The 275,894-nt window shown below is 49.7% G+C and overlaps 10 protein-coding genes across 11 annotated transcripts; 5 read left to right on the top strand and 5 right to left on the bottom strand.

The window, feature by feature from the left end:
- Window positions 1-11,425: 11,425 nt before the first annotated feature.
- DYRK3 (dual specificity tyrosine phosphorylation regulated kinase 3) lies at window positions 11,426-18,713 on the bottom strand. The gene is made up of 3 exons (XM_082494661.1): window positions 18,594-18,713; window positions 17,720-17,835; window positions 11,426-13,674 (listed from the first exon to the last, which is right to left on the bottom strand). The coding sequence occupies exons 1-3, from the start codon at window positions 18,631-18,633 to the stop codon at window positions 12,103-12,105; spliced, it is 1,728 nt and encodes a 575-aa protein (XP_082350787.1). The 5' UTR covers window positions 18,634-18,713; the 3' UTR covers window positions 11,426-12,102.
- A 497-nt stretch (window positions 18,714-19,210) lies between these two features.
- On the top strand, window positions 19,211-31,217 carry EIF2D (eukaryotic translation initiation factor 2D). 2 transcript variants are annotated; one of them, XM_082494468.1, is made up of 15 exons: window positions 19,211-19,325; window positions 20,089-20,279; window positions 20,962-21,045; window positions 23,203-23,293; window positions 23,989-24,096; window positions 24,739-25,028; window positions 25,187-25,304; window positions 25,755-25,800; window positions 26,513-26,589; window positions 28,243-28,401; window positions 29,137-29,226; window positions 29,331-29,426; window positions 30,390-30,510; window positions 30,656-30,830; window positions 30,936-31,217. In XM_082494468.1, the coding sequence occupies exons 1-15, from the start codon at window positions 19,270-19,272 to the stop codon at window positions 31,004-31,006; spliced, it is 1,773 nt and encodes a 590-aa protein (XP_082350594.1). In that variant the 5' UTR covers window positions 19,211-19,269; the 3' UTR covers window positions 31,007-31,217. The 2 variants fall into 2 exon arrangements, with proteins under 2 accessions (XP_082350594.1, XP_082350593.1); XM_082494467.1 differs by having other exon boundaries at window positions 26,486-26,589.
- Window positions 31,218-34,840: 3,623 nt separating this feature from the next.
- RASSF5 (Ras association domain family member 5) lies at window positions 34,841-51,827 on the bottom strand (the record flags this gene model as incomplete). The annotated part of the gene is made up of 5 exons (XM_082494719.1): window positions 34,841-35,004; window positions 36,196-36,311; window positions 36,699-36,996; window positions 39,205-39,318; window positions 51,708-51,827. The coding sequence occupies 5 exons, from the start codon at window positions 51,825-51,827 to the stop codon at window positions 34,852-34,854; spliced, it is 801 nt and encodes a 266-aa protein (XP_082350845.1). The 3' UTR covers window positions 34,841-34,851.
- A 21,094-nt stretch (window positions 51,828-72,921) lies between these two features.
- Window positions 72,922-87,479, bottom strand: IKBKE (inhibitor of nuclear factor kappa B kinase subunit epsilon; the record flags this gene model as incomplete). The annotated part of the gene is made up of 20 exons (XM_082494520.1): window positions 72,922-73,630; window positions 74,362-74,433; window positions 74,738-74,841; window positions 75,850-75,946; window positions 78,490-78,591; window positions 79,473-79,512; window positions 79,780-79,856; window positions 80,158-80,270; window positions 80,368-80,443; window positions 81,809-81,910; window positions 82,545-82,636; window positions 82,716-82,780; window positions 83,173-83,375; window positions 83,724-83,903; window positions 84,199-84,309; window positions 84,832-84,992; window positions 85,312-85,493; window positions 85,952-86,081; window positions 86,464-86,604; window positions 87,393-87,479. The coding sequence occupies 20 exons, from the start codon at window positions 87,477-87,479 to the stop codon at window positions 73,597-73,599; spliced, it is 2,169 nt and encodes a 722-aa protein (XP_082350646.1). The 3' UTR covers window positions 72,922-73,596.
- Window positions 87,480-99,524: 12,045 nt separating this feature from the next.
- Window positions 99,525-205,759, bottom strand: SRGAP2 (SLIT-ROBO Rho GTPase activating protein 2). Its single transcript, XM_082494659.1, has 23 exons — window positions 205,684-205,759; window positions 204,118-204,670; window positions 168,626-168,818; window positions 158,942-159,104; window positions 144,969-145,031; window positions 141,074-141,289; window positions 140,045-140,173; window positions 135,124-135,348; window positions 133,326-133,427; window positions 132,229-132,426; window positions 127,346-127,430; window positions 124,539-124,566; window positions 122,575-122,605; window positions 120,530-120,590; window positions 118,469-118,546; window positions 116,408-116,542; window positions 114,936-115,041; window positions 113,321-113,545; window positions 109,935-110,014; window positions 105,579-105,759; window positions 105,010-105,156; window positions 102,554-102,881; window positions 99,525-99,952 (listed from the first exon to the last, which is right to left on the bottom strand). The coding sequence occupies exons 2-23, from the start codon at window positions 204,182-204,184 to the stop codon at window positions 99,569-99,571; spliced, it is 3,225 nt and encodes a 1,074-aa protein (XP_082350785.1). The 5' UTR covers window positions 204,185-204,670; window positions 205,684-205,759; the 3' UTR covers window positions 99,525-99,568.
- Window positions 205,760-206,276: 517 nt separating this feature from the next.
- On the top strand, window positions 206,277-209,836 carry FAM72A (family with sequence similarity 72 member A; the record flags this gene model as incomplete). Its single annotated transcript, XM_082494660.1, has 4 exons — window positions 206,277-206,428; window positions 207,602-207,679; window positions 208,692-208,816; window positions 209,742-209,836. 4 exons carry the CDS (start codon window positions 206,277-206,279, stop codon window positions 209,834-209,836), a joined length of 450 nt encoding a protein of 149 aa, XP_082350786.1.
- Window positions 209,837-233,336: 23,500 nt separating this feature from the next.
- AVPR1B (arginine vasopressin receptor 1B) lies at window positions 233,337-235,515 on the top strand (the record flags this gene model as incomplete). Its single annotated transcript, XM_082494544.1, has 2 exons — window positions 233,337-234,315; window positions 235,208-235,515. The coding sequence occupies 2 exons, from the start codon at window positions 233,337-233,339 to the stop codon at window positions 235,513-235,515; spliced, it is 1,287 nt and encodes a 428-aa protein (XP_082350670.1).
- A 3,020-nt stretch (window positions 235,516-238,535) lies between these two features.
- On the bottom strand, window positions 238,536-241,442 carry RHEX (regulator of hemoglobinization and erythroid cell expansion; the record flags this gene model as incomplete). Its single annotated transcript, XM_082494606.1, has 5 exons — window positions 238,536-238,742; window positions 239,092-239,153; window positions 239,532-239,642; window positions 240,542-240,630; window positions 241,402-241,442. The coding sequence occupies 5 exons, from the start codon at window positions 241,440-241,442 to the stop codon at window positions 238,536-238,538; spliced, it is 510 nt and encodes a 169-aa protein (XP_082350732.1).
- Window positions 241,443-246,801: 5,359 nt separating this feature from the next.
- Window positions 246,802-251,545, top strand: CTSE (cathepsin E; the record flags this gene model as incomplete). Its single annotated transcript, XM_082494399.1, has 9 exons — window positions 246,802-246,845; window positions 247,468-247,624; window positions 248,388-248,505; window positions 249,926-250,044; window positions 250,137-250,336; window positions 250,601-250,723; window positions 250,817-250,958; window positions 251,068-251,166; window positions 251,381-251,545. Exons 2-9 carry the CDS (start codon window positions 247,556-247,558, stop codon window positions 251,543-251,545), a joined length of 1,035 nt encoding a protein of 344 aa, XP_082350525.1. The 5' UTR covers window positions 246,802-246,845; window positions 247,468-247,555.
- A 3,803-nt stretch (window positions 251,546-255,348) lies between these two features.
- On the top strand, window positions 255,349-258,381 carry RAB7B (RAB7B, member RAS oncogene family; the record flags this gene model as incomplete). The annotated part of the gene is made up of 6 exons (XM_082494369.1): window positions 255,349-255,522; window positions 256,568-256,629; window positions 256,781-256,907; window positions 257,057-257,272; window positions 257,674-257,799; window positions 258,301-258,381. The coding sequence occupies 6 exons, from the start codon at window positions 255,349-255,351 to the stop codon at window positions 258,379-258,381; spliced, it is 786 nt and encodes a 261-aa protein (XP_082350495.1).
- Window positions 258,382-275,894: the final 17,513 nt, after the last annotated feature.

The following is a 275,894-nucleotide window of genomic DNA, read 5'->3' as shown; positions in this document are numbered from 1 at the left end:
CTGCGTGCCAGCGGGAACCCCGCAGGTCCTCCCAGTTCAGCCCAGCTAACGGGGATGGCCACTCGGGGATGGCTCTTTCTGCTCCCACAGCCGCCTCTCAGCCCAGTGCTCGCTCTAACACGAGCGCAGTGTCCTCAGGGCAGTGTTTGCCCTCTGTGTTTCTCAACACAGCTTCTGCGGGTGCTTTGTGCGGCAAGTGAAGCGCAAGGCTAGCTCGGGCCCTGCCAGGCTGTCTGCAGAAGCAGCTGGCTGCTGTTTGCATCTATTTTTTGGAGGGGAAAGGAAAGGGGGCTCAGCCCTCAGCCTATGAGGCTTTTAATGATGTCCTTCAGGCTATAACCTAGAAAGACCCCTGCGCGCACGGCCAAGCCTGCCCGCTGGCTTTCATACAAACCTACGCATCCTTACACATCCCGAACAGAACAGCTTTTTTACACCCCACTGCTTGGCTTTCACCCAGAGAGGATTTGCTGTTCAGAGCCCAACTGACCTGCGAGCAGAGCCCAAAGCACAGCGCTGATGGGTTGAGAAGGATCAGCCACAGAGCAGGCAGAGACGCGGTCCTCACCCCTCCGCAGCAGCACAGCTACTCGCTGCCAGTAAGGAGGACCTGGGCTGCTGCAGGGAAACTTCTCCCATGGCAATTAACAGCATTAATTGCCAATAATCAGCAGCTGGGCCCCATTGAACCCCAGGTGTGCGAGCAACAAGCACTGCCTGCCCTGCCTGCAGGGAGGGGGCAGAGGGGAGCGCGACCCGTGGGAAGATAAAAAGCGTGCGATCTCCCGAACCCCACAAAAAGGGGACTGGGAGAGGTTGTGAGTGATGGAAGGCACAGAGTGGTCACAGAGGTGGTTCGGCTGAGGGACAGCACCAATGCAAAGACCCGTAGCCGGGGCGCAGGGACCTCCCCCATCGATGCCGGGGGCTCACCCCGCGCCTCCCGCCCCGCTGGCTGCGGGGTGCTGACGGGGCTTTATCCGCCTTTCTGCGCGTGGTGGAAAAACACTTGGGCCACCGAGCAACAGGCTAAAAGTGCCCGGGGTCAGGGCGAGCAGCTGCCGGGGGCCGTGCTGGGAGGGCTCTGCTCTCAAACCGCCATATCCGCCCCGGCGTGCTTAAACCAATAACAGGAGATTACATTGCAGCGGGCTGGGACCCGGCACGCGGTGCGAGCCAGAAATAAAACTGTTTGTGTAGCAACTGAAAAAATAGCAACAGGAGCTAGGTGAGGTGTAGTGCGCTCTCTTGCTTTTTTTTTTTTTTTTCCCCTGAGGCCAGAAATATTTATTTATTTGGGTAGAAGAAATTTGTTTGCATTTTAAAGGGGTTTTGCTGTGGATGAGAGCTCCCCGGGCTGTGCCTCGGAGCCTCCACGTGCTGGAGGCGGCAGCGGGGGTGTTTCCGTGCAGGTCTGGGACTCCCTGGCATCTGCATCAGCATCTGCATCGCCCTTTCATGTATCGCAGGCGTTCGGATGCTGGTGTACACTGAGAGATGCTGGTTACAGCACAGAACGGAGGGCTTGGACCCGGCTGGACCATGATGTTCAGAAGACATCATCTCCATTGCTGAGTCCTAGTCCCTTTCCAGCTGTTGTCTCCACCTCATGGATGGGGAAAGGGAGTCGGGAGTGATTTGGGCTTCTTCAGATGGACGTCAGGCTCAGGACAAAGCACTCTGCTAACATCTCCCCTGTGGCGGCAGGACCCACGTGGAATGAACAAGGAGAAAAAAAGGCAGATGGTCCGATAAATGAGCCCAAAGCAGGTATATACAAAATAAGAAAATAACTGTCCTGCAAGCACGGGGCCCCTCTGCTCCGCTGCCCCGGCAGCTCTCCCAGGGCTGCGGTTTCTGCGTGAGCTGCAGATGGGTGAGCGAAGCACAAGGTGACCCCGCGGGGCTAAACCTCCCACCTCCCACGCCTGCCATCCCCAGAGCCGGCGGTGCTTAATCCCTCAGCGGGGCCACGCCGGAAGAGCTCTGCAAAGGGCATCACAAGGAGGTGAGAGACAGGGAAAGGAAGGCGGGAGCACGCCTGACGTTGGGTCCACCAAAAGCTGCATTTGTTGCGGCCCTTTGGGAACATAAAGCATCTTTCTGTAATGTTGCCACTTCATAGAAAGGGCCGTGGAGCGAGACCAGAACCCGAGAAAGCATCACATAAAGGCCGCCTTATCCGCTGTGTGTAATTAGACCTAACAGTGCGCACAATGCACGAAGCTCTGGTTTTAGTTTAATAGGAAAAAAAAATGAATAATCAAGGAATATTTATAAAGGTTTGTGTCATTCTTGTGCATTTCCCATCACACGGGAATGTGTCAAGCGATCGTGCTTAGTCCTGCAAGTGCTGAAGAGGGGTCTGGAAATAGTTACGGCAAAGCACGTGATCCCACTCGATGGGGGGAAATGAAGAAGAAGATGCAACTTGGAGGTCTTGGCTTTCTCTCCTGCCATCTTATTGCTTCTCCTAAAAGCACCACCAGTGTCCCACGCAGTGAGAAATAAGGTGATGGGGGAGGTAAAGCGCTGCTGCACACCGAACCGCAGCCGGAACGTGGAACCAAGTCGCGGGTGGCTCAGCTCCACGCGACCGGCGCTGCAAAAACATCCTGAATCAGCACCAGCTGGCTGGAAAATGAAAGCCGGGCCGTTTGCTCCCCTCTTGCACCTCCCAAAATAACCAGTGGCTTCCCTATGCTCACCCCCCCCCCCAACACACACACTCCCACCTTCCCCAGCAATGCCGGGAGCAGTGGGAGCAGCGGGAGCCGCAGCCGGCACAGCCAGCGTGCCCGGCCCGGTCCTCCCTGTGCCCCTTGAAGTGGCCACGTAAAAGAGGCGTTTTTGAAGATCAGCAGGGTGTAAATGTCTGGAAAGTGTTGGAAAACGCAGTTACCCCCTCCCAGTGCCCGGGGTCCTGCACGGGGGCTGTGCGGTGCTGCGGGGCACCCCCAGCTAAGAGGCAGAAATGCCTTAAACCTTCCCCTGTTTTTTCCACATTTTTCTACATTTAAAGAAGAAATTAAGCACCAAAATCCTATTGGCATGGAGCAAAAGGTGGGCGGCACATCTCTTCAGGCACCTTCCTGCTTTAGCAGGGGAGTTGGACCAGATGATTTCTAGAGGTCCCTTCCAACTCTGAAAATTCCGTGATTCCGAAGGCCAAGCCCGGAGGCAGCGGCCGAGGAGCTGCAGGAGCCCCAGGGGGTCCCCGTCCCCAGCCCTGGGGGGTGCCCATCCCCAGCCCCTTTCTATCCCGCCTCGGACAAGCGCTGGCAGCGTCAAGAGCCAATTATGCCAAAGGCTCGTTACTCCCTGAGCTCCGCACAGGGCAACAGCAGTGAAGGGAATCGGGAGGGGGATACACAGGGGATATATGGCTCACGAGTCAGAGAAAAAACCCCAAAACCTCTCTGCTTGCTTGCGCATATTTATTCTGTGCTTACGGCTCTGAGAGCGGACAACTTCTGGTGTAAATTACTCGCATGACCTTTCCTGTTTGATGGCTTTACAGCTGGCTGCCCACACCTCAAATATAATCTCATTTATGCCATCCATCATTGACACCTGCTGGAGAGACTGGCAGCTTCTGCCATTAACGTTATCGGGGCTCCTGTCACCCGACGGCAGCGGCCGGGCAGGAGACGGGCACGCGGGCGGGCTGGCACGTACCGCTGCGCTGCGCAGCCCTGGGCGGTGCGGGACCTCGGGCATTATCGGTCAGACCTGTATTGAGTAAAATACCCCTTTTGCCCTCTCCCTCTCATCCCTGGCCCGTGCCAGACTGGGCAGCGCCAGCCGCCGAGGCTCCTGCAGAGCGCGGCAGGCTGCAAATCCTGTTTTTCCGATCCTTTTTTCCTGCCCTGCAAGGTCTCCTTCCACCCGGCCGCCCACTGCGCAGCCCTCGAAGGCCACTGGCCCACCGCAACGCTCCGCTCTCCCATCTCCCTCTCGCTTAGAACTTCTCGCGTTTCCAGGGACGCGTGCCCGCAGCAGCCCCCCCCCCCCCCCCCCCGCAGCCAGAAAACCGCCCGGGGCCAGAACCGCCTCTGTTATTTCTCTTCTGGAGACCCCTTTGCTCACCAGCGCCCTTCTGCAACACAGCGCATCCCAGGTATGCGCACGATACGATTAGAATCGTGAAGAACTTCATATTAAATTCAACCTGTTTAAAAAACAGTGTCGCTGGTCCTTACAACAGCCTCCAACAGTCAATTCTGTGGGCTGATCAGCCAGGTGCTTTATTTATTTCAATCCATTCTCAGCTATGCTTAATTACACCTAATAATTATAACCATGGTCTCTGCCTTCCTACCTACAACCCACTCGCCCAGGAACGCAATTCTCTCCGATACAGGTCTCCTCCACTTGGGAAGCCAAGTATCCGAGTTTCCGAGCCAGCGGGAGGAAAGCAGATCCTTACATGGCTCCGCCGCTCAGCGAGCGGCCGGGGCTGATGCTCTGTCATCTTTAGAAAGCTCCTCTCAGCAGCTGAGAATGGGCAGACTTAATTCAGGCAACTATTTCACCCCTGTGGACAGAGCAAACAAGCTGAAGGGCGTTTAAGGGACTGTTCATTGAACGCCCATCGCAGGAGGTGAGGGAGAAGCTGCGCAGCGCTCGTGGCGACGACCCCGACTCCCTGCAGTTCTGCACCGGAGCCGAGAGCCAGACCTTCCACTGGCTCCTTCCCTCCTTCCGCTCCTTCCCAGTTCAGGCTTCACGGATGCTTTGGGGCACATATGTCTGCCGCTGCCGTGGCGACTGCCTCGAGAACATCCCTGCACGTTTCTTGTGTCTGTATAAACACTGGGAGAGACGGAGGTGGTACCACACAAGAACATTCATGTGTGCTTTGTTTGAAGAACACACGTTCACGTGAAGAGAAGAAAACCATCTTCAGAGAAGAAGGCGTCCCTGGGCACCCGTGCCTGCGGCTGTCCTAAAAAGTGTTTGCAAAGCCCGTTAGGCTGATTTGACAAGAGGAAAGAAAACAAACCCAACGCTGTCCACCGTCCATTCATCATCTGTGCAGCGAAGAACTTAGTTTATAAACAGGATTAGATGAATCACACAAAGACTAACACTAGCTCGCCGGCTGATGCTTAAAGAAACCTAATTATGGGCAAAATTCACCTCTTGGGTCCACACAACCTCGAGTCACACACTGACCCACACCCATAAGAACAGTGTGTGTTTAAGAATCGAACCCAGAGCTCCGAAAGATTCCCCGTCCCGATGTCTCATTGACACCACCCGTTCCAGCAGACAGCTTTCTGGGGGGTACCTGCAGGAGGTGCCAGGCAGCCCGGCGCGGGCAGCGCCAGCAGGGGACGGAGCCCACCCCAGGAGAGCAGCTCCGAGAGGCTCCTCCTCACTGGACACGCAGCAGCCTCCCTGCTTCCAGAGAAAGTCCACAAACGTCCTTCCCCTGCCTTCCCGCCGGGTGAGCATAAGGCAGCTTTAGCCTCAGAGCCGCCAGTGTGTCCTGTAACCCACAGAGGGCCACGCGCAGCAGCCCTCGGGAAGGGAGGATGGCAGCATCCCGCACGCGGGGAGCCCGGGCATCGTTAGGCATTTACACCAGTACTGTTCCTGGAAGATATGTCCCAAGTTTTCAGTCTGGTAATTTTGAGGCCCTTTGGAATGGTCTTGGGAAGTTCCCGGCACTTATTTTCAGAAAAATCGTGTCCCTTTAAAACTTATCAAGGAGAAGACCCAAATCTGAAGCTCCGAAACAGCCAGCCGCCATTGAAAAGCCTGGGCTTACAAGTATGAATTAAATAGGCGGCTTAAAAAAAGCCCTCAGCCTGCGTCTTTACAATGTCAGTAGGCAGAAATTAAGCTGGACGGGTTTGTGCTCAGCAACAACTCACTTGTGAGACAGATGCAGTGTGGAATGGCATCGCCCTCTCACTACGCAGCAGTTGAAAAGTGAAAGCCAGCGAACCAAAAGGAATATTGCTAAATGCAAGCAAATGTCCTCCTCTTCTGCCTGTCAAAATGATTCAAGAACCTCCAGATTAATTTTTCCTTCAAGAAACCACGTTAATTAACAAATGGCAATAATTAATAATGGATGGAATATACCACATGGGCAGCACCGGGACAGACTCCAGGCTTCTGCCCCACAATCCGACTCGGTGCAGAGATGCAGATTTTACATTGACATCCCCCAGCATAACTCGGCGAGGCAGGATGATGGGAATACAGCTTTAGTACCCAATTCCCCGGTTCCGCAGCCGGCATGAAGCAGCGCCTCACGTTCCAGCACACCCTGCAGCACCGAACAGCAGATACAACATGATACCATGCGATATGATACAATACCTTACTATATTACATCCATAAGCGCTATAGCATGGCAAGATAAGCCCACTTTTTTAAAAAAATGAGGTGCTGTGCCTGAGAAAATGCCACTCAGACGCACAAAATCCTCATACAGAGGCTGTCCCACTAAAATCAGTCACAGCGGCAGACTGAGCAGGTGCTGTGCCTGCAGGCTACGGAGCTACGCATACATATATACATATGCTATAAACAAAGTCATTCAAAGAACACCTAAATGTCTGAGTGTACATATTTTGTTACTGTTTTCAGATCGTAAACTTTCTTTTCAAACATTTGCCGTTCACCCATATTAAAACAAGTACAGAAAAAATTCACTCAGTGTCGTCTGCAAACTTTCTGCATGCAACATGCATCGTTTAACCATGTAGGTCATAGCTAGAGACCTTTGCATTGCAGCATGATTTCATCTTCAAACTATTCCAATATCCACTTGTGTACAGTAGGTTACCCATTTATAGGTTTCTAATAAAAGCAAATCTTCCTTAAGTGGCTATTAGTGGATTTCTCCTTTCAGCCTAGGGATAAGCAGGATTCGGGGCTTTAAAAAGATCTCTACTGGGCTGAATGAGAAAGTGACAACTGAAGAATGTCATGGCAAAACTTCGATACGTTCTAATTACAGCACCGTTAGCGAGAAGAACATTTGTCAGATCAGGGCATTCATCAGGTTTAGCACAGACACACCAAAATCATCTACTCACATGGAGTCTGAAAATTTTCTACTCATCTCTAGTTAGATGCCACAGAAGACAGTGTCGGGCAACACAAGGTGAGTTACCCCACCTGAAAATAATTAAATAATTAATACTGGCTTGGGTTTTGTCTTTTTTTTTTTTTTTTTTAAATCAACCACTTCTTTTAGGAATTTGCACAGTCTGTTGCTACAGAAAATTATGTATTTATTTTCTTTTAAAAATGAACTGAAATACAACTTTAGGAAATATCTGTTCATTACATTTAGATACATAGTTTGAGACTGACTTATTTCCAAAGTGTTCCTTCACAGAGTTATAGTCACATGCACCTTAAATGTTTTCTACATTCTCCACCATATTACACCTCATCACAATATTTATAATAAAAAGGCTAACCTGTAAATTCTTTACACACTGACATTTCGTTGAACATCTGCAATGTATAAGAAACCCTGAATAGTAATTTGATTGCACCGCGACAGATGTAGGCCGGTAAAATAATAAGGCACAGTCCTACGTATAGGGAACAGGGGTGATCCTTTTAGCAACGCAGACTTAACTGACCCAGTTAGCCCGTCTGCAAGAACTGCATTTGGATTAAAGTCACTGCACCCGCCCAGCACAGGGACCACGTTCACCTATCCAAGACTGCTCCGATGACCCAAGGGGTTTACGTGTTGCAGGGGGAATTAAAAAACAGCAAGAGATCAGTGGAGTTTTGGAACACTTAAGGGCTCTTCTATGGGATGTATGAAGCGTATACGTTTCCCCAAACCCTTACCGAATTAATAAAAAAAAAAAATAAAAAAAATCAAGTGGTATCTGTGGTAAGTACTAAGTATAAAACCATGATGCCCAGGTTTCAAAGCTGCCGGGTACCCCAGGCTCCGAGCGCTCAACGCATGCAGAAGCTGCAGGTTTTTTCCTTAAGGAAAAGTCTTTCAGACCAGTTTTGTTTTGAATCTCAGCTGGGCACTGCAGAGGAGTTCCGCAGAGCTTTCCATAGGATTTTGGCTCTCCATTTCCCCAGCAGTACTAAACTCTGTCAGGCAGGGGATTTGTATCAGTCACTTCAGCAGAGATCTCTGGGTGCAGAATCAGCCTTTTTGCTTGTATGGCCAGGATTAGCAAGACATTGCTGAGATCATCATGTGTATGTGTCACAGCCAAAACAGCTATTGGTATTAAACAAGGAAAAAAAAAAGAAGAGCCGTAGTCTGCAGTGACTATCCCTTTAAAAAGGACCCTAGGTTTATTTCAGAGGTAGTTTTCAAGAGGATGACCGTGGCAAAGAACTGCTACTGATAAATTGCTGCTTAAAAAGTTTTCAGCTGCACGAAAGTCCTAACAGGTCACAACGGTTGTAAACAATTTCAGATTGAGCAACACAGCCACTCTTCCACAAAAGTCACCTTAAAGCTTCCCAGTTAGCCTGTTCTGAGTTCTTAGGTCACCAGCCAGCTGGAGTCCCTATCCAAGCTGGGTGGGAAGGATAAAAAACTCTAGCGAAGAGTATCTGTTGTACGTGGAGAATCACTAAATCAGGTCGCTGTTGTGAAACAAGCATTCACATTCAGCAGCTGGCATTAATAAGATCAAACCTGTCAAGAACTGAAGGCAGCCTGGGTGTTTGTCTGTCTGTGGTACTGTGTTCTGCCATGAAGAATACTTCACTGTCCCACTAGGTTCAAATAAAAACAAGTTTCTCCTTGCAATTTGGACAGGCAGATAAGATTTGGACCCGGGTGTAAAAGCAACGCGTGTCTGTCAGGTGTGATGCTCATGCCTTGTCATTTGTTTCTATAAAAATACTGCTAAACCAAACCGCTAAAAATGCAGACAATACACAGAGCATGTTATTTACAACACAGAGACTAACAGCATAGTAAAACAGAGGGAACTTTAAACAAGTTTGGGTGACTTTTATAAATGTGATGTCTGTTTTGCTATAAACCCAAGTAATTTGCCTTTGTCTTGTGCTAACTTCCTAGAAGGATGTGACCGAAGTTCCAGTGGAACTTCACTACTACTGGCAGATGAACAAACCTGCAAAGAATTACCACAAAAATAAAAGCTGTTCTGTTAACCTATTTAGACAAATTGAGTTTTAAACTACTTTTAACATTCTAACCAGTATCACAACTAATGAAAACGATGGACTTCTGGCAATTTCAGACCTCGCTAGTGTTTAGCTTTCCAAAAAACAAAGAGTGAATTTGGGACTCAACTGCATCGCAGTGAAGGCAGCGACTGTGTCCGTCCTGTTACAAAAGACACCGTGCAGCGCCGCAGCCTGTGGTCCAAGCCTCCACATGTGGCTGTGGGCAAGTCCTGTGCTAATTCACAAGGAACTCAACAAGTATTTGCAGGGATGATTCCTCAGCTCTCTCCCAGATATGAGATTTATTAGCTTACCTCCCAAACTTCCCAAACTCCCAGTTTGGGAATACTGTGTCACACTATTCACAAAGCAAACATCTGATAATGAAAATGGGGCTTAGTAATTGGAAACAAGACCAACATATTCTCAGATGTATTCCCTAGGTTATGAAGAAGTCCTTTGTAATACAGTAAAAAATCTTCTGAGGCTGTTTCCTTTCCTCCTCACTTACTATGGCTATAAGAGCCCCAAGTTAGCAAGACAGTTAACTATGCACTTGATTTTAAAATGTAGTAGTCCCAAGTAAGAAAGGTCCAGTCTTAAACACACACAACTTATTACGGGCACCTTGTGCAGTCAGGGCATGCTGAACACATTTTCTAAATGAAAAGCAATGTTCTTGCCTGCTAATTATTTTACCTGCAGTTTTACAGCACCAGCCTTAAGTGAGATTACCGTGTGTACACCAGGGGCTGTTACATCAGAAGTTACCTCATAGTAACCAGTTCCCAGGCATCACAGGAGAACACTTATTCCACATTCGTCGTTTCATAGATGAAAATGGTTTAGAACCAGGATACTGCTCTGTGTTCCTAGGAGAAGACCTGTTTGTACAGCTCCTAGCACACCAACACTCTACTGGCTTCTGCCAGGTGCCAGACACCACCACCACCCTACAGTCTCTATATAAAGTGCTTTTCTATGCCTCTTTCCTAACAAGCTATTGCTCCTGAAGGGTTCCTTTCTCCTCACCCACAAGGTATGGTTTTGGTTGTTTTTGTTGTTTTGTTTTTGTTTTTGTTTTTTTAATCATAAAGGGCAGAGGAGGAAGAAGAATATTTCTGGCTTCTGAAACTATGCCGCATCTATTAGAGGTTCTATTAAAATCAATGGTATCTTCTGCCACTTCCTCAAAAATCCACTTCCCTGATTCTCCACCCAAATAAAGCTTCGCCCAGCCAAGCCAAATAAAAAATACCAGTCATGCATTATCACAAAGTGAACCATGAACACAGCCTACACGCTGGTATTACTTGTATAGCTGCACAGATAAAGGCTACACTGTTATTTTAATATTTTACTAAACTTATTGAATTTACACTTGTAAAACAAAAGAACTCAGAAAAGCTACATACACGAGAATCTCAGTTTAAACAACAGTCCTGGAAAGTTTGGAGCTTTGGCTCTGTGTTTTTGACTTTTTCTTTTTATACGGGCCTCCACCCAGCATGTCACCAGTGCTGTAATTAAACAGAGCAGAGTAGAAAACGCAGCCCCGTCTTCTCAGAGGGAGGGTCTTGTATGGAACATGGCTTGACCTTATCTTAAAAAGCACCTTGATAATTCCTTTGTTTGTATACTGAGTCTCCTTGTTATAACATTAAAAACCTGCTACAGAGAAACTTATTAAATTTAAAACCTTCTGTTCATAAAAGCTCTAAATTGTATTGAAAATTGTGTTCAGGCACCTGGCAAGAGATCAGATGGTTTTGTAAATGGACCTGGGCCATGTGGCTGCAAGAAGTAACAACCCGAACGAGTTGTGCTGTTGTCATTACAGGTCACACCACCTTTTCATGTTCTTGGAAGATAAAGGAGAGGAAATACAAACTCATATATTTTAAGAATGAGAAAACATAGGCATCTCTCTCGCAAAGACCTGAAGGAATTCAATTAGAAATAAAGCAATTCTTCCTGTAATATATTTTGATTTGGATCCACCAGTTTTTGCACCGGATGTCTTTCCCGATATTTCACAGGTTATGCATAGATTTCAGAACACACTTCCTGTTATTATGCATGCCTCCCGCCCCCATTTTCCTTAAGTCTTGGGCCTTAAGATTTAAATTTGAGCTCCAAAGAAACATATAATTGACTCATTAGCCCTGAACAAACTGCCCACACTTGTACTGGACCAATCCCGATCTTGAATTTCCCTACCAGTTTTCCATAGACTTTTAAGGGACATAGCAAGTGTACAGAAGTTAGTAGTTTTATTTAGATAGAACCTGTGTTCCATGGCATTTCTATGCTCCTTTGGGAAAAAAAAAAAAAAAAAAGAAAAAGAAAGTCAGAAGATAAAAATTCAACACCAAATTCCTTTGGTGTCTACATCCCATGGTAGTTTTAAAAATCTCAGTCAGGATAGATAAGGGAAAAGCATCACAGAAGAATAAAATTCTTCAAACATAAGTTAGCAATTTTGCAAGTAAGTTCCTAATGCATTACATTAACACATTTGTGCTTTTGACAATAGATGTAAAAACTCTCCCCAGAATAAAAACAGTTCAGTTGGAGATTAACTGAAAATACGTATTTTGAATCAATTTCCCTTGATGTCTTAAGCAAAAGAATCTGTTAAACCGTCCTGATAAGAAACAGTTTGATATCTAAACCAGCATTATTAAATAGCACATCTGCCAAACTGCCATTTTACTCAACAGCTGAGCTGACCTATCCAGTACTGTAATATGCACCACGTTGTGAGTGAAACAATTGGATTAAAGTTAGCCCTTTAAATGTGTAAATTTTGACTGTAATCTTTATATTCAAGATTTAGCCTCTAATAAAAAGTAAATCCATTAAAAAACTCTGCATTTAACTTCCTTACACATTATTAACAAACAATTAAAATACAAGGTATGTATTCTGGAAATACATTATTCTCTATTAGCTGACCAGTTTGGGTAGCACAGTGCATAGAGGTATACTGCCATTGGAGTCGGATGTTAAATTAGCCCTCAGCTTGTTCGCTACTCCAACTACAGGAGGCAACTTGGAACCTATTCCTGTGAAAGAACTTGTATAGCTAGAAATCCGTTTATTGGAGGTTTTATCAGTGCTGGGTGGTTTGGGCATTCGTTTACAAATCCAAGGGTGCCTTAAAGCTTGACTCGGAGTCATGCGTGTGGAAGGATCCCAGCTGAGACATTCTTTTAAGAACTCTATAAACAAGGGATCATCACAGCCTTTCAGCGCTGTCACCCAGTCTTTGTTCCCTGGAGCACCTCGTATTTTACCCCGGCGGGATCGACTCCCATTAAGGGTCACTCTTCCATCTGCATGTGTAGTTACAGTGCAGTAGCGAGGATGACCCTTAGAGTTGATGAAGTTTTTGGCTCGCTTGGATTGATCCAAAAGCTTCTGAGGTGGCATTCCAAGAAGCTCCATCATACAAGCCAGTTGGTCTCCCTCATCCTCTCCAGGAAAAAGAGGGTATCCAGTCAATAGCTCCACCAGAATACAGCCAAAACTCCACATGTCTATGGGCATCCCATAGCGACTTCCCAGAATTACTTCTGGTGCCCGATAAAATCGAGACTGAATATATGTGTAGACTCTTTGGTGCTCAAAACAGCTGGACCCAAAATCTATAACCTTGATTCCACTCCTCCCTTGCTGCTTTAGGAGGATATTTTCTGGCTTCAAGTCACAGTGTATGATTTTGTTTTTATACAGAGCATCCAGACACTGCAATATAGAGTGAGCAAACTTACGTACCAGTTGGATACTGAAGCCCTGAAACTTGTTTCTTTTAATCAGCTCATACAGGTTCATACTCAAGAGTTCAAAGGTCATACAGATGTGGTTCCGAAAGGTGAAGCTTTCCAGCATGTGAATAACATTCATACTGCCCGTTTTATCCTGCTTCTTCAGATGTTCCAGAATCCGGATTTCTTCTGCTGCTTGGCGATGGAAGCGCTTTTCATTGCGAACCATCTTTAAGGCTAAGTGTTGGTGGAGTTTGTGATCATAGACTTTAGCAACTTGTCCAAAACTGCCCTTGCCAATGATTTTGAGTACTTCATACCGGTAAGCAAGATGGTCATGGGGCACATGAATGTAGCTGCCTTGGTCGTCATCATAACCCCCGTTGTTGGGACCACCAATCACTCCTTGCCTCTTTTTCGCAGCTGGACCCACAAAGTAGATTTCAGAAAAAGTAAGTATCTCCTGCTGCTCATAAGCAGATAACTGATGTTTATACTGTTTAACAGCTTGCTCTGGAGCTTGGGAAATGGCTTTATGTGCTTTTGAGGAACTACCACCACCTTTAGAAGTGCTTATACTCTCTATACTTTTATCTTTTGTCAGGGAAGGAAGAGATCTTTCTGAACTGGCGATGCCTGCAGACTGAAGAGTGCTACTCCTTCTGTTGCCAGAGTCCTCAAATAACTGTTCCACCTTGACCTGACTTCCACTCAGAGGGTGGTCCTTCATTGCGAGTTTGTTGCTAGAAACCTACAGATGGAGGGGGGGAAAAGCACAAGCTTTACTTTATCTTTTAAAGCACAGACTAAGAATAAAATCAATACCACATAAAACAAAACCAGTAACATCAACAGATTTTGCATTTCTATTAGAAACAAATATAAAATGCTGGACCTAAACTAACTCAAGTTACAAGCATAGCTATAGAAGGGTACACAAAGAGAATGCAACTTACTGAAACAAGCACTTGCACAAATGCAGTGTATTTTTAAGTCCATAAAGGGTAAACCCTAGATAGTCAAACGCTCAAACAAGGACACAATACCTATCTCTACTAGTATGCACGTAGTCAGCAAACAGCCGGGGGAACAGCTATGTTTAGCTTTAAACGTGGGTGCAGCAAACACAACCAAGGACAGATGCAACTTGCACCTGTCTGAAACATGCAATATAACATGAATGTGCAGAGAAGTGTGAGGAATATTGCAAAGACAAGTGTGCCAAAGGAAGACAAACAAATGACAGCAAGTGACATAAGGCTGGTGTAACCAAGCTGAACGAGAAGCAAAAGGATGACAGGGCAAGACAAAATAAACCATACTTTTAAAAGAAATTTTGATGTTTTTTCTTTGGGGGGCGGGGGGGGGGAAATCCAATCCACAACTCCCTCTGAAATCATGATAGCTGCACAACTATCTTAAGACAGACTTGGAAGCTTTGAATAGTCGAGAATATCTCTTACTCCAACTTTGCTGTCAGTGGTCTGTAACCACTGCCTCTTATTGCCATACGTTAAAATATTCACATCTGAAATGAACGCACAGAACGTGAGAAAAGAACTGTCAAATTCTTCAAGCTTGTCATTTTTACGATTTAGTAAATGCTGAACTCCCTGGAGTTCAGTTCCTTACTAGAATAGCAGTTATTCCCCTTTCCTACTCACTGACGCTCCATGCTGATAGACAGCAGAGGTGTTGTCTTATCCTGTGCAACACAGCAGAAGCCATAACTAGAGTAGCAACATCTGTTTTCCATTTTGTCCTTTAATCTAAAAATAAAGATTTGAGACACATGCCAAACCAAATCCCTGAAAACCAAAATAACTACACAGGAATCAAACAAAAAAATATAAATAAACCTGCAGATCCACAGCAATAAAACCAAATTCCTTTTTAGTTACATACGATCCAACATCTCAGCACAGTCAGTAAATAAGGGAAGTGAATGTTCTTGCCAAAAACAACTACACCCGACTCTTAAGAGTCTGTTTGCTGCTGCTGCCTTGAAATGATAGCTCTTGCTCACAAGCCCCCAAAAATGGGCATTTCCTGCAGAAGTCAGTCCTTATCAATGGTGACTAGAGGCCATAGGATATATACTACTAAATTCCACTACTCTGTGTCCTATCAACCCAAAAATACAGTGTCCTGTAAGAGACACGCCTTTCCAGAAAGTCTTAAAAAAAAAAAAAAAAACCAAAAAAACAAGGCCCAACCCTAGTAACTGAGAATAAACGCCTTTTTCTCAGAGTCTGGCTGAACCTCCAAGATAAGAATGACATTTTCAGAACTGGCTAAAAGACTATTATTCAGTCCAGCAGACTCAAACAGTAAGTTTACAAATAAACAGAGAACATAAGCACAGAACAAGGTTCATGCTTGTTTGTTTTCTGAAGTTTTCCAAGGGGGGGCAGGAGAGAGGGGGGAAAACAAAACAAAACAAGCCTGTCCTTTTACAGTAGAAGTCTTATTTTCACCTTTGCAATCAAAATTTTATATTCCTCCTCCATGGGTTTCAATTGTATGTACAAAAGAAGCAGCTTTTTATCACTGTGATTCAGAACAGACACCACTGCAGCTTTGCAGACAACCACCTTAACGCAGAACATCACCACGGGAGTTTATATTGGCAGGGCTCTGCGGAGCAGCCTTCTGTAGCTGGGTGAATGAATTACGCATCAAGTCTTCAAAACATGCTACTGTATTGCAGACATGCCACTTATTACATAAATTTCTTTCAACTATTTGATTTCCAAAAAAATGGTGTTAACAGTCTGAATGTCATCAATTGTAGCAACATGATAAAGCAACGTGAGAAAGCCTTGCAAACAGTGCTAAATCTAACTATTCCCTATTCAGGAGCCATAGTAACTGCTAACACTGCTGTTTGTAGCAAACATTTTGTACCTCTGAACCCCTAAATAAATGAGGAATTCATTATTCCATTTATCCTGGAACTACTTCTTAATGAAGGAACTATGGCTTTGGATCTCAAACCCGATCCAACAGCCTTTCAGTAGCACAGACTGAGTTTTCATTCTTAGAGGACTACCAAAATCATTTGCCATATGACGATGAGGCACAAATATAGATCAATCTTAACTTGAAACTCAGAAGAGCTACACTTAAAGTCAGATGACTTCTGGGTAACATCAGCTTGCTTTCAACAGCTTGCTTTTACAAATCACAGGCTGCACAGGTTTTGTTTTATTGATAAAGTGCTATTAGCAGCCAAGAAATTAGACCAACAACACAAGTGGCACCCCGTTGAAGATTTTTCACATACTTCAAAAACTTCATTTTAATTGAGAAGGAAACAGCTAACCCTGACTCTACACAATTGGTTTTGCAAAAGTGCACCAGTTATTTTCTGAATTAAGCAAACTGAATTAAGTCTATGTATTCTCAAAGCAGAGATAAGACGAAAAGAATGGAAGCTGCAGACATCGAACTCTTCCATTCTCATTAACAGTACTTCGTAATACACAAATCTTGCAAGAAAGAAACCAAATATCACCTAATTGCAGATACTTTCCCATTAAAATTGAGCATCATGATTTTCATCCTTGCATGCTTCATCTCAGTTCCTGTTCACAAGGTACCACCAAGGTTGTATTTTTTGATGTGTCATCATGGCAAAACTAGGCATTTTATAATCCTTAATCTTGCCTTAAGAAGTTAACAGGCTTGATGGACAAAATACAGCCGAAGACTAAGATACACCAGCAAAACAAAATACTCATAGAGTTATATTTGTATTTAACTGGATAGTTCCATTCTACTGAACAACTGAACTTACTCTACACAACTTAAACACTGAAGTTTAAAAGTTGCCAAATCCCTGCAAAAAAACCCAACCCGCTACTCTTCAAATTCTACTACTCAACAAATCTCTGAATTTATTCTGCTCTCCCTCGTTATTGCCAAAAAGGGAAAATGCAGACCCATGCTACTGAGTTTGCTCGGTGAACTGCACAGACCAAATTAATTACTAATATCTGTTACAATAAATTCCCACAAGGTGATGATTTTCAAATGCATCTTACTCAGCAAAATGTCTGTTTTCACATTTTAGAGCGTATTTTTTTAAGCTCAAGCTCTTTAACTTCTGCCAGAATTCAGCAAGAGCCAAAATACATTTAAAAACTGTATAAAGGTCAGATCACTGTACAGCTAAACATGACCGCTGCTGCTCAGTTGAATCAATTTAAGGAAAGACCTCATAACTCCACATCTGCTGAGGAAACACAGCACTTGTGAAGAAGCACGTTAACACCTTCAGTCCATAAAGAGCTATTTTGCTAGCAAACGAAGTGGCAGATAAGGCCAATGTTTTGAGAGGAGAAAGATACTTTTGTAAGATGTTTTTTGGCAGCCATGCAAACCCACACTGATCCTTCTGCTGTTCGTTAAGTACTTATCTCAGAATTTTCATGAGGGAAACCAAAATGTAACTCTTGCCCATTTGCAGCAAAGCGTGTGTGGACTTACATACTTATCAACATATGAAGTGACACAGCAGAACACTTCAACCTTTTGTAAAATAACTTTCTTCATTAATACATGAGCCGAGGGTAGTAAGGTAGGATTTCCAATGCTGCTTACCAAGTTCTACATTGGACACAATACCACATCATTTTCATGCTTAGTAAAAGCAATAATCTTAATAAGCTACTACAAAGTTGCAACATCGCACTCTTTTAGTTTATTCTCTACAGAGAGACACCTAACTCCTCTGATCGCTCTCACTGGCACACAACACAACGTGAAGACCCAGACGACTGTAAAATACTCACATTAGATCTTCCAAGAGAAGGAAGTCCTGAGGGGCTGTGTTCTTCGTTTGTAGACTCTTGGTACCTAATCTGATCTATCCTCATATAGGAGTCATATAGTCCATCTCCAAACCTGGCTGGAAATGTCCCATATACAAATCAGTTAGTCACAACAGTTCACATTGATACAGACAGAGATAAATGCTGAAACGTATCTCACTTCGCACATTTTCATCTGTAAGACCATCAGTTCTCGTTCATTTATTAAATGATCTTTAGAATTTAACTATGACTATATTTTAATACCACAACAGAGTGCAAAGCTCTTGGGAAATCTTGATTTGTGATACTTCTAGTTTAGAGCTTCTCTTTTTTTAAATCAACTTTTGCACTGCAAATACATCCTTAAGAAACATTAACCGACACACTCCCCATTTTCCCATAAGAAGGATAATCCCCAAAAAGCCTCACTGAGAACAACAGAAAACGGGCACACACTTAAACACTTGATGGGACTATCCTTTAAAGTAGGTTATCCTATAAAACTGATATGTGAGAATCACAGTTAGCAGATTTGCTGCAAGGAGAAGAAAAACAAACCCCGAAGGTCGTTTCGGTTTGCACCCGAACTGTTGGCAAATACTGTTAAAAGACCTTAAAATGGCAATATTTAAGGCGACCCACTCCGCACCGGGGCTCGGCGGTTTTAGGAAGGGGAGAAACCATGAGGGGAGGGGAGCGGGGCGAGGCGGGCTCCCCGAGGAGCTCCCCAACCAGCCCCGGCCCTCCCCGAAGCCGCGGGACCCCCGCGGCCGCCTCCGGGGCTCACCGGGGAGGGCCCGGCGGCCGCCTCAGCTCTCTCCCGCCCGGCCCGGCTCCGCGGCCGCCGCCTCACCTGCACCGAGGGGCGCCTCCGGCTTCCTGCCCAGCAGCATGGTGGCGGGGGGGGTCGGTCCCCATCCCCCGCCGGGCCTCGCTCCACCGTCCAGCGCTGCCGCCGCGGCGGGCGGCCAGGCTCCTCCGCTCAGGCTGCGGCCGCCCGCCACCGGCCCGCCCGTTGCCAGGGGAACGGCCCCCCGCCGGGCGGCGCCTGCGCAGTGGCGGGGGCGGCAGCGGCAGGGCCGGGGCGGGGCGGGGATCGCGGCCTCGCCGCCCGGTGCCCTACCCGGGCCGGGGCAGGGCTAGTGGCTGGGGGGGCGCCCTCCTCACACCGTGTCGCTACGCTTTTAAATCCATAACCAAAACCTTGGGGTTTCATCGCACGTTTCTCGTCCCTCTTCCCCCCTTCTCAGCGTGTGTCTCGCCGCCCCTCGCCCCAGCAGGCCCCGCACAGAACAAAGCGCTCGGGAAGGGGAAAGGGTTCCGTGAGGAGAAATCCCGCCGCACCGGGCGGCTTGGGAGCTCCGCGCCGCCGGGCCCGGGGGCGGTGGGCGCGGGGGGAGCGGAGCGGGCCGGGCCGGGCGGGCGGAGGGAGGCGGTTTCCACCCGGACGCTTTTGTAGAACGGGGCGGCGCCATGGCGGCCGCCGCGGCCTGAGGAGAGCGCGGCGCCGGCCGGGGCGCGGGCCCGCCATGTTCTCCAGGGCGTTCCGGGTGAGATCCAACACCGCCATCAAGGGGTCCGATCGGTGAGTGCCGGGCCGGGGACCCCCGCCGCGCCGAGGGGGGGCGGCTCAATCCCGCCTGCGGCTCTGGGCCGGGCCCGCTGCCCGGCGGGCCCCGTCGGCCGGGAATGGCCGCGCTTCGGCGGCGGCTCGGCCCCTGCGGAGGCACGAGCCGGGGGCTGGCCGGGAGCTGTGGCCGCTTTCACCTTACCTTTGTGCTAAACACGAACGTTTTCCATACAAAATGCACTTTTCAATTTAAACTAGACTTAATTGTTATGCCGAGGCCTAGCTGAGCCCTCATTATGTTCTTGTGCAGTGATGCTCGGCTGACTTGCCCGTCTTTTAGATTCGCTTGACGCCTCTGTGAAGGACCCCACAAACCCGCCTTGTGCCAGTCACCATGTCTTAAACATCAATTAAACCCGGGGGGAGAGGGAAATCTGGCTGCACCCCTGCTCCTGCCTGGAGAGGCTGGGCTGAGCCAGGCTGGCTCCCAGATTTGAAATGAAATCACTGCAAAACAGGGCCAGAGACAGGGACAGCAGCTGTAAGCAGATGTTTAAGGAAGAATATGAGCAGGGCAAGCATATTTGGCCTTTCCCCAGTATTCTTCCAGCATGCAGCTTTCTTATTTGTACACTCAGACACAAACGCTTCAAATTATCTTCTGTGAAAAAGTGCTAATCTCATGAACAGCCAACAAAATAGTAACTACTGATCTAGGAATTGTTTTGAGGGGTGGTCTAGACAGCTTTGTAACACATTTGTGATTTTATCACTACAGGAGGAAGCTACGAACTGATGTTGCAGCAGCTTTTCCTAACCTTAGTGCTGAACAATTGACTGAATTCATTCCAAACAAGGAAGACCTTAATGTCATCAAAATATACTCTCACAAAGGGGAGGCCGTCACTGTTTACATGAATAACAGGAACCCAATACTGTTTGAAATTGAGAAAGCTCTGTATCCAACAGGTATGGGCAGCAGACGAGAATAATCCTCCTGCTTTACTTACTGTGCACCGACCTTTCCCCAAAAGATTTCCTGTCTTAAGTACTTATCCTATTCTCTATAGTATTGGTACATTTCATAATCTTTAATGCAATTTATTCTACCAATATCTTTGCAAAGTCAGTGGCATTTCTGGATTCTTTCTGCAAAAAAGAAATTGATGTGCTCGGAGGCCATAAACCAGGAAACAAGTCTTTTAAGTCATGGTTTAGCATATTGGTCCCTTTTGTCCACTGCAAGGTGTAATTCCAAGAACCATGATGTCCACTTCCAGACAACTCTGGAATTAGGCAATGAATTGCTCTGATTTCTATGCTTTTATTTTTTCCATACCCAGCAATTCCTGCCTGTTGGAGTAGCATTTTAGCTCAGTGTCCTTGATTTAAGGAAAATAATGCAAACATTTATCTATATCCTTTATAATAATTCACAGGAGCTTGAATTAACTAGCAGTTTATTTTTCTCCATCACATCTACTAATTATTGTAGGATTTTTCTGACTTCAGATTTCTTGATTACCTGAGTAACAGGAAAGTGTTTACTTGTGGTTAGTATTGTACTGCTTAGTCTTAAAGGTGGGAAGAAGCAACAGCTAGAGAAATTTTTAATGATGCATATTTAAATTTCTGTTCTGTTTTGGGACAGTGTACACTCTATGGGTCTACCCAGATCTTCTCCCTGCTTTTTCAACATGGCCCCCCGTGCTGCAGAAACTGGCGGGAGGAGCAGGTAAGAGGACTAGGACTTTGTCACACTGCATTGCAAAAATGAGTTGCCTTTAGGGCTTTTTTGATGTTATCTTTCCCAGTGGCAAAAAATGTACCTGAAACAAACAGAAAACAAAAAAGTATAAAGAATACGTACTCACAAAGTCATTCGTGGTGATGTCCTAACAAGGTAAATAGATTAGCTGTAAAAAAAGTTTGTGAATGATACAAAGTAGATTAAGCTGTTTAAATGCAGTAGCCTGTTCCATGTGGGAATCTCAGATATGGAAATATCTTCTCAAGGTGGTCAGCAACTCTGAACTGGGACACGGAACTGCCCATGTCATTGGTCTGTCTTTTTTTATAACTCCTTGAGCAGCTGAGTTCCTTTGCTGCCAACCTGCTTCCTGTCAACTCAGAGATGAACTGGCTTATCCTATGGATAAGAAGTGAGTTTATATTGGAACTTATAATTGTAGTCACTGTCAAGTAAATTGTGGATTGTACAGGTGAGGTTGGATTTGAATTCCTGGATTACTGGCTCTACCACCTAATTATGGATCAAGACTAACAAGAAAGGAGTCTATTTTCTGGAACCTGCTTTAGATACAGTTCAGGCTCATGAGAATCAAGTCTTTATAAACTTCAAATAGCAGAACTGCTCAACCAGAAAAGATTAAATTGCAGCCGCTGCAGCCTTAGTCTGTAAATGGAACATGTACGTGTAGGAAGAGATGTCTTTTTTCCATTACATGCTATCTAAAATAGAACTCAAGTCCCTCTGTTTACTTTATTTGCTTTTGGGGAAATAAAGCGCTTGAATGCGTAGCTGTGATAGACATCGGAGCAAGCCTTGCTGCTGACTTGTAGTGACCTAGTTTCTGGGGGGAAAAAAAAAGTCTTGCTAATGGGGGAAGGACGTTGATGAAAGAGGGCTGCAGGTCATTCATCTCCCATAGCAACCAGGCTACCTCTGGGTATGATCCAAAGATAAGAAGCTGGCCACCGAGACAATGGCCAACAAAGACAGAGAGGAGAGGTAGAACCACATCTCAGAAAGAAAAGGAAAGGCATGAGACTGTCCAGTGCTGCAGGCATGGAGGGAGGGAGCAGATTTAGGGAGCATTCAGTAACAAAGAGAAGCCATGTAGTGCTATTCGCAACACCTGTTCAGTGAATTCAAGTATGTACTCTATGCCCTGATCATTTACATAATAGACACATGCTGCTTACCATGTCACGTTAAGGTCTTTATGTGATTTCTGTCCTCAGAGATGTGGAGCCTTGGTTGCAATTGCAGAGTTCATTCTAGATTTGCTGAAAATAGTTGTGACAGTGAATGGGAGGAAAAATATTGTTGGCTTCTTCAGCATTCACGTTAAATCTATGATGCTGAGAAAAAGTGAGATGCCTTCAAAACCAAACCGTGGAACACAGGTCAGTCCATGAGACTGCAAGCTCTAAACAGTTATTGTTGTGATGAGGGAGAGCAGATGCTCTTTACGTAACGTGGTGATGACATGATGCCATACACGTGGCATGGAAAACCGTTCTTTACTACATGCCTGTCTGTTCATCCCAGGTATGTAAAGCAGGCAGAAGGAAGCACACAACAAGGTGTACTGTTTCTGTCCAGATAGGAAGGAGATGGTTAAGGGTGCTTCCTCATGCTCAGAAGAGTTCACAGCTGAGTGCAGCTATTGTGCCAGCTCAGGAGCATTGGGTCAGCAGTGGCAAATTTTAGGCAATTCTCTCTTCAACGAGAGAGCTGCTGGGATAACCTGCCCTTGGGACAGGGAAGAGTAAATGGGTAGTTCCAGACATATCTCCTTGTGCCTTTCTCTTTCCATGTCATTAATGAAGAGTAATGCTCTCTAGGCTGGGAGCTCATACCTTTCTGTTAAAAACAGTACTCCCTTCAGGCCTGACAGGGCAAGGGCCTGAGCATACTTAGCTCTGCTGCATTTTTTGGGGATGTGCCCAGCACCTTTGTGAATTGGATCCCTTACTCCCCAGGGTGGTAACAAGAAGTGCTGCCTTACTAGGAGAAACAGAGAATGATGTTTTATCTGGCACGTGCTCAGCTATTAACAGGCTTGTGTTTTTGCTGAGTAACAGGAGGGATGGGGGTGGAGGTGTAGAGTCTTTCATTGAGAAATGGCTGTGCTTTATTCTTCAGATCTGATGCTGCCAGGAGTTGTAGTGCCATCTTCTGGCTTTCCTCAAGTAGAGCGGGGCACGCTCTGTGCTGTCACCCTCTTGGGAAACAGGTACAGAGGATTCTTTATTCATATCTTTTCTTAGAAACTAAAAATGAAAGGAAGCTATTTTTTACAGGAAGACTCGGGGAGGTGTGGGTGGTGGTGAGGAAAGAATAGGAGAATTGTTCTCGTGCGTTTGATGCACTGTGGACCTAACCAATGGAAAATACAGCAGAAAAATAATTCACTTAAGTTTCTGGGTTAGGATATGTTTGAGCTTGGGTGGACAGCTTTGCAAATTAGTTCTTTTGGACCTCGGGAGGGCAAAACTGGTAGATTTGTTTTGAAACAGAATGATTTTTTTTTTAATAAAAGGTAGCATTCTATACAGTTGTCTCTTTTGTCTGTGAGGAAATTCAGGATGAGGGAGCAGTGCTGAAGCTGTTGTTTTTTTCCCCCACTGCTAGTCCCTTTTTGCAGTGCATATGCTTCTTGTATTTTATTAAAGCAAAGAACGTGTCGCTGCACAACCTTCACTTCAGTATCACAGCTGCACGTATCCTTGGGATTCTTTGGAAGACATTACATACCAGAAAGATGGGACAAAACCAGAAAATACCTAGGTGCTTTAAAAAAAAGCAGGTTATAGAGACCAAGGACAGCATAAAAGAAATTCAGTATTATCACAATGGCACAGTCTGTCTTTCTCCAGGTAGCACAATGTACTTGTGCTGGCCTGCTGTAATTCTCCCTTCTTCTCCCAGAGCTCCAGTAGCAGTTGCAGTTGCCACTATGTCCACTGCGGAGATGCTGGCTGCTGGAATGAAAGGGAAGGGCTTTGCTGTGTTGCATACTTACCTGGATCACCTCTGGTGGGTATATTGCCAGGCATTTGGTAAAATGTGTAACAAGTCTTAGGCGTTTACTAAAATCAAAATCTGTGCCCCAGTAAGCTTAATCTGTCAGTCAGTTCAACATACTGAGTTATGTGAGTAGAGTTTAGATATGACCATTAAGGTTTCAGCTACACTTTTTTGATGCTACACTTTTCTGACAGAAGCAGGTGTCTGTCCTGACATCTATTATATACATATTGGAAATAGATATATAAAATTATTCACTTGATTCAGTTCCTTCAATCTGAGTGTAATTATTATAGAAATGAAACTAGAACATCCCTGTTATTCTGATTTTAGAAAATCTTCTTGTTCTATAAAGAATGAACTTCGAATCGATTTTGCTTAAAACCGGTCAACTATGCCAGTCTCAACCAAATAAATGATTTGCTCTGCATTTGGATTCAAATAGTCTGCTTCGTTTTAAATTAAGATTCATGGGGGGGAAATAGAGTTTGTGGAAGAAGATGAGTTAAAAATAAATTTTATAGTTTTGAGAATGTGGAAGAAGATCCACGCAGCTGCCAGCGCCTTTTATCAGGGTGACGTTTGTTCATTGTCCTATGGGCTTCAAAGCAGCAAACAGAAAGCTTGTTATGTTTTTTCTTCCTTTTATAGGGAATATGGTGACAAATCTTATCCTCCTACCTTAGCTCCCTTGGTAACAGATTCCGCTGAAAAGGAGAGCACTGAAGATGAGGAAGAGGTGGAGGGGAAAGAGCCTGTCATCAGCATCTCCACTGATCCATCGCAGCATGTGGACGTTGGCAATTTAAGCCTGAAGGAGCGAGACAGCTGTGCAATACTGATGGGAAAGGAGGAACTCCATGAGAACAGAGCTGCAGAAACAGCTGAAGATGCCAACACAGAGGTTCGGCAGGAAGCTGAAGACAGTAGGACTCCACAAGGTATCTTTGCATACAAGTGAAACCAAACTATGCCCCTTTGGTTTGCTGAAGCCCATACCCATGGCCTAGATTACTGTGCATTCTAGACACTTCTGGGTGGTCTGAAGGACAGTCTGAAAGAACAGACTACTCATGGCTTGTCCTTTTTTCCCCTGCAGAACAAATGGATGCATTATTTAATCAGTGCTTTTTTCATGCCTTAAAATGCAAAGTTAAGAAGTCGGATCTCCCTCTGCTCACCAGCACATTTCTACGCAGCCATATGTTCTCATGCTGGTATGTGGCAAGAAGTTTGTCTTTGGATTTGCATGCTGGGTTTTTGGCTTTAGAATTGTGGAGATAGCATGTGATATTTAGCGTGAAGTTTTTGACTCAAAAGTAAAATTCAGTCCTTATGTAAGGTTACCTAAGACTATACTCACTTCTTACTTCAGGTACTTTGATGTAGATTGCTCAGACCATGATATGCACTGGGTAGCTAACTTAAGTTGGTTGACATTTGTTTCAAGACTGCTTAGTCACTTAAATGGTTGTTTGCATACCCACAGGAACATCAGCACTAGTTTCACTCATCGTGTTTTATTTGTTAGCTTGTTTGAAGTAATTCTTTCTCTGTGTGATTTGTATTTTTGCTGTTAAGAAAATTCTAGCATAAGTAACAAGATTTAAGAAGAAATGAAGGGTGACTTCTTATAACTAAAGAACTTTTAAAAAATCCATTTATAGCCCTGCTGGCCAACAACTGGACATAAAGAAATCAAGTTATAAGAAGGTGAGATTTTCCTGTCATTTCTTTGCATTAATTTAAATAAGAAGTGGAAGGAGAGAAAAAGTTTGAAGTCAAAATTGTTCAAGTTTTAGTAAAACAGACAGACAAACAAACCTAGAAGTTGTTCTTAAAAGCCAAGTTCCTTTTCTCAACTTTCTGCTCCTGTGGGATCCAGGGAGAAAAGTAATTGTCCTGAAAGCATGAACATTGATCTGCTTTGAATGCAGCTAATGCTATCTGCCACTATATACTGCAATAGCTATTAAAGGGTTCTGATCTTGTTGGATAGTGCAATTACTTGCAAGAAGAGGCCGTTCCTTTTCTAAAGCTGTTAACGAACAAAAATTAAGAGAAAGGAGTGATATTGTCCCTGTTGTGAGATGACAAGCAAAGACAAAGTGTATTGGCAAAGATTGCACTGGAGTCCATGTGAGATGTACTGTGATTTGGCTAAGAATGTCAGAGAGCAAGCAGATGGCAGACCTACAAAAGGAACACTTGCTTTCGCTCTTGTTTTAGAGCCAGGCAGAGGCACTCACTGCTCCTTAGCACTTGCAGTGTTTAGAGAAGTAAAGGTGTAGGGTGTGTTTGTTATTTTTTTTTAGCAAGTAACTTTAGGGAAGTCAGAAACACATAAACAGGAATTTAAAATGCTTGACTCCACATTTCTGATTGTTGCTTCCTTCAGTTCTCTAAATTCCTGCAATGTATGCAGCACCAGAAGATCTTACAAGTGAAGGAGCTGAACAAAGGTGTGGAGAGCATCGTGGAAGTGGACTGGAAACATCCAGAGTACGTAGAATTTTGTAGTCTTTAATAGAGTTGGTAGCCTGAAAGAAAGGAGTGGAGTTTGCTACTTCCAGCTCTATTACGTATACTCTGCTTCAATTCCTGTTCTGGATAGCTGTAGCAGCCCTCACTTCCTAATCTTAATGTGCTATGTAGGAGTTTTATACTCCCATTAATTGCAATTTTTTAGCACTGTTACAATGACAAATTTCTGGCTTCCAGTTTGGATACTAAGAAAAGAGTTATAGCATCAAGTCTCTCAGCAGTCACTAAGAAACACATTCCTTTGACAGTGTCTTGGTAGTTTGTGTGGGTTTCTTGGTTGTTGGTTGGGGAAGGGAGGCAAAAAGGTTTGAAACCCATCAGGCAGTTTTCCATCTATTTAACAGTGACTATAACAGTGTGACTGTTTTATGCCTTTCCAGTTTAAGCAGGTCTCCCTCTCCCCATTCCATCTATGTGCTGGGCTAACTCATAGTTCAGCTTTGAAGTGAACTTATCTATCTAAACAATAACTCCAATTAAAAGATGACACTGCTGCTAAATAAATGCTCATGAAACTACAGTCTCAGAATGTCATATAGGATCAAATCAAACACTTTGCAAAATCAGAAGCCAAAGTTACAGTCTCAAAAAATGAAAAAAAAAAAAAAAAACCAAACAAACACTGTTTTCCATTACACATATCGATCTGCACAAATACTGTTACCCTTTCAGTTACTTATTACCCAATTCCTCTATCAGTGTTTCTATTATCTTTCTAATGATTAATAGTTACCTCACATCAAGAACATCCTACTCATTCCTTCTGCATATCGGCACATTAGCTCTCTCCTGGAATTTCCCAGTGGGCCTGATGCTTCCTGGTATATAACGTCTCCTTGGCAACTAATGGAGTGGAGAATATTTCAGTAGATATAAGCGTATCTTCTCTTCTGCGTTTGGAAAGAAGCAGAATTACTTTGACTTTTTGCATTAACTTTTCTCTCATTATACTTAGCCTTATCATTAGGAGGCAGGCATACTCAAACTCAGTTTGTCGGTTCTCTTACCTTCAAGCATAGACTGTGCAGCTCTGGTCAATGAAGTGAGACTCAAGCTCCTGCACTGGTACAGTCCTTACCTCTCTCTTCCAGAACTGTCTTTTATCAGCGACCACTAAAGAATCATTTCAGCTTTTAAGTCTCTGTACATTTGTGGAGAGTGCAGTTGTGGGGTTTTTTTTAAATTTCATTCTAGGGATTCTACAAATGGGGCTGCATCCTTTGAATTATGGCAGTTGTCTCTAATTACAAGAGTCAAATATGCTTAGAACAACTGGAGAGATTTACTTTTTGCCCAACATACAGGGCTTTACTCAGAGTGAAAAGTGTTTAATATCGCCTGACTTAAGGTGCTTATTTATGTGTATCCTTGAAACGTGTACAAGGACATATTTAGTAAATGCAGCTAATGCTTCAAAATACTGTTCTTTCATCATGTCCTTTAATCCACAGATACAGGCCCCCATGCAATGGAATGCATTTGGAGGAACTGACATACTGTACAACAGACCAGAAAGCTTTTTGCCTGATTCTCCTAGGTTTTAGTTTCTCAGTGAAATGGAAGTGATAAGTTTCAGTCCCTTTCACTCACACCAAATGATTCTTGTTTCAGCATTAAAGCATTTGCAGTGCCTGAAGGATTTTCTTCAGCCTCTGCTGCCCAAGACAGCAAGAACGAAGACAGAGAACAAGTGTACCATGCTCCTGAAATCATCCCGCTTTATGGGGTCTCGACAAAAATGATCCCACTCTTTCAGGAGTCTGGACACAGGTAAGCACTAGAAAAGTACAACAAAACCATTGTTACCCGCAGAAAGAGACTAACAAACCTATGCTGCTACCATTTTGTTAGCCCTCATGGGGAGGGCCCTGTGATGCTGTCAGAAAAGGTGATGGGAATCAAGAATATATTCATTGCTTCACAAAGGGAAGAAAGATAAGAGGCTGTGACAACTGTGTTCAGCAAGTACTCACATCACTTCTCCCACAGCTAAGGAGGCGATAGCTCAAGTGTCAAAATTTATACATTTTACTTGGATTGTCTTAATTTGCCATTGGATAAGGCATATTCTGCCCACCCACAGTATGGTTTACTGAAAAGAGGACACCCAGCTAATTTAAAGAACCAATTAACCTCCTTGTGCCCTAATCTTGTCAGTTTTGATGTAGTATAGATAGCACTCAGTGGCAGCCTTTCTTCAGCTGAGCACTTTTATACAAGTTATCCACAGTTCCCTGAAGTTAGGGGTGTGCCATTGGGGTCGTCCTGCCAAGCTAGAGCCCCCAGAACCAAGGAGTGCAGAGTCTTTTTAATTACTGCTGTGAGCCTTTTATCTGGTATACACCAGCTGAGGTGTAACAAGAAATCATTTCCTAGGAGATGTATTTCAGTGTTGAGCTGTTGCCACCAAATGTAGTCAGGGTAGTTGCTGTCTTCTGTCTTAGTGACAGAACCCAACACCTAACTACTTCAAGTAATAAGTTCAAAAGTTTTCTTTGTCTTTAGAAAAGGCAGCATCCTCTCAAGCAGTGAGGTGAGAAACGTCATCATTAACTATGTGAAGACTAATGAGTTGGTTGATGAAACAAACAAAAAGTAAGTAGACATGGAACTTGTCCTACCCTGCTTCCACAGGAGATGCTGAAGTTAGAGGAAATAGGTGAACTTGTTCACTTCTAATGCATGTTTTTGTTTTGTAGCTTTGTAAAGGTGAATGCCATTCTGTGCGACTGCCTGTTAGATAAATCGGAACAAGATGAAATCTCAAACCTCAAATGGGATGAGCTCTTGAGCAGGTGACTGTTTGTCCAGTGAAGTGTTTCGGTATTACACAGATTTATTGCATGCAACTCAAAGCCACGTTACTGGGGCTACCTAAGTTGCAACTTCCTACTGGTAATACAACAAAAAGTATCCGGAGACCTTCACTTGAAGGATCTCTCATTCTTCAACATTTAATAAGCAACTAGCATTAACTGCTGTTGATGGTTTGTTTTGGGTTTTTTTGTTTACCTGCTAACCTCTTATCAGAGAAGGTGTCCTAAACAAGTTCTGTGTATAATCTGTATGTACATATTTATAAGGCCATCCTTTGCAACAGATAGCTGAACGTGCCCCTTTTTAGGCAATGGCAGTCATCCTGCTGTTTATGTGCAACACAACTTCTGCACTTATAACCTATACCCACCTTTTAGATCCAAGAGGCCTGAGTATCTGACACAAGACCATTGTTTTCATATACTGAAAAACTTTGCCTAAATGTCCCAAATGCCATACTTGCCTTGAGCTTCTGAATCACACAATGCTTCTGATGCACCTCCAGCAGCTTCCTTTCTTTCTGAAGCCAGGTTTGCTTGTGGGACAGTAACACGGTTTATGCTGAATTTTAAACTGAAGTTACTTCACCGATCTGTGAACAATACAACTGAACAATGGCTTAAAGACAAAATTAAAGAAGGTTTTCTTCTACAAGAACCAACTTACAAAATTTTATCAGTAACAAGCTAAGCTATAATTTTTGCGAGTCGGTAGACTAGCTTTCTTTTTCGTCAGTCCCTTTCTTTAAATAATAGCTAGGATGCAAGTCTTTGCATGAGCTCATCATGCGCTATCTTCTTAAGATACAAAATTCTCCTCACATGTAGAATCTTGGCTTTCATGTAGTTTCAAAAAAACTGTGAGAGGCTGCAGTGGAAAAGGCTGTTAACATTGGCCTTGCTGTACTGTATAGACTAATTGGATGTATAAACTTTGTTCAGGTGCCTCGAACGACTGCAGCCCTTACACCAGGTGACATTTTTTGGACAAGAGCCTATTGTGAGGAAAGGAAACATTGAGCCCATCGACATAACCATAGCCCAGAGGTCATCAAATAAGAAGGTAAAAAGAGAACTGAAATTATGGGGTTTGAGTAGAAGCCCAGATTCTGAGAGCAGCTTTGGCAGCTCGTTTTTCTGGGCTGAAGGAGACATGACTTGCTAATACCTACAGCAGTGATGTTTGCCATAATTATTAAAACCCGTAGGTGACAATTATCAAGAACCTTGAGCTGTATGGTCTAGACCCACAGTGTGTTGCCAACATTCTGCAACAAAAAGTACAAGCCAGTGCCACCATCGCCCCCGTACCAGGAACAAAAGATAGAGTTCAGGTCCAGATCCAAGGCAACCAAATCCATCATCTGGCCAAGATGCTGCTAGGTAAGCCTATTCTGGAACTGGGCTGGGACTGGTTATAGCAAGACAGAGATTTTAATTCTTGAGCTCTGAATATTTACCTGAAGTGAACTCTTGGTTATGTTGCAGAAGAATACCAGCTACCTCGGAAATATATTCAAGGCCTTGAGAAGGCTCCAAAGCTTGGCCGGAAGAAGTAACAGAAAAATCTACTGTAAGAATTACTCAGATCTTGTTATTTATAGAAGTGTTCTGCCAACAAATCAAGGATAATGTACAGGCCCTATTCATTCAAAAATGAATCCTGGATGTTTACAAGGTCTAGGATTCACCCAAATAAATAATATTGCTCCAGCTGTTCATTTTTCATAAAAATAAAAATCTGAATAAAACCCTAGCATTATCCTTTTCCATATGTCTCCTACAAGTTCCTAACGGTGCACTGGTTTTCTGGCTACAGTGGCTTTTGGCTAGTTTAACATTCTCGCTTTGCATCTTTTAGCAAAGGCACGGTAATAGAACCTCCACTGAAATGTACACAAAGTGCATTCCAACACATTGTCCTGGAACAGTCCAGCGTCTTGTGCCGTATATTGCGTATGTCAGAAGTAAAACCCATTTGGTTTTAGATTTTATCCTTTGATACATTTCCAGGTATTAATATCAGACATTTTTAGCACTAGAAAATGAACTCTATTAGCTGGATTTTTATGGTTTATATTTTTTTTTTATATATAAATACATTTTAATGTACAACATTCATTAACTTACCACAGGTAGGCTTGGGTAGCAGCTCTGTCAAAGCCAGCTAAAAAATAAAGAGAAAATTAACAGAACACTTTGCTCAGGTTTCACAGGGGTAGGTGTTCTGTACCTCTTTAGCTGAAGCTTAGGCCCTTTACAGTAAGGTTAAGAAATTTAAATTCACTTCTGGGAAGGATTCCTGTATTTTCCCTTTAGACTTAATACATGAAAGTTCCATAGGAGGGCGCCAGAAAAAGAAGTTAAAGAGATTTCTTTAATTACTGACAGTTTTATTATCGTTGTCTTTTACACTCTCTGCATATGAACAAGTAGTTTCAGAACCTTCAAAAAAGCCGGAAGTGAGACATTTTTTAAAAATGCCATAGAATTACTAGGGAGTAGTAAAAATAAATTACAGCATTGCAAAAATGCATTTCACTTTGCCATAGAAGCTTTACTATTCAATTCTATACACATTATTTTACATGTTTTACAATAGACATGAAAAATAAATTCACACGAACTAGGCAAGACAATATACTAACCAAAGGCACTGCCAACAGTATTTTGCGCTTAAGGAAGGGGCCAGTACTCCTATCCTAGACACAGCTCAACTGAGCGTTGAGAATCTGAGTTTCAAGAGCTACCAATTCTTAACTGCCCCGTATCTTGAAAAACCAAAAGAAACAGCCCTCCCCTTTGCAGGAGGTTTTCAGCAGCATTCACGGTAATTGCATAAGAAGCCATGCCTTCTACAAAATGTCAAAGACATGCTGGGTTCCAGGGGGGAGAGGGTGACACTCACCAAAACTCCGGTAGAAAACAACAACAACAACAAAAAAGAAATCTTTACAACTTTTAGCCAGAAAGAGAAGGGATTTAAAAACAAGCGTCTGGATCTTACTTCTCAGAACCAATGGCAGTTTTTACAGTGTTCTTCCTCTTGACTGAACAGAAGTATTTATACAGTGCTTTCAAGAGTCAAAGCACTAGATAAATGTTACTTAAATTACTTCACAAGTGCCCAGTGAAGTAATAAGTATTCTTGTAAATGGACAAACAGCCCCAGAGCATGAAAATTGCTGCTCTAGTTGGGCTGCAGCCACGTTGTTAAAGGTCATCTGGGTGTAGAGTACAGTACAGCTGGAGCCCTTCGCGCACCGCGTGCCAGAGCCCGTAGCCCTGTTAGCAAACCCTTTTACACTACTGACTAAAACGGGAGCTGGAACTAAGCTTGCAGAAAGCGGCGTTTATACAAACCGAGGGGCTTTGAGTGATGCAGTTGCTTTCTTACGGTTTATAAACAAACGTACTCAAGTATAAATCTGGGAAAAAAATAAAAACAAAAATCCCAAGCAGTCACCTCCAAGAAACAAACAAAACAGTTCTTGTCCCTCTAAGGACGAAAGCAGCCTCATCACAACCGTGCTTTAGGTAATCGTGGGGACAGGACTGGCAAGGCCTCTTGACAAAAGCCCCTTCCAATTTCCACCTTAGCCCAAATGCAAAGTTTTCACACTTAAGGGAAAAAAAAACAACAAAAAAAAAGGCACTGAGGTAAATTTTGGACTCTTCCACATTGTCTCTGTGGTAACTGTTACCCGATAACCTGTTGCCTCCCTTCCCACCCCACGCAGGTGGGGTCCCAGCAGTCTACAGCGAACTCAAAGGGACACTTGTTCGGCACGTCGATATGAAACCCTTTCACGTGCTCCATCTCAGTCCGGCTAGCAGTGACGTTCCCTTCTCTCTCTACGCTTCGCTGCGGTGTCCCGTGTAAACAGAGGGAAGACCGACCCTGGCTGTGTGCGGCGTGCTCGGTACAAAGCACTGAGAGTAAACACGGGGGCCATTCTCGCTCAGGGTGGCATCCCCGGAGCTTCCCCTGCCCTTCAGTGATCGCCGCATGGCGTCAGCGAGATCGGGGTCGCTGCTGAGAGTTATGGCAGTAACTGACGCTGCAGCTCAAGGATTTTTAGGGAGGATGCGCAGCGCGTGCATCGGAGGCAGTGGGAGCCCTGAGAGAGGGAGAGAGAGACTTCCTATCTCCACATAGAGAGCAAAACCTTCCTGGACGTGCAGGCAGAGCACCGATTGCGAGTGGGGAGGGAGGGAAGAACAGGATGTGTGCAGAGCGGCGGAGGGAGGGAGAGGTGGTGTGTCATGGGCAGGAGCGGTGGGAGAGCAGCAAGGAGAGGTAGCAAGAGGAAGCCCAGTGTGAGGGTGGTGGGAGGAGAGCATCCGAGGCTCGGTCCCCTTACTCCTCCTGCCGCTAAGGCTTCCCCACACGGGCAGCCTCTGCTCCTGGTGCCACGTCCACTCCTGGGCCCTGGTCCGAGCTCCTCTCCCTCGGGGCCAGACCTCTTCATAGCTCAGACTCGGTTTGATTTGTGAAAAGGGGGTTTTGAGCTTCCCTGGGTTAGTCTGTTGGATACGTATTGCTAAACGTCCAGTATTGAACCGTCGGCCCATGCCCCAACCATCACCTTTACACTTTTCAAACAGAATTTGTTAAAACAGGTCCCAATTCCTACAGAGTACAAAGCTGGTAAAACAGTGGCTAGCTTACCTAAGCATCAGGGGTATTTGCTTTAATTCGCTTCTGTTTTCAAAATTGGAAGCTAATTAGAATCAAAATGGATGACTTTTCCGGGAATTAATATCACCAAGTTTCAGTAATACTTATTAGCAGACTGTTTGGGTGTTGCAGCTGCCTCGGTGTCGTAACTTTACCTTTCCCTGGCTATCTTAGCCCCGGACAAGCCCGTCTGGCATTGGTTACAGCTGCAACACCCACATCGTTTGGTGCAACCACCTCCTCCGCTTTATCTGCTGCTTCCTGTGCTCTACTTACGAAATGAGGACTCGGCCACGTGGGCACACGCCGTGAGCCGCAGCACCTCCCAACAAGAACGAGCAAGTTGCTGGGAGGAGTGCGAACAGCAAGCGTTACCCTGCTCAAAGCATGAGCCAGTAGATGTTCCTGTTGGGTTCAACACTGAGCGTTTCCCACGAAGCATCTCCATCAGATAGCACAGCCGAAAAGCGAACCAGCAGCTGTGTTTGATTCGTTGATGGCCACAATTTTAAAAGAGGCTTCCCGTTCTTTGACTGGCTCTGGTCCGGGGATAAGAGGTTTCAGAAGAAGAAAATGCTCTCGGTTCGTTTTACGGGTGCTGTGAGACAGTCCTTAATGGCAGGATGAAAAGGGAGAGTGACTACTATAAGGTGTCCTGAGAAGTGTCTTTCCATTTTAAAAAGAGTACCTAGCTTAGTCTGACGGCCAGCACCTCCAGAAGGGTTATCCAGGCTTCCCTCTGGCTTCTTTCAAGGTCTGTTGCAGTCTCTGTTTAAACTTCTCATACTTCCTCTGCACCTGCTGGATCTTGTCCTTTTCTTCTTTCTCCAGTATCATCAAGAAGTTCTGTAGCTCGGGGATGGAGAACGCGTCCCACTGCAGAAACAGCAGAAACAGAGGGAAAGTAAGCACACACCATTCGCCTTATTGCTTTTGTGGTTTTCTTCCCCCTGAATCTGTGAAGAGGAACAATAAAAGATGTTTAAACATGTAACTGATCTCCAGGTAGCTTCATCTCACAGCGTCGTGTTGTGAGGGAGGGGGGATAATGGGCGACAGCATAAGGGACCATCCCAGTCCTGAGCCCCGGAGACTGTAGATTTAACCAAAATCATCTCCACTCGGGTGAATTACAGCTCCCGCTGCAAGGGGCGGCACAGCTCCCTACGGAACTGAAATACAGATGGAAATAATTGATGTAGCGTTCACTGGCGCTCCGTGTTGTGTGAAGGGGGAGCGGGGTGCCCGCAGGCGCCAGTTCTCTGTGTTTCACTGCAAAGTTACCAAAGCTGTTTGCGCATCAGCAGAGCTCCCGGCACAGGGCGCCAGCAGCTGGGCTGCTCCGGCCTCACCTCCGCCTGCGGCGGGCCGAGGGACGGACGGGCCACGGGCTGACGACTGCGATCGCTTCATAGCTGCTGCCGCGGGAAGCCGGCGTTCCTGCGGCCTCCTTGCCCACTGCAGCCCCGCGGCACCTCCTGAGCCGCCCCGCGGCACGGAGCTGCTGCCGGCACGGGAGGCAGAACCCCACGGGATGCAGCAGCTCCCAGCGTTTGCCTTCGCCATAGCGGGAACCACGGCTGCAACCAAAAACTTGACTGCAAATTTATTACCTGAGCGACCCTGGCTTCTACTTAAATGAGGAGGTTACTTATAACAGCGTTTGCCTAACCTAATTTTTGAGGATTAACTCTGGGATGGCCTTGCTTGCTTCTGTAAACAGATTATGGGTTGGCCATCAAAACTGGCCTCGCCATTTTCACAGCTCAAGTTTAAATTTCTTTAAAATCAACATAATGTAGAAGCAATAAATTACCCAAACTTTTTTTTTTTTTTTTTTTTTTTTTTTTTTTTTAAGTAAGGTACAAGCAGTCCATTCAGTTGATAATTCAAGTTTGGAGAAAAACTAGCATCGCGCGCCGTATTTTGGAAGGCGAACCCAGCCCCATTAGAGGGAAGCAGCCTCGCTCGCGTGGCACCGCTTCAACCCGTGCTGCAGCTCCGCCACGTGCTCCGCGACGCTGTTAATGTTCATGTGAAAACCAAAGGAAAGAGTCACTGACATACCTCAACTTCCCCTGTTTCGTTTTCCTTCAGCACGAAGCTGAGCACATCTGTGTCGGGGCCCGCCAGCAGCCGCAGGTACAGGGGGTACTCGGTGAGGGGCAGCTTCTGGAAGAGCACTGCAAGGGGACAGCAGAGGGCCACACTCAGCGCGTGGCTGCCGGGGCGGAGGAAAGCTCAGGAGGTCAACCGGAGCACATGAAAGCGGTTTGCGCTGCTCAGGATCATAGCGGAAGTAGCTGAGTCTCTACCAGAGATCCACAACCATCTCTGTTAGGTCTTAGGTGGCTTCAGCCCCCTTCCGAAAACCAGTAACTCCCCATTAGCTTAAGCAGCGTCACCTCTTGTGGTGGTCGGGCCATTTACTCGTCTGACATTTAGGCACCGCCCGCCTGACGCGCCACCGAGCCCCAGAAGAACGCTTTGGGTATGTTTCTGCAACAGCCGAGGGTAAGCGAAACCGATCGGCCGCAGGGGAGCTGGCGGGTCCGAGGGCGCGCACTCACCTTGCCCGTCCTTCCGCATCTCCTTGAAAAGTGCAAACTTCTGAGGGTTATCCACCACCATGAATTTCTTCAGGAGCCCCTGGATCACCTCGCTCACCGTGGTCGTGCTGCTGATGTGGAGCTGCTTGATGGCATCCAGCGGCAAGTAGAACGAGGTTCTCTTGTCCGTCATATCAGCCAGGTTCACCTCCTTGAGGGCATCGTAGATGGACTGCGGCCGGATCCCCGCCGGTACCGTCACGGGGCGGCGCAGCTTCAAATGCACTTTAATGAAACCCGTGTACGTCCCATCGTCGTTCTAAAGTGAAGGAGAAGGGGGGTCAGGCCCCGGGGAGCCCTTCCAGCCCTTCCCCCCGCTACGAGGGGCTTTCCGGTCTACAGCGCTGCAGCCTGCGGGGCGACTGCAGGACTTTCCACCCCTCGGTGCTGCCGGCAGTCTGAGGGTTTCTTATTAATCACGTAAAAAGTAACCAGTAATTTTGGGTTAGTCACTACTGATTTTCTCCTGTTCCTTCCACTCGGTAATGACTCATCCCTTCCTCACGTCTCTGCGATCTCGTCTTATTTAAACCCAACACTGCTACAAGTCAGTGATGGAAACCGTTACATGTAATTTGGAGTTGCACTTAAGTGAGGATCTGAAACCCCTGGGAAGGTCTCTGCGCCTCGTGTTCAGCCAGATCTCCCAACCGTAGTCCTCACGTTTTATTCCCCGCTTATGGGATTCCCACATCTCCATGTAATAACAAACGACTCAAGACCAGCCTGTCTCACCACAGGTCCCTCACCCTGCCCTCAGCTTTGCAAAAGTGCAGAAATCAAGAGAAAAGCCGCGCTCCGCAGGGTGCCTCCGCGGGCGCCAGGCAGAACCGAGGGATCCACCGCAGGTGCCCGGAGCCCGCGGTCCCCCCGAAGGGCCACCACCAGCGGCTCGGCCCCGTCGAGCCCCAGGACCGTATCAAGTCTCAAGACTGTATTTTCACCAAGCTTCAAGAAAAGTAACTCAAGAGTAAATATTTGGGTCCCGAATGACTCCTCTAAGTCAAGGGGTAATAAAAATCGATGGGTGAGACATTCCAGCAGAAATTACTGTGCATTTGGAAATTCCTTCACAGCAGAAACTGTTGTAAGATCTACTGTTTTAAATAAACTTCAGGTTTGTTTTCAGATGTTAGCAAGCACCAGGGAGTTAGGTAGCCCCTGTTCTGGAACTTCTACAATTTAATTATTTCACTCTTTAAGAAGCTTTCCCCCCTCTCTGTAAGATCCTGTGAAGTTCGTACCTTTGCAGTACTCCAGTTTAAAAGAGGGGATTTCCTTCTCTTCTCACCACACAGCAACATAAAGTAAGCTTTACTTACAGGTGGTGACACGCAAGTTTGCAATCAAAGCTTCAACACGCACAACATCCACTGTGGTTCTCAGACCTCTGCTTAAACAATCCTGGCCGCGGCAGGGCAGAAAAGCATCTCTTTCTAGAAAGGCTTTGTGTTTCCAAATCCCCTTTGCGTTTCTAAATACACTTTGTCTTTCTGAATCCACTTTGTGTTTCTAAATCCACTTTGCGACAGCTGCTGAACTGCGGTGTCGCTGCCCCAGTTCTGCCGTGACTCATCCCCGACAGCGCAACGTGGGCTCCCCGATTTGTGGCAAGCCGGTGGCAGCGCAGCCTGGCCAGAGATTCCTGTGCCGCTGCTCCCGGCTGAGAGGGGATGGAGGCGGGGAAGGGTTAGCTCAAGTGTGGGTGACTAACGCTAAGGAAACCCAAGCGGGAGAAAAAGCAGATCGGGGACATCAAGCAGAGTGTGGGCAGCAGGTGGAGGGAGGTCATCCCCCCCTCTGCTCTGCCCCGGGGAGGCCACATCTGGAGCGCTGTGTCCAGTTCGGGGCTCCCCGGGTCAGGAAGGACAGGGAAGTGCTGGAGAGGGTCCGGCAAAGGGCTGCGGAGATGAGGAGGGGACCGGAGCATCTCTCTTACGAGGAGAGGCTGAGGGCCGTGGGGCTGTTCAGTCTGGAGAAGAGAAGACTGAGGGGGGATCTTATCAATGCTGATAAATCCTCCAAGGGCGGGTGCCGGGGGATGGGAACAGTCCTTTTCCAGTGGTGCCCAGTGACGGGACAAGGGGTGACGGGCACAAACGTGACCATAGGACGTTCCATCTAACCCTGAGGAGGGACTTCTCTCCTGTGCGGGCGGCAGAGCACTGGCACAGCTGCCCAGAGAGGGGGGGAGTCTCCCCCTCTGGAGCCATTCCAAACCCGCCTGGAGGTGTCCTGTGCCACTGCTGGAGGTGCCCCTGCTCTGGCGGGGGGTGGCACTGGGGGGGCTCCAGAGGGCCCTTCCAGCCCCCACCAGTCTGGGGTGCTGTGAGGAAGACAAGAACATCTCAGCAGCCACGAGCCCTCTTGCCTTGGAGATGCCTTCCTACAGCCCGGTTCCGTTCCCAGCCCAGGGAAACCAGCATCCCTCTTTCCACGAATTAGGTAAATAGAGCCCAATACGTACCAGCTTCATCAACAGGCAGTTTGTAACTTTTGCATTGTATTTTTCAATTTTCTGTTTGATCTCCTGGATGGTCGGAGGTTTGGGCTTTTCCTCTTCTACCGTTTGTGTTACATTCTGCAATCAGAAGAGACAGGCTTCAGCTGTTTTGCGTATTGGGTAACGCCGCGTCTGTTCGGCTCTGCTTTCGCTTGGGAAACGCAGGAACAAAGATGCTGCGCAGACCCTGAGCTCAGAAAAGCAGTGACAGCGCAGGTGGAGATGGTCCCTACGGCCAAGAGCCAAATGTGCCCCAAACCACCTCTGTACACCAGTAACAGGCAGCAGAGAGTAACGCAAAACCCACCAGGTAGTGGGACACTGAGGCACAGAGCAGTAAAGACATCCCAGTACAAACCAGGGCAAGGAATCCAGCCTCTAAAACCCACTTTCAAACAAGTGCCACCTGCACCCACCGAGCGGGTTTTTTTTTTTTGCTTCTTCCAACACCATTGAAAAATCACATCCTATTTCCAGCGGTCACGGCTCTGCCCACCCAAGCCAGGCACCCCCTTAAACACCCGGGGAGCTCCCCAAGCTGCTTGCAGCAGGCTCACCCAGGCAGAACCTGAAGTGAAATCCCACTGGCTTACTCCTCCTCGCCTTTGGAAATTATAGCTCAGAGCAGTAAAATCACACAAGCAGCGAGCCGGCTGCGTGACTAATAAATCAGTCACTAATGAACCAGCCAAGGCGTCCCAGCCCGTGTCAGAAACCACTCCGCGTCTGCCCGCGCGTGGGCTCGCCGGGAGGATGGCGGCGGCGGCGGCTGCTTCTCACCCGGGTTTGGGGGAATTTCCTCTTGGGAGGCAGAGCGACAGATTCGGCGCGTAGGAGAGCTTTACCTCCAGGTCGCGCATGGAAATGTCGCTGATGAATAACAGGAAAACACTATCCTGTCGCGGAGAGGCAGCTCGTGGGAGCTTCCCAAACACAACCCAGGGTTTAGGGCATTTAAGCAATGAACGGGTTTGGACAAAGCACCGGAGCGGAGCCCAGCGCTGCCGGCAGCAGGGGCTGAGCCGATGGGGACCGGGGCAGGAGATGCTGCCGTGGGGTCGGGGCGGCTGCAAGACCTGCGCTAGAGGGGAGCAGGACCACGGTGCCCATTACAGACCATCTCAAAGGGGAAAAGAAAGATGCTTTCTGCAGAAGAGGGCAAAGAAAAAGAAGATGCTTTCTGCACGCATCTCTGGGGAACGCTGGAGGAAAGCACACGAACCACCGCCGAGCCCTGCGCCCCGCAGGTCCCCTCCAGCCCCGGGGAGGCGTCTCTGGCCACCCAGCCTCCCGCTCCCCGCCTCGAAGGCGGGCAAGCAAGGCTCGCGGGATGCCGGCCACCTTTCCCCAGGGACACAGCAGACAGGGAGAGAACAAGAACAGTGTCGGGGGAGCCGGGGGGAGGGGAGGGGGGGCTCTGGCGAGGCACCGGCCACCCTCAGTTGCAGATGGTTTTCTGCAGAGAAGGTTTGTCGCAGCCTCGAGCGAGAGCCCGAGCCCCTCTCCCACCTCCCATCTGCCCCAGGCACAGCCTGCGGAGGCCCACGGGCACCCTGGAAACGCAACGTCAGGATGCCGTCCGCCACCATCGCGCCGGCAGAGCCCAGGGATGCTCAGCCACCGCGGGAACACAAGAACCAGCGAGCTCTTTTCCAAAAACCTGCTGGAAGGCAGGAAAGGACGTGTCAGCACATACGGGCAGGGATTCTGCGCGTTCCCACACTAAGAGTTTAAGATCAGCCTCGGCAGCTGCGGAGCCCTTCAAGGCTCCGGTGCTTTGCCTGCACCGTGCAGGGGGCGAGGAGGGGAGGAAAACCCACAGCACAAAGCTAAAGCTACCGAGCCACGGCCAGAGAGGCAGTAAGTGCTTCGGGGACACCTCCTGCATCCCACCTCCATCTCCTGGGACTGGACACCGAGCCCACGGCAGGTACTCGGGACAAAAGCAGCCGCTCACCTTCAGCATCCGTCTGGAACAGTCTGTTGCAGAGTTAATGGCTCCTGTAACAGTGAGATGGAAGCGACGGCTTGTGTGACCCTGAAGTAAATTCAAATTCACCAGTGGGCTAAGAAAAGCTATTAAAAAAAAAAAATACAGGGAGCTAAACTAACCCGGAGTTCCCTGGCTGCACGGTAAAGCCCAGCACCGCCTGTGGGTCTCCTCGTGGGGAATAACCCGCCGCAAGGACAGGACTGCAGCGACTGCACCGCGGTCTCTGCGGGCAGCTTGTGAGGACACACAGCAGAACCGCGCTCCCCGCTTGGTACCGCAGCCAAATTCCCGCCCTGAGCACGTCCCCAGCCCAGGGACGCCGATCACCTCCAACCACGGTGCCGGCTGCGAACCAGCAGCAAGAATTACAGCCTGCAGCAATATGTGCTGGTCACTTCTTTACATGATCACCTGAGCTCTTCAACGGCTTCTCCAGCCGCTTGCCTCGCCGGCAGCAGGACGTGGGTCCAACAGTGGCATTCAAGAAGCCTCGATGACTTTATTGCCACAAGACCACTGGAAACTCCCTCCACGAGGCTCATCCAGCGCGTCGAGGTTTGGCAGCACTTCGGCCTGGGTTGCCCCGAGCAGAGGGGCTTTCCACCCAGCCAGGGGAGCCGGTCCCCTCTAACGCACAGCCTTCAGCATCCCAAAATCCGGACCTGCTTGCAAACAACCCTGCGTGTGTCTTGGACTGTGCTCAGCGGGCTGCATTTCACAGCGCAGCGCTCTGCTGCCTTTCCACAACCAACTCACCACCTTCCCCGGAGACAGCCTGGGAACGCATTCCCCGGCGCTGCCTGAAACCGCGAGCAGCGCTCCCATATTTTGTGGGGGCTTGCTCAGGAGTTAGCATGAGCGGAGAGCAGAAAGCGTGAAGGGATGTGCTATCGAGGCCGGTACAGAACAAAAACTGTAACCTCCTCGATGGTAAAAAAAGGAAAAAAAAAAAAAATAGCAACTTTGGGAGCAAAGCCCGTCTCTTCCCAGGCAGCCTCGCAGTACATGAGACGGGGATGCAGCAAGCTGTAAATACGCCGGAATTGCCCCAGGCTACCCATGGTATTTCTTTTAGGAGGAGAATCAAGAACAGGACAAACTGAAATCCTGGCTGCAATCTGGCAAGACGGCTGCAGCCCTGGGATTCGAGAGCCCCAAATTCATTCAAGCGATTCCCAAGCGAGAGTTGACAATTTCTGCTCAAGAGATGCAAACAGTACGAGACCTCCTGAAAATGCAGATCTTGGAGCCCAACGGAGGAACACTGACACTGCATTACAGTCTCCTCCTTGTTCAGTGCTTTAAGAAAATAAAAGCAAAGCTTTCCTGAGGTATTTAAGAACGGCACATAAACATCCACTTATCACAATGGCAATTTCAACCGCCCAATTTGCCAAAGTCCTTAGGCGCATGCTTCGCTGCAATCTGTTGACTGCAATAGGTGTTCGGTGGCCGCACACGGGGGCTGTGCGGGCGCGGGAGTCTTTACAAACAACGCCAAGGGCAGAGATTTTCAAAAGTAGCACTGGGGAAAAGAAAAAAAAAAAATTAAAAACAACAAAGACTTCCCTTTAAGTTAACGGAAGACGTGCACTCAGAAACCCTCCAACTTCCTCATGTCACAGCGCTGGGGACGGGCACCGCCGCGCTGCCGCCCCCCACCCCACTCACAGAGGGAGATGGTGCCCCGAGACCCCCGGGACCGTCCCCTCCTGCGTGCAGAGGGACCCGTGGCTGCGGGGCAGAGCTGCAGCGGTAGGGCACGCCGTGCACGTATGCCACGCTTCATCCCCGGCACAAACACGGCCTGGCCGGTGTCCACCCGGCCACGCGGGGCAAAAGCAGCAGAGCGGCTCAGTCTGTGCCTCCCACTGCAATTTGCTTCTCTCCAGCGGGGCAAGTCCTTCCCCGCTTGGGATGTTTCCAGCCGAGGAGAACAGCGCGTGCCAGCGATTAAGAGCTTTCCGAGCAGCTCGCGCGCCGATGCCGCCCGGTTTCCATGGAGGATGCGCGGTGCACCCAGGACCGCAGCAGCCTGGAGCGGTGCCGGTCCCCGGCGTTTCGCAGCAGGCACACGGCAGACACGAATCGCTTCATGCTCCAGGGAACCTCAATCACTGGCAGCAGGAGGAACGGGAAGCCTGGCACAGGAACGCGGTGCTGGTGGCATCACGGCACAGGTCTGGCGCCGTGTCCCTGCACAACTCCAGCAAGGAAGGAACCCCTGCAGCCTGCCCAGCGCGCCCACGGCAGCGGGACCCTGCCGAGGCACCCCAAACTGCCCCGCTGCTGCCAGCGGAGATCGAATCTTGCTCGCAGGAGCTGGAGTCAGGCAGTGGTTGGGACGTGCTGCCATGGCAGGAGGGCGCTTTGTGCCTCTCACCGCTGCTCCTGCCCCGGCAGCGCTGGGGACAGCGGGAGGCAGCTCAGCTCCCACCAGCACCCCGGTGCTCCCGAATCGCCGCCTTCCTCTGCCCATCATCCTGCAGCCTCCTGATGCTCAGACCCTCCTCTGGGAAAACATGCTAGGACAGAAAGCTGCCCATAATTTATTTATTTACCAAGTCTGCCTGTTTTGACTAACCCAATGGTATGGTTGGAAGAACCCGCAATAATTTGTTGTCATTTAGGCAATTATTCTCTCACCCGATGACCCCTCCCCACCAGTCTTCCAAAAGTACAGTTTTCCCAAGCATTAGAAGGGACCTTACTGAAAAGTAAAATTACGGAAAGATAAATTAATCCTGTGTCACTTAAGCCAGGACACCTGAACGTATGCCAAAGCACCCGCAGCCCTCAGGGTCCCACCGGCACCGGGTCCCATCGGCACCGGGTCCCGCCGGCACCAGCACCCGCTGCTCAGCCAGCGCGGCCAAACCCCGAGAGCAGCACAGCACCTCGAGCCTTCCTCTGCGCCCAGAAGAGCGAACGCCCCGATGTCAGGATTGCCCCAAGGAAATGGGATTCCAACCCTCATCCATCACAATTCCAACAACTCACGTGCTCGTGTGGCCGCAGCTACGGGCAACAGGTTGTTCTCTCCCTTTCCACGTGCAATTGTAATTGAAAAAGAAACCCTGCATTATGACAATTTGACAAATACAGGTTTTAACAGCCATACTATGTTTTCTTAGGGTTACTTTATAAGTCATCTTGCACCTGGTGTGGAATTTATTTGCTTTTATTAAGCTCCCAGTGACAGATGGTTTAACTGTTTCCACTGCAGCACAATTTAAGGTGTGCAGAGAGTAACCGACCTGCACTGGAAAACAAAACCAGTGACCTTGCACGGGGCTCCCGGCTCCGCCAGCAGCTGCCCCCCGGCCGTGGAAGTGAAGATGTGTCTCTGAAACAGCAGTTTGTGTGTATGGCATAAAGCAGCACGGGACCGCCAACCCCCTCGCCCCTCACACGTCAGCTGTGGTGCAAAATCCAAACCAGAAGTTACCACTTCCACAGTGCCAATGTCTAAGCGGGCCTGAAACGCAGCTCGGCGAGTCCTTATGACCACTTTGATTTTAAAAGGAAAACTGCAACGTGTTATGAGATCCCACTGGACCAATACTGCAACAAAACACTGCCGGCACCGAAAAAAAGCTCGTCACTTCCACCCCAGGGCTGCACAGGAGCGACCCTCCGCACTGCCCCCCGCCACCTCCCCTTCCTCCTACACCCGCGGGCTCGAGGCAAAGCAAGTCTTAATAACCTCTTTCTATGCAGGAATCCCACCACGGGGCTGACGAGCGCAGCACGCAGGACAAAACGCCTGGATAAACCCCAAGGGACACGCTCCACAGCCGAGCCAGCCGCCCCGCGGGACCCAGCGCAGTGCCGTCCCAGCTCCCGCAGCTCTTCAGGGCCGGGGGGAGCCCTGCGGGACCACAAAGGGCACCGGGGCTCCCAGGGCTCACCCCTTCTTGCTGTTCACGGCAGCGATGCTCAGGCAGAGCTGTGCCGCGAGCCCCCGGCAGCGGCGACCACACCATCCCCAACCCCCTGCACACCCCCCGGTCGCAGACTCTGCTTTTCTGTTTTACAGACCAAAACCCGCCTGCGAGCAGGACCAGGACCCGCACCAGCCCAGCGGCACCAGCGCGGCGGCGGGGGCAGCCCCGGGAAGGGCGGCCACGGCCTGAGAAGAGAAGCGCTGCTCCTTCCGTCATGTACGATTAGATCAGCGACTTCTCGCTCTTCACAAATCTACCCAGACCTCCGGTTTTGCAAAGTTTCTGGTGCAGAATATGCAATTCTGGCTGCAGGAAGAAAAACAGAAGCTATTAACCATAAACCGTTGCCACATTTCCTGTTGTACCGGGACAGGATGAAACAAAGCTGTTCGCAAAACAACAGCTCGGTAACTCTGCCTGCGCCTGAGCCCTGGCAGTCACGGCTGCACCCGCGGCTCTCCTGGCTGGAAAGCGGCAAAGAGCCACGGCAGCCGCGCTCGGGGGTGGCCTGGCCGCGTGGCAGCACGCCATGACGTCTGTGTGCCAGCCGGCAAGACCAGCACCTTCCCGTCGCCTCCATCCCTCCACCATCACCCGTAACTGGAAGGAAAGCAATGGCGAGACTGGAGCTGCCAGGGTGCCCCCCCCCCAATTAAAAACCCGATGCAGAACATTGCACGGCCGCGGATGCCAGAGGTTAACCCCCGCTGTCAGCTTGCCGGCATCATTCACGTTCAGCAGGCGAGGGGTTTACCACCCCCTACGAAACCGCCATAAAATAACTTGCAGACAGTCGTGGCCTGCAGCGAGACGTAGGCACCCACGGGCTGCACGGGACCAAGCGCGGCCACGGTGGTCCGGGGCACCCACAGCAGCACGGAGGGGTGGACCTGCCCGCGTCCTCCCCCTGCCCACCACAGCCTGCTGCAAACAAGCTCCTCTTCCGTAACCTACATTATTTCTCAATTGTCAGAAATACCAATTGTAAGAAAGGACTTGAGCCTCATCTGGCACTTGGGCTAATGTTCGGCAGGATAAAAGCCGCCCAGAACAAGTGCCCCGGGAAGAGGCAGGCGGCCGCGCCGCACAATGCCCATGGCCCCGGGCTGGGGCGGCCGCGGTCCCCACGAGTTAGCCACACCGCCTCCTCTTTGCAATCTACCACTCATCTAATGAGCCGTGAGCGTGTGACAGGCTATTACGGGGGAGGTAGAAAACCCATGGGCCATCACGATTATGGTGACATACTCTCAAAAGAGTGATTCTCAGCCAAGAAAGGCAATAACAAAGCCTCAGTGACAGATTTCTCTATTTATCGGTTTGCGAGGATGCCAGGAGAGACAGACTCCACGTCCAGCTGAAGAGCATCCTTCCTACAGCCTCTCACCTTGTAGAAGTCAACCCCCAACTTAAAAACCTTTTTAAAGCAAGCAAAGGCAGCAGCTCTGCACCACGTCGGACCTCTCTGCTGGGAATAACAGCTCTAGGTGGGACCCGGAAGCTTTCCGATGTCACTGCAGTGGTATGGAGGGGACAGTGCCCTCTCCGCAGCCCCAGCCGACCCCGAGGAGCTGGCGCTTGGTTATGGCTTGGCCACGCAGCTCGGGAGGGGGAAGACCAGCAGCTCATGAACCGTGGCTTTGGCAGCCATAAAACCAGACACGGAGAGGCACCCTAGGTAGACAGGCTGAGCGTGCGCTTCCACGGGACACTCCTCGGGGCGATCGCTGCTTCCCTGCAGCCACAAACCACCCCCAGGGACGCCGTCCCTGCCCCCTCGCTCCCAGCCGACTTTCCTCACCAGCTATTTAGTTAATGAATTTGAACAGCAGAACGGTGGAGATGGATCTGGCCTAACATCACCGCATTTTTGGCAACGACCGTCTTATCTACAAGCCGGAGCGGCCAAGTCCTCCCTGGTGGGCTCGGGCACAGGTCCATCGCCATTTATATCAGCATGGCTTGACAATTCGCATTCCCAAAAACCCAGCCCAAGCTCTCCCTTCGGCTCCCATGCTTAGATTGCGTGAGTATTTCGACGACCTCTTCCGGGAAGATTTTACACCTCAGGGCATCAATCCTCAATTCTTCTGCTTATTAAGGAAAGATTTGTGTTAAAGCATCAGCAAACAAAGCCCGGAGAAGCGCATCCGAGTGCTGCTGGCCGGGGAGCAGCGGTTCAGAGGAGCATCACCAGCTCACACCCTGCGACCACCATCACACCGCAACACAGAGGACTGGAGAGAAATGTGAACGCTTCAAATTTGAGCCAGAAACGCGAGAACCGGCAGCTCAGATTTGTCAATCCAGGTGCAGCGGGGAGCAGTGGCGGCTGGGGGGCAGCGGGGCCGGGGCAGCACCGCACAGCCCCACCACAGTCACCAGAGAGTTGGGACATCTCTGCTCTCGCACAGCTCTCCAGCACCGCCGAACACCCGACGCCTCCCCCTTCGCCGCACACTCCCACGGTTCACAGCACTGTATGGGGAAAGGATCGACCGCTCGAGCATGGACGGGTGGGGGGAAGAATCATACAACAGATTTGGGGAAAACAAAACAAAACAAACCACCAAAAAACGCCAAACCAAACAATATATTTCACTCCCTTTGAGAAATTCAAATGAGATGCTGCAGTTTACTTTGGAGTTCAGAGGAAAAGGCAAAAGATAGGAGAGCGGTGCATCTCTAGAGAAGGGGAGAAGGATCGTTACTGCATTTCAGAGAGGTTAGAGGCAAGTGAAGATGGGCTCGGTGTTTTGATTGCCATGGAGATTTCACTTAGAAACCGTTTTTTCCTGCAACATCCCTGCTCAGCAGCGAGAGCCGCGCAGGTCCTCCCAGGGAGCTCCATTGCAGGGGGTCTGGGCTGGACGGGACCCCACGGGTGCCCACCACACCCCCGTCTGTGTGCACACAGATCTGCCTGGTGAGACCCCGGCCCACATCAGGGAGCCTGGGTGGATCAGAGGGATCTGCTGATCCTCAGGAGCAGACGTTCGGGAACCGATGGCAGCCTCCCGGGGCCAGGAGAAGCCCCTTTTCCCCAGGAGAGGTGCCCCAGGGCCACCCCTGCGCCCCAGGCCGTGCCGGACCCCCTGCAGACCTGTCTCCCCTCTGGAAATGACTCCGTGCTCCACCAGTCCACCTTCAGAGGACAGAGACAAGGGGCCACGGACAGGACCCTGCGCTGGTCCCTCGGCTCCGGCTCCCGCATCACAGCAGACAGAGCGATGCCCCCTCTGCCCACCCACGCAACCAACATCTGCTGCTTACCTGCAAGCCCCGAACCAGCACAGACGTTGCACCCAGTGGCCAGCCGATTCTGGGTCTATGAGGTTTCTCCAAGACTGGACGGGATCCTGGAGATCACCTTATCCAAGCCCTGCTTGGGTTTCAAGCACCTCCAGGGACGGAGCCCCCATAGCAGGCACCACCGCAGGCAGCCGCCATGGAGGGCTCGAAGAGAGGGAGAAAAAGAGACACGGGGCCAAAACCACCAGTACGGTGCCCTCCGATTCTTGCTCAAGCCCACATAACTCCCCGCTGGCCGCCCCCTCCCGCACAGCGCGCACCCCCGCGGTGGTCTCTGCTCTGAGCCCCGCGGCCACCAGCACCCGGTAGCACAGCAACACCCCCCGTGCATCCCACCGCACGCGCCGCCACCACGCCACAGCTTCCCTCCCCTTCAGCAGAGGCGGCCTTTGCCCGCTGGGTTCGCGCGGGGACCCCTGCGCCCAGGCACGGATCTGGCCCCATCACCCCCAGCCCTGCAGCCCACCCCCGGGAAGGTGCATCGCAGCCCTCCTGTTTTCTATTCTCGGGCAGACACTTGCCCCTTCCTCCTCTAAGCCGGCTCTCCCGGCAGCCACTGATGCAGGACTCGAAGAGCAATTTAGCAGAGTTTTAAGCAATCACGCTTCAGGCAGAAGCCACCGAAGCCGTTCAGCTGAAGAGTCATGAAAATGCCAAGTAAGAGATCTCTGGGGATGAGGTCACATCTGAGATCTAAAACGGTTCTTTGCTAATGAAGAGTGATTGCGCTGACGGTTCTGAAAATAAAAAGGAATTACAAAATTCCTAGAAAGAGGCTCTTCAGACTAATACAGTTATTTCAATCAGAAAAATCGTTTCTTTAATCATAGTGATCAAATTCCACTCTGTTTTTTTAAATGGCTGGAGGCCTGTCTGTCTCCTCCTACCCCACATACAACACATTTCCTCTGCAGGGATTGGGTTTTGAGTCTTTTAAGACACGCATCCCTAAGTTATCTGTATTTAGCTTATTCCTGCCCAGCGCAGGGCATGCCCATGGGCCAGCGGCTGCCGTTGCTGCCGCACTGACCACACCGTGTGTCCTGGGCTTGGGAGTCATTCCTGGGCATCTAAGGATGGACAAATGTTGCTGTTCCCAAAGGCACCCAGCAGGTTGACTCACTTTTGGGTCCAAGATGATGTTTTTTTGCACATGGCCACAAGCAGGCACCATACTTGGTGGTGAAATGCCACACTGCCGCCACACACAGCTCTTGCACTGAGTGCAATGGTGGAAGTGTTCCACATTCAATAACATCGCCCAAGAGAAGATGCCAAGTAAGATGGGGAGGACAGGGAGCGAAGCAAAACCCAAGGGAGATGTCCCCCTTGGGGCTGTGCCTGTCTCCTGTCCCTCTGCTGCGCTGGCTGCCCCCTGGGCACACGCTCTCCTTGCTGTCCTCCAGCCACCATCCAGCCCGGCCTCACCAGACCACCACCTCTTCCTCCTCCCCCTCCCCACCACACTCCAGGACCAGCTCCATCCAGAGCTGAGGTCCAGCCTCAGGCTCTCGCGGGACCTGCACCACCACCAACCCCCCAGCGTGCCATCAACCCCCCGAAACCTTCTCCCACCGAGACCTAAGGATGGTTTCCACCCCCAGCAGGAGAAACACAAGGCCCCACCTCTGCACACAGACCCATTACACAACGTCACTTGCTTGAGCAGCAAATTGTGTGTGTGTGGTTGTTTTGGGGTTGGAGGTTTGGGGGTTTTTTTTTGTTTTTTTTTTTTCCATGCACAGGAACCATTTCCTCCCCGTAACACCGAACCCCCGAAAGGCTCCATCTTCTCCAGCAGCCGCGAGGTCTGTCCCCCACGCCGGCCACGTCCAGGCGAGGAGCCGGGCGAAGAGGGGCCGCCGCAGCCCCCGACCCCTCTGCGAGGGAGAGCTGCCGAGCGCGGACGCCATCAGGCTGATTGGGAAAGGTGGCGGAGGCTCTGCAGCGCCCTGGCTCAAAAAGAGCAGCGTTAAACCGGCGCGAGGCGCAGCGCCCATCGCACCGACACCGTGCTCTTTTACATCTCCTACACAAATGAATCATCAAATGACATTTAAAAACCAGCAGTACGTGTCGGTTAATCATAGCGAGAGGGAGCTGCCGGCTGAACAGGGAATATCCCATGCTAAACCCCAGGGAGCAAAGAAATTAAAATAAAATTGCCAGTTGATTTAAACTCTCCTGCAGACCAAGTCCCCCATTTCCCCCCCCCACCTCCCCAAAAGGAGAACAGCCCAGGTCTCCGGGAGAGCCCTCCCGACGCCGCGCTGCGGAAAGCCGAACCCCAAAGCACCGAATGGGGATCGCCGCTCCGCAGCCTCGGCCGTGCAAACGCAGCAGAGCCCCAACGGCAGCGCGGCGGTGCTGAGGGTTTACAGGGGGATTTCTAAGCGGCGAAGCGGCTCCCCGGGCCAGATCTCATCTCTCGACTCTCGTTCCTGAGCTAAACCCCCACTTCCGCAGCAGCGCCTTCGTGCCTTCTCCTTTTATGCTCGGTTCTAGTTGGGGCCCCAAAGTTTACAACAGGGATGATTTTATTTCTTTTTTAAATAAACACTTAAAAAAACCACGAAGCAGCCTTGTCAGTATTACCAATATAGAAATCTCACCCTGGGGTGAAACATTGCCCAGCCAAGCGCTCACCCCTTCTCCAAGGCAGACATATGCCCAGAAAAGGACCAGATTCATCACTGTTTTAACAAGTTTCCAGATTAATTCAGTCCTGTAACTTTCCCCCTCTCCCTATCCACCTGGCAGGTGCAATTTTCACCATCGGTGCGTATTTTGCGAGGCCAAACCACAGGTCCCTGCCCGGCAGCCTGACCCACGGATGGCAGCTGGCAGCGCTGCCGCCTTCCTCCCCCCCACCCCCCCACCCCCCCCAAAAGCTGAAAAACCACATATGGAGTCGGCTCCTCCACCGTGGATCCCCCAGGGATGGGGCAACCCGCCACGCAAAAGGATGAGACGTGGCTGAGAAAAACCCGCAGCAGCGCAGCCCCCCGTGCCCGGGAGCGGGGGGCAGGCAGAGCCCCCCCTCCCCGCCAGCAGCTCTGCCCTCATCCAGCTGCGAGCTCATTTTGGCATCACCTGCAGCCAAACGTGCAGGAACACAGACATCTCCCCTGCCCACCAAATCCCCCCCCCCCACCACCACCACCCCCCCCCCCCCCACCCTGCACAGCCCTCCTCACTAGTTTTTAAGCTGTTACCTTGGCAGGGACCTTGTTCGGCGTGCTCCGGAAGAAAGAGGTTTTTGCTGTGAAAAAGCAATCCTCGAGGTCTTCATCCAAGCTACAGTACCCGCTGCTCATGCTGCCGCCGATGGTCATCGAAGCCCAGCAGAGGCGAGAGGCCGAGCGCGCAGGGGGCTCGCCGGGGGGCTCGGGGGGCCGGCGACCATCGGCGGTCCCCGCTCCGGCTCCCGCTCTCACATCCTCAGCTCGCCGGCGCTTATCTGCAATAGCTCCTTCTGCTCATCCTCCAGAGCCAGCGGAGCTATTTCTCTTTAACAGGCAGCCGTGCCGGGTAACCCTTCCCTCTCCTCCTCCACCCGCCTCCCCGCGCAGCGGCGCTGGGGCAGCATGGAAGGGGCTGAGCTGAGACTTCGCTCCCCGCTCTCGGCGCCCGTCGTCCCTCGCCGCCCGCCGTCTGCTCCCCGGGGCGCCCGCGCAGCATCGCCTCGCCGCCCCTTCCTGCGCCGGCCTCGCACCCCGCAGCCCTCCCGCTTCCTCTTGCAAAATTTCTCTCCGGGCTCGACCCAGGGCTCTGCTCAGCCCCCGGGGACCCCCGGCACCTCCTTTGCTACCCAAAAATACACCGCCGTGGCAGGATGGCTTCATGCTCCTTCCCTGGTAAGCGCATCCTGGAGAGCTGCGCTGCATCTGCTGTCGCAGGGAAGCAAACCCGGGCTGGACCGAGCCTGAGCGAGGGCTGCCGAAAGGTGGTGGGGAAAGGGGGGAGGCTGGCGGGGACGTGGCCTCGGACCCTCCCCAGGAGTGCCGGCAGCCCCCGGTCACCACGCTCCGGGAGGCAGTGGGCACCTCCGCGCTCCGCAGCTAATTTTAGAGCGGCGGGAGCGATTTCAGCAGGCGGCGGCAACTGCAGCCCAGGAAAATGCCGTTGAGCGCTGCAGTCCTGTTTGCAAGAAGCACTCGCTCCAGACTGATTAAAATGCTGTGTTGGCCTCGGAAAGAGCCTCAGAGCGACAGCATCATCCCTGCTCCCCTCTCCCCCCGCAGAGACCCAGCCCGGCACAGAGCCATCCCCAGAGCTGCCCCCTCCATCCCTCTCCTCCGGCCCCTCCAGGGCCACCACCACCCCGCCACCACCCTGCATTGTACCCGGCAGCTTTTAAAGCAGCTGTGACCTTCCTCCGTGGTGAAGATCACAGGTATTTCTGGAGAGGCGGGCCGGGGAAGGGCTCTGCTCCCCACAGGCTATCACTCCCCTCTCCGCAGAGGGTTCCCGTGAGGGGCCGTGCATCCATGGGGGTGCAGCGCATCCCGGCCCCGGCTCTCCCCACCCACCTGGAAAGCAGCGCGTATTCGTGAGCGGGATGCTGGGACCAACGAAAAGCCTGACACACCATGTTAAAAAGGACTCTGCTGCAGCAATGCGGTATTAAAGTACACGTGAACAATTCTCCACCATACTTCGGAAAAGGAAGAGGGAACAAGGCCCGAGAGTATGAATAAATCCATCCTATGCCCACACTTCAAATATTTCACGCAAGACTTGGCCGGCCAATCCAAGAAAGAATAAAGAATTGCAAGAGGTACCATGAAGGGCACAGCAGGCGAGAGGTACGGGAAGGTTTCCGTGCCTGGGACCAGCCTTGATCTGGAAAGGAAGGACTAGAGAGAACGTGATGGAGAGCTACAAAATCGCGGGAGATGGTTGCATGAAGAGTGCAGTAAGTTTAACACCAAAAGGAGGAGTGCTTTCTCCAGGCCATGCACAATCAGATTTGCAGAACTCGTCACTAGGTGTCCTGGTGGTGGACGTGCAGGCTCGGACTCATCACAAAGAGCTCACGGACAGCTATTAAAAATGACGGTTCAGACACAACCTCAAGGAGTGCCCATGGCACTGCTCGCGGGGAGACCGCAGCAGCAGCGCACCGTCCTCGCCCTGAGGTTCCTGATCTCTCCTGCAGCAGAGAGAAGGCACTACTGTGCCCCCACGGCATTTCTTATGTTAATTCCTTCCTGTCCTTTTCAAGGCACCACTCTCACCATTGCTGAGTGCTATTTTCACGCCAGGCCAGCGAGCACGGGGAGCCGGCAGCAGCCTCGGCTCTACTCCCCAGCTCGACTATCCCCGGGGGGACCACCAGCAAATCCCTGCTATAAACTGGGGCTATCACTCCCTCCTTCGGGTCACAGGGCTCCTTTGACTGGTCCAAAAGGTCTCCAAGATCTTTGCACAAACTACCATCCACGCACAAAAACCTCTTCCCCTCTTGATAGGTTGCAGATGGTGTTTCACACCCTTCCATCTGTATCCGTTAGCTGAAGGACTTAAATTTCTATGAGCCCTTGATAGCTCTGTACCCCACAGCCAGCAGCATCCCATGAATACAAACCGGGATGTCAACGTAAAGACTAGCAGGAGGATGCAACATCTGCATCTCAAAGAGGAAGGCAAGAATCCAAATGGCATATTTACAAAGCAACTCGTAACAGTGCAAATAAATAAGCTATCCTCTCAGCAGCACCCGTACTTCTGCCGCGGCACAAACCTCCTCAGCTTCACAAGGCTATATTTAGAAGAGGTTTAATTTGAGCGTGTGCACCACGAGCAGAAAGTGAGCGTTGGGCCGATGAATGGCACAGGTGCCGAGTCTTCACCGAAGCCCAGCCCTGGGCGACGGGCAGTGGGAACAGGGTGCCGCCAGCTTTGCAGTGCCCCACGCGAAGCCGGATGCGCTCCCACTGCTTTGCTCCACGGGCTTCTCCAAGAAGCCTTCGCTTTTCCGCTGTGGTCCACCTTCTTGGGAGATCAGCTCCGTAAAAAAAACAACCAAGCCAAAAAAAAAAAAACAAACAAAAACCCACCCAAGAAATTTTGACCCGTTGGTTCAACAGCAGCTCCAGCTAATGGTTACCCGCACAACAGCCCCCAGAGAACCCACCCACCAGTGACCTGCACCCGCTCGCAGGTGGGAAGCACACGACCAGCTCTGCCGAGACCAGGGACCAAACTCCCGGTGCTGCTGAGAGCAGCCCAGGCTTCCCTCAGCTTCAGCGGAGTCTGGATTTCACCCAGGGAGGCTAATCTGGGACCCAAACGTAACGCACTCTTAAGTACTTCGCTGGATCAAAGCCCAAATTATTAATGTCTTTATTACACGGTAACAGCGCTTAACTACGTGATATTAAAGTAGCTATTTCTCTGGTGCTTCTCGTTTGCTTACATTTGATAATGCTATTTAATACCTTCCAACTATGCCAACTATTAAGTTTCTTGTGTTTTCAGTGTGCAATCCCCCTTTTTCCCCCCCGGTGTATTCAGGTACCCTGTTAGTCTCTTTCTGGAACACCAACACTTTTCCCTCTATCCCTCTTTTGAGCAGGAAAACCCGCTGGGCCAACAGAAACACGCCAGGAACCCGGCTGGGCGCTCAGCTCTGTGGGCTCTGATCAAGTAAACCTGAAGATGATTTTCCCCTGATCATCCGTTATCGACAAACGAGAACGGAGCTTTATTGGAGTGATTCACCCTCATTCACCCCCAAACCTCCCGCCCCCCCCCAGCCTTTCCCAGCACAGGTAACGAGACTCCAGACAGGGCTTCGCTGGGCAGTGGGTCCAGAGGTGCGATCCCTGACCAGGACCTCGGGATGGGTTTATGGATTTCTGTTTGCTGCTGTAATTGGAGGGACTTTTGTTTCCTTGGCACAAAACGCCTCCCCCCTCCCCGGGATCACGCCAGAGACGTGTCAGAGTGATGAATTGCCACGAAGCGCGGGCTCCGTGTTTATTATTAGGCCCATCAATAACCCCCGGCTGGTGGTATCACCCTGAAGAGGAAACAAGCCTTTCTAATTTTTCTAAAAATCACGCTTTTCTCACGCTGCTGGGGGAAGCCCAACCGCACTGGAAGGAGATGTTAACACACACAAACCTGTCTTCACACCCTTATACAAATTCCTCAAGGCTCAGCAGAGAATCCATTCGGAGTCCCTTTGTAACGCGTAACTTACAAAATAAATCCCATCTAACTTCACGTTCCCTCCTGACCATTTTCTCCTGAGCAGCAATCGCCCCGCCAGGCGCCGGCACACCGGAGCTCTGCCGACCACCAAACCCCACCGCCGGCTCCTCACGCGCCCAACAGAAACCCCACATCTTCTGTGACAAAAATGAACCTTTCCATTTCCAGTTCCGCACGAGGGCATCGGGGTCCTCCACAACGGGGAATATAAACGCACGGGTTATAATGAAGGAGGAGGGAACGGAGTTTTTAAAAAAGCATGTAGGGATTGAAAGGGCTCTGTGCAAGTCAAATCCCCTTCGGGCAGGCTTCTGAGCAACGTCTTAAGCTCCCAGCAATAAGTATCTTACACCTCAACTCGCCTGGCATCGGCCAGTCCCACTGCGCCCCGCTGCACGTGCTGCAGACACCCACGCCGGCATCGCGGACGCCACGGGACCCTCGGGGGGATTAAGGGACCAGCTAAGCCTTCCGGAGCGACCCCGGGGATTACTGCACATCCCTAATGCAGATTGAAGGCTCTCGATCCCCTGGGACTACCGAAACTCTTAAATCACGGCTACTAAGCCAGTGCTCCTCGCAAAATCTGCGCTCGCGCTCTGCCAAGATGCAGAAATGTGCCTTTGCTGCTCCTTTTCAAGCACTTTGCACCCAGGGCTGGGACACAATCTAACGCCGGTATCGACCCTCCCTCGCAGGCACCCGGTCGTGGCCGGGCTGCAGCGCGGGGGCTGACGTCCCCGGAGCACACCGCTCCTCTCCCGCTCTGCTCCAGGCATCTGGCCGACAGCAGCGTTTCAAACACGACGTAGCTCCACACACGTTTACAGCACAGGGATGTCCATGCACACAACCTCCATCGTCCCCCCGGGCAGGGCACATCAGTTGCCCACGAGCCAGCGATGCGCCCTCGTGGCCAAGAAGGTCAATGGTCTGCTGGGGGGCATTAGAGAGACCTGCAGGTCCAGGGAGGTCATCCTCCCCCCCTGCTCTGCCCTGGGGAGGCCACATCTGGAGCAGTGTGTCCAGTTTGGGGCTCCCCAGTTCAAGAAAGACAGGGAACTGCTGGAGGGGGTCCAGCAGAGGCTGCGGAGATGCTCAGGGCACTGGAGCATCTCTCTTGGGAGGAGAGGCTGAGAGCCCCGGGGCTGTTCCGCCCGGAGAGGAGAAGGCTGAGAGGGGATCTCGGCAACGCTGATCAATATCTAAAGGGCGGGTGCCAAGAGGACGGGGTCAGACTCTTTCCAGTGGTGCCCAGCGACAGACAAGGGGCAGCAGGCACAAAGTGGAACACGGGAAATCCCATCTCAACATGAGGAAAAACTTCTTTACTTTGAGGGTGGCAGAGCACTGGGATGGGCTGCCCAGAGAGGCTGTGGAGTCTCCTCTGGGGAGATTCAAACCCCGCCTGGGTGCGCTCCTGTGCGACCTGCTGCGGGTGACCCTGCTTTAGCAGGGGGTTGGACTAGATGATCTCCAGAGGTCCCTTCCAACCCTGACCAGTCTGGATACAGGCAAGGTGTACACAGCATATAGACAACTCCTTAGCGAGTGCTGGCGGGGTCTGCGGGACCGATGTGCTGCCCCCTCTGACAAGACCTCCCTCCTGTAAAACCCTTCAGGAGCAAGAAACCAGGTCTCTGGAGGAGTCGCCGTCGGTCACCACGAGGCTGTGTGTCCCCCCCCGGCCCCCCGGAGCCCCCTCCCCGGCGTACCTGGCTGCAGGGCGGCAGGAGGGTGCTCTCGGGCGAGAGCTGGCTCTGGCACTGGCCCGGCGGACGGCAGTCCAACTGGATGAGGCTGCGGCACTCCTGGTGGCACGTGTACCGGCAGTCTGCATGGGGGAGAAACGAGAGCGTGAGGCACCCGAGAGCCGCAGCCGGCTGCCGAAGAGCAGTGGGGGAACGCCGGGAAGGGATCAGACTCCTGTCGGAAGGCAGCCCCATGCTCAGAACGATGCTCACGGGCACCGGCATGGCCGGAGCCACCGGCCAGGCACACGTTCCCATTCAGGCACACTCCGGCAGATGGAGAGAGATACCAGAATACCTCCTCCAGAGCAAAAGTTGCTCTCACAGCCTCTGCCTGGGGAAATCTGTAGTTCTTGCTGCAATGCTCCGGCACAGGCAGTGTTCCTGCCGCCCTTCCCCTCATCTGCTGGTACCTTAATAGACAAAGTAAAGAATCTGCTCAAGTCCCACCAAGCCCACGGGGTACACCGCTCCCCAGCTGTGCTCCTTGGAGATGTCACCTGCACAGAAGCTTGACCACAAGCGAAGGATGCTTCATTTTCCAACATCAGGAGGGAAAAAACATCTTTGCACTAGACAGAAGTCAAAGTATTTAAGGTCACTAAAGATGAACACTTCAAGGGCCAGTTACGGTGACGGAGGCACAGATTTATCATCAGACTCTGCCAAAAAGCCACCCCTGGAGAGGGCACGGACACATCCCGGGCCCCGGCAGAGGCTGTGACCTCCCACCCCCAGCGCACACGTTGCCCAGGTGCAGTAAGGCATTTACATGGGTTTTTTGGATGCTGACCCGTCCTGCTGTGAGACATTAACTAGTTCAAGGCAGGAATTGCGCAGACGACTCCGCAGGGGCCGGGTTTAACCTCTGTAGGCACAGGGTCCCGCTCGCCCACAGCTGCGGAGGGGCAGCGTTCGGCACAGCCGCCTCCATCAGCCAGACACGACCGTCACTGCGTATTCGTGGCCGTCGCTCCCCCAGCCCTTTCCCTCAAAGCCCCGAATTCCCCGCACCCTCCCCACTGCAGCGAACAACCTCCTTCCACTTTAATGGCCCTTCTGATCCTTTTAATTTTTAACTGTCGTACAAACAGTGTTAAATTTACTTTTTATGCTACCTAAAATTCCAGAGCGGTCACTGACCTGAAAAAAAAAAATAATCCTAAAACCAGCAAGAGTTCACTCCCCAGAAGAAGAGGGGACCGAGGGACTATCTCTGCACCAGCCCTGCCACCCTGCTCAAAGCCAGCAAGCTCATATTTTAAATACCCTTCTTTTCTATTTTCTTTTTTTTCCTTTTTCTTTTTCCTTTAGCATTTGGCTCATTGGTTTTGAATACCTGGGGCTTACAGGAAAGCAAAGGAATATCCCTTGTTTGCTCTGGAAACAGTGATTTCTGCTCAGCTCCGCTGAATGCTCACACGCGGGAACGCCCGAGAATGAATGAGAGGAGCTGAGCCACTGCTGGGAGCTGGTGCCTGCGGGGGGAAACATCAATCTCCAGGGGAAAAAGGGAAATCATTTATCATTTAACATTCATCTGGCATGAGCTGTCTATCATTCTCCTATTCCAAGTCAGTTGTCTCAAGAAAGCCTGGGGGAAAGCAGGGAGACTTGCCTTTTTTTTTTTCTTTTTTTTTAATTAGAGATAAGCTGCACACTTACATGGTAATTTAATGCATGACCTTTTGAGCAACTGGAACAGCCTTTTAATGGGGGACATTTGCCAAGCCTTTGCTGGAGGTGCCAATTTGAGGATGCTCCAGTTGCAGGTTCACCTCAGCATCTGGCGCCAGCAGAGAGTCCCTTCTGCCTATTTGGTCCAGGATTTTCTGATTTGGGCAGCTGCCTCCGGCTCCCCCCGACCGCAGCCTGCCGGGGCGGGAAGGCTGGAGCATCCCGGGCGAAGGAGGCGCACAGTGAGAGGTCTGAAATACGTAACACGGGCCACAGAAATTACAGTTCCCGAGCACACCTCCAGATCAGGCCCATTACGGCCAGGCATTTCTTCACGGGATTAAAGTATGACATCTCCTTAGTCACCATCACCTATTAACAGACCTAATCACTCAGTATCCGGCAGGGAACACTAATTTTAGAAACCCAGCACAGCTTTAGGAAGCAGCCACGTGACAGGTTTGCCAAGAGGAGCAGGATGCCTCCACTTATGCCTTAAGATAATTTCCATTCGAGTCAAAAAAAGTAACACTTGGAAATGTAGTTTCTTAAAAAAAAAAAAAAAAAAACAAACAAAAACCAACAAAAAACACACACGTCAGATCACTATACTGTGAAAAACTTTGGTGGCTGAAAGGCATTTCCCTTTCCCCACAGATAAAGTTTCTCAGGGGTATAAAGGTGGATAAAGTAAAACAGACCGACACAGATGCCCATCTAGGTGCCTAAATTTAGGACTGCAGTCATCCTGCCTACCCCCATCCTCCCACTCCCACCTCCCGAATACCGCAGATGGGGCACCCTTCGACCCGACTGCAACGCGAGCCCCAGATCCGTAGGCTGGGGTGACGAAAGGAGAAGGCGCAGGTCTGTGGCCAGATCCCAGCCCCAGCGATGACAGCGGGTCCAAGAGCCCGACCCCAGCGATCACACGGGGCTTTCACCCAAAGAAAAACCTCCTGCAACCCTGCACAGGAGACCAGATACCGTTGCCCCCCAAATTAGGATGGAAAAGGTCTAAAGCACCCCAGCATCCCCCCGTGATGCTCTTAAACTCTGATTTGCGGCCAAAGTTTGTGGTTCGTGCAGCGGTGCTGGGCGACTGCTGTGCCCCAGTGCCGGCTGCCCCCCCGCTGCCAGCCCCGGCACGCGTGGGACCCCAGAGGAGCGCAGGCGAGAGGGCACGCTGCAAACAAGCTACAAAAAAATCCCCTTGTGTGATCACAGAATGGTTTAGGTTGGAAGTGACCCTGAAGAAAATGATGTTAAGATGATGTTAAAGTGAATCACGAAATGGCAGGAGTTATCTTAAAGCTCAGGTTCCTGGTTTGTTACGGATCCCGGCATTCATTTAAAAAAAAAAAAAAAAAGGCAAATCAGAAACGCTCCCAACATCAGCAAAGTTAAGGAAACCACTTGAAGAGTGACGTCATGAGTTTTGAAGGCACTGTGAGACCCCACAGGTGTTTGAGGACTGAAGTGGACAGTGCTGAAGAATGAGGATTTCTTCCATTCGCCTTCCAGCTCCGAAATCCTTCGGCCAGCTCACGCACGCCTCTAAGCGCAGGCTACGCTTGGGGTTTGATTTTGCAAGCTGTGCTGCCCAAGACGGAGGGCTCGCTCGGTGCCGCCTCTGCCCTCGCTCGGAGGAGACGCTTGACGTCACGCGGGGTGACCTCAGGGACGGCTGCAGGATGTGGCCCCGCGACATCACGAGAGCTGGTGGCGTCTCCTGCTGCCGGGAGGGGACAGGGCAGGACCTGCGGCATCGCCACCAGCTGCAGCACGCACAGAGCGAATGCAGGGAATGGTTTTCCCGCAAAGCGCCGTCTGACCTCCCCCGCGGCAATGATGCAGTCCCATCCCTCCCTCCCCATCCCTCCCTCCCGCTCCAACACTGGAGGTCTCAGCCGGTTTAGGTCTAAATCAGGTGGTTTGGGTTTAGCTGGTTTGCAAACACGGGTGAAACCCAAGGATGGTTTGTTGCCCATTCGGAGTAGAGAGGACCCCCCCCCAGGTGACCATGACCCCTCTGATGACAGTAACCTCTCTGAGAGGTCCCCGTGCCATCACCACACCTGCGGGGCAAACCCAGCTGCCAGGCAGATGCTCTTGAGACAGTATTTACTAAAAGGCAAATTTTCCTATTGAGTGGCAAAGCGGGGCAGCACCGCCACCCCGAGCTGCGCTCTGCCGCAGTGCTGCCGCGGGAGCCGGGCTGCAGAAGGAGCCGGAGCAGAAGCTGAAGCCACCCAGTGCCACCGCTGCGGTGGCAGGAGAACGTACCAGCCCCGGTACCGGCCGGGCAGGATCCCGTGTGGCCGTTGCTCTGCAGCGCTGACAGGGCAACACCGCAGGAATCCCATTACACCTAATTAGCAGCAGAAAGCCCGCACGCGGCGGCAGCAGCCAGCAAATACGCCCAAACACACCGATTTACGCCACCACCTACCTCGAACCAGCGAGACCTCCCTGCTCGGCCTCCTCAGCCGCCGGAGTCCCTCAGACCAAGACTTTGACTTGGGAAAACGCCCGAATATTTTGCGAGTTCTCTTTGTAACAAGCCCAAAGCAAGCGGCTGCCCCCGCTTTCCCCTCCGTCATCCTGGGCAGAGGAGATCGGCGGCGTCCCGGGCACGCGGAGGCAGGACAGCTCTTCAACGCCGAACGCTGCCGAGACGCAACGTGCATCGGTGCGAGTTACGTCTGCTTCCACGAGAGGCCTTCTCTCCCACGGAGATAAAGCATTGACGCTGTCCGTTTACAATCTGCTGCCATTTGACGGGCTTATTTATTTATTTTTTGAGCAATGAGGCAACACGCCGCTCAGGGCTTGTGCATCTCTGGGCTTGTCCTGTTAGCCATGGAAAACGTTCTATTTCTGGGGCTTTTTGCTTGATAAGATAAAACAACCCAACGGGAGAGATTAGCGAGAGAAAGCGCAGGACCCAGCCGTGCGCTGGGAGGGCTCTTCCCAATACCCTCTCTTCGCTTGGCTGCTTTTCCCTTCCAGTCTTCCAAAGTTTAAGGAAAAAAAGCCCCCCAATGTTGAACCAGAGGTTAAATTAAAGGAATAGACTGCGATTAACGATATCATATTGATTTAAACTCTGCATATAGTGAGCTGGGTGTTTAGATCAATACTACAGTCCTTTCACAGTATCTATCAGTTACAGCGCTACCAGGTGTCAAACGGTGGGGTGGGACATAAACAGCAGTTTAACAGCACACTTGAAATCTGCCGCTTTGTACCCTCTACATCACGACTGTCCCCTCTCCGCTCGGCCATCCCCTTACAAGCGGAGCGGGCTCCCAGCGCCCCGCACAACACAGCCTTGCAGGGAGCAAGAAAGACAAAATTTAACTAATCCTAAAAAAAAAAAAGAAAAAAAAAAAAAAAAGTCACACCCAGCAGCGTTAAGTGATGAGATAAACAACACGTGGGACGTTCTTATTCACCTCTCGTTGTCCCAACACCAAGACAGCATCCCTGCAGCTTCGCGCGTCCCTGCTTCCCACACCGGGACCAGCAAACTCAACTAAACCTACTGGGTTTTACGAAGCAGGGGGAGAAAAGGGACAGCCCCAAAACTAACCTGCAAAGCAAGATCTGGAGGCTCGGCGGGTACGTCTCTCCATAAATCCTTCCCAAGGCACCGAACTGGACTGCAGCAAGAAACATCACCCTGAAGACGTGAGCTGCTCCAGGAGCCCCGGCAGCCCGCCACACGGCTCTGGGCAGGTCACCGTCCTCCCCACACCTCCATCTCCCCCGGGCAAGCGAAGGCCCTGCCTCGGGGAGCCTCAGCGGGCAGGATGCACCCCGGCACCCCACCCCGTCCCACCACAGCAGCACCATCCCAACCTGCCCCAGTCACCCGCGAGCAGGAGAAGCCTCAGGAATCTGTCTGGACCAGCTAAATGGGGCAGAAATGCAGAGTACTGTGGGTCCTGTGAACTGTTAGCAATTATTATTTACAGTGGCGAGGCCGGAGACACGACAGAGCGTGGGAGGACGCGTTGGAAGAAGAGAACGTGAAAAACCACCGTGTCCCGGAGAGCGCCGGCGGCACGAGCAGAGCCTTGTCCTGGCGGGGCTGGGCTAGGCTTTCTAAGGGCGTCCACACCTGCTAAAGAATTCATTATCTTAAGCAAACATCTACTCGAGAACCAGTAACATTAGAACTGCAGTTTGCTCTACAAACTAGAAAGAGAAATGGTGTGTGTTTAACCAACTTCCTCCTTAAGGAAACAGGCCCTGATTCAGCACAGTGCTTGAACACAGACTTAACTGCTGGGAGAGATAAGGGTGGCTTCAGACCAGAGGCGTAAACTCAGACAGACGCTGAAGCGCTTTACTGAAGCAGGTCCATGTCGCAAGACCTACAGATCAAAACCTGACTTTGGGTAGAGCTGCATTGGCCACCGAGACCGCCAGGCGCTGGACGCGCTCCGAGGTTTTCCTCCAGGCAGTGCCTCACCACAGCCCTCCCGGCGGGGAAGCACGGAGCGCTGGAGTGATTTTCTCGCAAAGAAGCACTGCAGCCAGCAATGTCCTACTCCGGTAACACCGTGGTCATCGGAGCCAAGAGCCATGAGCGGGGAGGGCACCCAATTCCAGCGGCTCTGCCGGGGAGACCACAGCTCCCACAAGCAAAAACACACACGAACCGGTTCGGGTCACTCCATCCAGCTTAACCCACCTGGGCCAGAGGAACAACTCCGCGGGGCTTCATCACCACAACCCAGGAAATACGTGGGCGGTAAATCATGTCCCCAGCTGCCAGGAGGAGAGAGGCCACGGGGGAGCCCCGCCAGCACAGACACAGGACAACCGCCCCGGCCAAACCGGAGGATGGAGCAAGGCGGAGGAGCGGGTGCGCTGCCGAGCGCTCGCGGGGACGGGTCTTACTGCCGGTTTTGCCAACGGCTGCCGCACCGCAACGAGGAATTTCACGTGAGCACCTGCCTCGCGGGTACAGCCAGGATGAGAAAGTCCCCCAGGAAGAACCAGTCCATCTCAGGGTGAACTGGGATGAAAAGGGAGCAAAGCAGCCGACCCACGCACAAGTTGGGCTCTCACATAATTTTGCTGCCTTAAACCACAAGATCGCCGGTCACCAGCGACCAGCCCACCCCGCACAGCGAGGAGGGACCCTGAGTCACCAGCGGGACGCTCCCAGGAAAAAAAAAAAAAGAAATATATGCAAAAAGCGAAATAAAACACACTGAAGGCTTTGAAGCTGCATTAGTCACCACTGCATTCAAATGACTGCACCCCGCCCCGCCAGAACAAACACCAAAAAAACCCACAGCAAAGATGCAGCTCTGCATCCCGCCCCTCCAGCCCCCTTCTCCCCAGCGACAGCAGCCTCTCCTGTCGGGAAGAGCTGCCGGCAGCAGAACACATTTACACTCCAGCAGAGCACATTTACACTCCTACAGCGAGATTTTTATTTGTTTTTTTTTTTTTTTATTTATTTTTAATATTCACTCAGGCTTTGAAAGGTGCCACCAGCACAAAGCCACGTACATTAGACGGGAGATATTCAAGGCGGTGCATATAATGGCACTGCTACTCCTCATACCCGCTTGCATTCACTCTGAGAGTGAAAACAAGGATTTTTAAGGAACAGCAGCAGGACAGCCCGGGGTCAGTCGCTCCTGAGCTCCCACCTCCCCATCCCTTCGCATTGATGCTAACGGGAGCAGCGGGCGTGATGCCTGTGACACACGGGACCGACCCAGAGGCTCCCAATAAAGGCAGTGAAAAGGCTCTCGATGTCTCAGACACCACCTGCATCAGCCTCAGATGCAGCACGTGGGGCAGAACTTCAGCTAAAACCCCAGTAAGATCCCGTGCACCGCCTCCAGAGCCACGAGACTGACTCCGGACAGCCTAAACCTGCCGGATGCCCGAGGAAAGCCACCCAAGGGGGTCGCTTGCCTGCTTGCGGGACTTGCCAGCTCTCTGCCCCCACCCCTTCCATCCAGACCCCCGCCTGGAAGAGGAACCACAGCACACGCATCCTACGCCAGCCTGGGAAAGACGGCTCCACGCCGCTCGAGAAAGCGGAAATGGGGCTGAGAGGATTTCAGCACACACGGCCAAAACCCCCTCCTCGCTCAGCAGCGGGGACGGCTCCCGCTGCCCCTTCCCCTTCCCCAGGGCAGACCCAGACCTTCGAGTTTGAAGTTCGCGATGCTTCAGACAGCATTTCCCCTCTCGCTGGGGCCAGGCACCGTCCCACGCGGGACACCGTGCCCACGGCACGGACAGGAAGGGTACACGCACCGTTTGGGGAGGGAGGAGGAATAAACGCCACTTTCACGTTTTACTAAAGACAACCAGATCTGATGTAAATAAAAATAGGCCACAACTGTACAAACAAAAACCCGAGTACCCTCAGGCTGCAAGTCAAAAGCAAACAAGCAGCAACTCTGCATCAGAAGAAAAAGAAATATTCACCGAGGGAGGACAGCACACCCCGTCTGCCGCTCTCGGGCATTTTTAAAAGGATATACTATTGGGATGACAGGGAACGCAGAAGATGTTATGAGCGTCTCCACTGAAGTTTCCCTCCCCGTCCCCCCCTCCCCCCCAGCAATGCTGCCTGGTTGGTTGGGGAATTTTAGAGGGAGAACTACTCCCACGGTCTGAATAATTCTCCTCTGAAATGAAAAGGGAAATAGAGTTATTTAAGAGTTGTTTCAATATAACTATGGAAAAAATCCTGCCGGAGGAGAAGTCCCTCAAAACAACTATTTATAGTATTAGCCACACCACAAAATTCTGTGAATTATTAGTTTCGATCAGGATTTCAAAACACGCAGGCCAGTATCTCACGTCATGTGTGAGCCCTGTGACAGCCCTGCAGGATATCTGGTGAAAGACAAGAGCCCCGACAAAGTTTATTTTCCTTCAAAGAAGCCCATGCTATTTCTTTAAGCACGTTCATGCACGCGTTTGCTCCGGTGCGCCAGGCAGGGCCGAGCTGCCGGCCCCGGGGAACACACCCGCCGACCCTCACTGTGTTTTGAGGGAGTTAATCAGGAACGGCAGCCAGAAAGCAAAGGTACACACCGGCAAAACACATTTACATCACCCTCTTTCAAACAACGCACCGTGCAGCGAGTTCATCAGCCCCGGCGTATTCCTGTGTCACGTTGTGCCGGCCGCGTGGTGACGGCTGGGTTACATTTAATTAACAGCAGTCAGTGCTAAAACCTTAATGCGATGCAGCAGGGCCATATGGTGCGACTGTCTCTCCCAATTGCCCTTCGTTTCCAAACGGCACCAGGAGGCACGTGGAAGAACCCTGCTCACACCGCGCTATGCAAATCACCGCTAGAAACATTTAATTGATTCATAATCTAAGGAAAGCCAAATGTAAGAACCAGAACGGGCTGAGCGAGGGACTAATTGCCCCGGCGAGGCTGGCGTTACGGCACGTGCCTGGCATAACCCCCCAAACAAACCGGCAAACGAGCAACGAAGCCTCCGCAGCCACCAGCTGGGCAGCTGGCCCGGGGCCCGGGGCAGGACGCAGCGCGTTCCCTCGCCCCAAATAACCACCAGCACCTACTGCCCGCCCTCCACGCCGACGCTGAGGGCACCTTCGCCCCATGTGCCCCTGTCTCAGTACGGGCGGTCTTCACCTGGGGTGAACGGCATCGGCATTAACAGCTTCTGCCAAAAATCAAGAGGCTCAGCTCACCCCAACCAGCAAATTTGCTCAAGCCCAAGAGCAGCTTTGCAGCTGCTTCCAAAAAGACGAGTTTCCCCCCAGCCTGCAGCAGGAGCCGTGCTGAGGGATGGAGCCGGGCAGGAGCAGTTTCGCTGTCAGCAGCCAGCGCAGCACATGCCACCAAGTCACCCAGGTTCGCTCAAACCTCCTCTGCCCCGACCTCCTCGCTCCCCCTCCGCACCGCCGCAGCTGCGACCACTATGGAAAGGTGTATTCTGCGAAGGGCCACACAAACACCCCGTGACCCAAGAGCAGCACCCCAGGGACACGGGACACAGAGCGTGTGCTGCTGTATGGCCCCAGCTGCATCACCTCGTTTGGCCCTTCAGTGCCCCCTCCCGCACGATGGTAAGATTAATCTCTCCTGCAGAACACAAGCACGAATACGGCCCGTCTGACACGAGGAACACAAGTTTTAGTCAGCCTCACTGGCATGAGCACTCTTACCCAGGGAGGTTGTGCAAAGCAAAGTGTCCGACAAACATACTATTTCTAGAGGGATTCCCCCCCTCACTGTAAAGCTTTACAAACACAAATCCTTCCCGCCCACTGAGGAGATGCCGCCCGGCGCTGATGCCCACCCCTTCGCAGCGCCGCCGATTAGCTGATAATCTCCTCCTTCCTGGAAAAGCTTCATTTCCCAAATCCGCCCGGCAGCACCTCACCGCACCCCACCGCCCAGCCCCGGGGACAGCGGCCCCTTCGCGGGGGGACCCCGTCCACGTCCCTCCCTCCCTCCCTCCCGCTCCCGCGGCGCAGCACCGCGGGGCGCCGGGGACCCCCCCCCCCCCCCCGGGGAAACCGGGGACACCCCACACATACACACACGGGGAATCCCGGCACGGAGCCCTCCCCGCAAGCCCGGCAGGACCCCGCGGCACCCGAAGGCGGGGGGGGGTTCTGGGGGTCTACAGCCGGCTCGAAGGGGGGAGAGAGGGTCCGGCGCTGCCGCTGCGGGAGGAGGAGTGCGGGCAGGGCGCAGGCAGCGCACGGGTGCGGGCAGGGCTGCGGTGCGGGATGCAGAGGCAGGGTAGAGGTGCGGGACGCAGAGGCAGGGTAGAGGTGCGGGACGCGGAGGCAGGGTAGAGGTGCGGGACGCAGAGGCAGGGTAGAGGTGCGGGCAGGGCAGGGGGTGCGGGAGAGCGAGGCGCAGGCAGGGTGCAGGCAGGGTGCAGGCAGCACTCACAGTCGCAGCGCAGGGCGCGCTCCCGCACCGCCTCTCCGCACAGGTCGCACCAGCCGCGGCGCGGGGGGCGGAGGGCGAAGCGGTGACCGCGACCGTGACCGCGCTCCCCCGGTTCCCCCGCGAAGATGCTCCGCACGTCGGGCAGCAGCCGCGGGGCTCCGCCGCGCCTCCGCAGCCGCCGCCGAGCCGCCCTGGCCCCGCCGGGGCTCCCCGGGGACCGGCCGCCCATCATCGGCTCGGGGGGCGGTGGGGGGGGACGGCGGAGCCGGGCGCGGAGGGCGGCAGCTGGCGGGGGCACAGCCCCACGGCCGGCGGGGCCATGGGCTCGGAGCGGCGGGCGGGCGTGGGGCAGCGCAGGCGCCTTGGACCGGCCCGGGGGGGAGGAGACACGGCGGGGGGGGGGGGGGGGGGGGAAGCGGGGGGGGTGAGGACCGGGACCGGCCCTCCGGGGGGGGGTTTCTCCACGGGAGGGGTCCCCCGGGAGGACCGGCCCTCGGGTCCCCACCCCGCGGGACCCATCGGCGTTGGACCCCTCCGTGCGGCCCTTCCGCGTGGAAATTCTCCTCCCCGTGGGATTCCCCTCCCCGCGCCGTGGGATGTCCCCGCAGTACTCTCCGCCGTGGGAATCCGCTCCCCCCGCCCCGGGGGGGGGGGGGTCCGTACATCACCCCCCGGGCCGGGTCCCGGGGGCTTTCTCCAGCTTGAGCACAGCCACATCCCACCCCATGGTGCGGGCTTTGCCCCCCGCGGGAGCTGTGAGGCCACGCGTGGGGCACTGCACTAAAGAGGCTGTGCAAACCCTCTCCCCGCACCACGCGTGTGCGTGGGCAGGGCTGTAGGGGCAGCTGGAGCAAATTACCTTTCCCCACTGCAGCAGCAGCGGGGCTCCGCGGTGATGCTATGGGGCGGTGAGCAGAAGCAATCGTCTCTGCCGGCTGAGGAGGCTCTTGTGGTTGTGGGAAATGCGAAAGGGAAAATATTATGGCCAAATTTTGAAGTGGCTCCAGGCAGGCTTCAGCTCCGAGGACACTCGTGCCCAGTTAGCAAACCTCTCCCCTGGGCAAAGCAGAGGTGCGCGAGGGGGGGCGGCTGGACCAGGCACTGCGTAGTCCTCTGCCACTCTGACGGTCTGATAACTAAGTGACTCTCTCTTCCTTGGAACGCAAGGGCTGGATACCGCACCCAATGCGAAGGTCCCCTGTCACCATAACACCTTTGAAGAGGCATGAAAAGATTTACTGCCCTTTTCCCCGGTGTCTGGATGGAGCCCAGCGCACAGAGAGGGTGACACGGTCATCCCAAGCCTTGCAGGACATGACTGGCCTCGCACTGCCCAGGCTGCGGGCTTGCCATCTAACCCAGACCATCCCTTCTCTGCCACTCTCAGTCATACCGGTTTGAAATACGTAACTCAGACAGAATTGCTCCTGAATTTCTTTGGTTTGAGTGGGAGCGGCTGGGTGAAGAGGTAGCTGCAGCGAGCACGGTGCTGGGCTGTGTGAATCCTGGATTCTGGGCTCACGGGAAGCTGAATTTAATGTCTCTCGTGAATTCCTAAGGACAGGATAAGCCAAGGATATCTAAATCCTTCTCAAGGATTTTCATTTGAAGGATGGATTAAAACACTGGCTGAGAGTTACAAAAGAGTAGTGCCATAAGCAATCACTAATAAGAGCTTCAAACCAAAGGAGCAATAATGCAGCTTGAAAAATTCTAGTTTTGTTCTGTGCTAAGTAGCAAGATTAATTTTTGGAAGGTCTTTTCTTCCCCATTCAGGATCCTGATTCACTTTCACGCGTCCTCTGCTTCTGCCTGAGTACAGCAGCAGATTCATCCCTGGGTAAATTGTTTCCCAAAAGCTTGGTATTTTATCCCATGTTCTTCCCAGACCAGTAGTAGTATGAGGAATCACCTGCAAGAAAGCAAACCACCTTCTGAGGGCAAAGAGCTACCTGGCAGCTGGCTGGGAACCTGTTAATATCATTCTGGATATTTGCTTTTCCAGCGCCATCCTGGGGCACAGTTTCAGTCTCAGTTTTGCAGCGTCAGAGTGGAGGAGGCCGGAGGGGATCTCCCATCGCTCACGGAGGGTTTTGGTTTCCCTCAGCCCTGAGGAAATCCCCGGTGCCTGGGAGCCGAGCGGCCGCGGTGCACCCACAGCCTGACAGCAGCTTGCAGATGGATTCCCCCGGGGAGATGCTCCAGCGGAGGCTGACATTCCCGGGGAAAGTCCTCCCGATGCCGAAGGACGCTCTGCCCACGGCTCACGTGCGTTGGCCCCTTCTCGCTGACACGGCTGTGCCAGGGCTGGCCGGGGGAGCTGCAGACCTCCGCTTCCAGCACACATAACTGTAGTATCTTCTGTCAATCTCGGAAGCTTTGGCTCACACTCGCACAAGAGATGTGGCAGAGTCATTATCCTTCTCTGCTGCCTCTGCAGGTATTCAGGTCTGACAGCATAAGAAGCTCTTTTAGGCCAAGGGTGAAAATATTTGGGGAAAAAAACCCTAATTAACATTGGCAGGAAAATTCCTATTTCATTTGGATTCCGGGAGTCCCCTTTGCAGCTGCTGTGTTATGGCAGTTTAAGCATGACAAGGGCTATTAGTGAAAACTCTTTTTTCTTTTTGCCAAGAAATAAATCCCTTTTTGTTGAAGCCAAACATGTTCCAGGTCAAACGCTCAGCTGGTACAAATCAGCGCAGCTCCACTGAATCCAAGGAAGTGTGGCGGGAGACTCTGCCCGGGCTCCCTGCCCTGTTCCTACGGAGGATGTCAGTGAATTCGAGCTGGATTAAAAATAATGTTCGTTATAAAACTAGGAATCCTAGAAAATAATTTGTGGGAGAAAAGCTTTTAAGCAATGGCTTAGTTCCACCTCTTCTACGAGTAAGTAGTTGGGTTTGGGAGTCAGGATGTTGGCTTTTACAATTAAAATGAATGGGAACGTTTGGTGCCAAATTCCGCTCGGGAAGGTTTCCTGGGCGGGGGGAGCTCCTGGGCGCACTCGGCCTGTTCTTACAAGAAAGCAAAGCCGGGCACAGCCCTGGAGCCGCCGCTCCTTGCTCATTTTGCTCCCTCAATGGGACTCGGGGCAGTGCTGCAGCTCAGTGCTGTTCAGCTCCAGGGATGCACTATTCTGCTTTATGTCCCCATACGGCTCCCAGCAGAGGTTAGAAATACTTGCTGCCACAGTCAATCCAACCCACGGAGCATCCATGGCAGACGTCCCCTTGCCCTGTCCTTGCTCTGCCTCTGGGCACTGTGGGATGATGCGAGTCCCGGCTCTCGGGGGCTGGGGACCACTTCTGGGGACCAGAGCGGCCACGGCAAGCCTAGACTCGGCTGAAGGCTTTCAGCTCAGCTAATGTGTGTCGCCTCCAGAATGGGGGCTGGAAAGGGAACTGGAGGAAAGGTGAAGGGCAGAGTCGGGTGTTCCGTTTTCTACCGCGGGACAGGCCCAGGCAGGCACGCCGAGCATCCCCACTGCTGTTGAGTCAGACGCGTTTGCTCGCCCGGACGATGATGGCTCAGCCCCTCCTTCCAGACGCACGGTCAGGCCCCGGGAGGTGCAGCGCGTGCCTCACCCTCGGACCTTCCTGGTGCCGGTGCTGCCAAAGTCCCAACTCCCCGGTCCCTGCTCCAGCCTGCTCTAACCCCAGCAGGCCGTCACGGTTTGCAGGCGGGTACAAACCAGGCAAACGCGGAGGGAAGGGCTTTATGCAGCGGGCAGGAATGAATCCAGACATTCGTTCCTACTACCCCTCAAACGGGACCTGTGCTTCCCACCAGCCGTTTGCCGCCCCACGAGCCTCATTAGCGCATCCCCCTTCCCCGAGGGGGAGATTTCGGGGCACAGGGGCTCCCCAGGGAGCCCAGGGCAGGGATATATGTGTCTCTGCACTCATGTGTGCCAGGGAGGGGTGGAAAGAGCCGAGGCAATTCTGCCCATCGGTCCGGCGGGAGCCCCCTGGGTGTAAATACCTGTGTCCGAGCCCGGCTGGGTGGGAGTTATCGCCCTGCCTGCCTTCGGCTGCAGCCCGGGGACGGTGCTCTCCTCTGCTGCGCTATGGGATGTGGGTTGTGGGATCTGGGTGACAACCCATAAATCACCCTGGGGACAGGCAGGAAGAGGTGGACGGAGGGGCGGCGTGTCTGACTCTTCCCACAAAGAGCTCCTTGATACCATCGACTGCTCGCGCTCCCGAGACCCCGGGCTTCCCGTATCGCTGCTCCGCACGCTGCTGCTGGCGAGCGGCTGACTCAGCCGATAACCAGAGGATTACAGCTCCTCGTAAAACACAAGGTCAAAAACCTGTAGGAAATTCAAAGCATAATAACCACCCCTAACGAAGGGCTGGGTACAGCCCCGACGTGGAGCATCGAGCATCGGGGTCCTCCCACAGCTCTCCTGCGGGGCAATGAGGGGGGGGGGGGGGAACGTGTTTCCCCTCCACCCTATTTCTCGGGAGTGTAACAGGAGTGAAGCGTTGGGCATGTCCTGCCCCGGGCAGCTCCAAACGCTCACAGCCATCCCCGCAGAGCCCCTGCTCGGGTCCCTCCTGTCCCCGTCCCACCTCTGCCACCCCGGCTGCTGTCACCTCCACAGGCGAATGCATCCTTTCACCCTGCACGTTAATGGCAGAGGTGACTGCTTAGGATTTCTTTTCGTCTTTCACCTAAAAGAAATATCCCTGCTTTCTCCTGCAGAACGGTGGCTGGAGAGGGCTCGTGAGAGCCATTTCGTCTGAGATTTTGCCTTGGCATTTAGTAGCACCCCCGGGTTCGGTGGCCGGAGCCACAGTTTCAGTACAGGGCTGTTTGAAGGAGGCGCACACCCCCACACGTGTAAACACAGAACTCGGTTACATTTATAGAAACTCATCAAAAAAAGAGAAGCCTCCCTGGGCTTCCCATTCCCAAACCCCTCGAGCAGCCCGAACTCAGGACTGGGCTGGAGGCGAAGCCCTGAAGCAGGAGAAGAGGCTGGAGCGCCTGCAGGAGCTTCAGCCTTCCCCGTGCTGTCGCCTCCCAGGCAGAGCACTGGGGCTGTCCTGGGCTGGATTGGGTCTCCCACCCACCAGGTACAGCATCCCTCCCGCCCCGCGCTCCTCCCCGCTCCACGAAGCCTCAGGGGGCAGAAGTATGGTAAAAGTGGGCGTAATCTCTAAAGGAGTAAGACAGCAAAAGACAATTGATGTGTCTAGCCTCTTCCTCTCCATCATCCAACACGGTGATACAGAGAAGCTAGAAAAACAAAAAGTCCTTCAAGCACTTTTTAAAAGGAAAAAAAGAAAAATAACCCAAATTTTCTGGTCAAACTTTCAAAGGCTCAAGGCGTGCAAGCCACTCAAAGCTAATGCTGGTGAACTGTGCAAAAGTGCTGGAGCGGAGAGGTAGGACACAGAGAGCTCCTCAAACATGAACGTCAAATGTCTCCATCACTCTGGACCCAAAGTGCTGTAAGTGTTCCCTGCTGCAGGAGGCGCTTTGCTTCAGCAGCTGCAAATTCACCGCGTCTCTCAAATACCGGGAGTGGGGGCAGCCCCGCTTAACCTGCGGGAACAAAACCAAAGGCTTTAGGCTAGAGAGGGATCGCCTGGGCTCACGCAGCCCCAAACTGCAATTTGGGCTGGGCACCAATCTCTGGGCTTGTTCCTGTGCCTTTTGGGATAAGCTCTTCATATCAAAATCACACCAGACCTTCCTTAGCCCTTATTCACAGTGGACACGCTGCAACAACACAGTTGGTCCTATAAAAACAGGGCTGGTGTGAAGCACCGATTTCTTTTTTTGCTTTTAAAATCTGATCTGAAACTCTTTGACATTTTGATTTGCATTAAGATCCTCAAAAAAAGGTTGCAGAGGAACAAACCCGGGGGGTTTGGTCAGCAGTAGGATGCTGGGTTTTGCACAGCGTTTCATCCAGAAATGGAAAGCATCCACTTCTCCGTGGCAGTCAGCAGCTGCCAGTGCTGAGCAGCACAGGAAAAAAGCTGGAAAGAGGGTGTAGACATGACATAGCATTTGCAGAAGATCATGCTTAAACTTCCAAGAAAGATAAACTCTCTTCTGCTGCCAGACCGTGATGTAAACTCGGTGCTGTTGACCCCGCCATGTGAACCAGCCCATGAGTAGCTGTGGCGGTGCTCAGCACCGGGCATGGCTCCCCACGCCGGGGCTCGCTCGTGGACTCCCAGGGACCCCCTCAGCCCCCCCACCCCTTCCCATGGCAGTGTGGGCATGTCCCGGTGCTCAAAGCAGTGTCTCTGGGTGCTCTTACTCACCGCTCGATGATGCTGTTGTTGAACTGGAGATCACAAGTTACTGACCTCATCTGCTCCAGGAGCTCCTGCATCCTGCCGGGGACACAACCAGCCCCTTACCCCGCTGCTGCTCAGCCTCCCGCTCCCCGCAGGAGCAGCTCCTGCGGAAGGGCGGGCTGAGCTGGCAGGGACACCCCACGGGTCACCGAGCGGGGATCGCACCCGGCAGGGCCACGGCGTGCGCGGCGGGGAAGGGCTTAACGCAGATTGTCCCTGTGGCCACCGAGCCCTCGCCCCGACGCTCGCCCCATTGCTCACGCGGAGGATGAGCAGCGGGAGGTCCCGCTCCTCCCCGGGGAGCCGCGCTGTCCGCAAAACCCTCTTCCAAGAGACTCACCGAAAAGCCATCTCCTGGCGTGCCTGGCTCAGATGGACGGGTGAAGGCACGGGAGGAGCCGGGGCCAAACTCTGCTTCTCCATCTGGAGGAATCTGTCCAGAGCCTGCGGAGACGGAGCGATTTGGCAGCCCCCGGCCAGTGCGGCGGTCTCAGCCCCGAGTGGTGCAGCGCCCGGACCCCCCCTGCAGCGCTGCCAGTGCGGCGTGTCCACCCCGGGACAAAGCAGTCGGGGAAATGACACCTACACAGTCCCACCCAGCACACCCACCTCTTCAGACAAAATAAAATCACCAAAGGACCAGAGCATCTACCGGGTGGCTGTGCTGCAGCTCGTCAGAGAGTCCGTGGGCAGCGCTGGAGGTGAAGCACCACCTTTTCTACTATGGCAATTCCTGTTTATCGGGTACAGGTTCCCCAGTGCCAGACAGTCATCGGGACCAGGGGTGCCAATCCCCGAATCCCAGAGTGGTGGGGGCTGGAAGGGCCCTCTGGAGCCCCCCCAGTGCCACCCCCCGCCAGAGCAGGGGCACCTCCAGCAGTGGCACAGGACACCTCCAGGCGGGTTTGGAATGGCTCCAGAGGGGGAGACTCCCCCCCTCTCTGGGCAGCTGTGCCAGTGCTCTGCCGCCCGCCCAGAGGAGAAGTTCCTCCTCATGTTAAGATGGAACTTCCTATGGTCAAGTTTGTGCCTGTTCCCTCTTGTCGCGTCACTGGGCACCACTGGAAAAAGACTGTTCCCATCCCCCGGCACCCGCCCTTGAAGGATTGATAAGCGTTGATAAGATCCCCCCTCAGTCTTCTCCTCTCCAGACTGAACAGCCCCACGGCCCTCAGCCTCTCCTCGTAAGAGAGATGCTCCGGTCCCCTCCTCATCTCCGCAGCCCTTTGCTGGACCCTCCCCAGAAGTTCCCTGTCCAATGAGTTTTACCCGCTCCTTCCTCTGCTCATTAGGGAAAGCAAGCTCTCCAGTGTGGATCCCCCACAAAAGCTGCAGCAAGTTATTTAAAAACACTGTGGTGTTTCCCTGCTCATGGCGGGCGCTGGGAGAGGGGAGCAGCGGCGTTATCTGGGGGCAGGGAGAGGCCATGCGGCAGCATCCCCGGGCACCTACGCTCTGCAGGCAGTCCTGGCTCTCCATCATCTCCACGCTGCAGGCGCTGATGTGGTTGCTGAGCCTCTTCAGATGCTTCTTTATCTCACAAACTTTCCTAGAAAGAAAAACGATGACAAAATTTCCAGTCAGTGTTCAGCACCAGCGTGAATCATTATATTATTATTTTTTTTTGTGGTTTTATTTTCGTATTGCTTTCTGCAAACCTTTCTGGATCTAAGCTAAAATCCTGAAGGAAAGCAAATGAGTCACAACAGCGTTGTAATTACGGCTGCAGCTCTGCTAATAGCCACCATTGGCAAGGTTATCCAAACAATGCTAATAGCAAATTAATTAGGGAAAGCGCTGCTTATATGAGAGACAGCTCAAACCCATCACTTCTGCCCTAAGTGCTGCACAGGCGCATCCTCTGTCCCCTGGGGAGGGCTGAGCATCTACTCAAAAAGGCTCCTCGGTTTTACATTTCTTTGTGCACGCTCTCCATTCGCATTCGAAGTGTATGAAAGGCAGAAAAGTTCCCCCTCACGCACACCCTGGGGATGGGCTCTCTGCAGAGGGGATTCTGCCCCTCTACTCTGCCCTGGGGAGACCCCCCCGCAGTGCTGCCTCCGGCTCTGGAGCCCCAACAGAGGAGAGACATGGACCTGGTGGAGCAGGGCCAGAGGGGGCCCCAGAGATGCTGGGAGGGCTGGAGCCCCTCTGCTGGGAGGACAGGCGGGGAGAGGTGGGGGGGGTCAGCCTGGAGAAGAGAAGGATCTGGGGAGACCTCAGAGCCCCTTCCAGTGCCTAAAGGGGCTCCAGGAGAGCTGGGGAGGGACTTTGTACAAGGGCATGGAGTGATAGGAGGAGGGGGAATGGCTTCAGACTGGAAGAGGGGAGATTTAGATTAGGTATTAGGAAGAAATTCTTTCCTGTGCGGGCGGTGACCCCCGGCGCAGGGTGCCCCGAGAAGCTGTGGCTGCCCCATCCCTGGAGGTGCTCAAGGCCGGGTTGGACGGGGCTGGGAGCAACCTGGGCTGGGGGGGGTGTCCCTGCCCAGGGCAGGGGGTGGAATGAGATGATCTTCAAGGTCCCTCCCAACCCAAACTATTCCATGATTCTACTGACAGCAGAACCTGGAACAGGCGGTATGGGGTGGGCTCTGCCACAGGGGGTGATGCTGTGGGCAGTGTCCTCCTCAGCCTCGGGATTAAAACCTCCTGTGATTTTTGGGGGACCCAACTGCCCCATTCTTGCCAGGGGCCCCGGGGCAGAGGTGCCAGGCATCCGGCAGGCGCGCTGTGAGTTGCATAAAAAAAAGGCTTGGTTTGGCTTTAGGAAAAAAAAAAAAAAAAAAAAAAAAAAGGAAAGAATATTTAAGGTGAACAGTCCACCTCCAGTCCCTAGAAAAACAGCCACCACACCACAAACCCTGGCTGCTAGCAGGAAGAAACTCCAAACAGGACAATTAAAACTGAAATAACAGTAAATTAAAAATATCCAGTTGTGACTCACAATGCTTTCTCCCTAAGGACAGAAAAACAGATACAAAAATACTCCAGAAAAACACAAAGAAGTTTTTTTCCCTCCCTGTGAGCAAAGGTAAGAGCCCGGCTTTAGTGCAGACGGGGCTCCTGCGCTGCACGGATTTGGGGGGGCCCTACACCCAGAGGGGTTTCTCACCCCGAGACAGAATTCCCACTGAGGCCAAGAGGATATGTCACTGTCCCGCGATGGGACGCGGCGGGAGGCGACTGTGGGCAACAGCTTCTGTGCCCAAAGTGAACCTGCCCGTGGGTGAGGGTTCGCAGCGTGGAAAGCCCCGGCTGAGGCTGGAAAGGGGAGAAGGCAGGGCAGGGGCAGGGGGCTGCTCCTGGGGCATTCCGGAGCACCTGAGACAAATTCTTAGCCTAAAAATCCACCCCCCCATAGCAAATCCTACACAGGGCTACTCCACACCAGAAATACGGACCAGGTCAAAAGGCGGGTTTAATTCTAAGGCATTACAGAAAACCATTCTCCTCCTGCCCAGGCTGGCAGCCCAGGGGCATGGATGCTGCTCTCTAAAAGCAACGTTGCCATAAAAACCCAATTTCTGCAACATCCTCTTCCCCCAACTGCCTCCCCCTCCCCCCTGCTCGTTGCTGCCGCCATAGGCAGTGGGTTGTGCTCAGGCACTGCATGGTAATTTCCTCTTTGCATTATTCCCCAAACACCATTTAACAGAAAATCATTCCTAATAAGAAGATCTCTTTGACTCAATAGCAAGTTTGTCCTCATAAAATCACCTCTCCCTGTCAGAGAGCAGGGAAGCTGGCTGCTTGAAGTCAAGCTGCAAGTTCAGAGGGCTTTTTTTAAGAAAAGTCTTCAAACAACAGGGCAGAAATACACGGCACGGGGTAAGAACGGGCGCGCACAGCGGGATTTCTAGCAGCCCCACAGAGCTGCTTCTTTAAGGTCTTATTACCCCTTTACGAGTCCCTCGGCAGCAGTTACCAACAACATCATCTCCATCCGCATCCCAACGCTCAATCAATAGCAGAGAGCATTTGAAAGCTCTGGTTGTTGTTGGGTTACCAGAAAGTCCCCTCTCCCGTCCCTGCCAGGGTCCGAAAGCCAGAGCCCCAAAATCCCGGGAGAGGGCTGGGCAGGGGCTGGTACCTCATCCTGCTGCCGTGCAGGGCCAGGGCCTCCTGGTACCGCTGGACACAGTCATCCTGGAAAATCAAGAGAACCTTCCTGGCCAGATGCCCTAAATTCACCCTAAAACCAGAAAAAAAAAAAAAAAAAGAAAAAAAAAAAAGAGAGAACACTTATTTCCTTAAATCTATGAAAACGAGCATCCCGGTTCACATGGCAGGAGAGCTAAAGCTGGGTCCCGCCTGGAGGGCTGGATGCTCAGGAATTAATTTTGCATCAGTGCTAGAGAGGGGAAAAAACCCACCCGAATTATGACGAAGAGGAGAGGGAGGTTTCGGGGGCCGGGGGGAGCCAGGCAGGGACGCGCAGCCACGCTGTCATCCCCACCCCCGGGGCACTTCTGAGAAGTCTTTGCCTTGGAGTTCAAGGCGAATGTCCAAGGTTGAGTAAAGATTAATTAAGATATAGGAGCCGCCTGTTAAATTTCACCATCCCTGGTACATACTGAAGTGTGCATTTTACTTCTTGCCCGTGTTAAATTCCCCTGGTTTCAGTGGAAACTGAAAAGAGGATTTTTGAAGGTACAAAAGCCATCGGGCACTTTACTCCCACTGAAAGTCAAGCAGATATGAAAGCATGGACACTTCCCAAATCAGCATCTCAGAGAATAAATGGCCCCAAACTGAGGAAGGGGAAGCAATAGCCTGAAACGGGCATATTCCCCACAGTCCCACACGGGGATTTGGCCCAACAGCAGCTCCCTCTCCCCACGTCTGCAGAGGTTCTCTCGTATCTTTGTCTGAAACAGCTTGCAGCTGGAAAAAGTTTGCTGGGAAAGGTCCCGCATCCGTGCACTGTCACAGGAGCCACTGGTGGGTGCCCTCTCTCGAGGTTAGTGACCCAGGAACACTTCACATCCCCGTAGGGTTCAACTGGAAACACCAAACACCCGCCTGGCCGCAGCGTGGGGCAGGTCCTGGAAAGGGCAGAGGCTTGGGACTTACTTATCCAGCTTGTGTATTTGCTCCTCGTTGTAGCCCAGCCCTGGGGAGGAAAGACACCCGTCACCTGCCGGCACGCACTCCACGCGTTTTTGTGTTAATAACCCAATAAACGGGCAATTTCACAGCAGCCACAGATCACTCAAGGGGCTTTTCAGCGCTGCGGCCCCTGGCAATACTCTCATGGCACAGAAGTCTCGGCTAAACCCAGCAAACTGAAATAATTTGGTTTTCCACCCAGCCAGCGCAGGGACGTTCCCGCCGCAGCCCCGCACCCCGTGTCCCCGGGGCCGCCGTCCCCGTCACTTACGCAGACACGTCCTGGCCTTCTTGAACTGCTTGTAGATCAGCTGCATCTTCTCCAGGCAGCACTCGATCTGCCGGATGCTGAAACGGGGACGGGGAAGGAGGCGTGAGTCCCCGCGAGAGGAATGGCACGAGGTTGGGGTGAAATTTGGGGCACTTTGGGGGGAAATCCAAACAGGCCGTAACTCGGGGACACGGCTGTCACCCGTGTCTGTACATAGGGACCTCACGCAGTGTTACCCGTGCGTGCAGAGGGCTGTTAAAAGCCGTTTGCGGCGAGGGGCCGCGCGTGGCTCTTTGGGAGCACTCAGCGACGTCTGCTTAACCCAGCTGAGAGCAGCAAAGCCCCGGCAGGGATTTCGGTAAAGTTGGCGCAACAAACCTTTTGTCTTCATGCACTTGTTGCCTGTGCTTCACCAGGTCGGACAAAATGCCGTCCAGCGCCCCTTGCAAGTCAAAGATGTTGTGGGAGCACTGAGAGAGCTCCTCGGCGACCTGCGGGTGGGGAGGAGCGGTTGGGGCTGGCGGCTCCGAGGGCTGCCCGTGCCTGCGGACGTCCCCGGCCCCGCACCGAGCCGCCGCGGGGGCTCACCCTCTGCAGCCTGGTCTTCACCACGGCCACGTCCTTCAGAGCCGGCACCCCGCCGCCTGCGGGAACAGCCTCGTACCTGAAGAAAGTCAGAAAATGAATATTCCTTAAGCAGAACATAAGCCAGAGGCAGCCGTCCCCTGGGCAAAGATAATCCATCCCGTGGCGGAGGCAGTGTCAGCATCCCCGGGGGACCCGGGCAGTGGTTTCCTCGGGCGATAACTCTGCGTTCAGGGTACCGGATCTGAGCCCCAAGATGCAAAGTGCTGATGCGGTAAAAACTCGCCCTGTTGTGTCCAACTTGTTCCAAAATTATTAGCTTCACATCCACTGGCTTCACGCCAGATCAGATGTCGTCTGCCTCCCTGCAGCTGGCACGAGAGAGTAACGCCGAGCGGTGCACGCTGGCACAGTCAGCAGAAATACTGATCCAGACGGTGTTGGAAGGGACGGATAAGCCAGCAGCATCCAGCTGCAGCATCAGCGCTCTTGGCACCACAGCCCCGCGCTAATCCGGCTGAAGTCAATGGGAACCATGTGTCCCTATCTTTTTAGATGAAATGGAAATTAAGAGACTTGCTAAAGTGAAAAGAATAAAAGAAGAGCAACCCGGCAGCAAAGATTTTTTTTCCACTACAACGACACCAAAACAGAAAAGCAAAATAACTCCGGGTTACTTTAGATAAAATGGGTTCAGCTTTCCCTGGGGCAGCATGGGTGGGAATGGGTGCACCGGTTACGGCGAGGACTGCCCAGGGCTCCTCCGTAATTCAGCCTCCGGTGAGCGCTCCATTAGTGGAGCCTCTTCAACAGAGACAAAAGCCATCTCGTCGGGGAGGCTGCGGTGGGGCGGGATGTTGGCCCAGCGGGCAGGCGGCGCCACGGGCTGCCGGCCGCCCTCCCCGGCACTGCCTGGTGCTGCCCGCGCTCGGCGCTCCACGGCTGTTTGCAGGGAGTGGGGTCAGCGACGCTGGCCAGAACCCGAGGGGCCCTGGCAGCTGACACCGTCCTGCCTGTTATTGTAACTCTGCTGGCAGCAACAGCTCTTCTTCCCTTTCCCACCAGCTGGCAGCAGCAGCCCTGCCTTCTCCTCACGCTTGCTCTGTGGCTCAGGGCCTGCAGCGGGCTGAAAAGCCCCGAGCAGGAGCCAGGGAGTGAGAACTAATTCTGGACTACAGCGAAACCAGGGACTGATCATTGAAAACCGAAGCAAAGAGGGAGAAACAGCCAGGGCACGCTTCCCGCAGTCTCCACGTACAGTGAAAAAGCCTCTCACCTTCCAGCTACCAGCTTATTTCTGGAATTTTATTTATTTCTGATTATTGAGGCACCGTTGAGAGCCCTATATCTTATCTGCAGCCGCCTCAGCCCAGCGCCGGTGCCCGCCCAGCCCAGCGCCCGCATCCCCGCGGCTGCAAAGCCGCCCCGGCACAGCCACACTTACAGCACGCGGGTCTTCACCTCAGTGAGCTGCAGGCAGGCGAGCACCGAATGAGCCCCTCTCCTCTGCTCCAAAATCCTCGAGCACTCCGTTTTCAGGTTCCCACTGCCAAGAGAGAAAACAGCCCGTCCAACGCGCTGTCCCCAGCAGCCCGACCCCCATCCCGGGGCTGGCCAGGAGGGGTTGGGGGGGGGGTAGGATGGAGCTGGTGGCTCCTCTCTGGCTGCTCGTGGGAAAATGGGGGGTCGGATGCACCGAAAATTGGGTGCCGCTCCCGGGCAGGGGGGCTGTCACCCCCTGGGCACTGTCCTGCCACTGCACAAGAGGCTCCTGCCCCGAAGGGAACGGGGAGGAGGGTGAAAATGCGCAGTGATAATATGAACAGTAATAATATTAATGCTGTTTTCCTCAGCACCTCCTAAATTGAAAAAAGTGACTCAAAAGTAAGGAGTGGGGGCAGGAGCACCCTCACAACACTAAGTGGCATTTTCCGATAGGTCCAACCTCCTCCCAGCCTGGCACACGTGTCCCCCGTAGTGTCCCTTGTATGGGGGGACACGCTGGCCATCGTGCTGTGCTCCATCCCAGTACCCTGTGAGGGTACGTGGTGGTCCTGCACTCTCTGGAGGTGGCTGGAAACCCACGACCAGTTTAACTCCAAACACACAAAGCTCTCGGTGATGGGAAGGGACGGGTCAGCCCCACTGCTGCCCGCGGCCGCGGTGGCTCCGGCACTCACATCACCCAGTGGAGACCTCTCGCCAGCAGCTCCCGGCAGCGCCGCAGGGCCTGGGCGATGCGCAGCGTCTGGTGCACGGCGCCCACCGCGCTCTGCAAAGCAAAAGGTACTGCCAGCGGCTGCGCGTCGCCGGCCGGGGCTCCCCCGGGCTGCGCCGGTACCCCCACCTACCTTGGCTGCGCCGCAGTCAGCCACCACGTCCACCTTGGGGACAAACTTTGGAAACTCAAGTGCCGCTGGAAAGACAGACAGCGGTCACGGGGCGTTGGGGAGTCAGCTGCGGACCCACAGGGACATCTCACACCCGCCGAAGCAAACCCCGCAGCCGCTTGGAATTTCAGGCACCGGAGCAGCTGCGATGCTGGAGGCTTCGTGCAGCTCTCCAGGACGTTTTGGAAACGTGGATGAAGGCACAAACTGCCTACAGAGCCCAGCGTGGCGGGCAGCTGTGGAGCAGCAGCACACGGCAGGGGAAAACTGCCCTGAAACCTCCTGATCCTGCTCCAGCACTGTCACCCCTCCACCTCTTGCTGTGCATTGGAGTCTATTGGGATAATAATTTAAGAAAATCTCTGTAGTGGCACCCGCCCTGCATGCCGTGATGTGTCTCCGAGCCAACGGTACTCACGGTCTCTATATCTGACTCCCACCACGTCTTCTGGTTGCTCAGCAGAGCTCAGCAAGGTCAGAGGGTTGTGCTCTGTGGTTGTGCAGAAATTATGAGCTTGTAGATTAGGATCCAATTCGTACAGATGACCTTCGAAAAAATATTCTTGGTGGTGAGGGACTATATTTGTTTGTTTGAAGACAGCATCTAAAAACTTGGTGGTACTGAAATGAAAAAGAAGCGAAAGGGGAATAAGCAAGGCGGCGAGCGCTCAGATTTCCATCGCGTTAACAGCCCGCCGCCCTCTTTTCATAGCAATACATCCCAGAGGGTCAGGGGGGTCCCTCGGACAACCTCCATGGGGGTCTCCGTGGGCCACACCAGGAGCCAACAGCTCCCGGTCAGTGCACTCCCCAGCAAAGGCTGGTTTGAACCTGGCTTGGTTTAACCTGGTTTAAACTGGGGTGCAAAGGGATCAGGCGCTCCCCCCAGCTTCACCTACTGAAACGAGGGGCTGAGGCTCCTGAGCTCAAGTCCCAAATTCGCTTTTAACACGGCCTTGGCATCCTTACGTGTTGTAGGAGTGGATGTAGATGCGGTGCGAGGAAGCCTGCTGCAGGGAGAAGACATCAACCACAATCCTGTGCAAAATGTCGTTGGTTTCTGCAAAAAACTGGTCGAATCCCCAGCATTTCTCCTGATCCGCCTCCAGGATGTTAGCCAAAATGGGTATCAGCTGGTCCTTCAGCCCCCTGCAGCAGCAGCAGAAGAGATATTTGCACAGACTGATGTAGCCCTGAGCCGTGTGGGGCCGGGCAGAGGCGCAGCCCCTCTCCTGCGGCTGAGCCCCCGCGCCGTCTCGCCGTGCTGTCTTGCACCCCCTTTTCCTGGCTGTAAAGCAGCGACCTGGTGCGAGAGCTGTGACATGTGCAGATGAAAAGCTCATCTGCCTCGTTAAAGCTTCCCGTGGCGCCCGAGGTGGGAAGCCCTCTCCAGCCACGGTGCCCGGACGCGAGACGGGAGCTGAGCCCGGCGAGGGACACTCACAGCGAGAGGCGGCAGGTGATGGGCAGCTCGTAGCTCCACTCGATGGTCCCATTCTCCTGCCTCTGGACACCCGCGATGGCTCCGGGAGGCTTCTCAGTGGTAATTTTATACCTGTTGAAAGGAAATTGCTCGCAGCTGGAACGAGCCGGGTGAGCGCTGTTTGGGCACCGCGTCCCTCGGGTTCAGCCAAGAGGGAGAGGGCCGAGCGTGGACGGGCTGGGAAAGACACGACTCACAGAAAGAAAAACACGCACAGGGGGAAAACGCTTCAAGAAACGGTCAAAAAGTTTCAAGCAGATGTTAACCCTGCCTCCTCTTCCAGCTGCTTGGCCGCTAAGGCACAAGGATGCATTTTGAGGGCAAACGTGGTAAATGGGGCACAGATCCTTCCCCGCACCGCACGTGCACACTCTCCATACTGGTGAGAGTATGGAATCAGCCACGGGCTATGTTTCAGGGCTTTCTCGGTGATACGGGATTAAATGAGCAGTAGACTACAGCTGATAGTCCCAGGGTGCTGCTGGCATGCCCCAAGCCACAGCCAGGTTGTCCTGCAGCCCCCAGGGCCACCAGCCCTGGTCCCACCTCCCCACGCAGCAGCACCCAGCACCCCCAGCCAGACGTGGTACCTACATGGTCTCCTTGTTCCTGCGAGGCCCCCCAAAGGGGACGAAGGGGAGGCTGCCGGTGGCAGCGTGGTAGAAGGTGACGCCGATGCTCCAGAGGTCGACGGTGACGCCGTACGCCTTCTGCTGCGGCTTGCGCAGGACCGCCCGCTCGTACATGTCTGGGTGCTGCAGGGATGAAGCAGAGAGCGGCACTGCCAACGCGCCCCGCGGGTCTGCAGCGGGCGTCAAGCCTCGTCGCTGGGATTGGAAACTGACTGCTCGCTTTGGCCTCTTCTACTGCTGGATCCTCCAAACAAAACGTCACCTGTAACTCTACAACAAAAATGCTGCGCCCCCCCTCTTAAAAAAATGTGGCCCCTTTGAGACTGGACTCTCCAAGACTCTGCTGCTCTCTACAGGTCGCCCAGCCATTGGATGGAGGGATGGGGACCGGCCTCCCCCAGGACTCCCAAGGGCCACCAGACCAGCGACATGCTGTACTCACGAGGTATTCCTCCGTCCCATAGACAGACACAAACTTTTCATCATCATCCAGCTCTCGGGCGGCCCCAAAATCCGTCAGTTTATAGATGCTCTGCCCATCTTCCCCCATCAGCCGCATGATGTTCCCGGGTTTGATGTCTCTGTGGACAACGCCGTTCTCGCGGAGGTGGTTCATCCCTGCCACTGGGCACAAGGCGGGAGGGCAGTTTGCTCCAGAGCGTTTTGTTTAAACGTAGGAACGTGAGAAAGGCCGGAGAGGGGAGAAGCCCCAGGGCGGGTTGCACTTAAATGGGGACCAACGTGACTTTGGGGGAACGGCGAGGGCGAGCGAGCACACGGCAGGGCACTGCCCTCATGCTCCCCTGCCGTGGGGCACAGCCCGCTCCCGCAGCGGCTTCCCGGAGCCGGTCCCCAAGGAGAAACCCTTCCCCCGAACGCAGAGCTCACAATTCCCCCCTCGTTTGGGGGTGCAATTTCTGACCGCTCAGCCCGGCCCTCTCGCCCGTAGCCCGGGGATGATGCCCGCAGGGTCCCACCGGCACCGCGAGGTCTCCCCCCGCAGCTTCTCGGCCCCAGGCTGCGCTCGTGGCGGCCCAGAGCTGCCCGTCCCGGGCCGGGGGCAGAGGGACCCCCGCGCTCACCCACGCACTGCAGCACGATGAGGAACTCGGACTCGGCCAAGCCGAAGGCATTCGCGGGGTCTTCCAGCACGTTCAGCAAGCTGCCGCTCGAGCAGTACTCCATCACCAGCACCTTCTGCTTGCTGCTGCCCTGCGGCAGGGAGCAGCCGTGAGGGCTCGGCCAGCCCCGTGTCCTTGCCGGTGGCCTGTCCCCCCCCCCGGGCAGGACCAGGTCCCCTCCCTTAGTCAGTGGGTCCCTGGGTTTCTCCTGCTCAGACAAACCAGCGCTGGAGAACGTCCCCGCTGTGCCGCACGCCTGGCCAGGGGACATCGGCAGGTCACGTCCAAGCTCCAGCCCAGTGGCCCAGTGTCACCAGTGCTCCCAGGGCTGAGGCGTGGAGTGGAGCCAGAGGGCGGTGGGAGGAGAAGGCAGCCAGCCTGGGACCACCGCTCCCCTCCCGCAACTCAGACCAGTTTCCCCACGGTACTGGCCCAGTCGGCACAGCGGGTTTCCGAGCTGCGGTCACACTTACCGTCTCCTCCACGGCAAATAATTTGACAATGTTTTTATGGTTCAGCTTCCTCAGCATCTCGAACTCTCTCATCTGGACCTCCTGGGGCCGGAGGTAGCTGGCATTATTAAAGACCTTCACAGCAACCAGCTCCCCTGATTTCTGGGAAAATAGGAAAAAGAGAAAAAGGAAATGGGAGGTGACGCCATCCACGTCCTAAGCAGCTCCGTCAGCTCCGTTACTGCTCCCACATCCCGCTCGGGATGCAAACTACGCTGACGGGATACCATGTTTTCTCAACGGGTGTCCCGTGGCCTTTGTCCTCTCGGCTGCAAACACAAACCGCTGCAATTCTCCTCCCTGTGCTTCCTGTCCCTGCAGCCCGCGTGCCGCACGGCGGCGTGTTTATTCAGCTTCATCTCAAGTTTGCAGCCGGAGCCGGGGGCGGCAGCTCCCCACGCTCTCTGTGGGACGGGGCCGTTTCCAAACCATCGCCGCAGCCGCCCCTCCTGCCCTGCGCCCCGCAGAGACACTTTGCTCAACCCACTTCAAAGGCCGGCGAGGCGGGGAGGCTCTGTTCCAGCCCTGGCAAGTGTTTGCATGAAATATGCAAATCACCGAGGACGGGGTTTTCAAAACCTCTGGGCATTCCCCCAAAACCAGTTTCTCCCCCCCAACCCCGGCAGCCAGCGAGCAGCACCCGGCCATGAGCGCCCCGAAAGCTGCCCTCGCCCCGCAGACCCGAGCTGGTTCCCGCGGGGAAGGAACCGAAGGAAAAATGAAAATAAAACCCAGAGCAGCCCCGGACCACAGCCGGCAGCCTCCGCTCTCGAAGGAGCTCCCGGGAGGGCGAGCGGAGGGGAGCACGGGCATCCCCGTGCCGTGGGGCAGGAGGGCTGGGGGGGCACGGGGGCTATGGGGTGGCCGTCCCCCCCGCTGCCCCCGCTCACCTTGTTGCGTGCTTTGTAGACGCAGGCCGTGGCGCCCTGGCCCAGGAGGTCCTCGGTGCTCCAGAGGTAGTTCGGGGTGCTCTGCATCTCCAGCAGCGCCGCCGGCAGCCCCCGCCGCCAGACCCCGGCGTTTATCCCTCCTCGCCTGGCAAAGCCCGGGGAGACAGCCGGCCGCAGGACATCCCCCCGGGCAGGCAGCCGCCGGCCTCCTACCTCGCCGGCACCGAGCGGGCAGCACCACGCGAAGGGCTGCGCATGGACGGGGCTGTTAGCGCTGCCAAAAAAGCACCCTGTCGCTGGGACCTGTCGGGGCCGGCAGTGAAACACTGACAGATGCAAAAAAAAAAAAAAAAAAGGAAAAAAAAAAAGAAAAAAAAAATATATACGAGCAAACAAATGCCGAGCTGCAAGGTGGCGAGCGGCACCTCCCCGCCCCGAGAACAGAAACCTATGGGATTGCAAAACCCGCTCTGCAAGCATCAGCTGCGGCTGGAGGAGGAAATGCTTCAGCTTCCTGCTCGAGAAAAAAATTCCCAGAGTTGCAGCCAGCCCCAGCGGTGCTGAGCTCCACCGCCGCTCCGCTGGCTCCCGGCCAGGGCCGGGACGGACTCTGGCAGCAGCAAAGGGTGCTGAGCACCGGCCACCGCGCTGCCCTGCCTGGGACGGGGAGATGGGAGGCAAAGCCAGAGCGGGACCTGTGTCCGGGCTGTGCAGTCAGCCCTCGTTAGCCGCACTGGGCGCTGCGCACACGGGCTGCCTGCGGCCCCCACGCAGTCGTGGTGTCTGTGGTGCATGGGGCAAATACACAATTTTTGCACTGAAAAAAAAAAAAAAAAGCCCCAATACCGCACTGTAAATAAGCGATTTGCAGTGCTCAGCCCCAGCTGCCCCCAGCACCGGACTCAGCCTCGCACGTCGGGATGCGTTTGCTGCCGCTGCCCGGCTCTACAGAGCCACCGGCCGCTCCGGATGGGTGCTCACAAGCCGTGGCACAGCCGGGGTGCTTTAGCTCAACCCATCGTTGTCTCAGAGCTGCGTTGCAGGAGTTACAGGTCCCAGAGGCTTCCCATGTCCGGCTGCAAGGATGGCTCCTTCAGGACCGCAGCTCCGCGTCCCCAGGGGCAGCCCTTGCGCCCGGCCCAGGTAAAACTGCTCATCATAAAGTGCAGGAAAGGAGGGAGGAAGCAGGTGCAAACAGAGCAAACAGCCCCGGTCCTTCCCCCCCACACACCCCGCAAACCCATCCCCCATGCGTGTGAAGCAACAGATCTGGCCCAGCCCCGGCACTTGCCAACGCTTCCAGAGGGTTTCAGAGATGAGCAAAGGGCAGAGGGGAGATTCCGGGGCGTTCCCCGGCTCCCGCCACGGCTGCTCCCGAGCTGGCATCGCTCTCACCGGGAGCCACACAGGGATTCAGATCAAGTATGTCAACCAAGGACTTCTCATCTCAGCGAGAAAAAGCGACGGTGGCTGTGTCAGGGCTCAGCACCGCTGTTCCCCATGTGAACACGGACACTGTCCCACGCGGGCAGCACCCCATGGTGCTCATAGCATGGCCACGGCACAGCCCCACCGGGAATCGAAGCCAGAGCTACAACAGTGCCTCCATGGGTTGTCCCCAGAGGGGGACCAGAACCAGCCCCAAATCCTCAGCACCCAGCCCTGCCACGGGGGGCAGCAGCAGGGAGAGCAGGCAGGGGCTCACAGTGTGGGCCTAGAGCTGGCACATGGGATGCAGGGCAGGGTGGGATGCGGGATGCAGGGTGGGATACAGGATGCAGGCTGGGATGTGGGATGCAGGGTGGTTTGCAGGATGCAGGGTGGGATGCAGGCTGGGCTGCGGGATGGGCTGCGGGATGGGCTGCGGGATGGGCTGCGGGACGGGATGCGGGATGGGATGCGGGATGTGGGATGGGATGCGGGATGGGATGCGGGATGTGGGATGGGATGCGGGGTGGGATGCGGGGTGGGATGCGGGATGTGGGATGGGATGCGGGCTGCAGGGCGCTCAGGGCACACCCCACTGCTTGCACAGGGCTTTCTGCCCACCTGCAGGCTCAGAGGTGCCCCCGCCTCACCGAGCCGCAGCACCAGCAGCCGCTGTCTCACAGGCGGGAATTATTTCGGGCTGGTGCGGATGTGTGCCTGAAGGCCCTGTCCTCACAAAATGAAGCCTGCAAAGGTATGTGAGTAACATCAGTGTGTGGCACCTCCAAAAATCCATACGACACTTCAGCAGTCTGCACACAAACTCTGCACCTAACTAGTTTGCCAATTACTGCTGAGCTTCATTTCCCAGCCACGTGCGAGTCTGGTTGAGAAACCCACCGGAGAGCTGGGGAGCCGTGGGGCACGGGCTGGCCCTCGCCCTGAGCTGCTCGAAGGGGTGTCCCAGGCTGGTGCCGGGCAGCGGAGTTCACGACAGTCTGCAGCTGCGGAAGCGCAGTGACATGAGTCTAACCAAGCGAAACTTTAAATCACTTTGATTAAACTAATTTTGCTGCAGCTCAGCTAACAGGAAGAGCAAGGGACGGTGTGACTTCTTGAAGTCATTTCCAGCCTTATTTTCAATCCTTCAGCCTGTGCTTGTCCCCCTCCCAACGGGAGCATCAGCACATCTGCACAGCTCCGGCCGAGCTCATGCGCTGTGGGTGCGGAGGCAGCGTGGGTCCGTGCTGGTGGGGGTCTGTGCATTATTCCTCACTCACCAGACAAAAAGATTGTTGATTCGAGCTGGAGATGCTTAAGAAGCCTTTCCCCATGCAGAAAAAATTGCAGCTCATTTCTCACCTCAGGCCACCACCGCAATTGTAGATAAGGGCAGTTAACACAAGGAAGAGGGACAAATAAAACCTCGGGAGGGAAATTCCAGCTGAGTTCCTTCTGGAGCCGCCGTGGGTGCAATGGTGCACGGAGCCCCACACGTTCGCCCCACGCACCCGCCGGGCTCCGCAAACCCCACTCCCGCGCAGAACCACTGGGAGCACCAGAAGCCCATCTGGGGGTGGCGGGAGAGGAAAGGGGCCCCTCGTGCCATGCAGCTCTCTACTGCAAAAAGAAACTGAAACAAAGCTTTTTAGAGGCGGAAACCCCAGACTCAGGTGTTTTATGAGACTTTGGACCCGTACAAACTTGACCACAGGCAGTTCCATCTCAGCCTGAGGAGGGACTTCTCTCCTGTGCGGGCGGCAGAGCACTGGCACAGCTGCCCAGAGGGGGGGGAGTCTCCCCCTCTGGAGCCATTCCAAACCCGCCTGGAGGTGTCCTGTGCCACTGCTGGAGGTGCCCCTGCTCTGGCGGGGGGTGGGATGGGGGAGCTCCAGAGGGCCCTTCCAGCCCCCACCACTCTGGGATTCTGTGAGGTTGCTTCAGCTTTCAGCAATGGGTGAGCAGATTGGGCTGGTGAGGGGTGAAGACAGGAAGGAAATAATTAAAATATTTTGTAGCACCCAAAAAAGATTACTTTCAGGTTGTAATGCAAATCTTTTCACAGAGTTCTCCATAAGCATACTGAAAGGGAAACCAACACACGTTGATGCCAGGACAGTGCCAAACTCTTGGAGCCCAGGGACTCCAGGGCATCCCAGTTACCCCAGTACCTCTCACTGCTGGCTGCAGTCCGGCCCAGCCTCCGGGGGAGATCCCAGTCCAGCCCCAGCAACTCACCTGCTGGGATTTGCCCTGTAATAGACCCTGTATTATTTCAGACTCTCTTATCCCTTTTTTTTGCTATCCTTTTAAATTTTACAGTTTATTTCATAGAATTATAGAAACATTGAGGTTGGAAGGGATCTTTAAGACCATCGAGTCCAACCATCAACCTGACAGTGCCAAACTCACCCCTAAACCACATCCCTCGCCACTGCGTCTCCCCAATCTGTTAAACACCTCCAGCGAGGGCATCTCCACCCTTTTCCTTTCCTCGTTTCCCCCATCAGCAGGTTTTACCCTCCCCGTCTCCCGGCTGCCACCCAAACCCCGTCTGACCAACTGGGGCTGTTCCCACCCCCCGGTCAGGACCCGGCAAACCCCGTTAGCACAGAACGGGCAGCGAGAGGCGGCGCTGCGATGTGCCCACGGGGGACGAAACCCCGCGGGTGCGGCGCTGTGGGTGCCCGTCTCGCACCCGCAAACCTCGGCCTTGGAACCAGGGCTGTGACAAAAAGGAGCGTTCCAGCTGGTGGCAGCAAAGCCTAAAAAATAAAGGCCGAGCAGCGCGCTCGCCTGCAGCGGGCGCCTGGTCCTCGGGGGGCACGGGAGGGAATGGGGGGCACAGCCAGGGGCTGCCCAGGGCCCCCGCGCCGTCCCCGCACTGTGCCTGGGACAAACCCGCTCCTGGGCACGGGCTGAGTGTGGGACACGTCCATGAGAGACGGCAGAAGGTCCTGCTGCGCCCAGAGAGCGGCCGCAGGGACGGCCCTGGCTGGGGACACCGGCTGTGTGCTGCGGTACGCACCGGTTTGCACCCCCGGTTGCACGCCCGGCTTGGCCGTTGCCCGCAGCCCCGTTCGTCCCGGCAGAGCACGGTGAAGCTGGACCCATGTGTGGCTTCGTTGCGGGTCCCGTCGCTTCCCCACCAGCTCATCGCGGTTCTGCCCAGAGCATCACCGTTCCCTCCCTCCCAAGTGACCGAATCCCCCCGTCACTCACCACTGCGTTTCTTTCTCTGTTAAAAGCAAAGAGGGCTGTGCGGGGAGGGTCAGAGCTATGCGCACTTTGGAAGAAACGATGCGATCAGAAGGGTTTAAGGGATTACTATGTCCTCCTCTGTGCTGCTGGGCGGCAGAAACTTATGGAAAATCAAAAATCATTTGTTATTTGCGTCACCCCGCTCCCTTTCTGACTCCTATTTCATGGTTTAAAAAAAGAAACCACGAGCAACGTGCCAGAAGCCACCTGCGTCCCCCCAGAAATCGATGGAGACTAATTGAAGATTCATGGAGACGGGAGGGACGCCGGGCTCGCCCCGGCTGGCGGTTGATGGAGGAGGGCTCCCGCCTCGCGGGCCCTCTCTGGCCCGTCCTGGAGGAGGCAGAGCCCCGGGGGCAGCGCGGGGCCGTCCTGGGGCCACCCAGGGCTGCATGAGCTGTGGGCCGGTGTCGGGGTCTGCGCTGCAGTTGGGGTGTAACGCGGGTGCCGGGCAGGAGCCTCCCACCCTGCGCAGCCGGAGTTGGCTGAGCCACGGCCAGCCGGAGCAGGCACTGGGCACCGCGCTGGCAAAGGCACGTCTGCGAAGGCGGATGGCCAAAGCACTGTGACGGCCTCAAACCGCAGTGCCCAGATAAAAAAAAAAATTAAAAATTTACTTTGTGTATTAGAGGCACGGGTCTGTCCCACCTTGCTGCAAGGCAGACCTGCAACTCTGCAGAAAACTTTTTTTTTTTTTTCAGCAAAACAAGCCTGTGCAGCAGAGGTTTGAGACGCAAGAGGCATATACCACCGAGCAGTCACTGCGCTGCCCACGGCGCGTGCCCGATGTGCTTTGGGGCATCGCCATTTAGGCTGCTGTGGTTTGGGCTACTAAGCTGATGAGTAAAAGCATCCCGGCTTTCCAGCTCTTGAACCCCTACAGCAGCTGCTTTGACAGGGGATGGGGGCCATAGCCAGCACGGGGGGAGCGGCTGCCTGAGCCCCCTCCTCGCCCCGCTCCCCAGGGAGCACAGGGATGCTCCGTCCCCGCAGGAACTCACCCCAGGGACGGTGGGGTCGGTTGCTCCCGCAAACCAGCTCAGTTAAACATCAAACCTCACCGTAAGTAATCAATGCCTGGAAAGCTAAACAAAGAGAATCCAAAATGACAAAACCCCGACACCATTTCCTCACCACGCTCTGAAAAAGGCACGCTGAAAAAGTGAGATGGGGGAAAGGGGGTAATAACGCTCCAATTCATAATCTCAATCTTAAATCCTCTTTCCCAGAGTCAGCTGGAGGCCCCTCCAGGAAAATGATGAAGATTAAGCATTTTAAAATCAGGTCATTGCAAGGGAAGTTTATGCTCTGCTGAATCCCGCTATCACCAGTAGGTGTGTGCAAGCCGAGGGCAGGGAAACACGGGGCTCTGCCTGTGGCTGCAGCTCTTCAAGGCACCACAGTCACGGCACTTGTTCTTCAGATCCCCCTTATCGCCGCGCTCCTTCCCCGCTGCCATGAAGCACCCCAGTGCCTACGAATGATGCTCCGTATTCCTCCATCCTGCAGATTCTTCCTCAAATACTTACCAGCACCAGTAAGCTATTCCAATAGCCAGTGGCTATTCCAAAGAAAATCCCCCCCCCAGATTCCCCAGAAGTCCCCAGGTCGCCGGCGGAGGAGGGCACCCTCAGGGGATGCTCATCCTCTCCCTCGCCCAGACGCAGGCGCCCGCGCTCGCAGACCCACGCGCTCGCTCCGTACATCATCTACCGGTGTCCATCGGGCAGCATTTCCACCAGACCCAAAACATTTATTTCTCCAAAACTATTGCTAATGACAATGGATACATTTTGTCGCCCCAGCAGGGATTTAACATTTCCAACACGTATACTCCTAATACTGTACAATACTGTACCAAAAGGAAAAAAAAAGGATGTACCTCCATATTGTACAGAGTTATATATACAAAGTACAATTTTACACAGTTTAATATATACACCATATATATATTGGTGTAGAAGACATGAAACAATGGAAACTGTTTTAGCAAGAACATTCCATCCCACCATTAAACAACTGCTGTTAATAAAAACCCAACCCCCAACGCGCCACGTGAGCCCGAGCCCGCTATCGCAGGACTGAGGGTTCAGACCGACAGAGAAAACAAAGATTTCTAAACTTTGCGACCGAACTTTCCTATGTTACAGCAGAACCACGACATCACTGCGATCCTTTAAAAATGCGTCAGAGATGGTTCTCAGTAATTGCCCTACTTTGGCTACATAGAGCTGGTCTCTTGAAGAACCTGCTGCTCCCAAGTATTGCTCCAGCAGTTTGGCACACGCACGAGCCCAAACCCATTGGACGTCCGTTATTCAAATTACAGGACTCCGCCTGGAGGGCACGGCTGGTGAAGTCCGCTTCAGAAGTAAGGTTACTACAGTGCCTTTAAAAGGAAGGGTCCCTCTATTATTTCCATTGCAAACTGCTAAATATTTACCCTGTACGAAGGTTGGTGTGTCAAGTATTAGCACAGCAGGAGCTGCCCTCCCCGGCGCCTTCACCTCTTTTTGGCCCGTTGTTGAAAAACAACACTCTCTCCTCTCAAACTACCTTATAGGAAGCACAAAATATAACAAGGAAAAAAAAAAACACCAACCCCAACAACAAATCACAAAACCAAAACACCTTACTTTTTTCCAGGCCTTGAATTGCTCTTTTGGCATCTCTAGATCCACCAAACTAACGACTCCTCGAACCAAGGCTGGAAAATAATTCAGCTGCCTTCTGGCGGGGGGGCGGCGGAGGCAGAGCCGGAGCCCGGGCGGGCACAAGGCAGTGGGTCAAGTATTTTTTATTTTTTCAAGTACCAGGTTGTCAGACACACAGAGAGAGAGAAGCAGAAAGCTGATCCGGAGAGAGGATTGTCTTTGAAAGTGATACGGAAACTCAAACCCCAATGTTCAGTTCAGAGCGCCAGTAAGCGCTCGGCGTTTTCCCAGACGCGGAAACTCGGAGCATCCTGCAGGGAACCACCTTCGCCCAGGAGAGACCATCACCCCCTCCCGCGAAGGCCTCTAGTGCTGCCGGGCCACTAAAGAAACAGCTTTGTGTCTATAACGGCATTTGCGGGATGTTAGCCAAGGCCAGATGAGCCCAGAAAAAGGCTCGTTATTTTTGTGAAAATTAAAAATCTCAAAATAAATCAATCCCCAGCTTGTTAAACTCATTTTCCGTCACTAGTGATGGGAGTGCCCAAAGGCTTCTGTTTTCCTTTTCGTTTGTTGGGGTTTTTTTAAAGCCCTTTCCTACCTTGTGGTCCCTATATTTATACTTCGCAGCACATCCTCCGACAGTCAGGGCTCGATCCTGCCCAGCGCAGCCCCCGACACCACATGCTTGAACCCAGAGGGGCAACGGGCAGAGGCTGCTGCGGTGCCTCCCCCCGCCCGTGCCCGCCCGCGTGCTGGAGAGGGGCACAGCGCCACGTCTTACCCACTCGGATCAAACAAATTGTCTCGATGAGTATTTTCCCATCATTACCGCTGCCGGACTGGCAATAATCTCCGTTACGGGTTCCCTCACTGCGTATTTCCTCAGGCGACAGAGCGTTCCCGTCCATCGGGTTCGCGTATGTAAAGGCTCTGCAGTGCCAACTGGAGACATTTATTTCTATTGAAGAACATCTCTCAAACGCTTAACAAATCCCCAAACCTATACAACGTTCAACCGAATTTGAGGTTTTGAGACACAGAAGAAGAGAAGTAAGGCAGCAAACTCCATCTGCAACGACCTCTTTTGTCGTAACATTGCGAGAGCTCTCCCACGCGCGCAGGCGAAGAGCCCCGCGGCTGCGCACCCCCTACCACCTGCAAGCTGGGCAATGCAACGAGAACAGGTGGAATTTCTTGCCGAACTCTGAAGTGTTTTGATTCAGTAAATAAATTTATGAGAACTCGGTTATCTTAACCTACTTTTGTGCAAGAACAATCTTGCCTTAAAAAAAAAAATAAAATAAAAATTCAACAAAAAATCCCAAAACCCAACATATGAGGTATTCATCACAGGAAACCCAAAGACTCTTTTTGAACAGGTATCAAAATACATACATATACAACAATTTTTTTTTTCTGCTGTCACAGTGCACTCTAATTATTTAATCTTTTTCATTGCAACAAAATATCCAGTACAGATAAAGGGAGAGAGTTTGATCATGTCCCACAGCTTTGACATGAAGAACAAATTCACGATTTATAAACTGCGAGCCTTTGGATTACCTTAGAGAGGCAGAAATTTAGCAATCGTTAAAGCACACTGCTCAATTCCCAACTAGGGAAATACAACATAAAAGGTTAGAGCTTCAGAAACTATTAAGATTGATCACCTAAAATCATATTTTATTTTAAAAGTTTTGCTTTGGATTATTGCAATCCAACATCTGATGAACAAGAATCCTTTGTTCATACAAAGCACTATCAAACAGACATACGTTTTTCCAGTTATCAAACACTTCTTGTCATTATATTTGACACAAACATTACATAAAAGTCATGAAAGAGAATTTCCATGGAAGAGCTAATATTTCTTCAGAGTATGAAGATATGAAGTGACACGGATACCTCCCCAAGCAAACCACTGCGTCGCACTCGTCCGCTCTACGTTGGTCTCTCCTACAAGATGCCCACTGGTTTTGCAGGAAGCGGTGCCGACATTTCCAGTTTCTCCTTCCCACCTCTCCTGCAACGACCGGTCATAAAACCCTTGTGGCAAACGTTCTCTCAGCCTTGTGTGTTCCGAGTGAAGCAGACAAGCTAAAAGTTTCCTTTTTTCGTTTTTGTTTTTTTATTCTCCCGTGTGTGTGTGTGCGTGCGAGTTCCCTGCTGGCTGGCCAGACCCAGAGCACGTGGAAGAGGAAGGACGACCTTCAGCCTGCCATATTGCTTGCTGTAAGTGTAAGTGTCAATCACAGTGCACACCAAAATTCCAGTTTTGTTGCTCAATATGCAGGTTATCCTGCTAAGCGTATTCCCCTTGACAGTAGGATTGTCCCCGAGCTGTGGATGCCAGAGAGAAGCACAGTAATTCGTATACAGACAGTTGCTGTTACAGTAACCTGAAGTCTTTTTTTATCTCTTAATTTCCATTCATACTTCAGTCCTCGAAGATAGACAAGAGCATCTCCTCCAAATGTGCTGTGCGTGGCTGGACACTTATTCTTAGACACGTGAATGCTAGGCATAAAAATATAAAGAAAATAAGGCATTACAAATGAGTCGAAGAAAACGTACAGAGATCCTGCTCTTGACACAGATTAACTTTGGTCGTTCATGACCAAAAGGAAAACGAAACCAAAAATTCCCTACTTAAAGTAAATGCCAGAAAGTTCTGCCTGAGCAAAAAATTACAAGTTTAATTCCATTTTTCCCCAAAAGAACAAGTGATTCCTTGGTGGTAGAAGTCCGTCAGAACCTGAGAGCAAAGGTCGCTGGTCGCACTGTTGGGGATCTTCCCCTGCAAGAGGAACAGGGTAAGGTCCAGTGACAGTCACACACGTACCGCGGTGCTTCCCGAGGGGAACTGCTGCTACAGATGAGCTAGGGAAAAACGAACAGGAGCGTTCTCACCGAAATGTTTCCGGTGTTCCCCAGTTTTCATGTGTTCTTAATTTAGGGCACAGAGAAAGTTGGTCTTTTCAAAACCCATCATTAATATGGATATATTACATCTGTAGAGACGGGGGTGTGCGCGGGGATGGACAGGGCCAGAGTAAAACCCTGTTCGTTTCTCCGAGTAACATCCTAAACAAATCAGAAAAGTACATTGAAGAAACTGTTCTTAGAAATGTAAGGTTTGTTTCTTCTTTTTTAATTACTAAGTGCCAATGAAAAAGACATTGCAGTCACAAGGAAGCTAAGTGTGAGAAACCCACAAATTTAAAAGAAACTCAGCTAAACGGGAGAGGAAAATGACTTTTCTTATCTTGTCCTTGCCTGAATTTATTTGATGAAAACGTAAGATGTGCAGCTTTTTTTTTTTTTAATCCCACAAAAGTTTGGGAACGAGGTGAACTGAGGGTCAGCCAGAGTCTCCTCTCTTGCAGGACCGCGAGATCTTCTTTACCGTTGTTAGTGGCACATGCCTTTTTTTTTTTTATATATATAAATTAAATAAATGTTAGCACTGTGGAAAATTCTCAGTAGAGTACAAAAGAGTTCATGCAGCCTGCTAGCGGCTGAAGCATTTGCTGCCTACCATATAAATACAAATACTAAGAATTCATTCACACGTCTGCGGAGTCCTACGGAGGCATGCCGGTCTACCAACGAACACGCAGGGAAGCCACTCCAGAAGCTGCATGCTGTCACGTCACCGTCCCCAGCAGCGTTTCCTACACCGCTCTATGAGAGCGGAGATCCCTAATGCAGTTCACAGCGGTCACAGCCACCGACCGAAGCATTTGCAATCGGGAAGAGGGAGAAGATACACAGCTTGAGAACTTCTGATCGAAGTTGTTACAGTTCTTCTAACTGAGATTTTGGTAAGGATCCATCTTGATATATGATCAAAACAAGAACGTGTGCGTTAGTAAATGAACTCCCGTCAGAGGACGCTTAGTTTTCAAAAGTTTTCTTGTTTTTACATTCAGTCTCCCGAGACCACACCCCACATCGTAGCCTACGGGCTGAAAATTACACTGAAAAACAATAAAGCTGTTTTTAAATATGGGAGAGCAAAGGGGGAAAACAGCTAGATTGTCCATAAGCAACAACTGGGCTCGCTCTTATGTTCCTAAACCTCAGGAACATGTTTGTTTATATTTGCACAGACACATATTACGTATAACTCCACAAAATCTAAGAGTGTTCCAGAGTAAACTATTTTCCGTGACAAGTGTCGACTAAAGGATGAGGCTGGACGGCCAAGAGCTTTGGCCCTGGGGGGAGGAATGGGGGAGCAAACAAACAAAACCAGAGGATGTGATGGAAGTCGAGACAGACCCTTAACCACCGTGGCACCAGCGAGCGACGTAATAATAATAATAATGCACAAGAAACAGGCATGTCCAAGCTCCACGTAACCAGTGGCACCAAAACATGCAATAGACTAAAATCTATCCTATTGTTTCCCTGTGATAAATGAAACACAGAATATATAAGTCACTACACCAGTATTCAAAACATGATGCCACCACATATTTCTTTCAGTGGCCAAACACTTGAACAAGGCATCAACTACAAACCAAGATCCAACTCATCGCTTTTTGTGTGTTTTCCTCCTCAGCTTCACAGTGACCCGACACTGGATTTCCTAAGCGTGGCATGAACTGTTTTGCCTTACGAACATCACTGATGCGGGTACATGGGACGAGGTCGTTACCACTTAGCTTACTCCCAGGAAGCGCTCCCAGCAGTAAGTAGCAGTTCACAAATAACCTTCAGCAGAAGTTCAAAAAAAAAATTCGTTAAATAGGAATTTTCACGTCTTTAACAGAGTCTCTTCATCTGAAACAACACAGTTATATCCACAGAGCAGCATCGAGTTTATCAGACAGTACAGGACTTGTCAGTAGGCTGCTGAGATGCAGAGGAGGCGACGCCGGGGCTCGTGGCGTTTGTTTTGGGGAAAACTGTAGGCTTCGGCCGAGTTGCCGGAGGTTTCACCTGGGTGGCCATTTTAACCGACTTCACTGGCCTGAAGGTGCAGGGTATGTCTCCGGCTGTGCTGGCGCTGCGCTGGAAAGCCGGTTCAGTGTCCTTGAGGATCTGAGTGTGCAGAGGGCTGGAAGGTTCAGAGGTGGGGGCCACCACCGGAGACGTTTTCAAAGGCTCCAGGGTGTCGAGGACAACATCCGGCGTGTGCTTTACGCTGCTTTGCCTTTCCAGCTCCCGCAGCTCGTTCAGAGCAGAGTTCATAGTAGCTTCGATATCCTGCAAACACAAAAGAGAAACCGAGTGAATAACAGAACCCAGACACATAAATACAGAGATAAAAGTCAGTCTTTGAGAACGACGTATTTGTTTTCAGCCTGTAAACACCAACACTCAAATCAACCGGCGGGTCAAGGACCTTTAGGTGTCGAAGCGAAACCCACGCCAAACTACACAGCACTACATACTGAAGCCAATAAGCAGTAATATTTTCCATCAACAGGAAGCAAAATAATTGCTCGCACTTTCTCGATGTTAATGTGGTCCTTTACTGGTCCCCATGCTGCTTGGACGTCAAAGACGAGCTCAATCCCAAAATGTAGCAATGAACAGAAAAAACATGTGATTCAAAGCATCAGGATCCACTCCTGTGCTTTATTTGGCACGTTAGATTCAGGAGAGTACATTCTTGAAGAAAAGACTCATGATTTTGACACTGGCTGATGGGCCACACACCAAATGCTGAAATCCTTGTGTGCTCTTGCTGCCCCGCCGGTTCTCCTGCTGTCCGAGTAGTCTCCCCTTCCCAGAAAGGTATTACAAGGGACTCAAAATTTTAACATTTTAGAAAACACAGAAGACATCAGAAACATATATAGAAATTCAAGCTGGCACTTTTCCTTCCTCTTATAAAATACTACAGTTGTTAACAAATAAATATAAGGAGAGCTTTGAGATAAAAACATGGCTTTTTTTTGTTCTCAGCCGCAGCAGGACCTACACGTTTGCTACAGCCCGCGCTGCGGAGCCCGCTGGGGCACGGAATTCACTGGAGAGCAGAAGAGCTCAGCCTTTCTGTGACTCACAGCTTGGCTACAGCTTTTTAGCTTCCTTAGAGGTTTTTCAGGGGGTGGGGAAGGTAAATCAGAGAAGGAATGGTGGAAGGAACCGGAGACAGTAATCTGACACCTCCCGGTCTATCTTGAGGCCAGGCAGATTGTACTTACGAAGTTAGGGAAAATATGTAAAATGCATGCTGATTATTAGATGGTGTTTGAAGAGATACTACAGGGCAAAGAGAAACACTAATTTAACACAGCTTCCCCCCGCACTTTTCTCCCCCCGCCCCCCCCTTCTTTTTCTCCCCAGACTCTTCTCCAGTGAAAACAATGGAGTTAACGTTCTGGCAGGAAGAGGAGACAGAATAACTTCAGTTACAGCTTAATTGAAAAAACAAAGAAACTGATTTATGTCAACCAAAGCCTTGGAAGGACAATGAAATACGAAGACAACAAGAACCGTATATTATAATTCCACTGGAATAAATGGGCTAAAGATATTCCTAACAGCACCATACAACTTTCCATCAGAGTGCGTATCAGATTTTTATTTGGACCTTATTTATTACTTGGCTGTTTTGTCACTAAAAGCGACGTTGAAAGTTCACGCATCTTCCCCCAGCTCGTTAGAAACCTACAAACTCCCGAACCAGGCAGGGAAGTCAGGTCTCCCAGGGCTGACTTTGGAATCCAAGACCAAGCATTCCTTGGCTTTAGACAGATCCATGGCATACTGAGAGCAGTTGGTAGAGGCAACATACACGTGCGGGCACATCTCACAGCTTGGAGCAGGAGAAAGGGAAGATCCTTCGTGGAAAAGGGGAAATCTGTAACATTTACATCATTCGTCCCACTAGTGGCTGTCACTTGTTCAAAATCTAAGCCTGACTTTCAATCGTTTTCTGTTCTACTGGTGAAAGCACACAGATGCAAAGACACCACTTGCCTTTTTGGCACCAGCAGTGGCTGCTGTGGCAGCTCACAATCCCGGACACGGGGAAGGGACAGACCGCTGCGCATAGTGACACAGAGAACAGGCACAGAGATGAAGAATCTGTAATAAACCGGTCCGTGGCAAAATTAGCAAAGATGATGAAAAACACTACGAACACCTTTCCCTTTAAGCTGCAGAGAAGGAATGTGAGCAGAGGGTTTCCCTGTTGCCTGGTCAGTGTGTGGAGTCGGTCCCAAAAGCCGAGCTCCGTGCGAAGTCAGAGCACAGCCGCGGCCGCATCGGCAGCCCGCCCTCCCGTCGAGGCACTCATCTAAACAACTAACTAATGAAAACGAGCGGTATTATGTTCAAAGTTGGTTTCTAATCACACACTGAACCCTGTGAGCGTATAAAGATGCCACTGCGAGCACTGTGCTCACAGCCAGCCTTTATTTTGACTGTACTACTGCATATGCTTCCAACGTCTAACCACAGGCGAGTGGGCAAAACTGACAGGAGAACGTTAAATTGACACTGAATACTTTACTTTTCTCATGTCTTGAAGTTATGATTGTTTAATTTTTTGCTGACAGCTTTGGGATCTGTGTAACTTTCTGAAATGGACGTTTTTATTGTTGAAACTAAATTCTGAATCATGAACAGGGCCGAGTTTTTCTGGAGGAAAGACCTGACCGTTTATCTTCCCTCATGAAAGCAGCCTCAGCGACTCACACAAAGCGAGGCTGAAAGACGAGACTCAAGCTGCGGAGTCAGTTAACATCGCTTGGCGAGAAGGGAAGGGATACGAGATTAAATCAGACGTCTCACTGTCTCCAACGTCCTTTAAGTTTCCCCAATAAATCTGTAAGGCGAAGCACTCCTATTTACCTGTGCAATAACTTCAGGGTCCATGGGCCGGTGGTTGTTGAAGCTCTTGGACCTCCCGGCTGTCACAGTTTTCCGGATCTGCGGGCTGTCTATCCTGTTCTTCAGAGACGAGTGTCGGCTGATAGAATTGAGGCTGCCGTGGCCACTGATGGAGCATTTATCTGGAACGTCCTTAGGAAGACTTTGGCTCATAATGGGCTGAGATGAGGGTCTGGAACCGGCTATGGCTCCTGGGGAGGCTGGTTCTGCCATTGAGCTACCTAGTCCATGGCTGTCACTTTGACGGAAGGCTCTTCTGATGCTGCCTGACTCTGGTTTCTTTCTTTGCCTTCAGTCACAAAAGCAAAACAAGTCAATACAAGCAGGTACACATAACGGGCTGTAATTTGAAGATATCCCCCCAAAACAACACAGAGGACAACGGGAAGAGACACAAAGATATCCAGATTACAAATACACCCAGGATTTTAGGCGTCGTTGTGAGACAGTAAAATTATAAATCATTCCAGTTTAACGCTTCTAACAACAAGACAGTTTCTGGCAGCTGTGCACATTCACAGCAAAACCAGAAAACTTGGGTGGAACATAATTAACTTGGTCAAGAAGAAAAGAATTTATATTTGAACAAAAAAAACCCTCTGTGCCATCAACAGGTTTTGATGATGTGTTTTTATTACATTAGAAGAGCACAGCTACAATTTTTGACTGGAGGACACAGTATAAGTCTACTAAGCTCCCGGCCCAAGGCATCAAGTTGTTATTTTCAGAGACTGGCAAGCAAAGAACCCCACAGTTTGGGGTTAACGATCATTTCCAATATTCGCTGGTGGTAATAGACGTTTCTTTTTCACTGCTTTAGCAGGACCATGAGGCATTATCTATGTAGGGCTAGAGATATACCAAAAGATGATGTCAAATGGATGAGCTGGTCCAAACAATTTAGTTTCTACCCCAGCACCATGCGGTTTGACAGCACGATTCCATTCAAATCATATGAATGCAGCAGAATACTTTATGCCATAGGTCTGAAGCTTGGCATCCATTATACAGGAAGGATCCATTTATATATAGCACCAGCCCCATGAATAACTGCAAGAAAGTGTTAACTCCAGTAGGATTTTGGCATCCAAATAATAATTCAGTGGGTGGCACAACTGTCATTGCGAAACCATCTGATTTAATTTTGCTCAAGTCTGTTCACACATAGGTCAGAAGATTCATTCCTAAAGAAAAAACAACAAAATGAGTCTTATGCGACTATTGCTAAATATCAGTTTCCCTACTAAAGGGAAAAAACCTGGAGTGGACACTACCCAGGCTTCTTACAAACACTACACACAACACTACCAAAACCGGCAGATGGTGAAGCTCCAACATAGGTCTGTTCATTATACAAATCTTTCCATAACTGGCAGAATGGCAAACTTCAATGGCTCAGGCAACATCTATCATAAAAGAAAGCCCAGATCCCAAGCTGATGCAGATTAACATAGCTTCACTGGTATCAGTGGAGCTCTGCCGACTCCCATCAACAAAGGACCAGGCTCTGTGTAGGGCATTAGCAGGTCCAGACTTTAAAAAGGATGTATTTCTGTAAATGCCTTTATAGACTACATTCTGTTAAATTAACTGAAGGTTAAAAATATCCACTCCCATAAAACTGCAATTATCATATTAATACCTTCACTGCACAATAGAGAGAACTGTTTGGTTTGTTGTGTTTTTTTTTTTAATAAGAAGGAAATAATGAGAAAGATATGTGGGATAAGTCTGCTCTAGAATAATTAAACAGCAGATCAAGAAATTTAGTCTGTTACTGGCTTGATTTCCCAGGTTTTTTATTATGTTGAGTGCTGGCTAAAGTAACGATTTCTGGTTGAGGAGGTAGGTAGAGCAACAGGGAGGTGTGTTGTTTCACTGCAAGCATATGGTTAGTAACCTAAGGTGAGAAGTGCTGGAGAAACGAAAGAATGTTACAGGCAATGCCAGATGGTGGGACTTAAGATACGTCATTTAGCACAAAATGTGACACTAGTTTCTGAAGAAATTGTCCCCCACCCCATAAAACAAAATATCTTAAATGTAAACGAGACACAACAAATCACAGAACATAACAAGGAATGAGAACACACCGTTATAAGAATTCATTCTGCTATTCCCCTCCCTTTCTCTGTGTGCTGAGCTTATAAAATAGGACATATTTGGGAAAACGGGAACAGATGGCACCTTGGGGATAGGGAAGAGAAGCCAGTGGGATTTTAAATGAGCATTGGCCACACTGGTGACAGAGAGAGAGAGAGGGGACAGCAAAATGTGAGCAAGTTAGAAGAGGGGGAAGCAGAGAATAATGGTGGCAGCGCTCATTAGTTAACCTTTTTCAGGGAAGGAAATATTATATACTGTACTCATCACCAGGATCTTTACAGTTAAGTAAAATAATGCAAGGCTGTTCTTACTTGTTGATGTTTGCAAGGTAAATATCTGCGACGTGACCCCCACTTGGGCAACTGGCACCAGCTCTAGCAGTCACTTTTTCTTCCGGTGGCTCAGAATTTATTTCTATTTCAGACTTCGGACTGGATCTTTCAGAGACACCATCCTCACTAGGAAGGAGGAGGGAAGGAAATCACAACCGAAAAAGGACCAACAGCACTGAATTTCAAATACAGCACTGTGTCTGCAAAGACACATACAGGACAACAGCACTGTGCTAGCATCTTTCTCTTAAGAATCATTACGTATCTTCCAAATGAGAGCGCCTGATTTCTGTGAGCAACCCGGAGATCCCAGCTCTGCGTCTTTAACGGGCTGGCAGCGCCAGAACAAGTTTCATATCACACCTCCACATACGTGGACACCTACGCCTCTGCGGAGCTCTGCTTGTTTCAAGAGGACTCCCTCCTTGCAGGGAAGGTCGGAGGATGAACTCTCCCCACCTGGTGTCAACCCCTTGGCACAAACACTCCATTCCACACCTGAGTTTTAAGCAAGCCCATCTTGCAGATGGGCTTAAAGTGTAACATACGTGTCTTGAACGACGATATACTGATGAGGAATAAGGCCGTCAATTCCATTGTGGCGTCCCTCCCACCAGTCATCTGAGGCCCGCTGATAGAGTAAGAGAGAAGCTCCTTTTTTAAAGGACAGCTCTCGTGCAGTCCTGCCAATGTAGTCGAACTTCGCTATTGCTTCTATGGGCTCACATTCTAGGAGATAGAAGGGAATAAACAATAATTCACTAAACACTTGGGCTCAGGTAAGTATTCAACAGTTTAAACCTACCATAAAACAGCTTATGATGAGAGCACGGAAGAGGATAAAGTGTCGCTTCTTAAGGCAGCAGAGGGTTGAAGCAGTAAGATTCAGAGGGGAACCCCTATAATATGAGGATGTTGCAATTTCAGCGTTTACTTAATCTCTGCATGGCGGACACACGCACGTTTCCCAAGTCACAAACCCACTTACAGCAATTCAAGTGTACAAAGGTGGAAGCAGCAATGGCAAAATTAGTATCTCACTAAAATAAAATTTCAAATCTGGGTAGCAGTCAGGCATGTTCCAGACAAAAATCTGCCTATGGTACGCCTTCCTAAAGGCTAAACTAAACCTCCTGGGCAGGCAGGCAGGCGTCGTTATTAGCATTTAGGGAGGGAAACATCCTCTGATTCCAAGCTGCTTCAGAAATAAAGGGTCTATTCAGAAGGAAATTTCTGCTGCCTGTGAGGTTCACCTGACCCAGGAGACCGGATTCTGGCACTGTGGGAGGCCGTGCTATTCATCGAACTGTCACAGAAGCTAACGAAAACATTCAGTGCCTCCAGTGCTGCGGTTTGTGCGGCGATTGGGAGAGCAAGCGGCTCCCCCGGACTCCGTACAGCTGTGCTGCGCAGTGCACAGCGGCACTGCGCTCGGGGCTGCACTACCTGCTCCAAACCCGACTGCTCCTACTTGCGAAGCTCACAGAAGAACTACAGCCATGCTGTGTCTGCAACCAGCCGCTAATCCGGGTCCCTGTAGGACTCTGATATTATACAGAGGGACAATATGGGCCTTTAGACACTTGGGAAAATCAATACGAAATTCACGTGGATTATTTTTAAGACTCGGAAAAATCTGCCATTGGTTGAGTCTAAATATATATTAAGCCAGTTCCCAATTCTAGGCAGACATCAGGGGAACGGAGATGAGCTCAGCCACATGGCCCCAGTGGACTTCAGCCTCTAATTACTTTAAAGGAGCTTTAACACAGCCAAGCGGTGCACAGAAATTGAGATTTTTCCCCGGGAAAAAGATTTGCAGTTCTTCTTCCACGACAAGAAAAGATACGCCGTTGCACTCTGAGGTCTCCTCTGCATCACGGGAAGCTTCTACAGTGCAACAGCCAGCCAAAAAGGACTGGGAGGCCAAACACGAGCCACAGGTTTTACAGTTATTCCTTGCGAGAGCGTACACTCAAGAATTAGGTCTCCAAGGCCGCCCGTAGGCAGGCAAGGCACTAGCTGGGCTTGAGAAAATGTGCAGTGCAAGTCCCTCAGAGTGAGCCGACGCTGCAGTGCCACTGTCGCATGGGCTGGTCTGAGAGAGCAGAGCAGGAGCATCCCCCACCAAAGAGCCCCATCAGCATCTGTAGTTACAAAGCTCGAAGTGACCATGCGCTGGGAGCAATCGGCAACAGGACCTGCTAGATCGACTCCCCAGCAGTTAATTTCTGCACTACTAAAGCAGAAAGCTCAGAATTCCGTCAAATCGCACATTTCAGGTAAGCCTGTGGTCAGCCTCACACGAATCCCGTTATCAGCCCTCGGCTACCAGTGGGATATTTGCAAGGGTGACAAAAGCCTGGCCCGTGTTTGCAGTTTGCGATAGCCACCTTGCTCCAGGCTCCCCAAAGCACAGGGTTATCTGGTTTTGGCTCCTTCTTTCCTCTTCCTTGTTTTGCCTCTGCAGCCAGCTTCTTCATAACACTAAAAACCCGATAATGCTGGTTTTTGGTGTCCCCCTCCATTTAGGAAGGGGATGGGAGTGTGGTTTTGAAAATTCCATCTGTTTCATTAAGAAGTGTTTATTGTTCCAGATGAGTGCGGCACTCAGGTTTCTTATGTTTCCAATTTGCTTTTTAGGACTCTGGCTTTCATCCAGAGAAGTGATTTTAGACTCTAATTTCCAGTAGCTTTTTCCTACTACACTTATGCTCAGAGAAGAAAGCTGTGCGAATAAAGAGAGCAATAAGGCTAAGCCAAACAATTACCCCTGCCAGTCTGACTGCCTGTGCAGGAAAGCAGCAGTTTAAAATCTTTCCACTCATACACATAATTTAACGAACATACGACCTGCTTGTCTTTCGGCATTTCTGACCTCTTATGCCCGTCTCAAACCAGAGCGTCCACTCGCTCGTACAGCGAGGCTGGCGGTGACAGCAGGGATGCTCTGCAAAACACAACCTCTCCCCCCACTCCAAACCCGATTCCTTCCTTCAATGAAGACGAGGGGATAACAACTTTACTTTGGGATGACTTAGTGCCAGCCTCACAAAAGAGCTAAAGGAGCAAGTGCTTGGTCACTGAAGGAGTGAAAAAACCTCAGAGCATCAGTCCCACTGAGTTGCGGAGTTGTACACTGCACGTCTGACGAGTACGCCCGAGGATGTGAGACTCCTTAGTTAACCAGACCTTGCTGCTCCCTCAAAGAGACAGAGGCCAAGCTCCCCCCTCTGCTTCGGTGCCAAATGCTCCCTCCCAAATGCTTCCTATGGAATATTCCGTGTAGGTTGCAGAACTCCATCCAAAACGCCTCCAAATTTTACCTTGCTCAGGGGCCCCACGCAATCTAGTTCCAGAGGCTGTAAAACAGTGTCTTCTCTAATCTCTAACTGCTCCTTTTCCCATCGTTGTGCCCTCGCAGCTACGTGAGCAATCTAAAAATCCCATACAGAAGCAACGCAAGTACACCCCAAGTGTTTCAGCCCGTAGACTTCAGCCCCAGGCCTTACAGATGCGGGATGAGTTAGCCTTCCCTTCATTACAGCAACGAAATCGCTCCTTCTTTCGGTACCAACTCAAAAAGGACATGTTTTCATGCATTTTTAAGAAGCTAACACTTTTCAGAAAGAACAAGGCTGTTCAAGACAGACAGCGAACTCATGGTTCATTCCCGTATGCTTTGTGTTTCCTCCCAACAACCTTGGTGAGGAGTCGCCGCGACAGTGCTTGACCTTGCTGAGGGAGAACTGATTTTCCAGCATTTTTAGCAGTGCCCAACATTGTTTACTTTGTTATTGGCGTATGAACATCATGAAGCAGCAGGAGCACAGCAATGCCACGGGAAAGGTTTGTTAGGCAACTGCTAGAGCAAAGAGAGCAAAAGGCAGCCGAGGGGCACATGGCAGAGCCAGTGAGTAAACTACTAAAGACCAGCTCAAAAAGGATGCCATCTAATTGTCAGGGAATGCTGCCTTCTTCCCACCTTTACAAGTGAGGCCATCACAAGTAAAACCATCGCAGAACTTACTTCAACAATTGCACGGGGCCAAAACCCAAGAATAAAACCATACTCTGTTCTGTTTTGGTCACTCTGCTTTACATGCCGGCCACTATTCTGGGGATCACCGTTTCACGCCAGTAACGCAACCTCCTCCTCTGCTCTGGATGGGGCTCACATGCAGCTGTTCCCCATCGCAGAAGACAGCTTTGGAAGTATCGACAGCAGACACTCCAAGATTGCAGTGTCACCTTCTCCTTTGGAAATATTGTGAAATTCTCAGCATCAGCACCCCTTTTTTCATGGATCAGACATGAAGGGTAACAGGGTTTGCCAAAGATGACGCAAAAAATTAGAGAGGCCCCCAGGCCCCTCTAGTCTAAAACCTGGCTTCCCAGTGGAAGACAAACAATTTTTGATTTTACTTGCTTGCTTCCTTAAAGCAGAAGCACCGGGGCTTAAGGCCCTCTCCATTCGCTTGCCAGAGCTACCGAAGGGGGAAACGCCTGGCAGACACGGAGGGGAGCGGGAGCGCGAGCGCACACTGAAACATATCCAACCTTCGGCTCTACGCTTCCCCCATGACATCCAACTCTAAGATCCTTCTAGGGTACAGATGAGCTCAGTCAGTCGTGCAAGCGTGGAGTGCGCCCAGGCCTGCTGCTAAGATAAGATATCCTTGAAAAAGGGATACTTTCAAAATATGAAGGAAACTTCTGAAGATTCCTGTTGATCCCATACTTTTTTACTTTTTGGCATCAAATGCTGTATGTGATGTTTCAAGTGACTATTCTGATTTAAACTCCATTTTTGATCTAACTTAAAATTGCAAGGCACTATCTGCTCTGCCTTCCCCCCAGCAGGCTGCACCAGTTAACCAAGGAGTTAATAGACTTCTGCATACCATCATCACTGGTGTGGTGTTCAGCCGTAACGTCCTGAACCGAGTCTTCTGTTGAGGCTCTCTCTCCGTGAGGACTTTCGCTACAACAGAAGGAAACAGAGATGATGTGTTACACTGGTAAAAATCGAGTTTCTGCATTTACTAAAATCAAAGATAACTTAACTAGGAACATCCCCATTGGAAGTCAATATCTAGGTTCCACTGTGACAGACACTTTGCGGATGAATTTGCACATACTGAAGTCAGTGTGTCTAAAAATCAAGCTAAGTTCTTATTTGATCAAGCAAACCAAACATCTTCGTTAACCTTCTTGTATGCTATCAGGAAAGTCCAACTTCAGATCTTGTAACCCGGACCTCTGGAGATGTTCAGAAGCCAGATAGCAGTGGCATGTTGGGTCTAGCTCCTCTCTGCCATGCCAGAATTATTCCCTCAGCTGTATTCTCCATTGCTCTAATTAGCTCATTAGATGACTGATGAGATAGCTGCCACTTCCTGGGGGAAATTATTTCTCAATTCGTAATGATATTTCCAGGTCTGAGTTTGTCATCTCCCTCCTTCCCTTTTATCACAATCTTAACTTGTGCCATTCATTTCACTGAACGACTCCCGTAGCCAGAATTGTCTGGAATCTTTATTTACAGAGCACCTAAAACCACCGAGAGTACTCATTTATGTTTTGCATGAAGAAAAGCTTTCAAAGGATCAACAGACAACAAGCGGCAACCAAAGGTTATGTTTTTGTAAGAAGCTACACCAGCAGTTCCCTCAGGACAGGAGCAGAAAGGAAACTGGACGAGGATCCGTTGCCTCTCCCGGCAGCTCCGCAGACCCGCAGCCAGCTGGCAGCGCTGCCTGCCTGTCCTGCCTGCTCGCGTTCGAGGGAAAAAACTGCTCGCTCCTCATCTTACCAGACGCTGTTGCTAAAGACAAAACGCGTTTGCCGCACTCTTACACTGTAACTCGTTAAAGGTGATTTTTAATTCTCTTCACACAGTAATAACTCTACCCCTCATTTCGGCCTCGCAGTGGCTCAAGTGATCAGGGATGTAAAGTGCTCTCGCTTTGGTAATTACCTCCTATGCTTTTAAAGGAGAGAAAGAAAAAAAGAAAAAGGAGGAGGAGTAAAATGTTTGGATAATTCTGGCGTGTCGTTATGCTCAATCCAGATGACATGAAGCTGCCCCAACATCTTCTGACTCAGTTCCTCAGGAATCAACCTTTCCCATCCTTTGCAAAGCATTTATGCTACTTAATAAAGTTTACAGAAGAACCTGAAGCCAGATGGAGGTCTCAAGAGGAACGCAGCACCGAGGGCTAAAGTTTCACACAGACTGTGAAGTAATGTCGCGTACAGCCAACTCTAAAGATCCAAACACTGCACAAAGACCACGTGCCTCTTCCTATCCATGCCTCCAATAGCACTCTCCACCAAAAAAACCTGTCCTTGCTGCAGACTCAGTCCCTCTGCCATGCGAGCCCCGGGATGCTGCAGTGGGAAGCGCTGGGCTGCCGGGCTTCACCCCGAGGGCTGCAAAAGCAATATAAACCACCAGAGGAACACAGCGCAAGTTCAGCATCTATAAGCTATCTCCTTCCCTGCAATTCCGATGGTCTCACTTGCCGGCACGCAGGGCCTCCTGGACTCTCCCCACGCTGTCCTCACGCAGTCTCCGATGGACAGACAGATGCAGCACAGTCCTAGGCTTGACCCAGAGGCAGTATTGCAAAGACACACAGCCCTGAATGTGTCATACACTCTGAATCTTGCCCTGCCCTCCTCTGCTCCAGGCAAACCCTTTCACAGCTCCTCGGCAGCTGCCGACTCGAGGCGAGCGCAGGCACGGAGGCGCAGAGCACACGAGCCGTGGCGCCGAGCCCGGGCAGCCTCCGTGCCAAAGCACCGTCTGCGAGTGCCCTGGCACGAGGAGGACTCAGTCCAGTGAAGTGGCACCGGGAGATCACAAACGTAGCAGGCTCCATTCCCTGACGAATCAGCTGAACGACAAGGATTCTCTCCACTGCTTGCACGCTTTGCGGCAAGGAGCCCTACGGGCAATAACTAACAACTATCTAAATACCAGGGCTATGAGAAAGCCTGAATGGGAACCAGATGCTTCTTCCTGACTTGAAGCAGTCTGCCTTGCTTGCTCTACCCTTCTCTGCTTAATAGGGTCTGAGGTCAGGGTGGTTAGGAAGGGCAATGAAGAAAAAACAAATGCCTTCAGAAAACTGATATTACCTTCCAGGATATTTTGCCTCCTACATACCCACGTGAAGCATCACCCATACTACGGAGCGTGCTGAACAGTTCACATTTTTATCCCCTTCACCTTCAGGGAGAAAAACCTCTTGTCAAAGTTAATGTGTTTCTTCAAGGTCATAAAGATTCTTAATTTTTTTTCTCTACAATTCTTTCACATATAACATCAGCTAAAAACATCAGAGGGAAGGGTAAAACTAACAGAATTTCCAAAAGAGGCTCTGGCAAGTCTTCTGCATCCAGCAGTTAGTACAAAGAAGCCTCTCCTCAGCACATGTACGGGGAGGGAGGCGACAGTTAAAGCTGCTCTGAGACAAGTCAGGCAAACAAGGCTAGCTCTGTCACCAGAGTGACTTCATTTTTAAAATGTATTTATTTTAGTATATGAAAATAATCATTTGCATTCCTGGGACACTGGAGGAGGGAAGGAAGAGGGGGGAGAAGCAGGACACAATTTAACATTCCTCGTTTTCAGAAGGAGAGATCGGCTTGGCCAGTAGGAAAGAAAACACCTCCTTTCCTTCCCCCACTCCCCAACCTTCCACCCCAGATGACAGGAGCCGCTCTGGCTGAATTGTTTCCAGATGTGGCTTTCAGACTGAACACGCGGCCGGGCCTCTTGAGCTTTAAGCTGGATGGAAATGGTGATTTTGCATTCCTCCATTTTCCCTCCCCCACCATCAGTGCTACCCTAAAAATCAAACCATGCCACAGCTTTCCAGGTTCAGTTGCAAGTGACCCCTGTGTCTGAAACAAAGGCACTCAAGACAAGCAGAAAAAAAGGCTAAAGGAGGAGAAAAAGGAAAAAAAAAAAAAAAAAAAAGATTGATTTTGGCAGCTACCACACCAGAACATCCAAGAAAATCCCTACACAACCTTGCCCTTCAAGATAAGTGAGCTGGGTTTGACAACTGGATAGCTACTTTCTACCAGCTTATTTCTTTTAAGTCGATGACTCTCCAGAGCCACCAGAGACATTCTCTCTTCCATAAAACAGATTTCTGAAAGGCTGGGCCAGATGCTTGAATCCAGAATTAGACAACGCAGAACGTGTGACTCTAACATCCTAACCCATGAATAAATATCCACCCATTCATTTTCTCCTTGGTGGTATCTATCATACCAGTAATCCTCAGTGTTTCCACCTCTGCTATAGACTGGACCCTCCAGCTCCCTTGGTCCCGGGAAGATGTTCTCATGTTGGATGATGATGGTTTTGATCAATTCATTGACATGAGCTTGGCAAGAGACTTGATCATGACCTTCAGGCACAGACATCAGTGTTGGCCCAAAGCAGATGGCTAAATTGTAGGGATCCATCATGTTCTCTTCACTGAACTGAGACAAACTGCAAAAGACAGATGTGGGGAGGAGGGTTAAGAGCAGAAAACAACATTATCATCAGCATCATCTGCTGGAGAACACATAGCTGAGCTGCGAAGTTTTGCTTTGGGCTTTCTGCTGTTAAAGCTGCTCGGCTGGCACACGAGCGCCTGGGTCTGTGTAAAAAGTGAGATACGGGTGGCACTTATGGAGGAATGAAAGAGAAACCCCAAAGGGAGTTTGAAAGCTCAAGACTACATGAAAAATACTGGGTGCTGACTTTACAAGGGGAGGACATTTTTCTTAAATTTTCATCTTTAATTCTTCTGTACTATTGCTGTTCATAGCCCACTTGCAGCCCAGCACTCAATGCCCGAGTTATATCAGGTGCCCTCTGCCTAAGTGCCTGTGACCAAGTGTGCAGAGTGTTACATCCTTTCTCCGAGGCCCAGGAGCTTCTATACGGTGCCATTTTTTAAAACACAATTTTTATCTCACTAAATTTTGTCCCAAACCTACAATGTACCAATGAAAGATTGAACAGAAAACTAAGTTCCAATACAATTCCCCTTGAAACTCCCTGTTTTCTAGATCACTACATGGAATATTAAAAGCTACTGAGACTGGAGAGTCACATTTCAGTGACTCCAGGAGTGACATCTGTGAAACAAACTCACTGCTTTCCAAAGAGAAATAATCACTTGAATATATGGATAAGTTTAGTAAATGTCCTGCTCCATTTTAATATAAATCTTCTAGAAAAACCTCAAACCCTAACACTGTTTCATTTTAATTTAAGGAATAAGATATTCACCAAAGGTAGCTGATGAACTGGAGCTTTACAAAAGCAGACAGTAAGCCTCAGGTCTCTGTTAGGTCAAAATACCCACTTATAGTTGTATTTCTCTTTCACCTAAATGATATTTAAAGGGCTTTGACAATGTATATAGAACCTTCTGGTTAGGACATTTTTCCTTTATGCTACACCTCAGGTGTCAAGGCCACGTTACTGGAGGGACCCATTGACTCGGTGCTGCCAAGCTCCGCAGTGAACCAGCCCCACAGAGCGGAGCGTTTTAAAAAGACACACTCACTCTCCAGCACTCACACTACGTAGTACACAGTGCTCTGTGCTGGTGCGGTGCCCAGTTTCTGACTATTTCGTATCACTTTTTGCTTGGATTACCAGCACATTATTCACTTTCATTTCTGGAACTCCTTTGAGATTGCCTTCGAGTCACTGGGATGAATTTCAGGCAGGCTGAAAAGCCCAGGAAGGCAGAAAAAATAGCAAACTACCGTGGCATCTGCACCTTGAGCTGTTGCTCAGATCACACGCAGCAACGTTAAGGTGCCATTCACCACGTTTACACCAAGTACTGCGGCAGGGCCATGGTGCTCTCAGGGATACTCACTGATTGAGGAATGCAAAGAGGTATCTCATTACAATCAGAGTGGTCTTCGGCAGGTTCAGAAGCACTTTGCGGATGTGGAGCGCTCTCTCTTGTAAATTATCCATTGCTGAAAGGAAGAAAGAGCACCAGAGAGTCATCACGTCACCATACCCACAACCAGCCACTGAGTCCAAATGCAACCAGTATACTACGATGGTTCCTGTGCAAGCCACTGAGAAGGGCAGCCAGCAGGGCAGCAGCAGCAGGAGGGAGGAAGGGTCTGCCCATTTCCCAGATCCTCCAGCACTGCCCGGCATGGGAACACCAAGGCTGCCGAACCTGTTGGCGAAGCCTTTGACAAAGAAGGTCCCAGAACATGTGAAACTTCACTGCGAGTTCCTTCCTAGCGTGGGAGCACTGGATGTCATCTGTTTCAATGGTTCTGGCACAATAGCTCATTCAAGTCAGCTTAGAAAGGTGGGTGTTTAAAAAAGAAATTGTATAACACTCAAAGGAAAATTAACATAGTTAAAGGGTGAGGCAAAAAGCTCTGTGTGCAGCAGCCTACTGAGAAATAAGTGGGCAGCATAAATCATCTCAGAAGGGAGAACTTATTTGGAAGCAGATTTTTCTTTTCGTATAACATGAATTCAACTCTGTAAATGCATTTATCAGGAGAAGAAAACCATGAGCTGTTTCAGAAGCAGTTATCTTCTGCTTTACTTCAAAGGCTGCCACCGCAAAGGCCATTTCACTACTTGGACAATAGAATCATTCTTTGGTTCTGAAGGACATGGCAATAGTCAGGCCATTTAAAATGAGGTCGTTCACGTACAAAAAACCCAAACCACTCTCTGCCCACCAGAACCACCTTTAGAAACCATCAAAAATGTGAACAACTGGACTGTGACTGCCCTCATGATTCATATTCTTTAACAGGAGTCAATAGATGGCCCCGCACGGTGATGAAGCTAAAAGGTGTACGACTGCTACCCTGGCAGCTAAGGAGAGCGTGCAGAAGCACGGCAGCAGACACACGGGCAGTGTGTGTCTATCAACGCTAGGGAAAGAGCGCGGGGCAAGAAACCCTGCTGGCGATGCCCGTTTCCGAGAGGGCATTTCTGACGCCTTCTGATGAGAGGTATTAAAGATTGTTTTTCAGAAGTGGAGGTTTTTGCTTTATTCTGTTTTAAAAGAATCCTGTCACAAAGCACTGTCTCAGAAAAATCCATGCCACAGCCCTTAAAATCTATTCATTTCCATCTCCTTGCTCATTCATTCAAAAGTTGCTATCTGAATGAGGATGGCTGTAACCAGGTGAATGTCCAGACTCCGGCTAACAGAGACCAGGATACCAGTGCAACACATTCCAACCAAAGTAACCATAAAAAGACTATTTTGGAGCCAAGAAAAAGAGGGAGGGGAAGAGAGGACAGTGGAAGATGAGATTGGAAAAATTAATCTTATTTCTTTTCAGATCTTCATATACTTACTGACACAGGCAATCAGATCATGAAAGATATCCTTGGGGAAGAGAGGGTGCTCCAGCCCTCGAAAATAGAGCTTCAGAACTCCTGCTATCGAATCCATGTCGTGGTCATTCTGGTCCCCAGCCAACGGGTCTTCCCCTTCATGACAAGCAAAGAAAAACAGGCAAGAAAAATCACAATACTGGAGAAATGAATCAGACTGAAGGATGCACCTCAGCTGGAGGAAAGGATTTATGCAGCACAAAGTTAATCCCACCTACTCCAACTGCACTACAACCAGCGTGAGGTAGAGAGAGATCTCTCCCATGCGTCGCAGTCGAGAAGAGAATCCTCTGACAGCAATCCCAAGAGACCCGGGACAGCTTTCTGTCACACAGATTACAGTCTGCCACCGGAGCGCCTGGCTCACGCCCCCGGAGGGTGGTGATGCTCCCAGAGCGGTAGTAACACCTCCGGGCTCTGCGCTTGATATTTTGGTAGGGTGGGAACTTCACAGATGCGCCACAGAGGTGAACACTACACGAGCCTGGAGCGGGCCTTTATGCAGACTCACAGCCGAAGCTACGGGGGATTCGGTGCACGCACAAGAGGCCGCCGAGCATCGTGCCTTGGCTCAGCAGGACACAGGCGTCTCGCGCTGAATCGGCTGGGGGCTGCGGGGGGGGGAGTGTTTCTGGGACAGATAATTTGTCACTGCAGATATGCCACAGTTTGTCTGTATTACAAAAGAAAAGATGCCCGCTTAAGGAGTTGTTCCCTAGGGAAAACTCCCTATCAGATATAATTAGATTTAATGATGGGGCAATCCTCAAATTGAAGCTATATATATCCATTATGTGACTGAAATTACCAAAGCTTGCCTATTATCTTAATAACACACAGGATAATAAATGGGCCACTACAAACCGGAGTATTATCCTTGATATTAACTGCCACCAAGGGTTCTGGATGAAGTAATAAACTGCAGAGACATTATTGTTAACTTTGTCAGTTCTGTATATCATATGCTTTACAGAGACAAGTCAGATGAAGCAAAAAAAAAAAAAAAAAAACAACAAGCCAAACCCCCCACCTTTTTATTTCTGTATGTTAGTGCTGGAATAACCGGCTGTTTTCCCAAGATGGCTGGTATTTCCTTTATTTAAAAAAGAGGTCTTTCACTCTGATATCAAGCCTTTACCTACAGCCTATGATACACATTTCTGTTTCCTCTGTTCTCGAGGATTTTAATTCTCAGGTTGATGGAGATGAAGACAGGTGAAATTACATGCCATGTTCATACATGTTGTCGATGAACTCTCCCCAAAAGCCAAAGAAACTTGCTATGCCTAAGCAATTACTGCTCATCTCTTCCAACAGCAAGCATAGAAACACACCAACTGTATTCTTTGAGAGTGATGTATTCAGGGAATTAACACCAGCCCTGTTGTTTCCAGTGACCCAAGCAAGACTGGGGAGACGGGCTGCAAGGGTGGCCTGAGGAGCAACTCCTCTGAACCTGCCCTGCGAGGGAGATTGGAAGCTGATGAGTCAGGAGGCTCCCAGCTGTTCTTTGCCTTTGTATGGAATGGTTCTTCCCATAGAAAATCAAATCCCTTAAAAGCTATGTCAAGTTAACAGTGTCTTGAAATTTACTCTCTCGCTTGCTGATACTCAGAATAAAATATAGCCAAGCTATGCCTCAAGAACATGGAAAACACAGAATTTCACCCTCTAGCAGCCAACCTGTCCACAAAGAGCTGGGGGAGAGGGCAGGAAAATGCAGTTACACCTGATAATGAAATTCCCTATATCCTTTAGTGTTACAAATAATCAATAAACTATCAGACATGAGAGAAGATTGAATTCAGAATATTTATTGTACAGACACTCTACAGGACATAAAGCATAACACCAAACAAGTGAGTACTCAAGGTTAATGAGGACAAGGAAAGTGTTTGGGCTAGACCCATTTAGGAAACACAAAAATCAAAGGAACAAAATATAGCAAGTTGCACTGAAAATATGTCATTTCAGAACATTTAAAGTAATACATTTGGCAATAATTTCTGAGATCCTCCTTACCTCTCTCAAATGCATTTTTTATGTCATTTACTTCAACTTGTGACCCAGACACTCTGAATATCCCTTCGTGCTGCAAACCTGTAAGACAATGAGAGATATCGACAAGAGTAAGATAAGATAAGCTGGCTCCTTCATCAGCTACAGCATATATGACAAAGGAAACATAAGCAACACAGGCAAACGTATACTGTTTTAAAAGCCATCTTTCCCATATATGTCCAAGCACATACAGAATATGTAAAAACAGAACTCAGCACCACGGAGAAAAAATACTAAGCCTTCTTCGCAAACGGACAGAATAACTGGGTTATAAAAGCCATGCATGTTATCCTTTACCCTGAGGGATCCCCAAAGGATTTTACAACCCAGAGAAAGTCATAAAATAACGGTATGAAGTAAAATATGGCTAACTACACAACGAAACAGTTTATTTTGCAAGAGCAATACCGCAAAGGCCCAGAGCAAATCAGCCAATTGAAACAGAAACATTTAATTACCCCAGCACGACCTGCTAGCTAGGGTTTTAGGACAGACTTTAAGACATTCTTGCTAAAATGTAAACATTAGCAATGTCATTAAACCTAATTATCAAGTAGGCAAGATGTTCCAACATACTACCATCATAACAATTCTGTTGGTACATGTAAGATGAGGAACAACCATTACAAATCAACTAATGAACAAAGTGTACACTTCATGTAGGGAAATCCACTCCCATTCATTCAAGGCTTGTACCTGTAGACTTTCTGAAACAGAGAACGCTGCAACATCTTTGCTTTATTTATAATAATGGCTATAAACTAATAAGCTCTCCTGAATGCACCTGTGGCCTCTTCCTCTCAATTTCCGCAACTGTTTTTATCACAACGCCGTGAAACCTTTGCAGCATGTGGCTGTGTCTGGTAGCTGTGACACACAGCTGCGAACAGTGAAAAGAAAAAACCCCAAGTGCAGAGCAGCAAGAATGAAAACGACATTCATCCCACACCTACGCAGCAAAACATTTAGAAATGTCAGGCTACCTCCAACGAAACCCATTCCTGCACTGGAAGTGCGTCAGGCAGGCAGTTTTATCGTTTCTTCACCCTAAAGTGGATTTGTTGTATAAAAGCACATTCCTCCTAATTACAAATTGTACCTGTAAGGCCACGATTTGATATTCAGAGCAAGAACTGGCTGAGTCTGTTGGAAAAAAATCTTTCTGCTGGGGATCTAAGCTAACCCAGGAATAGGAGTCTAAAAAACAAAACCTCCTGATGGCCCTGATTTGGTTCGCACCGCAATGTGGTTTCAATGACTTTCCAGCAAATGTCCAAGTATGGACTTAATGAAGGATTATAGCACTTCGATCTACCAAGTGATGATGAGAATGGGACTCTAGATTATCGTTTCTAAAATTGTAATTAAACAAGGAAAATTAAACAAGACCTACTATCTGGCTCCGTGTCTTGGTTAATGAAGATAAATTCAACCTCTTTCTACATATGTTAATTAACAGCTGTTTCACATGCTACTAACAAATGATATCGATTAAAAATGAAAACAAATTACAATAAACCTATCAAATCCTTTACAGCATTCAAGGCTGTGAAGTTAACCTTCGAAACAGGTATAAATCATCTCATTGCAGCAATAAGTAAGCAATTAATTCACTACTTGACCTCCTACATTCAAATATTTAGCGTGTTCCTCCTCCTCTAAGAAGAGGATAACGATTGTTGGTGAAGGCCACATCTCAGCGCTCAAAGAAAGGTGAGCGGAGGTAAGGCATGAGTGATATCTAAGGATGGGAACCTTATTTTACAAGAAACAAAGGGATATTGTTAGAGGAACAACATTTGCAAGGTCAGTTATTTGCAATAACCATTTGGAAAAGCGATCACACACACGATGCCAACACCACGGCCAAAGAGTCAGCAATAGTTTCTTCATATTGCAGTCTCCAGGATTCCTCTGCACAAGCACTGTGTCCTGAGCTACTCTGAGCGTTTCTCAGAAGGCCTCTATAGCACTGTTCATTCTATAGAAATATCACAGGAAACCTTTTGTCCAGAAACTCACCATGTCTGCTAATGAATCGTATGCAGCTCTCCACCACCAGGGGAATGGCTTGTGAGGAATCCTGCACAAAGAGAGAATTGAACAAGAAAAGCCATCAGAATGCAGAGTGATGCTAAAGGGGAGGGGGGGGAGAATGGAAAGAAAATTTATCCTCTCATCTGCCATATTCTGCTTCCATGCAGTTCCAGGTGTGTTTAGTTTCTGGACTGATTACCAAACACCTCAAATATGCGCAATTTCAGGATTGCATCACACTCCTATTTTCACACAAACATTTAAAATAGCTCGTCGGTATCCTATGGTCGCGAGGTGTGCCATACGCGTGCCTGCTCGGGGAAAACACTGCCTTCAGTCCAAACACAGTGAAACCTCCTGGATTGCCAGTTCCCAGCTTAAACAACATTCATCGAGACTTTCAGTACAGAAATAAGCCTTTACGCTTCCCTAGTCTCTGCTTCACAGCATCATAGATTACTTTTCAGACAACTGAATTTCTGCAATGTCTGCAGTTATTCCTCCCGTTTTGGGCAACAGCAGCTAAGCAACAGAGGTGCTGCTGTTGGCTTAATGTCAGATGCCAGTGATTAAAATTACCATGCGATTAGAACTGCCAAGGCCCTGTTTATGTACAGCCTCTTCTACAGTAGTTTTGGGCAGCAATGCCTCTGATCTGTATCAAATTGCTCACTTGTTCGGATGCTAGAGCATCACATTTCTATCAGTTCAAAAAGATGACAGTCTACTCAAAAATACATATAGAAAACCCCAGTTCAACTGTTTTCCTAACTTGTTTATGTTTAATGTTGTTTTATTTTATTGAAATGTCATAGAACTTGGTCACATAGTGACAATAATTTCTCTACTAATTAGCCATAGCCAGTTAGAACTAGTTTTCTATATGCTGTACAGAACAACACCAACCAATTAAGAATACTTCAGAAGCCATTCTGCGGCTCAGCTGGTCCCTGAGGACATGCTTTATTAATAATCAAACAGCATTACAACCCCCCTACTTATTTTTGAGTTCGACAGTAGGAACTCAAAGAAGCGCATATTCTGGGTCCCCGGCAGAGATGAAAACTCTCAGAATAGTTATGTTCAGGTCCGATTCAAAAAAGGCCACTAAACCCACATGCAAGTGATTTCATGTAGGTTACTGCGAGCTGTGGCTTCAGTGTTTGCAAACAGATTAATTTTTAATTTAGGTTTCCAAATCAGGGACTTCAGTCGGTTCTACTTGAGTCAGAATAGGCTTCTGAGACACCTCAAAAACTATTTGTGAAAATGGCAATCAGGACACATACATACTTCACTTTCAGCATAGGAAAGGACCGTTTTTAGAGTATAAATAAGGAACAATGATTATGCTCAGAAAATGAGAAAGGTTTGACTCTGCACACCAAAACCACAACTTGCTCTCCTACTTAATTTCCAGTATAAAGAGATCCCAAAAAATAGAGAGCAGCACCCCAAGACAGACGGTGTGAAATGAAATTCCAAGCCAGATTTTGTCTTTACAGTATCAACAAGAAATATTTTGGGTTTTCCCTATCTCCAAGAAACACATTTTACCTCATCAGGTACTAAAACGTAACAGATTATCCACCACAGCCCGGAAGACAAAGCATCGCTGTTGTAAGTCCTTATTACAAGAAGGCACAGCGCGCGAGCTGTTACTGGTTTAAGAGCACTGTGGTGGGATACCAGTGTAAATAAAGGGGAAGAAGAAACAACAGCGTGAAACCCATAAGCCACGACTGTTCCGACAGCTCAGGGCTGGTTGGCATTTTTAGTTCCAGGTCTATCAAAACACAGAGTAAAATTATTTTTAAGCTTTGTCAAAGAAAGTGAATCCAGGCTGTGGACCCATGTTATATTGATTCCAGTTACTGAAAGAGCAGACACCAGTTCCGCTTGAACAAGACTGAGAAGGTCCACATAAGAGAGGGAGGGAAGAATAAAAACACTTCCCCGTTTTCCATCTACCCTCCTCTACACAACCACACACCTTTCCCTCTTCTGTTCCTTAAGGACATGGCTATTACCTGCTTCCTTACGGTGGAGCTGCGCCTGCCGCTGCGGAGATCAGAACCGCCCATTGGTGCAGGAGGGAAAAACAGAACAGAAAAGTCAAGATAATCCTCTACTGTCATCCTTCTCCTTTGTTTGGTATTCCAAACCACGCGTATTTTAGAGAAGGGACGGAGCCAGATATACAAGTCAATCATAATGACTTAGTCTCATTCAATTTACGGAAGTCAGAAAGATTTTTAAGTGACTTTAAATCACTAAACCCCTGGAATTGACGCAAGGGAGTCCACCGCTTTGACAAAAGGTTCCCCTTGACATTTTAATTCCAATCGTATGGAAAGCTGTTATATAGGGCTCCTTGTTCAAGATGAAGTTTGTTATAAATTACACATAGCTGTTCTCCGACAGAGCCCCTCTCAGAGGGGGGAAGCGGGTGGGAGCGTGCTGGTTCCTACTGTGCTGTTACCAGCGGCCATTGTGGAGTCTTTGTTATATATTTCTGATAAGACTTCAAATAAATAAATAACACACACACACACCCCCCTCAAACGCCAGCACACACTAGCCAGGCTGAGCCTTTTCAGTATAAACTGTGATGGTCTCATTTATTTATGCTGGTAGACATTAATTGTAGAAAAACAGGAAAAAGTCTTGCTTTGCCAAGGTTTTTCCCCTCAAAATTTATTACTGGGGTTTCAAATTCCTATAGTTTCTTGTAAAAATGAAGCATGAGAGATAATAGTGGAGAGGCCCTAATGTATCGTTCAAGCCAATTCCCCGCTAGGGCAGATGGCTGCTGAATTATAAATAAGGCGATTAGAACTGTGATTTTTAAAAAGACCGTACAATGTGTTAATTTGGGGGAAATTCCTTTTACAGAAATCAAAAACATCGAATGAAAAAAAATCAGATTCCATGGGCTGTCACAGACAATAAGGTCTATTTTAAACTATTAGCAGTAATGATTCTTTGATATTTAAAATTGTTTCATGATGAATAATATTTTATTATTACAGATGTCAGGCTCTAATTAGGACCTGTCAGCTTTGCTTTGCTGTAAGGAATGTGAAAAGTAGTAATGACTCCAGATCGGTAGTAATCACCTTCCTTTTGTTAACACGGCAGGATGATGCACAGCCCCTACTCCAGCTCCTCCTGCCCAGCGGAGCCCTCGGAATCCATCAATTTGGAGATGGAGATTTGTTATGTTTTATAAAAATCCCATCAGGAGAAGCTTAGTTATGGTTCTGTGACTGGTCCTAATTAGAAATGAAAAGTTTATTCTCCACGACCTCTACAGTGCTGCAATCCAGTTCCACGGCACAGCAGAGAGAGTCAATGGGATGAAGAGTTTTCCAGTTTAGGTTACAGCAGCCACGTGGATAAACCCTGTAAAACCACGGGCCCATCTCCCGCACAGAAATATGAATGTGTTTATAAAAATCTTAGTTTGAAGAATACTTCTCTGGGTGACAGTGTCAAATTAAACAGTTTCTCACAACTGCCCGTCCCCTTCCTGATCTGGATTGGACGCAAGGGGGCAAGAAACAGTGCAAGACCTCCATGTAGCCTTTTTGCTTTTTCACCTTTGGTTGTTTTTAACCCCAACCGGCTTCCCAAGCTGTTGCAACAGGCAGCGCTGCCAGCAGGTGTACGGTCACAACTGCAGCGGCAGCACAGGGCAGCAAGAAGCAAGGAGAGGTGTTTTCACAGGCACCGCATCAGAGGAAATATTCATAACTCAGCGGACCAGAGGTTACTACACATCGGCATAAGCTGTGCCGCTGCCTTGCCCTGATGTAGGTAATAGCCATGGCATTTAAAGACATATTAACTAGCAGGAATTTGCTAATATAATACCTAAATGAGTATCTTTTTCTAATAGATACATACCCTGGGGCTGGTAACTGATCTAGAATGGCAGTGACCAATTTGCATCAGAGTTTCCTTAAAAAATGATCCCCTGAGCCGCACCTACCTGGCAAGGGAGCAGTCGGTCCGCTGACCTGTTAAGAAGACAAAAAAATACAGCATTAGGAGAGAGGAATGGGAAAATACTTTCAACGGCTTTGCGAAGCCAGTTTTGGAAGGAGACGGAGGAGTAAAGCCCTTGGGAGAGGGAGGGGGCAGCGGTGGGGCGCGGGACAGGGGCTGCCTCCCCCGGGAGCGCTGCGGGGGAACCCACCGAAGCCCATCCCTCCCCAGCACCGCTCCGCTGCAGCTGACCGGGAAACCCAGCAAACAGCTCAGGCTGCCCGAGGACTCTTTCTTTGGAACGTATTGTTTTTGAAAATTAGTTCCCTGTGCATTCTAATTGTGGACTTCTGCTGCCAAAAAACTGGGCTTGTCAACCTCTCCCTCCCTCCCTCCCCCTTCCCAGGGGAATTGGTGGGGCGAGAGATTATACTTTATAAAGCCACTTAGTAAGATTGAAAACATTCACAGATTTGTTAGCCCACAGCCCGAACGTGCTGGCATTAAGCTATTTTGGGAGACAGACGTTTAATGATGTTTTCCACAAACATATTTATAAAAACATTCCATTAACTTGCACTGAGTTTGCAAGGAAGCAGCCCCGCTAACGACTGCTGCTAACGCAGGCATCGTTTTGAAACAGCACAACAAGGAGTAAGAGAGACAGAGAACCAGTATGTGCCTTTGGGAATTGTATAGGCCAGATCTTTTGCTGGTATAGATCATCATCAGTGAAACCATACTGATTTACAGCAGCTGAAGATCCACCTTCCCTACAGTTGTCTTCCTGCTCCTGGGGAGATGGAAGCACGAACGAGGGAAATGTCTAATTGCTGATGGCTGACAATTAGTTGAACACATCTCGATAGCCACTTTCCTCTCCCCATGTAAAGCCAAAACAGTGCATAATTTACATGAAAATGTTATTCTGAAGCTGAATTTCCAGCCATCTGTCCCATTTTCATCATAGAATATTCATATATATAAATTACATGGCTGTGGCAACATCAAGGGGCTCCTCCTACATTAGGGTGACAAATGTGTACAGTAGGCAGGGACATAATTACTTGTAGATAGGAAGACCGGCTGCTTTTTTTTTATTACTGGAACTTGTCATCTTTAGATTAAGGTAATTTGCAAGAGGACTAATAAATGTCACCTGAGGATGGGGCAAAGAAGAATAAAAATTGTAACAAATCCATGAATTTTCCAGGGACTGAAGACACGCAGCTGTACGCACATTTTTCAGTAAAGCTTCTAACTGTGCTCCGGAGACTTGTGAAAGGAATTTTATTTGCCCATTTCCCAATTAAGTGACATTTTATGGATAAGTCTAGGCACGGCCCCCAGTTTGTACCATTAACCTGCTAATGTGGTTTCGGAGACGAGATGTACCTCCCTTTCTCAGCTCCTTTTGATCTCACAGATGACAAAAGTGAATTTTTTTTTTCAAAGCTGCTGGAGCTCACCCTGACACACACTGGGTCCCTTCACAGAGTGACTAAGAAAGCCCTGGTTTGCAAAGCAATCGCAAGGAGACAGAAGCAGCCTTTAAATCTACATAGCAATACAGAAATCGCATTTAATTTCCTCTTCTTCCCCCCCCAGCTTGAGCTGGGTTCAAGGGGCAGGCAGGTTCAGAGGAAATAGGTCTCGGTATGCAGAGGTCAGCTATGATCCAGGAATGCGATTAGTCACAGGGGCAGCACGGGTGTCATTCGGAGATATTTAGAGGCAGAAGAAAAATACCCTAAGGACACACATCTTTGGCTTCATCCACCCTTTCTACAGGACAGCGGAGGAGATGAGCAACTTTAAACAATAAAGCACAAAACAATGACAACGTCCTTTCCTTACCTTCTAGTGATTTGGGTCTGATAAACATGAAACTCTTAATTACTGTAGCAATAAGTATTTTAGTTTTATAGTGCATTTTTAAACTGAAAGCGAAGCACTTCAAAGACCACATGCTGTTTAAGTTTTCATTCAGAAGATTTGCACACCATAAACTGCGGGGAGTCCAGTTAAGTTACATATCAAAACACAAGCTCTGCTCCAGCATACGAACCCAGGAACGAGTTGAGCAATTTTTTGACCTGACATTTAGACTGTTAAAACCTTCTCCTCTGCAAATAGGAGGCAGACAGGTTTCTATGGAAACTTGGATGCATAGTTTAAGCCTGTTTGGCCAACAGGATTTGCCCATACCATGAAGGGAAAGAAATCTTGCTTTGTTCTGCCACGAAGAGCAAACGCATATTCAGCTCTGGCTGCTGCCCCCTGACTAATGCCCTCTAGATAGGCAACATATTTTACACGCTCTGAAATTTGTTTGTTATTCTCCTAATAAAAGCCCGTGCTCACATACATTAGCGTGGTCTGGATTGAACCCACAGAGGTGAGAAGTAGCTGAACTACCACGCAAATGAAACTTCTGACCAGCCTAACAAGGCAATACTTCTCAACTAATCACTAAACTGTAAATCAGGAGGTTCACCCCAATGCAGATTATTGAGAAGCAAAGCGTGGGTGTACGGGCAGAGGACAGGATGAACGAGTGGGCATATGCTTCACTTTAACAAATACGCGATGCACATTAGTGATTCATTAAGCATTTTCCGTTCACCATTAATCAAGCAGCCATGTAGGTCATTTGGCTTCTCCATCACGCAGATCGGAAAAATAAATTCATAAAGCATGAATACGTCCACTTTGCATCAGTAATCCCAGACCGTGGCACCCAGTCAGCTGACTAATTCAATAAGTGCAGCAGCCCGGCTAACAGCAGTGATGAGCAGGTCCCACACTCACTTTCTCCCAGGGTCTTCTGAAGAAGGTCGTGTTTGGCTTGGAGCTTTGTTATCAGGTTCCTGCCTTCCAGATACTCCTTCATTTTCTGTGAAGGTGGGGAAAAACAAGATTATGAGTGGACAAATTATTTCTTTGATTGCATCTTTAGGTTACTGCGTTCTGACCAGAATGCTGAAGTACAGAATTACACTGAAATTTACGGAGCAAAGGACGAACTAAGTCCTCCTGCTTTATATATCTAGGCAAACCTGAAGCTCGGCCCCTATGTATCTGCAGTGCAATTTCTATTGTTTCGCTGTGGAATCAGCTGAATGTTTGGCATCTTTTAAGACATCTGAGAAGCTGTCATGCATCTCCTCTCCAGACAGGGTGAAATGGAGATGCGCTTCCCTCGCGCGTCACAGGCAACTGAATGAGCAATCTGTTTTAACAAACTAAAAGGCTGCTACTGTGCTTATTCTCTCACTTAACCTCTCTCACCCCACTTTACTTGTCAAATAGTGTGTCTGCCTCCACGCTGGATGATACACAGGGTTGCGGGGGGCGGGGGGGGGGGGCCACGGGACAAAACAAATAAAGGTATTATTTAAGTTCAGAATTGTTCTCTCGGCGAAATATTATACAATCATGCAGTCATTTTTCCCACTTCTTTCAGATTTTTCACAGCTCTGCAAACGCTAGTTTTTTTACAGCCCTTTCATCTCTTCCTTAGCAGTTTAGAACAGCATTATTTATCCTCACCGTGCTGCAGTGCATAAAATACTCTGCTGTACCATAGCAGTCCACGTTATAATTAGGATGTGTTTACACTCGAAAATACATAAATAGCACATAACTCTTCAAATATCACAGGCCATTCTTTAGAATCATGAGATATTTTAAAAATTCAGCTAGCGAAATGAACACAAAGAAAGGATTCTCATTTAATAATGAAATGTTCCCATTCTGTCCACTTCCTCCCAGTTCTGGTCTAGTATTGCTGAATTCAGCTACAACTCCTTAAGGTGAAAAAACAGTCTTTTAGCTAAGAGAGTGCCTGGACCCTGCTTGTCCTGTGCAGGTCATAGCAACGGCAGCCTCCATGCAGGATGTAAAGAACCAAGAAGCAATAAATACACATCCACAGGTAGCACTGAGGGCCGGGGGAGACCTTCCAGGAGCTGAGGAAGTGTCCACCGTGGGCTCTCCAGCAGCGGTGAGTACCGACCCCACAGAGAAAGGGCTGAGCTGGGGCTTTAATTACCCGCCAGGAGTCTGTGGTTTATGTCTCTCTGGTTGACAACATTGGAAGAAAAATTTCACAAGAATTAAGTCCCTTTGGAGAGTCTCAGCGCTTCCTATACTAATACTTCAACTTTTTTGTTGTTGTTTTAGAAGAAAACAGGAAGCACAATCACTGTGTAAAAAAAAAACAAACTTAACCGTATTTTTTGGAATTTCCCTGTAGAATCTGTTCGCCAAGCCCCAACTATGGATTTTGCTCAATCAGTTAAATTTTTTGCATCAAATTTTGACAGAAGAAAACATGAAGAGTATAAGCTGCAAAAACACTCAGGGAATTTAAAGTGGGGTTTTGAGGATAAATCTGGTTCTGGGAGGTGCTGAGCTCCCCGTCTCACAGTCACGATCAGGCAAAGAGACAGAAGGGCTCGAAGGCTCAGCTCCAAATAGCTCAAACAGAAGCTTAAAGATCAGCAGATCAACTTGATGTGGAAGAGAGTTCACCTTCCCTTTGACGCAGATATACAAACTCAAGCTCAGCCTACTGAGCGCTCAAGGCCGGGTTGGTCGGGGCTGGGAGCAACCGGGGCTGGTGGGAGGCGTCCCTTCCCAGGGCAGGGGGTGGCACTGGATGACCTTCATGGTCCCTTCCAACCCAAACCATTCTGCGGTTCTATGATACTGGTGGCTGTGGTTCGGCGCGGGGCAGCACAGGGGCACAGTGCCGGCACTCGCAGATCCTCTGGCTTTGAGGCGTTTGCCACGGTCACGTTGAGAACATCGCCTGCCCGCAGGCGGGTACCAGGGATTGTTTTAAAGGAGAAAAAGAGAAGGTTCCTATTGAGTGTAGGATTTCTTGCGTTCTTTCTATTTCCTCTTGCCTAACATTCTGTACCCTGCCTGGTACCAGTACACTTATGAAAAAATAAGTAATTTCAAAATAAGGCTTCAGGCCTTTGCATTATAAAGATCCACTCGCATTTGATTTCTGGCTTAATAAAAACAGTAAAAAAAAAAAAAAAATAAAAATCAGACTATGGGAGAACTCCTAAGGATTCCATTTCCAGCAGAGCACAGCTGGAGTCAGAGGAAGAACAATGAGACACAAAGCAACAGAAACGTCCCCGGGTCACTTTATTTCCACACTGTAAAAATTGAGAGGTGAAGATCTGTTGTTAGCTACAGGCAGCGAGCGTTTTGCACCCACCATCTCCTCAAAACCGTGCACTGTTGACACCCTCTCCAAGCCCAAACTCACTGCAGTATTTTTCCAGCAAGCAGCAGTTGTCAGGTGGCGCAGACAATGAAGTGCAATGCAAACCAGACCATACCTGTCTCCCTTGTGGGAAAGGAGATTTTTATGCTTTTGAGGCTATAAAGAAAAACAGTTTCTGTCACTGTCCCACATCCTTAACTGTCTCCGATCTGGAAAGCTCAGCAGTTTTCCTCCCTCCCTCCACCCCCCAAGAACGACTTCAAACAAGGCACTCGATTGAAGGAGCGGGTGAATCAGATCCCGCTCCCCTGCGCCGCTGCGAGCGCCGGAACGTGGGAACAGTGGCGCATTGACACAACCAGCACGACATTTCTACAGGACTGATTAGCGGGGGAATTTTTATATAATACTTACCCATGTCTTAAGGGTTTGCTAATAATAAATTTACATTAATTTTTAAAGCACTTCACAGAATGAGCTTTGTACTGCGTTTTAATCTTTCCAGAGGAAAAAATAACATTTCAACTAAGAACCAAAATTATCCCCTGGTTTAGAGGTAAAAAGAATCAAATCATTCATTCCCCTTCTTGCTCCTCAGGTAGGGCGGAGTGCCAGCTGCATTACAATTAGCAGTACGATCTCGGCACTGACAGGCATCCTCAGGCCAGCTCGGATGCTGCCGGCTGAGGAAGCAGGAGTGTAGCCATGGCAGCAGTGGTACCCACCTGCCAGGCGCCCGGGACACATCCCCGGATTTTGACTCCCTGAAGTCACTGCTGCTTCCTCGCTTTGGCGACCTGCATTAGCTCTGTGCTAAGTCAATCACCACTCCTATGCTTTTCACCGACACGGGGAAGTTTAAGCTTCTATTCTGAATACAAATCTCCTTTCAAAGCCCTAACAACAGAGCCATCTCAGCACCAGCGTGCAGTGATACGCCTCTAGTGGAAACACAGCTTATATCAGTGTAGAGATACTACAGTCAGTACTCCTTCAATTAAATTCCCATGGTGGCATCGCTATATTTACCTAAGAGCTCTGCCTAGCTAGCAATGCAGTATGTGGAATTTCTAATTTGAGTTATATAGTAATATGGAATATTCTTTCAAGTTAGTATTTTTCTTTCAGTTCATATCCCTCAGCATTTAGCACATCATAAGGTACGTGGGGATCTAAATCTCTGTTCTGCACTACACTGTTTCTTCCCCCTACACAAAGAACGCCTCGCCCATACTGCCACACAGCTCTGCCCTCGGTCTCATTAACGCTCATCGGGGCATTTTCTTATACACTGAAAAAACGCCTCCTTATAGATTGAAAGCTTGAAATGCTTATAAAGGATAATTATAAGTGTAGTCAATAGCAGATCAATCAAGCATCTGATTAGGCTGGTCAAAGAGTGCCTCCATGCAACAGCTTCGTTCCATTGGTAGTTATTTTACCCGCGTCGTGCAGGACGTTGCGCCTCTGCTTACCGAGACGGCTCCGCTGCCCTGCTGGGACCCCCCTGCTCTGCAGCAGGATGCTAACATGACGGCACGGAATAATACTACATCCCAATAAAGTCCTGGGTTCAGTCTCCTATTTGAACTTACGATAGTCCCTCTCTAGAGAGGGAATGCTTAGAGTTCAATTAAAAAATCATTTTTCTAGTTTCATAACCCTGGGCAGGGTGGGCAATCCCTTCTTAATTGGATCAGTTTCTCCATTCACTTTTCTCAATAGGCAGTTTCACCTTCTACGAAGGCTTTTTAATTTTTCTAAGTCAAGGCCTGACAGAAACCATCCTGCCAGCTAGTGTAATTTGCATAGAAACCTCAGACTTTTAATCAGCGACACCATTCTTGGAAGAGGAATGCAAAGGGCAGTAAGTATAGCAAAAGATGCCCAAAGGAATGACAAAGTAACCAGGGTAAGAGCTCTGCTTTTCATATGCTATTTTGAAAGGTTTTTAAAATGGGAGTGAATTCAACAGTTTAACATAAATCTAATTAAGAAAAAAACATATAGTCTGGTATGAAATTCAATATAAAAAGCTCTTAGCATCCTGTAAAAATGCATCGACACAATTAAAAGCTTATGTGAGCTGAGGTTGTAAGATGGTAATAACAAGAAATGAAAGAGCTAAACATTCTTTTAGTTTGTGTTATTTCTGAAAATTGATATTTACAAGCTATTAAGTTATTTCTCAGACAATTCCTTTTTAGATGCAGAAGAAATCAAATTTTACACAATTTATACACAGACTAAGTTTGCATCAACAAAGGTATCCCAATATATTTGTAAAGAATTCAAAGTGCCCGTTTTTAAAACCTAATACGCTTACTCTGCTTGTCCAAAACCAATTACAGAAGGATTTTTGTAAGATGATAGCATTTTTTGCATTCTCTTGTGAGTATAATTCTAAATACATTATACGTGCTCATGCTGAAAGTTAACTCCTTACTGTGAAATAGAACTGCTCTGTCTCCTGCTGGTTGGCCCGTCTCTTGGCAATGCTCGGTTTGCTCATGAACGTTTCCGAGACAGTGGATTTAACAGACTCCATAGAGTTGCTGTACTGAAAGCAGTCAGAGACATCGAAGTCCTCTATCGTGACTATATCCTGGATTGTCTGGAGTGTAGCTTCCATAGTCTTCTTAACCTGACCGGCAAGAACGAGAGTACTTAAAAAACGAAGATAGCATGTTGCAAGTAAAAAACAGCAGTAAGCACCCTGGAGCATTCTGCTAATAAACAAATATTACTGCTTTCACATCCTGTGCACCATAACTAAGGTGGAAGTTCTGCTCGTTATCAGCACGGTCCAGATAAACCAAGGGCTGGAGGCACACAGAACCTGCCAGGAATAGGAAAACACCACAATCTCACAGGCTGGGATGAGGAGGGGATGTAAGGGAATTTAACCTCAAAGCAAAGAGCACTGGAACAAAGATCATATAATCACCTGCTGTAACTACATCTATCGGGCAACAAATGTTAGATATTAAAAACAGGACTTTGTGGCACTGTATACTTTTACTGAAGGCCAGAATCAACTTCCTAGGTATTAAAGAGTTGCAAATTTTGCCTAAGGAAGATTGAGGATTAAAAATGCTTGAATGCAGAGGTGCAGATTAGGTATTTTGTTCCCAAAGAAATGCCACTGATCTAGTCTTCTCATCTTAGATGACCAACTAAACAAAAGTTAGCTCTAACCTTAAGTTATGCAAATTCACTGTCTTCACCTTGAAACATGAAATTCCCCTTTTTCTATTAGCTATTCAAATACAACTCTTGCAACACAGCCAGCCCCATCAACTTAAGGCTGGGAAGAGAGATACGGGTGGGTATTTTGAAGGATCCTCTCCACGCACCCAGTTTTCATGTGAAATCACACACTAATATGCTGCCGGCCTCGGCTGCCTTATTCTTGAATTCTACCACAAGTCTTCATAAAAGAGGATTACAGAAAACATTTTTTTTTTTTTTTTTTCTCTTAACTAGTCACCACTCCCCACCGGCAGTAATAAAAGGGTTGTTGATTTTGGTTGTTTAGCTCACCTCTTCATTTTCAATCTTAAGCGTCGATAACCTAGACTGCAGCTGCTGGCACCTCTGCACTAACTCACTCTGGACCGGCTGTTGGGCACATAGCTGCGACTCCTGGAAGAGAAACAGCACCGTTTTCAGACGGCTAGGAGAAAAACCCACATAATCAAAACCACTGCAAATAGTTCATTATATTATTATAAACAAACATCCTCATAAGTGCTTAATTTTAAATCTTTGTTGCCCTGGATTTCAAGCAGCGGAAAAAGCCTGCCTTCTATGAAATGGCAGTTCACTTCCCAACTGTGCTGAAAAGTGAGCGGGGGACAGAATGTGAACATCAAAGAACTAGAAAAAATTAGCTGCTTTCAGTGACGTAAGCTTGTCATGAGTTTTGAAAGTCTGAAGGTCCTCTATTACAGATATTAGGCTAAATCACACCCTAAAACCTCCAGGAGAAACCAGCGTGCTTGTTAGCAGATGAAGAAGAATTTGGTTCACTATATGATCCGGGCACCCCGGGGCAGGGGGAAGAGTGACTGAGCTGGCTCAGCCGAACTACCTGTACACTACAGCAACAGGTACAATTCACCATTTCGTGAATGCAGTAAATTTGAAATAAAAAAAAAAAAAAAAAGAACAGGTTAGGGACCCGTGAAATATGCCAGAACAGTGGCCTTCCCTGCACTGTTAAGAATTACTCTTATTTCACAGCAAGAGGCAGCTTTTCCTTTTAGTTTCATGTTTATTTTTTTTTCTTAAAGGAACAGATTGACTTCATTGCATAAGGCTATTGTTTAAGGACAGAAACTGGAATTGGAGTTTAATCACACACATGCACGTATACCATCATATATTCAATGTGGTACATGCAGGACCACTGCAACAAGACTATCAGCCCACATTTACAAACGCCCATTCGGCCTTGAGAACAACCAAGATAAATGATTCGGCAAATGCGAGCTGTGAACTGAATGACAGTCTGTAGGTAATTCTTTTTCTTCCCACGATCTTACAGAATACTACCAAAGCACAGAAAAACCGAGAAAGGTCATTTGCGGTCTGAGGGTTTCACTTAAGAGGGAAGAGACAAAGAGAAGCCTTAAGCAGCGCCTGTAAGAAGCAGCTGCCTGCAAGAGACCATCCTTACAGTTCTTCCTCAGTGTTCAGGAGGAGAATCTAGAAATCCAACCAATTGACCTAAATTATTACATCGTACACGTGTTTCCATTTAGATTTGTGAACCGGTTTCAGCTTGTGCGACTTTAAACAGTTCCCAGATGGGTAACCACATCTTGATAAACCTATAGAGAGGTTTTCATCGCCAAAAATGAAAGTCCTCTGACTGCCGTGTCTCACGACAAAGATGTATAAAGCACCACTATAAACCATTTATGGTCTAAGTTTACACACTCAAATACCTAAAAAACACAGTATTTAAGTCTCTTATCTTGTTACACCCTCAAATCTCTCACTTCAGAGTTTGTTTCAGGGTGCAGAGGTTAATGGTGGCTTGAACGAGAAGTTAAAACAGTGTTTCCTATCTACATTTAGTATTATACCTAATTAACATTTTCATCCTCAGTAGCTCTGACAGTCAAAAAGTGAGTCAGCCGTATTCAGACATCCGTGCCATGAGGCTCTGCTTAATCTTCAAATCAGCTCCCCTTCCCAAGGCTCTCTTCTACCTCCCAAAAATAGAGCCAAACAGGTGGCCTTTTAGTGGGTCTATCTATCAAAGACGAGGGAGTAAAAAGGCGAAGCTGCAAGTGTTTCCAGAGCTAGCGCCGGCACAGGAATATAAACTGACCATATCACCCATATGCGGCTGAAACTCGAACTTCATGGGCGGACAGAAGACATTGTTGTACATCTCCATCAGGCGCTGCTTATCACTGTTGGCATCCAGGTTCTCAACGGCGTTTTCAATGGCATCCAGACCCTCGTGCTTCGACTGCTCCAGGTTTAACTCAGCTGACAAGAATGTCCTCAGAGCTCGGTTGAGGCTAGCGTGGTATCCCAGGTCACAACACTGCTGGAAAAAGACACACAATTCCATATGAATAAGTGAAGAAATTCCGTAATGGAAATTAAAATGTTTCCAGAGCTAGAAGTTATATAAATGGATAACAAGCCATGGATATCTGATCACATTCTGGGTACCAGAGCGGTCTCGCGTCTCTCATTGATGGCAGAGGCACCTTGACCAGGGGTCCTCAGAGTTGGCCCCAAACAGAATTCTCAACCTCCAATCCCATACAAATTTCAACATCATGTTATAGTTATTCTCCAAGACAAATACAGCTTAAACTATTATAACACTTTGTTATAATACTAGAGTACTAGAGAGTTCATTTCATGCTGCTAAAAAACCAAAAAGTAACCTAGGAGCGGGTATGTTCAGTGTATTTCTTCAGATTCTAACCTTACTTGCACAGGCAACAATTCCCATTGAAAACACTCAAAAATCCTTAAATAAAATTATTCAAAGTAAGAGGAAAACAATGCGCTAAAGTACTACCTGGAGAAACAAGACACAGGATTTGGATATCTACAAAGGATAATCTGCATCTAAATTAGTCCACCCGAGATACAGAAAACTGCTTAATTCGGTGTACTTCAGGAAGCAAGAACGTGCCCTGAACATCACAGGCATAAAGAACAGTCATCCAAAAAGCAAGCAGCGCTCAGTTGGGATGACTTCATTGCTGGGGTGAAACAGAAGAGCAAAAACTTTCAAGCAGAAAGTGGTCGTGGTCAAGAATTTCCTGGCTATTACTGACACCAGGATGATGTCACTGGAAGACAATCAAGCAGCTTCATCTCCACCACGGCCGCGCAGCCAAGGCTTAACGTTTCAGAAGGGAGAAAGGCCCTTTTCATTAGCTGATCAGAAACAGCCTCAATTTTTCAGACATCTAATAGAGGGAGCGAGAAAGGAGCCCACCTTCTTGGAATTACAAGCAAGATTACATACGCTAGGAGGATATCCAAAAAGAAAGAGACCATCTGCTTGATTGCTGCGCTGCTCTGTAAGCAAAATTCACATGAAATCTCCTCCTCACTCATCATTTGGGTCTCATCACTGTCATTGTGTGCAAACGCAAAAAAAAAAAAAAAAAAAAGGAGGGGGGGGAGGAAGGAGCGGGGGAGGGAAAGCGAAGAGAAAGCAACTACTGGACCGTTCCCTGCTTTCACAGAATTTCTGTCACCAAGTGCTGCTCGATGCCCGGCTCCCGTGCCAACAAGCTGTGGCAGGTGTGGAGCCTTGTGAAAAGAGCCGCAGTTGCTGGTTAGGCTGGAGGCAGAGAATTAAAGGACGCTACATTCAATCAGAAAGAACAAAAACTAGCCAAAAACCCACAAAAGACGCTTGATTGAGAATCTGCACGTGTGGAGGCAGTCTTGGATCAACAGCCACTCGAAGCTACTGCTCTTCTGCATGCACGTTACGGCGCCGTCCTCTGCAGCCGTTTGGGGACAGACAGCCCCCGTTGGGCCAAGAGTCCGGCCAGGATTAGGATCAGCTCAGATTTAACAGGAGCGGTCGCTCCTTGTCCCCTCCTGCTGCGGGCAGAGGGCTGCACAGCCACCCGGGGCCACCAGCGCATCCTCCCCGCGCTCGCCCTCCTCCAGCGCACGTCCGCCTGCGGAAGGAGAGCTGATCTGCGGCACAAAGGGAGCTCGTCCGTGGGATGGGGAGGTCCAATGGGACTCAGTGCTTTACGCCCCACCTCACCGAGCAGCAGGACTGCATTAAACCAGCAAAGATTTTAGCTTTATGTTATTGAAGGCAGTGACAGGAAACATTTTTCAGCCCACCCCCCACTTTTTAACGTTTTCGAAAGTCCAGCACACCATATTTATAAATGTATCAGTCTTGCCATCCCTTTTCTGGGTTATATAAATGTTTGATGGAATCATTCTCCAAGGAAATCTATTTTTTATAAGAATTTAATGATAACTCATTCAAATTCACTTCCCAACATGACAGCTGATTAACCCTTTGCCAGTTAGCAGTTTTCAAGCAGGCCCAAAATAGAAGATTTAAGGAGAAAGAGCCCTCTGTTTTGAAATGCAATTTACATTTGGAAGAGAAAAATACGAGATCCTGGAGCAAACAACAGTAGTATACCTATTCCTAGAAGAGTCAAGTAATCTTTAGGACTCACACATACACATGCGTTTTATTTTTTTTTTTAATTCTGTCCTAGTGACCCTTTCATAAACATGAATTAATACAAACTTCCCCATTACTGTAATATTTCATTAGCATCAAAGAGCTGCCTCGGTCCCCAAAGTCAGGAAATTCAAAACTACTGGGCTACGTCAGGAACTATTTATTGCTTTTAACTCACCATGAAGAATTAACTCACTGTTACCCTTCCCTGCACATTGCAGGGGGAACACAATGCATTGCACAAACATGACAAGTTTAATGCTATTTGGCCTAACACAATTTACTTCTAAGTAACTTTGAAGATTGCTTTTATATTATATTTCAACATTCAATATCATCAAATGATTAAGTCAAGGAAAAGAATTAAGACCTGGCTTAAAAACCACATTTTTATTTAAGTCAGATGCTTCAGATAACCATCACTGGTTATAATTGTTAATTTTCAATCCTTCAGATCAAAGGCATTAGTTACTCTATGTTCCCTGCGTCTTAACAATGAGATAACCGAATTCCATCTCCTGTGCTCCCAGGCAAGTCCCACATTTTTCCATGCCTTCGGAAAACAGAGCAGATAATACTTTTCTTTTAAAGATTAAGAGAACTTGCAATGTAGTGTTAAATTGAATGGTTCGAGGAACACAAGGGGCTTAACATGGGCACAGACTCACCCAGAGTCACGCTGGCTCCTCTCTAGGACAGTGACAAATCCATGAACTGCAGGAGCCTGGCCTCTCGCCTTGCCCCACTGCCCACCCCGCCCCAGAGACGGCCGAGAGCATCTCGTGAGAGCAGCACTCCCTTCAGAGCTGGGTGACCTGAATTTGTCGATGTGCGACTTAAAAGATCTCAGGTCTGTGCTTCAAAATTGTTACGGGTTTATGAAACCCAAATGGATTCTTCACTACATATGACTCCCAAAAACGCACTAAGAACAGTCTGTTAGCAGACAACTGAACCAAGCACATCTGAAATACTTGGGGGAGGACTTATAGATAGGATTTTAAAAGGAAAAATTAAGATAATTGTATTACACTGATGTCAGTGAAATTAATCCCTATCTTGCATGTTTCAATACAAAAATATACAGAAAGTTATAATTTGTTAAAAAAACAAGATGGCACAATTCAAGTTGAGCAAATGTTAACCAAAAAAGGTCTCCTAAGCAGGCAGCAGGTACAAACGAAACACGCCTCTTCAGTACAGCAATTTTATAGAACACGACATTTTGAAATAACAGTATTTTTCAAAACCATCTAGCACTGACAATCCTGACCTCCAAAGGACAGGTTTAAATAAATACCTAGCAGAAGTGCACTTCACGTGATTTTATGATCAGCTGAATAAATGCATTATACATACTGTTAGGTATTATAATAGCTGACTAATTAATAGTGATTTGAGTGCTCTTTATTGCCTGTGTCTAGAGACACTTCTGTTCCATTACTATCTCCTACAAGGGAAGTTCCCTTCAGGCTTTGCAGTTGAGCGTCTCCGATTGCGACGGCAGCGCGCTGGCCTCGGCACGCAGAGTAAGACCGAGCAGCAGTCAGTGACCCAGACACAACACGTTGTGCTCTAGTTCTGTGGGTTGCAGTGGGGAGTTATGCATTTGTGAAAAATCTCGGGATTCCTAAGTGGATTTTCTGAGTTTTCAAAGAGGAGAGATTTGGGTTTTACTGTTGTGCAGTTGACTAAAAGCAGAGTTGATGCCCCCTGAATACTGGGGGCATCGTCGAGCTGCAGAACAGAGGGCCTGCCGGCAGCGGGGGAACAAGCTCCCTCCACCTTCACCTCCATCACCCGGGTTCTGCAGAAAGCGTTCCAAGGAAAGGGGAGGACTGGTTTCTACAGCTAGTTTATTTCTTTGCACAGACAGAGCGGCTGCGGAGTGGCAAGCAGTGGCAAGCATCCTTGTTGACACTCCTCTGACACCCTTCAGAACTGGACAGAAAAAACGTGTCAAGTTGCTGCAGAGCTGGTGGGTCAGGGCATCAGAGAATGGAAAGATGAAAAAGCAGGGAGGTACCTCCCTCTTATGAAATACTCCAGAGAAAGCATTAACCTTGAAATATATGGCATTTTTCAAAACAAGCTAAAGGCAGCTTTAGAAAATGCTTCTGTCCTTATTTCTTTTACCAACTGGTATACTGTTCTACGGTTAACATTCTCCTTTTTTTAAATGTGCTTCTGAGTTACAATCTTGAGGGTTTGCTTAAAATAGTAAATAGAAAATGTCAAGCGACAGTGTGATACTGATACCGAGTTTCATTTTAACTACGCAACTCCTCCTTCTACAGGTTTCAAAGCCAGATTTCTTGTGCGAGCTTTTATCTGTGCAACAGACTCCCAGTAAGTCACCTCAGAAAAGCTCGCTTAACAGCTTAATGACCGATTATCACGCCTGTTGTTACCCTCTAAGCTGCCCGTGCAAGACCATCGCTCCACAGCTGTACAGAGGTTACCAGGGACATAAGATGTTGAAGAAGCAGAGGCACGCGTGAGGGTTAACAGCAATGATATTCATTGCAGGCACCCAAGCAGCAGCACTTACATCAATGAGATCAGACAGGTCATGGATGTAATACTTGAATACAGAGGCGTTGGTGGCTTCCAGAGCTAGCAGATACTCGTTTCTTGCCTTAATAGCCTTCAGTCTATTTTCTGTGTACTTCGCTTGGCGCTAAAAGAGAAACCAGAATCAGACTGTATTTCAAAAAGAGGTGCAGCAGGAGCAGCAGCATTCCTGGTAACACCACAGCGGAACCGAACAGACCTTACCTCGCTCCCACAGGTTTTGTTCATTTGGATTCCGGTTTTATCAAGACTCAAAGACTTAGAAATTAGATTAATTATTTAGACGGTTTTAAGCATTACTATCCTAGAGAGCTTTGCAATTAAAGTCTTCTCTGAAAACAGACTGCGGGTCAGGGAAGATTAAGGGAAGAACGAAGGAACAAGGTGGGTTTCTGCGGCTATGGCCCAGCTCCAGCACTACCGGAGCGGCTGCGAGAAGCCTGTAGGTAGTCTGAGGGCTGCCACAGGCACTCCACCTCTTCCAGCAGAACCTAGGCCTAAACTTGGCCCTTTCAGAGCCTCAAATCAATCCAAAAATAACTCTTCACCTCCTTTTGGCTTGAATCCTGAACTACTTAACTGACTGACCAATTGCTAAGGCAACTGGTTCTGCCTATAAAGTCTGTTTGGGACTGCATGTCTCCCTGCAGCGCTGGTCAGACCTTAGGCTGGCATTAAATGGCAAACAAAAATCTTGTACTCTACAAGAAAAATTACATCGACGATGACTTTGAAGAAGGCAGTTGTTACTTTCATACTCTAACCTCGCTTCAGCTTTTCATGCCAAAGAAACGCGGTACAAGCTTTTGGCTTTCCTAAATCTGAGTGTTTAAAACTTGTACAAAAACTGAGGCTTGCATTTGAATGTCACAAAGGAGAGAATCACAGAATCACAGAATAGTCAGGGTTGGAAGGGACCTCTGGAGATCATCTAGTCCAACCCCCCAGTAGCAAAGGTCCCCTCCTCAAGCACTCTACGCAAGCAGGAGCAACGCTATGGAAGTACCTTCTCCTTCATTTTCTCTATTTTTTTGACAGAGCTTCGTCGAACATGTTTTTCTTCAAATTTGACATTGGAAGTTGAGTCAGGAGAACGTGGCGTCTGCTTGTCCTCTTGTTTCACCGACTTCCCAATCTGCTTTTCTTCCTGCTTCTCTGCCTCTTTCAGTTTGCTCTGAGCGCTGATGCTGTCAGCGTTGTACATATGGTAGGTTTTCATAACCTGCAGAAAATGATACACAAGAGTCAGAGCGCACCACAGTCCGATTTGATAAGGAAGAAATGGGTTTCCCTAACCGACAAACAAGGCATACGGATGTTTTGCCTTACTTTATCTGCATGACCAAATCTTAGGGAGAAGAGCAATACCTGTACCTGGAAAGGTCACAGGATAGGAGGGAGGAAAAAATCCTAAGAATGAAGTCACATGCATTGACACTTTTAATTTGCCCAATGCACTCCACAAAACTGTGAGTTTCTTTAACATAATTATTTCATAATAGCTCTCCATCATGTTTCTGTTAAATGGATGATATAGTACAAACTAAGCAAAGGCATTTGGACAGTGACCAGCAGGTCAGACCTGGTTGCTAGTTGCGAGTTAGAAGTATCTAAACCAGCAAAATACTCAGGGAAATTTCATATCTCCAAAAAGCACGACAGAAGATGCAGGAATGAAAGTGTGGCTCTCAAAATGAATCTGAAATCAAAGTGGATTATTTTGCAGCTGCTTCTTTGTTTAACTTTGGCATGCGCTTTCCTGCACAATCCAATAAAGGAGTCATAAAATCCAAAAAAAGATACAGACTAAATCCAGCCTCCTTACTAATCAAAGAAAATTATATGCCAACGTTGGAAAATGATAGCTTTTCATCAGCAGGTAAGGTTTCAGAAGGGATGCCTATCAGACTTTTATCTGGATGAATCAGTCCTTTAAACATCATAAGTCTCGAGGAACTGTATGCAAATCAATAGCCTGAACACAATGGCTGCAAAAGCAACTCAGGTTCGATTTGTTTAAATCAAATTCGATATGTAAAAGTACTCCTGTTCACCTTATGTAATAAAAACATTAATAAAAGAGTGTGATTCTGTTGCTTAGGGAGACCTGGACCCTGTACTACACGGACAACTTTAATTATAGCCCATTTTGTGTAAGTAAGTATAGATAAATATCCCCCAAAGTCACGAAAAAACCCACATTTATTTCACAGGCTATTCATGTCTAGCTTTGTGTTAAGAAAACAGAACCAAACCCCCAAAAGAAATAATACATAAACTAGCTTTTTTTTAAATCCACAAATGCAAAACAGTTCAATTCACATACCAAAGCAAACATTACTATGATAATAATTTTCGGGGGGGGGGGGGGGGGGGGGGGAACACACAGTTGCATAAAGACACCCCAGTAGTGTTGTTCCTGCATTAATAAAGACCCCACTTGCAAATAATTTGATTTATTTCAGTTGAAAACCCATTTATACCTATTTCACCTTAGTTTGAACCATAACATAATTTTACGTAAGTAGGACGCATGCTCTCTCTTTATGCAGTGATCAGCAAAGGTTCTCAGATACAAAGAGACGTTGTATTTAAACATGAAAGAGAATGTGAATGCAGCCAGTATTAAAGAGAGACTTTTTGAATAATTTACACACACACTTCCAGCTCCTGCATATGCTTAGACTATAAAGCAGGCGTTTATAATAATAGATGCAAAGTAGTTCCTTTTCCTCTGTCACTGAAAGTGGAACTGGCAGAAAGCAAGAGAAGCAGAAATAGAAATCACAATTTTAATGATTATATCCTGCTGACGGTGCCCTGATAGCAACCACAAGCTGTGCCGGCCCCAGGTTTGACCATGGGGTCACTGGTGCCTCACTGGTGCCTGCTGAGGGCAACAGCACAGTCAAGGACTGATTGCACAGGACAATTCAGAACAAAAACTTACAGGTTAACAATCCTCTATGTTTTATCTGTGAAGGGAAACTAAAGGCTTCATCCATGTCTATTTTGCATGAAAACAGGGATCCTGCCAATCCTTTGGAAACCAACAGAATAAGAGGTGGGAGTATTTCAAGAAGTACCAAAAGAAGCAATCCCACCAGTGATTAAATTGAGTCCAGCAAGAAATATCTTTTAATATGACCAGCAGAAGTGTGTTTTTTCCAAAGGAAAATAAGTTTTCTGGTGTAGGGACAACTTAAAATTTTACAGCAGAAGGAATGAATAAATAGACTTCAAGTCCCCAGCACTGACATTAAAAAAGTTAATACCCTATATCGCTTTCTTTATCAAAGGCTGAGTTCTGGAAGACCTTCCTTCCAGTGACAGAGAAATTATCAGGACTTGGTATTTGGCTCAATGATCTGTCAGAGCCTGGCATGCAGAAATTATTACATATGTCTACGTAAACTCCACTAACCAGCCACCTTATCAGCTTCAGCGCCGTGTGAACTTGGATTAGAAACAGATCTTGGTTCCTAAAAGTCTGTGTTTATAGACAGACCTATATTCTTCCTTAGTATCCCATCCAAGCACGTGACTCAAAAGTTGAATCAGATTGTGCCCCCAAATAAAAAGTAATTTCTAGAGTAGGCAGCGCTGATGACAGGCACTGCTACACTTCCAAAGCCACCCTCAGCCCCAAAGGAAATTCTCTGCCTTTCAGGAACATGAGCACAATGCAGTTTGCTCACACTATTGTAAACGAAGGCTGTGCTAACTACAGCGACACTACATCAAACCTCAGGGCACCATCAAAGTGCCTTCAGCTTCCACGGTACGGCTCGTTCCTGGCTTTCCCATCGAGGAACACAAAGCCTCTACGCCCACAGAAAAGACTCAGTAATGATCTCTAAGGCAGAAAAGGAGGAAAATCCTAAACTGGATTCAGTGTCTCACTTCTTCAACTGCCATTTCAGCAGCAAGAACATTTTTCCTACTCCTGAGCTCCCTTTTTTCCTAAAGGATTAGTCTGAATATTTGGCTTTAGTGCTCTAATAAACAATTCCCTTCTATACATTTTGTTGATACGGGAAATTTCAGGGAACCCCCTGATAATACTCTGGCATTGATATTAACACCGAATTTCACAAGGTTGATAAGCCATGGCTTGAGAAACATCCCTGGATCATCTTTTGAAAGAACGAAGGAAAGAACACGTACCTCAGTGTAATGACCCAATGTATCATTAAGGAAGGACAAAAGAAAAGACATTTTGAGCAACAAAACCATGTGTAGGTTCTGCTTTTAAAAGAGAACTAGCTCAGTAACAGCTGCAGAAAGCAAAAATTTAATCAAACAACAGGCTTTTCCATTCATCTATGTGAGAAGAAAAGTCCCCAAGCAGCGTATGAACTTTTATGAACACATTCCTTCTCCTTCCCGAGGCAGTGCCTCTTTCTTGGTGTCTCCAATGGATACACTGAGAAGCAAAGAGCACAGATGGAAGGCTATTAGTCTAAAGGGAGCTGTTTTGCTGAAAGAGTTGAGGAACAAATAAACACAGTGGGTCCCCCCCCACTGAAGCTGTGTGCTGCCTTTTGTACGCTCAGACCACATAAAACCACAGACTGAAGATTTTCAGTGTATTTGGAAATAATTCTAATATCGTTTATTCTTTTTAAAACCAACACTGCAGCTAGTAGCAGGTGTGCGTTAAGGCGAGATATTTGAGAAGTGGAGCCAACGCTTACAGAGCTGAAACAATATCAGGATAGAGTGAAATGGTGAGATTTATGGTGCTCCGTAAGCTGGCGAACACAAGCTGCCCCAAACTGCAAAGGCTGCAGACGTTTATCAGTCCTGGGGCTTGGTCTCTGCTGTAAGAGCAGGCTGGGAGAAGTCAAACACTTCTTCCTTCTGCCTGAAAAGATGCCAAGAAAGTCAGTTTGATTTACCGTGTAGAGTTCATTCAAGACCTTCATCAAGTCTTCCTGGAGCTGCAATCCCACTTCCTTGCTCTGCAACAAAACAGAGAAATGAAAGTTAATTGGGGAAGACGGTAGAAAGGCAGAGGAAGTGAACATGCTCCGCATCTACAAATAATTTAGGCTCAATTAAGCACCGCTATTTATGCTAGCAAATCCAATAACTGCTCAGCCCAGAGCCACTTATGGTCAAATTGCACACACAGTATTAATACATTGAAATGTTGTTATACATGCACAGTCAGAAAAGCCTTACAGTACAGCGACAGGGGTATTTCCAGAGACTGTGGGATTTTCAATTTTACAAGTCTAGAAACACTTAGATTTTCGCATTTTAGCGGGACCAAGCAAGACTATGACTATAGGACAGCTTGGCGTGGAAGCTGAAGAAGTGCAGGCTGAGAAAGCCACCAGGAATGATCTTCCTTTATTGAACACCGCATCACAAAACAGGCGATACGTCAGTTTTGCCGATGTAAGGTACCTCCTTGAGAAAGCCGGACTCTGAGGCTGTGATGACCACGGGCCACCACCTCCTTCACGCTCCCATCTCCCCAGGCACTCCTTCTGCTCTTTCCTTCGACCTCGCATCTCACTCCCTGCCAGCCCCCCCCAGCCTTATTCCTTGGCCCTTGACCACATGGACATCACGAGTTGCCAGTGCCACCCCATCATAACGAGTCTCAAGAAAACAAGGTTGCTCAGATGGGGGCCAGCAAGGTGTCACAAGTTACGGAGACAGATCCAGGATGGAAACCTTACTGCACTGCCTGCCAGCTCTTGCTTGATAAGCCTTGTGCACAGATTATTAAATCTATTTCCCAGATTCACAAGGGAAACAGTCACTCTTGGATACTTTTGTATACTGGAGTGGAACTGGCTTGCTGAAGCAGTGTTTGTCACAGAGAAGTTTGGAGGAGCAGGGAGATGCGCTCGACAGCAGGTCTTGCCGCCTGTTGGTACTGCAGGAGATGCTGTGATCCAACTGGAGTTTGTGCTGACTGTATTTGAAAGATTATACAGAGTACAGAGCCACAGCCTATTTTTGAGCACAGTGTTCATGTCAATGTATTTATTTTTTTAGTTTTGTATGATAAAGCCAGAGTTAAAAAAAAAGGGGGGTGGGGGAGGAACGCTTTGAGATGCACAATCTCTCCTTTGAGTCTCCATGAGATTTACCAAAAGTTTACCTCTTCTTCCACAAACACCACAATAGCCTGCTACACCCTCTAGCCTCCTCCAGCAAATGTTCCTTTGCTTCTGTATTTCATCACAAAAAGAACCACCACACCAACATGGGAAAATAAAACAAAATACTCTGACAGAGCTTTGCATGTATACATTCCCACTTCCATTCAAATTTTAAATCAATATGAGATTTACCTCAATAGACAAAAGCTATTGGCTTGCCTTTTTTTTTTTTTTAATAAGCAACAAGGACTACAATACAATTTAACCATATCAAGACAAATCATTCTGTCCTGGGGGACACTCGCATTAGTGAGCTGCCGAGCTAAACCTAAGGCTATATGACTCAGGAACTCGTTTCCTTCACTAAAACAGCAAAATGAAAAGGAAAAAAAAAAAAAAAGGTGCAGATAGACATGACTGGTTGTCAAAACCAGCTGACACCCAAACTAGCCTGCAGCCAAGTGTCAGGTTTTAAAAATATATTTACTTATTTAAAGTCCCTGCTAGGTAACACACAGCCAGAGCTTCTATGTTGTGTGCAATTGGACTCTACAGCTGCATGACAAGCCGGTGCTGGCACACATTCAGCTTTAGCTAATACAGGAACAGATAAGCTTCTGGTTTTCTAATAAAGACACCGGAATGCCCAAAGATGCGCATCCATAATTACTGATGGACGGCACCTCTGTAGGCAAAGCCTTCTTTGAAGAGGCGTTTCTGCACGCAACATAGCTCCTATGCAAAGGAGGGCAAAGCCACTTCCTTAATGAGTTCAATGGTACAATTAATCTTCGCTTCACTAGAGACAGGATTTCATGCTAAACCTGTCACTGTTCGCATTCTGAAGAGCTTCCATGGGAAAAGCTGAGAAATTCAGAGACATCAAAAAGCACAGGGAGCCGGTGGCCGCCGACACGCCAGGCAAAACAAAGCAGTGGTGCATCACCCACCACAGCCCCACCGCCTCCAGCGGCCACCACGCAGCTCTGCCCCACATGCAAACCTTAACAAACCCCTTCTTCTAGAGCAGGACCACAAATGGATCAAGAAAACTCTGTGTTTGTAATATAGCTTACATCTTCCAGCCTGCAGTTACTGAAAGAGATCGAAGCCAATAAAGTTACAGTCAGACCCAAAGAGCTGTTTATTTGCCGTTGAAGACTCCAAGAAGCGGTGTCCCATCCATTACCCTGTTCACCTGAACAGGCTGCTGAAATGGTTTTAACTTACTGCTTCAACCCTGTTCTGTGGCACACATTATCACGCCCACTCATCCCTTTGAAATTCCAGGAAAATCCATACCCATTCTGACGGGGAGCTGGTTATCACCCCTGCCTTGCAGCAAGCAGCCGAGATTGCCACATCTTATAAAAAATACCAGAGCTGTTGGGTTCAGAGCACTACACAATGCACCCTTTACGGTGAAAAAGAGGAAGAGGAGGGGAAACGGGAGAGATCAATCATCAACTCTTTATAAAGCTATATGTTGAGCCAAAAAAACAACTTAAGGGGAAAGCTCCATCAAAAACGCCAAACTTAAGGATAATGGGCCATTACTTCTTACCTGCAGAGTGGCACAGCCCACCGCAGGAGGAAAAAGCATTGAGTCAACCATGTAAGCTGGGTACCAAAATAGGGGGAAACAGGAGTGGGGAGAAAAGTATAAAACAGAGCTGCCTTCGTCGGCCATCAGACAAAATGTTTCTCCCAGTCTGGTAGAAAGGAAGGAATCGTACCAGTGGCTCCGGAGAGGGCAGGGAAGAGCTCCGGGTACGAGGTCTATCCCCAAGGTTTGCATTGGAGCATCTCCCCCAATGGTCGGAGAGCCAAGAGCCAGAGAGACACCCCAGGATGTTTTATTCCAGACTGTTTATGTATGTTGTGACCCGTTCAGACCAGCCTGGCATTGCCGTGTCGGCAGCGCAATGGGAGGTACAAGCAGAAGCATCCCCAGTCAGGTCCTCTGCATTTTCATAGTCCCGTGTTCCAAAACCTGCTCCCCAGGCAGCCCGATGTGCTACTGGAAAAACAAGTGTCTGACAAAGGGGAGCATCCTGCTTTTTCTGAGCAGTCTTTAATTTAACGAAAAGAAAAAAGTTGGTGATTCCCAATCTCTAAGAGAGTTTGCAGAAACAAGATCTACAGTTTTTCCATCTCTGAAAGCAGGAAAAAAAAAAAAAAAAAAAAAAGCTGAAGCTGCTGCTCATCACTGCAGGGATATGGGTCACAAAGATTTTATGACTGACTTTTTCTCCACATTGGAGATGATAAATGAAAGTGACTGGCTGGGTCTGTTTTAAATGCCCCAAGCCCTGAACTTTTCACACAGAAGGAGCTTTTCAGCAGCACGCTTCGCTGTGCTGGTTAAACTGCCCGGACTGGACCAATCATCTGCCTTTCACCCGGCTCGTTTCAGCTCATTTGCTTATTTCTTGCATAAAATTGCTCATTCGCTGTACAAACTGCTGAAGCACCAATTATGCGAAATAGATTAAAATGAATATTTTAATACATATTCAGGTTGAAGAAGAAAAGAAGAAATCTAAGTGCCAAATTGTCAAATCACAAAACTCTTTGTGCTTCCAAATGAGCTCTCAAGAAAGAAACTGCCAGATTGCTGGACTGCAAAAAACCTTACACTGAGATGAAGGTAGACAGATCACAGGTGTCATGAAAACAAGAGCTATGCAATGAACACTGTTAATTTAATGCTGCTCCCTGTACTGATTCCACAAAAAAAAACCCAAACCAAAACCAAACCCAACAAGTTTAGGAGAAAAAAGCTGAGCTAGTTGACCCTGATAAATGAAAAAACCTTGGGGGAAGCAGAATGGTTAACTTGGGAAAGTCAAAAGAAAACGCCTTAGACATTCGCAAAAAAGTCATTGCTCAAGTGCGGTAGAGGGTGGTGGACCTGACGCACAAAGAGAACTTTTCAGAGGTCCCGTGGAGTTCAAAGTGCATCCAAATTAAAGGCTGCTGATCTTAACCATTGCCATACAGGCATAAGAGATTTCAAGATCGTACTAGAATGTGGCGTGGAATTACGAATAAAACGCGTGCCAAGCAAAACCAACAACACAGTCTCTGCTGTTGCAAACATCTCCAGGTATCAGTTTCTATTTCAACATCAAATTCTATATTCTGTTTTTCAAAGGCAGACAGAGTTTAGGATGATTCATTTTGTAAACAATCTTTCAGGAAAAAGCAATAAATAAAAGCAAAAGAAAATCCGATAAATTTTATTATTATCTATTCCTGGCTGTATCTGCAACTGGAGTCTATCTGTACATCCCTTAAAAACCCCGAGGAAGGGCTTGTGCAACACCTTCTTATCTAATTGGCTCCAATAATAGCGTGCATGTGGAGAGGGGGTGTCGCCACAAACCTTGTTTGCTTCTTATCCCATCAAGGCTAAAAACTTGTCCTCTTGATCTGGGAGATTATCTAGTTTGATACGCGCCATTAGTGCTCTTGGGAGCCGGCGCAGCACGGGAGCCCACCGCACACCGGGCAGGGGGAGAGCAGGGCACCGGCACCACCTCACCTGCGCTGCCCCAAAGGTATGCGCCGACCAGCCATAAACACGGGCTTCCTTTTCTCTGCAAATCAGAAAAATTATCAACAGCACCCAAGAGAACAAGAAAGTTATTTCAGCAGGGTGACAAGAGTGCTTGTTGCCCAGGAGTGCTAACTCGCAACCGCAATATTTTTCTCAGCCCAAAACAAGAAAGCAGAAGGAGCTGCCCTAAGCGTGCGTGCACACACATGCATACGCGTACACGCTCACACATGCACACACGCTCCTTTGTTACAACAGGGTGTACACGCACCATGTGCGGAGCTGTAGGTTGCTGCCACCCCTTGCTGGAACATAAATTCCCAGCACGCCGTGCCAGCTTCTCAACGGCCTCTTTGTTCCAGCCCTCCTCCCCTCCACCTCCCCTCTAATTTAATCAAGATGTTTTTGGGATCTACTGCAGCACTGGCTTGGCTGTTCCGCATTCCACCAAACATTAACGACTTCAGCTTCAAAATATTTAGGGGGGATAATAAATATGAGAGCTAAGGAATGCTGTCAACATTTCATGCCCCGGATCTCAAGCCTCAGCGATGTAGTTCCAAATCTGATAGAAAGATGGTACGGCTTCAAAACAAACACACCGTGAAGTTCATGGGACGCTTTCTGCATAAACTCAACAACAGCAAGGAAGCACTCAGAAACCATTGGTGGGTGAAGCGTAACACACGGAGATAAGAGATTGTATCTAATACTTTGCCTAAAATTATGTCAGCCAGTGACAGGGCTGGAACCGGGACCCAAATCTGCTGATTCTGAAAACGGCTCTCTAACAGGACCATTTCTCCACATCTTTTAAAAAGGAATAATTAAATATACTTAGGTGGAAAGCAAACATTAAGTGTTCTAATGTTTTTTGAATCAACAGTGGGAGCTGGGAGGCAAGTGGATTGAGTTCTTGCTGAGACCAGTGAGGAAATTTGCAGAAGTGCAAGATCCTTTTTATTCCTGTCTAAATCAAGGTTACAATACAGCATTAGTTAACATCCAATTATGCATTACTTAACATCTACTTACGAAGTTTGTCAAAGAGAAGGCTTGCCAGGTAGAATTTTCCAAGATCATGCACGTAGCACTTAAATAGAATTTGCTAATTAAAGTTTAGAATTCTTTATAGGTAGATTCTTGATGATGGTTTCGGGTTGTTTTTTTTAACAGGCCTGCCTTTAATTCATTCGCATGCAGCAGCAAATATGATTTATCACCTTCATGTTCTCATCTAAACAATCAACTAGCTTTCAACTTTTATGGATAAAGTGCTCAGTCATTATCACACGGCCCTACAGAACAGGAATTCTGTAAAGACGACTTCTAAAGCTTCATACTCTCCAGAATTTAAAGAAAAGCTAGAAAAAAAAAAAAATCTATGTCATACAATATACATGCATATTTTGGGTGATAGATCATCAGTTTCCAGTTTAATGATCCATTATGCATTGGTCAGTCACATTTAAACTACAGTTGTATTATTTAGTTTTCTCCACCATTTCACTAGTGATTTGTTTCACCACTATGTCAGTAATAAGGAATTTTCCTTATTACAGCGGAATACTGTACTCTGAAAAGCCATTCCTACACGAAAACACGTCACACCGCTGCCTCCCATACTCCGGGCTGAAAGAGTTGCTTCCAAAAAACCCCCACTCCCTTTTTCTCCCTTTTTTTTTTTTTTTTTTTCCTCAGAATTCTGTGCTGATCCTATTGAATCTTGGGCTTCAGGCACTCCATCCCAACAAACCAAGCAATTTTATGGCTGAGAGCATTCATTCTTGTTGTGAAGCCAGCTACGTTTGCCCTCATTGAATGAGCCACACATGAAACGGGCTTCAGAAGGTGGCGAGACCTACCAGCAAGTGGTGAAGTCCTGTAACACGTTGGAATTAATGTTCTGCAATTCCGCTCACAGTTTTAACGCTCTGCACGATGGCTTTGTGCTACCGACCTCCCCCAATACCCTATTTCAAACTGCTGTGATGTATCTCTAGGAAAAAAACGACTGGAGGGATCAGTCAGATGAATGCCCGGGAGTGCACAAGTGCTGTTACCTCGTTCCTGGCTGACCTGAATTCACACTGCAGCGACATACAGACGAGCAGAGTGGTGTAGTGAAAGGCAATGTAAGCATACAGGCAATTAGAAACAAAATGTAGTAACAATGGACTATTTTTGCACATTAAATAGGGCCAAATGCAGTGTATTCCTTGCCCAATCTATACGCAAAAGTGACATTTTTAGCCTATAACATATGCAGTAAACTTACTCCAGCTGTAGCCTTCGGTATTTGGTAGCTCACCCTGGGCAATGGGCTCTGAGCCCATCATTGCATCTGAGCGGGCACAGAGGGTCAGCAGCGTAACAGAAACCGCCCATTCCAGTTACAGGTGGGGGGAATCACATCTCTGACTCGGGAGCAGCTTTATGTACTGCTAACGCAGATAAGAGCGCCACACAAATTCTTTCACTCCCTCTCCCGTCCCCCAGTCCACTTGTTCTAAAAATAAGCAGGTAGGAAAACCAGATTATTTCACTTGCCCATTGAGAAACCAGAAAGTATCATTTCACAACAGACCTCTGTGTCCCTTAACTTTGGGGAAAACGGCGAGAACTCAACACTACGATTTCCCAAGGCACCAAAGGCAGTGGAAGACACAGCAGGTAAGGGTGCAAGTGTGGGAGCAGGGAGACAGCACGTACTTACCAACTCTGCACCTCAGTGCCAGTTTTAATTATGACAGTTGCATATTTACGTGTTTACGCTGTTATGGAGAAATATTTTTACCAATGCCCAGCATTTTGGCCAATGCAGTTCTTTCATGTGCACAGCTTTTCCATGTGTGATGTATTTGAAGATTTTTTTATATTGTGGTACCAAGGCAGCAATGAGCCATGCTGCAGCTGTAAAGTAGGTCATCTGAAGCACAGACCCCTTAAGAGAATTAATAATTCTTCTTCCTTGATTACTGCAAGGCTTTTAACCAACTCATTGTGGATTTTTCATTTCACATCAAACACCGCGCAGTGCACTAGTAGATAAACTGTTGTTTTTTTTCCCACGATCAAAGGTATTAAACAGGAAGCGAATTTCAAATCCTCGGGTTTGTTTTCTTTATTCCTTCTTACAGGGTTTTCTCCCCATAAATATAACTGAGCTGACACAAGAGTGTAAAGGAACGCTATGCGCTCAAAGCGAGATTTGTAGGGCAACCACCCCTCCCTGTCCCCACGGCTCTCTGCCCAGGGGCACGTCCAGCCGAACAGGCCAGCAAGCAGGCAGGGTCACCCCCAGTGAGACCCCAGTCAACACCGCTGCAACGAGCCCCCACTTAGAAACTGAGTAGAAAACGTGTGTTTTAAACACAGCAGGGCCAAGGCTGCGTGGAGGGTGCCCGGAAGAGCGAGGCAGGCAGATGCGGCGAAGGTGCCCGGCGCCGTGCAGAGGCCACGGCCCGTCCTGAGCCCCCTCGACACACGGGAACTTACGCACACACAGAACAGATCTGCCCTTCTGCCTCTCCACACGTCCCAATTACTTCATGAATTTGTTATGTAAAAATCTGTCAAACTGGAAAAAAAAAAAATCAGTTTGTTCAAAAACTACTCAAAGTGACTGAGGCTTCCACTGTCCATTCTTTCAGAAAGTTGATTTTTGTTTGGTATTGTTTTTTTTTCTTAAATTTGAACAAGACTATCAATCTGCTTCCAAGGAAATCTCAAAGAGACAACAAAAAAGCAGTGATTAAAGGTACCAAATTAAAGAGACTGCTTCTCAAAAGGCTATGCGTGCATAAATAATACCAAGGGATCCCACTAAAGAGATACGTCCGTAGGGAAGAAAACCTGATAACCACATGAGAAACAGAAAGGTTGTACCATGCAGAGAAATCAAGGGCCACATTAGAACGAGAGGGTGACAGGGGGATAGAGTGAAAAGGGAGAAAAGGGGACATCAAAATGGGAACCAGCTCAAAGGAAGACTATTTTGAATACATATATATAAATATAAAATAAAAGGGCCACGCTGAAGGAGGATAAGCAGGGAGAAACCAAAGGAGTGCTCTGCACAACAGCAGACGGAGGAATGAAGAGGAGCGTGCGCGAGAACAGGCGCTGACATCAAAGCGGGACACTCCTCCAGGAGAGGGAGAGGTGACCAGAATAGCGACGCCGGGTGGCACACGGGCTTTAAACTTCCACCTTGTACGAAACCCAGGACTAAATCATTAACTGTTGGAAAATATTACCTCCGTCCCAAGGTATAACAAATTGTCATTAGGACAATTCCACCATTTTCCCCCCAGTTTTATTTGCTCGAGAGGACGGTTATTTATTTCACCATTTGTCTTTCTTTTCTTTTGTCATAGTGCAGAATTGCACTGACACCATTCCTGGGGCCAGCGGTGCCGCTGAAGCCAAACGCCCGACGCCGACCGACGCCAGCGGGATTCATCCCTGAGACTGCTATAGCAGCAAGCCCCTTACTGACAATGTCTTTTACTGAAACGTAAAAGTGTTTCCTCAGGAGAAACCAACACAACGGGCAGGGAAAGAGTACAGCGTTCAAAGAACACCTACGCCTTCGGTCGCAAGTTTCCAATAGGATATAAACCCACGTTTGGTGCAAACAGCCCAGGGCTCAGACACGTGCGGGTTTTGCAGGGAGAGCTGGCCGAGGAAGTAAACAAACGCGAGAGGCAGGAAGATACGGGGCTGACACACACTGTACGTCCAGCACCACTTCAGTGCTAGCTTTGGCAGCAAACGCGGCTTCTCTTATCAGCAGAGATACCTTTGAAGTGGTTGGCACACTTCCATCCAACACTCAAACAAATAAGACCCTCCACGTCGTAACACAGCCCTGGAGAGGGATCTCTTCATCATAAGACACGAACAGAAAAACTGCATGAGACAAAGCCACAGACCACGCAGGCTTCCCATGACACAGCGAATCCAAACTCTGACAGCGTGTCTGCAATGCAGGCACCACCACTGGAATGTCAGAATTTCACTGATTTCATGGCAGACCCATCCAAGCTCCGTGGTCAGCACGGCTGTGCCCTTCGGGTAACCGGTCCGAGGGGTCCAAGAGCAAATGCATGACAACCTGTCTCAGCCAGAGGACTCCTCACCGCAGTCCCTGAAGAGACAAACCCCACTACCGATGCTGCTGCTACCGATGCTCTGCCGGGCAGGGACAGACCTGGTTTGCCCATCTCAGGCTCCGCACCGCTCCGGCCGCGGCACAGCCAGCTCCCACCGCTTCCCGCTGCGCCGGGCTGCCCTCCAGGACGTGTTTCCTTCCCAGCGCAGACCTTATCGCACCCAGCCAGGCCCTTTGCTGCCTTAAAGCTGGATTACGGCTGCATGCCGCACTTCAATCTCTCTCCTTTGAAAAAGCTCACCACTTCAGACAGCGCAAGATACAGCAGCTCAAGAGTCGAGCAACAAAAGGGATCTTAAGTACATCCTTTTTACCCTTTTTCCTAGCTCACCTGCTCAATCCCAGCACGATACAAAGCACTGATTTGAGAAAGCCCTGAATTATAAATGGCCAAGAAAAGGATCTCATGCCTCAGGATCTTATGTCAACTGCCCCAGCAAATGAGGATCTCTGTATCTCTGTACCCCTACCCTCTCCATAGTTCACATTATTTACAACCCAGTGAGTAGTTCCCAAAGGTAAGTTCCTGGAACACCTGCAATCAGCCAGATGCATGTATAACTTTTTTTAGAAGGCATTTTCCAAACAGAAGTGTAAAAAATAACATTCCTCAGACTTTCAAATAATAAAGTGTCCTTATTTTTAAAACAGATTCCCTGTGCAGCACGAGACAAGGACCCAGCAGCAAGATTGGCAGCACAATTCCAAGAGCTACAATTTCCATTGGAAAACAATAAAAACCAATCTCTTGTGCTAAGCCAAACCCGAGTGCCCTAACAGCATTACAGCGAAGGCTCTTCCTCCTGCAGGCGGCATTTCACCAAACCGCAGGGCATTTCACCTTGACTATACCGCCTGTGTTAGACCAGACAGGAGAGCGGGCGGAATCAGTGAGTGCACTGGAATGACCGCATGGCACAGGAGAGGCAGGAATCTCCGGTCTCATAAGTCACATAGCCAGTTAGTTCACCGACGCAGCCTGGCTAATTACATCTGTGGAGAAGCTACATAAATTTGCTGAGATGTAGCACCACACTAATTCAGCTATGCCATTTGGAGCTCGTTCACAATTGGTTTTTGGTTGGGACCTCCGAATTTGCCTTCCACAGCTCCATGAAAAGTTTTGCAGCGTGGCACAGTAGAATTACTTTCCATGTAGCTCCTGTATAAACTACATCGGTTTCAAGACTGCTAAAAAGCACTCCGTTTTCTGAGCTGTCACATACTATGGTAGCTCTTCCCCATTAAAAAATGGGAAAGGATGTCTCAAAAGTTTAAAAAAAGGATAGGAGAAGCTAAGGAGAGAGGGAGGAGAATATTCGTCTAGATTTTCTCATCAATGGGACTAATTTCCCTTCGGGCTAGCATGGTTTTAACTTCTGGTTAGAGGCACAAAAATATAGGCCACTCCTAAATATCTTGCCAAGTCACCTAATTGTTCCCCTTCAATACCTACAGATACTGATCGGAAAGGCATCCCGGCTTTGCCAGCAACTTGCTGAGCATCCCTGGGTAAGTGACTTCATCCACTTCTTCCTGTTTTTTTCATCCAGAAAAAGATACCATTTGTCCGCTTATGGTCCAGAGATATTCTGAATATCATTTGTACTGCTCTGAGTACTACAAGCATGCTACATAGGGGTTTTATAAATGGACAGCATTTTTTTAAATCCATGAACTATAAAGCTGATTTGCAGTATTTTAACCATACACCACATCTGTTTTGTAGCTCACAGTAGCTCTTGTACCAATTCACGCTGCTTCTCGCAGCTCAGGAAGGTAAGAGATTCTAGTGAAAAAGCCCAAGTAGCAGCAGACTCCAGTTCAGCCAAATTTCTCTATTTATCAGCTGCTATCTTATTCAACTACGTGACACGAGATGAGACAAGATGCCAATTTTGTTTTTAACCACCCAGCACAAGCGGAATAGTAATCTAATACCTGTTTTGGCCTTCGGCCAATTTGGTGTGCCTGGCAAACAGACAACAAATCACTGGAATTTAGTAACAAGTGCCTTTTGTTTGCACAAATTAATAGGGAGTTCGCATTTGGTCTGTGAGAAAGAAACCAGAGGGGTATTTAGTTGTCGGTCAGTTATTTGCTTGTTTTTATTCAAGTCCCACTGCCCAAAATAAAATAAAACAAGGCAAAACTATGCTTATGCAAGGGGCTGAAAATGAAGATGCTCGTTTCCAGCCAAACTGGGATAATATCAATTTCCATGTACTTCTTTGCCCAGGCATTTTCTCAGCCACCTTCCTCAAGCACAGCCCTTGTTGAAATTCAGTGGGGAGATTACTTATCCTTTGGAAGGATTAGAGGAATTGAAGAGTAACTGCCATTCAATAATCCCGTGTAAGTATCTAATCAACCATAATGTAATTACCAGGAAGTTTTAAAAGGTCAAAAAGGCCTTAGTGTGACATTACTTGAAAAAGAGACAGTTCCTTCTCTGCTTGGGCGATGCCTCAAAAAAAAAAAAAAGTAAAAGAGAAACACTTGAATATATTTTTCATACTCCATTACTATGCATTAAAAACTCCAGAAACATGTAGAGGACAAGGAACAAAAGAGTGCACTTACACTTATTTTCGTTCTGCTATAGAAACCTGTTGCCAACACACACAAATCCCTGCTGAAAAAGAGCAAACGCATCCTGCTCTCCAGGTAACACACAACAAGTCGCTGCTCCTTCAAGTGCATCTTGACATGAAACATCACACACAATATTGAGCACTGTTCACTTTCAAGCAGTCTAAAAGGACTGCATTATATAGACTCTCTTTATCGGTTAAAGCAATATAGAGACGTTAAGAAATATCTGACCACTCTTTCCTCAAGACATTTCAAAAGACTCAAGACCAGAGGGAAAAGCCAAGGAGGCCTCCAATTACTGCCTACTGCACCTAAACAGATTTTAATTTCAAAGTCACACACTACTCGCATGACTTTTTTAACATAATAACTGACACCACTGAAGGCAAAAAGACAGACATGAAAGTACAGTAGGAGGGGTTTTTTAAACAAAAATGCTCCTCTTCCCTTTCTCCCTCAGAGGCAATGTGATTTAGGATGAGCCTCCACAAAAGTATTCCTTAGGAAGCAGGAGTCCTTCTGCAGCTGCCTTCTGGAGGCCTTGCAGTAGTAGAGATAACTCTCCAAGATCACCACACATTGCAAGGGGGTGGGGAGTGGGGGAAGAGAAAATGCTTTCCAAGTTAGAATTGCAATGTTTTAACATGTTAACTAGCAGATGTTACAGCCATCGACAAATCTCTGAAGACACTAGGCATTACCATTTCATAGGGGTTTCAAAGCTTCCACATTACATTTCTTCAACTGGAAGAACAGATTCTTAACAGAAACATACCCTCCCACGCTGTCCCACCTTTTTTTCCAGGTGGAAATCAAGGGGCAAGAAAGGGGACCAAGCTAACAAAAGAGACCTCAGCTGCATCTTCTTTTTCCAGAGAGGGAAAATACATCCTTTTGTTATATGGCAAAGTAGAAATTCTCCCTGGTTTTTTCTTTTAACAGTAGTTTCTCCTCTGTGGCAGGTATAAATTTGTCCTTGGAGAGCTGCTGTTCATTATATTCAGAGTTGAAGATCTGGAGGGTTTCTGCTTATTTAACTAAATTTTTAAAACGCATACAAAACTGCAAGCAGGTGAAGAGGAAAAAAACGTGGCCTAAATTTAGACCAATGAAACTCAACTGATCACTATCAGGAAAATCCCAAAATACTAGAACACGAAAATAACTAAAGACAGCAGAAGTAAGTCAATCACAGTTATCACAGAATGGTTTAGGTTGGAAGGGACCTTAAAGATCATTTAGTTCCAACCCCCCTGCCCTGGGCAGGGAAACCTCTTACAAAGGAAAAATCTGCAAAGAGGAAAAAAAAACCCAACGTGTGTTGGGCACAGTCAAGAATAAGTCAAGCCACCAGAAGTAATAGCTAAAACTTTGTATTTCAGAAGGGCCAAAAAGACATGCGTTCCAGCACTCAGTTACCTTCTTGAACAGGCGCCCCGAATCTTCGCTGACCTGGACAAAGCGCGGGATGATGTTGTTGAGATAGATGTCACTTAGGGTGGTGTGATCCCTGCTTTCCCGCTTCACTTGATTTAGCAGGAGATTCCAGCAATTGACTGGTGATAGCACATTCTGATCCTTCCTATAAAGGACACAAAATAGAAACAAGAATTGGATAGGACTACCTGAAGTGGACAAAATGATTCTGTTCATTATGTTCTGTATCTATAAACGCTAGAAACCCAGTCACAGTACGTATGGTTCTGTGAGGGAGAGGAGAGCAGAGAAAGGCTCCAAAATGGCTATTGCACATATGGAAAACATGCCCTCGATTACGCAGGATTACATTCACATGGCCACGGGCTTCTGTCCCCCAACAAGCAGCTCAGGCAAGTGCAAGCTACAGTATGCCAAATGTAGGCTCTAATTTTTTCTTTTGCATCCAAGAATTTGTGCATAAATTGCAGTGCCTGAGGGAGAGCGATGGCTCCGGTCTCTGACAATAGGTTTCACAGCGCAGTCTCAGGCATTTGCGACTTAACCACAATAAAAAGATTTCAAGCATCCAGTTAGCTAACTAGCATCTGCATAGGAAACAAAATGTTACGTTTCATGTACAAAAATAATTATGTGCAAGCATCTATCTTTGTCCTGAGCAAAAGAGAAGGCAACATTCATACAACAAGCTTTATTTTCTCATCTTTGAACTTTCTCCACCTTATTACGGCTGATTCACTCTGCACCCTGCAAATAAGCAATACAAAGGGCAAAAGGGGAGATGAGAGGAACCTCAGTTTATTTGGATCAACATGTCATCCACTGAAAGGAGCAAGTCATTTCTTAAGGCACCATTTCATACCAGATGAAAGCCAGGACATTAGCAGGGATTTTGCATGGTCCTCCAGCAGCCCCGCAGCAGCGTTTGGAACTGGCAGATCCAGGTGTAGTCTTAACTACATCATTTACTTCTCTCTAGATCTGTTTGTCATTTGTTTACAGTACAATAATATTTATTTAGAAAAGAGAAAGTCAGACCCTTGGTGGAAAGCCAAAGCTCTCCTTGATTACTGTATGCAATTGTATCAGATTTCTTTCCTCATAAAAGAAATGCGGTTTAATTTCCACTGAAAAAGGGAATATTCTGCACTTAAAAGGACAGCAATCTCTGCTGCAAGAAACGTCTGACACTGTGAAAACGTGAAAATTAAGCCACGGCAGACTTTCATTACCCTTCTTGACATCAACGGTTGGATTTGTAGTGCAATATGGATAATTTTAGATAAAGAAGAATAGTTTCAGAACAGCTGATCCTGATGCTTTGTTTCTTTTCCTTAAAAAAATGAAAAGCTCAGGAAATGACTGCAGCTTGTGATCTGGACTGCTTCAAGGTCTGGAGTGTGTGTGTATAGTGGGAGGGGGTATAAAAAGGATTCTGGGCTTTTGGTTCTCCTGGTGTTTTGAGTAAAAAAAAAAAAAAAAAGAACAGAAAGTGTGAGAAGCACAGATTTTATTTAGAGACTGTATTTTCCTTCGTACTGTAGTGTCCTGTATTGCAGATACTGCTGACGTGCAAAACCAGCTGCAATGATGAAAATGCAGAACTGTACAAGGTTGAAACCGCCAGATGTTAAGCTATATAAATCAAATAGTTGTCCCCTGATCTGCAATCAGTCTTTGCAGCATACCGTTTGTTTTGTTAATATGCCAGAGAGCTAATCAGTGACTGCGGGACCCAACTAACAGAAGTGTGACTCTACGGGTGCCGCCTGGGCTGCAGCCGGCCCGCGAAGGGCACGTGCGCAACAAGGAGCCGTAAGCTCCGACTCCCGCTGAAACGCAGATAAAAACTGCACTGCCACCACAAGAAAAGGTAATACACACATTAAGGTGTTGTGGTGTTTTTTGCTTTTTCTTATTATTTAGGCAAGACAAGAAACAACATCCAGCTTTCTTCCACTAAAGAGAGGACAGGAGGAGGAAAGGCATCTCCAGAAAGAGCTGCTCCAAGGAGGTGGGTCGGAGGTGTCCACACCATCTGCACCAACAGACAGACTGTGGTTCAGGTAGAACATGGGAAGCAACCTCACTAAGGTGATATTGTGGATGGTTGTAAAGAGAACTTTTATGAAGGATGGTATTAAAAGATGTTGAAAGTTGGTTGGTCTGCTCCTTTACGCCAATGATATAAAAGTACATTACACAGACTTAGTATTTGCCCTCTAAACTGGAAGAGCTACAGCAACTGAAAATTAATCAACTACTGTGAAAAATGTGGGAATGAAACTTAGGAACAAGACTCTCCACCAGCTGATCTTGGTCTAGCTGCTCGAAATCCTGCCTCAAAACCCTTAACAGCCTGTTACTGCTTCATCACTTTGCTGCTTCACTCTTTTCCTCGGACCAGCGCAGCCGCAGATCTCCCCTGAGCAGCCAGGAGCAGCCCAGCTGTGTGCAGCCGGCTAACTTGCCTTCTCAGGCTTCGTACCCTTCATCTGCACCAACTGCCAACCCAAAACCACACAGCTGTTTTGATCCTTAATATCTCCCATCGCATTCTCCATCTCGTTATGAATTTTTGCTCTCTACTCCACGAAGAGCACCTGCCTGACCACGGATGCCCCCAGCAAGGTGTTAGTCCAACCCCACCTTGAGGAGCAGCTTGGAAGATCTGTGAGCAACGAGGACCAACAGCTCTGACTATAGACAAGAATACACAGAAGGGACCAGAGAGCAGCACGAGACGGGTGCCTTGCTTTCCAAAGAAAACTGAAGCACCAAATGGGAACCAGAAGAGATGCAATAGTTAACTGGACAATCCCCAGCTGTCCAGGCTGCCCTACCGCAACACCCGGAGCTATTCTAAGGCAGCACATAGCAGGAATACCAGGAGCCCATGAAAAGTATGGTGAGTAAAATTGCTGGTGTCTAATGGCGCCAGATGGGTTGTTGACACACTCCGTGTGGTTAGACATGAAAGGCCATCCTGCAGGAAAAAATAATCGCAACCCCACATGCTTCCAATCCGCAACCGGGATTGTCACCTTGGGGTCTGCGCAGCGAGCGCCGCACCCTGAGCTCAACCTCCTGCAACCACAGCTCTGCACGCTTCAGGATTTTTCATTTAAATTCCTTTAATTTTGTGGTGTCTGTTGGTTTCACTAACCCCTTCACTACCTTCTTAAAATCGTCTGTCTTGCTTTTGTACAGGTTCAGTGCTTGCACGGCAAGGGTTTTACAGGAAGAGACTCTCCATTATTTGCTGGTGACAATTTCCCTAGCGCTGGCAAAGAGCAGATAAAGGCAAGCCTTAAGACAGAAACGAAACAGAAAAGGAAAGAGGCAGTTACTTGCCTCAAACCTTCCAAGTAGCCTTTAAAACTACACACGCATTAACTGTTAAAGCACCTCTAAAAACGCAGCGTTTTCTGGGGTGGAACACAGCAACAGTTTTCACAACACAGAGCAGAAGTTATACAACTGTTTACAACAGACCCTTTTCTATCATAACCACAAGCAGATGGCAGGGAAGCAAATTGCGATTTTCATTAACCATTTCAATTCTCAAAGGAGCTGGCAAATATATTCTGCTTCCAGTTTCATGTCACCACAGAGGAGGGATGAAAAAGGGAAGAAAAACAGCAGTAGGGACTGCTGGGTGTAATCAAGAGTGAGCTCAATTTCCACCAGTTCTGCAGAATGACTGGAGTCACTATTCACCCTTAAGAAGTAAAATTGATGAGATCAACCCAAAACTTTAGGACCTGGATATGAACTTTCCCAAAGTGCTGGTGATTTCACATTCACAACAGCTGTTTGAGTCAAACTTCCCCCACAAGGGGAGGAGGAGGAGGAGGAGGAGGAGGAAGATGCCAAGACCCGGGTTTATTTCAAGCACAATTTATACTCCTTTAAAGATCGTGTGATGATAGTGAATCTGTAGAGTTTATCTAGGTTAGCCTAAATTACGCCGGATCACAGCAATCAAGGGTGTTTGGGAGCAGGAAGAGGAAGTTGTGCACAGATTTTTAAGGAACCACAAAGTATGAAGCTCTGTGGTTTCTTGGGTGTTATCTTGATCGGGTCCTGTGCAACTTCCACTTCAAAGGTTTCAGTTGGTCTCAAAAGATGAGAAGGGAAGATTGAGTCCCAAGTATCTGAAAAGTCTTAATTAAATTACTCATTCATACACAGAACTCACAGACAATCCAAGATTTATCTGCTTTAAGGCAAGCAGGAGAGAGCGACAAAGGCCAGTGACACTTAGTGGGGCATTGCGAGGTAACCCTGTTCAGAGCAACAGCAGAAAAATTATCTGGAAAAAAAAAACAAAAAAACCCACTCTTCCTCCCTCGATTAATAACAAAATTAAAAAAAAAAACAACAAACAACCCCACACCCACAAACCAGGAATAGCAATATTTGGTTTCCATAAGGAGCACAAGATGAAGGAATGAGTCAGATGAGAATGAAAATATTCTAAATAGAAAGAGAGAAACATTTAAATTAATATAGGCACATCACGTCATCCATGTGAACAGAAGACTCCTCCGACCACCCTTCCTTTGAATGGAGGCTTTTAAAGCAAGTGTCCCCATGGTACATACAAAACCCAAAGTTTCCTGTTTCACCTCCCCGCCCCTCCAAAATATTCAGGATCTGTTTCCTAGAGGTGTGCAACCCCCATTTCCAGAGCTGGTGCCTCCTGAAACAGCGCTCAGGATCCCGCGAGCAGAGAGGCTGTGGAGCGCCTGCCCGTACCGCCCTGCCCATCTCCCAGCCGCCCGCCAGCTCGCGCCTCCGAAATCCGCAGGGCTGCCCCAGCGCCCCGCTCACCTGAACCGCCTGCTGAAATGAGAGATGAGGCGAAGGGAGAGATGAAAAATTGATTTTCAGATCTGTGCAACTGTCTACCCTGCGAACCCCTAGCTAGAGCTAGACCAAGTGTTAGAGCAGAGACCTAACTGTTTCTGTATATGGTTTTTCCAACCTGTCTGAAATTTGTGCTCTGCCGTGTGCTCCATAAGAGCAGCTACAATCACACCAACCAACACAGTGTGATACTGGGATCGCTGGTACGATGAAAAACACCACAAAGATCCTCCCTGGGGTTTTACAGCAATTTGCACTAGTCATGTATCCCTAGCTCTCTGCATTCAATGAGGTCTCTGAATAAATAAATGCTTCATGCTTAGAAAAATCTTCCAAATACTGTTATTTGAAAGATTTAAAAAAAAAACCTTCAGGACTTGGCTCCATCAAAAAGAATCATAGCTCAAACGGCCTATGAAAATATTTATCAATTAAAATAAAATAACAACAACAACAAGGTAACTGAAGTCCATGTGACCCAAATGCTTTTGTTGATACCTCCTTCACAGCCTTTCTCCTTTAAAGGAATCACTTCATTTAAAAAAAAAAAACCTAAAGTTGAACTTCTCTGCAAGCGTCTCGTTCAAATGTCTGATTTCCCCTTAAAGTGTTCCTGACACAGCTCAGTGTTAACTGTAAATTTTGAGAATTACAAGCATGGACATACACGCTGCTCCCTGCCCCTCTCTTCCAAAAGATTCCAGTTATGAACATCTGTTGTTTACAAGTGCTCAGCCTGAAGGTTGCCAGACTTACTCTGCATCTTCTACTTCAAGGCGAAGGCTGCCAGAAAGCCATCTGAATTTCACGCTGGGATATCCTGGACATTCAGCTCTCCAGCTGACAATTGCTACTCAGTATCCTACTTCCAAAGATTATTCAGATTTAAAGCATGGCCTTAAAATAGCATTGTCTTTTCTTTTTTTTTTCCATTTTTTTTTTCCCCAATTTCTCCCTTGAAAGGAATCACTCGATGTTTGCCATGGTTTTTACATTGTTAACTCATTATTTGAATAGGCAAATGCCTTTAGAACAAAATGACATGAACTAGGAGAACTGAAGTCTGCAGTTACAGGCCCCAGGGTTTCAGTGGAACAGGGGAGAGCCTTGCTCCCTTGCTCCAAGGATGGATGTCAGACCCACACCCAGCGCTGCTGCCGGCAGGGACCCCCGAGACCCAACAGGCAAGACTGATGCCTGCTGAGATGGGTGCTTGGATTTAACCGCTACAAAGAACCTTTAGTTAGGCAGATCTTTTAAGAGCGATAACGATACTGAACTTGTGACCAACAAGCTCTTTTTACAACTTGGGACTGTGAAATGCATTTTTTTTCCCCCTCCAGTCCTTACATCTTGTGCAAGGATATTCACCAATGGGTACTGAAGAAGCCTTACCAAATATATACATATTTTATGACTATTCTTTTTAATAGTCTGTTCTAATTGAAAAAACACACTTAAAAGAGAATAGGCAAAGTGAGGTCTAACAGCCATGGTAGAGTAGTTAAAAGCGAGTAAAACCTGGGATATATCCAACTGTCATCAACTCGTGTGTCACTTTGGCTAAACCAATCTGTTCCCCTTCTTCGAAGATGTAAAATGAGTATAACATACACCTACCTCTATAAGTCATTTTAAGATGCTCCAGTGAAGCTAGCTTCAAACTGGGCGGTGTGTAAGCACCCTTTAAGTCCAGCATTGACTATACAGTTTGCTGTCAAGACCCAACCACCTACATTTCAAAACCCGTACGGAAAACGTAACCACCTGATCAGCTTCCCCTCTGAAGCAGCCACATCGAAGGAAAATAAACCCTGTGCAACGCATTTGTTAGAAACCCAACACCAGCCTGCACCTCGCATGGCCCTTGTACGCGTGTGCTTTTACCAGCTTGGAGGTGGACAGTGGAGGAAGCCACACAAACCAATTCCAGGGTCAGACCGAAGCCTCCTGCCCTTGACAGCATTCCCTTAAATGAACACATTCGGAACAACTTGGCAATGACATAATAGCTATTGAGTATGAAAGCACATGCAAATTACAGGGTTACTGCCTGACAGATTTCCTCCTTGACAGCGTGTTATGAGATCTAAAAACAGCAAGTGACATGGTAAGCAGTCACTGAATGATATGGTACCTTCCAACGTAATTATCGTGTTATCGAAAGAACATGCTATTACTGTATATTTATAGGGTCACAGCCAGGCAATTACAGAGTAGCCACCCGCCTGTGCACATCTCGTAGCCATGTAATACCAGGCTCCTCAGGAGGACAGATCTGACGGTTGGCTTTGATCAAACGGTCTTTTGGGGGCTTCCAAACAGGATTACAGCTTCAGCGTCTACAGAAAAGATACCAGCGAAGTTACTCTTCACTATTCCGACAGAGCAGTGTCGGGGATAGGTAATTATAATTGGAATTGCTTCCTTACTGATCCCTGTGGTATTCTGACACATTTCTGAATGTTACAGCCAGCAGACAGAAACGACCAAGCGAGTAAGAGACGGAGCTACCCAGGACAGACAGCTTTACAACCGTGAGCTGTTGACAAATACTGCCCACAGACCCAGCAGCCTCAGAGTTATTTTTCCCCCTTATTCCTACTCTTGACCAAATTAATGACTTGCATATTTGGGACTCAAACTTTGCAGGGGTAACATAGTCCAAGAACAAGATGCTTTTCTGCCAGGAGTTACCTGCTGCTAATGGAAGTGAGACCAGGAGCCAGAGGAGCATTAGCCCTCTCTGCAAAGCAAAGTGAAACCGATGCTCAGGAACAGGTTTCGGAGTATTTCGGGCAATGCCCTGGACTTCACCAGAAAAGCATGAACGTTTAATTCAGAAATTCAAGTGAACATTTTACATGCTGGCAAAATGACCTGTCCAAGTCAGGCTGCACTCAATAGCTCAAATATTTGAGGTCAACTTCGTCCAGGTCCAACTTCGTAAAGCCTATCTAAAGTACAAACAGCTCAAAAACCAGGGGCAGGGGTCAGTGAGGAAAATACATTAGAACCAGGAAACAAACAAATTTTTAAAAACCTGCAGTATCACAGCCAGCATCTTTAATTCATATGAAGCGTGACACCATGTAAGATTCTGCACAACTATGGTAAAAATGTCCACATCAAAAATTCACTCTAAATCTCAAAATGGGATGTAAGCTATATATAACTTTCCCAACACTGAAAGATAAATACAACAGCATTGCTGATGTGATGTTTCATATCGTGTGATATAAAAGAAATCACCTCAATTTTCACCAGGAGTAAGAACAAAATAAACTGAAAGAGACGAATCATAATGCAGAGGGAAATTATAGTTCAAGACATCATTTCTTTAGTGCCATCTTAAAGGCATGTGCAGAATATGCACAGCTTATAGTTATAAGAACACTTTCACTGTAAAGGAAAAGGAAAAAAATAACTCAAGACAATTACAGCTCTATAGATATGCAGAGTAACTCTTCTGCAACCTGTCAAATGGCTATGCTGCGGAGTCCTGCTTTCCCGACAATGCAGCACAATGTGCATTTTAATTGAGAACTAAAGTAAAAGACATCAAAGCTGTACAGAAAGGAAATGAAAACGGTGCCTACTTAATGGCTTTCACAAAAAGTGCTTCTAGTGGAAAGGGAAAGATGATATATCTCCATATCCCTCCAAACACAGCAACAGAAAAAACAAAAACAAGAGATAATGGCCCAACCCAAACAATGCTAAAAGTGACACTGCACTTTGGGCGGAGGCAGACCCAGATGGATCCTCTCAGACCAATCTGTCCAAAGCAGAAATGATTCAGACCCCAATGCTGCTTTTGCTTGCTGTTTTCCCCAGCTGCTACCCTGACAACAAAACCCGAGAAGCCTGCGCGCTGCCCACACGTCAGCTACAGCACCCCGCCGCCGTGGCTTCGGGCTGGCCACCTCCTCACTGGGCCGATGTCTCCGTGCCACGCAGCCTGCACCAGCCCCTTCTTCACCCACAGGTCCTCTCCTAAGTCCTCCTTCCCAGGAAAATCCCCTGTGTTTCTTCCTCCAGGCAGGAATCAGTAGTAAATCAGGAAGTTTTAAATCCATGAAGCCACGTTTGATATACATCAGTCATCCCAACTCGAACAGCTAAACAGGGAATGACCAAAGCAGTTTGGTCAGACCTACCGGTAAATGATGTTTCAGCAGGTGAGATGATGGTCTATAAGGACATCTTGAAATCTTAATTGAGTCCCACCAGCTTAGTATCTACAGATTCCCCTTCTCAAATGGCACAGCTCTATTTGGCAGTGCCATTGAGCATATTTCTCTACTGTTTAGAAGTGATAGTAGCAGAGATACAACACATAAATCCTACACTGAGTATGCGTAGGACATTGAAAACAGAGTACTGCAATGGCAAATCACAGCATGTAACAGATTAGAAACAGTTGCTCTTAAAAAAAATAGACCAAAGCCACTGACACTGAAGGAAATCTTGGCTTTTTCCATCAAATTTGGTGTACAGCTTTGCCCACCTTCCTAAGAAAATTACCCCTTTTAGACATGTCAGTTTTTACCATTCCATTCCCTATTGACAACAGATGACCTACCAGGAGTTACTGAAATGAAGCTAACAACCAGGCTACGTAGAAACACAAAATGGGTTCTGTGTTTAACACAAACTTGGGAAACATTTTATTCTGACATTCACAACAGTGCTGGTACCTATATTCACTATATTGGCTCTCTTTTTGCATTCCTATCCTTGCGACCACATCTGAAGGGAAAAAAGGGCAAAAACAAAAGGCAAATACTCTACTTGAATTGCTGGTCTTTGGTGCTCCTAGTTTTAGCCAGGAATCTCTCAGCCAGCTTCTCCAAATTCCTCGAGTAATCCATCTCAATCTCTGCCTTCTTTCGGAAGAAATCCTGCAAGTCCTGCAGTAACTGGACCCGAAGCTCACACTGCTGGTCAAGGCATTTCAGCTGCTCTACCAATTGGGCACGGATCTCTGTAACAAATAAAAGCACTAAAGATTAAACAAAATCCCATTAGAGAAAACACCATAAAAATTCTCCAGTAATATATAGTTGAAAATATGTTCCCTCATTAGTGATATGTCAGCAAAGGTCCATTATGATTAACTATATCTGCAGACAGAAAAAGATTGCGATTGCATCTCGGATGCACCGGTCGCAGGAAACCCATCCAATAACCTGCAGTCCGGCGCAGAGATCTGCAAGCAAAGCTCTCCTGCTGCAGAGTGCATCAATTACAAGTGTCAAGTGCATTTCTGGCATCAAGAAGAAGTGGTCACTGCCTAAAAATGTACTGAATCTCCGTCTGGAAAAAGGACTGAATGCTGCAATACCCCACGTCAGCTCAGAAAATCACTTCAGGGAATTTCTATCAAATTCCTTTGCAGACTACTCTTGATGCAGAAACAAGACGTTGCGCGTACTGGGGCACTCCCCACAGGCACCAGTTTTGGATTATTCAGTTAGTTACCGAGTCTCCAGCTGTGCAGCTCTCGTTATAAACCAAACCATTGAAACAGATAAAGACACCCCTTTGAAGAGCCAACACGACAGCACTTCCCATTAGGGAATTATCGCCAGGAATACTATTTTTTTAAAAAAAAAATCTGCAAGTAACATATCTATGCCTAAAGGACCCATAAATCACACAGATATAGGTGTTAATATTATTATGCATAATTATTACTGAAGAAATCTATTTGTAATATCACAACATTTTACAAATAGTTTTCAAACATTTTATAAATAATGCCATGCACTACGAGTATCAGTTGCCCTGAACTGTGCTCATATCCGCGGGAACAGTTTCAGGGGGTCCAGGATTTGCAATGAAGAAAGCATGCATCTTTATTTTAGGGACTCCAAAACCCACTACACATCCCACTCCAGCCCAGGACGGGTGCAGGTTGCCACTCCTCCCAGCAGCGCTGGCTGCGATGGTGCTGCAGGAACTGACCCGCAGGAGGCTACAGGGAACCTCTACCCTGCGGCGCTGGCACGGGCACAACCCTGTGTCCACAGGGACTGCAGCACGGGGAGGCACGAGCGACACTACATAAAACCTGCCTATTGCATTGCTTGCAAGTTTGTGAGATTTCTTTGGTTTTTGCTCGGTTCCAGGTAGCAAAAGTATTTCAGGGATAGCAGGGGTGGGGAGGGGGCACAGGGAAGGAATACATCGTTATGCACATTAGATCTGCTAGCACTTATTTAAAAGTTTGGTGCTTGATGCTCAACATATGCTATATACATATACATAAATATATATATATATATATACATCCTCCATTCAGCTCAACCCCCAATTACAAAACTACTAATGGATTTGCAAAACTCTGTATGAGTGGCAGGTTTAGTCTCATGCAATGCAAACAAGACAACCCCATTCTACCTCTGGCTTTGTCATTAAGACTTTCATAAAGAAAAGAAGGTGAGGTAGCAGGACGATAATAGCACCAAAATGCAGAGTAACGTAGTGCTTCCTTGCTGCAGTGAATCAAACTGCTTAGTCCTTAACCTAACACTCATCTGCAGGTCCGGCATTCACGAAAGAACATCCTTCACAGCAAGAAAGGAAAGCTCTTCCTCCCTTTGTGTCTTCTCCTCCACACTTTCCTCAACAAAAGGGATGGTCCCAACACAGATACAACTCTATGACCTTTTAAGATGTCATTGGGCAAAGACGCTAATTTTAATAAGCCGTGGCTTAGTTCCTAGACCCATTAAAAGGAACCACACAAAGGAAATACTTGAGCAGAGCAGATGTGGCATTTTCTGCTGAGCAGATAAAGCACGAGGCACAGAATTTCTGCATTTAGGGCTCGATCAAACACTGTTATTTCTCAGAAAAAGTCAGCTACACCATTAGCATGGATGAACAGGAGGCACCGTGTTTAAAAAGAGGTTTGGGATAGGAATAGAAAACACCAGCTATGGCTCAGACAGGTAACGCTGTGGCCACCCACCCTTCTCTGCACTACAACTGATGGGCCTTTTACCAGGGCAACGACCTGGCAAACTCTGACATTCTCCATCAGTCACATTACTGACTGAGAAACTAGCTCCAGAAGAAAAAGCAGAATTACAAAGGACAACTTCCAAAAAACTAGTAGTTCTCAAAGACCAGAAGATCGGCGGAGCACATGCAATTCAATTATAAAGCTACTACGAAGCTCAAGCTCTTGGTTCTGAAGGTGGGATAATTCACACACAGCTCTCCAGCTAAACAGCAGCAAGAACTAGTAACCTTTTCCTTCAGTAAGAAATGCGCTATCAGCACTTCTTCTTTATCAATAAACTCAGTGTTTTTTGAGGGGAACAGTGACAGCTGATCGGGCTGCCCGCAGGGGAACAATAAGCTATTCAGCTCCAGCTTATCGAGTCTGTGGCGCTGGGCTGGAGAGGGGCAACCTTGCTCATCTTTCAAAAACACACCGCACAGTACTTTGCCACAAAATAAAATCAAGAATGCAGGAATTTCCTGAGGCTTACTGGGCTTTCTAGAGTATAAAGTGTCTGCTTGTTTTCCCATTGCTTACACAAGCAAAAGATTTTTTTCTTTCGGACTTACTCCGAGAACATACCACGGCAGAGTCGGAGGCTGCGGGCTCTAACCCACGGGTCACCGTATTACACAGGACCTTTTTATGTCTGCAGTCACAACAACCACTTTAGTTTTGAATTCACTGCTTTAGCATCTTTTAATTTACACAGGTTATTAGGTTAACAGCCACTTTAAACACCAAAAAGCCTTCCACCTCCTTTCCTTTTCTGAAACTTGTAGACCTTAGTGATCCCAGCCACTGTGATGGTTCAAGACAAGGAACAGCATCCTGAAGACTGTGCTCCTGCTGCCAATGCTTCGAGTGCCTGAAGGTGAATAAACACGTTTGATTCAAGGTCAGGCTGCCTGTAGTAGAATTAGGATTAAACACCGGGTATTCTTATTGTCACACTAAGCCTTGCCCTGTATTGCAGAATCCTTTCTATTGTATTCCAAGCTCACGTGGCTGACAACTACATAATTAAAACATCCCTAGTAGCAATAGGAAAGTTTTCCATCCATTTATAACAAAACATTTATTCACTTCCATCACCGGATCATAAAGTCACCTGGGTCACAGAGGGACAGAGTACTGTATAATACTAGGCAGTTGCATAATTTTACTTTTATCTGTTTTGCAACTACCTTTTCAACATTCCCTGTAGCACTTAGCAGGCACGACTAGTTTTTAACGAATTCAAAGGGTAAGGAAGGATCTTCTATATTTTAGTCATATTTGTCATTCTCAACATTTATAATTGATTTGACTTTTTTCTTCTTTTTTAAACTTTGAAGCTTATAAAGTATTGATAGGCACAAATGATACTTTCATGATAATGCAGTAATTGTCCCTGAATAAAATGTTGGTCTTTAAGCGATGGCGCCCCTAATACTTCCACGGAAAGGTCAGCACCAGTAGTTTCCATCATAGGCAAATTTAGAGACACTACATTTTAAGCTACCACTATACATGGTCATACCTTTAAAAAATATGGATGATCTTCATGAATTGAGTGCTCCTGCTTGAAAAAGAGCACTAATTTAAACAAGAGGAGTGGCTAGGTACATGACTACTCAGGGTCCTTAAACACTCCTGCCCTACAATCTTGAGAAGGATCTACTAAATTAAATTACTAGTAGGTTATCCTTTAACTTTAAAAACTGATACTTTTTTTTTTTCTTTTTTTCAACACTTCAGCAGATTACAAGAATTGCGATGTGATTATGGACCTCTACTGAACAGTGGAGGGTTCTCAAACTACACCAAACAGGAGAGGGTTTCTGCAAAGCTCCTGGCAGGAATTTGTGCTATCATGAACCAATTACGTTCAGAGCAGGCGGCTATATACACTCTGACTGGAACTATACCTTGCTCTTCTACAGCACGCAACGTTCAGCTTCTGAAAAAGAATTTACCAAAATGATATTTTTTGGGGCTTAAGCATCCTATAAACTATAAAAAAGTTGGAATTACGGAAACAAAGGAATTTCTATACCACCTTGTTCATTGTTTGGCAGGTCATGTACAGAGCTAGAAGGATGAACTCAGACCCAGGAGAGCTCCTGGCCCAGTCATCTCACGCACGCTGAACAATGTTCCTGCTCCGAGCAGGATCCTCTCCCGAGGCAGGGTTGCAACTCTTCCCAGTGATAAGCTTTAACTGCTCTAACTGGATAGCAACACGGTGAATCACAGCCTGCACAGCCCAGAGTACCAGGAGAAGGCACAAGCAGCCCGAGCTGCTTTTCAGTATCTAGCTACATCTCCAAGTATCTGCTCTGTAGCTTTCTCAAGATGTTCCCACCCCTATCCCAAATGCCATGCCGTATAAAAAGATGACAAGCTTGGGAAAGGAGTGGGATGACAACAAAACAGAACCACCAACCCCCAGCTCCCGCCCAGATTAAACAGCAATCCTCTCACCCACACAAATCCGCTCCGACTGGCAGAGCTGAACTCCAAAACCGTCCGCGCTCTCGCCTTGACTTAGTGGTCCCCCACAGCCGAGGAGTGGTCCTCCTCCCGCATCAACGCCGCATAAGCTCAATACAAGAAAGAGGCACAGCAAAATCAAAGCAAAACAGAATGAAACCACAAATGGAAAGGTGGAAGTCAGCAGATTCAAAACCTTTGCATGTAGCTCAGTTACCCTGGACTTTTCAGGACCCTCACCCAGCACGTAAGCAGCAATTACGCAGAAGGATCAGAAGTCACCAAGCATTAAATTGCACGCATGGCTCTAACACAATCTTATCTTTCAGGCTACTCAGCAGCATCTGAAAGACAAAGCAGTCCAAAATGAGCAAAATCTCCACTTCATACAGAAGACTAGAGCAGTAATTTTAGATCTGGCACCTCGCCTGTGATGAGTTCCTTAAATTCCCATCTCCTGAGAGCTGCCATGCATTTGGGTCCTCAATGCCAGAGTAAAACAGCAGCAGCACAGCACCCACCTGCCCCTTTGCCAACCCCACAGAGGTTTACGTTAAGATTACAGATTAGTTTGAAGGTAACACTCCATTCAGTTTCAAAAAATTAAAAACAACCAACACTAAAGCTTTGAGTAAAAGTTAAAACCATTTCAATATATAAATAAGTTTGAGAGAATGCTTTGGATTACATATTTTTACATATTCCCAGCACATTACTAATTGCTGAGAATTGTTCGCATTTCCCCTACCATCATATATCAGAAAGGCTGTACTCCAAAAGTGAAAGACTTCGTAGTTTTGTGAAAAGAGCCTCATTTTTTTTTTTTTTTTTTTTTTTTTTTGGTACATGATTGCAAATAGGGCTGTGACAAATGACAGACAACAGCCCAACAACCCTGACTATGGCTGGGAGGTTTCATGACTTAGAAAAGCCTTTATACAGGAACAGTGAGAATTTCATGGAGCAAACTGCGTTGCTAGCCGAAAGCTGTTGATCATCACAGCCTTAAAAATCTCAGTGGTAATCTAAAAACTAGGCTTTGAAGTGAAAATGATATAAGAGGAGGAAATACAGTCTTCTGTTTACAATCAGAGCCAGGAGGGAGATTCAGGTTCAGGTTCATAATCCTGTCAGAAACTGCATGCCCTGGAAAAGGTAAATTTTCCTTTAAAAACCAGGATATTCCTCACCCATTTGAGATATATTAGCATTGGGTAATTGACATGAAGCCCTTTAGAGTTACAAATATATTAACAGAACTGTGGGAGTTGTTTGCTGAAATTCTTTCTAATACAGACTGATAACACTGTTTTGAGGTGTAAGATGAGCGCATGAAGTTTTACATTAGTGAAGTAAAAGAAGAGGACGCGAGACATGCTTAAAAGCAAAAATTAAAGCTAGTCTCAATGAAGTACTGAGGACACTCATCTTTTATTTTCATACCTACATCATAAAATATTTGCATCACTAATTACTTGGGTCTACCAGCTTTTCTAGGCACAACAAAAGCATCACATAAAGGCGCGAGGCAGCCGATGCCTTCTGCCTTTATTACAGTGGTGTACCACCTCCATCCCAACTGGTAGCTTGGAAATTTTATAACTTTAAGCACTCTTCAACTAGAATGCCATTGAACGCAGCAAGCCTATACGTCGGTTTTCCATACCCATACAAAAACCCACTCAACTGTGTTTCACGGACTGCAAACGGATGCAAAGCTTCAGATCTGCAAAGCTTTTAAGCAACTGCTCAAAATTATGCAATTAAACATGTTGACAAAGTTGCCAACGCATTTAATCCCCACTGAATTCAAATTAAATATTTAGATTTTTTTGGCTAATGAAATAGCCATGAAACTCTCCTTTGCTATTATCAAAACACAGTCTACGCTGTTGACTTTTCAGGGAGGATGTTTAAAACCAGAATCCAAATTAAATTACCCTGTGCAGGGATTCACTGCCCTAATTCCAACAGCAAAGTCGGGGTAACTCCTCCCGCGCGCAAGTGCAGACAGAGTGTCCATCTTTGTAACTAATCCATGGTGAGCATAAAAACCCTGATAAAGGTAACATGTCTAAGCACATCAGGCAATATTATATTTTTATGTTCTGCAGCTGTTTATTCAAAACAAATAGAAGAAGTTTATCAACCCATTTCAAATAAGTGAAAACCCAAAACCTACATGCAAGCAGCAGGAGTGTTACAACTACTTCTGCCCACAGGAAGTTTCACAGCTATTTTAGGATTGTCCGTGCTCAGTTAAAGGTTTCTCCCAAATGACATCAAGCCAAAAAAAACCTCAGACAAACCTTTGCTTATGCTTTCCCACTTTCTGAATGCTGGAAAAATACTATGGGCAAGTAGTAAAGCTACATTTTATCACTGGTTTGCAGAATGGATTTATGTAATAAACAATTTAAAAGTAATTTTGACACATGGACTATTAGCGTAATCAAAAGCAACACACACACACACACAGAGTTCATACTTTCAGTACTCAGAAAACAGTTCGAGCTGACGATCTTGTCGTAGCCTCCAGTAACTAACATCCCCAGTGCCCGTGCGCTCTGGGAGGCAGAGAACACTGTGGGCCCATTAAGCAACCTGAAATAATATGTTCTCCAAACAACTTCTTAATAGTTATTTGAACGGCTTCCTCTCATGCAGGGTGACGAAGCCAACCCTGCATAGATGGCCAAAAATTTGGTTAACATTTTTAATGCAAGGTATTTTTTCCCTGCTTTGAATGTCCTTTCCCCTTCTGGCCCAGAGCACACCAAGTCTCCCAAAGCGGTATTTTTCATCACACTCTCCCACTGACTGCTCAAACCTTTCCCCCAGAAAGAAAAGATTCTTTCCTCAAACCCTGCTCTGTTAATTACCAAAAAAAAGCGGTTAGCAGTGCAAGGAGCCTGGACGTGTGCTCCCAGTTATAAGAAGTCAATAACAGGGAATAAATGCAGTAAGGAATAAAGCTAAACACATGCTGGACGCATTTTCAACCAAATTACTCCTGATTTCTCACGAAACCAAGGCTACCACTAAACTGTAAGTTTCTGGATCCTTTTTGGGAGCGAGGCCAGGAGTGGGGATTTCCACCGGGTATTGCACAAGGCGCTCACGCTCCGAGGAAGAGCAGTTTAACTCCTCCCCGACCACCCTCCGTTTCCAACACGGGCTGCGCTGTGTCCAGTGCACTATTGACACCGCTATTTAGCATTTTAAACACCACAAGAAAGTATGGAGGAATGAAGCATCAAGTCTGGAAAGGCTCATGAGCAGCGATCATTTTGGGCTTCCCTAGGGAGCATCAGCGTAAGAATTAATCAGAGTGACCAAAAAGCGTGGGAAATGTGCAGAAACACCCTTCAGAAACCAGGTTAATTCATTTGCAAGCAATGAGCCGCCCGGGCGTGGGGAGAGGGAGGGAGGGGAGCCAGGTACTCATGGCTCTCCGTTTCAAAACAGGAGGAGATTTGAATGAAGAATGCTGTACTGCAGTGTTCCGTGCTGCACAAAGGAAGTTAAATTCCTCTGTAAAGGGAGAGGCTGGCACATGCTTTCAACAGAAATGTCTATTTATTCTAGACTGGAAATCCGTCAGGTAGAGACAGCAGAACAGGTCTGTGAGACAAAAGCAGAGTTAAGATGCTGCTGAGGCGGCTGAGCCGCGGTAGCACAGGGCGCAGCGGCTCTCGCCCCACGGTTCGGAAACCCCCAGCCCGTGGCTGTGGGACACCTCTGCACCGGACCAGCTTCGGTCATTTCTTGATGCTATCACGAGTGTGCTCCACAGAAAGCAGTTCAGAGAACCACGTTATTGAAGAAATCCAGAAAAAATAAATTAAAAGAACGAGTAGCTAGAACGATGTCTGAAATTACCATGAAGCAGGAGATGTAGGACCATTCTGCATTTCATCCTTCTGCAGCGTGCTAGTACTTCTCCTATGCATTGCACAAACAAAAAACGCACCCTGAAAAACTAGATTGTAAAATGCAGGATTATCAGCATTATCTTAGGTTTCACCTCAGATGCAACAAAAGACAAAGTGAGCTGGTTACCTCTGTTCTGCTCAGTCGATGAAGAATCGGCCTCGGTCTATACCATTACCCACCTGACACCAGAAGTTAAAAGAGAAATTCTGTTTTCCTGCCTCCCGCAGCCCCGCTCAGGGCTTTCACACCCCCACCTTCACAGGCGACCTCAGGTACCTGCAGTGCCACTGCCTCTTTCTATTGTCCAAGTAGGACAACTAATTTCCATTCCAAACACTCCTACTCCTTTAACAAATAATTAAGCCTGTGCCTCACTTTCTCCCTTTATAAAGGATACCTGATAGAGAGCTTTGGGAACATGCAGTAAACCTCAAGCCTAAACACCACCCAGCAGCTGCAGAAACATTCACTTCTCGCTCCCCAAACCACACCTCTCAAGTGACAGGGGCAGAACTTTTTTCAAAAGAGCTCAAAAATAGTTGGGTGTCCTTCCCCCCTGCCCCCCCCCCCTTTTTTTTTTTAATTGCCCCAAATCTGTTAGTACTCTAAGTCAGAAAGGTGGACTTTAGGGTCAGGAGAAAGGATCTGTTGTTTTTTTTTTTCTTCTCATTTTGAAAAATACCTCTGGCATATTTCTCCCAACTGTCGTTTCTCATAATTTCTGCTGCACTTTCCTGGGCTGTTTTAGAAGTAGTTTCTCTTTGCAGCCCCACAGCAGCCCTTCATGACCACTGTCCTTCCCCCTGAAGTCCACTCCTCTGCTACACAAGGCAGAGGAGGTGTTTAAAACCAACAGCTCCAGCCCAAGACTTTACATATGTCTCCATTCTAATATGCGTTAAGATTTCCTCTACCGGTGGTGATTAAAACAGAAGTGAAACAACTGCTTCTTTCGCCTTCCAAAATTTTTTCTTGAAATGTTTCAGCTGCATTTTGTCAAATATTGTGAGGGGTTTATTTTAATGGTGGAACAGTACTAAACTGAATTGAATTATTCATCAGAAACATGTAATGTGATCATTATTTCTGGCCCTTGCCATATGTTCTTACCGCCTCAATTCACTTCAGGAATCCCAAATTAAACTCACTATACGCTATACATCACTAGACTACGACGTTCGCATGCGTACATACATAGAAACATCTATAGGTGAGAAAGTAGCATCCATATGCACACAGACACATGAAATCCTCCATAGTGCTAATAGTTTCCTTGGGAAAACAGCCCAGGGACGGACCAAATTCCCCAGATGCAATTCCCAGACGCCTTTGGTCCTACTGCAAAAACTTAGTTAATCTGACATTATAATTTTCCATTTCTCTATCTGTCAAGGGTGCTCCAAAGGTTAAGTGAAGTTTGGAAGTGCTGCAAGATACTGAGATGCAAGAATCCAGAAGCAGTACCAATATGAAAATTATATCTTTCCAATTCATAAGACCTGATAGTTACACTCTTACACACAAGTATTTCATGCAAAGTAACAGCAAGTGTATTTTTCATATCAATAAAATTGCTGGAACAAAACTGGCAATTTACGACTTACATGTTTTAATCTCTTCAATGAAAGGAAGATCCTTTGGTGAATTATGTCATATATTTCCAGATACAAATGGAATGATTAATGCTGATGTCTAATTTAATTTCACCTCAGGATTTCTTCTCCTCCCTCCCCTCTTTGGCAACTAACATGTTAACATGCATAAGTGATGGAGAAATAAATGAAGAGGAACAAAAAGGGACATGTAAACACTTCTAAGCACAGCACAGTAAACCGAATTTCAAAACCACTTCCAGTAGACTGCCAACTTCCACGGGTGTCTGAGGCAGCTAGGGGAAAGACAGATAAAAGTGGGGTTGTTTTTTTAATTGCATCAGTGACTTTCATCCTTGCTTTGTGTTTAAGCTGACATTTTAAAGAACCAACACCAATTTACCTGGAATATTTCTTAAAGATACAAAAAAAAGCAAACAGGATGCGGGTTCATTTTAAAATCTGGAAAGTATATAACAGAGAAAGATAATCTTGGGTTAGTACCGCTATTCCAGAGGCCCCTGAAGCCGCCACAGAAATAAACACCTTTCCTTGGTCCCACCAATACATTCCCCTCCTGCTCCTCGCTCTCGGGTAGACAAACCACACGTCGGAGCTGCCGCAGTCCGAAAGCGGACATCAGATCTGAAGCCCTCCCACCTCCTCGCACGCCTCCCGACTCCTGTAGCTGAGGGTCCCCGGGAGATCCGGGGCTGGACATGCTCCTGGATGACCCTCCCATCGCAGCCAGGACAGACCCACCTGGTCGGTCGCGAATAACCCAGCGTGGGCCCAAGGCAGCGGCAGGCCAGCAGCCCGTAGACTTGTACAAGTGAACCATGAGGGATCTCGGCAGCCCTCCTCCTTACGTTCCTGTTTCCCTCCCCGCTGGAACACTGGGTAAGGCGCTCAGTCCATCGAGAAGGAAGACGACTGTCCAAAGAAGTCAACAAGGTGAGTCAAATATATTTGAGCAGCCCGATCTAGTCGGCACTGCCTCCCTGTCAGTCCCGGCAGAGACACTGCCGTGCCTGTTTCTGGGAGGTTTTGAGAACTATTAATTAACCATAAACATTCCAGGAGAGGTGAATAATAAGCATCATTACAGACATTTCACAGATGACTTCAACAAGATCAAAAAGGTCCGAGTTATTTGCCCGCGGTACCAGTGGACACTGATGACAGAGCTAGTTTCCACCAGAGCAGCCTCTTATTTTCCCCACTGTAATAACTAACACCTGCCATTAAACCAAAACCATTACATAAAATCAAAGTAATGCCTCTTTAAACTGGCAGGAGAGTTTACGATAAAGCAGTTTTAACTGTTTACATAAGAAATCAAATTGGAGCATTGTTTATAATTCATGTATAACGCACCTAAAAAACAGCAGATATAAGCCTAATTTAAAACCACTAAAAAAGTTTACATGAAAAATCTTGCTGCAGTCTCTCTGTTGCTTTCTGGCTCAGTCTTTGTTCACATTCATGAGAAGTTTACACCAGGAATACTCACAGAAAGCAAAGGTATCCCAAGCAGGCTTTTCCTGTACAATCATAGGAAACACAGAAGTCATCCCTTTAGAGTTATAAATATTCAGTTGTGTAAGTGGAGGACTTTTGTCTTTAAAGGAACTTACATTTTACTCTGTAGCACCTCTTGTAAAGAGGGAAGTTAATATTTGACAGAGCCTGCAAAGCTCGAATTATGTGAATCATCATTTTTCTATCAGTTCGTTGTCAGCTACAGCAACACCCATTCATCAGCACAGCTTAAACCAGACCAGGAACAAGGACACGCTTATTTTTCATGTGCATTGTCAGAAAACTGACATTAAAACTCGGCTCCTCCTTTTTACACATACACGCACGCACACTTTATCACTTAGAAATCATTTATATGGCTCCAACTTTTACAACAAATTACTCAAAGTTCAATAAAAGCAAACCATACCACATACACTGTTTGGAAGATGTATAAGGTTCTACCTAGTTTTTGCACAGTAGTTAACTTCTGCCATAAAAATAAAATTAAGATTCTCTCTGCTCCCCGCCAGTCTCCTCTGGGGAAAACCACCTACTTGTCAGAAAAAGCTTTTTCCAAAGAAAGACAGATGCAACCCACCACACAAATTGCAGCCATTCATTAAGATGATGGTGTAGAAATATGACTAATAGTCAAAAGAATAAAATATAATTTAATATATATAACTTTGAAACAGTTGAAGCCAGAGTATGAGACACAAAACCAGGTAGTAATCTGGATTCCCAGTACTGATTAAGTAACAGAATCCACAAAGAGATCAAGCATCCCGTATAGCAGACATCGTGTTCACTGAAAAGCAGAGTGTTGTCCAGTGTCATTTCCTTCCACTTCTCAGAAGTCAAAAGGAGCCGTTTTATCAAATGGACAGAAGCAGGGACAGAGGGAAGGAAATAATCCTGCTCTTATAGAGCATTTGACAGACTGGGCAAAATCAGAACACACTTGTTAGAAATAGCTGAATAAAGCTGCACAAAAGTTAAAGCTTTGTGGGATTTGATGTTTCCAGAAAAATTCAGTCCCTAGATAACAAAAATTACCACTATTAAAAAAAAAACCAACACATTAGGAAACTGAAGTCATTCAGCACCTATCAACATCAGAAAGCTCTTTCCTCTAAGCAGAAACCAGAGCAAAACTGATGACCATAGACATTTTCCAATGGCAGGAAGAAAAAGCCCTTTTTGTGCAAAAGGGCGAGAAATGGGTGTCTTCCATACGCCCCAAAGGGCGAGGAGGGGGAGCACAGGCAGGGATGCTCTGCTTCAGCATCCTCCACCCGCAGAAGGACCTGCAACCAGGACCTGTATGCTTTAGATCACGTCAGGGGGATTTTAACTTCTGCTGCCAATACCCAGAGCAATGGAAGAGCACATCTGAGCCACGGGAGGCTCTGCCCAGAGATCTGCCCCCAAGCCTCAGCCAGCAGCAGGGAGATGGGCACGACCACGAGTCGCAGCGGGGATGGTATTATTTCACAAAAAGGGTGGGAGAAAGTCACTTGGATATACAAGACCATCTCTCGGCGCACGTCCTGGCTTCCCCTCGCACTCGCAAGCACAGGAACCCTTCCTGACCTCTACGCTGCACCTAAGTGGCTCCCACACCCAGCCAAGCGCTCTGCTCCCAGTCCCAAGTATTTGACCTCACCATTTCATCTTCAGTGGTTCAAAACCCCCAAGAATCTGCACTACAACTCTTTTCTTCTTCTATTTTGGACTGGACCTCCAAAAGACTATACTGAGTTTAGCTATTTTTTATTTTTCCCATGTAGACTGACCCCGGCCGTATCACATCTCCTCCGCACAGCTTGAGCTCTACCTGAGCCCTGATTAGCAACTCACTTCATTTTTCATTTGCTTAATGCAATTCCACAAAAAAAATTCAGTCCCTAGAAAACATCACACACACACACAAAATAATAAAATTACGATTTATTAAAGCCATTTGGACCGAGGAAACCCAAGCACACATAACCCATTCACTGTTGCAGTTAAGATACAGGGTGTGACTTATTTACCCCGACCGTTTGAAGCTCCAGCATCTGCCAAAAGCAGCCCCTGAACGAGGGCCGTACAGCACCAGCCAAGGTCAACATGGAAGCCGGGAGCAAAGCGATCGGCTTCGGCTCTTCCGCCAGCCTCGCTACAAGGAATGTTTATGTTGGTTCATTTACCAGCGAGTTAAAACAACACGCCCAAATAAACCAACCCACCAAACAGCCCAGCACAGAAATATTAGAAATAGCTAGGAGGCTTCCCAGTGCCAATTATTTTATGGGCCAGTCATTCTCAGTTTCAGTGTGAATTAAGGTTCAGGTTACTTCAAGACATCTCTCCATCCTCCCCCTTTGAACAAAGCACTCTGAATTAGAGAAAGGAAACGTCACTCTATAAAAGTCCCTCAGTGGTATGTGAGCTTATCCAGAGATTTAAGCGGACCAGGAATATCCGTATTTCTCAGTGCATCATTCTGATTCTCAGAAAATGCCACAGATGGTGGTGGAGCATTTTGTTTGGTTTTGGGGGGGTTTGTTTTGGGGTGTTTTGGTTAAAATATATATACTTAACAACAGCCTATGTCAGGAAGGGCTATGAATAATACCATCTTAACAATATGGAGCAAGAAAATAAATGGTGTAGTAAAATCTCCATTGATAAAGCTACATGCATAACTTTCAATAAAACTTATTTAAATTTGATTTATACAATGACAACACCTCAGATAACTTACGTAATCCAGTTATTGACATCCTTGAATTATGAATTATCAATACAAGACATTTCATTTTCTTTTATTACTCATTACATGTATAAATCATTAATGCCAGAAAGCTGTGACTGACATTCATAAATTCTCACAGTGGTGGACCATCATTATCAAGAGACATTCCTGCAAAGAGCCAGGACAGATGGATTTGTTATCACCATTTAAAATCCAAAACTTTCGCAGGAACATGAGAATAACTTACAGTGGGAAGTGAGCAGTGAAAGCTTCAGACGCTCTGGTGCTATTTTCGTTTTCAAGAGAATGAATGGTAATTTCCCATTAACATGAGATATCTGTTCTTTTACTGCTATAAAGCCATCAGCTGTCTGAACAGAACAAGTAACCTTATCAAAGCAAGACACTGTACCTTACAGTCTGACTCACACCGAGACCATCTGGACAAAACATTCAGACAAGAGCTTTAAAAAAAACCCCAACATCTTGAAACAAACTGCCAGACAGGATTACACAAAATGATCTGTCGAACGTGTTAGAGACGGCCAGAGAATCTTTGAAAGTAGACAGAGGGTAGGAAATGTGTATCCTTTTGGGATCCACTTAAGACTTACCTTTTTACATTTCAACATTTTCAGATATAACCCCACAGGCGGGTAATGCACTGGGGGCTAAAGGGAGCCTGCAGACCTACAGTGTCTTAGAGACATTACAGGATCAGGTCACCGTTTGCCATAAAGCATCGGTCCCCACCCCCTTAAGTCATTGCCAGGTAGAAGCAATTCTAGGCCCTTCTTCCTCAGCTGCTTTTCCAAGTTACACCAGCCACCTCCCAACATGCATGTGCCACTGTTTCTTCTTACCAGCCAGAAATACTCAGACCCCAGGAATTCTTCCTCGTTTCTCCCTCGACTTCTCCTGACAGCAATCAGCAATGGCTCCAGCTACTGAATAAAAACCCAAATCTTAGAGTATATTATCCAGGGTAGTTTTTATCCTTCGTCTGCCAAAGCAGATGTACCAATACAGATAAACCACTGAATATAGTTCATTTCACATTTGCCTTTCCCATTAATGAGTCCATAAGTCATTTGTCAAAGGACATACAGATAAAGTCAGCCGAACTTTCCACTACTCCCCCTGACAGCTTAATTACTGTCTCAAATTTGGAGCAAGCCATGACAACTTTGCATTTGTTTCCACATTTCATTTTTATGACACTCCAACATCTGCAGAGGATGCTGTAATTAAAAAGGAATAAAATTACATTCAAAAAAACCTGGATGTAATCAGTTTATTTGCCTGAAGAAAAAGGATTACATAGCAAGTACGGATGCTCTTCAGCAAGAGCAAGGAGTCAGTCAGCAATTCAGTCTTGTATTACGCACACTACTGCAATTCCAAAAAATAAAGCCTGTGAAAAGCAAAGTAGATGCTCTGTCTTGTTCTTAAGTATTTCATTGTTTTAAGAACCCCGGGCTTTTCTGTTTGATAACTTCCAGCAGTTTGTTGGTAAGTTACTTTTAGGGGGAAGTCGGGGTTGAGCTTAGGGGAGGGCAAAAGGACACCATGTAGAAGAAAACCAAAAAAAAGAAAAAGGACAAATCAAAGAGTATTTTTGCTATTAAATCTCCAGTATCATTTCAAAAGGAGAAAAAGACACTAAGAAATGCAGTGAGGGGCAAGTAGTGAAACTGCAGTATCACTGTAAAGGAAGCAAGAACACAAATGTAAAAGTCTGTGTGTCCCAACACAGCAACAGCCCGTTTCACTGCAGGACAAACGCCTGCCCCTTCCCTGTCCCATATTTACGGAGTTCAGCAACTAAGGCTCCCACCCCCAACCTTGCACTCTCCCTGGTTCTTCCTCCTGTGTCTGCAGACAGGGCAGACTACAAAGAACTGTAAGAAACCCCCCTGCATTTACCAGCACCGGGTTAGCACAGCTGCTGACGTTACATTTGGCTGTCCCACAGCATGGCTGAAGTTTACTCTGTGCTGGACCGGGAATACCATCACACTAATGAGATAAGCATAAGGCATCAATCGTTGCGGCATTCCTACTTACAAGTAACCTACACCGCAAGCCAGAAGTGCAAAACCTCCTCAAGAACAGGATATCCAGCTTTTAATCTCCTTCTAAAGTATAGCTAAGGAACCATCGCATGGGAAGGAAGTCAAGCCAATCAATCTGCAGACGGCATGATACATTCCAGCTTTCCACCTCACCCCACCTGAAAAACTTCATTTTTAGCCACTGTGACACTCAGCAGCACTCCTGTACATCCTCGTAGATGATGTACAGAAGGACCGGACTGAAACAAACAGCTCCACATTTGGAGCTTGCATCAGCAACATACTCAGCAATGCAAATTATCTTCCTCAAATTCAAGAGCCTGCTGCGGAAGAAGTCCATGTGCCTGGTGCCAGCAGCTGCTTCCCCCATGGCCGAGACTCACAGCAGCCACTGGAAGCAGAAGCATGCAGCAGGTTTCTTACAGAAAGCCCCGCACTTAAAAAGGAAGTTGTAAGAGAAACTACTTCTCCCTCCTGGGCTTTGTAGGGAAGACTTCAGATGATGATCCTCCAAGAGAAGAGTTTCAAAGCAAGTCCCCATCGCTGCAGATCACCCTCGATGTTATGGTTTAATCCCATCACTTCTCTGCTCAGTGTTTCTTCTTGCAGTTCAGCTCAAAAACTGTATTTCACCACAACTGAAGGGCTGTTAGCACAAGACTGCCTGATGGATACACTCTCCTGATCGCCGTACACTCCAGCCTAAGTGTTGATTCTTGCTGCAGCATACACAACTACCTACATTTTAAGTTTAATATTAGTTTGTACTTTCCTTGATTTCACAATGTACTCAAAACAGAATGAACAGAAAATTCTTTCCTCAAGAGGTTTCAGTTCCTTCTTCTTGAAAGCTGCGTCAGTGACTTATGACAAAACTGTTTCTTGCATCACACATTCAGATCTCCAAAAGCAGACATTTGCCAATTATTCTTTGAGGCCCAACTTACTTTTTGAAAGTCAAATATCAATTATCATTAATTAACCATACAAAACTGCAGACCAAAACTGAAGAAAACAGGATACAATGCTGATGGAGAAACAGACCGAGATTTTACTCTGTAAACAACTCAGGTAAGGAGCTATTAAAACTATATTCAAATAATAAAACTATATTAACTGCTGTGGGACAGTTGAGATTGTTTCTTAAGTACCAGATATGTCATCTCAATGGACCCAAAATGACCAACATCTCCTTGCACTAGGAGATGTTCCACCCTACAGCATTGTAGATGAAAAATGCCTTTATCAGCAGTGAAACTGGCAAATTTGTCCTCTAGGACCTCCTCCCAATGCCAGAGAGAGTGATGCTCAATTTGTCTAACTGCTGCTTTTTTCCACTAAAGCTTGGGAAGGTAAAGGGAAAAAGGCACATAGAGGAAAACAGACTTGTAAAAGGCACTTCATACAGCATATTGTGAAAAATACAATGCAGTTGTCTATCTATGGCTTTAAATAATATTTTATTTTGCAATATAAATACTTAAGCATTCTTTCTTTCCCTGACCCATACAGTTGTCAGAAATTGTGTGCCCTTGAAACCGAGTCTCTCTCTTACATAGACACGTCTGTGGAGATGCATAACTCGAGTAACCTGTGCCAGAGATCACAACCGAACAGCAGTTACACCTGCTCAGTCAAAAAAAAAAAAAAACCAAACAAAACTGTTCCTTAAAAATTAAGGCTATGTTACTCCTAAACAGAGCGATGGACTGAGTCAGCAAAATGCCAAGAAATCCTCTTCATTTCTGACATCAGTCAAGGTCAAGACATACTCCCCTCAGCTACGTCAGCTTCCCCCGGAGCCCTGGGAGCTTTCAGCTTTTGAGTAGTACATACACAGATCATCACCTCTCTTCTGCGTGCGTGAACCTCCCTTTGAAAACAAAAACATTAACAAAAAGGTATCAAGGCAGCCACATTTTGAACTTACAGTTGACTCATCTTTGTAAAAACTATCACCTTCCAAGCACTCAATGGGGAAAGCGCATACAGCTGTTAGTCTTAAGCATTACCCCATGGAAGCAGAATTTGGAAGTCTGCTTCAGAAGCAGTCACTTAGCAGCCATTTTCCGTCACAACCTCCACTGTCCCCAGCAAAGATAAATGGCAAGACGTCTCCAACGAGGAGCGTAAGAGAAGGAGATCCTGAAAGGCATCTGGCTCTCCAAATTAAAAATATCGCTCGCACACAATGGCCCAAACGCGATGCAGCGTCTACGGTTTTTCATTCCGGCTATTGTAATCTAATAATAGCCCTGCAGAGCCCCCACAACACAGTGCTGGCCGTATTGTGTGTTCTCACTATCCACCTCCCCATCAGAGAGCTATTTAAAGTGCAAAACTAGCCAAGTTTCTCTTTGAACTACGGCTCAGTACAGGAAGTTAGAGGTAATGCAGTCTTTGAGATCGCTGGATTTTTAAAACTCTACCCACAAATTAAGTAGTGCAGAGTGGATCTCGCATTTAAAAAGAGGAGTGGAGGAAAATCTTGCTCAGAGAAAGGCGCCACTGCAGGTCTGGAAAGCTGCACGTGGCAACACGTGTGACCATAAAGCAGCGCCTTCCCACCAGGAGCCGGCTGCCACTGTGCCCAGGCCACCGCCACCGTCAACCGGGGTAAGGTTTTAAGGAGTATCCATGATAAATAAAGGCAGAGAACTACGGAAGGGAGACCGCACAGTGAAATGCCCTCATACGGTAAATATATCCCAACTCCAAGCCTCCTACTATACTCGCAATAAGCCAGCAAGTCAGTAATTTTCTATCAAATTATCTGAAAAGGTTTGTAGATGCACTAAAATCCTGCTACACTCTCTGATTCAGCATCATACCTATGCTGACAAAGATGACGGGTACTAAGGAAATCAGGCAAAATCATACGTCGTGTCAGTCACAGAAGCTGAAATCAGAAGCCACGGCTGTGCCTCTGCTTTCCAAGAACAAGACGACATTAGCTCACCTCCATCATTTGTAAGGAAGTCAAAATACATCAAAACCAGTAGGCACATAGTGGGAATGAATGCCATTGCCTAGGGATATTGCACACATCTCAGCACGACTTCATAATTATTTATGAAGTGATACTCCATTCACAAAATAAAGCAAGGTACTTGGGTTATTTTTATAAATATTAACTTTTTTATATTTGTAATTGACACAGAAATATCAGCCTTTACAAAAAAACCAAACACGTTACTGAAGCCCCAGGAGCCCCATCACAGCCTCTGCGCTAGTAAGACCATCTGCAAAAACCCAAGGCAGAATTTCTTCTATCGGCAGCCGCCCAGAGCCAAAAGCTCCTCCCAGCTCCAATCTGGGTCCAGAGGAGCAGAAAAGTGATTCATCCTCCCACTCTCCATCCAGGCTCCTGCTTCTCCGCCAGAGCTGCCAGGAGGAGCCGGAGCCCACCACCTTTGGCAGCGTGGTGCGATCCATCACGGAGACAGGAGCCACTCCCCGCTCTTCTGACAGTGTGAACATTTGGTGACATTTCGATTGCTACAAGCAGGGAATGAATTTGAATCGGGACCTAAAAAAGATACAGGTTGACTCATCCACACTGACTTCTCGCTCATTAAAATAATTTTACTTGTTCCCAATTTGCAGCTTGCTACATATGAACACTATCTCACAGAAAATACAATTGAGGAACCCTTTAGCAAGCAAGGGAAAAAGCCAGCCCCCAAAAGTGAACTCACTGATACCCAGCGCTCCTCCACTCACTGTGTTCACCGGACTGCTCACTTCGTCTAGAACAACAGTGCCAACAGGAGAGAACTGAAACTAACCTCTATCCAAAACAAAATGACAGCAATTAAACCGTAAACAAGTTGCTTGGCTTGATAAAAATGAGTTCAAGCCCTGAGCTGGTAGTATTCAATGGCGTTTTTAAGTCTTCCTAGGGAGGAATCACTTCGTGCTGTTAAAACTCTCCCAAGGCCCGAGTGCATGGTTACAGAACTGACATACAAAAAATCTGCATCTAGCTGAGCAGAAGAACTAAAATTAACCCCCCAAAAAACCCACACCAGAAAGTTAATAGTAGGTGTATAAAAATATTAACTTAGGCAATGAAAGAAACACAGTCTGCACTATTAGTTTATTTAGACTAACCACATTATTAACTAATTTGCCATTAGTAATAATAGACATACCCACTGTCACCACTATGCAGAGAACATCCATTTTGTAAAACGTGTTAGTGTGAACAGCCTAACCTCAAACCAAGCTAAGGCACGTAGAAAATGAAATCACCGAGGAGCCAGGCACTTGCTAGAATTTTAAGTCCACCCAACTATGCAAAGCGGATTTTCCTTCGCTCCTGACACACTCTTCCATTTCCCCAAAACTAGTCCAATTGCTTGGTATCTTTTTCCTTGTCCACGCTAGTCCCAACTGACAAGAAAAAAAGAAAGTACCAACACCTTCATCTGGATTAACAGCATTTGGGAACATTGAGAAAGCTTCCTAAAAATGCAGCTTCTGACATGAGCGGGCCCCGCGGCGGCCCCCTGCCCCTTCTCTTGCTGGACAAAATAAACGGGCCAGAAAGCAAGAGGCGATTCCCAGCACTGTGCCTTAAAACCAAGGAGAAGGTCTCCGCAGCACAGGGGCTGTTCTGTTTGCTCTGGCACAGCCCCACTTCACCACAAACACAAAAAAAGACATCCCCTGGGACAGAAAGAGTCCACCCCAGGGAACCAGAGCACTTCATACTCAAGAAAAGGACAGGGAGTCAGCCCCCAAATAGTTTGCCATGACAAGCGTTTCCTGCTTGCTCTACCACCAAGACAAATATTTAACGTTCACAAACTTTCCTATATTTAAACTGAGAATCTTCACAAAGCTCTGAAGTTCAGCTTCGGTGGGAACAGTGAAGGTTTGCTTCAACACTACGTATTTCTCAACAGACTTCGGAAAGTGTCAACAAAACCCCAGTACAAGAGGCAAAGAAACGAGCACCTTTCAATATTCTCAACTGGCCTCTCTTCTTGGCAGCTTAAAGATTTAAAAATTTTAAAATACAAATTTGACATCTAGGACTGGCAATCTAGTATCTTTGCCAGCACTAAAGTTCGCATAAGCCTTTAACTCCTAAAAATAAACCTTAAAGAAAACATTCATTCAAGACTCAATCCCAGTGGACCAAAAAGAACTTTGGAAGAATCATAAAAAACTGGCACTTAAAATAGCAAACCTGTTTATTTGTGTTAGGAAATTTCAGGGGAGTGTTTATTTCCTACTTATTACCCAAACCATTTCCCAATGGCAGAAGTCAGGGAGGAAGAAAAAAGAAGGGAGAAAGGAGTCAAAAGAGGGGATACCTACAGACACATTGCAGCTACCGGACAAACCCATTCAAGGCTCCAAACTTTGAGTCATTCATGGAATTGGTTTTGACTGCTCTTCGCAGTAAACTCTACGGAGTTTTATTTGAGCAGTGAGCTGTTTCCACTCGGACCAGCGAGTGCCTCCGGAGTCAACAGCCGTTTCATTCAAAACAATGCTGGGATTTGGCATTCCATCACCTCCAAAAAACCAAACAAGAACAAAAAATAAAAAAGTAAAAACCCCACATATACAACTATGCAATTATCTGCTCTGTCTGAGTAACTTTTCTTAAAAAGAAGAGGCACATCCTCTCCAGCCACGCAGGCTGCAGTGCCAGACAGGGGAAAAAAAAAAAAAAAAGTTAAAAAAAAGTTCAGTGTTCTCTCAACATGTTTCAAGATCTGTAACCAAATCCCATAAATCTCACTGGAGACCTTGATTTAGGTCATTTCAAGTAATCCACTACCCTTTCATCTTTTTACCTACTTTCAGTCTACTTGGAAGACAATGCCGTTCAACTCTGCAAGATGTGCTGAAAGAGCTCGTTCAGCAACCCAAAGAACACAGACTCCTCAAAACCGATGTGAATTCACAGCACCCAAAGCAGGAGGACCCCTCTCCTCACCCGAGGGGAACACAGCACCCGCAGAGCTCTGACACCATCAGACCAGTCAAAATGCTAATTTCAACTGGATGTTCTTCCAATGAATATAAAACACGTAAAGCTATTTGAACAGAAAATGGATGGAATGGATGGAGAGAAAGTAAGTTGTTATTAGATGCATGTTACAAATACACATACAGTTATGCCCACAGTTATACCCAGAAATACTTTGCTTTATTTAGCTTCAAAGTAGACAAGGAATAACATCTATAATGCTTAAAATATGCTACAGGAAGTTTCAGAATCAGAGAATTCTGCAAAAGACAACACTGGCTTTTGGGCAGCTTTATTTTTTTAAAATATCAGACATACAAGAGTTCTCAATTAGAAATATTCTGTGTTATGTATTAACATCCTCACTTTCACTGATAGGCAAGGGGTCATCGCAAAGACTGAAAGTAGATTTAAGATGTTAAGTGAAACAGGAGTTTAGAAAGTGACGTCGCTATAAAGCGTGAACTCTAAGAGACTTATGATACAGCTAAATAGCTCTTTAGCACATTGAACAGAACAGGCATTTTGTTTGGGCTACTTAAAAACAAACTCACCTCTCCCAAATAAATAAATACTTCATACATTGAAAGATAAAAAAATAAACATAAAAGAGCTTTCCACATATCTGATAAAAACCACTCTATGTAAAAGAAATGAGAACAACTGTGCCCTAAAAAGTTAATGGTCAATAGATTTTAATATTATCGCAAAAGCTAAACGCATGCGTAATGAGGCTTCGGGGGGATCTTTGTTTTATTAACAAAATAAGCTCTGAAAGAGGCACACGACTAGAAGCAAAAAAAAGAAAAAGGAGGCGGGGAAAGAAAAGGAACCTGTTCTCCTTGTAAATCAGGGAGCCCTCAGCACAGAGAGCTGAATTTATTCTTGCTATCACTGTCAAAGATTCAAAGTAGATCTGTAAGCACAGTGTAACCTTTCCACAACAGACAGCCCAAGCAAGGCTGGTGGAATACTGATCGCTTTCCAAGAAAATAAAAATAAACAACCTTACTCTTCCCTATAGATACATACAGCCATCATCCTCTGCATCCACCTTTCCATGTAAGGTCTCAAAGCATCCTCCCTCTTGAAAGGAGAGGCAACAATAAATGAACTGATAAATGTGCTTACACAGTCAACATACAAATAACTTCTTACAGCAAGGACAACAGCAAACCCTTCACAAGATCCAGAATCCTTAAACCAAAGGTAACAGCAAATTAGCAGCACTTTGATCCCAACCATAGCAGCAGGCAGTGGTGCACTGGGTTCGGTAGAGGGTGGGGTATGAATGGGAACTATTTGCATGAAGCCGAATCATAAAACCACTGAAACGATGCGAGTGAGCTGGAAGAGTCAACAGAGTACAGAGAAAATTATACCTGATCTTTCAGCTTACAGAAAGTATGTATTGTGGAACTTCACCAGGTACAGATGCTGCTTTCTGGAGAAACCTCCAGCAGCAGAAACACAACATGCTCATCCATTCTATACGTGTTGGTCTGGTGATCGCAAGCTCCTTCCCAAAATACCGACGGAGCCTTCTCCTGTGGTACTGTACTGCTCCTACCACGGGTGCTCCTGAAGCTCAAGCTAGAAACTAATCAGTAACAGTCAAGCACATTTATCAATCACAGCAAGAATGACCAACTCTTACAGTATGTTAACCAGAAAATAACGTGACATTTCAGAACAAAATAAAACAAAAATCAAACACCAAAACCAAAACAAAACCAAACTAAAACACTTTCTCATTTGCTGGCAACAGCTGTCACTGCTTTCAAGACATAAAAGATGACTCTACCTATCGGGATTTTCCAGAAAGGCCAGTGCCAGAATTCCTTCCCTTTTAAATCTGAAATGAACCTACTACCTGAACCTCTGGGGGCAGGTCTAGGGGGGGCATTTTTAGCCAAGATTTCTGGGAAGAAAGAGTGAAAGGTGGAAATTAATGGATGCAAGCAGCCCTTTATAGATATCTTCTGTCAAATTCTTTCTGATGGGGATGGGGGAAATAATTTGATTTAAAGCCTAAGTAAAGATTAATTCCTTAAGTGTGAAGGCAATGCACATGGATGTGTTTGGCATTAGACAACTGGGCTAAATAAAAGGATTTCTCTTACACTTTTGGGTAAAGTAGTTTATCATTATAGGCAGAAATTAATTATATAAGGGAAGGTAACAACAACATATGGATTGATAAAAGATCAAACCAACCTCAGAGAAAATACAGACAATCTGGACGGGAGAAGAGCACATGGAGGGAGAAAAGGCAATTTAGGAATCACTAACCAGCCTTCACACCACACAGGAAATAAAATCAACACTAAAGGGGTCCAAGAGTCAGCTCCAAGGAGTGCTTAGCCCAAGTTCCAAGTTTATCCAACAAGCCTGGTTACCTTTGGTAATGTAATAAGTTCTCTGCTAAGAAACCTTACACGTTTGTTACGCATAGACAAAACTTTGACTTGCAAACAGTCGTGCTAGATTAACCAGAAACTAAAAATGTCACAGCTCTGATTAACCCAATAGAGATGAGTGTATTCAAGCCTCTCCCTGCATGTGTGTGGGTGCTCTTCGTCCATTTTTCCATTTTTTTCATTTCTATAGCACAGTTCATGGAAGCTCGCAAGAGCCAAAAAAAGAAAATAAAAAAAAAAAAAAAAAGAAAAGAAAAGGAAACAGAACAAGAAGTATCCAGAGTTTTAGACATTCAGCTCCAGGGGGAAAACACAAGAGCGCAATTTCATTCATAGCAAGTTAAGTTTCCATCCAAACATCATTACTGTATCCTGTGACCTCTGTAGTGTTGCATTTGTTCCTCCCTCCATACAGCACAGAAACCCTTTCCCCCTCCCTTTTCCAGCTGCACACTTTTAAGTCGTTTACTGGCAAAGTCTTTTGTTCATATTTCACCATCTTTCTGCAGCACTGGAGTCCGCCCCATTGAGCTGGGACACAGCCGGGTACAAGCAGCCCACTATGCAGCTGAAATACTGGTGGTTTACCCTTTTTGGTTTGGGTTTGTTTTTTTTTTTTTTTTTTTTTTTAAAGGGTAAATGGGATGAAGCGGGCTTCCTTCTTCAACAGACAGGGAGAGCACAGAAAAGTTAGGAAGAGTTACTTTCATTAAAGAGACCAAAGCAACACCAGGCTCCTTTCCAAAACCACTTCACAGAGATATTAATTTATTAAATTTCTGAATAACTGGTTATCGAACACAGAGGAAAAACCTCCCCGGGCTTACTCAGAGCTCTGTACTTCTACATAAAACATTTCATATGCTATGGTTTGTCATTATCATTTATTAATATATCCACTGCACATTAACAAAAATAGAGACTTTTTTTTTTTCCGCAGCAATAATGACTGCTTCTTATTTACATGTTTTCTGTCCTGAGCTTCCAAACCACTTCAGACACGCATCAGACAGGACTCTTCAAAACACACTTGTAATATACCTGCTTTATGGTCCATAGAGCTGAATTTACATCTACTGTTGACAAAAAAATAAAATCAATAAAAGAACCCTGTCAGTGGATTTGCCAAATGCTCCAGTCGGGAAAGCAACCCTTTCAGAGGACAGGCATCATAGTGAACTTCGCTCCACCTTGCCTTAGTGCGGCGTGTCTGAATTCTGCTTTAAAGGCGTATGATACTGCTGCGGGTTTCCAAGAAGGTGGAAGAGCATCAGGTTTCTAGAAAGCTTTGTTACTGTTCTCAGATCAAAACTGCCTGGATGGTTATTTGCAGTGCCATCAATAGCCTTAAGAGAAGTTAACCCTTCATAGTTGTGATTTCCAAGTAAAACACTTAAGACAGCCCGGCCCAGATGAACTGGGATGGAGGAAGGAGCAGTGCTGTTTTCCAGTGAGCACACAACAACCACCTCCTGCCTGTGGTTGCCACAGTACTGCCCAAGGTGAGTAACTACAGCTGGTAGCTGAGGGGACGGTTTTTTGACACGTAATCCTGTCCCTATGTAAAATTTCTTCATATTTTAATAACAAGCAGTGCTAACAAAACATGTGAATAACTCCTCTTTTTCTTTTTTTTTTTTCCTCTCTCCCTAAAAGCAAGAACATCACATAAAATGTGTTTTGGATACCAGGTACTCTTAGCAGTAGAATAGCAAGAGCACTCGCCCAGTGTTAACCTGCATAAAGAAAAGGATTTTGTGGAATTTCCCGTAACACCTAACTTCGTAAATTAAGTGCTAATGAGTAGGAGCATCCTCAAAGATACAAGAGCAATTAATCCCACTATATTTAAACCTCATCCAACAGGCATCTTAAATATTCCCCAAATAAAGGCATAATCATATGTAACATTTCACGGCCCACAAAATTCCTTGAAATTGTCCATCAATTTGGTTTCCTCCTGCCCTGCATGGAGCACTCCCTCCCTGCTGAGAAGGGGAACGAAGGGATCAATTAATGCCTAAATATAACGGGTGACACAGGGAAATGGCAATCCCTACCTCATTTCATTCAGATCACTAATGCAACAAAGAACAATTTCTGTGAAGGACTTACTGCCACAAACTGGGCTTCCCTTTAAGATTTCTCACCGCTAAGCCTCCATCACCAGCAGACAGTATCGTATTTTATTATTGCAATATCCAGGCACACTCTGAACAAAATTGAATGGGCTGGTGATTAAAACATTGGCATTCACCACATTATCTGCAGCACCGTCCTCCCTATTTCTGGAAGCGGTGGAACGGGGTGGATGGGAAATTGGGAGGGTGAGAAATGAGAAACAGAACGGCACCCCATCCATCATTACCAAGTCTCAAGCTGCAAACGCAAGGAGGAAAAAAACCTTCCCGTGTTATAACAATAGCTTAAAGCCCTGTACTCTCCTTTACTGAAGGGATCAATAACGATGTGACCAGCAGCCGAACAAATGCAGCTTTTCAGCCTTCCCTCCTTCCATGGGCATGCCACGCAGAGGCTAAAAACCAAAGACAATAGAAAAATATCTTTCTAAATAACCCCATTTGTGGAATAAGCCCTAGTTTGTGCTGCTAATCATCCCCTCCCTTTTCAGGTAGCAAATAAAAGCTACAGCAAGGAAAACACATTCATTACCCTGTACAGTTTGCCTTAAGAAAACCCGCCAATGACACAGAACTGTTTTGATTGACTGAGGCTTAGGATCTTTGGTTAGAAAACAATCGATCCACTTGTTCAGAGAGAGCAGTTTAGCAATTCTGGCAGCTACAGGTCTGCCGGGAACAAACGCCCCTTCCTCGCGGGACCATCAGCGCCTGCCCCTGCGGTGGGACTGGATAGCTGTCCAAAGAAAGAGTCAGGGACTAATTCCCAGGCAACAACTGATGTTATTTTAAGTAGATTCAATTTGCATGCACTCCCCATCTATAAATTGCATAGCTCCATGGCTTACTCTCTGCATGAAACCCGTTGTCCAATGACAGCGGTACAAAAACAAACCAAAAAACCCTTCCCTACTTAAACGAAGGGAAGCCAAAAGGCTCTTCCTGGAAAGTCCTGCAATTAAAAAAAAAAAAAAAAAAAAAAAACAACACACCACCCAACCAACCAAAAAACTTCAAAATTAGTAGGACTGACCAAATCACCCAGCTGCAGCACTTCATGACTGTAGATTAAAATACACTCTTGGTTTAGAGCTAATCCGTGTATTTGGCTCCTTCTCAAGAGTCAAAAAGCCAGGAGCTGCTTATGTGCCACAGGGTAAGGCAGCTCCCCTGGCCAAAGTCAGCCCATTTCCCAGAAATAAATGCGAAGAAAAGTTGTTTCTGTGGCACACTGAAAACACTTAAGACCTAAGAATTTACCCAATTATTTTTACACCACATTTAGCAACACCTTGAGAGAAAACACTGGAGAAAAAACGCTCATTAAAGGAGACGGGGGAGCCCTATGAACATTTTGAGAATTTGCTGCTTGTAGTTTATGCCACAGATTTACTGCTCCGGTCCGTGCAGCATGCTGCAGCAGACAAAAGGGTGCACACTAGATTAAAGCACACGGCTGCGCAAGGCATAGCAGCTGAGATTTACACTCCGGCACAGCTCACATTTACATTTATACTTGCTTCCATTTCTGCTGCCTTCTTGGTTAAAGAACAGCACATGCTGGGCTTGTTTCTCCCGACGCGCGCATCCTCGCTGCACGCTGCCATCCTAACGTCATGCCCACCCTGCTTCTGAGCGCAAGCAGCACTCCCAAATAATTCTACCTCTTGTAAACATATGATCCTTTTACATTCAGAATTGCAGAAGAAGTGATTATTGTCGTTGTTGGTTTTGTTTTGATTTTTTTGTTTTTGTTTGGTTTTTTTAATTCCCAGCTCCTTACTTTTTTCCCAAGCAATGATTAACTCTCACCATATCAACAGAAAGCAAAATGACTGGGTCAGAAGCTTTAGAGTTTAACAACAGTAAATAGCTACTCTGATGGCAAAAAAATAATATTTTAAGTGGTTCAAATGCATTTGCAGCATCTGCTTGGAAAATACCGGCTGAGCTTCCTTGACACAGTTACTCTATATCAACATGTGTTTTCTGACTTTGAACACTCACATCAAGAGTTTCGCTGACCACTACCTAGAGATTTCAAAAAAAGAAGGTCCCGTTTTGTCTTTTGTAATATTGCTCTTTTGGAAGAAAAGGAGAGAGAGAAAGTAGAAATGAAGAATGGTCTCTAATGACGGAATGACAGGGAACTCAAGACTTCGTCTCCCATTTTCTCCCATACTTTTTTATCCCTCAGGAAATCAAACCATAACTCTGCATTTGCTTCCATTGCCAACAAAACATTGCCAGTATTCAGAGAGCAGGACTCCCATGATGTTGTATAAATTCTCAAAAAGAAAGCATGAAATCTGCAAAAGTCATACAAAATTGAACTAAATAAAGTCATAAGTAATGAATATCAACTGTGCATGGCATAGCGAAAGCTATTCAAAAGAACATGTGTTTAAACATACTTTCCATCTCAACAACGGTTTAGATTTTTCACTCTTCATAAAGACAGCTGAAAAAGTTGACCAGGCAAATAGGTTCTTCCAAGCAAATTCCCCAAATGGGCAAAAATTAGTAAGCATTAAAAACAAAAAAAAAAAAAAAAAAAAGAAAACTCAAGTATTTTAACTAACAGAAAAAGGGAAAGATACTAATGTGTACCCTTACCACGAAAGGAAATCATTCAGAGCTAAGGAAAAATGTCGTGGGGCTCCCTTAGTTGGGAGTCAGGGAAAACTGGCTATCACTAGTAAACTTTTTATAGAAACCCTACTGGAGTTACACTGGCAATTCCTTCTGCTTTTGGAAGGAACTGCAACACTTAAGTGGACTGAGGTCTTTTGGTCAGCTTGTAATACGGGATAAATCTGCAACAGAGGGATTTTGAAGATGGAGAGGAAGGGAGGAAGACTCTGCATTCTTTCACCTCTTCCCGTCCTTGTTAATAATCCATTAGTAGGAACTGTACATAGGACAAAAAGAAATATAAACTATTGCTGTAACATCAAACCAGTCTCCCAACAGCCCCTTCCCCCTTTCTGGCAGCAGGCTGCTTCGTTGGCCCGATCCAGCTCCAAAACTCAAGGGATTAGCACTATCAAGAACTGCAGAAAAACAGATGATCCTACAGCAATTCCATAGCCAGAGTTTGGAGCAAGTCATTGTTGCAAACAAATGGAATCACTTACATGCACAGAGTAATGATTAACTGTAAAAAAAAAACCCTTAAAAGGTAGTTTTACATTCTCAATGTAAATGGTAATCCAATATATACAAACTCAAATCTCAAAATTCAGAACTATTCCTCTCCACACATCAGGGTGTGTAACTAAAAAGTCTATTTACATGGTGTATAAACAGGCATTGCCAAAGAAATGGCCAAGAGCTCTGCCGTAACCCCCCAAAGTGCACATACGTGGTGCTGGGGTCTGCAAACAGCAATAGTGTGGAGTGACCAACGTGGTGACCTGAACAAACACATACACAAGAGAAAATCATATGTATGTAACATCAACAGTAGTGAAAATCCCCCGGTGCACAGATTTAGCAGAATAAATTACAGCGATTTCAATTTATTGATCTAAAAATCAAAAGATAGGTCTACAAATAGCTGCTTTCTCAACAAGCGCTGCATGTACAGCGTTAACAGGAAAACTTTCAACAGTTGAGAGAAATCCCAATTTTGTTCCAAATCACCACCAAAATCATCGCACTTCCCATCCCCAACATTGCAGCTGCTGACCCACGCATGGCTACTTTTGCAGTCTTTCACACAGAGAAGGTCTGCGCTACTCCTAAGAGTTTACCAGTATTGAAAACCCCCGACCACCACTCAAGGTGCTCAGAAGATGTAGCATACACACAAGATTTGTATGCGGGATTTACGGCATTTTTAAGTGGGATTTAAGGCAAAAGATCACACTCAGATCAAACCAACTATTAGCCGTTCAACCCAGGGAAGGAAAAGGGACTAATCTGAAATTTATCAGCAATTTGGGGGAGATTAAAAAGAAAGTTTTAGCCATTATAGTAGCCGGAATCCGAGAGCAGCTGGGAGGCTTGCCTAAGGTTCTTCTTACCAGGCACCTTCTCTTAGCTCAAGACGCACTCATATAACCATGCAGCCACCTCTGCGCTGCGCTCGCTCCCGCTATAGACTACCTCATCTATTTTTCATATTCCTAGCGCTTTTTGGACTGTGCTGCAAGATCTGCAAGAGATGCATTTTAACCTCCGCTACAGACTATTCAAGGACAGAAGTGGTTTACAAACCTCGCTGTGTAAAAAATTTCAGTATTAAATTTCTGTAGCCCAAACCATGAAGCTATTTACAAAGCTTTATACAAACTAATTAAATATAAGGCTCTCGTGGGACATGAGGAGAAAGAAAAGAAGAATTAAGAGATAAATCACTGGCTTTTCTTTCCTCAGCAAATGTACACTCCAATTTAATACATTAAACCAAAAAACAGTCTGACAGTCCTTGGTTGGGCATAGATAGGCAGCATCCAAATCTCACATGGAACACACTGCACAGCATAAATTAATTATCTCTGCTTTACCGCAACTTGCACAAAGGAATTGGGAGAGACAATCCAGACAAGGGGATGAGCTTGAGATATCAAAGGCTCCATATGGAGACCACAGAATCTCACTTTCCAGCTTCACAGAACTCATAATCTTTGTGAGCACATGGTACAAAAACGTATCAAAGCAGCACTTCCCTCCCCTGCTGACCCCATGTCATCTTGTCAGGAGAATTCCTACCACATGACACGCAGCCATTTCAGAGTTTTCTCAAAGAGAAAAGCACTCTCAACAAGTCTTGCAAGAAGAGCCCACTGACACCGGCAACCTCTCTGCTCCTCGCCAACAGCGCGAAACATTCAAGTGCAGATGGCACGGCCACCCAACCACAAGCAACGCAGACTTTGCCGGCTTCACCTAAATGCAAAAGACTCAAGGTCAATGCAGTTGTTGGGCAAAGCCACCCTGTCTGCACACCTCAGCAGGTTAATTCATTTCTGCAGAAGACTGCAAGTTTGTAATTGAACCTCCAGATACTACAGATCACGGGATCACTGGACAATTCAGGTTGGGGGGAGCTCAGGAGGTGATCCAGCCCGATCTCCGGTGGTCAGCTATAAGGTCAGACCAAGTAACTCAAGGCTGTAACCAGTCCGGTTCCAGCAACCTCCAATGATGGATGCACTGCACCAGTACCTACAGACTGCAAAGCACGTCCTCAACCACACCGCACAAGTCGTTAGGAAGAAACACATTGCTCCCTCCGTGTCCGCTGACCACCACACAGAAAGTTTGATGTGTGAGAGGTAAAGTCTTCATCTTCAGAAATTCATTTCATCCTAATGTTGATCTCCTCCACCATCAGCTGCACGCACAAACCATGGGAAGAGCTAGCTCCAACCCAAAAGAAGCAAAGAACTGGCGGCTGGAAGAAAACAACAAATACCTACAGCTCACAGCCATGAAAGAACACAGTTTCACTCATCAACACCCTGTCACCCCTACACACCTTTTACAAGGAAAATTACCAAGTTCATGCAGCAACAGAAAACCAAAAATTTTGCATAAAAATAATCTATTAACCATAACCAAACTATTCTTTAAATAGTTTTCGATTAACAACTTAAGACTATTAAATTTTTAAACAAAGCTCAATCATTCTATTAGTAATAAAGTGCTTAAGCACATGTTTGTGGATTAATGGTTTTAAATGAAGCCTCTAAACACACTTCCCAACACACAGCCAGAATGGAGTACAGAAAAAAAAAACGCAGTAGGCTTCTAAATGCCAGTAAAAAAAAAATTCAGAGTTTTCTCATCTGAGAAACAGATGATACCTTACAATTTATGCAGCACACCAACACCTGATTCATCTCACTCCCCCAGCGACTGCTTCATGGCATCATTTCACAACACAAGAGAAGAGATACCAAATACTCCGTAACCAGAGTTAGCACCATTTCTATGCCGTTCCCGCAGCTAAAGTCAGAATTTGATTGGAACACCAAAATTTTTATGTAATGGCATGTTTAATGACTATGCAGCACCACACTTTTGGATTTATGCATGTCTTCAGTACCGTCTCATCTTCCCACTGTGGCAGAGAGACCAGCACACCTCTGGAATTAGAGAAGCGAGAGGTCGTACCGCTCCTGAGTTTTCCTATGGAGCCGAATCACTATCCAACTCAGAACCAAGGTATCTGTGAGATGTAAAGCAAGTTTCATGACTTTTAAGAAGAGCTTGTAACTTCAAAATCTCCCCCCAAACTCAATACTGAAAAGCAGAGGGACGACAATCCGCATTGCCAAAGCGGCTCATGAAGGGCTGAAGTCGGGTGGAGAAGGGAAGCTCCCTGCCCTGCTTTGGAACAAACGAGGTGATGGGGCAGAGGATTGTTACCACACTGTCATGGGTATTTTGGGCTGTTTGGCCCATCTACACCTCCCTTCGAGGGAAGGGCAGGAGATGGATTAGCACCTTCAATCAGCCACTTCTGGAGTCCCCTGCGCAGGGAAAGCTGAACTGAGAGAGGGATGACTATCCCGAGACAAACTCATAGCTGCCCTCGCCACTAATTCAGGAAGGAAAGCCCCTTCTCCCAGCTCCTCGTGATCCATTTATGCAGTTCCACTTCTCTTAACCTCGCATATTTAAGATAGGAACATTTTATAAGGCAAAAAGAAAAAAAAAAAAAAAATCTATATGCCATGACAACAATTCCCTTTTGGGACCACATCTACAGCTGAATTGATGGGTCCCTGCATAAGGACCTGAAGAGGTGAACAGAGTTTTGACAGTAATGGTCTCTGCACACAGGGAAGGCTCCATTCCATTTTACCCAGTCTTATTGGTCTGTTTTTTTGAAAAGGAAGGGACCAATTTATTTTCTTTTCTAATGCATGAAAGAACTGAAAGGTGAGAAGTTGTGCTTTACTAATTCTAAAGCCTTGTTTCCTACTATTGCATCCAATTCACAAATATTGTGACTACAAACTGGTATCTATCACGCATGTTTTGATGGGGTAAATAATGAAAGAACATACAAGCCTCTGATTTTACACTGACTTCAATTCCCATTTCCATCAAAGACAGCTAGAAAACAGGAATAGAAACTAAACTAGTAAAAAAGAAACATGCTATTCTCCATTTCTAACTTTAAGAACCCCAAATTAAAAAAAAAATAAAATCAAAATAAACTCCTACCCAGGTTTACGTTTGGTCAGATAAGCATTTTTAACATAAATGTCAAAACTACTTCTAGGTACAGAGTCCTGGGGTCAGTGTAGGACATGCACCTTGTAGAAGAACATGTTCTAATGATTTGCAACCAGTGAGCAGCCCCCCCAGTAGGAAAAATAACTAAGTACATAATTGCAAAACATTATTTTAATTGTCAGTTTTAATCTTGGTTTCCTACTCAGATTTAAATCACATTTTTTAAATCACATTGATTTAACTCAATCAACCCTGCCCGAAGGCCATCTTTCCTGCATGCTATGAGCATACCAAGCAAGTTTTAACCGATTAGATAAATCACTAAATCTCATAACTTCCTAACAGTGATACATCAAGCCATAAGCAAGCCATAATTATTTTTTTAAATAGTCATTATCTCGAAAACTTTACAAAAATAAGAAGCTAAGTAGACATTTCACCATCCCTTTTTTTTTTTTTAACCTAGAGCACATGATAGCCTGAAACCCAGCCAACTGAATTCTGCAGAAGACTTGCATGATCGTTGCAAATATGCCTCTGACTCTTTATTGCCTTCCTTACGATGACGGGAATAACACTGATGCATTAGTTTTATTCATTTATATATATATATGCACGGATACCCACACACGCTGCAACCTTACGGTGTTACACTCAAGAGCACAGTAAGGAAAACCAGGCAGTAATATTATGGGCTCACCAAGAGCAAAATCCTGAATAATGGAACTTTCTAGCACAAACAGCTTTACAGGGACCCTCAGCACAGCCCCCATTACCACCAGTGGAAATATGCTCTTCTGACACCACACAGATTTTTAAGATTCCCGTGCTAGGAGGAGGATTAAAAAGCAATTAACTGGCTCTCATATTTCAAACGCTAAGCCATATTTTAGAACAGCAGACACAAAAATACAGATCTCTCAGAACTCAAAGATTTGTTATATTCCATAAAAAAGCCCTTACCATGATACCTTAAAATGGCAATACCATAGTAGGAACGTACCCCATGGGGGCGAGAAAAAGCATTGCAAACCCGATCCAGCATTGTATTATGAAAAAGCCCTGCAAATTCCAAGCAATCTGCAAATGATTTCCCCCTTCCCCACCCAAACATCTACTGCAAACTCCTGCAATTGCAAGTCAGGACTGCAGTAGCAAAAGAGACGAAAATAAAACCATTCCTACCTTTAACTTGAGTGTCATATTCAGCTATGATCTCCTTATCCTTTTTGAATTTTGCTGGCGACGTCATGTTTTCTTTTCCAAAAAAGATTAACCTCAAAACAGATCCACCAGAAGACGAGATATAAATGCAATTTCACTCCTCTCGATGCGTTGCCTTGATTTTCCGCTTGTCCTCCCCCCCCCACAAAAAGGAAAAAAAAAAAAATATATCAGTCCATGGAGAGAGGGTGTGAGCCGGAGCACGGCAGCAGCAAAATGCAGATGTTAAGAGATCAGTGGATGGAAGAGGCAGCAGTTTTGTCTCCCTGCACCAAAACCTTTAGCAGCAGCATCAGACTAGCGAGATCCTGCAGCCCCCAAAGGCTCTTCCTGATTGCTAACGTTAATAGCACAGCCAGGGAGTGGAAGTCCTTCCGCACAACATGTTTTGCGTGGGTTTGGTTTGCCTTTTCTTTTTTTTTTTTTTTTAAATGGGCTCAGAGATGATGCAAATCAAATCCCCAAACGAGAGCAGAAACGGAGGACAAGAAGCCGTTTTCTTTGGTTTGCTCGCCTGCAAATGCAAAAAAAAAAAAAAAAAAAAAAAAAAAAAAAAAGAAATATATATATATTTAGAAAATTACAGCTTGCAGCCAGCAGCCAAAATTTGTGATTGAAAGAAAAGCTGCCCTGACATTGCAAATCGTCCTTTAAGCAGCAGTATGAGGGTAGGAACGCAGGGCGGGCAGGTAACCGAGGGAAAACGCCTACACGGCAGCCAGCCCCACGGCGGGGGCGGGGGGGAGGGGGGACGGACGACAGAGGGGGGGCTCACTGGGAAAGGGGGTCCCCATGGGAAGGACGGGGAGGGGGAACCAGCCTGCGCAGGCAGCGGCGGCGCCGGGCGGGGTGGGGGCACAGCCGGAGCCCGGCCGGGCTGCAGCATCTCCCGCTGGCGAGCTGCGCCCCGGCCCTCAGCGGCAGCGGGAGCCGGGGGCAGAGCCCGGGGGGTGCCCGGCACACCACAGCCCACCCCCCGCCCCAGCGGCTCCATCCGCAGCTTTTCCCTTCGGCAGCTCCTGGAGGTTTTTTTTTTTTTTTGGGGGGGGGGGGGGGGGTTATTTGGGGTCTTCCCGGCGCGGGTGGGAGCCGGCCCGCAGCCCGGCGGGTGCGAGGCAGACGGGACCTGCCCGCGGGGGGACAGCGCCACACAACTTTTCTCCCCCCCTTTTTTTTTCTTACTAATTATTCCCCCCCCCTCCCCCTTTTTTTTTCGGGATAAGGGAGGGGGCGAGGCTGCAGCCCCCGCGGAAGATGCGCGTATAGGAGGAAGAAATAAATAAACACGGCACCCGCCGGATCCGCATCCCGCCCGGGAAGAACAATGAGGGCGGCGGGGAGAGGAAGCGGGGGGGCGTCCCGGGGGGGGGCCGGGGCTGAGGGACGGCGGCCCCGCGCCCCGCCTCAGGGCCGCGCTGAGGGGAGGCTGAGGGGAGGCGGCGGGGCCGGGCGGCGGGGGCAGCCCACGACCCCCCGGTGGGCTGGCGGAGGAGGGGAGGGGGTCCGGCGGCCGGGCGGGGCGATTACCTGGGCGCTGCGGAGCCGCCTCCCGCAGCCGGGCGTCCTCCGGCCGCTGGCGCCCGCCACCCGGTCCCCCTCACCGTCCCGCCGCCGCCCCGCCCCGCTGCGGGGTCCGCCCAATCGGCGGAGAGAGATGGGCTGGAGCGACAGGCACTCCGACCAACCAGGCGGCTCTATCTCCCAGCTGGCCCCACCTCCCTTCCCGCCGCTTGGCACCCTTAGCACCGCCCCTCCAGGACGGGGGTGGGCGGGGCCCGACGGAGAGCAGTAGCCTCCGCCCCAAGGACTGCGCAGGGGCGGGGCGAGTCATGCAAAGAAGCTGCTGGTGGAGCCAATGGGAAAAAGGCAGGGTGCGACCCTCCACGAATCACCAGGCGGTAGGGGTGGTGCCACCCGTCTCCTCCAATGGCCGGCAAGCAGAGGGTGGACCCCTCCTCTGATCTCCACTAATTAGAGCGAGGGGGCGGGGACTTCCGCGCCCAATGGGAGACTGAGGTCGGGAATTCAAACTGACAGGTGGGAGCGTGGCCGTTGGCGGCGGCCGGCACGGCACGGCAGCGGAGCGGCGGGGGGGCCCGGCCCGGGGGTGGCCGCCCGCCATGTCGGCCAGCAGCTGCACCTTCGAGGACCGGTGCGTGGCCGTGCTGTGCTGCCGCTTCTGCCAGCAGGTGCTGAGCTGGCGGGGGATGAAGGCCGCGCTGCTGGCGGACACCGACACCGACCTCTACTCCACCGACATCCCGCCCTCAGGGTAAGAACCGAGCCGGGGGGGGGGGGGGGGGGGGGGGGGCGCGGCTGGGCCCGGCTCCGCGGGGTCCCTCCGGAGGGGCACAGAGAGAGCCCCGAGGCCCTGCCGGGCCGGGCGCTGCAGCCCGTCAGCCTCGGGCCCGCACGGCTCTTGCCGGGGCTGGCGGGGCCGCAGCCTAAAGACCGCTCTCAAAACCTGCTTTTACCGGGAAAACGACCCCAAAGCGCGATTCAACCCCTTCCTCCACCCCGGAGGTGCTCAAGGCCAGGTTGGACGGGGCTCGGAGCAACCTGGGCTGGTGGGAGGCGTCCCTTCCCCGGGCAATGGGTGGCACTGGACGATCTTCAAGGTCCCTCCCAACCCAAACCCTTCTGTGGTTTCCAGTTGCTCTCTTCTCTCCTTCAACCCTGGAGAAGCCATGGCGGGAGCAAGGCTGGCCCTTGTCTAACAGATCCAGAGCCTAATTTCATCTCTTGGCGGGGAAGAGGTGGGCTCAGGAAGCCGCGGGAGCGCCCCCGGCTCCTCCCTTGAGCAAAGATGAGAATTTGACATGAATCTCTGTAAACAGAACAAACCTGATCTCGCGCTGGTTCCAGAACCGAGTCAGCTGCGTGTTGCTTTCCCATAACAATATTTGAATACTAAGGAAATAAGATTGCAAAACAACATGTTAATAAGAAAGTAGGGGTTAAAAAGCAGATAAGAAATCAAAGGTTTGGTTTTAAATGTCCCAGCCTTTAAGCTATTGTTCTGTAGTCCTAACCGAGGTTTGCCAGGAACCAGGGCGACGTCCGTGCTCGGATCTCTGAGCGGCGGTGCCACGCAGCCAGCGGCAGGGCCCGAGCCCGCCAGCCTTACTGAGCACTGGGAGGAGCAGCGCCTTCTGGTCTAATTTGAGAGGACTTATGATACATTCATGCAGTGTCTCATGGGCATCTTTCTGTTTCCATATGAGTCTGGCTGGTAACTGATAGCAAAAATGAATTGCATGCTTTTGGGAAAGCTTTAAAAAAAAAAAAAACACACACAAAGAAAACCCCAACAAACAACCAGAAAACCACACAAGACTGTTGGTGACATCACTTTGTTCTGACTTCAAACCTGTATTATCAAAACATTACAGGTGTAATCATAGGCACATCTGAACTTCTGTATTTTCACTTTCTTCCCATCTAGTACTGTTGACTTCATCGGGAGCTGCTATTTTACGGAGATCTGCAAATGCAAACTGAAGAACATCGCGTGTTTAAAGTGGTAAGAATGCCATTCAGTGACACCACCACCCCCTCAAGCTCGCCGCAATACCATCTAACCTTCTCCCTGTAGACTACTGCAGCGCAAGAGTTAAGGGATGAATGAACAGATTGCATACTCTATTTCAAATTTAATGCTGCTTGATAGAAACTCAGCCCGCTACTTCTGGGCATGGCTGCCAGTCTATTTCTGTGCAAGTCCCAAGTGGAAATGTGACAACCTTGTCAGTAGTCTGAGTATATGGGAAAGCTTGCATGCCACCTGCCTGATTAAATGTCTGCTTCAACACTGAGATAATTGTGTGAATAAGGCCGGAGTAAGAAGTAGTTACTCATATTCTAATTAATAGAACATCCTCTTGGCAGATCTAGTTGTTGCTAGCAGATGGAACATGCTGTCACTAAGTTCTTGGAGTTCTTTTATCCTCTTTATTAGTGCCTGATATTTAAGAGTAAAACCAACAACTCTCAAATAGCTCACAGTTATTTGAGACAATCGTTTCAGCTTCAGCATTAAGACTTTTACCTTGTTCAGATTTAAACAGTGGGGGGTTGCGATAGGAACACGGTATTTTATTTTTTAGACAAGGCTCCAACAGTCCAAGTCTCATTACTCCTACTACTGATGCTCTCCTGTGCCCGGTGCTTCTGTACAGATGGATTTTATGTGCGTGATGAACTTCTACATTGATTCCAATGAAATCACGGGCCTTCCAAAAAAAAAATAATACACAACACCATTTGTTAATATGTAAACTTATCTGGATTACAGAATTTCGGTTACTAAATGGTTCTCTGTGCCAAAGATCTAAACCTTAGATATTCTGTAACTCCCGTTCCCTAAGTATTTAAGATGCTTGTTTAACGATGTTCCCTTAACTTTATCAAAATAAGAGCATTATATAGCAGTCTGGTACCGCGGCTATTTAACATCAGTTTGAGCTGGAAAAGCCAACAATATCTATCTTTTCATCAGGAATTTGTGTTGCTCATTATTTCATTTATCTTTCTAGCGGTAACATTGTCGGTTACCATGTGATTTCTCCCTGCAAACCTTGTCTGCTGTCCTGTAATAACGGCCACTTCTGGATGTTTCATAGCCAAGCAGTCTTTGGCATCAACAGACTAGACCCTTCTGGTAAGGAACACATATGTTTCCTTCGCTTCCTTAAAATCTTGAATTCTAAAAGTCCTCCTTCTAATGAGGCGTCTCAGTATAGTTAAAGCATATGGAGGGAGTGTAGCATATGGAGGCGTAAGGCAAGCGGTACGGTACTGCCAATCTAGCCAGCTACTTTGGGGGAGGTAGTTGTAGCTGCTTTGTAAATGAAAATTTCCAAGAGGGAATTTATCTTCATCAGAAAACTCAACCTAGCCCTTCTGTGGAGAGAAGTCAGGGTTTTCTGAAACAATACTATAACTACTACAAACACAGCCACCAGCTGCTATTTATAGCGGTACGTATAGCTTTACTGTGCTACCAGGCAGCTGTCCAACGGGCACTTTTTTTGGGTGAGTCACGTTGTCACTTTGACCCTATATAACTGAGCCCTCATTAGCTCACGCTGAAGTTGCAGCTCACGCTAGCCAGTGTCTTCTTCTAGCGAGGTGGTGTTTGGATGCCAAGTGTCTAGCGTAATTTGCCTTGAGTCCTCAGGAATGCACAGCGTTCTGACAAATCATTTCTCCTCCTTGCAGATGGCAGTAGCTTGTTGTCAAATCCTTTCAGTGTCACCTGTGTTTCAGATCAATGCATTTAAAAATAAATCAGCCGCGAGGGGGTTGTCAATAGCTACATGAATTAGCTATATAAATACATCTGTGGGCAGGGACTTATTCTTTGAATTATGCTGTAAACAGCAACACTTGCAAGATCGCTTTGGAAGAAAAATAGGAAACAGTCTAGATATATTTATCATGAACGTGACTTACCAGGTTTTGCAATGATTAGTTATTTTCTCTGAAAATAGACAATTGTGCAACTTAAAAATAAGGTCATAATCCAAAAATACTTTTTTTTTTTTTCCCCCCTTTCCTTTGTCTTCTTACCTCCTTCCCACCAGGTGTGAATGTATTGCTCTGGGGCAACTTGCCAGATTTGGAGGAAAGCACAGATGAAGATATGTCCTGCATCTCTGAGGAGGAGTATATCAGATAAATGTTATCTACAATATACTACAGTGTCTTCCCTGGATTCGTTGCATCACTGTTTGGTTTGGATTTTTTTTTCCCTGCTGGCCCAGCATAGCTTAAACAATCTGGGAAATCTGGAAAACAATCCTAAAAAAGGAAGGTGTCATCTTCCTTTTCGCCATAGCCTTCTTTAGACTCTTGAATCTGCCTAGTGCGTATCTTCTGACTCGACACACACCTTCGTTAGATCTGGAAATGCAGATGGAAGGAGCATTTACCAAGGTCTAGGTGTCTCTTGTTTTTTACATTTAAGTCTCAACAGTTGATAATTCTTCTTAACCATATTTTTTTCTTCTTTCCTAAGACAGTATTCACAGAGCAAAGTCAGTTTAACGTACAGTTTAAAAATCTTAAAAAGTTCTGAAAGAGCTCTGCTTCTGTGGTCACACAGACCATTGCCCAGAGTGTCTGTTCCGAGTATACCGAGTTGCTGAATGAGTGGCTTAAAGTATTGGAGCTTTGGCTCTATGATCTGGCTCCTGCTCTTAGCAGCTCATTCTCTGGGCACCAGAGGCACGCTAGGATGCTCCCGAATGTGGACTGGGCAGCCGTCTTACAGAGTCTTCCCATCTTCATCTTTCAGTACTTTTAGGATCATGATTCTGTAGGGATCAAGTTCATTTTTTCCCCCAATAAAACCTAAGTACTGCAGTTACTTAACGTCTAATAGGACTTCAAGACTACGCTGGAGTTTTTCTTAACAATAAAATCCATCCAGTTTTATGTGGGGTTTTTTCCCTGCTTTATAGGGTAAGCATCCCTCCAAAACTGTACTCAGTTATTTATCCAACTGGGTCTTTTTAGAGAAAGAGAAAAGAGATCAGGTTGGTCAGATTAAGTATTTGGTGCTCATGGCTAACCTGACGTGCTGAGGCACAGACAATCTGGCTCCTGTAAGAAGTAACAGATTCAAAGCTCATTATCTGAGTTGTTATAGCCATAGTATTTAACTTACGAACTAAATAGTGTCCCCTTCAGCTACTCATCTGAAGGATCACCTTTAGGAAATTCAAGGTACAATGATATAAGTGAACAGAGTACACTTGTAAACTTGGATTGATGTTGAATAAATTGTGCTATAGCCTCTTATCATACCTGGAAGAGGTGCAATGAAGGCAGATCTGAATTGTCTTAGTATTTTTACTGTATGTTATATATTTCTTAATTAACGGTACTACCTCTTCTGCATTGTTTAAATGTACATTGGTATATATGTGTGTGTGTGTGTGTGTCTTCTTTTGACTTCCTGTGTTATGTCTGCTCATTAAAGTAAAGTTGTGGACTCCGTAGTCTTCTGGGCTGTAATAAATACAGATGTGTAAAGATATTAGATAATCAAAACAATGAAAAAGCATCTTAGAGTTGTATTAAATTAGTTGAATAATTAAGTTCTTATTACTATGATTTTGTTTTAGAGACATCCCTTCTTTTTAGGCTGACAAACCTGACCATTTCTCAGTGCTAAAGGTTTTTAGTCAGTTAACTCTTCTCTAACACATCATCCCATTTTTGCCAGTTTTCTATGCTACATGAATTCGATCGTGTTATGACTGCAGTATTAAGCTGGCAAGGTGACATTTCACCCAAAGATTTTTTCCAGCAGAATTCATGAGCTAAAAATACATCTGATTGTTTTTGTGCAAGTAGCACAATAGTTGAAATAAAATTCCCATAATATAATTCTGCTTTGTTGCAAGTTCAACGCTTGCCATTTATAACCGTCACAGTTCCGAGTCCACTCGGTGTCAGAGCTGACTTTAGAGCTGTTCTCCCACCGAGAGGCAGAGGACTGCTATTTGTTCACATCAAGTCAATAATTCTGGTTTTGCCCCCTATCTGTTTGTACACATAGAACTGGAAGTTCTACTATGAGCTACTTTAATTACACAGGCCTGTTGGAGCTAGTTCATCTCAACCAGGCACCAGCTTGAAATAAAAAAATGAGCCAACTTTTAAGTTCAGTCTTTTTTTCTTTTTTTTTTTTTGACAATAAGGAAGATGTAGATGTTATATACAAAGTAAGCAAACATCACTACTGCCCTAGCTGTCACGAATGTTACCAAACAAACTAACCATGTCTGGAGTTACTTTTTTCTGTCTGAAATTAAAAGGAGAACTGACTAAGCAGTTTGTGGTAAAGCCACTGCTCCTTATTCACAGGGCTCTATGTTTTGGGTTAAGTTTCCAAGGATCACCCTCGTAGGGAAACGCTTTCCAGGCTGATAGATATACCTAACACTAAACAGCTGGCGCAAAACCAGATCAATATTTCTGGAAACACTCCCGACTACTTCACCCCACCCAAAGCTTTGTTTGAAATAAAACAACTCACGTCTCCGGGTTTGTTTTCTCTGTACCCTTCTGCGTACAAGATACGTATGTTGGAGTGCAACCCTGGGGTCTGTTGGGAATCGTGCGGAAGGTGATGGTTGCGAGGCATTTGGTATAATAATGCTGAACATTAAGACCGATAACTCCCAGAATGAAGATATCGGCAGGATTCAGCTTCCCCGACAGGTCGATGGTCGGTCTGGCGGAGGAAAGCGGGGCAGCTGGTGTCACCGGCGGTGAGGATTTTACAGCGAAACTGTACGTGATCTTTGCTGTGCAGCCGATGAAGCCAAAGGCAGAGCGCAAAGCTGAAAAACAAGAACCGAGTCCTAAGGCCTTTCTCTCCTGCTCATTAAGGTACACAAGGCAAGTAATTAAAGAACTTTTAGTGGCTCTAATCAGATCTGGTTTTATTCAGAAGGCACTGAACACCAGGCAAAGGGTCTTAACTCTTTGGACTCAAAGTCAGTGCTTCCGCAAGACTTCCAGAGTCTGCTGGCGCTGACGGCAGAGCCGAGACCCCGGCAGCCGTCCCCGGCGCCCCCCGTCCCCCTGCCACGGGGCGCTCCGCGCTCACGCCACGTACAAAGCCCTTCCCGGCAGCTCCGCAGCTGTAAGGCATTGAGTAACGCAGACTGGTAGGTCCAGGGTCACAGACTTGTTTGGATGAAAACATTGGAAAACAGAATTCCAAAAGCCACTGAGGGTAAATAACTTCAATTTGATTTTTAAATCACAGGCACCCGGGTAATCACGCTGCCATCGACGGTCAACCCTTTTCTTTCCTGCAGTGCACAATACGAGCTGGAGGGGTGGGAGAAAGTCATAGCACGACAGCGATAAATTGATTCCCCTTCATATTAAATAAGGCTTACTAGAAAAAGCACATTTAAATATTCTTCCTTATTCCAGTACAGATCAATGCCTAATCATAGTCTTACATTTATGTAACACCATTCATCCCAAAGTGCTTTACAATGACAAACAGTTAAGAATCCTTTTACCATTGAACCGCAGCCAAGTCCAGGACGCAAAGCAGCTGCCAAGTAGACAGCACGCTGCAAGGACCACGGTAAGCATCGTTCCGTAATGAAATTCAGTGTGCGATCTCTATCAGTACAAACCGATACGTTGATTATTGAGGGAGGTTCAACCTGAAGGACTCTCTCTTCTTACGCAGCCTGGAATGCAGCTCATCCACCTCGAGCCAGATGGCAGATGGGTCACCTCTCCCAGGACAGAACCCGGAGTCCCGGGGTTTGAGTCTGAAAGAGAGTCCTATGATAAAAGACAGGAATTACTAAGCTATCTTTTACTTTCTGCTCCTGTCTCTGGCACGCAGGAGCTGGCAAGCTTTTTACAGTCAAGCAAAACCGTCATTTATTATAAATCACCCAATTACTTTGTCATGAGAGGTCATTGTTACATATTTTATTACGTTTGCAGTCCGTGTGGTTTCTGAACGCATACCCCAAGGAACACTGCATACCCCAAGTAAACAGCCTTTGTGTGCTGTTATTTGGATTAAGGGAGTGTCTGCAGCCCGGTACAGTACAACAGCTCCGGGTGCCGATTGTGCAAGAAACTGTACCAGCCCGGCGACTTGCGGAGTCGGAGACTCGCGCTGTAAACACAGCACCAGGGGAGGGTAAGGGGATGGTGGGTTGGCTCCATCGGAGCTCGGAGGTAAAGCCCGAACCGCGCAAGGCTGCGGAGGAGACTCCCCACTCCCCAGACGACAAGGGGGAACCGAGCCGTGCCCGCTGCCGCCGCTGTGGGTCACTTCTTCCTACTCCAACGGGCATTTGCAAGTCTGTGAATAGATTCAGCTCTTCCGGCGCACAAACTCCATCATCTCGTACTTAAAGCAAGGGTTCTCCTCTGTGCCAGTGTTTCTGGATTTCTGCTGCATTATCAGGTTTTTCCTCTTGCTCTGGCGTACGAAGGGGATGGAGCCCCTAAGCCAAGTGCCCATAAAAGGGCTACAAAGAGAACAGGTTATTCCAAACCTGCGCAGATGCAGCACTCGCAGCACTGAGATGCGCTCCTCAATTTATGCAGTACACAAGAAGGACAGGAGAGAAGAGCAGGATGCCCGCCTTGAACATCTCCTGTGAAATTAACTCCAGGTTGTCGAGGCACCACCCAAAATTCCCTCTTCTCATCAGGAAATATCAACTATGCTGTGCTTTGAAAAAAGCATCAGCATTTCCAGGCAGCTGTTAGCCAGGGGGAGATTTTAGCTGCTTTGCTGTCTGCGGTGTCTCCTGTCATCTTGCACGCGTGACACAAGCTTAACAAAGTGAGTCTGCACTCTATTGATTTCTCATTAGACAGCACGCCTCACGTTTTCGGACAGCAGTGAGGGTGGTGGTGGGGGGGAAAACCAACAGGGAACAAAGCTGGTCAAATAGAAGCCAAACAAAATCTCTGGTGCTTCACTTCTTATGTCATCTGAGCGCTGACAGCTTGATGTCTCTGGGTACCGCCACACGAGGGAAATTAGCACCATAGCACTCTTCGGCACTGCCATCTGCATGTCAGCGTATGCAGAAATTTGTGCAGGCAGTTACAAAGCAAGACTGATAAAAAAGACTTGATCTTTTGCATTTCTCTGACTACGCTTATTTCCTGGAGGAAAGTGCTAATTAAAAATAACCCGGTATCGCTCCAGCGTAACTGCAGCCACACTAGGATTCTTCCCCGCTGTGCTATGGCAGAAGCTGATTAGTTCATCCCACTCCGGCATATGGCCTGGTTTGGAATAGGAAATTTCCACTAACGGAGGAGACGATGCTGGGAATACAGGTGTTTGGGGACTCTCATCCTAACTTGTATGGGAACATAAGACCAAAGAGAAGCTGGTCCCGGGGCTACTGGGCACAGCTGACAGCTCCAGACACAAAAGCAAGCTACTAAGGGTTAAATTTTTTAAAAAATTCATCTGATTTTGCCTCTTCCTATCGTCTGTCTGCCTGTCAGAGCCAATGCCACGCTCCAGCAACAGACTGCCCTGATAAGCAAAGTGGTTTCGGGACCAAAGGACACTGAGAAAACTGGGAATACAAAGCTCACGCAGCCTTTGTCTGCGTTGGTCTTGGAGGTTTTGCCGGTAGCTGCTCTTTTATTACCAATTTATTTTTCTTAATTTTAAAGAGTATAAAGCCATATTTAATTCTGAGACTAGCCAAGCTTCAACGAGAACGAATCTGGTCTATTCTTTCTGCTGTGCTTACAGAACATACCCAGGAAGCTTTTTCAGCAGACGTTGGCAATGGAGGAGCCGCAGCATGGCGTGCGGCAAGCTGCTGCGGATGCGAAGGGAGCCAGGCTGCTTTGCGAGTGTCGCAGGCAGACTTTGGCCTAAATTAAAAACACAGCGTGAGAAGCTAGAGACCCAAAGACATTTGAAGACAGCGTAGACAGGCTCCATGCCCAAAACAGGACGAAGAACGCACCTTCAAAAACCATGTATTCAAGCAAAACTATGTGTTCAGCTGCTACGCTACACAAAAAGTCTAAACCCTTTCAATTACAAAAATTTTAAACTGCTTCAGAGCCACTTGCTTTGACCAAGTCACTTATCCTCTTGATTCATCACTCTAAGTGGACATTGAGAGAGAAGTAGACGGTTTTAGAGCACCAGAACACCAAAGCTGCAATAGTTTCCTCACAGGGTGGTCAGTGAAGACAATGCAATCTGAGAATTATTTGGTTAAAACTGCAGATGGAATAATACAGGGTCACATTTGAGGGAAGATTGTGAAAGCTGCTGCAGATTCACCCGAGCATCCACACAGATGTTAAATGAGCGCCTAAACTGTTTGGAAAAAATTAAGCAATCTGCTCTTGTGCAAAGGCCCATCACAAGACTTTCCACAATGTCACTCTGCCTATTACTGGACCCAACGTTGGAACTGAATTTTACTCTGTAAAGTGAATTTTACTCTGCTTCACATTTCACCCAAAGTCCAAATGACTTTCTTTGTAGCTTAGAATTTAAAATTCAGATAAATACATTTTTTTCATCTCACCTGCAACCAGAAGGGAGGATTGATAAGTGTCAGGAAGTATATATTCAGCAGAATATGTCCGTTATTTTATTCCAGTCCTTATGGGAAATCAAAATTCAAAGACTGCTTAAGAGCACCGGGCACTGGCCACTGTAAGAAACCTTTTACCTCATTAACTGGATCCCCGCTCTGATTTGATACAAACATGCCAGCGATGCATGAACTCGAATTGCTCCTTACCTTTGTGCCGCTCTGATGGAAGACTCTCGGCAAATTGAGCAGCACTTGCTGTAAGTCAACCACAAAAATCATAGGACTTAACAACAAACCGCTTTTGGACAGCAGCAGGCGCTTTGATAACAGCCTGCCACTCTTCCTGCATCACTCGAGCCTCTTCTTGCTCCTGCCAGGGGGTTCAAAACATGGGCACTGATGGCTTTGGCAGTAATTGTGGTGTACGTTGCCAGGCCTGACAACGAAGCAGCAGTACTTTCCCCTCCCCACGCCTTGCTGGGGTGTTTAAAGCAGTCACAGCTCACGGTACACCGATGGCAAGAGGTGCCAGGCGGATCCAAGCCTGCCGGTTTCCCAAGCCCAAGGGGAAGCAGCGCCCTTGTCCCCATGCTCTGTCCCTAATGATAAGTTGGAGTTCAGAGTCTCGGTATTCTGCCTAGCCTCCCTGCAGAGATCAAAGGCAGCTATGTTTGGGTGTGTGCGTGCACATACATGCACGGAGAAGACACATTAATTACCGTCTGAAAATTTCTCTGCTAGAAAAAGAACTGGTTCCCTCTTCGTCGCTTACCTCTCCCCCACAAAGACTCATGCTGGCCCAATTTACTCCTTGAAAACAAGCTTGGATTGCAAATGACCTAGGGAGAAGAGGCATCAACCCAGTAGATCTTGGCTGAAAAACATGTGCTTTGAAGAGCAGACACTCAACACCAACACAGGCTTTGACGCCATAGCACAGACCCAGTGACTCGTCTCTTAAGCTGTACCTTCCCCGTTCAGCAAGTGGTCAGATCGGCAGTCATGTCGATGGCTAAATGACTATTTCACTGGGTTGCTAATTTCATAGATGCTACTGATGGTATGATCGGAGAAAAATCAGGAAACTACCATTTGCCTTTTACTGACTTGGTTACAAAAAGGGAACAGGGCTGGGAACTCACAAATGATGCCACCGGACTTTCGGCTTGGCTTACAAGTCGAAACCCTGCCTGATAAGAGTTAGGGAGAACGGTCCCTTCAGCCAAAAACTGCAGAGTTTTGACATCATCTTCCGGCCGCTGCTAGGAAGGGAAAGGAGAACACTCTCCCGGAGGGATCGCAGCCTGACCCACTGCTTTACGTCTCAGAGGAGAGTCGGTGGGGCCGCGGTGGCCACCGACAGAGAAAGCCAACCCAGGACACTCCCTGGGATGCCCTATTTCGTAGCACAGGCACCGCGCCAGCGTGGCACCTCCGTCACGGGCTGCCACACCACACAGCCGGGCTGTCGGTCACGACACAGACCAACATCAAGAACGATCTCGTTTCTTTTGCCGCTGCGCGGGAGGCTGCTGTTTGCGAGACGTGGCCTCCGAGAGGGTGTAACAAAGCAGTGGGAGGGAAAAGTGTAAAGTACCGGTTCAGTCGGGTGAATCCATCACGCCTGCAAGGTCTGGGCACACCTTCGCAAATCGACCCCAGGTGCTGAACCAGTTGGAATGCGCTCAGGGGAAAAAGGTGTATAAAAAAAGTTGACAAGACTCACCCTTCTCTCGCTGGAGAGGTGGGGAGGTCGGCTGTGTAGCGAGGGATGTCTGGGCACGCCAATCGGAGCAAGCGAGCGCGCTCGTGCCACCCGGGAGGTGGGTTTATCGCCGTGCTCGAGCAGACGGCTCGCCCCTCTAGTTCATGCGCATCCCCTTGCCTTGGCCGACGCTTCAAGAGACAACCGTCTCTCTTCCTACAGTGCACAAACACCCCAGCACCTCGCCAGACAGCTATCCTATGCTTCCAGAGCTCCAGTAACAGGTTTTGAATATTTTCTAAGCCAAGCAGGCGCACTTCTGCCTCCCCCACTACCTTCCAAATTTCTTTGTAAAACAGACAATCTGATTCCTTCCTCTTCGCACTTTTAAACACAAAGCAGTAATTGTTTCCTGCTTGACAAACTCACCTTTTTTTTTTTTTTTTGCTTGTGTAAACTGCTGCTAGTCTGTCATCCCCAAGAGACCCCTTTCTCAGCCCCCACAGATACCGAACTGTACCCTCAGAACCCCCTGTAGCATCCTCATGGTGTTGGTGTACACTGGAGGTGACAGTCTCCCCGTTGCTGAGGTCAGAGGGCTTGATAGTCTGCTAAAGTTACTACTGGAAAAGCAGCATCGTAAGATCACCACCGTCACAAATCGTACCCCACACATCAAATGCCTTCTCCAGCTGGTGGAGTCCCACAGCCAGAGGAGGACAACCGCGCGTCCTTCTAGGCAAGGCATGGTCTCTACAGAAGGGGGTTGGAGCACAGAATCAGCAGGGCTGGGGGTGGCACAGCAAATGCATGCGTGTGCACGATCCATGGTGATCCGGGGGTCTTCCAGCTCTGGGTCTCAGCACGATAGCTGTCATCGGGCCACCGAATAAAAGACTGCCATTATGCTCAACAGATTTGCATTAAGAGTGATAACAGAAAATCCAACCGAATTTATAACTTCAGCCAATTGTAAAGACAGAAAGGTTCCTCAACACAACACAAAGTATTTAATTCTCTGATAACAGTGAAATAAAGATAGCAGGGAAAAAGCGAGAGCTCACTATCAATGGAAACAGAGAAAGGGACACTGATATTTTAAGGCATTCACCTTTAGGTTATAAGCCGCTTATCTCAGACTGCTACATATGTGGTCTCCTTGGGAACAGAGTCAGACAATAAATCAGATGTGCCAACACTTATCAGAAGCTCCAACTAGCCAAAAACATCAGCTCTCCCAAGAATGCCAAAGTGGTTTTGCAAGATGCGAGGCCAAGCCTGGAGTCACTCTTGAGGCATGCAGCAGGGGTAAGAAATGCCGCTATTAAAAGAAATGTTGCTTGTATTCCTGTTCCTCGTCACCACGTCCTCCTGGAGCCACGGGCTGTGTCAGAAGCTTCGGAGGAAGGCGGAAAGAGAAAAATCAACCTGGCATTGTGTAGGCATGGTTAATGTGCACATCAAGGCAACGTCTGCGTATCATGTGCCCAGTCAGCCACAAAAATAACCCTACTCACAGTTTGAAGCATGTAAGAGATTATTCTTGTCTTAGTCTGAACATGGAAAAAAAAAAAAAAAAGCAATATATGGATAGAGTAGTGGTAGGAATAAAAACAGCCTGAGGAAAGTCAGCAAGATCAGTGCATGAATATTCTCTAACTGCAACTCTCCCACCAGACACAAGGAAAAAATCCAGACATTTCACATGCGCAAAAACAAACAAAAACAATCTCAACCAAATCTCTCTCTTTTAAACTGGTGAAAATTTCCCAACCAGTTCCAAAATGTTTAGCTGCTTATGTGTAACCAAAGGAATGTCATGGCAGGCGCTCTCGGGGCAGAGACCTCTGTCTCCTTGACAAGGGCTTTGGCCAGGAATTAACTGGCGAGAAAGCAATGGCAGCAACAGTGCTTGGCGAGTCTTACTTATCCAGAAATCCTGACCCCGCTGGTATCAGACATACTTTGGTGGGCACTTGACAACTGCCCCGTGGACTAGGAGCAAATGTCTTCAGTGTCAGGGGAGCCGGGTGAAAACAATGCCGACGTCTGCTCACGGCACGGCTTCATGCGTGATCCAGAAGAGGAAAAAGAAGTCACCCCTTCCCTTGAACGTTGCAAAGTGACTCAAATAATATAGATCTCTTAAAGAAATGACAAGTAAAACAGCTTACACCCGGTCTGGCCACAGGCTGGCAACTGCCCGGGACAGTGACAATCGCTGTCCTCGGACATCCAAGCACAGACGTGGCACCAGCTCCCCCGGCTGTCACAGAGCCCCACGGGCAACATATTTTGGAGCCCACCTGAGCGCACCCACAGCCCGCAGAGATGGGATCGGGCGGTGTGGGCCGTGGAACCGCAGCCCCCCGCACGCTGCCAACGCGTCCCGGCCAAGCTGCAGTGCTCCGAGGGGAGAACGCCGCACCGCAGCCCCCTCCCTCATCCCAGCGCCTCCAGAGCCCGCAAAACCCACCTCCAGCACCTGCCCCCGACCCCGAACGCTGCCCCCGACCCCCCCCGGCACCGCCCGCGCTCCGCCGCGCCCCCGCGGCACCACGGCGCCACCTGCCGGAGCGCGGGGGAAGGCCCCCCCCGGCCCGGATGGACAGTTACCATCGCAGAAGGGTTTGGGTCGGGGGGACCGCAAATGCCATCCAGTTCCCCCCCTGCCCCGGGCAGGGCCACCTCCCCCCAGCCCAGGTTGCTCCCAGCCCCGTCCAACCCGGCCTTGAGCACCCCCAGGGATGGGGCAGCCACAGCTTCTCGGGGCACCCTGCGCCAGGGGCTCACCACCCTCACAGGGAAGAATTTCTTCCTAATTTCTGGTCTAAATCTCCCCTCTTTCAGTGTAAAACTGTTCCCCCTCATCCTATGGCTCCACTCCCTGACCAAGAGTCCCTCCCCAGCTCTCCTGGAGCCCCTTTAGGCACTGGAAGGGGCTCTGAGGTCTCCCCGGAGCCTTCCCTTCTCCAGGCTGAACCCCCCCACCTCTCCCAGCCCGTCCTCCCAGCAGAGGGGCTCCAGCCCTCCCAGCATCTTTGTGGCCCTCCTCTGGCCCCGCTCCAACAGGTCCACTTCCTTCCTATGTTGGGGCTCCAGAGCCGGAGGCAGCACTGCGGGGGGGTCTCCCCAGAGCACAGCAGAGGGGCAGAAGCCCCCCCCCCTCGCCCCGCTGGCCACGCTGCTGGGGGTGCAGCCCGGGATGCTGGTGGCTTTCTGGGCTGCCGGCACACATTGACGGCTCGTGTTGAGCTTCTCATCCACTGACACCCCCAAGTCCTTCTCAGCACTGCTCTCCATCCATTCTCCGCCCAGCCTGGATTTGTGGTTGCGATTGCCACAACCCCGGTGCAGGACCTTTTTTTAAATTATTGTTTTTTTAAACCATGATCGCAGGGTAGAAATGCGTCCAGATTGGGCCACATAGTGCAGCGGCACTTCTGCATGAAACGCAGCCCCAGTACCAGACAGTGCTGGTGAGAGGGGAGAGCACTGCTTCCGAGAAAATTAACAGTCCCTGTCAGGCAGGCAATCTAATTCAGGACTTATGTCTTTCCCTTTCTACGTGAGCTGCAGCTGAACCTCTTCTGAGGTCATTCTCCATTAGCAAAATAAGAAATGAGGAGAAAAGTAAAGTCTGTAGAGTCTCAGAAACGGTTCATTTAAAGTCTTTGCTGAAGTTTTCTTCTGTTTAGTCTTTTAATTTGACTTTACAAGCCTTTTTGCAGCTGTGTTTTGACTTTTGGTGAAGGGCAGATTTTCCATAGCCACAAACAGCTTCAAAATACCGTAACTGCTATTACCTCTCCTTCACTGGCCAAACCAAGATAATCCCTGGAGAATATGATGACTGGGACTTGGCTTCCCGTTGGCAAGCAAACCTCTTCTCTTGGAATTTGTGCTGAAGTTCAGCGTATACTTACCAGTCTCTTTTCCCTCAGAAGTGCCATCAAGTGAATAATAGGTAGCGAAGAGCCATTTAAATCCAATCACGTAACTCCTTACCTATTCCAGACTATCAAAAAGAAAGAAAACAGTTATTGAGGGGTCATCCAGAGGGAAGGTCCTTATGGGCATCAGGAATTAAGAACATCCAAAAAAAGGTGTTCACAATTTAACTGGCTTTGATTTAGTTTTGCATCCACTCTGCAGCACTGAGGTTTTCAGGAAACAAGAAATCCTCAGGGACCACGTGGGGACAAAAGCCGATTTCCCCTTTGGAAGTCTACTCCCTTTTTCCTGTGCCCTTCTCTCCCTCCATCACACCGTGAATTTGAAAGGAGAAAAAGGCAGTTACCCGGGATGTCAGAAAGGTTGTGCTGTTTTACTGCGTGTCAGGGTGGATGCTTGAGCTTACCTTAAATTTCCCAGCTGGGACTGGTCGTTACTGCTGCTCGGCAGAAAGGTTACCAGCGCTTCCCAGTATGACCCTGCCCTGGCAAATACCATGGACTGTTCAGGACTTGCTTTCCCCTTGCTGCACAGAAGGGCTCATTAGTGCCTCAGCCCTTCGCCTTGAACAAGGAGTCTCCAGAGACCGCAGCTGCTCAGATTGTGAGAGCCTCGAGGGGTGAAATCCCCCGGGGTCTCTGCCCCTGGAAGCGCCGGCGTGGGACCGGCCGGGACCCCTGACCACACACACTGGCCCCCAGCACCCCCGGCTGGCCAGCTCGGGGCTGAGCCACCCCACACGTCATCCAGGCGGCCCCACAGAAGCAGAATTGTTGAGCTGATTCACTTTGATTTCCTGCGTTAGCAACCAGCCTGCATGACGTGAAGCAAAACCAAGCAAATGAGGTGAAGAATGAGGTCTTCAGAGGCGGCAGAGTCAGGTCCCGATCATTAACACTTACGGAGTTTTTAAGCATTTCCCGACACTGTCATTGTGTTTCTCTCTCTCTCTGGTGACAGACTCTGCTGCTGCTTCACTTGTCTCGAAGCTGAAGTCCAAGACAAAACAACAATAAAATGCGACGTTTAATCTAACACGGCCTCCCAGCAGTACACACTTTGTTGGAACTTATTAACCAGCTCCCAGCTTGTTCCCTGCATAATCAGCCTGTACTTCAAAGTCTTCACCAGCAGACAGAGCTAAATGATGGTGTTAAATTCACTCATGTATAAAATTAATTAGTTTGGGGGCAGGACAGCGGGTATTGGTTGTCAGAAGTTGGGATACGAGTCAAATGGGGTTGCCCAGGGCTCTTGGGGACCTTTGTAACTTCCCAAGCAATCCCTCGTGCTCTTCTGTCCTGAACGAGGTCCTTCCAGAGAGGCGGATGAGAAGAGCGCTGGTGGCTCCCTGCGGCGAAGCGTTCGGGAGTAGGAGAATTATCCCCGAGTGCAGCAGACGGCTGTGCCTGCTGCTGTGAGAGGCGGAGGGGCTGCTACTGCTCCCGCACTGAGCGCGAGCCCACGCTTGCCAGATCAAGACACGTTAAACCAGATACCAACTGCTGCTGCAGAAGTCACTCCCCTCAGAACCGCCCTCCCAGAGCTGCCCTGCTCTCCATCCCGCGGTGCCGCAAGGCCAGGTTTGCCAGGAGGTTGCTAGTCAAGTCTGGCGTTTGTTGCACCCCCAGCCCGGCTGCCGGGACTAGCGGGGGATTCTGTTCCACACGGATCACCAGGAGGGAAAACAGCATCTGGCTCATCACCCGCTGAAGCAATACGCACAGGTCACACCAGGGAGCTGTCGCTTTTCCTCTGCGTCTCTGGTTTCCTTCGAGGATAATCCTTTCCCAATTAGCTTTTGAGGGTTTAGACATTAATTTAATTATTTTTAAGTCTCACCATTGAAGCTAACGAGCTAAGAGACCCTGGACCCGTGAGGCATCGGGGGCAGGTTCGACTCTCCCTGCCCCGCCTGGCTAAATACACGGGGTTTAGCGCTGATTTTCACATTTCATCTGAATCCAACAGTTAGCTGTAAATCCACCCCCCTCACCGAGGCCGTGCTTGCTCTCACCTCGGTGTGACGGGCGCGACGCTTCGTTAAGCCTCGGGGTGGGATTTGATGCCCTGAATTGATAGGAGCGGTCCCCGAGGAGAGCCAACAGCTCTCTGGGTCTCGGCGCCGGATCCTGGCAGCCCCGGGCTCCTGCCAGACTCCGTGGAGACCCCCCTTTGGTGCTCGCTCGCGAGGCGAAGGCTCCTCAGATGTAACCAGGAGCAGTCTAACTACTAAACGCAAGCAAACGCCGGGCTTTGAGAGGGCCATGGCAGAACCGTGTACACAAATCCCCATCTAATTTGTTAACAACGGAACTACGATCAGAGCGCGCCCGCTCGATTTTTTTTTCTTTTGCCAAACAAAACCCCGCAAAACCTCAAACCACCAAACACACGAAAAACAAGAGTCTGTCCCTCCCACCCCCACCTCACCCGGGCTCTGCGATCCCCCACAGCCCCTCAGCCCCCCCGAAGACGGGATGCAGAACAGATGTAATTATTTTCTTGCTGCTACAGCATTGCCCACGTTCTCATGCCCATACAGAGACCCTAAAGAAAAATCACCCGCTGATGCTTGACCTGCATGTTAATTTGGTTCATTTTCTAGACGGCGGCAGCTCGGTGAGACAGGGAGATAATGTAAAGGCCACTGAAGAAACCCATCGATTTCAGTCTGTGGTTTCCCTACCAGCAGGCTCTCGCTACAGACTGTGATTTGTTTGCGTGATGAAGTGATAATCCATTACAGCCAAAAATACTGGTCCGCAGATCATCTGAATTGTAAGTGATAAAACTCTGCATTTGGCAGGTTCCAAAATGTCATTATTCTGAAACACGGGGCAACATTTCCCATTTGCAGCAGCGCTAAGTACATCCTCATGGCCTTTCAAATCTGTTGTGCAAATGCATATGAAAATAGCTTTTAAGAGATGCCTTGGCAATTAGCACCGCGCACGCAGGGAAGAGTCGGAGACAAAGCAATTGTCTGGTCGTGTTAAACGGTGTTCTTCGGGGGCACACAAACCAGACTGCCACAGACTAATCCAACCTTTGACTAAAATAATCCTTTCAATCTATGGTTTGCCTGAAAAATAAGAGTTGTACTCCTGTCCCGGCTTTTACCTTCGTTTGCCATTATCAGGCACTTAGAGGCATCAAGTCAGATGCTTAAGATCAATTTCTGAGGAAGGGGCAGAATCGTTTCTATTCCATACTGCTGGAATACCTTATTGGACAATCAGCATGAAGCAAAACAAATTGCTTTTGTAAGAGTTCTAGATCATTGGCTTTACCATCAAAGCAACCGACCATTCTTAACCACAACTGCTGTCTCCCCAGAGAAGTCCTGGTCCGCAAGGAGCTCTTCAAAAACAGATGGACAATCTTCCTACTTCATAGACCAAGAATACCAGTTGCTGTTAGTTCTTCACGAGAGCCCAAAAGGAATGAGAGGTTGAACATCAGGTTAAAAAAAAAAATAAAAATTGAGATGCAGAACAATGTTCAGCTGTTCCTCTACAGATCCCTGCAGGGTTTAAACCTGATTTCCCATTGAGTTGAATAATGCCCTGAACACCGGAGCGCCCCCCTCTAACATTAACAGTAGTGGGCACAATCCTAAATTCTCACTGCAACAAGTGTCCATTCAACATCCCAGATCCTGGGAAACTATGTCCAGGGGGGTCTTCAAACCCACACAGGGCAGAACAACAGGGACAACACGGCTCCGCACCGTGCTGCAGCTGCTGCTGGGTGCAGAATCCGTCCCGCAGAGCCTGCCCCGGCCGGCAGCACGCGCTCCCGCACCGGCGCTGCCGCTGTGGCCGGTAACGGGTCTGGGCTGCCCGGTCTGACCCCAGCAGGCGGTAGGTACATCGTGTGCAGCCGCTGTACTTTATCACCTTCTCCTCACACACTCCACATCGGGAGAGGATTAAACAGCATTAACTGCCTCCCCGAAGGCTCCCATCCCGCTGCTCTGCCCGCCAGAGGACCGAGACAGAGCAGTTTGAGGATTAACTACTCTTGTCCCAAGCAAAGGACGAAGCGGCGGTGGGTGGGTGCTAACGAAGCTGCAGGCGAGGGGCTCCCCACGCTTGCGGAAGCCCTCAAAGCTGGTGCCCATTTCCAAATGAGCCCTGGCAGTGGGGAGGGCTGTGCCGCAGCCTCGGGCAGAGCACGTCGGTGGGTTGGAGAAGGATTCCCCAGTGGGATGTCACCACCCACCATCCGCTGCTGTTGTCCGAAGGGCTGAAGCTGCCTCTCCCAGCTCACACCAGGGAAGTCTGCTCCCCTGGGTCACAGGCAGAACACATCTGGGGCAGCATCTCCTCCAGCGTGCAGGGCTGTGGTGCTCTCCACGCCGGGGACCTCCACCCCGGCGATTCCCACGGCAGCGGGGATCCTCAGAGCACGGTACCGAACCACGCATGCCCGAGAATCAAGAGCTACAGCGAGAAAGTGCCGATCAAAGGCAGCATCCCGGTGTTACAACTCCATCAACACGACAAGGATCTTCTGCCCACAGCCATTTAATTAGGAGAAGCAGGCAGCATATTTAGAGCACAGCTTTCTGCTTCGTTTGCAGGAACCGCAGCACAGGGAGGAGGCAGACCATTAGAGCCATGTTTCCTAGGAGATTTTTGCACACCAAGACGGGGGGGGGACACCAAAAAAACACCCACATTTCATACAAGCTGAAGGCAGTAATTCCACTGGCACTTCTGATCTGTTATGTCGAGCTAAACTACCAGCGAAACTACAATAATGTGCTTTAATTGGGTTTATTTTGTCCTATTCTCCACATACACAAAAAGGTAGCAAGAAAAGAAGTTGCTCAAACAGCTTAAGAGAGGCGGCACTGCTGATAGTGGTACTTCTGGTGGCCAAGTCCTGACTCTGTGAACTTGTCTCTCAGCATCTTAGTTTCTCAGCTTGACAGTCCAAGAGCACTCGGGGTAATGATGTCAGGGCGGGTAAGAAATACCCGGTGTTTGAGCTGCACGATACAAGCTGACCTGAGTGCTGGTCACTCGGTGGGAAGCAGTCTCACCGAGGCACCTGCACAAACCCAGACGCGTTTCCCCGTATTTGGGCATAACCTGAGCCTGGCTATCAAATAGGCAGCAACCTTTAATCACGAAGCCTTGAACTTTGCTTTAGCAGGGAGAGTACAGATCGCTGTAGATGTTTTCCCTATGATTCATCATTTTCTAATATATTGCCCTGAAACAGCTGCTCCTCTCCTTTCATAATCCTGATTGATGCCTCTCTTACCTGGAAGGCGATGGGTTCTGAATAACTGCAGCATTTCCATCAGGCAAGAAGGGCAACAGTAGACAAAGCAGCTCTGAGGTCATGGAAAGGTTCTTGTTCGCTCCCCCCCCCCCCCCCCGTATTGAGATTTTCAATTAAAAGCATCTTAAATCCTATGCCCTTCTTTGTCTGCACCAAAGGAGCGGGAAGAGGGCGAGAGCATCGGTTCCCCTCCCACCCCAGAGCACGGGATGCCTCCAGCATCCCTGTGCCCAGGGACACTATTGCAACCCCAATTTCAGCTACAGATGCTGGAGGGTGACATGGGCTGCGGCGGCCGTCGGTGCCAATGCCCAAAGCAGCACAAGCACCCGCCCGGCCGGGAGCTGCCTGAGGGGCCGGCTCTGCCGCCCCGCGCACAGCCGGCCCCGCGCACAGCCGGCCCCGCGCACAGCCACACTCAGGGCTGGAGCCTGGGAGTCATCCCTGCGACCAACGCAAACTTCCTAGCAAGGCATTTATTAAAAATAACACAAAACACCTCATCTCTATAGGCTGTAGGGATTGGAAATCCCATGCACAGATCAGACCTCCACTCTATAAAGCAAAATTCAGAACCTGAAGAAAGTACCACGGGGTGAGTGCTGCCGTGGTGGGACTCCTGACCCGGGCAACAGCTGCCTGGCAGAAGTTATCCGGCTTGTCTGTCTGTCCACACCGGAGCTAACAGACATAGAGTTTCCCCACAGCAGCCTGTCAGGAGAGGACAAGAAAAAGCCATTTGTTTCCAGCCTTGAAATGTAATTTTGGAGTTTTTTATTATTGATTTTAAGGCTGTAATGCTCTGGCTGTGTCTGTTTTTTAAATGCTAATGATGATAACAGCAAAAGGAGACAAGGGAGCGGGGAAGGAAATTGAAGCATTTCACAGCTACCAAAGTCTTTAAACATCCCTGGCTACACAAGGAAACCAACAGGGAGAGCGTCAGGATGATAAACAAGTAATTCGCCACCTCAAAGATGCCTGTAGCTTCAATTTTGCCTCTGCTTAAGCGAACTGTTTCCACACGTGTGGGTCAAATGAAAAGAGACAGCAAAACAACAAGGAAAAAGTAAACTGTAACAGAGTTATCAGCTGCAGCAACACCCCAGGATTGGATTTATTTTATCCAACAGAAATCCCCCGGCGCTCTTCACCAGCCTGCCAGGCACCTCAGCCTCACCTTGCGGTCCGAAACCCCCGGGGCGGGCTGGCTTGCCTCCGTGAGGTTTTGGGGGGCCGCAGGTGCTTCTGGGCATGGTTTGGGGAGACTCGGGGGGGGGGGGATCCGGGTGGGCAGGGCTGCCCCCAACGAGCAGAGACGCCAGGAGCAGCGTGGAGGACGAAGGGACACAAGCTGGGCTGAGGCTAAGTCACAGCTTGGACACAGCACCCCCAGGGGCGGCAGCTCAGCCCCCCCGAGCTCGTGTTCAAGGCAATGTTTTTGATACTTTAAAGTTCAGTTCTTTAATGCAACGCTGTCCGCTTTTGTGATTCCGCTCGCCAATTTTTACAGCTTCACATGGATTTTCCATTAAAATCAAAACTGCTTGTTCTGCCTGGCAGTGTCCCCACCAGGCACCGCTTTGGGGCGTTTGCCATGTGTTCAGCATATTTATTTATGCACCCAGACACGCTCGCTAATATTAAGTGGGATCAGAGATTTTAATTAAATGGAAAAAACAAATCTGAATGAGGGAAAGGGGGGAGGGAAAGGGGAGACTGACTGACACATCTGGCTTATAATTACCTTAAAATTATAGAAGCTCCTGTCTTCAGTTCCCAGAGCTGTATGACACAGAATGTGCCCAATTACAACGCAGAGTTTTCTCCCCCCCGGAGGGCAACGGGAGTCCCAGCGCAAGTGTTGAACCAGGTGTCCGTTTAGAGACAGTTTAATATTTTGGGGCATTTCACATGGCGTCAGGATGGACCAGGGCTGTGCTAAATCCCAGTAACAGCTGCAATGGCATCCTCTGTTCGATGACCACACTGCTGATAAGTTTGTGTCCCTAACAAGACAGGCCCCACAAAGTCACTTTTCTGAGAACTCTTCACAAACGTTGCAAGCAGCAAAAATCAAATTATATCAAGTTTTCAGCTCCCAAACTCCCCAAGTCCAAAAAAAAAGGACAGTCCTACATGGAATTAGGTCAATGGCAAGGGTGACCTCTTAAAGGTCCCAAGGTCTTTAACAACTGGAAACTCTCAGCAGTTTATATTTTCAGGAGGTGGAAGTCATTCATGGCTTCATTTTGACAGAGAATTGGCATTAAAGTAGCATTAGATCCGAGGAACTCCCAACCCTCGTTCCTGCCCTCAGCCTTTCCAAGGAGATGATCCCAAGCTGCTGTAAAGCAGTTGCAACACCATTAATTTCACAGCATCTGAACCGGCACAACGTGACCAAAACTTGCTTTTTCCTGACCTGAACCACAAAAGGCATTTCAGTGATTAAATGCTAAAGACAGACCAAGCACGCTTCGTGCTGTCAGCGATAGAAGTTTAACACCGTCACATACCACAAATAAAATATTTGTGTTGAAAAGTGAGCCAAATCAGCATATAAACGCAAGCCCACAAATTGTATTTATTTAACCAGCACGCTACCCGCAAAGCGAAGGAACCAGCTACTGTGCCAAGTGATTTAGCAACCGCAAAGCCTCTACCTCTGTGCTCTACAGTAAAAGAGCGCGGGATGCCGGCTGGTAACAGAAACAGCACTTCGCGTGCTTCATGGCGTATTGACGCTGCCAGAAATTAGCTACGGAATACGGCGTTACCTCAACAAACCAGACATTAAGAGCTTAGAAATCCAGTTACATGGTCCCGTACCTCAGCATCACACCCCAGGGAGGGGGGGAGGGGGGGGGGGGGAAACACAGACCTCGTGACAACAGTTTTCACAGTGTTTCAGGGTGTGGGTCACGCTGCGGCAGCGATACCCAGCGGGCAGAGCCCTCGGGGTGACACTGCACACGCATCCTCCCTCCGCCCGGCACACCGACCGCCCCGCACCGCACCGCCAGACGTGTTACCAGAGACCAGCAGCACCTTCCCCGTCCTGCAACACCCCCGGGCTCTGCTCCCCTGGGGCTGGGCTTGTGGGAAACAGCCTTAAATAGCTGCAGCTGGGGCTGGGGCGGGCTGGGATGGGACGGGATGGGACGGGATGGGGCGGGATGGGGCGGGGTGGGACGGGGTGGGACGGGATGGGACGGGATGGGATGGGATGGGATGGGATGGGATGGGATGGGATGGGTGGGGCAGGGGCCGCCCAGGCACCCCTGGGCACATCTGGGCAGACCTGGGCCATCACCTCCCAGGGGTTCCCAGAGCACTAAATAAACCCGCTCCGCGCCCGGCGAGTAATTCCCAAGCTGCCAAGTTGGAGAACCCATCTCCAGTTTTGCTGAAGCCATGTACAGCCCGGCAATACTGGTGATGTGTCAAAACGTTCAGGAAACCAGTGAAGTAAAATGAGCTTATTTTTTAATCCATCTGCTTGAAAAATATTTCCTTGCCGTGATAATCTCTCTCTTTAAAGAAAACGAATTTCCATTTTTCAAGGATCATTTTTTTCTTTCGTGAATTAGCTTCGCTTTCCTCTAAGCGCCTTTGCAGAAGTGTTCTCCCTGCAACTAAACTGAGGCAAATCTGGAGTAAAAGCTCTAACTCCAAGGGAATTGCTGCCAAATCAAACTGGTGCCAGCTAAAGATGAGTCTGTCCTCAAAACCCTTTAAATGTTTCTCTCTCTCTGCAGAACCTGCCCTTGCATCTCTGCCTTCATCTTAGCTTTTCATCGCTTTGTAGGGGGTTTTGTGCTGCCCTCTATTAATCTTCCAGAAAATCAGCTGCCCGATCACAAACATAGAAAATTACATTAGTCACTGAATACCTTCCTCTCTCCAACCCCAGCACCTCAGCCAGGCACTTTCCTGTGACGGGTACTTTATATCCATAGGGTGTCTTATAAGGATGAATGTCTTTTAATTAGATACAAACTGCGCTCATTTATGGTTATTAGAGGTGATCTGCAAATCTTTATTCAGCAAATAACAGCCTTCTCACAGGCAACTTCATCGTAATATCACAGCCAGCGAGCCAGAGCGGGCTCTGCGAGGAGCGAAGCCTGTGGCAAGCTGACAAGTGGGAGGAAGAAGCCCGTGTCGGTGCGTTTCTTTTGTTTGCTGCTGCCGACTTCCCCCAGTAGAGATGGGAAAAAAAAACACTGGAAATAGATGGTTGGCTTTATTTCTTATTGACATAATTCAATAGCCGGTAGGGGGAAAACAAAGCCTTAATGTTGCAAAACAAAAGTGAAATTGTGTATACACACACACACACGTATATTTGTATATGTATGCAATGAAAATATTTTGCAACCGCACACCGTGCGGGAAGACACATCGAAGACTCAAAAAAGAGCGGGCAGGGAAGATGAGGAGAAGGGGCAGAGGAGCAGGAGCCCCAGCCCCCGGCCCCGTGCTCGGCCGCAGCTCTGCCGCGGCAGGCGAGATGCGGCAGCGTTGCAGCTGTGGCCTCCGCTGTATTTTCAGCCACGCAAATTGTAGTGCATTTGTCCTTTGACTGCGGGTGTTTGTGTCTCTGTCGCCCGTCGCCTTTGCTCTGGCTCACACCACACCTTTGCATAGAGCCTGCAGCCGCTGGGGCCCCTTCAGCTCGCTTCTCCCCATCAGCTTTTCCTTTCCCATGAAGTTTTTCCAGGCTCTGTGCAGATGCGGGACGGGGCAACTATTGACAAGCAGAGGCAGAGGCTGCTCTGCAAATGAGCAGGATCCCGCTCCCCACCTTTGGGGTGGATTTCCGTCCGATGGAGTAAAACAACAGCGTTTATCTGAGGGCTAAGCAGGCAGCGTCGGGCTTTTGCCATGTCCCGGGGGCAGTCTCCATCCCCCTCCTACACAGAAGGAAAGGGACAGCAGGTCAAAACAGGCAGTCTCAGGATGTGGTGCCAGTAATTGTTGTTTCCGCCGGCTTTGCTGTGGGGCTGAGACCCAGCTGCGCAAATCCAATGCATGTCTGGCTCCTGCTGCTCCAGGGGACCCGCGCCCCCCTGTCCCCCCGAGCACAGGCTCTTGGGAGAGACCCTTCTCCTGCTGGGCCAGCAGAAGCCAAGGGCAGAGGTTTGAGGGGGGTCTGACTAGCAGGGACGGTGCAGATCAGGGGCAGAGCATCCCCAGCCCAGGCACGCCGCAGAAGAGGGGATGCAGGGGACGAGGGTGGAAGCACAGGAGGATTCCCAGCCTTCGGCTCTTGCCCAGAAATCACATTTGGTAAAAGCCCCCAGCAAAGCCCAGGGATTGCAGCTCCCCCGACAGCGGCAGGAGGGGAACCGGGTCTCAGCTGCCCGCTGCGGCGTCCGGCAGCGCTCGGCAGAGCGCAGCAGCAGAGCCGGCGGGTGGAGGCAGCAGGCGGGGGGCAGCCGGCGAGGGGAGCTGCCAGGCTATAAAACCCACGCCTGGGCGGGCGGCGTGCACACATACACACACGGACGGCGACCGAGAGCCACCGCCAGCAGACAGCCGCCCCGCTTCCCACAGAGACACGGGGGCTCCGGCACCGCTCACCTGACTTTTACTATTCTTGGAGCGAAAAAGCCAAAGAGATGCAGCCTCTGCAGCGTTTTCTGTTACTTTTGCTGCACTAGAAAGAAGCAACAACGAGGACTCTCCTTCCCCCTTCAATTCACCAGTGCCCGGGGAGGGGGGGGGGAGAGAGGACTTGTGAGATGAGCACTCCAGGGAGAAACGGGGATTTGGGAATGTTTAATGCAGACAAGAGAAAGATCAAGGACTGAACCAGGGGCTCGCGCACCTCTTTGCTCATCGGGGATATTTGCATAGAGCAGCACAGCCAGAGAAGGGAATTGCAGCCGCTCAGCACAGGGTCGGTGTGATGTTGAGGAGCACAAGGGCGAGGAGGTGACAACCTGCAGCAGTGGTGGGGACCACAGGATGTCCAGACCCCCAGCCGGGGGCAGAGGAGCTGGGGCAGCAGTGCTCAGGGGGAGCACTGACCCAGAGAGCTCAGCCCTGGGGAGGCAGGGGGGGTTAACAGGCCAGAGACGAGCATTATAGCTGCCTGCACTCCTGCGGAGCTTCCCGAAGGGATGGAGCCAGGCTGGGGCTGGAACAGCACTCTTCACAGCCGGCCTGGGCACGGCCAGGGGCTGCTGAGCCCCCAGACTCTGGCAGGGGACCCCAACCTGACCCTCTTGCACACCCGGGACGAGGAGCTGGCCAAGGCAGAGATCGGGGTGCTGGGCACCATCCTGGCTGTAGCGACTGTAGGCAACGTGGGGGTGCTTCTGGCGATGTACCGCCTGAGGAAGAAGATGAGCCGGATGCATCTCTTCATCTTGCACCTGGGGCTGACCGACCTGGGCGTTGCGCTCTTCCAGGTGCTGCCGCAGATGATCTGGGAGGTGACGTACCGCTTCTTGGGGCCGGACCCGCTCTGCAGGGCAGTCAAGTACCTGCAGGTGCTGAGCATGTTCGCCTCCACCTACATGCTCATCGTGATGACGCTGGACCGCTACATGGCCGTGTGCCACCCGCTGCGCACCCTGCAGCAGCCCAGCCGCCAGGCCTACGCGATGATCGGGGCTACGTGGCTGCTCAGCTGCCTGCTCAGCCTGCCCCAGATCTTCATCTTCTCCCTGCGGGAGGTGCGCCAGGGCTCGGGGGTGCTGGACTGCTGGGCGGACTTCAGGTACCCGTGGGGAGCCCGAGCCTACATCACCTGGACCACGCTGTGCATCTTCATCCTGCCCGTCGGCATCCTCACCGTCTGCTACAGCCTCATCTGCTATGAGATCTGCAAGAACCTCAAGGGCAAGACCCAGAGTGGTGCCCCTGCCACGGGGGGAGCCGCAGCGGCCGTCCCTCCCACTCCTTGCTCCTCCGAGAAGAGCGGGCAATGTGCCAGTGGGCAGCCCTCGCGGGTGAGCAGCGTGCGGACCATCTCCCGTGCCAAGATCCGCACGGTGAAGATGACCTTTGTCATCGTGGTGGCCTATGTTGCCTGCTGGGCACCGTTTTTCAGCATGCAGATGTGGTCGGTGTGGGACGAGGATGCTCCTGATGATGGTGAGTAGTGGTGGGGATGCTGGGCTGCAGCCCAGAGCCCCGGGCTCCTGAGGCACACAGCACGCCCAGTGCATTTTTAACAAACGAGATGAATGTAATTTTGTGGTTTTAAAAATCATGGGGAAGGCTACAAATTTGCTCCCCCGTAGTATTTATGGAACACAGTTTGCAGAGTCAAATCATTGCTTTTACCAGAAAAAGCACTGAAAAGCAATGGCTTCTGACCATCACCTGTTGGGACGTGTAAAGATGTGGGAATATCTTTGCCATGTGTGTCTCTTCCCTCACTTGGGAATTTGCTTCAGGAGCCGCTGTGATTGGTATGTGAGTGCAGAGAGGGTTTTAACTATGCCTGCTGCTCCCACCCTCTGCCGGGGCGGCCTCATCGTGCTGCTGGAGTGGGTCCTTCGCGTGTAGCATCGAGTGCCCCTAAGGCTTTGCTGAGCCAGCTGCAGAAGTTTCAGAAGTGGAATTCTGACTTCATAGCTTGACTTTTTCTGGCAATTTTCTGTAGCTGTCCTAGCCTGTTTGTGGGTAGAATGAACTTTATTCAGGATTGCAAGGCCTCTGTGTGATGCTTTGGCCAGCAAACAGGCTGAAGGTAGGTCCAAAAGCTGCTGGGTCTCACCTCCCAGCACTCTCCCAGAGGATGTGCTCCAGCACATCCCTGTTACAGCACATCACTCACCTGCAACCCTCAGCCAAGGGTAGAGCCCGGCTCTGCCTGCCACGCTGCAAACTCTCCTGCCCCAAGAAATGCCAGTCAGACGGGACGGGAGTGGGACAAAGGACATGTGCCTGAGCCAAAAAGAGCCCCCAGGGTCCTGCCCATTGCACACCGGGACCCTGCCCAGCCTGGTGGAGGTTTCAGCTCTCTCCCTTGCCTTCCCAGAGTCCACCAACGTGGCTTTCACCATCACCATGCTGCTGGCCAGCCTCAGCAGCTGCTGCAACCCCTGGATCTACATGTTCTTCAGCGGGCACCTGCTGCAGGACGCGGCACGCTGCCTGTCCTGCTGGGGCAGCCCCCGGCCCGGGCTGCGGGGACAGGGCTCCACCGGCAGCCTCTGCAGCAGGAAAACCACCATCCTGAGCCACAGCCACCACGCCAGCCCCGCCGGCATCCCCCTGCGCGGGGGCAGCGCCAAGGACTTCTACCCACCCTGCGAGGAGGTGGCGACCGAGTTGGGCACACTCTAGGCTGCAGCGGTGGCCAGTGCTCAGGCATATCCCTTCACTGAGGACAACTGCCACCAGATGTGACACCACCAACGCTGTCACTGCAGAGGCGTGCCTCTCCCTGCCTGGTAGCATCTCATTTTGCAGAAAGCGGTGTGCTGAACCCAGAAAGCATCGCTGTCCACCTTGCCCCTGCGTGCTCGCTACTGTGCGTGCTGCATCTGCTGGGAGCATCGGAGGAGACAGACAGAGCCCCATCAGCCATCGCCCGACCGCAGCATCCACCTCGCTCGTAGGTTAGGAAGCCTCTCGCTGCCTGGCTGCTCTCCTCCAGGAACGCCTCACAGCCCAGGTATCCGCCAGGGATGCGGCGCCTGGAGGGACTGGAGCTTTGGGTGTTTAACAGATGCCAGCAAAGCAGCCTGAGCACAGCAGGAGGCAACACGGGTACATCTACTCAGAGCTCCCTGCGAGCAAAGTCACTCGTCACCCATCCTCAGGGCTTTGCTGGCACAGCGGACACAGCTTCCCACACCCTGGGGCAGAGCACACACTGCCCCCTCCCCATACCTGGCGTTGCCCTCTGCAGACGGGCAGCTCTGGAGCCGGACCCCCTGCCCACCTCCCTGGGGACGGGGATGGCGCTGGAGCAAAAGCCACAGGGCAGAAATGTCCTCTCCTGTCACACACAGCCATCCCGCTACTGCCCAGCAGCATCGCACTGCGCTGGTGCGAGTGCCCAAAATGCGGCGCTGACAGCACCGGAGAGCTGCTCGGAGCAGCCCTGGCCCAGCCCCAGTTCGCCCAGACAGGTCCTGCATCCCTCCCTGCCCCCACACTTTACTCGCTTTACTCGCGGCCCCCCCGGCACCGCACAGGGCTGTCCCACGCTGCTCAACGGCTGCCACAGCCCATTAAAGAGCTGCTCTCGAATCGCTGCCGCTTTTGTCTTATTTAGCAGAGATCAGAGGGCCAAAAACCACCCAGGGCTTCAGGGAACTCGGGAGCACCGGGAACGAGCCCCAGCCTTGCAGCCCCAGCCTGGCCCCTGCCCTTCTCCCTGCGCGTTGTGGGTCTCCCCGAAGCTGTTTTGTTTAAGAAGCAAGCAGGAGCGGGGCAGGCAAGAGCACCCCTCTGCTCTGGGAGTCGAGCTCCACAGCTCCCGATGGGGGATGTACAGGTGCCCCAACGAGCACCAAAGGTACCGCACCCCCTGCAAGCGACGTGCATTATTTCCTCTGTTATCACAGGCTAAATCTGTAAAAATAAGACACTAAAGTTTCTTGAAATCTGAAATTATCTTCACTTTTTAATCACCAAGCATTTGAATCAGTTTTTCCAGGAACTCCCACTGGCTGGGTTTGGCCTCATCTCCAGTTCCACACCCGCACCTCTCCTGGCCTTTAGCGATGTTTCCCAGAGATTATTTGGGGTTTTGAACATTTTCCTTCATGTGCCCTTCAAGTTGGGCCAGATCTGCACAACAAGGTCACAAACCCAGGAGTGCCTGACCCCCCCCCAGGATCAATACCGAATCAATCGTCTCACAACCTTTCATTAAAGCCCATCGCTGCGGAGCCGATTTGAAAAGCACTCGGGGCCGCTCCATCCCTGACGGAGGGGAGCTGTGCTGGGAAGCAGCGGCTCCATCCCCCTAACAAAACTCCCAGCTATTGCACCGCTCCCCTTCCCCAGCACTTTGGAGGTTTGTTTTGGGGTTGGTTTTTTTTTTTGAAAAATCGTTAGTAACAAAATGCAGCATGATGGGAAGGAACCAGCTCCATTCACAGGAGCGATTTGCCGCAGCGGAGGGAGGACGTGAGCCCCCGCCGCGGGCAGGGCTGGCCGGGCACCGGCGCTCCCGGACCTCGGGAGCATGAAGGTGACCTGACAGATGTAATCACTGACAAGCAGGGGAAGCAGCACCGCTGAGAAGATAACAGCCTTTGAGCATATTTCAGTTGGCAATCCCGAGTTTATCTCTGCGAGCCGCAGAGCCCCCAATTCACTTCTGTTAGAGAAAATTGCAGTGCTGTGCTTAGAGTCACCTGGAAATTAAACCAATACTTAAGGAAAATGTGAAACGTGGTGCCAGATCACAGTGGGGGCAGTGGCATGTGCCCCAGCCCGGGGCACTGACCCCCCTCTGCAGCTCTGCTGGGTGCGGGCACCGCTCGGGGCCGGGGGGAGAGCAGCCGACTCCTGCATTTGGTGCAGGGACAAAGCAGGAAAAGCAAAAGGTGGGAGACAGCGAATATCACCCCTCCCCACAAGACACAGAGGGATTTGACTTGCCTGTGCTCACATGGAGACCTGTGGTGCAGTCCTGTGCCCCTCACAGCCCAGAGGCACCAGCAGCTAGCCCGGGTCCTCCAGCCGAGGAGGGGGGATATAAATCCCTTTGCCAGCTGGGCTGATGTCTACGGCTTTCAGCTGGGGCAGGGAGGTCCCCAGAGGGACCAGGAGTGACCCACGTGGCCACCCCAACCCCAGCGGCAGCTCTGAGGGCGACGGGGACTTGGAAAGGTTTTCAAAGGAAAAGGAGCGCAGGGGAGGGCGAGGAATCGGGGCTTGTGGGGCAGCGGGGGCAAAGCCGGTGGAGAAACTGGATGTAAAAGTATTTTGTGACAGCAATCAGCAAAGAAAGCCTCATTCAGAGGAGGTGCCAGCCAGTCTGGGGGGATATTTTGAAGACCACTGCATTTCCCTCCCTAAGGACATCCATTTTGAGGGGGCAGGGGGGGATGTTTTGTTTGCTTTCATGAAATGAGAAAAAGGGCCATCACACAGATCTGGAGAGCACATTTCAGCCCGGGCAGGAGGAGCACACCCCTGCGCCACCCCACGCTCAGCAGCCTTCAGGAACAGTGATGCATTTAAGTAAAATGCCAAGCAAATTGTATCGGCGGGGTTGAGTGTTACAAGGAGTAAAAGCTGGCAGGGGAAGGGGAAACCTCGGTCCCGCGGCTGCCGGGGGCTTCAGGCATCTCCCCGTCCCGGCAGCGGTCTGACCCGAAACCCTGCCAGCAGCATCCCGGGAGTCACAGCTTCACCTCGGTGTACTCGATGGATTTGGATGCCACCGGGCTGGAGCAGGGCCAGAAATCCGCTTTCCTCTTCTTTGGGTCCACGTTGACGTAGTCTGCCCCAGTCTTCACATTCTCGTAGTCCCTGGCGGAACCTGACCCGTGGCCTTTCCCCGGGAAGACCAGGGACGTGTAATTGAGCTTTTCTTCTGAGGAAGGGCCCTGGAGAAGCAGACACGAACCCCAGGTCAGGCACCAGCACCCACCCGGGGCGGCTTTGCCCTTCAACCCCCACGAAGGCGTGCGGCCGTTCAAGGTGCCAGGCTGTGCCCAGGGACCTCCCTGACCCATGGGGACGTTTCCCTCTAAATGGGGGACATTGCGTATGGCAGGTGACAACCATCACCCCACCCTCACCGCCGGTATTTCAATACAGTTTGATTTATTTTTCCCCCTCCCCGTAGCTGCTCTGTGGGTCTCGGGCCGGGCAGGACCGCGGGGACACGGCACCAGCAGCGCCGCTGCTGCGGCTGTGGGTGCTTTGGCAAAGGCTCTTTGCCCGCAGCTGTACCTGCCGGGTGGAAGGGCCGCTGTCCGAGTCCTCCGAGGTCTCTGAAGACGTGTCACTGCTCCCTTAAAAAACAGGAAACATTACCACCTCCATCGTTACTTGGGGGGTTAAAGGGAAAAAAAAACAAACAAGAATCAGGGAGAAAAAGCAAACGCACTTGAGAGTGAAAATTGAAAATCCAAAAGGCATCCGTGTGATCCCTCCCCTCTTCACCCGCCTGCCCGCGGGGAACCGGGCAGGGAAAGCCCAGAGCCCACTGGAATCGCGAGCGGCTGTTGCGCCCGCCCTTCGCCCGGCCGCCCGCTCCCTCCTCCACCCCAAAGCCGGCGGGTGAGGCTCTCCACGGCCGGTTAAGGAAGAGGGTACTGCCCAGATGCAATACCCTACCTTTATATTCACCTGCCAGGACAAAACCCCGTGGCTGTAGGATCCCCCCTTACCTGCGGAGGTCGGTCTTCGCACCCTTTCCCCTCCCGCCGCGGAGGTCGGAGGAGGCTGCCGGGGCTGTGCCGTGGGGCTGCCGCTCGCCTGCGCGCCGCAGGAATGGCTGGCTGCAAGCCAGAGGCCAGTTAGCATCCTGCTGCAGCCCGAGAATGCCGGCTGTGCCCCACGCACCCCACGCGCCGTGCCGCACGGACCCCCCCCCCGCCCCCCCCCCCCGAGCCCCAGCGCTGCCCCACGGCAAAGCCCGTTCGGCACAAGCCGCTGGCACGGCAATAATTATTGTTATGTATTGGAGCAGGCGAATGTCTATCAATTCAATTACTGAGATGATTAAGTGCGCTCCCTCTTCTCCCACAATGAAAGAGTCCAGTGTTAAATCACGCCGTCAGGGCCTCTTCCCGTGCGAGTTCGAAATTAGTTTGACCCACGGGGCCAAGCGGAGCGTGTTTATGGACAAATGCGAGCAGCAGTTTTGGGTGAAAGATTTTCCTGCTGGAAATTGTAGCTTCATCTGAATTAATATTTGGCAAATGGATTCTGATGGTATTTTTCCACCGCCTTACTAACAAGAGCAATGAAGGAAAATGTTTTCGAAGCAACAAAAGGCTGTACAGCCCTGTCCGATACTGCCCACATCACTCACGGCGGCTCACACAGCGGCTCTCGGGGCAGCCCCCCCCCCGGCCACAGCCCGGCCCCCGGCACAGCCCAGCGATGCTGCTGGTCAGTCCCTGCCCCGTCCCTGTCCCCGTCCTCGTCCCACGACAATGTCTGGCCCACCCAGGGGTCCGGCGGGTCCCCGAGGTGCCCGGCTCCTGCCCTCTCCCCCCCCGTGGGCTCCGCAGCGGCGCTGGTCGCTCCCCGAGCAGCAGCCCCAGAACAAGGACTTGGCTGTGCTTTACAAACCGTGGGATGCTGAAGCTTTGGGCAAATGACTTTTGCTCTCTGAACTGGACGACTGCAATGGAGAATGAGGAACACAGAAGCCAACAAGACAGTAAATTACCTATTTTCCTGCTGAGCGCGATGTATAGTGTCAGCAAGAGGAGAGCGTAGAGGATCAAGGTGACGGCTGAGATGACAACGAGCACCCACCTGAACAAGAGAAAGATATGTTATCTAAATTAAAGAAATAACCAAATGATTTTAAATCGTTCAGGTACTGTTTGGCCGCCATTGCTTCAAAGCACATTTTAGACCAAGGTTTGCTGGTGCAGGTTTTGGTTTTGCTTTTTGTCTTTAAGGCAATGTGCCCCAAAATCTGGGGGTTCATTTTCAAAAATGACTAGTGCTCCTTGCGCTGTGTTTTTGGGGGTCCGTCTTAAGAAGGGTTTTCAAAAACCTCATTGCCAGCGGGGTGGGGGGTGGGGTGCTGCATAGGCTTTGCTGGAAAAGAGAAATTGTGAATATGGCCCCTACCAAAATCACACACCCTTTCTGAGTCTCGCGCCTGTGTGTCTGCCGAGCACGGCCACCCCGTGACAAGGTGTAATTGTCCCCTGCAGCATCCCCGCGCTGCGCCGCTGCTCCCGGACCCACAGCACCGCATCCCCGCGGCCAGAGCCCGGCCAAGCGAGGACGGAGAACCGCAGCAGAAAGGTGCCCCGTACCAGCGGTTGTCCTTCCATCTTAGAGCGTTTCCCTCACCGCGGGGGGGCTGCGAAGGGCCACCGGTGGCTCTTTACCCCGGGACGCTGTACTCACCACTCGCAAGTGCTCATCATCCCTGCCAGGCGTCTCGGTGACCGCTGTGATGCCCAGCGAAGCACTGGAGGTCTCGGGGGCGGGGGAGGACAGAGAGAGGCAGCTAGCCCTGGTGTAATCAACCAAAATGGTCCCATTGAGCTTCGCGCTGCTCCACGGCACCTGAAGATCAGGCTCGCCACTTGCGAGCAGTGGTCTGACATTGCGGGTGTAAAGTAAAGGCACCCAGTCTTCCCTCCGCGCGAGGCTCGTACTGTAAGGTACCCCTTACCCCACCCCACGCTCTCCCTGCCCTTATCATGGAGCTTAATGGTTTTATACACTGCCGCCTCGGTCATATCTGATACTTGACTGGAGCTTCTGGGCTCCACCGTGGCGCTGGTAGTAATGAGAACTGAAATGTATTCTTCTTGCTTTAATCCTCTCTCGCATTTCATTTTAGTTTTTTTAAATCCACACAAAAAAAAAAAATTTATAACTATAATCTGGGGAAAAAAAGAGCCATAGAAGAAAGTAACCAAAAGAAGGCCACGGGTCTTGTGTTGGGTTCTTGCATCAATCAAGATCCAAACCACCTTGGATTTAACTTTTGGTGAGCACTTAAATCCTGTTGAAGTCAAGGGGACTTAATGCACGTAATTAGAAAACAGATATGCCTGAACCGGACCCCTCGGCTTGGGGCTTTTGGCCATAGTATTCAAGAGATTTATAATAAAGGATGGCAATCGGGGGCATTCAGTTTGTGATCTTTCACTTGCAAAAAAGCACTTCAAATTTTCCCTCAATGCCTATATACTTACTGTTTATAAATGGCCAACATAGGGAGGTTATCTTCAACTAAAGCTTTGATAAGATGAATAAAGGAGCGATAATAATATGATTGATTGATAGATAGATTGATAGTTAGAGCGAAGGCATTATCCATCCTATGGATCAGATGCTATAATTTCCTCTATGACACATTTCTAAGAGTAATTAATCAAAAGCTTTTCCGATAGCCTCACCAATCTCCTGCGAAATTTCACTTACCCAAACAGTTTGGCAACTGTCAAGCTAAAAGTCCATTTCTTGCTGGAATTTTCCCCCTCCCTTATTGAACTGATCTGTCCCCAAACATCCTTCTCAAATGGCTGTCATTCTTAAATGGCTCATTTCCTATTGTGGGGCAGGAGATGCTGCTGCAGCAGATAACAATCTGAAAAATGAGCTGTTCAAAAGGAAATTGCAAAATAAGACCCAAATCCAAATATCAGTAGCAGGCAGCTTCTTTGCTGAGATGGGGTACGGCGAGATTGAAGAGATGATACGCATACGCGTATTGAAATATCTATTTTGAAGATAACAGCCAGTACGACGCTGGCAGCACGTGTACTTTTTTGGTGTACCAGGTACCTCGCTGTGAGCCCCCCTCCCTCCAGCCCCCCTCCCTCCAGCCCCCCGCACATTAACCCTTTCTCAGCCCAGGTGCCCTATGGAAGCCAAGGCTCGTAGAGAGCTCCCACTCAGCTGGTTATTGAGTAGTGAATTCAAGACATCTACGCTCAATCTAAAGGTAAGCAAAATCACGGGGAATTATTTTAATTATTTACTTATTTTAATCCCATTTGACTCAGGCCTGGCTGCCCCAGGGCACCCCTCGGGCGCCGACACCAAACCCAGCTCTCATCCCAATGATCGACCCCTCTGCTCTGCGCCGCACCCGCCGGCAACGGCTGGTGGAGAGCGATAGCCGACGGGGTTTTACCTGGGAGACCAGAGCTTTCCGCACCTTCCCTTTCCTGCAGGACCTGGGCAGCCGGGGCCGTGGAGGGAGCAAGAATTAAGGACGTTTTGGCAGCGTTTTTGGGGTCCAGCAGTACAGAAGCCTCACCGGCTCGGTGCCGGATGCGGTCTCGCTCTACCCCAATGGCGATGGCAGGAACGAGCCCACACGAGGTTCCATGACGCTTCCCCTCTCTCAACTGGCTCATTTAAATATATTTGGGTGTTTCTCTGCTGTTCTCCAGCTGCTTCTGCTCCAGGGCTGGGGACGCTGTATCCCCCCAGGTGGTTCTCCTTGGAGGTGTCCCCCCTTTTGCTCTGCCTTCCAGTTTTGGGCTAAAATGCAGCTGAGCTTCGTTGGAGAAAAGTGGTTCCCGAGGGCAGAGAGCCCTGCCCTGAGCACTTCAGCTCTGGGTGCTTCAAAGTAAAAGCCTTCTATAGGGTTAAAACACAGTAACTGATAAGGGACGTGGTCCCAGAGGCTGGCACGGCCTGGTGGCTGCTGGGGGTGAGTGGCCTCCTCCTGCCCATTTTCTGGAAGGATTTTCTGGTCGGTGGTAACTTCCTGCCTCACTTAATAACGGCGCAGTGCAAACGGCGGAGTCGCGGCCCCACTCTCGTCGGTCCGCAGCAGATTTGGGGAGCACCGGGGGGCAACGCTCGGTAGGAACTGACTTTGCCGCTCTTGCACTGAAGCAGCGTTTTGGCGCTGGGGACGCGCGGCAGCAGCCCGACCTCTTCGCTCCTTCTCCGGCAGGAGACAGCTGGGCAGGGAGCGAGGGACCCCTCTTCTTGCGGGGTCCCTGACTCCTGGGGACGGTGCCCGCTGGCGTTGAAACACCTCCGTCATCCCCACGCTCCCACAGCAATCCTCTCCTGGGGAGAGCATCTCAGTGAATCCCCCCGGACTTTCTGCAGGCGGAGAGAAACCGGTCTTGAGAGACTCTACGTCCCCGCAGCTGCCAGGCGCCGTCGGGCTTCACCCCCGGGAGCTGCATCGCGGGTCGGGGTCCCCTGATGGGTCCCCACCGTGGGGCAGTCGCCGCCCACATTCCCCCCATCCCCCGGGACCGCGGGGACCACGCCGGCCATCAGCTCCATCACAGGGGGATTCTGGCCCTGCTTCACCCCCAGAGAAGCTTCTCTGCTGGGGGTAAATATTTAACTGAAGCTTTCTTGTTGTTATTTTTTTTTAAAGTGAGTGTTTGCTGTTGCAGGGTTTGACTCTTTCAAGTGCTCAGTGATGTATAAACAGATTAACAGGTGGAAGAAGAACTCGATAAACACAAAAAAGGCTTTTCAGAAAATGCTACTTGGGTGCGATTTGAATCAGTCAGAGCTAATAGTGGAAGTGGCTAGACTAAAGGAAATGTGAAAAAAAAGAACACAGATAACATATTTTTAGCCTGAAAGCAGGTTTCTTAAAATGAGTAAAGTGCCGTACACTGAGCCGGCAAGAGGCACGTTTTCCGCACAAGGTGCATAACCTATTTCTAACGTATCTGAGGGCAAATATGTAAAGCTGGATGGGGTAAGATATACTTTATGACGGTTACTGCCTGGAAGTAATACAGGACTATATATAGGCCAGATATTACTTACAAGACCTGGGATGTTCCAGTAGCTGGCAGTCACGTCTCATTACATTTCTACTGAACATTAAGTGCTTTTTCTGCTGTTTTATTAACAAGATGGATTCAAAGGCCCTCGGTCTCATAAATAATTCTGCGTGTTTTGGTCTGTCACCCTGGGCCCCTCCGCCACATCAGGAGGTGCCATCAAGGCATACGAAGCAAAGCCTTTTTTCCCAATTTTTGGACAAATATGTCTGAGTCTTGCACTGGCTCCCAAAAGAAAGAGGAAAAAAAAACATTTTGTTAGACTTGAAATAAACTTTTGATTTGCCTTTAAGAGTTTGGATTTAAAAATTACTTTTAAAATAACTACATAAAAGTAGAAATAGATTTGCTTAACTTCAAAAATTTCTAAATGAAAGGTTTGGCCTCTTTATTTATTTAATCTTCATATTTTAACGCTGAATGTACTGTCATGAGTTTGCAGATTATGATGATCCAATTAGGGAGCTTTTCCAGTAAACAAACCGTTTTGCTTCAGGTATTCAGCTCATCTGTGCTACAGCTCACACTCACGTTTATCTCAGAAGCCCAACGACCCTTCAGGCTGGATTTTCTCGCAGAATTTTCGGGTTATAAACCATGTCCGTGACAATCCACTTGCAGCTTTCAGCTGATCTGGCACTTGCTGCAATTGGCTTTGTTTTAGGAAGTTGGGTTTTTTTAAATCCCTTCTATGAATATTTGATTAGGATGGGAAGGGAGACCGCTACGCTAAACTGCAGCTTAAAAGGGAAACAGACACTCAGTAAAAAAATACTGCAGCCACGAAGCTGGGCGTGGGGAAGGGCAGGGAACTTGCACTTGGCTTGGAAAAAGCATCTGCATCTGCCGCGGACATCGCCGCCGCCGAGCCCCGAGTCTCTGCACTCACGCTGAAGAAACGTTTGATGAGATTTTTTTAAGCGGAGCCGCGGGAGGAGGATCCCGGCAGCAGCTCCCGGGGACGGGGAGGAGAGACCCCCCCGAAGAGGAGACACGAGGCGGCTCTTTCTCAGGCCGTGCCCCGGTAGCCACGCTGGGCTCACAGCCCCGCCGGTGCCGGTGCCTCACAGGCAAGGACTTTAATTTCCCGGGGCGAGGACTTTAATTAGATAAAATGGCCTAACCGAGATAAATGGAAATTGGATTAGAACAGTGCTAAGGGTAGAAACCCCCTTAATTACCAGAACACTACTTACTGGCTAAAACACCTCCCTTTGTGCCCCCCATCACCACTCATTACAGTGCCGTAAACATGGAAAACAACCACAAAGGCGACGCAGCATCTGTGTGTGAGAGATGGTGGCAGCAAGAAAAGCCTCACCTCCCCCCGCTCGCCTCCCCCGCTCGCCTCCCCTCCCCAGCTGAAGGCTTTATTTCTTCATTAGCATTTTTTATTTGCGTTCACAGAGGCTTAATGAGACGGCCATCCTGTGTTAAACACAAATCAGCTGCTGAGGAAGACCCCATTAGTGGCTGTAAGGCGACGCGTAACTGTCTCCCGTGCAAAGCTGCTTCTTCCTGAGCGTGCTTTGATGACTCTGACTGCTATTTAAAAGGGAAAGTTCCAGATTCCTGAGCAGGCCATCACTGCTAATTAGTCTTTGCCTTTTAAAGTTTGTTCAGCAGCTGCCCGATGCTACGAACATGTCCCTTTCCCGCACCCCCCCGGCAGCCGTCGGGGTGTGGGGCACCCCACGGCCACGGGCAGCTCCCCGGGGGGGTGCGGGGCAAAGGAGAGGGGAAACACTCCCCCAGAGCACTGGGGGGGTTTCCACCAGCTCAGCTGGGCCATGCCATTTCCAGTGGATAAGGGGCTGGTGCCGGGATGGAGACCCCATTCTGCTCCTGCTGTGGGACCTTCGCTGCCCCCAAAAGTGGCCGACACCACCCCCCGCCCAGCGCCCGGCATGTCCCCGTGTGCCGTCCTGCTCGACCGCTGCCACCCCCTCACCCACAAGTACAAACTTGACCCCGGTGCGCTCGCTCTGCCTCGCCTGGGATGTGGCCAGTGATTCATTTCCATCGCCAAAGCCCCGTGTTGACATTGAAAGGGGCGTTATCGCGGGCGCTGGTACACCGGGGTGAGGGTGTACCTGTTGGTATAAGAACAACGCCGCGGCGCTGCCCGCACCCGCAGAGCCCGGCCGAGGCCAGCACTGCTGCCGACATGAAACACCTCCTCCTCCTCGCCGTGCTCTGCCTCTCCCTGGCCAGCGGCTTGAAAAGGTAAGGGGGTCCCCAGGGTGCCCCCAGCTCTCTGGGCTCTTGGAGGGGCTTCGCTCCCAGGGTCCTGCCAGCGCCGAGCGCGGCAGCGATGAACGGGCAGAGCTGAGCTCCCCCGGCACAGACACCCTGCGGCTGCACGGGAACGCGGGGACCACACAGGGGTCACACAGGGTTTGCTCCCATCAGACCAATGGCTCCGTGGTCATCTCCATCCCTCTGGGTGGACCATGTCAGCAGCAGTGGGCTGCGGTGGGATGATCTGCCGGCTCCAGCCGAGGGCTGTGTAAGCAGCTGGGGCAGAAAACACCGGCATGAAGTCCCTGCTCCCAGCCTGAGGGTCTTTATCCATCAGTCCTTCCTGACCCATCGCTGCAAGCACGCTTGCACTGGGGCGTGCGGGCTCTCCTGCCGGCTTTGCCCTCGATTTGCTGTCTCCTAAAACAGCTCAGGTCCCCCATTTCGCTGTGCCTCAGCTAGAAAGCGTTGCTGTGGGGGATGCAGGGAAGCAGGCTCTGGATGCGCATCCTGGTGGCACGGGGACCCTCAGGGTGGACGTGGGGACTGCAGGACATCGGCAGCGTCCACAGCCCTGGGCGAGTGACCAGGACACTTGCTCCCCCAGGGTGACCCTGACGCGGCACCGCTCCCTGCGGAAGTCTCTGCGGGACCGTGGGCGGCTCTCCCACTTCTGGAAAGCCCACAGGCTCGACATGGTGCAGTACGGCGAGGACTGCGCTGCCTTCACAGAGACCAACGAGCCCCTCATCAACTATGCGGACGTAAGCATGGTGGCACTGAGGGCTGGGGGGTGCTGAGTCCCAGCAGTATGCCACAGACACCCCGAAAGGACATTAGTTTGCGTGAGTGGTCCCCAATGCCCAAATGCTTCCCATAAAGCCCACGCCTGCTAACGATGCGCGCCGGCAGCCAGTGCCCCAGCGTGCCAGGGCTCGCTGCCTGCCCGCTCCTGCCTGCGCCTTTGTTCCCGGGAATGTGCTGATGAGGGGGACAAGGGAGCGCATTCATGGCAGGCACTGCCAGCCCTCTCCCCGCCTGCTGCCCTCCCCGAGCCTGCAGTGCCCTCGGGCAAGCGGTGCGGAGACAAATTTCCTCCAAAATGAAGACATATCACACGCATCAGAGAAGACCCCACCACAAAGGCCCCAGAGCCAGAGGTGGAAGGCGTTCCCCAGGCTCACCCCGTTCCCCGCAGCGTGAGGGTCTGGCCCCCAAAGTCCCTGCCACTGTCTGCATCCCGCTGATGATGGCCCCTCGGAGCCCGGCCTTCCCGCTGAACCCAGCAGGAAGAGGATGGAGCCCACACCCATGGTCCTGCCTTTTGTTCTGGGTTTGCCTTGTTGTACCTTAAATATTTGGCTCCTTTATTTCACCTGGCATGACGTGGCCATGAGAGACCAAACACTGCCCCGATGTCAGTCATCCCCCATCAGTCCCCTGCAGACCCCCGGCACAGGCTCCCCTTTGCCAGGATTTCTTGGCACGCTGACGACTGACGCCTGTCTCTGCTCCGCTCTTTGTTAGATGGAGTATTTTGGGCAGATATCCATCGGGACCCCCCCCCAGAACTTCACCGTGATATTCGACACAGGCTCATCCAATCTCTGGGTGCCGTCTGTCTACTGCGTCAGCAAAGCCTGCGGTGAGTAGGGGCTCCCCGACAGGCTGTGTCCCCCCCCCTGGCAGCGGGGGGACCCTGGGTGACACCATCAGGGTGGCCCCAGCGAGGCTGTGGGGTCACCAGCACACACAGCCCAGGTCCTCCCCCCCAGGCTGAGCCCTCCGAGGCACACACGGATAACAGAAATCCGGGGAGGGGGTGCGGGGGGAGCCGCAGCGGGTTTGTTTGCTCAGGCGCAGGCGGCGATCACACCACCAGCACCATCAGCCCGCGGGAGACACGGGACGTGCTCCTTTGGCCATTCTTACGGGAGAGCCTTTAAACAAACAAGCAAAGACGATAGCACATAATAAAGCCTGTCACCCCGGGGCCGGGTGGCAGGAACAAGGCGGGCACAGAGACCACGGCACAGCTCCGGGCTGGCTGCCCGGGGGCTCGGAGGGTGACAAGCACCGGGCTTGTTGGGGCTGGCAACCATGAGTCCAGCCCTGCTGGCCCGGGACACAGAGCATCTCCGAGCAGCCCCAGGGCTCCCCGGGTGCTGCCAACGGAGCCCAGGGTGTGCTGGGGAGAATAGCTGGACACGGCAGTGCCCGTGGGGCTGCTTCTGATCGGGGGAGGGAGGTGATTCTGCCCCTCTACTCTGCCCTGGGGAGACCCCCCCGCAGTGCTGCCTCCGGCTCTGGAGCCCCAACAGAGGAGAGACATGGACCTGGTGGAGCGGGGCCAGAGGGGGCCCCGGAGGTGCTGGGAGGGCTGGAGCCCCTCTGCTGGGAGGACAGGCTGGGAGAGTTGGGGGGTCAGCCTGGAGAAGAGAAGGCTCCGGGGAGACCTCAGAGCCCCTTCCAGTGCCTAAAGGGGCTCCAGGAGAGCTGGGGAGGGACTTTTAAAAAGGGCATGGAGTGATAAGGACAAGGGGAATGGCTTCACACTGGAAGAAGGTACATTGAGATTAGATTTTAGGAAGAAATTCTTGGCTGTGCGGGCGGTGAGCCCCTGGCGCAGGGTGCCCCGAGAAGCTGTGGCTGCCCCATCCCTGGAGGTGCTCAAGGTCGGGTTGGACGGGGCTCGGAGCAACCTGGGCTGGGGGGAGGTGGCCCTGCCCAGGGCAGGGGGTGGAATGAGATGATCTTCAAGGTCCCTTCCAACCCAAACCATTCTGCCAATCCCACTCCCCTTAACAAACCTCACACCTTTCAGGCAGATTGAAATGGGGTAAGTTTTATCCTTCCTCAGAACTTCACCAGCACGCCCCGTTGTCTCGTGAGCAGCTCTTTCCCTCGGCAGCGTGCCCGTGACACAGGCATTTTGGTGATGCCACGCTGCCCCACTGGTTTGCTCCGAGGCCAGTTGCTGCTGCCGGCCGTGGCGGGGGCTCCTGGCATCTATCGCCATGCAGATAAGTGGCATTTCTGGTGAGAGCTCCCGTCTCCTTCCCCAGCTGAGCATGCCAAGTTTCAGCCGTCAGAGTCCAGTACGTACCAGGCGATAGGGACCCCCTTCTCCATCCAGTATGGGACCGGCAGTTTGACGGGGGTCATCGGATCTGACCAAGTAGTTGTGAGTCGTCTTTGGTTTCTCCTGCTCTGGACAACGTGCCTGGGACTTGCCTACAGACTCAGCATCACCATCAAGCCTCCTCCTCCCCGCAGGTCGAGGGCCTCACCGTGAGCAACCAGCAGTTTGCCGAGAGCGTCAGCGAGCCGGGAAAAGCCTTCCTGGACGCTGAGTTTGATGGGATCCTGGGGCTGGCTTACCCCTCCCTGGCTGTGGATGGGGTCACCCCCGTCTTCGACAACATGATGGCACAAAATCTGGTGGAGCTGCCCATGTTCTCCGTCTACATGAGCGCGTATGGATATGTCTTTGCTCCAGTCTGTTGCTTAAAATCGGTCGTTGTTTTTAGCGGGGGGGCTGCTAGAATGAGGGTGTTCTGTGGAGATAGTAAAGGGGTTTTTTGGTACCATGCTGAGCATCACAGACCTGAGGCCCTACAGGAACAAAGTGAATCACACTAAGCGTTTGTGGGAAGACTGGGTGTAAATCCATCCATTTAAAATGCAATGAGCAAAGTAAAAGGGAGAAAATCCCTCACATCTCCTCCTCCTCCCTCCAGGAACCCCGAATCCTCCCTGGGAGGAGAGCTGCTCTTTGGTGGCTTTGACCCCTCCCGCTTCATGGGGACCCTGAACTGGGTGCCAGTCACCCAGCAAGGGTACTGGCAGATCCAGCTGGACAAGTGAGTGGTGCTGGGCAGGGAGGGAAAGGCTGGGCTGGGGCAGGGGAGCAGGACAAGACCCTCCTGGTCCTTCTCTCGTTCCTCCTCCTCCAGCATCCAGCTGGGTGGGACGGTGGCTTTCTGCGTGAATGGCTGCCAGGCCATCGTGGACACCGGGACGTCGCTCATCACAGGTCCCACCAAGGATATAAAAGAATTGCAGAGCTCTATTGGTGCCACGCCAGTGGATGGAGAGGTGAGATGAAGGGTGGGGAGAGGAGGGGGCAAAGCCCTGTGGGACCCCCACCCCGCCGGGAGGGACGTCCCGTGGAGCAGCACCGCTGAGCTGCCCGGCTGTTTCACAGTACGCCGTGGAGTGCAGCAACCTCAATGTGATGCCCGACGTGACCTTCACCATCAACGGGCTCCCCTACACGCTCAGCGCCCAGGCCTACACCCTCATGGTACGGCTGCGGCTCCACCGGCTCCACTGCCCCCAGTTCCCATCCGCTGGGTTGGAAAAGCGGCTCCGGGGACAAAGGTGGCCCAGAGCCACCCTGGGAACTGAGCCGCTTGTCCCAGCGGGTGATGAGCCCCACTGCTTTGTGCACGGGACCTGCAGACATCAGGCATCAGGCTCTCAGGTTCATCTCCACCTTTGCACTTCTCCTTCCGCAGGAATCCAGCGACGGCATGACCTTCTGCACCAGTGGCTTCCAGGGGATGGACATCGCCCCCCCCGCCGGACCCCTCTGGATTTTGGGTGATGTTTTCATCCGTCGTTTTTACTCCGTCTTTGACCGTGGAAATAACAGGGTGGGGTTGGCCCCCGCCGTCCCTTAGGGCCGCAGCGCCCCATGGGGCAGGAGGGGAACGGAGCCACCGGGCTGCTGCCCTCAGGCAGGGCAGGGGAATTCATCAGTGTCCCTGGAGGTGATGAAGACACCCGGGGACCACGGCCGAAGAGCCCAGCAGAGGTTTGGTCCATGCCAGGAAGTTGTTTCATAAAGAATACAAAAGTGTCTTAAGCAGCAATGTGGTCTGCTTCGCAGGTTCTATTTTTTTTAAACACAGGTCAATAAAAGCTTTAATAAAAACGTGCCATGCTCGTGTTGATTAGCACAGCAGCAACCCTGCAGAGCTTGGCTGGGATGCTCCCGAGTATTAAAACCTCCTTCCGCAGACGCTGCCCTCCTCCCCGGCGAGGTAAAAGCCTCGGGGCACCCACGGCACTGCCAGGGCTGGATGCTCGGCGCTACCGGAGCCTCGGCAGTGCAGGAGACGCTGGATCTGAAAGGTTGGCCTCTGTGGTCCTTTAGCCAGGACTTCCACACGGGCAGAAGGGGACACAGCCCACGTCCAGCAGAAAGTCCCCGGAGGTGGCTGTGGGCATCCCGGAGCTCCCCGCCGAGCCCCGGGCGATGGCTGCGGGAAGGGGCTGGGGGAGCAGCGAGTTCCCCGGGAAAACGTGTCGCTTCAGCAGCCTGAGCTGATGCTGGGAAACAAGAAGGTGATGAGCAGAGTGGGGAGACCCTGGGGCTCTTTCTGTGCCACAAAACTCCTGGAAAGAAATGGTGATTTCCAGTGAATTTTGCTTTGATCCCCCGAGCACTTGCAAAGAACATGTGGTTGTGGGTGCACGAAGCGAGAGAGGGCAAACCAGCGGTGTGCTGCCGAGCTCTGCAGCCAGCGGCTGCCTCGGAGGGTGGGGGGTCTGGAGGGTCCGGGGGACTGCAGGGGGCTGCGGGGGGCTGCAGGGGGCTGCGGGGGGCTGTGGAGCTCCCCATGAGTCACTGCAGCACACGGCACTTGCTGACAGCGCAAAGGATGTGGGAGAAGGCGTGAGCAATCGTGGCTCAGGCATGATGCATCCCGAGGCACGCATGGACGGCAGCGAGAAAGGGAAGCACCGAGGAGGGTTATTTTTACCGGCGCCTTTGCTCAGTTTGCAAGGCTCTGCAGCGGGCCGGTGTCCATGCCGAGGTGCCGGGGTCCCCGCGGCCGGGGCCAGGCTTCACGGCCGCTGCTTCTTTCCCAGACCGGAGCAAAATTCAGGGTTGGGTCTGAGAGCGCTGGAAAATTCAGATCTGGTTGTAAACTTTGTGGCTCAGCCTTGTCATTTGCAAGAAAAGAAAATATCTGCCTTCCTCAGAAACATTGATTGTGCTACTGACCAACACATGGTTTCTGTAACCGGTTCCTGTATTGACTTCGCCCCAGCTGTGCTTTCCCCAGGCACGCCGCAGATAAGGTGCGGGGGCGCTGGACAAAGGTCTCCTCTCCCTTTTACAGGTTAACTCTTAGCACGCCAAAGTGCCACTGGGCACCAGCCCATCACCGTGGCCTCAGGCATTGGGGGAGCATCCAGCTTCCCCAGCATGACAAGGGACTGCCTGGTGTCCCCAAACACTGGCCCAGCCTGGACTTGACCAGGACTGCGCTGGTGCTGTGTGCTCTTGGGATCCCAGAGCATCCCACGTCCTCTCAGAGCATCTCAGGGGGTCCTCTGCAGCTCTGCTCCCCCCGCACAAGGGATGCTCCAGCAAATACTGAGCCTCCCAGTAGGGGGCAACTGGGCTCCCACTGTCCCCCGGGCAGCAGAGGTGGCCGTAGGGAACAGTTTAGTCACTTGGACACCTTTTGCTTTCTTCTGCTTCCCTCACGCTCACTGCCCTGCGAGCCTTGCCGCAGGGAACACCCTGTCCTCTCCTTGTCCACACGAGCTTTTCCTCTGGACGTGGCAGTCCCCAGCCTGTGTTTCGTCGTCTCCTAGCTGCGAGATCTTCCTCATAGTCACAGGGCACAAAACCCACGTTTTTCTCCTCAGAATTGCTGACTCGGTGAAGCAATCGGGACAGGGTTGTAGCTGTGGTTGCAGGAGCTGCTGAGCAATGTCTTGGCTGTCGCCTCCTCTACACCACCGCTCCCACTGCCTTCAACCGGGGCGAAGCTCACGGGCTGCACCGGGAGCAGTAAGGAGAGCGGGAGCTTTGGGAAAATCTTTTCTTGTGAAATCAAACAAAAGCCGGAGCCGGCGCTGAGCCCGGGCTGGACACATTGATGGGTACAGCCCCTCCTGCCCAAAAGCAGAAGTGACTGCGGCCACCGGCTGTACCAACGCAACCGCAAAGCCCATCTCCACCAGCATGGAGAGGCATTGATCATCTGACTGTGAGCAACCTCTGTCCCACCAGGCTCGGAGGGACACGCGGAGAGGAATAAGGGCAGAAGTAGTCGGGGAGGGGGGGTGAGGTTGGACAACAAAGTCTCACTGCAAGGGCAAAGGTGAAGCAGCACAACAAAAATAGGCTGAAAACAGGGATTAGGAGAGACCCGCTCCGGGGAAACAACAGCCTTTTCCCCACCACCGGTGAGAACTGGCTCAGGTGCTTCTCCTGCCTCATCCCAGCTCCTCCCTGCGCTTGCCCCGTGGCGGGGAAAAAACAGATTTTTCTGGCCAGACAGGTCCCAAAATTACACCTGGGAAAGAGGAGGAGGGTTTTTCCTGCTGAGTGCGGCGATCTTCCCTGAGATCCTAAAAGGGAGGTCTACAGGGAAAAAATAAATCTACAAAAATGAGGGCAACCAGTGGGAAAGCAAAAGCCGATGGCTTCGGAGGGACCCCGTGCCCGGGGACGTCCCTGGGCGCGGGGTCCCTCTGAAGCCACCGGCCATTGTTGTTCAGGATGAGGGAGCCAGGCGGGTTCACAGATAGGGGGGATACCCTGCTCCCAGTGCAACCCCAAAATCCTATTGAATGCTTGGCATAGGCTCTGCCTATGCAGCCACGGGCAAGTGGGTTTTCCCGTGCCGAAGTGCCACTGCCGCCAGCCTGATGCTCGGAGAGGTAGCCAAAGGCTTCCTCAGATTCTCCATGGTGGCAGCTAAGATCCCCAAAATCCCACTTGCCGGCTGAACGCATCTTCCTCCAGGAGATGCCACCGGCTCCGGTCACTGGGGGTCCCATCCTGATGTGGTCCCCTCCTTTTGGGGTGCTCGTGGGATGCTGGCGTTGGCCGTGGGTGCTGGGTGGGAGCCCCTAAGAACTGGGGGTTGCAGGGATGTGGCAGAGTGTACCGAGGGGCGGCAAACGCTCCTGCTTCCCACCCTGCCCCCCTCCTCCTGCCTGCAAAAGGTGTCGAAGCCCCACGGAACCCACAGCCCCCTCAAAGGGACCCTGCCTCTCCGCTGCCCCCCCCTCTGCCAGACCAAGCCCCCAGCCCCACCTCGTCTGCCACCGTCCCTCCGCTGTCCCCAGCTCCCGCTGTCCCCAGCTCCTGAGGCTGCTTATCCTGTCCCACGCTATCAGAGCTGCCTGAGCAAAGTCCAGGGTGGCTCCCACGGGCCCCAGGGATGCTGCCGATAGCCCCGCCGGGCTTTTGTTCTCAGCCCTAAATAATCCCCTGGCAGCAATGCAGATAAGGGGTCCCAGGGCGGTGGGTAAAATGTACCGGGGAGATCCTGAGCAAGAGAAGAGGCCAAAAGTCAATCCCAAACCCCAGCAGACGAGGGGACCTTGTTCTCTGTCCCGTATCAGACCCCAAGCAGGGGAGTGCCCAGCAGAGCCGAGGGAAACGCCGTGACATCCCACCACCCACCCGCGGCTCCTCCGCTGGCTCTGGCACGATCTCAGCCCCTTTCTGCTGATGTCACGGCGCGGGGCCCCGCAGCCGCCTTCCCCGGGTGGCGGGCAGGCGGGAATCAGTGCCGCGGACGGCCGCCCCTTCCTGGATCCTCCTCTCTTGCCTCTTCCCTCCCCGGGACGCCGGCTGGAACGCAGCCGAGAGCCTTGGCTGTCTGGCAGACGGATGCCCCGGCAGGTGAGTGCGCTGCGGCCGAGCCCACGGCGAGGCAGGAGATCCCTGGAGCAACAGCCGGTGGGCAAAAAGATTGGGAAACTCCATTTTGAGTTTAAAACCGCCTGGCTTCTGAGAAAGCTGTCCCGTGCTGGCAAAAGGACTGGGGAGTTTGTGCATACTGAGACATGAGGCTCTGCCTGTTCCATGGATACTGCCTGTGGCCGGACTGGGGTGGCGGGGGGGTGCGGGAGAGCCTGGACCCCACGGCGGAGAGCCGCCCTGGCAGGGGTGATGCGCCAAGGGGGAACGGCGCAGGGCTGGCCAGCGCATCGGGGAAAAATGCAGAGATGAGGCTGTCAGTAAGTGTTTCCATCTGCGCCTTGGCCGGTGCTGTGCCTGACGCTGCCATGCGGACGGGGCTGCTGAAACCACCGGGGGTTGCTCGTCCCCGCCTGGGGACGGGGTTTGCTGGAGGTGCCCGGGGCTCCTGCACAGAGCACGTGGGGACACCACGACATGTTGGGGACGCATGTGGGGAGCCTTTTGGGGAGCTCCCAGGCTGGGTGGTGGCATCCCTGGGCTGTGCTTGGGGCACTCAGGAAAGTCCAGCCAGCTGTTGTCTTCTTTAATAAATGTAATTTTCCCCAGGACCCGCCGTGGGTGCCAGGTTTAGGGACAGGGATTGCACTTTAGAGGGAGGGAGACGCAGGGAAGTTGCTCACAGCAGCTTTTAGTGGCGATGCGTTGGTGCAGTGTGGTGGCGTGTCTGGACGTGCACCGGCACTGCGGGAGCCGGTCCTGGGCGATGACGTGGGCCGGGCTTGGTACAGGGGATTCTGCCCCCCCCTCCCCCCCCAGGACACTGGCGCAGCAGGGCGCTGGCACGGCACAGCCGCGGTGCTGGCATGGCACGGACACAGCGGCGTCCGGGGCCCTGGGATGGCCGGGGTGGGAGCGTGAGAGGCCACGGGCAGCAGCGGCTGCTCCCACACCTCCGCCAGCGCCACGGGGCTCACTGGGAACTGGTCCCACCCCCTCAGCCTGGTGACCCCCTCTCATCCTGCAGGGCCCGTCCATGGATGCCAGCAAGAAGGTGGATCTGAAGATAATTATCATAGGAGCTCTGGGGTAAGGAGTGGCGCTGGCAATGGGAGGGAAGCCCCACGTGTGCACTGGCCTGGGAGCCTGTGGGTGTGCAGCCCCGGCTCTTGCTGTGACCGACCCCCTGAACTCGGCTTTGCAGTGCAAACCCTCACCCGTGTCCCTTCCCTCCTGCCAGCGTGGGCAAAACCTCCCTCCTGCACCAGTACGTGCACAAGACGTTTTACGAAGACTACCGCACCACGCTGGGCGCCAGCATCCTGACCAAAGTCGTCGCGGTGGACAACACCCCCCTGAAACTGCAGGTGAGCAGATCTGGGACTTCCCGGGGTGCCCATCCCAGTCCCACGGGCATGTGTGTCCCACCATGTCCTCCTGTCCCCAAATGCCTACTGGTGTCACGAGGTGCGGGGCTCATGTCGTGTGTCTGTATCCGTGCCCTTCTCTGCCCTAGATCTGGGACACGGGGGGACAGGAGAGATTCCGGTCCATGGTGTCGACCTTTTACAAAGGCTCGGACGGCTGCATGCTGGCCTTCGACGTGACAGACCGGGAGTCCTTTGAGTCCCTGGACAACTGGAGAGATGATTTCCTGGAGAAGGTCATTCCAAGGGAGCAAGATTTCCCCATGGTCGTGCTGGGGAACAAAATAGACATCTGCGATCGGCAGGTAAGGGTGGAGAAGAGAGAGCGGGGTGCGTGGATTGGGATGCCTTCGTGTCCCAATGTCTTATGAGCGCTGCTCCTTCGCCTGCAGAACCAGCCTTCTTCCCATGCTCGCATGCAAACCAGGGCTCCCAGGCAAGGAGCTGGTGGGCAGCCGGTGCTGCCGCCTCCCCCCTGCCTCTCGCAGGGCAGAAGCAGCATCGTCGCGCTGCCCTTCACAGCAGAGATTGTCCCCACTGAAGGCAGCAGGAATTAAGCATCTCAGACAGCTGCCTGCACTGCCAGCATCCTGCCCTCCCCCAGCAGTGCCTGGATGGGCGAGGAGGGTCCCCTCCGCCACCTCTCCAGCAGCTACGGGCATCCCCGGGCAGGGCTGTGCTGTGGCTCCATCCTCCTTTCCTGCAGGTACCCAAGGAGATTGCCTCAGCCTGGTGCAAGGAGAAGGACATCCCTTATTTTGAAGTCAGCGCCAAGAACAACATCAATGTTGCAGAGGCTTTCGAGACCCTTGCAAAGCAGGCGTTAACAACGGTGAGCATCGCTCCCGCACCGCGCCTGGGCCGGCAGCGGGGAGTCGGGTGGGAGTTGGACTCAGCCGCTGACCGGAGCTGATCCGACAGACCCTCACAGCCCACCCTCTGACGCAGAACATCTTCTAATTATAACGTGTAGGAGAGCCCCAGGAAAGAGAAATGCATCAGTGTTTGATTTCTTAAAATAGATCTAAACCAAGTTAAAAATATTCTTTCAAGTTCTTAAGAATTGCTATTTGGCTGTGGTGACGGGAACAGGGTGTGTGGCACCGCACAGCGCGCCAGCACTGTCCTCTAGCGGCCATCCCATGGGGACCTTCGTGTCCCCACACCACACAAGCGGGGTGGCCCCACTCCTCCACTGAACTGCGTGGCTTTTCCCTGGATTTTGTCTTTAATCACGAATCAGAACTCAACCTGTGCTCCCTTAGTCCTTCAGTCCGCTCAGGCTGGTTCTGAGCTGACATCACTCACTCATTATCTTCTCTTTCTTTTCCAGTATAAGGGGATTTTTGAGAGTTATTTAACCGACTCCATCAAACTCACTCCCAATGACAAGCCCAAGAAGAGCTGCTGCTGACCCTGGGCACGCTGCTGTGCTCAGGGCTGTACTGCACGAGCACGGCCCAGGAGTGCTGGACCCCACGATGCCCAAGGACGGAGCCCTGCCCAGGGGGTCCGTGCCCCCCGCCTGCCCCAGACCGGCCACAGAGGTTGGCCAAGCCAGGACACAGGATGGCCACCACTCGATGCGCTGGGGCCAGCTGGCTGCGCGTCCTGGGGCTTTGCTGCTTCCCACATTTCCGGAGCTGCTCTCCCAAACCAGCAGCATCCAAAGTTGCTGCTGCATCACGGTGGCTCCATCCCCCTCGATCCGCTGTCATCTGGCACCCGAGCGGGCGATCCCCCTGCAGTGACAGTGCCAGGGAGCTGGGCAGTGCTGCCGATGCCTTTCCAGAGACCACGACCTCGGTCCCACGGGTGACACTTCCTGGTGCGTGGACAGGTGGCCCCACGGTGCTCACGGTGCGTATGCGCTGTCCTGGGGAAGGAGTGGGGCTGGTGGCCACGGCACAGATCTGAGAGCAGTCGGGTCCCCTCCCGGGGTCAGCTGCTGCGGATGTAACCGTTCCGTGCCTCAGTTTCCCCTGCTCCAATGCACACCCCCTGTCAGACCCCCTCCCGCCTCACTGGTGAGGACCCTCTGTAAAGCACTTTGTCAGGGATCCTTTTTTTTAAAAAAAGGAAATTAAATATGTCATTTTTATTTGTATATGTGTGTAGCAAAACATTCCTGTGGTCCGGCAGCAGGAGGACAGGGTGGGAGCTCCGGGCTCTCGCGCTGTCCCACGGGCCATGCTCCAGACTTCCCTCCGGCAAGGCCAGCAGCTCTGAGCCTGGGCCAGCTTCTCGGGGCAGGAGGATGCATCTGGGGGCTGGATTTTTTTTTCCCCCATGCAAATTTTGGGTCTGGGGAGAGAGGAGGCGTCTGGGGCGTCGTGCAAAGCGGGTGTGCAGTGGTGGTGTGGGCGCCTGGCCGGGGCGGCTGTCGGCAGAGGGAGCCCGACGGGAGTCCAGCCAAGCGGCCGCTTCCCTTCTTGCATCCATCCTGCTCTGGCTCGGGCACCTTCGAGAAGCTGCACCCAGGCACAGGGTCGGGTTGGACAAAGAGGTGGCCATGGCCACCCTGTGCCACCTTCCCTGCCACCTCGGGCGCTGCATCCCTGGGGCTGCAGTACCCCCCTTTGCTGCAGAGCCGCAGGGCTGGAGGGACCCGGGGAGACCCCCAGCCGGGCACCCTGCCCTGGGCAGGTCTCCACGGGACCTCCTGCCCCCTCACCACCCTTCTCCAGACCCATCCACACTGACCCCAGTGGTCCCGCAGAGCTTCCCAGGGGCCGTGGGGGCTCTGCCCCAGCATCACCCGCACCCTTCCATGAGCAACAAGCCCCATCGTGGCTGTTCCGCACCCAGGACCACAATGACGCGAGATGGGGATGGCACCCATGGGTGGCAGTGGCAGGGCACGGGGCCAGTGGGTGCGTGCGGGCAGGGTGAAACCTGAGCAAGAGCTGGGCGCGGGGGGCGCGGGGGGCTGCAGTGCTGTGATTAGCCTGCCAGTCTCCGGAGAGGCACGTCGAGATCTTCCCACCCTCCTCCTTACGCAACGCTCAGCCTGTTTATTTGGGCACCACGCCGGGGGAGAGGATTTGTCCCTTAATATTGGGAGAAGAGGGGCATTAACTATTTCCTCCCTGAGCTCCGCATGCCCTTTCCCTCTGTATCCCTGAGGCAGTTGGACAGCCCGGAGCCCTCCTCGTGCCCAGCATCGCCCGCAGGATGCAGCCCCCGTACCGGTGCAGCCTTGGGCTGAGCATCAGCCAGCGTGCTCGGCCAGGACCGTTTGGACAGCGAGTGTTCAGCACCATCCGTGTCAATAGCGATATTGTTTCTAATTACACCCTTTCTCCAGCAGCTCTCAGTGCTGGAGGCGGCTGCAAACTTGATCCGTTTTATTCCAGCAAGCAGCAGTTTGGACACCCAGAGCTGAGCGGGTCAAACAACGTGCTCGGTGGAGCGGGTGCTCTCTCGGCTGGGGCTGAGCAGCCGCTGGCGTGTGCCCAGGGCTGCTGTGGGTACCAAAGCCCACGAGCAGGAGCCGGAGCCAGGCGGGAGCTGCAGGCTTGGCTCAGGGTCCGCCTGCAGACCGAGTTGCCCCGGGGAGGCACAGCCAGGAGCGTGTCGCAGCACTCCGTCGAGCTGGGGTCAGACCTTCCACCGCAGGCGCAGCTCACTCCGGAGCCTTTGTTCAGGCTCCGAAACGCCGGGCTCCAACTGAGGGGGGTGGAGAATAGTGGGACCTGAGCACTTGTGTGGCTGTGGAGCATCATTCCAGACACAGGAGATAAGACTGCATAAGAAATTGCAACCTTGGGAGCTGGCGGGATCTCTAGCGGCATCACTACCCTATGGAGACCCCAGAAAACACACCTTGAAGATGTGCAGCTGCACCTGCAGCCATCCAGCTTTTCTTCTCCCTCCATCCCTCCCGGGTAGGAGCACCGGCATGGTCCTGCCAGCCTGGCAGCCCTGGGGATGGTCGGGGTCACGCCGGGAATCCTCCCTCCCGGAGACCAGCCGGGGCGGCACTGGGTCAGGCAGGACGCTGGCAGGAGCGGGCAGCGGTGCTAAGCTGGTAATATTATCCCCCGGCCGAAACGTGATAAAGGACAGGGGGAGGTTTGCATCACATAGGATTAACAAGGTCAGCTCGAGATTTTCTCAGGGTGAAAATCAAAGGGAAAAATATTTGCCTTGTGTGACTCAGTGAGTTCCTGCGCAGCCAGCGGTACCAGCTCGCCCCGCTGGGGGCCTGGCCGTGGGGACAGTCGAGAAACCAAATCAACCTGAGCTCTCACCTTCCTGCTGTCCTAACCCCCACACTGCCGTATTTAATAAGTTGAAGATGCTTTCCAGCCGTGATGCCGGGCTCTGCGCTTCACTCGGCTGGGCCAGCACAGCCAGGCAGCACCTCTGCCTTTGCAGGTTTCCATTCACCGATTGAATCTACGCACAAAAAAGGGTAAAACCCCAGCCTGAGGATGCTGAGCACCGAACGGAAACCATCCCTACCCCATCGGCCCCTGCAGAGGAGAGTGCTGCCCTCTGTGTTTGCAGAATTAGTGCCCAACACTCGCTCCAAGCCCCTGACTCCCAGCTGCAGTTTGCTTCAGTGCTTCTGAGGTTTAATTACTCCCAACAGCTCTTCCACCTTCCGCCACCCCGTGTGCTCTAAGGATGCCGCGTGCCCTCTGTTTTATCTCGTGCAACCAGACCGGTTGAGTTCCGACTGGTTCCAGGTGCGGGAGTCCAGTTTGAGCCCGTGGATCGGCGCTGCCTCTCCGCAGGGCTGCGCGAGAGCGGCTCCTCCACAGCTCCCTCCCCCCAGACGCGTCCCGGCAGCGCGGGGACAGGCAGCGGCGTCCACCCGCCCCCGCCCGCGGCACCCGGCGCTGGCTGGAATTAAACTCTTTTACTCAACTTGTGATCGTTAAAATGAAGTAGCTTAAAATCTGCAGAGCGGATTTTACAAAATCAAGTTTTCCTCTTCCAAAGGAGAAGCCCCGTTAAGCTGGAGCTGGGATTGAGAGTAACGCAGCGGTTTCAGCAAACGTGATAAACCCCAGAGGTTCAAAGATACAGGTAACCTTTCAAGAGCTGCACACATGAAAAATAAAACCATGGCATCAGGCAAAACCCTACCGCCACCCTCTAGTGCCACCGGCAGCAGGTATGCAACTGCATCTAGAGCGTGCCAGCGCACGTTTTTGCAGGCTCCATGTGCCGTGCTTGGACGTGCCCGGTCCCTCTTGCGTGTGGCAGCACCAGCCCCTGTGCCGGGTCCCGTTTGCTCATTAATGAAGGGTTTGGCGTCGTGGCGTGGCACGTGGCTGGGCACGGAGCAATGCCGGAGCATCCCGCAGAGCGTTGGCACCTCTTGTTCTGCCATACATGAGCTCTGCTGATGCTGTTAATTAATTGAATGACTATTCTTTGTTTCCTCGATCATTGCCCCATTATTCCACCTCAGCCGACCAGCAGTGAGCCCACTGCAGGTGACATTAATGGGATTTGTGTCACTGTCCCCCCCATGACCACCAGGGATGTGCAATTAGCCCCTGCTTGAAGCAGGACCAGGCAGGAGCGGATGCCGTCCCCTCACCCCCTGCTTCATTGTCCACCTACTCACAGCAAATATTGATGCTTCTCCTTCAAACCCATCGCACGGGAGATTTTGTCACCATGTCCCAGCTGCAGTGAGCATCCCTGCACAGGGTCATGCAGGGCCGTGGGGCTCTGCGTGGCCCCGGGGGCTGAGCGGCGGGGCCGGGGGACGCGGCAGGTCTGCGAACCGGCACGTAGAGAGGATTAGGGGCTGTGGCCAGTGCCGCAGTCAGCTAAGGTACATGCTGAAGTCAGCAGCCAGCCCGACCGAGCCTCAGGCGTCCCTCCAGCCATGTGTGGGACAGCAGCGCAGTGCAATCTGCCGCCTGCTGGGACAGGGCAGGGGGGTTTGCTCTGCCCAGCCTGGCACGGGGCTGCACCGTGGTCCCGTGGGGCACTAGCGAGGGCAGTGTTCTGCCTGGAGGGTTTCCCACCCCTTGTCGCGGTCGATGTCGCGGTTTTGCAGAGCCCTCCAGAAACGCCGAGGGCTGCGGTGAGGGTCCCGCGCACGGGGCAGACCCACGGGCACGATGTGGGCAGGAGTGACAGCAGTAACTCGGAGAAATCCGGGAAGGACGGGTTTCACGGGGATGGGACCGCTCCCTGGGCAAAGGGCCAGCCCAAGGCCAGGCACGGGCAGTGGGCAGCTCGGCGGTGACGGAGGCACGGCCAAGCAGTGGTGCTCACTATGGGTGGACGCGGTCCTTTGCGCAGGGGTGGACGTTGTCTTCGCTAAGGAGTTTCGGTGCTCTCCTCACCTGGAGAGCAGGAGCAGCTTCAGCCTCCCACTGATGTGTACCTGTCACCCGATGAGGAGCTCACCGCCTCCGAATTCTCTTGCTTTTGGCTTGAGATTGGCCGGACTCTGTCCTGCGTGAACAAGCAGCTCCTCAGTGCGTGGAGAGATGTGAACCGTGGCGACTTCCAACCTTTCCCTCGCGCTGACCGAGGGGAAAGCACAGACATCTCCTTGCTGTCCTTGGCTGAGCACCCTTGGGTCTTGCAAAGCACAGCCGGCGTGAGGCCACCAGCACCCCTGGGGACATGGGCAGAGCAGGAGCCAGGGCACGTGCGGACCAGGAGGGCGGCCTCCCTCCGAGCCCTGGGCAAGGTGCAGGGCAGGCGATCTCCTGCCAGATTTCACCCGGGCATTGCATCCCTCCGGCCTAAAATGATTTATTCAGCTTTAAATGCCCGCTGCCCGCCGGCTCCTTCCAGGCAGCCCGGGTTGGCTCCTGGCTTCGGGCCACCGGCGCCCGGCCATCGCTGCAGCACGGCAACACCCTGCCTAAAACTTCTGAAAAACGGCAAAGCGGGCTGCCGGCTCTTTCATCTCAAAGCCGGATCCTGATCTCTCTAACCAGGGGCGACAGGACCTCCATCGAAGCCATCCTCGCTTTAAACACCTGAGTACTTCTGAAGATATTGACCTCAGAGCCCCGAACAATGAGACAGTTTATTTCGCAGCTTATCTCCCATCACTGAGGTTTGAGCATTTCGGCCTTAATGAGTTGCCCAAGGCCACATAGCAGGCAGCAGCGCACAAACGCAATGGCTCTGTCTCCTGCTCCGTTGGGACCACGTTCGCTTTTTTGCCCACACCGATCCTGTTCCCGCAGCTTCCCCAGCTTTGCACCGCCTTGCACAAGCGCTGGTGTCAAGGGGGGAGAAGCTGCGTATTGCTGAGCTTCTCCCAAACTCCTCCACACACCCTCCCACATTTTGGGGGGGAAAGATTCCTCTTTTCTTTTTTTCTTTCTTTTTTTTTCTTCTTTTTTCTTCTTTTTTCTTCTTTTTTTTCTTTTTTTTTTCTTTTTTTTCTTTTTTTTCTTTTTTTTTCTTTTTTTTTCTTTTTTTTTTCTTTTTTTTTTTTTAAATTGGAAAACCTCCCTTTACTGGAATTCAATTGTTTGTGTGAAAAAAAAACCACCCTCATTTCGGTTGACTCTCCTAATTCAAAGAGTGGGCAGAAAGCCTTCGAGGGGGGGAAGCAATGAGCGGCTGGGGGGGAGGCAGAGCCCGGAGCCAGCCCCAAGCCCAGATTCCAAGCGAGCGGGATCCTCCGCCCGGCAGCCTGCGGGCTGGGGGCCATGCCGGCGGGCCCCCGCCGCCCCGCGCTGCTGCGACGCCGTGCATTTTTGACCGCAGGCGTGGGCTGGGGCTGCTCCTCACCCAGCCCCCGGGAGCAGCTCGCCCCGCCGCTGAGCGCTGCTCGTGTTTGGGGGCTCGGCGCGCCTCGCCGAGCGCTCGTGCGCTGCCCGGGAGAAGGCGGCTATCGTGCGCCTATTTTGCAAATAAGATAACAGCCCTTGCTCAAGGTCAGCGGAGGCAGAGCTGGGAAGAGGGCTGTCAGGAGAGCGCCGTCCAGCCTCAGCGCTTTGCCAAGGACAAACAGCCCGGCGCCTGCCACGCACAGCCCGCGCCGGCTCCGCGATGCTCTCCGGGGGCTGCCCCTGAGCTGGGCAGGGTCTCCTCGGGGGCGACGCTTGCTCTGGCAGCCCTTGCTGTGCCCCAGGGGGAGAGCAGGGTCGCCTCCAACCCACAGAAGGTGCTCTGCTCCCCCAGCCAGGATGCCTTATGCTGCAAAGCCTTCAATTTGGGGACGCGCTTGCACAGTGCGTTCGTGCCGGCCCTGCTGTTGTGGCCCAGGGCTCTCCCGTGAGGAGGTCTCCCTCCGAAGACAAGTGCCAGCACCAGCGTGATAGAGCTTGTTCAACAGACACGTGCAGGGGACACGGTCTCGTCAGGAGGCCACCCCTTCCCTTGCCTTTGGAGATGTTCCTGCAGGGCTAAGGCAGGTTGTAAAGGCTGTGAGCAGATGAGACATGGCAATTCCCTCTGGTAGATAACCAGAAAGCTGTAGTGCCTCTCCCCAGCTTTAAGTTCACACCATAAAATAAACTGCATGAAACGTCCACATGGTGCTAAGCCATAGGGGCAGCTTTGAACCTCCCGACGCCTTTCTGCATTCCACCCTTTATTTTGGTGCTGTAAATAATCCTACTGTCTCCTTCTAGGACATTGTGTTCCTCATTCCTCCCCGGATAAAGCCGTTGACCCCCGTGCCAGCTGGGGAGACCAACTGCGTGTCCCTGCAGCAAAGGGGGAAGCCTGGGAAGTGTTAAAAGTTGGCGGTTCCCTTTCAAGCGAGAGCCGTGTCTCCATCGCCTGGCACCACGGAGCCGGCGGCACGGCCACGTCTGCCAGCGGGAGCGTGGAGTCCGGCCCTCGCCGCATTCCTGGGCGAGAAGGAAACGATGATAACCAGCGCTGGGAATCTCAGCGCTCCAGCCAGGCTCTGCGCGGTGACACGTGGCCCCCGCGGGTGACATGGCTCGCTATGCTGTGGGTGCCCGGCGGGTACCAAGCCCTGCCTGCCCTCTGCTCGCAGCCGGCAGACCAGAGCATCCTACAGCACTGGGCACGTCCAACGCCCTGCTCCAGGAACGGCCACCTCATTCCTCCTTCCTGTGGCAGCCCAAATCTCCTCTCTCTCCTCTAGCTGAGGTTCACTACTGATTTCAAAAGCTCCTGAAGGGACAGACAGACAGACAGACAGGGCAGCAGGACACCCCACCTAACTTCAGATCTTCCCTGCGCAGGTGTCACAGCCTGAGCGACACATCAGCCACATGGAGCAACAGCCCTTCGGGACCTCCCAGATCCACCTGGAAGCATCAGTTTCTCTCCACTGACCGCGAAGGCTGCCCCGCTCCTCCTGCAGCACCTCCAGCCCAGACCCCGGCTCCTCCCCGCGCCTGGGGCTGCGCAAACCCCCTTTCCTTGGCAAAACTGCCGGAAAGCAAGAAGCAGCTCCGGCCACAGGTCCGAGGGCGGGAAGCAGGGTGGGAGGCAGGCTGCCTGCGGGTCCCACCACCGGCAGAGCTCCCGGGAACCAGCCCCCGCCGCCCCGGGGGCCGCGCTGCCTTTCCCCGCTGACTCCAACCTCGGGGCTCCAAGGAAGCTTTCTTATAATTTCCAGCAGTAAATTACCACTGAGTTATTACCCTCATTAAGTGCAATATAGCTGCTAATATTAATCATCTGCCAATAAATCCACACATTCCAGCACTCGGTATGCTGTTATCGGACCAGAAGATAACCAGCTCAGCAGTCCGTGAACCCGGGGCTCCATGTTTGACCCAGGGAAATCCCTCTGGTGTCTTTCCATCTCCCAGTGCCTCCCAGATTTCTGGGCAGCGTCGGCGCTCCCCACACACTCGACTGTGCCCTGCACATCGTCCTGGCCGGTCTGTTGGTGGACACATCCCCCAGAGTGAATTGGGCCACAGACGGTGAGTTTGGCCAAAGCAGAAAGATGCGGAATCGGAGGTTTATTTATAGTTCCTGAAAGTGGAATTTGACCAGGACTGCACCTCCTGTTGCAAGAAATGCCAAACGACCATCGGTGGCTGTACAGGGCTGGTTTCTCCACAGGGCAAGACCTTGCAGTTCCCTATCACACCCACCGGGACTTTGGAATAGCAGCTCCTGTAACGAGGAGCTGCCAGCCCTCCCGCAGGCTGAGTCTGCCTGTGCGGGAGGGACATCTGGATTTGAAGGGGACAGAGCAAGCCCAAAGGTCTTGTGCAAGTCTCCCCCTGTGGGAAAAATTACCTCGCGCAGGATTGAGAACTTCCTCGGGTTTTGCCAATGCTGGGTGGGCAAGAAACCCAACCAGTCGGACTTCTGCCCTGCCAACGTCCCAGCCCGAGCCCCAGGCAACTGCATCGCTGGGTGTCTTTGGCCAGTGAGGTTTTGCATCCCAGTGTAACGGCATTTTACTGCCTGCCTGCCAGGGAGACGTGCCCTTGGACCTGGCATCCCCACTGCTGACCTTGCTGGGTCCTACACGTGCCTGTCCAGCGCCCGATGCAAAGAGCAGCCAGCCCAGAGGACGAGGAGCATCAGCAGCCTCCTCGCCTGGAGCTGTTCCTCTTCCACTCATCGCACTGTGGCAGCTTTAGGATTTTACCTTTCATACCAGCTGGACTGAAATGAAGCTGACGTTGCTCCCAAAGCTCAGGGCCGGGCTGGTCCCCGCGGTGAGACCTGTCCCCTCTGCCACGCGCCTTGCTCGGGGCACACGTGTGGCAGCCTTGCTGGAGCTCTGGATGCACAGACTGGCGGCACCAGCCTCTCTGCTTGGCAGCTTCTCTTTTTCAAAGGCAGATGGCTGTAATGAGAGTGGAAGCTTAAATTCAGGGCTCTGTGGTCCTATTCCAAGCCCAGACACTGACCTCGAACACGTCATTTACCCGCCGTGCTCCTGGCCACTTCTCCAGCTCCACAGCTCTGCCCACACTGGGATGCCAGTTCAGGAAAGTGAGGGGAAAAAACTCTTTTATTGGTGGAGCTCTGCTAGGAAAAGTGCCAGTTCACCAATGGCAAAAAAAGTCCCTTTTAGCATTAGTTGCTGGTCCAGGCAGTTTAGCGATGCCAGCATCGCCTCTGCAGCAGAGATGCTGTTTCCTCTCTTTCTGGGCCGCCTTGCGAGCAGGACCCCCGTGGCATTCGGGACCTTCGGGTGCTGGTGCTCCAGGTTGCCTGGGTTCGCCCCGTGGCGGGGACCACTGCGCACACTCGTTGGCCAGTCCTCCTGCCATGTCACGCGTTTCCGTTTCAAAGGGCTCCACGCATATCAGGCTGCCCTTTGAAAAAAACACTTGATATGGGTTATTAATATTTACAGGATAACTTCTCGGCAATTATTACCTCTGTCTGTCAGAGGGCAATGAATCAGCCCCCTTCCCTCTGGCACCCTCCGGCAGGGTGTTCCTTTGGCATGCTCCGGACACAATGATTGATTTCCATAAGATGAGGTTTCTTGGCAGTAAACGCTGATGCCTTGTGCATGCATGAGGTACCAGAGATTTTTACTCTGACAGCCTCTGGGAGTGGGCGAAGGCCACATCATCGCCTGCTCCCTTCCTCCCACCCCAGCCACGTCTCCCTCCTTCTCCCCCCTCTCTCGGTGCCCTGCCTTCTCTCTCCCTTCTCCCTTTTGCCATCATTTTCCCCATACACAGGCCAACAAACGCTCAGAGGTGGCAGCACATCCCACCGGCCCCGTGTTGCACTTTGGGACTGAGTCCGGAGCGGGGAGGGCGGCAGAGCCGACCCCTATAAACAGCTCGCGCCGAGCTGTCCTTTGGGACAATGGGAACATGGAAGACCAATTCCTTCCACAGCAAATAACCCCCTACAGCTTCCTTCTAGTGACCTATTCCTTCGGCGATGTCCCCTGCTGATGTCCCTATCCATCCCATTATCTCTGACACCCTGACTGGTACCCGGCTCCTGCACCCTCGAATCCCTCTGGGAGGAGAGGAGACCACGAGACTGGAACCAGCTCAGCACAGCGGTGCCCGCATGGGTCGGGGAGGAGATGAGCCCCTTCCCCTAGTCCCAGCTGGCTGCTCCCTGCCAACACATGTCACACCAGTGCCTTTTTCAGCTCAAAACACTGCGTTTCCCGAGACATCAGCAAATTCCCGGGCCAGGAGGTTGACTGATACCTTTGGGGGATGGCCCCCAAATCTGCAGCTCCCGGACAGCCCATCCCGGCACCTCCCCGCTCCATCCCTGTCCGCTGCCAGGGGCATCCGAAGAACTTGTCAAACTCTCCTGCGGACGAGCACGTGGTGCAGGTGTGGCTCCTGCCTGGCCCTGCCCGGGGACCGTGCCTGCAAGGCTGATGGTGACAGATAGCCCAGCCTGATCCGCACCGCCACATCCCCGCGCCGCTGAGGGCTTTGACCTCTTCCCACCGCAGGGGAACAGAGCCCGCGTCCTCCCTCCTGGGCAGGCAGCAGGGGCTTCGCCTCTCTTTCCCAATCCTCTCATCCCTTTGAACCTGGAAATAAGAAAGAAGCTGCTTTTCCCTGCCAAGCCCATCTTCCAAGCCCGAGCGGCGGGGTCCGGCGCTGGCACAAAGCGCACCATTGTCCCTTCCGGAGGCGGAGAGTCGGCCAGAGCACAAAGGCCGGGGAGACGCTACCCACCGCGCCGGGAAGCTCGCCCAGGCCAACAAAAGCATCTTCTCTCGCCCCGAGTCCGAAGCAGGCGAAGGAGGGGGCCCGGGGTGACGGTGAATATGAGCTATTGTCACCGAGAGCACGGAGGGACCTGCAAAGGTGATCAAACGGCCCAAGCCTCGGCGGGAAGGGGTGGGGTGAGGGGGGACATCCAAAAAAGCCCTTGTCCCTCTTCAGATCTCTCCTTATCTCCCCTGGCTATCTCCTGGGCTTAGCCTGGGTGTACTCGCTTGCAATTACCTCCTCCAAGCCAATCAGGCGCCGAGCACAGCCCTCGGTCCCCTTGACTGAGGTGATTTATAAATGACTCACTGGCTTATTTGAGCACAGACCTCTGCACACCTCCTTGGGAGCACCTCTCTGCCTGGGCTTTCTTGCCACATCTGCAGCTCCCCTCGCAGAATCGGCCCTTTCTCCGCCCGGCGAGGCGCAGGTAACCCAGCTCCAACAATCGTGCTCTTTGTCTGGGTGGGCGTGGGGGATTTACACTCCGGTTGCACAGCCACTGGGTGTGAGTTTCAGTATTTGGAGAACTGGTACTTCTTTTTACTTCGCCCCCCCCCTCTCTTTTCCTCCCTCCTTTCGCAAAGGGGATTTACAGCAGCAGATTTACTCAGGAATTAGCAACACCAACGATCCAAGAGCTTGATTTATGAAGAGTGGCTGGAAGAGCCAAATATGTGAATTAATTATTACTAGAATAAATCCTGCCATCTTATCCTGGCTGGCTCCTGCTGAGATCTGTGGGGGGACTTGCCCGGTATAGGAAGGGCAATACTATCGAGACACCCTCTGTTGCTGGATCCTTGCAGCGATCAGAACTTTCTGTGCACGGGACTATGTAAAGTGGTCCCTGCCCCGAGGATGTTGCAGCCCAAATTGGACTTTGCGCATACAGGCACAGCGAGAAAGGATGTGGAGCCCAGTGCCTGGTTGAGGAGCACTGGTTTTGCACTGGAATCTAAGCTAGGCAAGGGGTCTTTGCTGCGTGGGACATCCTGGTGCATGGATGCACAGCTGCGGGCACGCAATCAGATTAGGAGGGAATTTCAAAACTGGGAATGAGACCTGTCCGACTGGGTGCAGGGTCTCCAGCTCCTCCCAGTGCCATTGCATCGGATGCTCAGGTCCATTTTGAGCAGGTTCCCTCCTATACAGGCAAGAGAAAATACCCCCATGAGCCTGCTCCACTGCGGTAAACTGCTGTTCGTGCAGCTAGGATGCTTTCTGCTCTGCCCTGATAAAATTTGTCCACACCTTATTTGTAAGCAAGCTGAAAACTTAAGCTAGGGACCTGTCCTTCCTTCCCTTGAAGATAAGTCCTTGAAGTGACATTTGTTGCTGGCCACACAGTCTTTCTGCCCCAGGTCAGAGATTTCCAGTAGAGAAATGCTCTCCCATCCTCTACCTCTGGGGGAGGATGGACTGGGTGACCCCAGAGGTGTTTTTCCTTCTCCAAGAGCGAATCCACAGGGGCAGGGAGCGTGTGCAGGAGCGAGCTCTCAGCAGGCATCCCGGCTAAGTGTTCGCAGGCACTGCAAGAATGCTGCAGTCTGCAAACTTCTTAATTCCTTGGGATTTGCATTGCCCACCTGCTCTTCAAAGGCGGAGGGCAAGGTCTGTGTCAGAGGCATGTGGAGAGCAGAGACTCACGGCAGCGAGCGACGCCGAAGTTTCACTTCTCCTTCTTTTAAGTGCACTTTCCAACCTTCCCTCCTCCCATCCCAACGGCTCCGTATGCCGAGGGAGCAGCACGGGGATGGGGAGGATGGACGCACCGCTTTCCAGGGGACAGGCTCAGATGCCGTCACAGTCAGGCACTGCTCTCTGCCTGCCAAGGAGCTGGCAGCCCGGTCCCGGCACCGCCGGGCCACGCTCAGCAAGGTGACACCTCCGGAGGACTGCAGGGCAGGGCAGCCGGTGGCTTTCGGAGGACTACGATGGGGCCATATCTGCATCCCGGACCGCCGCAGCCCAGGCCATGCGCCCGCTGCCTCACCCAGCCCGGCGCCCCCCCGGCGAGGCACGGCGCTGGATGCAACGGCAAAAGTCACCGAGATGAGGGTGGGGTTGGGAACAAGTGGGTTAATCAAACAAATCACAGAAAGAGCGGGCCCAATCTGGGCTGGTTCCCCCCGGTGTCAGCGCAGCGCAGCTCCTCCGTGCCCACGGCATCTGCCGCATTTACAACAGCGTTAAAAAGAGCAGAAGCCGAGCCGCTGGATATAAGTATTTTACTTCATAAACACCCTTTGAGCCAAACGCTTTGGCTTCACCTTCAGTAGCTGGCAGATGCCTGCAGATCTTATTATTCTGGTTACCAAGCGCAGAGCTAGTTTGGTTAGAAACTCATGTGAAGTGGTACATCAAACATTGGCACCGGCCCAGCGACGGCAGAACAAGAGCAGGGGGCAGCGCTCCTGCCCGCTGCCTGCGCTGGGCTGGGTCGCTTAAAACAAGAAAAGGGCCATCTGCCTTATGGAAATCACCTATTTAACACTCCAAATATTTAATCTAAACAAAAAGAAAACATTGATTTAACGCCTGGCTGCCCCGCGGCAAAAGGGCAGGAGTGGAGGAACGGGACGGCTGCTCCCGGGGGGGGACGTTACGGCCGAGGCTGCGGCGCGGGGAGATGGGGAGGTGGGAGCTGGAGGGAAGCAGCGATGTCTCCTCCCCGCCCCTGCACCCGCGGCCGACGGCTCCCGCTGTGCCCCAGCACCGTCAGGCAGGGCCGGCCAGCACCTCCCGGCACCCCTCTTCCTCCTTCGCCCTCTCCCTCTCTCTCTGGCTTTTATTCCACCGGCCATCATGATGGCTTCTGCTCTTGGAAAAGTGATTGAAACAGCGAAGTTTTGACGGAACTTTATGGGCTCTGGCATTTTGCCTTTCCTGAGGCTAAAAGCCGCTTTTGGGATAGGGTGTTTTTCATAACTGATCTCTGTGCTCTCCTCGCATCAGCCTCTTCTATTTCCAAAGGGCAAAGGTTAAGAAAAAGTTAAACCCCATGGCCAAATGGTGTGTGTGTGTGTGTGTGTGTTCAGCGCGTGGCACCGTGCGTGCACAGCCCCCTGAAACACAACCACCGCTTCCCCGCTTCTGCCTCTTCCCCAGAGTATCAGGAAAGACATTTTTACCAATATACTTGTCCCAGAAATGTGGGACTACAGATCCGGCTTTCCCACCACAAGGTGCTTTCTTCCTGAATCAGTTCATTTGTAGATGAACCCTACGGCAATGCAGAGCCAAAGGTAAAACAAAACTAAATTAGAGCAAAGAGATTTTAACTGCGAACAAAAAGGTGTGCCCGGTGAAACGGCCCAGCTGAAGACGCTAACCTGAATGAAGGCGTCAGGGTCCCCTGGTGACCAGCTCCTGGTGTGGCCCATCAGCCGGACTCATCCTGGCCCATCCCTGATGCCAGGAGGTCGGAGAGAGTGAACAGCCCGGGACCGCGGGGGTGGATCCGCTGGGGTGGTCAGCGCCCGACAGCGGAGGTGAATTATACAACATCCTTTTGAAATACCTGAACTGACTGACAGCAGAAACCGCCTTTTCCTCCTGTGCTTTGTGAGCCCAGCTCGACACCAGAGGCGTGAAAGGGAGAGGGATGCGGGTGTGCGGCAGGAGGGTGAGGCAGAGTTCAGTCTGGGAGAGCGCCCGGCGCTGCGGCATCCAGCGCTGCAGCATCCAGTACTGCAGAGCCGGGCACCGCAGCATGCAGCATTGTGGCATCCAGCACTGCAGCATCTGGCACTGCAGCACCTGGCACTGCGGCATCCAGCACTGCAGCATTTGGCACCGCAGCACCTGGCACTGCAGCATCCAGAACTGCAACATCTAGCACTGCAACATCTGGCACTGCAGCATCCGGCACTGCAGCATCCAGCACTGCCAAGCTGGGCACTGCAGCACCCGGCACTGCGGCATCTGGCACCGCAGAGCCCGGCACTGCAGCCGCCCTGTCCTTGCCCGTGCCGTGCCTCGGCGAGGAAGCACAGCACAGGTTTCAGGGGAGGAGGTGACGGCTTCCTCGCCTGACCTTGCGAGACTTGGGCCCTTTCACCGTGTTGCCCCAGGGCTTCCATGGCACCTGCAGCCGGAGGCGGGAGGCTGGGAGTCGCGGGGGACGCGGTGCTGAAGGCACTGATTCAGGGGAACAGGAGTCAAGACCTTGTCCTGGTGTCGCAACCGAACCCTTGCACCTGTGCTGGCCTCCTCCAGGCAGACCTTGCCTCCCGGGGTAGGGGGGAGTTGCTTTTTATAACCCTTTCTTGGGCAATGGAGCCGGGAAAGAGGTGTTTTTAATGAAGATTCACCCAGGGTCTGGAAGGGACCAGACCTCTGAACTCCATCAGCAATCAGCAACGCGTGCACCTTGCCTTGTGCGAGGAGAAGGGGGGACGGAGAAGGGGCAGACAAAGGAGGAGACAGTATTTCCAGAGCACGGAATTTTTCTCCCTAAAATGTAGCAGAGGCATTCCCTGAATGTCCAGCTCTTGCACTGGGACCAGTTTGGGCCCTTATATAAGGCAGAGATCAGATTGCTTTCCCACTAAATTTTGACTCACACTCCTCGGACCTGAGTCCCTTTTCTGTGCCCATGCCAGCACAGGAAAGTGGCGTTATGCCAATGGCTCCTATCAGTCAGCACCAGCCAGAAACCTCAATGTGACTTTCCTCTTCCCAAATACAGCTATCGCCAGCACAGGGAGAGAAGATAAGTGCTTAGTAAGTGCGTTTGCAAGATGAACACCGGGAAGAAAGGTCCGTGCCTGGCGTGCACAGGCTGGTTTGAGAGTGGCAGGGCAGGGATCGGCCAGGTATGAACCGACGGGACCCTTAGCTGACGACCTGCTGGGTCAGCGTCTTTCACCCACATCATATTCTTGGAGTGAAGCAGTTGCGCCTTCATTTGTTGCTTGCTCCAGGTATCCCATCACAGTTACGTAGTCAGTGTGTCACAGTGTCCCCACGACCCCAGGCTCGGCAGACTCACCAGTGAGGCGAAGCGTCACATTCCTCAGCATCACCCACTCTCGCCACAGGAGGAATGGGCTTCCCGAAAAGCCTCTAAGAGGGGCTCTGCGCTTGGAGCTCTTCCCCCAGCCCTTATCCTTTATTTCCATGCCCATACTGGAACAGAGCTCTTGAAAAACCTGGTCCCTGCAACGCAGCTACTTACTGGCGCTCCGCTTTTCTCTCCGCACACCTCGCATCGCTTCAGCGTCCCGCCCCAGCTGCAGGACTTGAACCAGCTCTGCAGCTTGCCGTGGTCTCATCCCACCAACACCAGGACAGCTGGTTCTGCCTTTTGTTCAAGGAGCAGTCACACAGCTCGTTCTCTTTAATTCCAAAATCTCAAAGGTTTAACCTGCTGTTTGATCTAGGGCAAGGCCAGTGATAAGCCAAGTCAAGAACTTGACTCTGTCCAAGACGCTGACATCATTAGCCTGTTTGTTTAAGATGGAATTTAATCATGGGGATATTTTTCCCTCTATACTTGCCTTGTTTATTATTTTTCCTGATTGCCAGCACTTTCGCTCAGCAGGGGAAATTCATTAAAGAGCTGTGATATAATTGGCTGATTCAGTCTGTCTGATGGCAGGCACGCTGCCTGGCAAGTGATGGAGCCGAGAAATAAAGCTAGGAGAGACTTCTTGCACCAGGAACTCAGGTGGGTTTATCACCCCTCAGAGGCAGGTTGCTGAGCCCGGACCTGGGCTACAAAATATTCACAAGGGAGAACTGGAAATCTAGAGCAGAGCTGTGGGGCTGGGACCTGGGGAAAGGCTGGGAGCACTGGGAACCTGCTCAGCAACAGGACCTGGAGGCAGGGACAAGACTTGCACAGACCGACACGGGAAAACCAGGGAATGACCGTTTATCAGACGGGCTTCTGGCTTCATGCGTAGGGACTGGGCAAGAGCCTAGGACACTGCGTAGCCTCGGCCTGCACCAGTCCTCCAAAAGGTACAGCTTGTAACTGCTCTCGGAAGGGTATCTGCAGCTGGAAAGGGGCAGCAGGGATGCCAGTGCGCGCGTGCCCGCCGAGGGCACCGGATGAAGCACCTGGTGGTGCGGGAAGAGGGGCACATCTCCTCTTTCAGCTGGCCGGCGCCCAGCCGGGCCCCCGAGGACGTGGGCTGGGGTCCCTCCTGAGGCAGCGGGGGCGCGGGGCAGAGCCTGCAATCAGAAACACACCGCCGCTGGGGCTGTTTTACAGCAAACCGCACCTGATTGCCCCCGTGATGGCTAAAGTGTCCGCTGCGGGAGTGGGGTTGATGACCTCCCTTTCTAAATCCATTAGCTTTTATTTGCATAATGATTC

This window comes from Vanellus vanellus (assembly GCF_965231255.1).
Source record: "Vanellus vanellus genome assembly, chromosome: 23".
Lineage (NCBI taxonomy): Eukaryota > Metazoa > Chordata > Aves > Charadriiformes > Charadriidae > Vanellus > Vanellus vanellus.
The sequence above is the reverse complement of the archived record's forward strand: the minus strand, read 5'-3'. Positions and strand labels throughout refer to the sequence as shown.

Bases quoted from the DNA above. Each gene is read 5' to 3' on its own strand.
- DYRK3 (XM_082494661.1), bottom strand. From the start codon at position 18,633: ATGCTGCTGGGCAGGAAGCCGGAGGCGCCCCTCGGTGCAG. The intron at 17,836-18,593 runs GTGAGGCGGCGG...GGACATTTCCAG, and splicing joins GGAGGCGCCCCTCGGTGCAG to CCAGGTTTGGAGATGGACTA. The intron at 13,675-17,719 runs GTGAGTATTTTA...CTCCATCTGTAG, and splicing joins CTTCTCTTGGAAGATCTAAT to GTTTCTAGCAACAAACTCGC.
- EIF2D (XM_082494467.1), top strand. From the start codon at position 19,270: ATGTTCTCCAGGGCGTTCCGGGTGAGATCCAACACCGCCATCAAGGGG. The intron at 26,590-28,242 runs GTACGTAGAATT...TTCTTGTTTCAG, and splicing joins GTGGACTGGAAACATCCAGA to CATTAAAGCATTTGCAGTGC. The intron at 30,511-30,655 runs GTAAAAAGAGAA...TAAAACCCGTAG, and splicing joins AGAGGTCATCAAATAAGAAG to GTGACAATTATCAAGAACCT.
- SRGAP2 (XM_082494659.1), bottom strand. From the start codon at position 204,184: ATGACGTCGCCAGCAAAATTCAAAAAGGATAAGGAGATCATAGCTGAA. The intron at 132,427-133,325 runs GTGAGCTAAACA...CTTGCCGGTCAG, and splicing joins TTAAGATTGAAAATGAAGAG to GTTAAGAAGACTATGGAAGC. The intron at 113,546-114,935 runs GTGAGTATCCCT...TGTCTTTTGCAG, and splicing joins CTCTTTGCATTCCTCAATCA to TTTGTCTCAGTTCAGTGAAG.